This window comes from Molothrus ater, chromosome 4 (assembly GCF_012460135.2).
Source record: "Molothrus ater isolate BHLD 08-10-18 breed brown headed cowbird chromosome 4, BPBGC_Mater_1.1, whole genome shotgun sequence".
Classification (NCBI taxonomy): Eukaryota; Metazoa; Chordata; class Aves; order Passeriformes; family Icteridae; genus Molothrus; species Molothrus ater.
The window spans coordinates 28,130,608-28,417,061 of NC_050481.2; the positions used below are offsets into that span (position 1 = coordinate 28,130,608).

The 286,454-nt window shown below is 40.2% G+C and overlaps 1 protein-coding gene across 2 annotated transcripts; it reads left to right on the plus strand.

Moving 5' to 3' along the window:
• Positions 1 to 32,335: 32,335 nt before the first annotated feature.
• On the plus strand, positions 32,336 to 203,481 carry PPP3CA (protein phosphatase 3 catalytic subunit alpha). 2 transcript variants are annotated; one of them, XM_036381734.2, is made up of 14 exons: positions 32,336 to 32,934; positions 103,152 to 103,352; positions 152,931 to 153,055; positions 161,449 to 161,560; positions 162,752 to 162,897; positions 164,842 to 164,981; positions 171,376 to 171,453; positions 173,262 to 173,356; positions 181,474 to 181,599; positions 184,239 to 184,313; positions 191,856 to 191,940; positions 195,748 to 195,845; positions 198,508 to 198,537; positions 201,734 to 203,481. In XM_036381734.2, exons 1-14 carry the CDS (start codon positions 32,877 to 32,879, stop codon positions 201,925 to 201,927), a joined length of 1,563 nt encoding a protein of 520 aa, XP_036237627.1. In that variant the 5' UTR covers positions 32,336 to 32,876; the 3' UTR covers positions 201,928 to 203,481. The 2 variants fall into 2 exon arrangements, with proteins under 2 accessions (XP_036237627.1, XP_036237628.1); XM_036381735.2 differs by lacking the exon at positions 198,508 to 198,537 and having other exon boundaries at positions 32,337 to 32,934.
• The last annotated feature ends 82,973 nt before the right edge of the window (positions 203,482 to 286,454 follow it).

The window sequence follows — 286,454 nt, forward strand, 5'->3', positions numbered from 1 at the left end:
AAATTCTTTTGCATCATTTGCATTATCCTCCTTAAATTGTCAGTATCACAACTGGAGATAGTCAGCCCATAACTGCAGCAGGAATGCTAAATGAAGGGGTTATACAAGCTTTCTGCTCCTACTAGGTTCTCCTCATTATATACCCACTATGTTGGACATATTGATGCTTTTTGACAAAGAGAAGTTAGAAATCTATCTATCCTGAAAGCTCTCAATGAGCCTGAACCATTGCTACCCAGTGCTGTGCGCTTTGCTCATAAAATGAGGGAGGGAGTCACAGGCTTTTGCAAATGCAAGCCAGCCACCAACACAGAAGAACCCAGCTTGGGCATGTTTTAAAGAAACAGTTGTTTTAGGGTCTGATGATTCATCTTTTCCTATTAAAAAGTCTGATGACAAATATGTATCAGGTGCCCAAAGATATGGTCTCAACATCAAGCAATGAATTGCAATAATGTGAAAGGTTGATCTTGAAAGCAGACAGTGAGGAGCACATGCTAGAGCTGTGTTCATCCCACCACACAGGGGGAGGGGGCAGCGGGCCAGGTGTGCCAGAGATGAACATTCCATGTGCCTCCCATGCAGAGATCATGCTGCTGGATGCATCCTGTGGCTGCGTGGGGTGGCCTTTCAGTCCCAGCTGAGTGTCCATCTCTCCAGGTTTTGAGTCCCACATCTGTTCCTGCACGTGCATCTCGTATGCACAAGCTTGCAGGGCAGTAATGCTGATGCAAAGTCAATAGTTGTTAACAGATAAACCTGGTACACTTGGAGCCAAGGATAACAAAGCCATGCTGTGCACCACTGTGTTCTGCTGATTTGCCTTGGAGATGGGCTGTGGATTACCCTCACGTACCAGTCCATTTCAAATCGTGCTCATGCTTTGAGAATTCAGAGTTTTGGAAACATTCTCAGAGCTGGAGCACAGCCTGTAGTTTGAAAGAAGGCAGTGGGAAAGTAAACAAAGATGGAATAAAGTAGATTTTTGGTTCAGTTGGCTGGTTTATTTTTGTTTGTTGGTTGATTCACCATTTTTATTGGAGCTCTTTTGCCTTAGTTACTTTTTTGCACCTCCTACAATGTGGCATCTTCACAAACAGAAGACAAATTGTGAAGTATAACACAGCAAAATTCTGAGGCATATGACATCAGACAAGACATATAAATGAAAAACACTGAAATTACTCATTTTGTAGTGCATACACACATATGTCAGCAAGGGATATATGAGTGTATGTTTGTGTGTGTGGTTTTAAACAAGTTCCAGAATCTTACTTTTAACTTTGCTTCTATTGTTTTCTGTAGAGGCATTCTAGTTTTGGTAATATTTGGGAAATGTTAACCTTGTGTTATCTGGGAAGTACCCACAAAATTAATCTGATGCATCTAGAGTATAAATAGGAAGTTCAGTACTCCACTGCACTTAAACTAGGCTGAGGTGGTGGTCTAAGAAAGAGTCCAAAAATACCATGGAGATGTAATAGGACATCTAATTCCTGCAGCAAAATGACTAACACTAAGTTAGGAGCATTAGGCTGAAATGAAAACCAAAAGAACAGGTTGAGTTTCCTAAGTGGATAACAGTCAGGAGTTGAAATTAATTCAAATAAATGGATCAGGTGGGAAATAATTAGAAAGAGAAAGAGATATAGATCATAATCATGGAGGGTTATGGCTGTATAAGCAATTTAAATTTTCTATTTCTCTTTCTAATAGGAAGGAGACAATGGGTGAAGCTGGTAAGAGAATTTCTTGAATCAAGACCTTTGGAGAGGAAGAGAGATGCAAAAAACTTTTCTTTAGCTTTTATCACAGAAACTGGCAAAAATTCTGGGGAAATGTCATTGTAAATAACCTGAAAGCTCCAGAGAAAATTGTATTTCCCATGGACTTTGAGATTTTAGAATTTCATTTCATCCTTTCATTGGTCACCCCATAAGCATTTTGGTTTCTAGTTTCCGTATGATAAAATTCTCACCACATCCGAGAGATTTAAATATTGAGTTTCCTCTTGACTTTTGCAAAGATAGTCTTTAAGGAAATATTTTAAAGAGCCAATGTGGCTGTTGTTTTTCAATAAATGAGAGAAATGATAATATGAAAGAGGCCCATGCAGACTGAGGAAGCATTAGGAGCAACCACCCTCCTTTTCTATGTCCAATTTGTCATTTTGATGCCAGATGTCTTTTAAGAAAGATGTTCATTAACAATGAATCTCATTCTCCCTTTCCACATCCACAGCAAAATCACTGTGCTTACATTTTTCTTCTTGCATATGTGAGCTGAATGTGCCTGGATGAGCATTACTGAGCTAGTGTATACTCTTTGTGAACTCTTGCTGTAAATAAAAACAGGCTTTTAAATAAAAACAGGCTTTTGACTTCTACATTGTGAAGGAAACCTGAGTGTAATTTTAGGAGAAGTTCATCAGGTGACTTCTGCCTGCATAGAGCAGAATAAGGTTCTGCAAAGGTCAGTGTGGGGAAAAGCCAAAGCAGGTGCTGCTGCTTCTGCTGCTGCAGAAATCTTGAGGTGATTCATGTGCATTGGATTCAATCTGCCATGGAAGCTCACCCCACTCCCTGTCTGTGGAGGAGGGCTCCTCTAACGTTCTTGCCATGTGGAAATCATGCTGGGTTTACCATTGAGGACTCTGCAGTCAGCCTTTTAAAGAAGTCTGAGAAAAATGCAGATAGTGGGAGTAATGATAAGGAGACTGGGAACAAAATTCCAGAAGCATGCTCCAGGTATTAATTTATTTTGGCTTTTTAGGAAATGTTAGAAAATGAGTGAACTTCCACAGAAAACTGCAGACATAAAACCCATTAGCACTGCTAATGTGGATGCCTTATTGTCAGCTTCAGCAAACTTTCAGTCTTAGTCTGGCCATGGATCTTCCACAGATGTTGTCTGTGCAGCTGGTGTTGTGCCCACCAGACAACGTCATTCTCCAGTACTTTCAAACCAACCTCTTCTAAAGTCTCTATGTTTAGCTCTAAAAATTACATGGAATTAAATACAACCCAATTCCAGCACTATACAAAGTATATGATCTTAGAGATCTAACCCAAACTGTTACATATGTATATAAAGTTTAGTTTTAATTTACTGTAAGTTCAAGGAAGTTGATATGGTTTGTTTGTTATGATATTTTAGTAAACAAATGCAAAATGTTTATTTAACTTTAAGCAGCTCTTAACTTGCCTACTATAACCCATAATCCTCTGATATTTATAGATGAATGCTTTTAGCCTAGACACCACAAATGCAACAGATTCTACATAGCCTTCTGTGGTTTCTTAGCATAAAAATAATCTAGGACTAAACAAACAGTAGGGGAAAAAAATAAAACCCAAAGCCACAGAACAGAACTATTTCTACAACTTGAAGAATTGTGTCATGTTGTTAAAAAAAGTTCGTGGTTTCATTTTTGTCATATGGAACTTTTCTTAGCAAGGATCATCTAACACGACTAGAACTAATGTGCCATCTTGCCTGTATGGTATCAAAATACCCCAGAGTAGCTAAGTACAGCTGCTTCTCACAGAGATTCACAAAAAACCCCAAGTCAGTCCTTTATCCAGCTTACATTTTAAAAAGGCTGGACTTGTTCACTTGAATAACAAGAATAATATCTAGCAAAATAGGATAAAAATTTAGGAAAACACTCTCACTGCCAATAGTGCCAAAAATCTGGAGGTGCCATCAATAACTCTGTCATCACTGAAATGTATCAACAACTCAGAATATGAAAACACACATCTTATATATTTCTACTCATTAGTCTTCAATGCCTTGTTATGAAATTTCCCTTTCTTATTTCTTCTTCCCCCATCACCCCTCCTTGTCTCTCCCCCTCCCCTGCTTTGCAGCTCTCAGAAACAATCCAGTCATCATAACACACACCTTTTTTTTTACTTTCTTTCCCCAAAGCCTTCATTTCACCTACAAGCCTGTTGCATCTGTGATCTGTGTAGCTGTATAATTAACTGGAAGTCTCATTTTTTATTTATGAAAATGAAGTCATGTTTCTGCTCATTATGGTTGTAAAAAAATATAAACCTCAAAGGTTTTCGGTCCAAAACAAATATTAAAAAAACCCTCCAAAGTTCAAGAATTATCATGTTTTTAAGCCAACCTTTGTATGTTGGGCACCTTTTACTTATGTTTACAATGTTCATATTTAGAGGTATTGCAATCAGAAAAATTAAAGGTTGTCAGAGGAGCAAGTCTATGAGTGAATGCTAAAAAAATGGAATGCAGGGCTATATCAGTGCTGTGACATGGAAAGGTTTCTTTCTGCCCCCATAAGTTTCTGTTTGGAAATCTCCATCTTCCTGGAAAAAAAACAAACCAAAACAAAACAAAAACACCAAAACCAAACAAAACAAACAACAAACCCCACAGAACCAAAACAAAACAAACAACCCCCCCCCCCAAAAAAAACCCAACAAACAAACAAACAAAAAACCCCACAAAACTGAAAACAAAAATCACAGGTTTGGAAACAGAGGGTACTCTATGCAGGGAAAAAACCCAACTTTCTAATCTAATAAAACTCTCTATTTTTGTGCATTTAAAAGCAACTGAAGATGTAGATCAGTACATACTAATCATACTAATACAAAAGAAAATACAGTAAAGAAATGCTCCAAAGAGGGAGTGGAAAGTTTTCCATTGAAAATAGAGAGTATGAACAACTTTATCAAATATGTTGAACTGAGAATTTGTTCTATTACTGTCTCATCACAGCCTATCTACATATCACAACATCCATCTATAAATAACCTCACTTATACTGCTATTGTGTATTGCCTATTTATGTTGAAATTTCCCTAGAACAGTCACACAGTTTTTCTGCTTCACTGTTCAAATCATGCATGGTTTAATCTTTCAGTAACATTCAGAGGAAACACACATTTTCAGTACAAAATTGGCCTAATGCACCTCTTACAAGCATAGGAGAAAAATCTGCTTACACACTTCAGGCCTATCATATAAAATACAGTGAAACCTTTTGACTTCAATGAAAATGGGAATGCAATTTTAAATTAGGCATAAAGGTGATTATAAGAAATCTCCTACACAGTATGATCCAGTGTTTTTATGGGCATGTTTTCATTATAGACTTAGCAAAGACCTGTAACATGACAGCTGATTAAGCTGCCAATGCTTTGCTACAGTCTCAGGCATCCCAAAGAACTGTAAGTTACTTCACAAGCTACTAAAATTCAAAAACCTAATGAAATGTACTTGCCCCATCAATACAAGAGGCAGTGAGTGCCCATGCACAGGCACAACCCTTATTCCAAGATTTACAATGGTGTGCACAATGTCAAAAGGCATTAATTTTGATTTCCCTGGCAGAATTATTTTTTCCTCATAATTAACCAACTGGATGTTTGAAAGTGTAGCCTGATTTGTTCTGGCACAGAACCAAATTCAGCAGAGATTTGATTGAAAAATTACTCCCCTAGCTACCCATCTCGATTACAACAGTGTAAACCACCAGAAAAATATGGATCAATACTACACTCAAGTCCATTCTGATGCCCACCCTGATGATACAATGCATTGATTGAGCAGAAAAAATTGATAAAATGAACCAGTTAGTTTAAATTTTCAAATAAAATTTCCAATGTTTTTCATCTCATTACTTTCAACAACCCACTCGTGTGTGTTCTCTCTGGAAAAGTGTCACAGTCTTCTAAGTATTTAGGTGCTAAACCTATTGTGAAAAAATGCAGTGGGGCTCTGTTCCCTGGAGCTCTTTGCTGAGCTCTTCCTATCCATAACAAGTATTTACACAGGAAACATTGGAAACCCAGGTAAAATACTTCCAGTACTCACCTTTTGAGAATGCCTGACTGAAAATGTACCACTTTAAGTCTGATCTACAGAACCAAAGTTCCACTCTTGTCAGGTCAACATTTGGTTTACTAATTATTGTTTTCAACAAAATGTTCACATCAAGATCTTAGAATGGTTTTAGGAAGTAGAATAGGAATTCCAGTGTACTCTGGAATACTGGTGAGGCATGAAAGCACCATTAGTACTGCTCTTAGGTTTATGCAATGTATAAGGTTAAATTCTAAAGAATATAAAAATAAATCATGTTTGTTGCTTATGAAATTGCTTATTAACAAAGCATAGAATCATGCCATTTTTTAAGTAACTTTTTCTCAGCTGATCATGGAATCTGAATCTAACATTGCAGGAAATTGTCCCAGAGGATTTAACATTTTTTTATAAGACAAGGGGAAAACCAAAAAAAATAGAAGATGCCTTATGTTACATTGCTATTCAATGTACTTGTGCATCTTCCAAGAAATAAAAAAGGAAAATAATTATTCACAATTTGGAGAGGGCAAAATCCAGCTCAGTATCTCTCAAGATTTGACCACATCCTTTCAGTTCTGCTAGCACTGCCTGTCTCTGGCTGTGTTGGAGCAGGGCAGCTTCCATGACTCACCTTGCAGTCCTGCCTCTGTCCCCAAGCTCCCTTCAGCCCCTGCCTGCCAACTGCACTAAGTTTGCTCTGCAGGGAGTCAGGGTGCAAAGGGCTGGGAAGAGGGTGTGAGTCTCAACATGCACTCTGTGTCCTCACACACCTGGAGGCCAGGAAACACTCTGGTTCCAATAAGAGAGAGAGAGATTTTAGTCTATTTATACAAAGGCTGACATTTTTGGGGCAAGGTAGCATCAAATTAGAAAGAACAGGGAGGCAGATATGTTAAGAATCAGGGACTGAGTGAAGTTCCAGAATGTAATTAAGAAATTATGACAATTATTATCTCCTATTACTGAGAGGTTATAATGGCCTGAAGACAAAGATTTTAAAAGTGTTCATGTACAGCTTTCCTTGCTGTGATGGTAGTTTTGCTGCATAGATATTCGTGGCTCTAGTAGGAGTTAGACAGCTCTGGGGTATGGAGCTCTTTGTAGCAGTATTTTACAATCTCTCTTGAAATATATATAGAAACATAAACTACTATTGCTTTAGTTATATAAATTTAGTCTTAAAATTTAGCAGTCATCCTTCTCCCAAATGCAATGGCTGACTGCTCTTTGAAGCCTGCAGACCATGAGACAGACCAGTGCACTCAGATGCTTTGCAAGATGAATTCCTTGATCACAGATTCTTCTGTAATTACTGCCCTGCTGTAAAATGAGATTGTGCACACCTGGCTCACACAGGAATCACACACAGTCTTCTTTGACTTTTCTAGGCCTTGATGAAAAGACAGACACATCTTGCTACAGTTCCCATATCTAAAGGATTAATGAGGTTATTTAGGGAGTGTTATGAAGTTATGACTTATCTGGAAGATAGCAAGGAAGTATCATGTTATTTTGCAAGGAGCTGGGTAGGGCAGGAGCCTGGCTTGCATTTACAAGCATTATCTCTAGTCTGTTGGAAATTTTCTTTCAGTTGGAAATATATTGACCTGTCAGGGGGAAAAGGGGAAAATCAACCTCATTAACAGTTGTGACATGGTTGCCTTTATTATGAAAAACAGGTGACTAAGGAGGTATGACACAGGCCTGTAAAATGATAGATGGTTCAGAGAAAGCATGTAGGCAGTGATTACTCACTATTTCTTACAGTTTAAGGCTTCTTCAACACTCATGCTATGATGTGACTTCAAAATAAACAAAAAGGAGGGAGTTGTGCAGGCAGCACAGTGTTAATTCATGCAGCACAGTGTTAATCCATGGCGTTATGAAGACAAAGAACTAAGAATGCCAAAGTAAGGACTTGAATTTCTGTGGGAGACAGGTCAGTCAGTGGCTATTAAAAGGCTTTTTTCATGTGCAGTTTTCACCTTGGGAAGGTGGTTAGGAATATGGTTAGGAAAGTGGTTGAATATTTAAAAGAATTGCTGTTTGTCTCATGTTTCTTCCTTAGATAAGTGCTAATGGCCACTGGCAAAGAGTGAATAGTGGAGCAGCCTTTATGTCCCTTTTTCCTGAACTTCGTGGTTTTCCATAATGTAAACTGTTCATAACATTTTAAAACTGTTAATTTTTCATGGCATTTTCTTGGCTTTTACCATTTGATGGGACTCTTATTCATGCCAGCACCTGGATTCTCATTTTGCCTCCACACTGGCATTTGTGTTGAGCTGGAGGGACTGTCCGGCCAAAGTCACTCTTTCCTTAAGCAACAGTCAGATACTTGCAGTTCTAAAGGAAGTCTTCTCAGAAATTGAGACCTGTGTGAGCAACCCTGACTCAGATTACAAATGCTCCCCTAAATTAGGATTAAATACCAAATTTTCTGTGGACACCATGATAATTAAAGTTTTACGATAAACTGGAGTAGTTTTGTCATCGCTTCTAATCCAGGAAGAACTTCAGAATTCTTTCCTGTGATGGGAACCGCTAGGAATGGATACATTTTCTAGTGCTACAAAAATGTTGCTAGAGTGGATGCAGTATATTTTTCCCCAGTTTTAAGGTCAAGTTCATTTGCTGCTTAGCAAACTCTTTAAAAATGAACTGAAGTAGGTATTAAATGATTTGGCAGTAGGTAGTAGTAGGTAGTGGGCTTTAGAATGAGCAATAGTAGAAAAACTGAAGGGAAACATTTTTTTTCATTTGTAAGGCTTCTGCTTCCTGCTCCTTAATTTAGGTACAGAAAATTAAATGCTAACCAACTATAAAAATGTATGCTACAAGCTAAATATTGGGTGCAGGATGTACAGAAGATATTTAAGTAATTACTTCCTGGAAGGTCGATTTTTAGAAGTATACATGCTTAAATGTGGAAGTTAATTCCCCAGCATTGTACATTTTAATGACCTTCCTTGAAACTCCAAAAGCAGCTCTGGATAACTTTATTAGGTATACATTCCCCCAGCTTCAGGATTTAACATGGACCCAGAAAATGATGAATATATGTACTTGCATCAATTTTTCATGGCCATTAAGAATTAAATGGATACAAGTGACTATAACTCATTTGCTGCCCAATTTTTATACCTTGTATATAAGGGGTTTTTTTTGTATACAAATTTTTTACTGCATTTCTGTCACCATTGTATTTCTTCAAGCTTAGGCTTATATTTCCTGATTTCAACAGCATGCCAATAAACAGACCAGAGTCTGAAACTGTGCCTGAGAGTCTGAAGATACATTATACTAGAAATCCATGGGAGAAAATCAATGCTGTGATTGGTAACTATACACTATAGATTAATTAAGGCCAGAGGCAAGGGATTAAGCCCAGCACAATTCTTTATTTGGTTTGATTGCAAACACAGTTGTAAGCAAACTTCTCTAAGACTGTTCAAAGTTGAAGGTCATGTTGCACAGCATTGACAAAGCTTTTTGTCCACCAGAATTTCAGAGCAGTCTCTCTATGTAACAAGGTACTGTGATGCTGTAGCCATGTGAATAAACCACCAGTGTTCCCTGTGCTGCTCTGATGTGGAATGGCATGCCATTTGTTTGGTGGTTTTCTCCAGATTGGCAATTACATTTTAGATTTATAAATCCCTAGATTTGTATCATGGTAAATCATTGCTATCAGTGCACAGATTCCCTATGAGGGAACCTTTCCCTGTTGCACTGAGAATTCTACATTATTATTTGTCTGTATGACTTCTTAGGGTAACTAGAACAGTGCTAAGTAAGTAGTACCAAAAGTGACAGAGGGATTGATTTGGTTCTTCCTCAGACTGTAATCAACATAATCCCTCCTCCACCCTGCAGAGAATGTCCTGCTGTCACCTCATTGCTCAGATGTGGCAAAACTTGCAGCATTTAACCCAATGAATGGTAACATTTTTAATTAATGCAGCAAAATTTGAGGCTAGAAGCTTGTTTTTTAAAGAATTAAAATCCAAAAGGAGTTTAAGTCCTTTTCCAACTTCAGTCCATTTGAAGCAATGCTCAGTTGGCAGAGTGGCCAGAGTCACTAGAGTAAGGGAAAACACATATGGTGAGAGCATGAATGTTCTGATAAAGCAAATAAAATCCCAGCTGCAAACACATGGCATACCCTTCATTAGTGACCTGATCATCTTCATTTCATGGAAAACACTAACTGCTACAAATCTAGTTAATGATTGTTATGGCCAATTAAAGCGCACAAAGTCATCTATTGTTATAATCCAATGCAATTAGGAGTAACTCTGGTGATGTAACATTTCCAATGTCTCACTGAAAATGAAGCATCTCAAAGCAAGGGCTGTTCTCTGATGCTTGAAATGCAGTTTTCCAGAACTATGTTCTCTGCTGACTGTTTTTGATAATAATAGAACAAAGGTCTTTGATTTTAAGAACCTTATCAGCACATCCCTGTGCAATTTTAGTGCATTGCTCATCCTCCCAATAAAGTAGAAGCAATTCTATCTTTACACATCCCACACCTACTATAACTCCAAAATATCCTCCAGTTTACAGAGCTTCTGTAGCAATTACTCTCTGCATAGTCTTTTCCAGGTCAATCAGTTCTTTTAAATTAATTAATTAGCTCTGTTTTGGTTAAACAATTATTCATGACCTAGTCTCAGTTTCCCCTGATTTTTTTTCCATTAATTGTAATGCTTACCCAGGTAGTCCCACTAAAAAACTATGGTTTGCTTGGGAATCACTCACCTTCGCTGTGCTTTTATATTTGTTACCAGTGCTAGTCACCTCAATTATCATGGGATGTTTTTTATTTTCTGATTATGCAGTTGACATTTTTTATGCAAGGCTTTCACAAATGAGCACTGCTGTGAGAGATGGGGATATAATTATGTTGCTGAAACTATGGGGAGGCTAATGGGGACAAGCATTTAATTAGCAATTAAAAGTAGTTTGAATACTTCAAACTAAGAAAGTTTTGCATGGTTTACTCCAAAGGAAATATATTCTTCTGTTAAAAGTGCCTTATCAAATTGAGGTTTAGACTTATGTTTTTATGGGGAGGTTAGGATTGTCAGTCATGCCTGTGACACATTCAGGCATCACAGCATTACTGTGTTGCTCAGTGATGTCTGAGGACAACACGGTACTGAACAAATTGTACCTGCAGCACAGAAGGTGCCAGAAACCACTGTCAGCTTAACTGAGTGCATAAAACCAGAAATTCTTGAATATATGGGAAAGGAACAGCACAAATAGAATGTTATTTCCTAGGAGAGAAAGTGGAATATATCAAACAGACTTTGAGTGAGAATGAAACAATCATACCGTGGTATCTCCCAGGGAAAGAAAAGGAATTTAGCTTCCCAAGATTGTTCCAGTTGGTGTTAAACTCTTATTGTAGTACATAGTTTTACCCAGCTCTCTTCACAAGTAAATCAGCACTGTAGCTTCTTGGGATCCAGTCTGTCTGGTCTAGAAATTCCTGTCTCTGGTGCTCTGCCTTTTTAATGGGACAATGTGCTTGGCAGTCATCATCTTTGTTTACAATAGCTCACTGGGGACCAAGCACCATTAACAATCTCCTGTGGTTTGATTCCCAGAGCTTGTGGTTGTCAGTTTGGTTCCAGAGACTTTGCTGTCACTTATGCAGGTTTGTCAGGTGTAGCTTCAGAAGTCTCTACACCTCTCTGCCCCTTTGTCTTTCCAGTCTCCAGCTAATAAGGAGCCTCTGGACTTCAGAATTAACTTTGCCATGCCCCATTAAACACAGTTATTTTATCAGTTTTGTAGTGTTTCTACTGAGTCTGTTTGCAGCTGATGCATAAGGATCTCTTCAGATACTTGCTGATTGCATCCCAGTAGCTTTTGCTGGTTTAAGTCTTAATAGTAAAGTCCATTTTGGCCATACAAATAGTGCAGGGCAGCTCAGGACTGCATCAGGACTGTGGGGCTGCAGAGCCTGTGCCCAGCTGGGGTAGGGAGCACAGCTTTGTCCTGGGTCTGTCCCCTGCCACAGAAACCCTGGCAGGTGTGCCCCTGGCTATCTCTGTTTAAGGCATAAGGGGCATATGCTGTTCCTAATAGAGTGAGGAGCTTTTTTATGCTAAGGAAAACACAGATTTTGCAACATTAGGGACTTATTGAAAGTGTGAGGCAGAGACATAATTTGCACATTCATCCACATAAATCCGCAAGCATTTTCTACCTGCATGTACAATAATGGATACAGTAAAATTAAAGCTATTTAATGGCTTCTTTTGTAAGGTACCATCTGCTTCAGAGCAGTATTTAACATTCAGGACTCTATTTATAAACAGGAAGAGGTGTAGACTTCAAAGCTGGATTTGCACATCCCAGCACTATGGCCACCTCATAAGCTATATATATATATTTAACATGATACAGACCTACAGACCGAGCCTTGTATGTTTAGCTGAAGGAACAGAATGTGAAAGTGAAGGCTTATACACCCTCCTCCCCAAGCTTAAACTGGAAGCAATCAGTGGGTGATAATTCTTCTTATCATTCTATTTTCATTAAATAGTCACCAGCATGTGAACGTATATTGGAGAAATAGAAATTGTGTAACTGCTTTGCTGTGATATGGATGTATTTATAAATAGACACTGCAAAAGAATTCCTATTCTATTGATCCAACAGTTTATCTTTGGTCTTGCCACTAAAACTTGTTCTTTACTGGTCGAATTAGTTGTCCAGGACAGGTTTGCACACATGGTATTTGGATTTTATCCAGTTTCTGCCTAAACCAAATAGCTGAAAGAGTGAAGGAACAGTCCAGAGAGATTTGTGGCTATCTCTGGATAACCATGAAGCAAAGCAAGCCAAGGTTTGCCTGTTTTCTACATGAAGGCAAGAGAGGAGGCTAATATTTATCAGCTGAGTTGATTTCGGGTTGTGTTATGTCTTTGTATTTTAATGATACATTTTTCTATGAAAAAAGGACCTTTAAACAACAGAGTCATGGTGTTTACATCCCTACTTTGTGAAACAGCCTGCCAGGCATGTCAACATATTCACTGAATTAATTAGCAATTTCTTTAATTTTTTTGTAAAAATGTTTTCTCAGAATCTTCCTTTTTCTAGAATAGCTTTGAATTGGGAAACACAGCTATGAATTTTTGTTTCAGATATGACCCAGGGAAAAATGAGTAACTTATGCAGGTTTACAAAGAAAGGTTGAATTCTTTATAAGTATGCTCTCATGGTTGCCAGGAGTATCTACTGCTAGCAGCAGTTTCGGTTTTAACCTCTTTAGTTAGACAGAACTCCTGGGTCACTGAAAGAGTGGTAAGCATTGGAACAGGCTCCTCAGGGAAGTTGTGGATTCACCATCCCTGGAAGTGTTCAAAAAACGAGTAAATATGGCACTTTACAATATGGTTTAGTGGTCAGGGTGTTATTCAGTCAAAGGTAGGATTTGATAATCTTGATGGTCTTTTCCAACCTTAATGATTCTGTGAATCATTTAAAAAATGATGTGAAAAACCCACCTTTTTGATACACCCACAAATAAATTTAAGATGAAATCTAAGTGCAAACAAATAAAATACTTTTTTTGATAGAGAATATGAAAGCAAAACTGCCTGAATTGTAAATGTATTTATTTTCAGAACTTTTGTTTGACATTCTTGGCTGAAAATGAGAAGTAATTTTGACATTCGTGTTGAAAAGGTACATTTGCTTCCTCCCATGGTTGGCTTACACTGCCGTCAACGTGAACTGCATTTTCCCTCAGGAGCCAAGGGACAGTGCAGACCTTCTGCTACAAACCTCCCTCTCAAGGCCCATGAATCCGGGCCTTTATGTAGATTTGGGAAAGGAAATTATGTAGAACTGCTTTGTTGAAATATTATATTTTGATGTGTCTTTCATCAAAAACATTACATGGATATTTAATTAAAAGTTTGAAGGGGAAGGAGGGGGTGGCTATAAACTTACTCATGTATGTGCTTATTTTGAATGCCTTAGGATTGCAAACCAGAGAAGAACAAATCTTTATTCCTAGGAGTTCAAATGTTAAGTAATGTTGAATTTAATTGTTAAGATTACATAATCTCTCCACACTGCATATATTCTGTCTGTCCCAACTGAATCATGATATTTGACTAGAAAACCATTGATCTGTAAAAGTGATTTCCTTTTAAATAAGGCACTAATCTTCAAGACAATTGTTACATGATTAAAAACTGTAAAATTGTTGCTAAATGCAAAGAAAATTCTCACCAAGTTAGGAAAATAGAAATACCTGAAACACTTCAGACTTACTTCCCATACATTTGACAGCACAGGTTATTTATTTACCTCCTATTTTATATGCCAGAATTGTGCATGTGCATATGTTTATAGGTATGTACTAATCTGTTTATAAAGAATGAAAGTTATTTTTTTGCCACTAAGATGAACATAAAGATGAGATCCTGCTCAGTGACTCATAGGTCTTATGCTGCAAGGTTTGGAATGCACAGAAGAGATGGGGAGTGTCCCCAAGTCCCTCCCATTGAATCAGTGGGAGGAAGAATCTTTTTTTTTTTGCCTTGGAATCTGCTCAGGTTTTTGCAGATCCTAATAGGAAAGACTTTAACATATATTCAGTTCCACAGGTGTACTAAGTTTGTAGGCACAAACTGAGGAATAAACTGAGGAATAAACCTTTCACAGGTTTGGGGGTTCTTATATGTCTGGTAATAGACATCAGTGAGCCAATGCAGGTGGTTGATTGGATTATTACAAATAATTTCTGAAGGAGATTTGAATCTGCTGAGTAAGAAGTGGCTACAGAAGCTTTTTCTGGAAAACATTCTGCATACTATACAGAACTTGGGGAGAGGGTTAGAAGTGCTCTTTTACTGAAAAAAATTTAAAAAACCACAAAGAAATGTTAATTGCATTCAGATAAGGCATTTGGCCAGGAGATGAGCAAGGTTCATTGCAACTGAACAACTGTAAATGCAGAGCTGATGGAAAGATTGCTCTTTCCATGCAAATATTTAGATGATTGGTCTCAACAGTGGAAGCTACATTCAGAGTCAGTCTCTTTAGCTGGGAACAAAAGAGAATATTTTAAAATACTTCAAAACCAAATATATTCAGAGTTATAAGATTAAAAGCCCAGGAAGTCCATAATCAACTCAAGTTTCAGAGAACCAATAAATTTCAAATTACTAAATTTTTGGAGGATTTTTTTTCTGGAGATATGTCTCAGAAATTTACCATTGTGTAATTTTTTTGTCTGTATTAATAGCAAAATTCTAGATTAGACAAACAGCAATATGTCTTGATTACTCAAATGGCTCAAAGCTTTGGAGTAGATGGCATGCCTTAATTTTTTTAAGTACTTGGGAGTCGAAGACTCTAGTGAAATTTTCTAAACTGCTGGAACATACAATGAATAAAAAATGGTCAAAAATAAAGGGATTGTTTTCTGCAATGTTACATTTCTGGGATACCTAACACAAGATTGAAAGTTGATGTAAATTACAAAAATACCACAAACTGTCCACAGCTCCTGCTAAAGCTTATGAATTTCTCTTGTTTGGTCATGGTCCTGTTGTACTTAGATCTAAGCCTAAGATACCCATATGTGTGCATGTATCATGAATCATTTTGCATGACTCAGATCTTTTCAAATGCTGCATGGAATCCTTTCCCCTTTCAGGATAAACCTCAGACATCAGTAGACAAGGAATTCACCTACCTCATTAGTGCAGAATTGCTACTGAATGTGTACATTCTAATTAAAAAAAAAAAAGCAACTGAGTTAATTTTACCATGAAGAGCACTTCATTCATCTCAACTGCAACAAGCATATACATGCAGGCATAAGTATCATACACTGGGACATGAGATACACGAGAAAGGTTTTGTCCAATTTGTTTTTATAGCCAGTCTTTTCAAACTGGTGCTTGATCATGAGGCAGATATTACAAAAGTTGTATGGTTGTGTGTGACCAACTCAGTTCCACAATGAGGACACTTCAAGCATCCATATACAGAAAGCATGTATAATTTTTCTTCATCATGACTTTTCCTGCATCCATAGCTATCATTTTTTCAAGTTTTGGCACCTGGATAGCTGGTAGTAATTTAAAATGAAGTCTGAGAAAGACTCCTGTGTACAAAGAGACGTTGAGTAAAGATTTAAATGTCAAATACAAGTGGAACAATGATAATTCTGGCCATCTAAAATTTCTTGTTTTAAAATGAAATCACTTGCTAATTCAGTTTGACATAATAGGCCAAATTTTTCCTTTCTTATTTATCCTATATATGTGGAATGTGAAGTTTGAGCAGCAATGAATGGAGAAAGGGTGAATCATACGTGAGATATTGTGCAGTCTTTACCCAAAAGAGATGATTATGGGCCTTCTATGGAATAACTTGGATTTATGAGCACTCAGTAGTTGTATTTCTAAACTTAACCATTTATTTAGAGACCGTATTCTTAAATATCCAATTAGAATATTTAAGAACCATATTAATTGATAAAAATGTGTCCTTGGGACAATATTATTTGCTTTACCATGTAATACATCCAGGTCTTGCTCATGGTTTGTTTCATCACATGAGAGTCACTATCCTGGGAGGGGACTGCAGCAGGCTCACATTTCTCTCTACAACTCCCTGACAGGAGGTTGCAGCCAGGTGGGGGTCAGCATCTTCTCCCAGGCAACCAGTGACAGGATGAGAGGAAGTGGCCTCAAACTGCACCAGGGGAGGTTCAGGTTGGACATCAGGAATAATTTTTTCACTGAAAGGATGCTCAGGCATTGGAACAGGCTGTCCGGGGAAGCAGTGGAGTCACCATCCCTGGAGGTGTTGAAGAGACAATTGAGCATAGAACTCAGTTGCATGGTTTAGATGGGATGGTAGCGTTGGTCAGAGGTTGGAGTCCATGATTTTGGATGTATTTTCCAACCTTAACAGTTCTATGATTAATTTAGTTTCATAGCTGCACACTCTGTGATTTACAGTGGTGAATCTCCATTGAAACCTCCTGATTGGTAAATTTATAGTACCATCTGATCCTGACAATTATTTTTGCAAACACTGGCCCTTGAAGCCAGTCAGCCTCCTCTGTCCTACCCTTTCTGGCTGCCAAGTCCCCATTTTTTACTAAATGTTGACAAAACACTGGTGCTACTGAGTGTCTATTTAATTTTTGACTGATTTTCCTGCTGCATGCGATCACTGGCAACTGCTAGAACACATTCTTGCTTTTCCAAACTTTGTGTTTATTTCCCTGAAGATCTTGCCATCTGCTGTGCTCAGCTGCCCAAATAAGTAAAATTTTCCATGTCTTATAATTCTTTCCTGAAAATATTGTCTGTTCTCTCAATATTTCCAGTTTTCATCAGGTTCTTTATGATCAGTTCATTTCTAAATAACATGTATCATAACAGGCCGTGTTACCAAAATCAGGAATATTGGTTTTGGCAGCAAGACAGTGGTTACTGAAGCAACATTCATTAAGTGGCATTCCAGATATTATCTAGAGGTCAGCCAATAGAACTGTGGACAAGAGATTCATATATGATGCTGTTCATGCAGTGTATATTTCTTTGGCCTTACTTAGCATTTACACCTCATTTATTTTGACTTGCTTACTGTTGCCAACCCTGAGTGCTCAAAATCATGAAATTGGCTTGGAAATTATAATGCTTTAAGCAGTAATACATTTAGAAGTTCTTAACCCAGAGCACTTGCACTTTCAAGCATTCTTCTATAGCTAGCAGGAAATGTGCTTTCTTGGGGGGAGGGCAGAAGTGACAGGAGATATTCACACAAAATATTGTGACCCCCTCTGAGGTGAGAAAATGCAAAGTATCTCACTTTTGAGAACTCCATGCTGGCTGAGTGGCTGAGTTACTCATGATTTATACTACCCTAAATAAATCAGAATACTGCATAAATGTGTAACAAAAACAATGCATTTTTTCACCTGTTAGAACTTATGTGATCACTGCCCCTTCCTACTAGTTCCATATTATTTTATTTTAAGAATCAAGTGAGCAAAAGCTCTTGGAAATGGAAAGGCACATGGTGCAATTACATAGAGAGCTGAGGCAGTGAAGACATCTGTGCTGCTTGCCAGACTGGTTAGTTCTCATGTTAATCTGTTTATGCCCATCATCTCTATTACTTAATGACATTATAAGATTAGTCTGAGCATACCTTGGGTCAGCCTGAGCCACACTTTAAGTCTTTGCACTATCAAAATGGGAATTGGCTTTGATTGAGTGAAAGTACTCTGTTCCTTTGCCTTGACATGTGTTCAGAAATAGAAATGTGGCAAGGTAAGGCAAGAGAAACAAACAACAAGCAAACAAACACCCCAAATCTTGCATACCTTACAGTAAATTCTTTGAAAACTAGAACTGGGACGCAGAGCAGAGATTTCTTGTGAATTTTAACTCTAAATCTATTTTGTCTATAGCTTCACCAAGCAAGCTTTTCACATTCTTATACCCAGGTCCTGCTGTATTTTTCTCTCTTTGGTGATTTCTAGTGGGATGAGAGTGGGAGGTTAAGGGAAAGAGCAGCATTAAGAATGAATGAGTGTTACTCCATGTAGATCCTGGGGACTCCCATAAAATCTAAAAAAGAAACGGTGGAGGAGGATGTGGCTGGCTGCTGAACTGCTCTGTGGGCTGTGGCAGACCTTGCACACCTTTGGGCTGGTGTATGTGTGTGTGTGCTGGGTGCTGAGCAGCGTGTGCAGCTCATACAGAGCTGTGCCTTGGCACTGCACCCTCTGCCCATGTGCACACGCTGAGCACGCCTGCTTTGGGAATCATACAAATGCTTTATACAAATGGAAAGCTCATGTGAACCAGCATGATGTTACAAGGGTGAACTTTCCCAGGTGAAGGCTTTTCCTCCAAGACAACCTTGAATTTTCATCCTACAGTGCAGCCTTTTTCTCCAGCTCTGTAAATCTTCTCTAAAATGTCTTTATATCGCTTTGTGTAGTTCAGCAGAGTGCAAAATAACCTCTTGGTGTTTGCTTTAGTTCTGTCATATTCTGTTTACAAATTCAAAAGGACCTAACATAAATAGCTGTCAACACTTACATATTACTGTGATTCACTGACTTCACTACAAGAATTTTCGTATAGCAGCAGAAAGAGCATCAGTATAAAAATCTTATCTTGAAAGCCACTGCAGTTGTACATCTCTCTTTCAGTGAGTGTGTGCACAGTGAATCTAATTATGCTACTTGAGATATAATTACACAGCTGCCAGAACAGGACATCAAAATGGTACCTCAGCAGTAGTGTGTGGGCCTGAACAACTGAGAGTGAAGGGCTTTCTTTTTCCTGTACTGCTACAATACATATTGTTTTGATCATCTAGATTTCAAAACTCATATAAATGGGGGACAAGAGAGCAAAAGAAAAGAAATCAGTAAAATCAAAGGATGTATGTCTCTTCTTCTCTTTTGTTTATTGACAGGTCAATAATTCCTAGAATTCTGCTGAATTTTTTGGTGGGGGGATCAGTTCTGACCAAATCCTACCCTGCAGTTTTCAGGATGGAGGGGTTATGCTTTAAGGAAAGATGGTTTGGAGTCTGTTTTTGTTATGGCTATTTAATATCTAGCTATAGACTAGGAAATCTTGCAGCACTGATTGCTAGCTGCCTATCTGTGGTCCTGTGGCCTATGACATCTCAAACCTCTCATGTGGAAAGACGCCAGCACGCAGAAAGCATTGCAGGCTGGGATTTAAATCATGTCTGCTGTGCCATGGGAAGGGAGAAGCAGAGAGACTTGCTGAGCTGCTCTTACATAACCATGCGGTGGACAAATACGCATCTGGCATGTATTACGTTTTGAAAAAGCACTGAACTCCAGGCTTCTCAATTCTCAAAATCAAAAATGTAGAAATAGTAGAGCAGAGTTTGTATTGCAAAATGATGAACAACTATCTCTTTGGTTGCACAGGAGGACTGTGCAGTGAGGACTGTGGTATCCCCAGCTAGTTCCGTTTAGTCTTACTGTCTGGAAATGCAATTCTGAGGACCTCAGTTTGACATCTCACCTAAGAGGTCTGGTTTCTCAGAGATCACCATGGTACCTTCCTTCAGTGGCAGCCCAGGGCACTCTGAATTGCACAAGGACTATTCCTGGCAGTAAAAATATACTGGGAGACATATTTAGCTCTTGTGGAAGATTGTGGAGCTTCACTGAAATAAATGGACTAATTGAGGAGTATGGTAAAACCACTGGCTTTAATGGCTTGAATGTTTCCTCCCTTTTTTTTTTCTCCTGATAAAATTGTAAACAAGGTGAAATTTAGGGTAAAGTTCTGGCTAAAATATTCCATCTAGATAGTCTGATTGGCGAAATTCATCTGACAAATGAATGACAATATTCAAATGAATAGCTGGATAAAGTTAAGCAAATTCATGATGGACTTCATATGAATAGCTGAATAAAGTTAAGCAAATTCATGATGGACTATGACCAATAACTTCTAGAGTACCACTAGAGAGATGTCCTAAGTGTCAGTGCTATGAAGCAGCCAAGAAAGAGACTTTGTCACTGAACTTCTAAGGAAAGCTCCTATGCTTTCATGCATGGCATCTTTTACTTACCTACAGATATTCAGTGCAGAGTATTTAAAAAAAAAGACTTGCATAGTCAGCAGGCTGAATTGATAAATTTGCTGGCATAAAATGCCATAAAGAACTTTCTGAGTTAATTGGAGGGCATTCAGCATTCAAATATATGATTCCTAGGATTGAGAAGCTGCCATGGATTCTAGCTCTTTGGATAAAAGCCAAACTTTTATGCAAACCAACAAGGCATGAGCTGTGAAAACTGCTTCACTGCATTCCTGATGCCTGGTCTTGGTGACCAGTGCTCCAAGGGAAAGCTCCATCAGTGGGGTCTGAAATTTCTTTCTGGTAATGGCTGATGAGAGTAAAGTGGAGTTTTTCTCTTTACACTCTGGGACAAGGATTTTGCTTTGCAGGGCGCTAAGACTGATGGAACTGCAATTGTACTCAGGTTTACTGTGGATGATACAAATTAAACTATGAAGACACATAGATGTCTCAGAAGAAATGCAGACTGTGGTGCTTGGGAGTCTCAACAGCTTGGTGTTGGTGAATACAGAGTTAAGCAGTGCTTTTCTGAGCTGATACCCTTTCATTCTCTAGCTGTAGCTGGTCACTGTATTATTTTTACTGGAATACATTCCCAGGCTATTAAAAAGAAGTGATTTTAAAAAGTGAATACATAAATAAAAATGTGCAAATGCAGGATTCACATTTAATTGGAATTTTGGTTTGGTTGCACTTGAAGCCACGCTTTCTTCCTCTTGCATACCTTCTGTCCTACAGTGTGACTAGTGCAACCACAGACAGCTAACTCTAAATTTGAATGCTTGACGTTCCCAGCAAAAGTGAATTCATAAATTGTGTGCATTACCAGTATTTGTGCAAATTGGGTATTACACTTGGATCTGTTCCTGAGTGTATTTCCTAATCACTAAAGCCCTTGGGACCATCTAGTCCAACATTCTTCATAGCAGAGCCAATTTCTACACTGAGTTCAGGTCTTGCAACTGAAGCAGACAGCATCTTTTTATAGACACCCTGACGTGATTTAAAAGCTCCAAGTGTCCCAGCATCTTCCAGGGCAAGAAATCCCACTGGTTAATTACTCATAGTGTTAAAAATGTGTGTCTTGTTTCCAGAGTGAATTTTGCTGAGTTCAGCTTCCAAGATCTGCATCTTTGAATGTGAAATGTGAAACTTCTTGTTGTTTATTTCTTATATAGCTTGTCTGCACAAGGAAAGGAAATTATCTCTGCAATTGGCAGGTAGGATGGACAGAGGATATTAGTATTCTTTCTTCTCCTTTCTCCATTTGGAAAATCAGCATACTCTTAGGAGCAATTTAATGTTATGTTTTTGGCATTACTTCATACAAGTTTTCCTATATGCTCTTCCTAGAATGGGAATATTATATATGAATGATATGCAGAATATGAAGAGCTTTGAGGTGAAAGGCCAGTGTCTGCTCCTAGTATGTTTCTTCTGCTCCTAGCAGTTTCTTCTTCCTCAGTTTTGTGCTAGTATTTATTTCATTGGCCTCCCTGATTAACTTCATCCATTGTTTCTGGATTGTCTCACCACCACCAATCTTCTGATCATTGCCAAGGCTTAGTAGTTTCTGGAGTGATATTATACAGCTTGTCCGGGAAATCTCAATGCAGATGGAAGCTGGCTGCTATGTGTGTTACTGTTGGCAGTGATTATATATTTAGAGCAGCATTAGCAATTTTTTAAATAGGAAAATCCCAGATTTACTAAGCTCATCTCTGTGAGTGACATAGTCAGAGTTTACCCTAATTTATGTTGGTAGATAGTTCAAAGACAGTGACCAGAGAAAGCTTGATGACATTCAAAGTACACACTCTGATTGGGAGAAATTTGTGACCACTTAAAATAATGGAGTTTAAAATTAAGAATCACCAGAATACTTTGGTTGGGAGTCTGTGAAATGGGGATTCCTTCCTGGGAAAGAATCACTGGAAAATGTCACAGCAGTGTCTTAATCATCCCTCCCTATCACTACCCACCGTGGGCTACAACTAAGCTAAGAAGATGGGGAAAAAGAAGAGGGAGGAGGGAATGGAAGGCAGGAACAGCAGCTTTAATGCAGAGGCTCTTCTAGAAGAATGTGTATGGTTACTGCAAGGTGCAATCTACATCCTTAAAGGGAAACATTCTGCTATAAAACTTTTCTGAAATACTGTTCCAGGTACTTCCAAAATGAAGGAGGGGGAATAAAAAAATCCAAACTAAAAAGAGAGAAAAGAAGGGAAAACAAAAGAGGAAAATTTTGAGGATTCCACAGAAGTGGAAGGAGGTGAACCAATCATTCCCCATTGCATGTTCTCCATCTGAGCCCATGAATATGCAAATGAATATCTGAACAAACATTATCACTGACACAGATTTCCTTCCACAGCATATTTGTGTTGCTATGCATATGAATAATTGCATTAGTAAGGCAGAAGGTCTGGTTCCCATATTTTACATGCACCTATATTTTATCTGTGGCTATGCTTTGCACTCTAATTATATGGTGTTGGAAGCATCTATTTGTCTTCTTTCTTCCCAGTGAACAACACTTTTTTTTCCCAGCTGACCCAATGACTGAAAAAAAAAATTGAAGCAAGAATAGAAAGTGACAGTTCAAGCTAAGTCTGGACAGGAAGGAGGCAAAAGGAAAACATTTTAGTGAAGAGACAGAGTTCAGGTCATCTGCCATCTGCTAGACCTCATTCAATTGTATATCTGCATAGCAGCAATCACTTTTCTCTGTCTCATCTCCCTTCCCTTTCTCTTCCTGTAAGCTCCATGACTAAAATAGGTAGATTCAGCGATGAAATGACATGACACTCTTTCCCAGCTGGGGGGAACATGGCACAAGCACATGGTTCTAGCACTCTCTGTGACTTTTGTGTTCGGCAGGAGTCATGGTGCCAGGGCTGCTCCCGGCCACTAAGTATCCAGGGACCAATGTATTGTAACAGCATCCAGATCCTTCACTGGTACAGTTGTCATCAGCCCTCTCTCAGCTGATATATTTAAGTGGAAAACTTCTGAGAATCTGGCAGAGCATGCATTTCCTGGGCTACTCAATTTTGCAAGTCTCACCAATCCCACTGTGAGGTCAGGATAAGCACTTGTCAATTTTTTAACTCAGAGCAAACCCATTTTTGCAGACATTCGACTAATTCACTACTGAGCAGAAGGTCAGCACTGTAGTACTTAAATGTCATTTATGCCTTATCTGAAGATTTTAATGGGACTTATTTGGTATATGATCTTGGCCTGGCCTTGGCACAAGAGTTATTTTCACCCGAAATGAACTACTGAGGGGCTGACAACATCCTTTGGAAGACAACCAGCAAGAAGTCATTACTCTTGGGATAACTGTGAACTCCAGGAGAGTTAGAGAAATATTTCCTTCTTAGGCAGAAAGCAGTGTCATATAAAGGAACGAACGCAAGTGCTGGGTTTATTGGCAAAGCTAAGATAGCAAAAGTAACTGAAAAGTGTTTGCTTCCACTCAATAAGAAACATCCTAATAGTTTTGAATAGTGTTAATGTCTGCTCCTTGCCTTAAGTTTAAATTGTTTTCACAAACTGTCAAAGTCAAGATGATGAAATTGTCTCATCCTATAGAGCACATCTATTTACAGAATGGATGTGTTCTGTACCAATAAGAATTATAGAATCATTTGTTTGTAAAAGACCTTTAAGGTCATCAAATCCAGCTGGTAACCCAGAACCACCAAGTCTATCACTAAACCACTAATCCCTAATGCCCCATTTACAAGTCTTCTAAATTCCTCCAGGGATGGTAAATTCACCACTTCTCTGGGCAGCTTGTTCTAATGTTTGACAGCCGCAGCTCTTCACCTTGTTGACCCTCATAGAACTGGCCTCAGCCATTGAGCCAACCTGTCCAGATCCCTCTGCAGAGGCTTTCTACCTCCAGCAGATCACCACTCCCACCATCATTAAGCTCTAGACCATCCAACCACTGTCTCACATGCATGGCTACCCCACCACCTCTCCTTCTTGCCTATCCCTACACCCACTGCACTATGCATTACAACATTCCAGCTGTGTGAACCAACCCATACTGTTGCCATGATGGCAACTTGGGTCATACTTTCCCTGCTGCACCTTGGTTTTCAGCTCCTCCTTTTGCTTGCCTATGCCACGTACACTGGTGTAGATGATGCACTTCAGCTGAACTATTGATCCTGCCACCTTTTAAAGGGGTGAAGCCTTGATTTCTGATCATTCCCAGGCACTTCTTGTTGTTTATAACACATCAGTAATATATCATGTCTAAAACATCACGTCTCTGCTGCTAGGATACTTTAAAAGGAAAATTTAATATCTGAGTATTTTAAAATGGTGTTCTCCAGTCCTGTGCATTCAATTGTCATAATCTAGAGCCAAAACAGCCTCTGGGTACCACTTTTTTAGCAATTCAGAAGATTTATGTGTCTCTTGCTGTGCTGAATGCCATTTTTTGAGTAAGCTCAAAGAGAGCACTGAAACTTTCTTTTAAGAAGTGAGGGAGGAGGGAGAAAGATTAAAGGGGCTCATGTGCTTCTTACATAAAATTTGAGGAGCTGATGAAAAGCAATTTGATTAAAATATGATTGAAAGGATGTCCTGTGCCATGCCTTAGGTAGATGTTTTTTCAGTGACATAGGTGCAAGGGAGAGAAGGGGAGAGATTGGTTGTCAATATTTCTGGGGTTTTTTCCATGAGATTAATACCTAGTGTTGCAAGCTGCCCTGCAGAAAAGCCTCGTGGGACCAGTAGGGCACTGCCACAGTGACAGTTTCTTTTCCTTTGCTGCAGTTGGTTAAGACAGCAGCACTGCACTTGCATCCCTGGTCAAGAATGTTTGTAGTCAATTAGAAACCCGGTTTCCCTTAATTTAGGGCTGCTCTGCATCACCCTGGGAACATAAAATGTATTTTAAGTGAGTGTAAGTGTAACTTATAACCATTAAAAAGCAACTTTGCATTGTACAGCAGTTTAAAGCCTCGGGGATAGTGAGAATCTGGATTTCCAATGTGTAATTTATGGTCAGTCTGAAAATTAAATTAAGGTTTTTATATTTTGTAGTGCTACCACTAAACCAACTGAATTATTTACATCTAATTAAATACTGTAGTTATATTAATTAGAGCTCCTTAAACTGCATGGTAATCTCTAGTTTTCAGTATTTTGCTTTGAAAATATTTGGGAATTTTACAAACATACATTCAGAGATAAGATTGTTCTGTCCTTTTTTATCCATTCTAAAGTTCCTCAGAAAAGACAGGACAGGAGGTCAGTTTGGAAAACACTTTCTAGTCCATTGTTCCTTTTCATATTCACTATGCTTCTTTAAATAACATATCACAAGACACTTTACATTCTGAGAGTTTTGGCAACTAAATCAGAGTTTTCAGTGTTTGTTACTTGAGTATCAACTTATTGTGATTAATTATCTCACTCTTAGCACCAGTTATGGTGTGCTGCCACCAAGCCTTCAGCTGGCACTGATGGCACTTGAATAAATAATTTACTCCAGGATGTGTTCCATGCATGTTACTTTAAAGTGGCAGGGATTTAATCTATACTGTTTTCAGGCCATAAAGGCAGCAAAACTAAATAATAATTCATGGCATCTCTATGAAAGCAAATAAGGCTTACTCTTGCAAAAGTAATTACACACATTCCTCTTTGCTCTTGTGTTTCTGTCATCAGCCTTACTCCTGAAAAAGGAGGCAGAAAAGCATCCTGGGTATTAAACACCCTGGGTATCATGTCTTACTCCAGGATCTGTTCAGCTGCTTCTGTCACTAGTAGTTTTCAATAACACACCAGAGGTAAATCAGCTATATATAGATACTTATAATGCAAAATGAATATATATCTTGTCATTTTGCTCTTCCCATTTCCTTCAAATATTGTTCATTTCTCTCAACCGGCATTGGTCTTTCATGATGTTTTTTAATGCAAGAACATCTTTAAAATGCAGTGAGCTTTCCTTCTACTCCTTTCTTAATTTATATTTTCTGGAAGATTTTAATATTCACTGGGATAGCATCCTAAAGCCCCTTGCAAAATCTGTATTCTATAGACTCCCATTGAAAGCGATGTCTAATTAACAACCAAAGCCTGCAGGATGAACTCCCTGGGAGCAAATGACTAATTCTTGATAGCAGGACTGTGTTTTTAAGCTGTTGCCAACATCTTGAGAACAGTTCGATGCTGGAAGCTGCTCCCAAGGGTCCTTTCTTTCAGTTTCACAACGTATTGGCAGAGGCAGAGGCTCCGGGACGGGCGCACCAGTAGGGGGAGATGAGGGGATGTCTTTCCACTTCTGGGAACCTCGGCACGCTTGCCTGCCTTCAGACGCAGCTTTTTGGTTTTTTTCTACAGTAACACATTTTCACTGCACAAACTTGCAGTGCTTAATTAAAGCAATAATTTTAAACACATTTAGGCAAATCAGTGCAGTGTTCTGCTGGATACAGAAATTGAGTAAAACCTGCTGCTTGCACCAGTAAATTTATAGGGACAAGCTACTCCTGCAGATCAAGTTTTAAGTCAATGAATGTTTAACCACACTGTTGGGCTTTGCCTGGGCTACTGGCCCTGCAGCTGGATGCAATAGGGCAACTGGGACTGTGGCCCAGCTGTGCAGGAGCTAAAGCTTGGCTAATTTCCTCTAATAGCAGATGTGTCAGGCAACTCCACCAGTTGTTCTTGGCAGCCTGCAGTGCCATTTGGCTGTATTTTGCTTCTGACTCTTTTGCCTTTCATTCTTGTTTGCTTGGTCTTGATTCCTGGTTCCTGCTTCCTTTGTGTTATGCTCCTGTACCTCACCTTGTCCTAGTCCTGACTTGACTTAGAATAGGACTCTGGTTTTCAAACACCTGGCTCTGTGACTTTCTGACTATGCTTTCCAGTTTGAGATGATTCTTTCCATCTCTGGTGTTTTGATTTATTCTTATGCTGGCTTTACTCCTATCCAAACTCAATTCTTATCTGGTCTTCACCTTTGGTCTTAGTGGAGTCATCTGATGAAAGTAGGTGCCTCTTAGGAAATCTGAAACTGCAGTGGAGGAAACTTGTGTTAGGCTGCTTCTCACCAGTATTGGAATGGGGACAGATATGGAAGTCCTTTGCATGATTTCTTTTGCATCTGCATGCTGTGAGGGATTACAGGCATGACATGTGGATCAGTTTTGCACCAGAGGCTTAATCTGAATGCAAATATTAATTTGCAGCCTTAAATGACCACAGTTATGCTTCTTTTATATTGAAACCTGTTGTAAGCAGGCCAGTTTTGGCATGGGGTAAACAATTTCCAGGCCTCAAGGTTATTTTCTCTCACTTGTGTTCTTCTCTTTCACTATTTGTTGACTTTTCAAATGTCACTCAAACTCTGTATAACTGTTCATGGCACCAGTTGTTACTGTTTTCCATGCTGATTCAGCATCTTGGAATTTGTAGCTAACCTTTCTCTCTTCTGTATTCCAGATGCCATTGCTAGCATTTTATTGCAACACAATTCCTTTTGGTATCATCCCTTCCATGACTCTCTATAGAATTATCTATTTAGCTTTGCTTTCTCAACCAGGCACAGTATCATTAACAGTGTGTATAAATTCCTCTAAAAACTTCCGGACAAAATCCAGAACCTGCATAGATAGCCAAGCCAAAAGCCCAACAGATGAATGCTGGGAAAAACATGCAAAGCTCCAGAGAGGCTGATGATCAACAGGTTAAGTGCCCACAGGGGACCCATGAAGACCATGAGTGAAGAAAGGAGAGGATACATTTAGTGATGGGTTATGTGTCTGTGTTTTGCCATCTGAACTTTCCATCTCCTTGCCAACATAACCAGAAAGCATTTCAATGATACAAAGAATTTACTTGCTACAGGCCCTTTATCTATCTATCTCCCTCTTTTGTACTGAGGTAGAACAAGAGGAGAAAAACTATTGTCAAAAAAGTCCTCAGACAGCGCCCCTTGATGGTGATCTAAATTGCTATGTGGTCCTTTGTGTAGGCTCTCTACATGGGGGTAGATTTCCTCTCTTGAGGATATGATGGAACCAAACGACACATGGAGTGTTGATAAATTATATTGCCTATCCAAGGCTAGTATACAACACTTGGTATGAAATTTATTTTAGTTAAATGTAGATGGATCTAGTTCTTTTGAGAGTTTTAGGTGCTTGTTGTCACTATTGTGACTGTGAGCTGTAATAGAACGTTGAGTTCACTATGGAGCATCTCCTCAAGACACTGGTAGACTGGTATAGTGGTTTTAATATAGACTGGTATGTAGTGGTTTTAATCTTGTAGACAATGATGCTATAGAAGCTATGGCCTAAGCAATAGACATAGATACAAAGATGTTGGGAATCCTTCGTAATTTTTATATTGAAGGGAAGTAAATCAAAGCAATTGCTCATCTCTCTTGAAAGAAAAATCAGGAAAATCATTATTTAAGGCAGCACCAATATCCAGACTAACCTTGTTGCACATATTTTCCATCCAGCCACCACAGTATTTAAGGGCCCTTGCTAATTCCCCTTTACTTCCAAGATATTGCCAAACTTACACTTATTACATGTGGAGCCAGATCTTCCAGAGGCTAATAATAATGCAGGAAGGACAGACTCCTGTAGGTAGAACAGTCTTTCTCTAATAATAATGATTAAAATTTTAAATACTAGTTCTTCCAATCAATACTTTTAAACAGTATTTAATTGGTTGAGTCAGTGGGCAAAAGTATTACTACATGCCTATAAAATAATCCTCACCTTGCTGCTGAAATAGAGTCAAGACAACTTGACTGCTAATTTTTCACAGGATCTATGATACCGTTTGAAATCCCTCAGTCTGTGTGTTTTTATGAAAGTCCGGTTTGAATTACTGACTTCTCTTTGTATGGGCATTTATTCCTCCTTCCTCTTCAGCTGGATGCTGCTACTTTCCAGAGCTGCTTAAAAGAATTGTCATGTCTCTGCTAAAATGGAACAGAATTGTTCATCTGAGGCAATGAGGTGGGTACTAACTTACTCCAGACTTGGAGAAAATCTCTCCCCCAGATCTCACAGAGCTTGTCCTCAAAATCAGTAATTAGGAGTGACTGCTCTTTGGAAGACCAGAGCTTCCAATCTATCATGCTGGGCTTTTATTCTACTAGGGGATGAAATGACTAACAATGCTGCTAGGGATTAGTGATGCAAGAGGTCAAATGTGTTAGAATTTTCCCAGAATCCACTGACTGTGTTCTTTTCACTAAAAGATGTGATCTTCATATTCTCCTCCTGCTGTTAAATGAGAAAAAGGAATCTAATAGGACTCAGATCCCATGAAAAATAAATTCTTCTGTGACCAAGGAGTGTAAGGAAAACCTGAAGGACTACCTGTGTGGATGGATTTGAAGGACAGATTTAAGTCATAAAGAATGCCTATACAAACTGTACTGCTAACACAAATCTGAAACAGAGTATCTCTAGTTTGTTACTATTATCAGAGAACAAAAACAATTTTGGCGATTTCTCTCTCTTCCTTTCCCTCCATCACAGCAAGGATAAGGATTTCCTTTTGCTATGGAAACAAGTTATGGGGTGAAGATTTCACCACAACAAGACAGAGTAGTTATGAGGTCTTACACCTGTGATCTGAATCTTGACTGTATCATACCTTGCAGAAGTGGCATGATTCGTGGTATTCGGCTGTGGTACTGACCTTTGTCTTATGAAAGCTCATCTGAATGCTCCTAAGAAGAGATGACCTGAAATGGGGATTTTACCTTGGCAAGGAAGACTGAACACATTCAACAGATGAATTATCAAGACCCTCCACGAGATAAAATGAAAGAGCTTTACGTAGCCTGGATGGCATATTATAGGTGAAAACCAGAAGGAAAGGAAAACTATTAAAAATGAAGAACTCGTATATAGGCTTCAGAATTAATACAAACATGCTGGATGTTCTTATTTAAGCAGCAGCAACAATGATACTTTCTCATTAAAAAAGCAGCACTGAAGTCTTGTCCTGTGATTAATGGGGGAGCAAATGTAAACTCGAGAGTTCCAGAGCTTCTGTTATTCCAGGCTATGAAGACAAATCCAGATGACTCATGCAAACCGCCTGCAGTCCCAGAAGAACGGATCCAAACTGGTCCTCCACACCTCATGCAGCTGGGGCCCACAACATGGAGGCAGTACTGGCCATACTGCATTCCTCACATGCTGCCTCTCCTTCCGTGTCTGAGCACCAAGTGCTGCTGGGCAGAGTTTCCCAGCAGTGGGGATGAAGATGTAGGGGTTTTTCTGTCCAGATTCTTCTGTGCCCTTCATGCTTCATGAAGTATGCCTACCATATGGGGAGATGTCTGCTTACATGTCATGGGCTTCAGGATTTTTCTGGGCATATATATGACACCCTCGGTTGAGCCCTAGCTCTGTTTCACATGAGAATGCCTCATGTTACCGCTGCAATAGGAATCTCAGATGGTAGCTTATTACCAGCTAGTCTGTGCTCCTGGGACATGAGGATGGTCACAGCACATGGAGCTCACCACAGTTATTGGAACAAGCTGAGAACTCATGCTGTTCTACTAAATGTCAGTCACATACAGTGTCTTCTCATGCTCAGAGAAAATACCACAAGGACAGCCAACAAAACGTCCCCTAAAAATGTCAGGCAGATCAAAGCAGGGAGTATGTGTCACGACTGCCATCTTATATTCTTGGTGGCTTTCTAAAGCTATAGTATCTGCTAAGCAAGCAACTTGTACACCACCCCAGAGGGAAGTGAGAAGCCGGGTTAGGTGTTTGTTGATTCTTGGCTCATCTACACAGAAATTATTCAACAACAATTCTGTAAACATCCCTCTCCAGAACAGGTATGCCCTATTTTCCTCTTTAATTAAAACTCATGGTGTTAACTAAACCAGAACAGCCCAGCCTTATTCTGGAAATTAGTCATGAAATTAGTCAGGAATAGCTCCTCCTGAGCAACATGTATAAACAAGCCCATAACAATATTTATGTTGTCTGGAATGGTGGAGGACACCTTCACAGTAAAGTACCTTCCAATTCTCTAAGAAACATGAAGCAAGAGTTGTATTTCTTCCAGCTGGGGCGGCGAACACTTCTCACTCATGTTTGGCCATTCTGCTTGTCCTCGCAGGCCCATTTGAGGGGACAGTGGTGTCCCAGTATCGAGGCCGAGCACTGCAGGCTGCGCCAGCCCATGCCCCGAGTTGGCGTGTGCCAGATGCGCTGGGCAAGATACACAGCTAGGGGCGATGGATGTATTTTTCCTTTATCCGAGGGGATGGATCAGCAGCCCCCCGGCTCAAGGATGCTATTTAAGAAGATTTCCTTTCGCGCAGGCCAGCCCCGGCGTGCCGGTACCTGCGTGTCACCCCTCCGGGGACGCCGCACCTCGGGGCGGGCACCACGCGGGGCAGGCGCTTGGAGCGCTCCGCGCCCGCCCGCACCCGCGAGGGCTGGCGGGGCACGCAGGCGCGGCCAACCGGGCGCGGTTCCCGGCGCGCAGCCACCGCCCCCGTGAGCGGCAGGTAGTAGGCTCCTTCCCGCGGCCACACGTAGGCCGTGCCGTGCGGGGCCGTACCGGACCGTGCCGTGCAGTGCAGGACGGGGCCGTGCGGTGCGGGCGCTCGGCGGGGGATGCGCGGCCCCGGCGGGCGGGCGCACCTGGGCGGCGCGGCGCGGCGCGCGCGGAGCGGGGCGGGGCGCCGGCAGTGAGTGGCAGCGCGGCGCGGGCCAATGGCGGCGCCCGGGAGCGGGAGCCGGGCGGGCGGGGCCGGGCGGCGCGCGGGGGCTGCGCGGCGGAGCGTGTGCAGCGGCGCGCGGGGCCGCGGCCGGTGTCGGTGCGAGGCGCGGAGAGACCCTGCGGGGGGCGGCGGGGAAGACACGGATCCGGATCCCGATCCCGTGCGGCGGCGGCCGTGGTGGTGGCGGCGGCGGGAGGAGCCGGAGCGGCGCGCCGCGGAGGAAGGAAGCGCAGGGCTGGCCGCTGCGTGTGCAACCTGGCTGTTCCTGCTGCCCGCGTCCACTCGCGGTTTTTCCTGCCGGCGCTGCCTGACAGCCGCCCGCCGCGGGTGTTGTCGCCGGGGTCTTTGGCGGGGGGGGGAAGAGCGAGCCGTCCTGCACAGCCCGGAGGCGTGATTGAAAGCCAGCAATAATTAACTGGAGGAGGAAGAGGAGGACGGGGGTGGAGGAAGACGAAGGAGGAAGGCACCGCGCGGCAGAGCCCAGCCGAGCCAGCGAGCGGCGGCGGGACGCGGCAACTTCGGCCGCAGCGGAGGAGCCGGAGCCGTGACCGCAGCGGCCGCCGCCGCCTCAGCCCGCGCCTGCCCTGCCCGAGGGGGGAGAGCCTCGCCGCCTCCCCGGCCGCCGGACATGTCGGAGCATAAGGCCGTTGATCCCAAGTTATCGACGACGGACAGGGTGGTGAAAGGTGGGTGCTGCGCCCCCGCCGCCCTTTCGGCCGGGTTCTCCCGCCGGGCCCCCTGCAAGGGTCGCGTCCGTCCCCCCTTCCCCGCCAGCCCCGGGCAGGTACCGCGGGGCTGCCGGCGGCGCGGCAGCTGGGAGGGGTGGGCTCGGCCCGGGGGCTTGCGCCGGGCCCCAGTGGAGGGTTTGCGGCTTCCCTCGCCTGCCTGCCCGGCGCTACATTGCAGCATTTCCCCCCCTTCCTCCCCCCGCCGCCTCCCCCCCCTCCGCCTTGAAGGCGCTGCACAGGGCTGGCGTGAGAGAGAGGGGGAGCCCCAGCTTCCTCCCCCGCCCCGGTGCCTGGGGGAGAGGAGGGCAGGGCTCGGCCCCCTCCCCCCGCCCGCTCCTCTGGGCATCCCCCATTCCTCCTTCTCCTCCGGACCGCGCTCCCCGGAGCCCCCCCGCAGGCTGCGCCGCCGCCGCCGCTTGTCACTGCCGTTCCGCTCCCCGCATGCAGCAAGGATGCCTGGAAGCCTCCCCGCGCCAGCAGCCGGGGCTGCGCTCCCACACCGAGCGCCGCTGCTGGGGACCGGTTGCGCCGCTCGGCTCCGCCGTGCCCCGCTCCCGCAGGGCCGCCCCCGCGGCACCCGCGGCGGGGATGCCGGGCGAGGGGGAGCGGGCCGCGGGCGTTGTGGGAGGCGGCGAAGGCTGCTTCCTCCTCCTCCGCCTTCTCCTCCTCCTTCTCCTCCTCCTCCATCGCCGTCTCTTGCTGACGGCCCGGCCTGCTAGGATGTGAAGTTATCCGGCGGGCGTACCGTGTCGTGCTCCCGCGTGTGCGTGCGGATGGCCGTGTGGGTGCTCGGCACAAACACGGATGGGCTCCATGATCTTTTCTCTGCTTCGGAGGGACGCCTGTGCTGCCAGCCTCGGCCGTATAAACAAATGAGAGTTTGGGTTGACAACACGTTGAGCCCCGCAGTACAGACCAAGGTTTTATTTTCTGGGGTGATGACTGATGTAAATTGCACATGTGCATTTCTCGGTGTGTAGGAAGTGCACGTGTATTTAGTGGTCTGGGTTTTTTGTTTGTTTGTTTCTTGTTTGTTTCTTCCTTCCGCACTGGGCGCACAGCCAAGTGTATCCAGCTGTAGTGTATTTCACCCAGTTAGGTTATAACCCGTATGCTACGGTGGACAGCACAAATCCGAGGTGCAGCATGGATGTGTCCATATCCTGGGAAAGCTGGAAATGGAAATGGCCTTGAAATACATACACTTCTGTATTTACATGAGTGTATGCCAGAATGAAACACTCAGTGTAAATATTATTTGGGAAGATGTGTTATTTATGGTTTTGTGTTTATATTTACATTTACCATCTTATGCCTTTTCCCCTCTTACTTCATTTTATGCCCCTCCAAAGGAAAGTGTAGGTATTCAGATATTATAAGAAACATAATTGCAAGAATTTTAAGAAAATCGCTTGTAAATTCACCTTTAACTTGTAATATCTGGAATATTTACAATTTAAGCTTCAGTCTATTATATCACCCCAAGAGCAGGCTTTAAAGCTTGTGTTTAGCTGATACTCCTCTCCTGTAGAAACAACAAATGGCCATCCTGTTAGGAGATTATGGAGTATCTCTTTTTTTTTTTTTTTTAATTTCCTTAATCTGCGTGGTCCTAGTACATGACCAAACGTCCTGATCTTTGCTGTGGCCAGCTTCCTTTGGCTTAAGACAATGTTTGTAATCAACAGGAATTATTTCAGTATTGACAAAACCTTTAGTGCTTTCAGCTCATCTGAATGTGTTTTGTCAGCAATTGCTCTTGGTGTTTTTCCCACGTGTAAATGTCTCAAACATCTAAAACCACTATTTCTAAGAAAACGTAGCAGTATGTGTAGTTAAATACTTTTATAATGCAGCTCAGAGAGAAATCAACTTGGTTAAAGTGAGTTCAAGTCTTGAACAGAAAGAACATACATGCTGCTTGGGTGTCCATTGCCCCTGCTAACTGTTTGTCTCATAATGTCAGTGTTTCAGTGGAGATGTGAAGATCTGCTTAACTGCTTCAGGCCTCCATTAAATATTGAAATCCTTTTAAGGTCTTAAAATAGCATCTGAAGAGTGTAGTACACAGTCAAGTGATAGTTCATGGGATTATTCTTTGCTGCATCATAGGCACTTCACACTGCCTTCCTATGGACATTAAGGAAGTCAAGAAACTGATGGTAATAAAGGAAAGATCACCTTGTTGTTTCTGTCATATAGGACATGATTTTTACCCTCTTGAGATGAACAGCTGAAATGGGCTTGCAATGTTAAATTAACACAGAATAATTAAATTAAAGTTATATTGTAAGCACCTCTATAAGTAGTTGAAGTCTTGTTATTTTAGAGAGAATAACCAGATACTGTTAGACTGGTAAAGTGTAACCTGAGAAAGCAAGCTAGTTGTTCTAAGTTAGAATATCATATAAAACCTTACTTAAAGGAAATGCCTTTAACATGGATGTAGTCTCTGGATTAAATTTTTCCCTCTGCTTGACTGTGTGGGATTTTTTTTGTTTGATTTTATTATGTTGTGGTTGTTTTTTTTTTTTTTTTTGGTTGTTTTTTTTTTAAATCCTCTTGATTGCTGGTGTGTGAGAGGAGATGTTTCCTACTAACAGTAACTCTGAGCTGGCTGGTGAAAAATCCTGGCTTGGCACTGTTACGTAACAGTGGGATGGGCTTGGGGGGATTACAGTTCCAGCAGCTTTGTGCAAATTGCTTGTGCCTGAGAGCTGCTTCTTCAGGGGGTTGCTGTGGGTTTGATTTTGTTTTTTGCTTCTCGTGCTTAAAACGCTCAAATATATGGAGAAGTAGAGCTTTTCCATAGGCGAGGATTTAATCTCATACTCATTTTTCTTTGCTTTTTGAATTGTCTGAACTGTGCTTGAACTGATTTGACTCAAAAATAAAACATGCTTTTGGGATGTGGGGAAAAAGGCTTGGGAGCCCCTAATGTTTTTAACGTCTTGGTCTTCTGGCTTTGTTATGCATATCTTACACTGTCATACGATGAGAAGTGTAAAGATGAAATTCAGGTTTGTTTGTAATGGTAACTTTCCAGAAGCAAATTAACTAGTTAAAATTGACAAAACTGTCTGTTTTGTTGGGCTAAAGAAAAAAGTAAAATTAATCCAGAGAATGCAGTTATGGTTTGAGGGGTACTTTCATTTTACTCTGGTGCTCTCCTGAGGATGGTATGTATGTTGTGATGCAAATTACACAATTCATCTTTACTCTGAATTTTGTCATGCTGTAGAGGAGCAACGCTTTGGTCTGTTGACTGCAAATATGATAAACTCTATATTCAGGTGCATTCAGAAGTTTGTGGGATCAAGGCTCAGGACAACATACTGTTGCAGGAGGTGCTGACTTGATGTGCTTATAATTAATAGAAATTCCTTGCCTTTTTGTTAGTGGTATGGTGCAGCTTTCACTTGAACAGAGCTGTCTTAAGAGTTAGTGTCTTTCTTCGGGACTGAGGAAGCTATTCCTTATCCATGCTGTTTCTAACTCCTGAGACTTGGCAGCCAGCGTGTAGGCTTGGTTGTTCCTGTGAAGGTAGGAATACCTGTCCAGGGAAAACTGGACTGAGGATAGTAGCTCATTTCACATGGCTCAGCTGCCTGATGTCAACAGCTTTTGCTCACTACTGACATTAGCAAGATTTGAACCCCACCCAGGGGGAAGGAAAAGCCATGTATCATGTTACTTGACCTCCTCAACGTGTTTAGTGTTGCATTAGTGCCTCTGAGGAATACTGCACTAAAGCATAGTAATCATAAATAAAAATTTGAAAGTCAACTGGAGTAGTCGTACAAAAAACGTGAAGTCAGTATTTCTTGGAAATCTTGCAGTTAGTTAGGGACACTAATTGTTTTGATTTTTTTTTTCCTGGGCAGGTCAGATGCTTGTATGCTTTTGCCTGGGTTTTTCTGTTTGGTGCTTTTTTATTGGAAGTGGAGTTTTAGTGAAATAATTCTGTCTCAGTTGTTTAGAAGGGCTGTAGCCATGGCTTGTGATCCTTGGTGTTGTCCTTTCCTCTTGTGCGTTGCATGGGGAGGTTTACATGGTTATATCAGCAATTGACAATACACAATAAAACCAGACACTGCTGTCTCTGGATTTCAAACTGTGTTACTGTTAATGCTCTCCTAAAGTGCAGGCTGACAGTTGTTTGTAATGTAATATGAATGCCAGCTCACGATCGATAGCTCACCATCAGTGTTAATTTCAGATTTGTGAGAGGCAAAATTGCTGTCAATAATGGAAACTCTAAACTTCATTGGTAATTCCCATTAGTCCAGGGAGACTTGTGTATGTTCACCAAAGGCTTGTGCTCCAGGCTGGAATCCAGCACTGGTGAATTGCAGAAGCCTGCTTCTGTCTCCCTCTGAATTGAGTTCAATTTTTCCAGCATAGATGTGTCCTGCAAGTGCTTCAGTGGTTTTTGAGCAATGTGTTGACCTGAACATCTGTAATGTTGGTGGATTTGGTGTATATTTTGGTGTAAATTTGGGTATTGCCTATTTATGGCAAGGACCAGGGTTACTTAAATAGTTTTAACTGTCTAATGCAGCAAAGGATGATAGGCCTCTCTTTTGAGGATGATCCTCATGAGGAAAAAGAAGGAATTGCTTTGGAGCTGTTTCTGTTGGCATAGGAAAGCTCACTTTAATGAATTTATTGTTGTTACGTAGGGGTGTACTGCTTGTCCTGAGGAAGACTGCATCTGGGTTCAAGGTGTACTATTAACTAGAGAATCCACCCACAGCTATGCCAGAAAGGTGGCACTGGTAGAGCTGGGGATTGATTCTGTTCCCTGTCCATTATTACCTTCATTTGAAGGAGCAGGTGTACATCCACCTCAGTTTTAGTACTCCATAGTTGCAGATCTCCAGGTACCTTTAGGAAACAAGCTGTGTGAGAGGCACCTAGGAGCAGAAAACAGTTGAATATACTTGGAGAGATACTATGGTTGTTTAGGAAAGAAAATAAGGTTCCTGTGTTATGATTTCTTATGTATGTAACTGATTTGTTCTTACCTTATGTCAAAACTAAGTTAATACTTGTAAGACCAATAGATTTTATCAACTGGATGACACTTAGGTGTTGCAGTCTTTGTATGTTTTACATTGTGCAAACCTGTGTGTGTATGTGGGATGTGTGTAACGCTCGTGAGGGATTATGAGTGTGGTGCTGAGAAACTGAAACAAAACCAAAGTACAGTCTTTGATGACTATGTGTAATAAAGCTGGTGATTTGTTTGGATTTATGAACTCACTGAGCCTCTTAGTCATTAAGATCATTTTGTAAATAAGCCCTTTAGTGAAACAAGTCTTTTGCTGTATAGACATAGGGGAAAATTGTGCACTTGCTGAAGGGTGCCTTTCTTACAGAATTATTGCTGTACTGCATAGGTGGGAGGCTTTTCTCATGCTCTGTATGATGAGAGTGGCTTGCTGAGTGTGCTGAGTCGTAGGACTGATATGAAGTGAGGCACAAAATTGCCTTGTTTGTGTGTTAAAAACCTTTTGTATGCTTCTGAATTCCACGTTGGCTAAAGCTGCCTTCTGTTGCCTGCTCTTTTTGACTGAGCCTCAGTAGGGAGCTGGTGCTTTTAATACCGCTGTTTGTAATCTTGAAAGAGGAGTACATACTGAATGATATCAGCATTTAACTTAATTGGAAAATAGGAGCCAGTTGAGGTCATTTTCTATAGGGGGATGTTGAAGAGAACAGTTGTTTTCTCTCTGTTATCCATACCCAAATTGAATGGTATTTACTTCCATCACATGTATCCCGCTTAGAGATGATAGTTGTTGTGTGGATATGCTTGTGTTGCAGTGCAGGTTGTGGCAGGAAGATCATGTGCAAAATATATTTACCTTTGTTTGTATAACTTGATATTTTAAATTATCTTTTTTTGTGGTTCTAGGCTTCTAGAACTCAGCACAGTGTTTTTGTCTGGTATTTCTAAAGGGATTTTCTATCAAAAGTAATTTTGGGTAATGGCAATAAATAAGTACCTGTAGCCTGGATACTGCCAACTCATCTTTCCTGGTTTTTTTTTTTCCAGTTTCTTATGTTTTGCTGAGTGGCTCCTACTTATAGTACAAAACCAGGACTATAAGTTAAACTTGGTACTCCATTTAACTGTGAATATTAACTTCTTTTAGGCTTCTCAGTGATGTTGAAGCAGTTTATAGTGGGGATTAGTTTCTTCTTCATAGCTTCAAGGAATGTGGAAAAAACTACTTCCTTAAAAGTATTTTAAGATGGAGTGATACTGCTTAACACTTACTGTAAGCATGCCATAAAAGAAGCCACAAGTTTCTGAAGTAAAAGCCACTTCAAATCATCTTCGTGAAAAGGTACCTTCTTATATTCTTTTATATGTGGTTTCATGAATCAAATATAGGCTGTGATTTCACAATAGTTCTTCAGCTGAACATTCAAATAATTTCCCCTTCTGATAATCAGTCATTTATCTTGACTTTCCCCCATAAAAGATAATTTTATGTCTATTCAGTAATGGTGGAAAGTATCACCCCCGTTTTGAAAACCATTACACTGCATGTGCAGCCTAACTGTGCACGTTCATCTAAGTGTGGGGCTCACTGAGTGGTCTGCCACTTGGGTTGTGGATTGAGATGGGTAATTGCTGGAGGTGGTACTCCAGGTACATACTTAATGGTTTCCTATAATTACTGAGTGAAGGAAGAGACCAGAGATCACGTGTGGAAAACCAGGAAGACAAGTGCTATTATGATGGTAAATCATTCTTTTAAAGGTAAAAATCTGGACTAATTCCCACCCTATTTACTCTTCCCCCAGAAAGCTGCCACTGTTGAAATAACACCTCCAGAGCAGGACCTCCTTGACAGTCATCTATGTGTGTTTTAATCTCTATTTATAAGAGAGCTTAGGCATGGTAATGTTGATACAGCAACACTGCTGTATGAGGAGAACATGGCTGTCTTATTTAAGATTGATTTAGGATGCCAGCATCATCTTCAGCTAATTGTCAACTAACACCATGTATGTTTGGAGCTGGAGAGGAAAAGAAGCAGAGTGGAAAGACACCACACATTAGAAATGGTGGTTTTAATTAGAAGTTAGTTCTTGTGTGTCTTGGGGTGCTTGTGTCTAAGGTGTAGATAGCATCCTTTAGGGTGTATTTAACCAGTTTTCAAAAACATTTCATTTGAAAACTGTCTATCAATCAAACTTCATTCTACTTGTAATTAAAAGCTGTGCTGAACTTCTGTTGCAGCCCTTTTACTTGTCAGCAAGTTGGGTTTTTAATGCTTTCCCCCTCTCAGGTTTCAAAATGCCCTTTTCCTGTCTATTCCTGTCCTGCATTTCTAAAAACTCTTCTTTCTTCATTGCTCTTATGCTTGTTTGCTTATTGCTAAGTATGAGATGAGCAGCCTAAGTGCTGCCTGGTAGATTTGAGTGATTTGGGTGCATGTATTTAATGGAAGAGGTTCATGGAACACTGTATCTTTCCTTTTGGTGCATCTGTAGGTGCCTGGGGGAGCCTGTGAGAACAGGGGAAGTATATTCTGCCTCTTCTCAGACTTCTGTTGAAACTCTGCAGCCAGCTGCTGACGGTAGCTTTCTTTTCAGTGAATAGCTCCACTGTCAGTGTGCTGCTCAAGCTCTACCCAGCTTGTCACAGAGGGATGTCTCTATTCTGCAGCTCAGCTGCTGCTTGCAGGTTTCTTGCAGTTTATGTTGAACACTCATAGTATGACTGTTAGTTTCAACTTGTGTGCTTTGCAAAGCCAGCATAAGCAGTGTGTTCTTGGTTAACTTTCAAGGGAGGTGGTATGGGCCCTCCTGCTTTGGTGCTTTTATAATCAGACATGGGAGTTAGTTAGCAATGAAGGGTAAGACGTGGTGAAGTTGGTAATACTTGAGAAAAATCCTGAAGTTCACCACAGATGAGTGAATTTTAAAACCCCCACCTTAAACTTTAGGATTAAAAGGTGCAGAACCTAGTCTGTATGGAGACTGTACCAAACCTTTGTGGAAAAGAAAGGGAAAAACAATGCTAAAAAAGGGTTGTATAAAGTCTTTGACAAAAGATGCAGCAACTTTTTCGTCTTTGAGGAAGGCCTATCTGGGTTAATAAAATCAAGCTTTCAAAATTAAAAAGTGCTGTAATGTGATGAAACATGTACTGATGGAGACAGATATTGCTATAACAGTATTCTATCCTATATTCTTTTTCTCCATCCCATCATTTAGAGGCATTTAGCTTAGGCATTTTATTGCATCAGATTGCTTTTGGCCAAAATACTTTGAATTATCTTGACTTTTGCACAATGCCGAGCTGAAGGGAAAAAAAAAACCAAACCCAAAATTGCTATGGAGTAAATTCTGCTACAGTGTTCATCTAATATTTCCTAGTTGTGCAGACTTGATCTTTTTGTACAATGTTGCTATAAGAAAGGAAGTGCACTTTGAACTTCTGATTGGAATGGTGAAAATAACATGTGTTAATAATGACTTATGCAGATGTGATGCTACAGAGAGTCTTACAACAGTCACTCTGGGCATTGTTCAATAGGCTTAATTAATAGAATCCAAACTATCCTAAACTAGACTGTTGGCCTCATGCTGTGTGTGATTAGATGTGTGTGATTAGATTTTTATTTTTAATTTAGACTTCTGTATTTGAAGGTAGGGTTTACAATTCTACTTTTTTTTTTTTTTTTTTTTTTTTCCTGATAGTGACAGATGAGTAACTGTGTTGCTGCATAAAGTTTCAGGATTGTTTGTGTTTTGAAGTAACCATCATTTGGAAAGAAATCCTTTGCAGTCTAGATAGATGTCCCAAAGTGAGTAAAAAAGGCTCAGCTTCTAACTTGTTATCTGTTGCTAAGTTTGGCTATAAGTACACGTTTAGCAATTATTTCTTCCCTTGGATCAGGAAGTTTCATTGTCACAGGTTTTTTGTTGCAGCTGTGTTTGTTACTTGTTACAGAGTCCCAGGCCACTGCCACGAAAATAGGTCAAAGCAGTGTTTAGGTCATCATCTTTCCAAAGTATTTGGAATTTCTCTGGCAGTGTTTTTGTGTCTTAAAGTGGAGAAAGTGGTAAAATGACTTCTAATTTTCTTCATGAATTATGTTCTTGGTAACTATAAGGAAGATAAAAAGAAGTGCAGGATTGTGATTTCTTCCTGGTCTATAGCTCTGTATGGATGATCTTGGAGGGGAGGACACATTGCTAGAGAGGAACCTATATTCTCTCATTTTCTTGAGAAATTCCATGAAATTACTTGAAGTAGTATGTTTCAAGTTCTGTGGAGATTTTATGTGGGAACACATGCTTTCCTCTAGCTTTTTCTCCATATGTCAAAGAGTAATGCTCCATTGGAGAGAGCTGTATCTGAAAATTCTTTCTGCATCTATATGTGTATATATATATATGAATTTTTCTATTTTAACCTTTTCTTTGCATTTGTGTACTTGAATCTTTATGAAAAAGTCTGATTTGGTTCATGTATAGTTCAGTTAGCAAAGCAATTAAAAGCTTCTAGATGGTGATGCCTACCCTGTTCTTGGCTCCAGAGAAAAGATATTTCATCATCATCTTTCAACTTGAGACTTTAAGTCAGCACACCTCTTTTCAACAAAAAAACCCCAAAAAACCAAAAAAACAAACCAAACCAGGATTTATTAGTTCAATTATCTTTTTATTACTGGAAAAGAAAATTTTGATAATTTAATAACTGTTATTTACCATGATTTTGTAAGTAGTTTAGCATAATTGACAAGTTGAATAAAGAACCATTCATACAAAATCCCGTCCTATCCCCCCAAAACACTCAAAACCAACCCATGAACAGAAATCAAAAAATAAAATAGGATTTAAATGATTTCTTGGTCTTTTTTCCATGATGCTTGCCAAGTTTCAGTTTGATGTAGATTACAATGGTCATACTGTGTTACAATCTTTAAAAAAGTGCAACTGGTCATTAGCTGCAATGACATGAACAGCTGTAGTATTTTATGACAACAGCTGGGAACAATCTAGTTCTCTTCAATAACTTTCTTTTGTTGTTTCTTTCATGCCATTTTTAAAATGAGAAAGCAAGATTACTGTATTTGTTCTCTATTTTACACCAGAGATTTCTTCATAGGCACTGGTGGCAATTACGTATCAAAATACGGCATTGCTGTTTGTGACTTGGAACATTTCCCTCTGCAGGACCTGTTTCATAACCCGCTGAAATCTGTGGGAGTTGGAGTCTTTCATTAACTTGAGTAAACTGTGAATCAAGTTGTCATCCTAGGATTTCTTATTTTGGCCTTCCTTTTTCAGTGCATGATTTCTCTTTGGTTTAAAATACTTTGTTATATTTGATCTTTTACAGCATTAGCACTTATTTTAAGAGTGAGCTAAGTGCCTTTCTACTTTGCAATGCTCATTTACCAAGTGAGGATGAACTTGTCTGTTTGTAGGTGGCTGGTTTGCCAAGAAAGTTTGCTTCACTGTTGCTCTCTCTTCAGAAGTGTAGTCTGAAATGTTTTCTGTCTATGTGCATATGGTTGTTCTTTATTGTTGGAAAAACAAGCAGAAGACTTTATGTATATGTATTCTTTCTGTGTCCCTTTACAAAGAAGTTTTTTCAGTAATGAACACATTTGGGTCACCTTAAATAAAATCTGTTTAATTTATTTTTCAGCTATAAGAGAGTAACTTAGGGGTATTACTGAAGATGTACATAGCAGACAGGTAGGGGGCCATTATTTACTTCCCTGAGAAACCTGCTGTTGTGTGTCACCCAAGTGGTGGTGTCTGTGATTCCTAGAGGGGAGCCTAATGGCATTACATGGTGTATTGGGATGGCAGGTAGAGAGTTTGGGAGGAAGAAATGAAGAGCACAGTGGGCAAGGGGGTGTGTGTTCAGTGCAGTGAAGTGTTACTAAGGGAATTTAGAACTAAGGTAGTTTAGAAATCCAAAGAGAGCTGTTTTGGTACTGCTTTGCCTCACGAGCCTTGTTGGCTCAGGTGAGTATCCTTGGAGGTGCCTGTGCAGCAGGGCAGGAAGCTGAGTGGTAGCTTCTGAGGAACTTGACTCTCAACAAGCAGAGAACTGGCAAATGCAGTTGGTGAAATTTTTAGTTAGTCATATACTCTGTGTGTATACCCCTAAGTTTGATTTAGATTGTCAGAGAACAAACTTTCTCCATATTTAAAAAAAAAAAGTTTACGGAGATAACGTGCTTATAGTTTTTGTAAACCATAATAACTTTTAATCTGTAGTTATGTTATCAGTAAGAAGGAGGGGAAAATGACTTGAGGGTCCTGTGTTTGGAGCATCCTGAAATAAGGTTACTTTTGGTAGTTGGAGGAAAGAAGCAAGCTCAAAAAAAATCCCATACTTGTACTACAAAAGGGGAAAAACCTGAACTCATTTCAGTTGAGAGATCAGTTTTAGCTTCTGGGCTGTTTACTACCTCATCAGGTATGGTTTGATTTGGTTTTTTGGTTCCCCCCCCTGCCCCGATCCCCCCCGATCACTTAATCTTCTGCTTTCCACTTCACTGGAGAAATAGTGTATCTGTAATTTTTATGAATGATGTGTCAAAGTACCTTTCTCAGTCACTCTCAATGAAAAAGCACAAGCTCTGACAGCTTCACAGAATCCCAGAATAGTTGAGGCTGGGAGGGACCTCTGGAGATCATCTAGGCCAGCCCCAGCTCTCTCAGCCTTTCATCACAGGAGAGATGCCTTGGTCCCATAAGTCATCTTTGTGACACTTTGCTGGGCTCATGATAATTGGTCCGTATCTCACAGTTTGTGGGACATGTGAAAGTACATGGAAGTTAATTTATGCATATAGAGAAGCTTGTACATTAGGGAATAGCATACTTTAATCCTTTTAACAAGGTACTGTTCCTTCCCTGGAGCTCTGACTCTCAGGTGACGCTTACCTCACATGTAAATGCTGTTTGTTTACCACAGAGAAGATGAGGGATAGTGCTGTCATTAACAGAAGTCTTAAATGCATGTGAATTTTCTTAACCTCACATCTGGTATCCTATTGTAACAGACAGTATTTTGCTGTAAGTTAATTGTATAACCTTGTCTAATCTCAGAAGTACTGCCCATCAGCAAGTTCCTCTGCAGATATCTTTTTGGTTATAATCCAGTTGCTCTGGCTTCTGAAAGTGTGTTAGACTCTTTGCCTTCACCCCTTGGTTGTGGAGACAGAGGTTTTTATGGGTTGCCTTGGAGAGTTTGCCAAGAGCCTTCAGGGCTGCATAAAGACAATTGTTGCTAGCAGGTTGATAGAGGTAAATCCTCTGCTAAGCACTGGTGAGGCCATACCTGAAGTGCTGGATTCAGTTCTGGTCTTCCCAGTGTGAGAAAAACATGAACATACTGGAACAAGTTCAGTGCTGGTGCACAGAGATGGCCCTGGGACTAGGGAAATCTGAGAGAGCTGGGGCCACTGAGTGTGGAGAAGACAAGGCTCAGAGGGGCTTTATCTGGCTGTATTAAAGCTGGTTGTAGGAAATGGAGAAGGGGCAGCCAAGCTCTTTTCAGCAGTGCCCAGTGACAGGGCAAGAGGTAACGGACATTAATTGACAGCTCTCACAGTAAGTAACTTTGTGCTTTTCAAACACTAGCACAGGTTGCTCAGAGGTTGTGGAGTTCCATCCTTGGAGTCATTCAAAAGCCATCTTGATGGGGCCCTGTGCAGCTGGCTCTATCTGACCCTGCTTGAGGACAGGTGTTGGTTGGAGCAGCTGACCAACAGAGGTCCCCTTTCAACCTCAACCCTTCTGTGACCACCTTTTACTCAGCTCTCTTAAGTGGATAATTAAAACAGTTGATCAATTCAGAGACCTTTTGACCCAACACGAAGTAGAGAAATCTCCCTTAAAAATTCAAAGTTAGGTTTGCTAATGAGGTGTTCTACAGGAAGAATGCTTTGTGTGATTGAGGGTCCACCATGTAAATAATTATCCTGGCATAGCAGCAAGATATGTTGCATTGGGAAGATTATATATATATGTGTGTGTATATATATATATATATATATATATATATATATATATAAAATGGGTTAATGCATCCATATGTAGCTAGTAGTGTTGCTGGCAAAAGATTTGCACAGATCACTCATGAGAATTTTCACAATCTCCCAAGCATGTGTGCAGCTCTGGAGTTTGTTGTAGCTTGGAAGAAGGACAGATAGTATGATCACTGTACTTTGCTTTGGACACCTGTAAGAAAAAGGGAAAGCAAGCTTTTATATAAATCTTTCATAGTTACTGCCAGTGTTTCTAATATGACTATCAGAAAGGTCCATTTTCTAATTACTGGAAGGAAGTATTTATCTTTCCCTAGTCCTTGGTTCATCTGATTTTTTCATAGTGGCATGACAATTGAAATTGAGAGGGATGGCAGTTGTCTTTCAGCACTGACACTCCCTGGCATATTTTTTCTTTGCTGTATTTTCATGTTTATTTGTTTCCTTATGAGGGTGAATGTTGCCCTTTAAACCTGACTAAGTTTCCCTTTAATCTGAATCTTGCATGTGTTAATCTAAAATCAAACCTGAGATAAGGGAATCTCTTGATGTGGGTAACAGAAAATGAATATAAGCATCTGGAAAGGTTCAGAGTATGACAGAATTATGCTGACTACTTCAGAAAAGTTAGTAGAGCAACCATACTAGAAGTTCTGAGCAAGTTCTGTAGGTGGCATCACCTCCATGGAAAAGTAATCTGGATAATGGAGGTAATACTTGGTTTTGGAAGTGTAGCTTCTAGGATTGCTCAGTTGACTAGATACATTTGAGGAAAAAGATAGACAGATACTGTAATTTAAAGCATGAATGGCCTTGGTGTAGTATAAATGATAACATAAATTAAAATCTTGGGCAAACATACATCCCCATGAAAGAAGCTCTGAAATATTCTGTGTTGTAGGAGTCTGGGAAAGTCTAAAAAAATTTAGCAACAGGCTGAATTTATTACACTGGTTCAGTGTATGACAGCCATCAGAAAGGATGCTGCTTGAAGTTAAGGAAAAGTTACAAGAGGAGTTTGAATTACCTTTTGTTTTCTGTTTCAGCATCTCCACATTTAGGTAATTCAAAGGAGAAAGGAGTAGGTTCTCACTACCTTCAGTAGTGAGTAGGAAAGGTTCTGCTGTGTATGATAAATGACCCAGAGAGATAGTTAGTTATTTATTCATGTTTGTGTATCTGCAGCACTGTAGAAGTCTCTGTCAAAGGTCTAATTTCTCTTCAAAGAAACCACCAGAAAAATGGTCCATATAGGTAATGTATTTGTTCACAGTAGGACTGTAATATCCTATGAACATCTTCCTGAGATCAGCAGGTGCTCCTAAACTTTACTGTAGAACTGGAAATAGAGAAATCCCGGGTGTTTGTGATTGGCTTGTAAATACAAGGCATGCTGCTAGTTAGTTTCTGACAGAATAGCATCCCCTGCTAGTGTAAGTGTGCCTGTTTCTGGTTCAGTGGCACTGCAGCAGGAGAGGAGTATGTGAACCAGAACCACTCTGTAAGGGAGAGGTGAGTGTTAAAAACTTTCTTCTTGAAACCCACTAATTTCCTCTGTAGTGTTTAACTTCCCATTCAGATAGGGAGATAGCTGTGGGTAGTTGTGTTGCCAGGCAGGTGTTGCAGAGGCAAAAGCATATTAATACTTTGTGCTGTGTACTGAAAAGATTCTGAAGCTTTAGAAGACTTTTTGTCTGTTTTCCATCCTGTAAGAGCCTTAGGTAACAGGTTACTAACTCTAATTCCTGAGTTAACTGAAATGAATGCCTTTTGATTATTAAAGGAAAAAGATAGCCAAACCTAAGATATACAAACCCTTCTCCCCAAATCAACAAACATCTCAGAAAAAATTATGCATGTGTATGTGCATAATTATGCAAAAAAATGATGCATAGGTATGCATTTTTCTTTCCCTTTATAAACAAATTTGGAGTCTCCATTAAAAAAAGGATGTTTTCTTGCATTGGTGGCCTAACTGCTATAAAACCTGTCTTAGTGTGGACTGTTTAATGTCACGCCTTTCTCCTGTACCAAGAAAATGGTGATGACTGGAATGCATGTCATCAACTTCTGTTATCAGAGTACTTGAAATATTTACAATACCGTGATTACAGTAAAGCTTCTTATGTACACATACACACACACTGTAGCTGCCTTATATATTTTGGCCTTTCAAGTTTACGTCCTCATTTGTCTACTAATCTCATGTGGGGTTTGTTTTTTTTAAACTAAGGTGCTTGGCAAAAATGAATAAAATATGAACTTCTTTATCTGCTATGTGAGGTTTGACAGGTGGACACTTATAAAATATCCTAGTGAAATGAAACAGGAGAAAAGAGCAAAGTTTGAAGATGTTCACAGGCCAAAACCAGACACTGCAATGTCTACTGAAACTACCAAACTCTGTTTTGGGGGCTTGTCTGTCAAGAGTCTAAAACCTTTTCATGGATCCAGTGAATGGAATTGAGCAGCAGGAAATCCTGGAACAGATTTGCTGGAAAGGCCTCTCTTTGGAAGGACATCTCAAATGGCCAGGACCAGCCTACAAAAAAGTACCCATCCATGTAACTTTCTGTAGGTGTGAGATGCAGAGGAGTTTCAGGCCAAGACCTGTTGGTCTGATCTGTTTTGTTTCTGTTGTGTGGAAGAGCTGTGATCAGTTGGTGCCATGCTTGGCTAAAAAAGCCAATTCTTTGTAGACACTACTCCTGCTTCTTGTTTCAGATCCTGATAGTCAGTCCAATGGGAAATAATAAGGTATCCCAGAATAATTACACCTGTAATATTTCCTGTCTGATGGGCAAAGTTCACAGAAAACCTTCTAAAGCATGACTACAGACTCATTTCATTGAATCCAGATTCTAAACTGGGCATACCTGGACTGAGTCCAGGGCATGAAACTGGAGAGGATTGGGTGGCACTAATAGATGGTGTTCTCCTGTAACTGGATTGCCAGGCATCTGTTGCAGGAGGCATTAGAGAATGTGCCCACTCAGTGGTAGTCAAAGAAACTTGGATTACTCCTTGCTGGGGGTCTTGTAGAACTTTTTATGCTGGTGCCTGGAGCTCTAAAATGAGGCTGTTGTAAGTGGTTTCCTGGCATGAGGGCAATATCCACAGCAAGAGGATATGGATTTTTGCTTTATAGGTAGACTGAAATTGTGGAATAAAGTCCTCCTTTTTCCTGCTGGGATGAAGGGTGATCCTAGATCTTATGCTCTGTGCACCTGTATAAAACATTTATGTTTGACCTTTCCTTTTCTCATGCAGTCTATAGTCTGCTTAAAGCTGGGTGGTTTCATGTAACTTGTACCAAAAGTGAAGTGCCTTTTTTTTTTTTAAATTCAGTTCATGTTTTTTGCAAAAAGAGCATGATGTAAGAACAAGAAGTGAAGACAAATACTGTTAGAAAATCATGCCCTCACGTGTGGATGTGTGGCCATGTAGCTTTTGTCTTCCTTGAGAACTGAGGGTTTCTCTTTCATGCCTGGCTGACTGATGTGCCCTGCCCTGTTGGGCTGTGCAGTCTGTCTTCCCTAACAGGCTGTAACAGGTTTTTTTTTAATCTCTTTTTGATAATTTCTGATTTTGCTGGCTTTTTTTTTTTTTTTTCTTTTTAGGTGTACAGTCCCCTCCCCTAAAGGTTGTCTTTTGTATGGTGATGTACATAAACTACCTCAAGGTTTTCTTAAAAAATAGTGGAAGCAGGCCCACTAGTTCTCCCAGGAGAAAAGTGCAGTGAGGTCAGTGGTATTCCTTTTACTTCCCTTTTGGTTTTGTTCACTGCTATGCCTTATAAAACAGCCAGGAAGATTTGCCACAAATCATGTTTATTTCTTCTTGTGCAGAATATAATCCAATGTTGACTTTTATTTTCCTTACAATAAGTCTTCCAAAATCTCAGCAGCAAAGTCACAAATAGCATTTTATTATTCTAATTTGGAATCTAGTGCTCCAATCTGTTAAATCAATATTGCTCTCAGAATAGTGCCACTTGTTATTACCTGTCTGGTGAAAGCATTGGCATGCATACATGTGTGTTCTACTTGTACAGTTTTGTTTTTTTCTTAACTTAGAGTAAATGTATTCCCTGCCACTCCCCTCAGGTCTAGGAAATAGGATCTCCACAACTAGGATTCTGGAACAAAAGCAAGGTTTAATCTTTAAATGAGAGTATGGATTGTTAGTGTAGAACTTTGACTCCAAATATAGTCAGTTGTTGTGTTTTCAGTACCAAATCTCTTCATCTTCTCTGCAGGAGTAACAGCTTCCACTTTTTCTCTTTTTAAACTGCAATACTTGTTACCTTTTATTAACTTTACTTGAATTGTTGTGGATGGAAAGTAGTGGAGCTGCCTGCAGAGAAATATTTAAAAGTTTACAGTGAGAAAAGTTCAAGAGTCTATTGCTTTTGCAGCATCTTTTGTTTTTGATTCGTCTTCTCTCTGCTGTAACCTCACTGAAATCCAGAGGCTCTGGCACTGGGAAGTGTGTGAAAGGCCAAAATGTCTCATTCAGACAGTGACTCAGATGTGCAGTCACTTAACTCTCCAAAGGCTTTGTTGTATCTTAGAACCGAGCGTACACTGCTCTGGTATATCCTCAGACCTGGAGGATGTTCATGGGCACTCAGCCAAGTACAGATTATCCCAACCCTTGAAAACTGCTTGGATCCCAGTATAGTTTGCAGTAATTTGTTTTTATATAGCAGTGATTAATTAAGACATATACTCTCTGAAAAGCCTCTTAAAATTTTAGAAAGAAGAGGTTTTATTTTCTCTAATACATACCTTCCTAAGGCAAAGTGATTATTCTTTAAGATCTGAATCTTCTGTGGTGATAGTTCTCCCCCAAGAAAATCTGTGTGGAATTAATAGAAGAGCTGTATATAGAGAATGAATTGCTTGCAACTTCTCAGATAAAGTGTTGTTAAAATTGAAAGCATCATAATTTTACAGCATTAGGGAGAACTAGTGAAAAATAATTGTTCATGTTTTTACCTTTGATCACATGGCAACAATTAAATAAGTGGTTTTGCATTTCAAGTAGAAGTTGACATTGCTATTCATGAAGCTTATGACTTGTGCATTTAGTGAAAAGAAGGACCAAGATTTGTTTGTTTGCAGAACACCTCGTTCTGTGGGTTAGAGATGATGGCTTGCAGAGGGAGTGGTGGTGCTCTCTGGACAGGAGACCCTGTGCCACTTCATCTTTCCTTCCACTTTTATCCCTTGCCTCTTCCCATCCTCCCCCCCCTTTTTTGTTTTACTGAACTGTATCAATTTGTGACATGATCCCAAAGACGATGAAAATAAAGTGTATTGAAAAGTTGGTGTTCTTTGAGATCTGGTGCCAGAAATCTTTTGGAAAAATACCCAATTCTAGCAAGTACAGAAAATTAGATTAAACATTATGTGAGAGACTACTTCCATTTTGATCACTGCAAAAGAGGAGAAAATTATATTCTTACAGCACTTTTCTAGCTGAGGTGCGCTGTCAGGAGAATCATCCTTATGGGAATATTTGCATACAGAAGTAAAAAAAGTTGTGTAAGTCTAAGTTGGGATTCCTTTTATATATATATGTCACTTTTAAGTTATTATTGCTTTTTTACAAAAACCAACTTTCTATCTAAACTCAATTAGCTGAAAAGAAGCTGAAGAGGATATTTGTGGGTGTTTATAAAACTTTTTCAGTATTTCCTACTGGAGCAGTATTCCTAAGGCCCCCCATACTGGACTGAACATGAGCAGAAATGGGCCAGTCTTCTTTAATCTTGTTTAATAAAGTACTTGCTTCAGCTGTACAGAGATTGTTTTGCTTTTAATTCAACTAATGTAAGAGCCAGTGAAGGCTTTCAGGTGGTTGCATATCTGCAAGAGGCAGTGGTTTGGCTGCTGAGCGTGCAGAGCAGTCACAAGGACGGGTGGTTTAGCACAGCCTCCGTGGCTTACCTGGACTTTGTGCAAGCAAACCTCTCTGGGGAAGGGTGACAACTTCTGCCTGACTTTGTGCCTGAGCCAGCCAACTGAAGTGACAAGTGCAGCCATTTCTCTCTTTCCCCCTCCCCCTTTTTAAGTTTGTTTTTTTTTTTTTTTTTTTTTTAATTTGCTGATGCAGGTTTGCGGTATGGCTGAGGAACCAGTGACTCCACACATTGGCTGTGGTTCTCTCTGTACCAGCAGTCAGTCCTTTCTAAATGTATCAGATAAGCAAAACAGTTTATAGAGGGCTGAGTAAATTCACTTAAAGACTGGTAAATACCGTTTTCCTTATCTCTGTTAACCTAAACAGTTTCTGTAAATGGCTGCTGGTAAATGATCTTCACTGAGTTCTATGAAAAGAAAGTATTTAGTTTTAGATTAGTTCAAGAGGCCAAAGGAGTTTACTTGTCTGTGCTGGTAAGTTCTCAAGTAAATCACAACATCATACATGGGTGGTCTGGAGACAAGCTAATTAAATGTAGCAGGAATCTTAAATTCAAAGACCAAGTTTTCTCTTTTAATTTTTCTGTTCTTAAAAGGTTAGTTATTTTTTCCAGAATGATGTAATTTGGTGTTTTACAGAAGTTATTACCAATACCTAAAAAACTTGTATGCACTCAGAATGATTAGAAGAGCAATTTCAGTTTAGTGCTTTTGTAAACATCTGCAAGAGGCTGGAGTTTGATACTTTGTTGTTTTGTAGAAGTGGAGTTGGACTAAAAAGCTTTTTCCTGCTGATACCTCATTTTCTGTTCCATGGTCAGCTGGAAGATAATTAAGAGGCAGAGTATCCTGTCTGTGAGGGAGGTACAACCCTTGAAATTTTCTTGCAAAGCCTAGAAGATGACCTGTTTTCTCAGGGTCTTGCCTAAAGCCAAGTCCAAAATGCTAGTTTAGTAACTTAATGATGTATTTTTGGTACTGGTGCCAGGTCTCATTCATCTTACTATGTCTTCTTGCTGATTAATATAAAAGTTGCAGTTCTTTTTAAACTTTGTCATCGTCTTGCTTTAACTTGGTGACATAAAGTACTAGGAACATCTGACATCTGGTTTTCTTTTGAGCTGTGAAATGCTTTTTGCTTTATAATTTATGAAAAAAAGTTTGTGTTAAATTAATTTTACATCCACCTATCCTTCTGGGGGGGATGGAGGGTGACTGCCCAGGTTTTCTTAACTACTGAATACCAGTAACCTCTGCTTGCCAAGGGTGTCTTGGTTGTTGTTCCCTTCCATGCGAGAGCAGGACTTGCTGCTCATGGCCTGGTTCCTTCTGTAGTCTCCCACCATCCAGACAGAGCAGCTTCAGCATTTCTGGTGCTGTTGCTATGATTCCTGTAACGTAATACAGGTCAGGAGACTCTCACCTCATGTTAGGAAGGACCTAACCTTCTGCATGGTGATCCTCTGCATGGATCAGAGGATTAAGACCCTCTGTGCTGCTTTAAAGTGTTTTTCTTTCTGTAGAAGGAGGAAAGAGAGAAGCTGAATGTCCTCTGCTTTTTGCTTCCCAATGTGAAGCTCATTAGCTGATTGCTAAAACTTAGAATGATTTCATCTGTGATGCAAGGCACAAGTCTAACTACTTAACCAACTAACTAACAAAAGTCACTATTAAATATCTATTCTAAAAGGAAGAATCATAAGACTGTTTTGTACAACATCTGATAGCACATCTGAAAATTGTCAAGTACAGGTATGGATGTGCTTGTCCCTTTTTGTTGACTCTTGCATATTTGAAAAACTAAAGTAACTTCTTTAAAAAGATTTAATTGGGTTGAGCATTTCAGCTTTTTAAATGACTACATGCAGTATATGAACTATTATATTCTCCAAAGATGAAGTGTGACAAAGAAGTCATGTGCATTTTTTTAAATCAACAAAGGAGGAAGTAGACTTGCTATATTGCCTTTTAAATAGAATATTCTGTACATTTTGGTTTCGTACAGAAATCTTTTCCTGTACTGGAAACTCCTGAATGGATGCAGAGCTGCCCTTACACTGGAATGTGTGTCCACGTGTAGTGTAGGAACATTTCCTTGTAAATCTCATTACCAGTGTTGCAGCAGAACTTTCTTCTAGCTGTGTTCAGAGCATAGGCTCTTGTGACTTTAAAATATAATCCTTACTGTTTATGAGTGCAACACTGAGAATGAGGCCTCTGTAAATAGATCCAAATCCATATTTGTAGGTGGGAACATGGGAGGTTTTATGGTGTTTTTTTAATCTGATATCTTGAGACAAGCAGCTGCCTCTAACATCACTCAAAGGGCTGCAAAATTAAATTAATCAGACACGCTTCTTTGACTGATACTTGGAAACTAATAGCAACCCTGTCACTGTCCATAGTCAGCTGAATTTCACCCAGCTGGAAATCCCAGTGATATTCTCTGTTCATAGTGGAGAAAACTGAGCCACTGGGCAGACCTTTGCCTGTTGACCTTCTGCAGTGATTTCCACCTCCCCTGGGAAAGTCTCCTGCTCACTGATGAGTGAATTTTTGGGCTCTGTGTTTGTAGGAATTGTCTGTGTTCCTGGACATCCTTAGTGGTTAGAGCATGGAAGATTATAGACCTGGGCTTCCAGGTTGATCTTTTTTGCATCCATCTCTCTTTTTTGGGACCAAATAATCCAGGCTGAACAGAAGTTACATTTGGCCTGATGATTGAGGCAGCCTGAACTGCCTCATCAGTTTTTTTTTTTAAATACAGAATGTACATGTCATTCGTATGTTGGAAATATACCAAGGAACTCCAAAGCAGAGAACTAAAAATGAAACTAGCTAATCACAAAAGACCAGCACTGTTTTCTGCTGGAATTATGATGCTGGGAAAACTTCTCCTAGTCTCTGCAGATGAATCAGCAGTGCTCTCCAGGCAGGGGGGCCACCCATGTCTTAGAGTATATCAAGCACAGCATCTCTGGCCAGGCCAGGGAGGAGATTGTCCTGCTCTGCTCTGCACTGGGGTGGCCTCACCTCGAGTTGTGGGGGCAGTTTAGGGCACCACAATATGAGAAAGGCATTAAGCTATTAGAATGCATCCATAGGAGGGTCAAGAGGCTGGTGAATGTCTGGAAGGGAAACCTTACAAGGAGCAGCTGAGGTTACTTTTTGTTCGGCCTGGAGGAGACCTCATTGCTGTCTTCAGCATTCTCACAAGAGGAAGCAGAGAGGCAGGTACTGATCTCTTCACTCTTGTGACCAGTGACCAAGGGAATGTTTGGTATCAGGAAGAGGTTTTTCATCCAGCAGGTGGTTGGGCCCTCAAACAGGCTGCCCAGGGAAATAGGCACTGCAGCAAGCCTGTCTGAGTTAAAGGAGTGTTTGGACAATGCTCTGAAGCACATGGTGTGATTCTTTGGGTATTCCATGCATGGCCAGGAGTTGGACTTGATGATCCTGATGGGTCCCTTCCTACTTAGCATATTCTACAATTTTAGTCACTGACTCTGTCATTTAAAGTTCAGAAAAAATAATTACAGTACTTGAATGTCTAGAGGTGCAGTATGAATATATTTCACATAATGCTCTAAAGTCTGCCAGGTTTCCTAGTTTTTCTGACATTATATATAAAGCTTGGAAGACATGAATCTGATAGATAAAAGGTCTCACTCCTTATTTCTGTATGCAATTGTTTAAAGATCCATTGGAGTCTGCTAACTGCAAAACAGAAACAAAAACCAAACAAATTTATCCACGCTAATGTAGCATCAGTTATATATACAACATACTGTAACCTTCCAAACTGGCATGAAAAGCTCAAAACTTTTGGAAGACTGGAGGATGCATGGCATGTATGGGATACTGACAACCTTCTTTTGCATACCTGTGCTTCCTTCCAGTCTGGCAGTGGGGGGTGGGCAGCTCCTCCCGGGATGGTGCAGTGGCTGTTGAGTATTGTCCAACTGCTCCCAGGCATCTCCCACCCTTCTCTGAACACCATGCTCCGGTGCCTGGTATTCCTGTCGTGAAGTCAGAAGACAGAAATATTTCCCACACTTGGGTTGTGTGGATGATGCCTCAGTAGATTTCCTCAGTTTTTTTCCATTTAAATGTGGAGCTATCTGCCTGGGACACAGATTGGAAAGTACACTGTGTTTCTTGGTACCTGGCTTTGTGTCTTCTCAAGCTGTGGCTGTAATTATGGTATGGTGTAGGGGGATAGAATATAAGAAAATAAAGGTAGTATAGAAAGTAATCTTATCCCTAAGAAGTTGCAGCTGGGCTAATTATTAAAGATTAGGAGCAGGCCTGACTTTAATGGGCCACAGCTGTAGCCGATCAGGAGAAGAGTGCTATAAAAGAGTGGATTGGTTGGTTGAGGGGAACTGGAGTCAGTTGGCTACTGGGAAGAGGGAAGAGTCAGTGCCTAGAGGAGATGCCTATGAGAACCATCAAGGAGGTGTGAAACTCTTACAATAAGGAGACAACAATATGGAGCCTTTGCAATATAATGACAAGAGTATGGAAGTAAAAGTTAGGGAGGGAGAGTTGCTCCCATGCAGTGTAACATAGCATATGGCTCACCAGTAATGCCAGTCAATGACTTTTGCCTTGGGTGTTTATGGCAGGAGGTGTCAAGCTGAAGGCTCTGTGCCCCAAGGGGGTGAGCAGGACAGTGACAGTGGTGTATGGTTCTGTTGGCAGCACAGCAGGAGCCTCTTGTTGAGGATATTCAGCTATCTGATCTGTTGAGCATTTGTCTGTCAGCCTTTCAGATTAATGCAGATGCTGACATGCTCTCAGAGCAGTTTTGGATATTATTAGTTGCACATTTGTGAAAGCCTTCTCCTTGATAAATTTTTACTGTGTGTGTTGAACAACTTGGGTGTAAAGCCCTGGCTCTCCCTGAAGCCTGAGGGAGCCTTGGCATGAAGCAAGTAACAAATTAAAAACCTGGCTTGATCCAAAAAATGGGGTTTCATTTCTTTTCAGGTGGCTATCTTGCTGCTCATTCTGTATGAATGATGTCTCTCACCTTAAAAGTAAAATAAATAAAAATAATTAATGCGATTAGTGATTGACAAGAAGAAGCAGTGCTCTTGGGATTTTTTTGTGATTGCTGAGGTGGCTACTTGTTAACAGTTAAAATGAAGTTTGTAGAAACTGAGAATAGAAAATTTATTTAAACTCTAAGCAAGCTTTTTTTAGATGTTTTTCAATTTTTTGAAAGTGGACTTCCAAACTTTGTTAAACAGAAGCATAGTGATATGAAATGGAAACCATTGAAAAGGAAGAGCAGTGTTCATGTGTTTCCTGTTTTATCATTATTTTGTGTTTAACTTGTCAGTGGCAAGATTCACATGACCCAAAACATCCTTTTGAAGCAAATTTGCCAACTTGTATGACTGTGCTTATTTGTTCTGCATTTTGGAGAACTCCCTAACAGGTTCATGAAAAGGCTTACTTTTATTACGCTACATGATATTGTGAATTATCAAATACTGCTTTATTTTACTTTACTCAAAGAACATGAAGTGTGGATGACCATAATTTAGTTACTTAGTAGTAGGTGATAATTGTACTTTTTGGTATTCAACTTATAGAAAAAACATGTATGAGTGAAGTGTGAGAAATGTGCATTTCTCTTTTTGTGTGAATAAATAAGGATCTTATTGCTCCCCTAAGGAACAGGATTTAGTTTATACATGTATGCCTCCTTTTAGAATGTAACAGATAAATTACTGTTCTCCCTTGGTCAGTCTTGCATGAAACAGGAAAAAGAAATGCAAAGCTTTTGCTTTTCTTCAAACTACAAAATTACAACACTGTATAAAAACTGTTAAAAACACTGAAGTGACTTATAAATTAGGTTTTCAATTTTGGAGACTTATTTGGGCAGTCTCCAAAACTGCAGAGAAGGTTTAGTGGTAAGGTGGCAGAATGAGGAGCTGGATGGTGCCTGGGCTCACCCAAAGTGGTGGGATCAAGGTGGTTTCCCAGGTCTATGTATGTGTTTCAGTTACACCGGGACTCCATCTCGGCATGAGAAGCTATGGCTAGCATATTTTTCCCTCTGCCAGGCTCTCCTTTCTTGTGTTTTCCAACAAGAGGAAGCTTGTGCCTGGTGTCTGGCAGGGTGCCTGGGTGCTGGGCAGCCCTGTCCTGGCCAAAGCTGCTGGGTCCTGGGTGGGCTGCAGAAGGCACCTGCAGCTGGGCTCCTCACAAGCCCTCCTGATTCAAGAAGAGGTGCTGGAGTGTGTCTTGTGTATAAAATTCAGGATGTGAGGGAATTCACAGATTGGATTTTGAGCTATGAGAAGGGATATTATTCATTATCTTCTTGTTTTAAACCCCAAAGCAAATCTAAGGGGTTGTAGAGTCAAGAAGTGGTGCCAATAATGGCCATTGGAAGGAAGAACTGAGCATATGTGTGCCAAACACAGCAACAGGAAGAAAAGCATAGCTCCTGAAAAGCCTGGCACTTCTCCTGCTGAAGTGATCTGTATAATGTTACAGTTGACTGCTGATGCTACACAATTTTGATAGATTAAACTGTAGTTTGTTTATATGGCTTTTTCTCTAAGGTTCTGTGATTTAAATTGAAGATGTAGGTCTTTAATTAAATAAAATTATTTTGATCTCTGTTGACAAAGCCAAAGCTTGCATAGTTTTCTGGCTGAAAAATAGTTGCTCTTTTGGGACTTCAACAACAAGAGGCTTTATTTGTATATCTTTGCAAACATGAAATAGTTCCTCAGCCAAGTGAATCGTCTTCTAATCTACATAGATGTGTTTCTGCTTTATTTGAAGCACATGGATCATTTAGTATACTTTTATTATCTGTGTCTTTTGTGTGCTTGGGGATGGTGGGTGGTTTTTGTTTTTTCCCTGCTTAGGGGGGAGCACATGGTTTTGGAAGCATTGTCTTATATCTGAAAACTTGACAAGGGGTCTCCAGCTCGTGTAGCTATATTCATTCCTTAAACAGTGACTTCTTTTTTGAGGTATTTTTTTGGTTCCTGCTTAATTACATGCTTTTGGCAATGATAATGTTCTTTAGGACAGTAAATAGGTATATGATTGTAAAAATTGGCCCTGTTCAAACTCTGACCACCAAACTAAATGTTAGCATTTAAAACTCTAGCTACAGGATAGGTGAGAGAAAAGAAGCATTCACAGAATTGAGATGACATTAGTTTGGTTAAAGCAGATGCCAGAGAAATGATTTCTTTTGAATGCCTGGATGATGACAGGCAATGCTTCAGTCCACTGAGAAATCAGTCTGAAATGTTGAGCTAGGCTTAGTTGTTTGCTCTCAGACTATTAAGGTAATTCCTGCAGGAGGCAGGCTTAAGTTGTTTACTAGTTGATAGTCTCAGTATTCATCATCCATTTATCACTGTCAAAGAGGATAATTTGAGTATTTTTGGAAGATGAAGCGGGAAGGGATTATAAACAGTTAGGAGAACAGATTTAGAATTTCATATGATGAATTGGAAAAATGGTTTGAAATCAATGAGGTGAAATTTAATAAAGACAACGGTAAAGTGCTATGCTTAGGAGAAATCAAATGTACAGATATAAATGGGCTAGGCAGCATGCTGGCCAGTAAGGATTCAGGAATCACAGTGGCTTTGCAAACTGAACTTGTTAGGGGTGGTGTGCATTACACTGAGATTTCATTAGGGCTGTATAAGTGATCAAACATGTCAGATAAATGACAGAGGAGGTAATTATTCTTCTGTGCTCAGCACTGTGCTTTTAGCCTCTGGTTTAGACTTAGAATTAAAGGAGGATGTGGTAGATAAAGGCGCAGGGTCTCAATGGCACCAAGGCTTGGACACAAGGTTTGAAAAACTCAGCCTATAGGGAATATGTAAAGGCCTTGAGGTTTTTTAGCCTAGAAAACAAAAAGGTTTGAGAATGTCTGAATCTTAAATGATTTAAAAAGATGGTATAAGAAAGATACAGATCAACTATTCTGTATTCTTCATTTCTACTGAAGCTAAAATAAATTAGTTTAATTTGCCTTGGTGGAGCTTTAGATTACACAAGATTGAAATTTTCCAATTATAAATATCTTTCACAGTCTGAAAAAAATACTCCAGAGACTTACAAGAGCTAGATGAAACATTGACACCATTGCAAAGATGCACAAATAAAAGCTGCCCTAAGAAGGGAACCCTCTTGATCCCCTAGCCGTGGTGTACAGAATGGAAATGGATGTTGTAGCTGAACTCTGAAAGCAACAAAGCAGCAAGTTAACCCTGCTGAGAGCCTGCCAGCTCAGCCTTAGAGCTACACTGATGTAGCCAGGGATATCTGCTTCTGTAGCTGCCTGTAATGCTTTTGCAGAGAAATTATGCTGTGTGTGGTAGAGATGGTCTAAAGATGGCAGAGTGTGCAGGGGCTGGTATTAGTCAGGGTTTCTCAGCTTTTTCTAGTCCATATCTAATTTTTACTATTGCAAATTCTTGGCTTATTATAGTATGTGGGAGGGTTCTTCGTGTCTCACTTGTTCTCTGCAGCGTTTCATGGGTGAGTTGCACCTCCCAAGTTGGGAAGAGCAGGCTCGGATGATTGCCAGGGGCTGTCACTAGCCAGTGCAGAAGCAGGTAAAATAACAAAGCAGGCTGTAGTGTACACATCTGAGTCAGCACAGGGTTAGCTGCTCAGCTGGCTGCATTTGCCTGTGCTGCAAGAGTTAAATTGGTTCTGGTACCTGAGCCTGATGCACTGAGAGGTGGCCTGGCAGTCTCTGCAGCAGTGACCTACCTGAGTCTGGGGCATCTTCCCCATCCCTGTGGTACAGGGAAAGGCAGTCATTCCTCTGCCCTGTATTTGACAGGACTACTCATTTTGAGCCAGGCTGACAATGGTAACTACTGTGTTTGGAGTATTAGGTTGTAGCTAGAGTCAGAATGTTTTGTCCTGTCCTGTCCTTATTTCCTGATCTATCCAACTGCGCAGAGGACTGGACTTGGAGAAATGCTTTATTTGCCTTTTGATGTGACTTGTAGTAGGGGCTGCTTGCACTGATGAGTGAGAGATCCTACAGATCCTAATGACTTTTTTGCCCTTTAAATATGGTATTTTGAAATGGATTTCCTGACACTTGCACAAAAATGGAGGAACGAGACATTTTTTGAGGAAAAGGAAATTAATAGTTAGTTCTTATAGAAGGTATGGAGCTTCTAGTTTGAGGCATGCTTGAGATTGGCTTTTGAGCTCAGTGAAGTTGCTTTCAATTTAGGTGCTATTGCAAATAAGAAGAATGCTTATTTTGGTAAATTGAGAGGGGAAGATTAATATGAGCCTTCTATGAAATTAATTTATCCTTGGGGTAGGGAACTGCATAAAAGTAAAATTATGTTTATACTCAATCATTATGCTCTGATCATGTAATGTGCAGGAGCTAAAATTTTAAAACTCTAATGTTTGTGTCAGTTTGTCACTTTGTAAGTGATTGTCCCAGTGCAACACACATGAAATTTCTACCTCTTGTTATTTTATGTTATTTTAGTCAAATGAAAGCATACAAACCCAAAGTGTTGACTTTCAACATTGAGGCCATTTGCCATTTCATTCTCGAGGAAGTCAAATTAGAATGTCAGGTATGGAAGGGACATGTTTTGGATAATTTACAGGAGGTGATTTTTTTTATTTTTTTTTTTTTAGCCGGCTACAGTGTAATTTCCATGCTGTTGCTGCTAATTCCTTACTCAGGTGCTTCTTGTGGAGAAAGGAGCATTCATTTACTTTGGAAAACCTTGTTCATTTGGCAGCTGGACCTGGTGGTATTCAGACTTGTGTGACTTGCGGTATGAAATGAAGACTAATCTTAATGCCCACATTTTCTCTTTATTGAGGTGTCTGTATCTCAGCTCCACATATGAGATACAACACTTGAGGTAGTTGCCTCTTCAGTGTGTTCCAGGATTTCACTGAAATTCCATTTCATTGCTCAGAGTAAAATTAAGAATGTAAAGGCTTTCCCAGGTAGGCTTAGATCTGTTTTGTGGCAGTCATTGAGATGCAGATTAAACGATGGCAGCCCTCTTCTAATGAGCTCCTTTAGTGCACTTTGTCAGCAGTGAGCCTGGTTTCACTTGAACTGACGCCTTCATTTAGCACCTTGCATTAGCCTCGTCTGTTTTAATTTCATTTCCTTACAGAATACCTACAGAAGTTTCTCATGCCCTTTTTCTCCAGTGAAAATAGCTTTGTTAATTAGCTAACATCACTGTGAGGGTTCCCTTTGCTTCTGGTCACTTCTTTTTTCTTCACTGTGTGAAAGTATTAGCTTCACTGTTTGCCATAGTGTAGTAATGTTTTTTCAGAAAAACTCAAATATTTAGACAGCTGTTTCCTTTAGTCAGTACAGCATTGAAGAGGATATTTTTACTACCCTGACACTGTGCTCTTAAGCTAACTCATTAATTCATTTGGCTTGTTTTGCCAATTCTTTGCTAAGACAATTGGTTTATGTAGTCTATTCTTTTATTTCTTTATGACACTTTCTAGTCTCACAAGGTGCAGCAGGTATTTCATCAAGGAATTGGGCAGGTGTAATATCAAATGGTGTCAGACATGAACTTAACTTCCCTGAAAACCTGAAGTAATAATTTTCAGTGTTGTAAATTCAGGCTTCAAAAATATTTTCTATATGTCTGACATAGGCTTGTGCACTAAAAGGAGACCACTTTTCTCTTGCCAGCCTAGGCAGAGCTCTGCATGGGTTTCTGCACACCAGCACTTGTGAAAATCCCCCTAAACCACTCTGAACACTTCTCACCTTGGGTGAAAGGCATGTGTTACTTATCATCTGATAGGCTTGTATGTACCAGCAGTGCCTGCTACTTTTGCAGGATGTAAATATACTACTTAAAGGTCATATGCCTTGATACACTGATTTTTAAACTTAATGCTTGAGACACTGTTTTCAGTGTATATCTTTGTATGTCTTAGTCTTACAAAACTGAGCCCCTGCATGGTAGAAGTTTGCTGAAATTTCTGAGTGCCTTTGTTACTTTCAGTCCCTCTTTGAATATCATGTATTCAACAACAATTTGTAACAAAAACAGTTGCATAGGAGGGCTTTTAAACCTGTAATTCTCTATAGTTCTCTGCAGAATGTCTTCCAGGCTTTCTGAATTACTAAAACTCTATATATTTTGAGAGAAATTTTCCCATGTTTACAGTTCTATAGAACTTTTGAAATACTCTTTAAGACATGCAAAGGTAGTGTTTGAAATTTATGCCATGGTGGGAAAATAGTACAGCACTTCCCTAAATGAGGCTTTTCAGCCTACAGCTTTGTGTTTCAAGGTTGTGATACATGGAGTGATCTTTCTCAGTGTGCAATATCCCTGCTTGTTAGAGGTGGTTCTGAATAGCAGATTTGTATGACAGAAGTACATTTATGTGAATATAACCTTGTATACGTTCATATTGCTTCTATTTCTGGGATCATTTTAGAAACACTGGCAAATTTAGATGATGGATTTTGTAGAGTTATCACATGGCAAAGGTGTTCTCTTCTTTTCATAAGAATTTTAAATTTTGATGTTCAGAGGTAAAGAACAGTATCTTTTAAAATGTGGGCTTGTTGTTTTTGGGTTTTTTTTTGGTCTTCATAATTTCTTGTTTTCCTCAGAATTCCTTAGCTAACCTTGTTTTCACCAGATAACTATTTATAGACAGTATCTCTGTTACTGGGAAGACTGAGCTGGCAGGGCTTGAGGGGGATTCCAGGAGGTGACATCATCTCATCTGCACAGCAGTCTCCTGCTGGCATGGCAAGAAGGGAAAACCCCATTACTACAGATGAGATGAGAGAGCTTGTGAAATGCCTTTTATAGAGTATATGTGCAAAGATGTTGTATCTTACCTGCTTCTTACTGCCTGAAGAAATAATGTCTCAAAACTCTTGTTGCAGGCTTGGTCTTGAATTTTTAAACTGTCCACCCACTCTTTTCTCTCCTGAAGCCTCTTCTGTATTTCTTTTCAAGTGGAACTTAAAAGCTTTTAGAAGCAAACGGAAGAGGGAAGATATTGTAATTTCCTTGTTTTCCAAGTGAATGGCACTTGAGAAGGTTCATTCTGACAATAAACGTGCCTTCAGCTGCAAGTATGGCAAAGGGGGGTATGTATTTTATTGGTCCTCTTGGATACTCAGCATCTCTCCTTTTGCATATCCAATCATTAGATAGTATCATTAGGGGAAGTGAGTGTACATGAAGCCCATATGTAGCTGTTTACTGCCTATAAATGTTTTGTATGAGGAAGAAAAAGGCTTTCTATAGGGGGAAAAGGGAAATCAACATTTTTTTCCTATTCATGGTATGTAATAAAATATTTTTTTACAAGAGGTATATATGGACCTAATTTTCAGGGAAAGTACAAGTACCTGATGAGGAAGGATAAGCCACTTTGTCCTGATTTGGAGTGGACAAATCCATGGACATTTTATTTTTTCTAAGAATGATTCTATCCCCCTAAATGGTATGGGATACAAATTTCTGCATTTGATGTTTGCCTTTGTTGCAGCCCTGAGCCCAGGTAGCAGAGCTGAGCAGTGGGACAGTGACCACTCGGCAAAAGCAGCACTCAGGCACCCCAGAATGATTTTTGATTTGCAGCATGGCAGGGCTGGAGCAGCAGCTGGGGAGTTACTTAACTTTACCACCTGTATCCTCTGTTCACTTGCCTGAGTGCCAGAACACTTGAATTCCAATCCACCTTCCTGCTTGTTGTCCCACAGTGGTCCAGCAATCTCAAGTTTAGGGTAGTGCTTGCCCTAGAGAGACTCATTATGATAAATCAGGTTTGGGATAAAACTGTAGCTGAAACATGGAAACAAGAAGTTGTTGGGTTTTTTTTAAATAATATACCTATAGTGACCTGTGCATTTCAGAAATGCAAATGAGAAAAAAGTAGTTTGGGAGAGGTATTTATCAAATGGAGAAGTATTTAGGCAGTCACTTGAAATAGCAAATATGACTTCCCGGTTAGGTTTGGTTTTGAGGCACAAAGTGGTCTAGAGGAAAAAAAAAAATGTTTGCTGTTAGGATGTGTTTTCAAACTTGAAAATACTGGGTATTTTAGTTTTTGTTTGTTTTGAAATGATGTATTCTTGAATCTTGTTTCTTGTGCAAAGCAGGTGCCTAGAGAGGTGGACAGGGGGAGAAGTGGTCAGTGCTGCGCCTGGGGTGCTCGTCCAGTTGCTGTCAAAACCATGGGGGGAAGAAAGCGGATTTCTTGGCTGAAAAATACACAGGGGTTTTCTAAAGGCAAAAAGATTTCAGTCTCAGCTGTCGAAAACTGATCCTGAGATAGGACTGATAATGTGCTCTTGTGTGAGAAGCTTGAACCCTGGCGCAGGTGACAGCTGACCTACTTAGCGCAGCCGTGTGCAGGAGCAGCGGCCAGCCCTGGTGCCCGACAGGGACATAGAGCAGCTCCGTGGGGACCCTGCCCTGGCCGTCTGCCCTACAAGAAATCATCTGTCTCCAGTGTAATTAGTGGCGGTGCTTAAACCAGCACGCTGGCAACAGTTCGGGGCTTTTAATAAAAGCCTGTGCCCAGGGGAGGAGAGATAAAAGGGACAGTTTGCAAAACGCCTGTGTGGTTTAAGCTTGTGCAAAAGGAAGGTGTCTGCTGACTGAAAGTTGGTAGAATCTGCTGTGTAGATTATACCACTTAACACAGTGATTTGCATATCCTTAAAAAAAAGTATTTAAAAAATGTCAGAATAAAAAAGCCTCAGTTTTAAACTCTTCAAAATAAGATTTACTTGTGTAAGATCTGTATTCAGGCTCTTTTACTTGCAGTCATGATTAACTCTTGTCTCTTAACTTGCTAATTGCTTCAATGAATGTATTAATTCCTGTCAATATTAGCAGAGCTCTATCATTCTGGGATTCTAATTTACTTGTTTTCAGAATTGCAGGGGGAGGGAGGGAGAAGGAACAAGTGAGCACATCAGTAGGAGTTTCATTATTGCTACTTGTATGCTGGTTTTTTAAGTCAAGTGAAATTGTAAATGTGTTGCATGCCTTGCACTCTCTCTGGCAGCCATCCCGAGGAGGGAAAACAATTAATTCCTCTTCATCTCACTGGGCCATGAGTGTGTGCTTGGAGCTGAGTGCATTCTTCAGTCATACTATGCAGCCCAGTCTTTTGCTCTGTGAGGAAACGGATGTTTTTATGAACCTTAAATAAGGGAATAATGGGCCATGTACAGTGCAGCTTCTTAGAATTTTTTTATTAGGCTTTTATCCTATATTTTCAAGAAGAAGTAAAGAATGGAAGAGAGAAAAGACAAATGTAACTACCCAAAGCACAGCTTTTACTAGTGTGAAGGCCAGCATTCCCCTCTTGGGACCTGAAAATGTGTGGAAACCAGGTAATTATTCTTTCTGACAAAGCACAGGTGTCTCCTTATGCATCTGCCTATTTTAAAAATAGACCCTTAATATATATATATATATATATATATATTGTTAGATCTGGAATGTTTATTTGTTAAAAAACTTCTGCTAGTGGCCCTTTTGTCCTTGATGACAATTTCTTGGAGTCATAATTTTGTGGGTTTGACCAACTTGAGAAAATGTAAGGCAGAAGACAAACATTTGTCAGTTGGGAGAGGAAAAGCAAGAGGGCCAAGTATTTTCACCATGCTTTAAAGGCAGCTCTTCCTTGTAGCTGCTTTAGTTAATGAAGGCATTGTGTCATGTAAAGCAGTTCATGTTGGTGTTGAGGTGCAAGCTGCTGGTCTGGACTCCTAAATTCATGGTACAGCTGTTCAAAGGGTAGATGCCAAGTAGTTCAGACAGTAGTTGTTTAGGAGATGATATGTAGGAGGAACTAAAGGTTCCACTTATTGAAGCAAAGGTATTTTGTTGTTGTTTGGGTTTGGGGTTTTTTGTGTGTTTTGTTGTTTGGTTTTTTTGAGTGAAAGAAAGGAAGTTAAAAACCAGAATAAAACAGATTTTAAGGGTCAGTTTACCTTTAGAATTAAGATTGCATTTTCAGTGACTTAACAGTTTTGACGTGAAAGTTCATAGTTTTCTTTTAATTTAAAACAAACCTCTCTATGTTGTATCAAGACATCAGATTCCGATTTTGTGGAAGTCACGCAGAAGCTGCCATTTTTGCCCATGGAAGCTGAATACCGTGTGTAATATCCAGTGTATATATCTGTGGGAGCTGTGGTGGAATCCTCAAATGACCAAGGCTGTCACACTCTCATCGTTCACTTCTCTAATACCCCAGTTGACAGTGACATTATGTAATGAGGCCTCTGCAGCTCTGAATTCAGTGTTTGCCTCCTCCAAATTCCTAGTACACGGTGCAGCATTGAAAACCTGTTAGCTGTCAAATTGTTATATCTTGAAATAATTTTTCAACCTCCTTCCCATCCTATTTCTTGGAAAAGTAAGATGTGTTTTTTTCTGCAGAGCTATTGGTTTTGATTATGAAATTATATAATGTGAACACGTTTAGCAGTACTAAGCAAGCTTTTACTATTTTTACTAATGTATCATCTGCAATCTGAAATGCAATAGTTAACTTCTGACCCTCAGACATATTTGTAGAGGTGCAATTTTTTTTTTTGTGAGTCAAGCCTACTTTTAGCCAAATAGCAGTATTTGAAGCCGTGTAGTCATTATTAAGGACTGGCTTCTAGTTTTCCACATCCTGTAGTATTACATTAACCTTTCAGTTTGTGCTGGAGGTTGAAAAACTTGCATAGAATTTCTGGTAATTGTTAGCCCACACATTTTGGACCATCAGGAGTAGCCTTACCGCCTTTCAGTGAGTATCTTACTGCAGTTCTGAGCATATTCCTGAAAATAAGCTAACTTGTAAAGAACATTACTCTCATAAATAATTTTTAAAAGCATTCTAATTGCAACTAAGTTACCTGTATTTAGGAATTATCACAGAATCATCAAATAGTTTAAGTTGGAAGGGACCTTAAAGATCATCTTGTTCCAACCCTTGTGTTGTGGGCAGGGACACCCTCCACTAGACCACATTGCTCGAAGGCCCATCCAATCTGGCCTTGAGCACTGCCAGGGATGAGGCATTCACAGCTTTTGTGGGCAGCCTGTGACAGCATCTTAAAGAGCAGAGCAATAAAAAATACTTGTTAAGTGTTTTCTCTGGTTGGGCAAAACTGAACTTTGGAGTGCAGGCAAAATAAGACTGGGGGCATCTCTAACAGTACTAGTGCACATAGCCCTTCAGACATCAGCTTTTGAGATTGTTGAGACACTTGACTTTATTGACAAAACAATTATGGGGAATAGTGTTGGAACTTCAGTACAGCTATTTTGTATTTGGGGACTTGTAAATACAACACTCTACACCTACATTACTGAAAGTGGAAAAAAGCAAAACTGCTTTCTAGAATTTTTTCAAGGAACCAGGTTTCATTTCCTTGATGAGCAAGTGCTGTTTTTTCCCAAGTGTGTAATGGAGTAGGGATGTCGGAGAGCAGCGCTGCTGCCGTTTGCAACAGCATCCTTGGGAAACCTGCACAGCTGCACTGCCAGCTGCTAAAAATTGGCAAGGTGGGGAGAGAGGATATTCCTTACCTTGACAGGGACACAAACACTGTCTAACAGTGCCACCCAGTGATGTCTGCCATAACAGCACGGCAGAGCGAGGCGCTCCGTGGTGGGGGCGGCCGGGGGTCCGAGCCCCACGGACACGGAGTGCTCGGCCACACACGGTCACCTCTGCTCGTGCTCGAGCGACCTTCTGGGCTCCGTGTTTGGGATGAGGGACAAGATACATCTCCTTCCAGCTTGAGGGGGCATCTTGCTTAAGTGCAAACGTGTGGGGTGAAGTGCTGGGCCGCAGGAGAGAAGCTTTGTGGGGTGTACAAAATGTGTTTGGTTTAGCACACCTCGATCACGCGCAGCGGGTGGTGTTGCACTCGCAGCGCAGTTCTGTCGCTGAGTGCGGTAGGAGCTCAGTGTAGATCTTTGGCCTGTTTCTAGTCTGTGTGTACAAAAACACTGGTGGTGAACAGCAAAATACAGAAAGTTGCAAAGCAACTTTCAAGTGCTGAGTCCAGGGTTGGAATTAGGCAGAATTGTAATTTTCAGCCTCTGGAAGGCATGCGGAGAGGTGGGAAAGTGGCTAAGCTCTGCACAGGCAGGCTCAGCATTTTAAGGCTGTAACTGCAGTGAACATAATTTAGGAAGGTAATACAGACAAATCCAACTTCTCACATTCAAGCCTTTTATATTCAAAACTGTAAGGGGAGATATTACATAAACATCCCCCCTCATCTGTTTAAAAGAAAAAACCTCACTTAATAGTGTGGTAGGAGTCTGAAACTAAAAATAATGGCTTTTATAATTATTCAGCACTTCTTTAATGTCAAGCCAGGTGGAGTCAATAAAAGCTACTTCAAGGCCACAGAAGATGAGCTTCTGCCTTTTATGGCTTACACTTTTTAATTGTATCTGGCCTCAAAACATTTTGGAAAAAAATTGAGACATTCAGAGTTCTGATGATGATAATGGCTTAATATTTTGTATTCTTTAAATATGAAGTTAATGTGTTACTACATCAAAATATAGAGGGCTTAAATGCATTTTGAAATCAAAAGTAGAGGTTGAATGTTTGTACATCATACATCCTAGAAATAATTTGAGGAAAGGAGGGATAAAGCAGTTATTTACCTTTTTCCTGAAGTCAGTAATGAAGCTGCCACCTCATTTTTTTAATATGAAATATGCAGGATGGTAAAAGTATGTGTAAAAATATTTCTCCAGCTGGAATGAAAAAAGGTACAAGTGATTTCTTGATAATGTGTTTTTTTCAGAATAGTCTTTTACAGAATCAAATACTTAGAATTTACTTAATCTCATTGTCTGAGTGCTGGCACTTTGCTTTTTTTTTGGCATTTGTTCTGATATTTTCTATAACTAAAGTTAACCAAATTTTCCCCCCTTGGTTTCTTAATGTCACATTTGCAGTAACAGGCTGTGCATGTACCAGGACATGAATGTGTGGGTGTTTTGATCTGTGTTCGTTCTTTCCTCAGATAATTGTTAGCACTGTTTAAGTATTTGCTTTCCTAGCTTAGATTTGCTTGTTCCTGTTGAGTTTGAAAAAAGTAGACTGATGCCATCTGTTAGTTTCAGACTTCTGTGTAGTTTGACCTTTGTAATCCTTGTCATATGTAGCACAGAAGCTGCCCTTGCTGGAAAATTTCACAAGGGAGGCCCCTTCTCCTCCTTATCCATTTAGCAACAAACCTGGATGATCTCATTATTTTGTGGGGTTTTGTTGTTGTATGTTTTTGAAAACTTTTCCTACAAGAAGAGATTTGATCACTGTATAGGCTTCAAAACTGTATCTGCTTACTGTTTGTGGCTGCATGCAGGCCATCATTTTGGCTTGCCTTTTCTTTTAGTTCATAGAACTCTGCAAAATATGAGAATATACAGGAAGCTTGTTCAGTTTGTTCTGCAGACATATGGTTTATTTTTCTTTCTTTAAACTGGTAAACCATTATTCTTTTAACCCTTAACCCAAAACATAGAAAATATTTTATTATAACTCTGTGTGCAGTCTTTCTAGTGAAAAAGGAAGGAGAAAAAGGAACTAAGGGGAGCTAAAGGAAATATGTGAATTGTAAACACAGAAATTTGCAATTCTGAGCAATTTTCATTTTCTCTCTTGCCATCTTATTAAGGAACTCACCTCAGTTTTACTGAAAAGTTCATCAACATTTCAGTTTGGAAAGTGAACTCTCAAATCACTGTAATGCAGTTTCAAAAATATGCCACTGTTAAAAATTTAGTTAGAATTAATTTAGGTATTTATAGGGATGATTCATTGCTACGAAAAAGAAGACAATAGAAAGGTCTAGCAAAAGAAAAGTCTTAAGATGTCTCCATTTTCAAATAGGATGTATTAGGGAACTTGAAATGCTTCTACATGGGGAAAAACTATTGGCATAAATAGTCTTTAAATACTTAATACTGGTGTTTTTCTAAACCCAAGGTGTTCAGTGTACTTCAAGGTGTTGTATGACTCTTAGTGATAAAAAACTACAAAACAAAGCAAAAAGCCCACACACCCTAACCCTAAACTAGCTCTTCTCAGAGAAACATGGTAGTATGTTTTCTATGCAGTGCAAAGCTTTTTATCCTCCCATTATAAATAGTAGAACATGGGACTTTGGTTTTGTTTATTAAGATTTTTAAGCTCACATCTGTTGAAATGTACTTTATTTTCATAGTTAAGTGTGACAAAATGTATAGTGGTGAAAGATGTTCTAAAATGTTAGACTTAAATACAAGTGGGAAGCAGTCAGTTTTATAAACAAATAGCTGAATGAAAATTGGTTTGAGATCATTAGTTCTCCCTGCATCTGTCTTAAATTGCAGAAGTAACCCATGTGATAAAATGAAAGTAGGAATAATTGTCCTCTTACATCAGATGAGTTTTCTGAAGTGGCAGTACCTAACACATAGCAGGATTTCATAATGGAAACAGTAGAAAGAGTATAACTGAAGGTAATGTATTATAAATAGGAAAAAGAAAAGACAGTGGTTAGAAATATGTTTCTGGGTTTTTGAGCTAGAAGAGACTTCCTGGCTCAAAAAGCAAGTGTCTCACTCCACAAGATGGATTCTTTTATAGAAAGCACTCTAAGGAAAGGTGCACAGAGCATATTATATAAACCACATTGTAAAACTATCTATAATTTATTCATACTTTTATACCTAATATAAGAATTCTTCTTTCAGTAAAGCTGTATGTGAACAGTCTTCAGCCTCTACTATATTTAGTAGAGGTTACTGTACACTGGTACATTCCTAAATATTTATTAACTTTTGGATAAGAATGTTTTTATATATATAAATACAAAAAGTCGCTGCGTAAGTATCCACCCTATGAAGTTATTAAAATTACATACAGGAAATACTTATAAAGTTAAATATAATGACTATCAAGTAAAGCTGCTAGAGTGACAGCTGCCTAAGGGTTGCCTGTGCTGGGCAGTATTGCTGCAGCCAGACTGTATCTGTAAGTGTTGATTTCCAAAGAAATTCCTCCCTCTAAATCTGGAGCCTCTGTCCTCTCTGTTCTGTTGTAGCAGTGCTGCCTTTAAATTTATTTTTAAAAAAATTTAAACGGCTTGGGTTGGAAGGAGCCTTGAAGATCATCTGGTTCCAACTCCCCTGCTGTGGGCACCTTCAACTACCCCAGGTTGCTCAAAGCCCTGTCCAGCCTGGCCTTGACCACCTCCAGGGATGGGACATCCACAACTTCTCTGAGTGACGTGTTCAGTGCCTTGCCAGCTTTACAGCTTATGGCTGTTAGGGCTGTTCCTGTGTCTCTGCATTTGTAAATCCTTGGTTGATAATGAGCAAGCAGGTGCTAGTCCTCTGGGAAGCTGCTTATGTGAGCTCTGGGGCTTGTTTGCCAAATCAGAGCACTGTATGCATGACACCAGGGATGAAATTAGCAGAGCAGTTAATGGCAGCTGATGGAGAGTCTGGAGGGATTGTTTTAAAATTGCAAAAAGGAGAAACTATAAGACTGGGAAGGACCTCTTCTGGAGCACTGAATCCACTCATCTGTCACTTCTAGCATTCTTGCAGCCCTCTCCAAAAATGGTTCAAGCTCCACTTTTACACTATTGAGATTTATTTAATTTCTCAGTCTACCTGGATTCAAAGACTGTGAGATCTCTTTAGTGCTCATGTCTGGCAAGCTTCTTACTGATGACCCAATTAATACCCACTTGTTCTCTGGTCAGCACTGTCCACTCAGATTTCCTGTATTTGTTTCCAGCCCATATTCCTTCCCCTTTTGTTGCCTGTTGTAGGGACAACAGAGCCATCCTCTCCCTATCTTCCCCCCACCTTCATTTTTGCCTAGCTGAAGGAGGCAAACTCTTTTAGCCTCTCATAAAAGAGACCCAGGGTTGCTGCTATCATTGTCACAGCCTTGCTCTGCAGCTATTAGGTATGAATTTATTTCTTGATTGCAGGTCACCAGGGCTGTGGATGGTGTTCCCACTGATTGCTCACCACAGCCTTCCCAATTATAACATCTCAAATTTGCCTCAAAGAAGTTGGACTTGATCTTGGAGGTCTGTCCTATTCTGTTCCAGGGTTGTACACATGAAATAATTTGTGCTGTTACTACCTGTCTTTTCCCTCTCTCAAATATATTTAGAAACTGAAAGGCTGAATGGATGTAGCTAACTTAATGAGGAATAACCTGATGCTGAGTATCTGGAACCAAAGAATGTTTTGAAATCGGAAAGTTTAAGAAATAAAAATATAAAACTTTGACAAATGAAATGAATAATTTTACTGAAGTCTGTAAAGAAGAAAGCAGAAGACCCTCAAACCTCTCCTGATAAATTGATATCAGTGACAAGAATAATTTTAAAATTTACTGCCTGATATTTTTAAATTTGACTCTGCAAAACAGCTGAAATCGTTCCCTGTCAGGAGAATGTTTTGAGTGATGCGATCAGCATTTCCTTTTTTAACCTCAGTATTTCTATAATATATCATTAATATTCACTTCAGGAAATCTTCTACAGAGACAGCATAAGCTAAATAGACTGCAGTGGAAACACAGCTTAAAAAAGTAGTCTTAGATGTGGTATACCAAGTCTCTAAGTGCAGCAACCAGCCTGAGGGGAATGTCCAACTGATTTGTACTGGGATAGAGTTAATTTTCTTCACAGTAACTGGTATGAAGCTCTTTTTGGGATTTGTGCTGGGAGCAGTGTTGGTAACACAGGGATGTTTACGTTACTGCTGAGCAGCACTTGCACAGAGTCTAAAGACCTTTGCTGTTCCTCATCCCACCCCACCAGCAAGGAGGCTGGGGGTGCACAAATAGGGGGACACAGCTGGGACAGGTGACACCAACTGACCCCAGGAATATCCCGCACCAAATGGCATCTTGCTGGCATATGCAGTGGGGAGAAGAAGGAAGGAGCAGACGTTTGTAGTGATGGTGTTTGCGTTCCCAGGTCAGCGTTAGGTGTGATAGAGCTGTGCTTTCCTGGGAAAGCTGAATAGCTGCCTGCCTATGGGAAATGGTAAATGAGTTCCCTGTTTTGCTTTGCTTGTGTGCATGGCTTTTGCTTTAGCTATTAAGCTACTGTTGTGTTAATCTGAGTTTTCTCACTTTACTCTTCCAATTCCCTCCCCTATCATGACATGGGGGGACTGCCCAACTGTGTGGGGCAACTCCTTACAGAGAGATATTTTAAAAGTTGGGAAGAATTTAATGGTGGCATTTAGAAGTTAAATACTTTGACATAAAATTTCCATTGGTTTCAACTTTTCTTAGTTGAAACAAAATTGTATTTAACCCAATCAGGTGCCATGAAGTCCTATTTGCCCTGTTTCCTGTGTAACAGTCTCACAGGAAGTAAGCTTCAGTGAAATGCTGGTGAGCCAAAGCTTGATTGCTGCCATGATGCTTGCACAACTGGTTCTGAAAATTTTACTGCTGCAAAAATGAGGAGGAGAAAGCAAGAAGACTGATGCTTGACATTTCATTAAAAAAAGAATTGTTTGCAATCTGCAGAAGTAGTCTGTTTCAAGTATAATTACTCTTCAGTAATTATCTCTCAGTCCATCACCAGCTTCTGGTTGTTGGGGAGAGGGTAGAGTTTGCCATTTTTTCAGAGCTCCTGCTCTGTTCCCCAGCATTCTCCAAGCTGGCTCCCCATCTTTGAGTCTCTTCCATACCCCTGCATGCTGCACCCTGGCAGTTGTGGTGTTTCCATGGATCGCTCTCCAGCTGGCTGAGGAGCGCTGAGCAGCAGGCAGGGGCAGCTGGCAGCCGGCGTCCCAGGGAGCTCAGCTCCACCAGCACTGCTCTCTCTCCCTGGCAGCCAGCCACAGTGAGCTGCTGTGCAGCAGCCTGGTGAGCTTTTGGACTTGGCACAGCTCAGCTGCAGGCTCAGGTAGCAGAGGAAACAGAGCAGAGCTTTCCAACCCATTCTGAAACACCAAGCTCAGGTTACTGCTCTTAAGAGTTGAGCAGGCACCTTTGCTTCATACACCTGAGCCAGCATCTTGGGAGGACTTGTTGCACCCTTTCCAGTTTTATCTTTTTGTTGTTCTTTCCCAGATCTTTCAGAAAGTTAAATAAATGAGGGAGGCAGCTGAAGTAAGGCTGTAGAGAAGAGGGTCTGGGAGCCCCGAGGAGGGAGGGGGGTATTCTGACATGAGCTGATTCCTGCAGAAGCAGCATAGGAAATGTGGACTGGACAACAGGAGGGTAGCATGCTATCAGTGTAGTAACGCAAGGGACCCATCAGGGTCATCTTATTCCTGATTCACCCTTAATTAAATATTACTTGTTAAATATGTATGTAATAAAAGGTAAAAGATGTTACAACCTGACTAATTTTTTTTCTCTAATGTTTTCTGTAGCCCTTTCTACAAGAGTCTTTCAGTGATAATTTATGTTTCTTACTGATAGACTTTTTCCTGAATAGGGCTTTATGTAGCCTACTGTGATTGTGGCATTCTAAAAAAGCTGACATGATTTTAGTATATTTTTTCAATTAAAATAGAAGATATACAGGTATTTTATGAGTGCAATTTGTGTTGCCCTTATGATATTGCAGATTTATGATTGTATTGGAGTGAGTGGGAACAACCTACCCAAGTTATTTATTTACAGTCATGCCAGGAAAGAAGATGGCTCTTTGCTTCAAAAGTATCGGTCCTTGTTTTTAATCTTTAATTAACTCTGAATTTGACTAGATCTGCAAATAGCAGATGGTGAAGTGTTGCCAAATTGCTGCTCATCATCTGCTTCTCACATACATAATTTGTAAGTATGTAAGTATAAAGGAAATATATGACAAGTCCTCAGCACAGTGTTCCCCAGTAGCAGGAAGTTGAATTTGTTTTTCTTTTGGCATTCAAGTTTAACTGTGAGCAAGAGATTAAATAAAACATTTGCATAAAAGAAGACTTTCATAATAGATTTTTGAGAGACAAGTAAATAGGACAGCTACTCCAAAACTTTGCACTGTGCTAAACCAAATGAATAAATTATCTTTAACTTTGTGATGTTCAAATGAAATGGAGAGTTTCGTACATGTGAAGTATTCTGCTTGTTTCCAGTGCTGATAATTGATGCCTTTTGTTACTTGCACTGGTGCTTCTGAACTCTGACTGGGCTGTAGTAATTGAACACAGAAAGGGGAAGAAGGGCGCATTAAGGGCAAGAATTCTTATGGGAGGCTGGGGTGTCTCTAATCTTACCTAGTAGAAACACACAAGATTTCTCTTCAGCTCTGAGGAAAGCTGGAAAAGTAGACTGTTGTGTTGACAGCCTCTATAAAAACTCTCCCTTGTTGCCCAATATCTGTAATTACCTTTAAAAGAAAAAAATAGCAACACATGTTTGAAAGTAAAGCTGAAATACTGAGAAAACTTGCTGCTTGTCTAGTCATGCATCTCCTGATTTAAAAATATTTCATATGCAAGGCTAGTTTTGTTTTGTAATGTTTTCAAGGCATTAGCCTGTAAATTGTACAGTCCTCAACTTAAACATGACACTTGCTGTAATTCAAATGTGGGGTTGCATCAGCAAGTTTTTTAAAGCAGTGGTTGAAGGTTAAGTGTAGGTATGACTGTACTGCTCCTACAGTTCTTCACCATCCTCTTTCTGAGGGGTCATTTAGAGCCCTACAGCTGGGAGGTGTCTGTGTGAAAATCCATGAGGTGAAGTAGAAAGCTGCTTCTGCTCTCTTCGAATTTATTTTGTTGTGGAGGCTTTTTATACCAGAGCAAGAAATCAGCTCAGATTTTTAACCTAGGAGCAAAGCCTTACAGCACTCAGCATTTAGCAAATGCATGATGGAGCAAAACATGCCTGTAAAAAAAAAAGGCAACAGACTTTAAAGAAAGACTTGAGCGAAGGTGTAGGGAGAAAAAATGGATTAAAAAAAAATTACTCTATCTGTATCTTTGGACAATATTTTATTCATGTTTTTTTATGGCTTCTTAACTATTCAATTCTATTCTAATTAAGTTTGCATTTAGCGTATACCTATTACCTAGAAAGGGTATTTATCATACTGCCAGGGTCTTATACTTACTTTTGCTGTCTAGTAGAAGACATGGAAAACTACATCTTGAGTATATGGGTTGAGGGCATTAATTTTGCCTTCCTTACAGATCAGTCTGTCATGTCATTTGTAAAAATCTGTTTTCAGAAGAACTAGTTACTCTGAGTAGTGTTCTAAAGCCTTGGGAGGGGAGAAGGGATTCCTGAAAGGGAAAAAGTAAAATATATTTTGCTGAGTGTGGTTCAGGAGGTTGGTTAACTTGAATCGGATTAAACCTCAGAGCTCAGATGGTGTCAGTTGTGCTGGTGGGAGGCTGGTGGAAATTGACACTTCAGCTTGTAGGCATTATGCATGTGGGTAGTGTGGTTGCCATCTTCAAAAGAAATTCACAGAAAGATCCATCGATAGGAGGGAAAAAAGGCTTCTCATTTCCCCTTACTGTCATGCAAGTGTTCAAACCAAATGGATGGACAGCCCAGCTTTTAGAGTTAGAGGTGTACGTGTACTGCCGTCAGAGGGTGGACTGTGACTAGTGGGGTTTTGTGTTTCTTTGCTTTACTCTGCTGATTCAAATCTTTCAGCTGGCTTGATTGTGGGAAACGTATGATGGTAGTAGCTCCTTGGCTGAGAGGAGAGGTGATTTTATGGGGGATATGTAGAGATCAGGGTCTGGATTCATTTCACCTTTTGTATCTACCTTAGTTAATTGCCTTAATCTCCTTTTCTAGGCTGTGGAGAGCAACACACTCATGGGGAACACATTTAACCTATTTAAGATTGCTACTCGAGAAAGAGCTCAATTGTGCTGTCAAAATTCTGGTAGAGGGAGTCTAAAGATACTGGGTTAGTCATGCACATTTGTTGGCAGTTGTATGTTAGGAATGTGATTTGCCTGGATCGTCTTGCAGTTAAGTCTCTGCTCTGGAAGAAGTTTCACTTTAGGACCAATGTCTCAGCATTTATTATGTCAATGGAAAATTCAAAGAGACTTGAAAAGATCTTTAACATAATTCTGTCTGTCATGGTCACCCAGATGGTTTTGTGATCTGGGTTATGGTTTTCTTGGGTTCTCACACAAAATGCAGAGTAGGCAAAGAAAGAGTGTATGGCAAAGTGGTGAAATTTGCTTGCTGTCATGGAGCAGCTTCATCTCAGAGTCAGAAATGTTTAGAGCATATAACAGCCTCTGACTAAACAAACTTCTTGGTTCATCTAACACAGCATAAAGAAACAGGTTGGTCTAACTTTAGACTTTCAGAGATGACCTTATATACTGAACATCAAATGTGGTCCAACTGTAAGTTCATATCTGTGTCAGGCAGAGCTAGATGAATTCTTTTTTCATCCTAGTTTTAGTACACTGAATGTAAAGAGGTCTTCAGTAAAATAAGGGAGGTCCAACATTTTGAGAGAAAACCCTGAGTGCATCTCCCTACTCCTCTTTTCTGTGTGAAGGAGCTCAGACCAAACCCTTACTTCCTCTGCATTTTACTTGGAAATGAACATATCTGGTATGTTCATCTGAGTTTCAGCTGCTTTCTCCTGTGTGCTGTGAAAAGATGGTTATGCTGCTTATGCTAATCTGTAGATTAGATGCATAATTTACTGTATTTTGTCTCCAAACACAGAAAACAGACAGCTTTTGCTACTGTTAGACATAAACCCAAACTGTAAACCTGCATTTGCAACAAAGTCATGGGCACAGCAACAAACTAAACGGATTTACAGTGACGAAAGCATGTTGAAACCAGTGTACAACTGTAATTTTAAAAACCTGACATTTAATTTCTGCTTTGTAAATCCATGTCCTTAATGGGGGATAACAAGAGATTTAAGGGATAGGAAGACATCTTACTGGTAGATTCAGGCATAGTTGGGGTTTGGGCTAAAACCTCATTTTCTGTTAGCTTGCCTTTTATCCTAGTCCCAAAAAAATCTGACAAGGAAAAAGAAAAGTGTTGAAAAAATATGACTGGAATGAGCACTATGTTAGATGAAATATTTTTGTTTGTGCCTTTGTGAGTTGTTGCATGATCTAAACTTAATTTTCAAATGCTAATATTTGCAAGAGTTGCTGGTGGAAGTGTGTTGTCTTAATCCCTTGTATGTGGTAGTGTTAAAAAAGTACGTGAGAGTGGAAGGGAACAGTTCTGTCTGAACAGCAGAATTGCATAAAGACCTGAAGATTATCCACTTTTTATCCCTTTGCTGGAGTCAGAGTCAGTCGTTGGTTTCCAGCCTAGTCTGACAGTGGCAGGAGTGGATGGGTAGTGGTAGGTTATTGCTTTTCCTATTACCTTTTAAATTTGCCATTGTGTGTCTGTAACCCTGCTGGGTTGCAAAGTGGCTTTATCTTGGCAACTGCTTTGTTTGCTGTAAAGCAGATAAAAAGCTGTGTAATCTATGCAGTTGGCACTTGCAGGAGATTTTGAAAGTAGATGTGAAGTAGCTGCCAGAGGTCCCCCAGACAGCTTGTTCTTCCCTTCCCTGGCTGCAGCATTGAGAGGGGCAGGTGAGCACATGGTTCCTCATTCCTCTCAGTATTGATTTCTGATGGTGGCCAAGTGAAGGGCATGTGCAGGGATTTATTTTATTGATTTTTAAGGAGGGACAGTAATGTCAGTGCCCAAAGAAATGAAGTTTCTCATGGCTTCTTGCAGCTGACTGTTCCTTTAAAAGAGAATTTCATAGTATATGGGTAGTAATATTAAATATGACTGGGAAGACCAGTGATGGTGGTCACTGAAGAACAAGGATTTTGGAGGGACTGAGTGTGTAAATGCTAAGTATTCAAGGGATAAAGCTCTTCTGTCTTGTATATGCATGTTTGTCACCCAGTTTTGTGATTACAAGTCAACAGTGTTGAAGAGAGAGGTTTTGGAAGACCACATTTTACTCTTTTGGTAATTCCTAGAAAGTGGGGCAGTAGAGAATACAGCTCTGTGAATGGTCTGATACATCTTTTCCTTCTCACTGTAACTGACTGCAAGGATATGTTAAAACAGAGAATGAGGAATACTCACTGGCCTTCTTCTTCTGGAGGCAGCAGTATCATACCTGAAACCTGTCATTACTTAATTTTAATTTCCAAGAACATGCAAGTTCGTTTCTTATTTCAGAAATAATACTCCCCTCACTTCATTCTTCTGTAGGTATATTTAAATTAAAGTGTCTCCCTTTGAATTGATTCCTCCCTCAGTCATGCTGAGTGTTTCCTGTGTAGTTGGGCTTTTGATACCAATCTAGGGCTTTTGGTCCCCCTTGGAATGAGAGCATGGTAAAGAGAGGTCGTCTCCATCCTTGGAGATGCTCAGCACCCAACTGTCCACACAGTCCTTAGCTTCAGAACTTTTCCCACCTGTGAGACTCTAAAGATATAAATGATAAATAAGGCAAGATTAATGAAAATGTTGGAGACTAAGGTTGAAATTAGAGTAGTATGGGTTTCTGCTTTAGGTTAGGTTGTTTGGACACATTTTTCAATTAATGCTGTTGTGCAGGCTTTTCTGCAGTCACTTTATTTGGAATTACAAGAGACTGGAGCACAGGCTACTGCCTCTTCTGGTTTTCTTTCCTCCTATTGGACCTCCTTGTGTCTTCCAGTGCAGTCTCCCTTAGCTGATGTTCCCCTCACTACTGGAGAGAAGTGACAGATTGGTGTTGCTAGGGCTGTCTCAATCCATGTGCTGTCAAACAGGCATCACTGGGTGACTGTCAGAAGCCTTATACTTTGGGTGAACAGGCAGAGAGCTGTGCAGACACTGCACCTCTGACAAGCTGAGGTCTGGGTACCCCGTGCTGCCTGTGTTCTTTGTACTGCATGCTTGCAGTTCTCAGATTTCTTCTCCCTTCCTCCCAGTACTGAAGTGCTGAAAATATTCTGCCTATGAAGATGCATTGCCAGTGAAAGACTGCAAAAGTGTGATGTGTGAAGAGATTTTTAATGATACTGTGATAAGCACATTTCAATGGTTTGAAAAATCATTAAAGCAAGCATTTTGGCAGCAAACTGTTTTATGCAGGCCTCTGAAATGCTCCTGAGTATGAGTCTGAAATGCAAATAGTTAAATGAAAAAAGGGCACACAGAGGTGTAGGACCACTTCTGTATTTTGTAATTAAGGAGAGGGGAGAAAAGGGAAAGAGAAGTTACCTGTGTGAAAAAGTTAGACAAAACCAATGTAGAGTTCAGAGTTAGAAGAGGAAAAACAATCTTCCTCAAAGCCATTCTTTGAATTTCTAATTGAGGTCTTGCACTCTCTCTCTTGCATTCTAGTCCAAGCAGCAATGTCTGTTAAAATCTGAAAAGGCAGATGAAACTGAAAAACCCCTAAGAAAATCACGGAAGGAAGAGATTTTTTTAGGAAATAATTATTAACTTGTAACTCACAGTGGTTGCTTGTATTTGCCTGTGCCTTCTATCCCACATTACCATTACCCTCCTCTTTAAATATTTCAGGAAATCTCTGATAAGGAATTATGCTAAATGGCTACAGCACAGGGAGATGGTATTATGAATAGAGATTAATTTCATGTTTCAGTCTTCAAACCACTTTCTAGCTATGAGACATGGTAAGCTCTGGTGAGTTGGACCCCAGCCCTCCTATGCTGGCCTCTCATATTTTCTTCTGAAATGTTTATGTAGTGTGAAAAGATGACAAGAACTGTTGGGACTCCTCACTGTACAGGAGAACAATAACTCCCTTGATTTCCCTCTCACACCCCTGACTTATGCAGATACTTGAGAAGGTATTTACTTATTTACTTATGTGCTCAAAATTTGCCTTTTCTCAGTTCATCTGAGACCTGTTTTCCTCCTGGCTTGGCTGTATATGTAATATATGTAATATGCACCTTTTGCTGTTGCACTTCAGGTAAACCTCTTACTGCTCTGCAGATTGTCACTTCCCATATTGTTTTTATAATTAGACCCAGTTTTTAGTTCCTACCTGCTCTTTACTGTCTTAAAAGTTATCAGTTGCTGAAGCTGATGGGCACAGAGGTAAATCCATTATTGTCTTTAACTAGGGTATTGTATGAAACCAAGATATGCTGACTGGAAGTCTTATACCTGAATTTGGTGGCTGTTAATTTCATTTTCCATCTGTTAGGTCTTGGGCATTAATCTAAGCTTTGGCCATATACTTCAAGTTTATGAGAAATTTGTCTTTTATTTATCTTCAGTAATTGAATTGGAGGCCTCTCACTGTCTCCTTACTAGGCATAAGCTGCTAAGTTAGATTTCTTTACGAGTGTAAGCATTCAACTGTTTCACTACTTTTCCTCTCTCCTCTTACCTACTACCTTACTTAAATGTGTGAAGTCTCACCAGGTCTGCATTCTGTATTCTGTTAACTTGTGTTAGCTCTTCAAAATAAATCCCTGTGCTTCAGCGGTCGTGAGGACAGGAGGCCCACCAGATTGTTAGTTCATCTTGCAGTGAAGCTGCTGTAGCAGGTTGACTTGAAATTTTATAAAATGGGATGTTAGCAAAAGCCAAAATGGGTGTTGTAAACATGGAAAAAGCTTTTTGTGTACTGAAATGACATTTAAATGAGCTTACTCTGGTTTTCTAAGTAGCATGGTGCAGTACTTATCCTGAAGTTGGAGTTCCTTATTTTACATTCCCTTTGAGCCAAGCCCCTGATAATAGATCAAACTGTCATTCTTAATGGACTCAAGAGCAATAAAATAAGGACAAAGTGTGACGTGTTGTAACAGTGTGAAACTGGAATCAGGTCTGTTACTGCAAGAGTCATAATGGCACATAGTTCATTCCTGCACACAGGCTGCATCATTTCAGGATAATGATCTCTGCCATGAGACAAAGTGTTTCTGAGAGAGACTGCCAAAAATGAAGAGTATGAGTAAGACAGTGGGGTGTTTTTCCCCTGCAGAAAAGCACTGTGTTCTGTAGCCCTAAATGTCAAATTAAACAGTAACTTTCAAGTATAAATAAATTTTGAAATACACAGTATCAACTGTGGAAAGCTGGAAACATTGTAATAACATACTGGAAAAAATGAGATTTCTACTCCCTGTTGTGTTGGCTGTATAAATGATTTGGAAGAGCAGGTGAACAGTGAGGTAATGAAGTACCACTTTATTCAGGGTAGTTAAAGGCCAGCTCTAAAGAATTACACAACACTCTTAGAGTCCTGCTTAACTAAGCCACAAAATTGTAAATGAAGTTTTGATGTAGATAAATGTGAGTGTGCCCATGGGAATGGAAAACATGAGAAAATTACAGTTCTACCATGCTAAGTTTGGACCCGGCTCTTGTGCCTTTTATTTCCAGGATCATCTTCCCATGGGTCACTCTGGGAAGGCAGGAGCCTGATGCTCTGTAGGCCTAAGTAGTGCCCAGCAAATGGAGTGGCTGATGTCACTAGGGAAGGACAAAGGGCATGGCTGTGCAGTGTGTGCCTAAGCTCATGTGTTTGGAGCAGCTCTGGCTTACCAAACAGCAGAGTTAAACTAAAAGACTGTTCTGAATGCTGGGGTAAGCCATGAGGAAAATGGGAGAATTCAGAACATTAATCTGGGAGAAATCCATTGATTAGAAAGTTCCTCAACTCCAGGTTTTTCTATTCCTCTGTTTTTAAAAGTAGGAATTAATCCTAATCTACCAAAAAGCTTGGCTGTATTATGATGATGGTTCTTGTTTATATAAATGTAGTGAGGTAGGAGATGTTTGTTTTGAAATGTTAGAACACAAAAAAAGTCCCCCTCAAAAAAATCCAAACAAACCTCATTCAAACCCCAGCTATTCTCATACCATGAGAGCTATAAAGTCCTGCAGGCTGACGTGCAATATTACAAATATTTGTTCATAAGAATAAAAATATTCCAATTGCAATCCTTATATTAAGGGGGGGAACAAATCATTGAGAACTTTCTTGGTGGAGCCTGTGAGGGTGAATGTTGCCTGGCTGTGTGGCAAACCTTGAAGGGCTGAGCTAATGCAATCTACCAGATGTTGGGGTTATTTTCAATTCTGTAAATGAGTAAGCCTTTCCTTGGGCCCAAGCCTTCGCAAAAAGGAACTAAGGGAAGGAAAGAAACATAAATAGTAAAAAGGCAAAGGCAGATAATACAGCCTCCTCTTTAAATGCTACCTTGTCTGTGCCTCATGGATAAACTTATCTTTATAGAGCTCCTCAGTATTTGTTTCGAAGTAGTGTGTTGTCTGTTACTGCTTCAGGAGAGGTTATTTGTTGTTTCTGGATGTGGTTTTAGTGTGTCCTTTTCTATTATTAATTAATTGTACCAGCCTATTATTCAGAGAAACATGCACATCCCTGTTCTTCTTTGCCTCATAGATGCATTTACTCTGTGCTTGTGTTTTACCATTAGGGTTTTTCAATTATATGCTTCTGAACACTGGAAGGAGAAGCCAGGACTGTCTTTCAAATACGGTATTTGAAATCTCATTTCTCAGGTAACCAGGTAAAGTAAAATGATGCGAATGGCAGACTTCATAGTGATGGAAAAAGAAAATGGAATGCAGTGTGATTTTAGGTTCATTTTGAGTTCCAGAGGAGAAGGTTTTAAGCTGTTTCCATTAACATATACATATCTGAGTATATATTTTGCTTTTTGACAGTTATTATTTTCCCTGTGGCAAGATTTTCGCAATAAATACATCTTCAGTGTGCTTCTGACTTGTGTTTTGCTGGAAAATGTAAGAACTTTGTTCGGCTGAGTGAATTGTTAAGTATTCCATGCAATGAAGCTCTTCCACACCCATTGAAAAGTGATGCTTTATTCCTTGCTTATTGACCTGGTTCCTTGCACAGAGAAGCAGCCTTTCTGGGCTAAAATGTCTACAATTTACAACAAACTCATTTTTAAGTTGCTGTATTTGAGCGTTGCTGGAGTTGTGATTTCACAATGTTCATCTCATTGTTGAGTCTGAAATTTCAAAGAGAAGAGCAAATTTGGAAGCAGTCTAACATGCATCCGAAAAATTTCAGGGTGAAGCTTGAGGTAAGAGGGACTGCTATGGAAACTAGATCAGTTCTTTTTTGCAGGATCTCTGCTAAGGCCCTTCATTTGTAGAGGAAGGCATAATATGTTTTATCTATGTTGTCTCAATATAAAAAAAATCACAGTCCCTCATATGAAAAAGATGGATATGCAATATTTTCTTTCCATTCTCTCGGATGTTGTGAACCTCAGAAAACCCATTCATCATCCCCTGCCTTGCATTTGCTGTGAGGAACAATGTTTTCTTCTTGCTTGCTGGATTAGCTCAAACAAGTTTTAGTTTTTTTTTTTCCTCTTGAAAACATAGCTTCATACCTAGCTTCTAGCCAGGAAACATTCTGGGATTCCATTTGGAAGGTTTTAAGCTTGGGATGGATGGGGAATAGACAAACAAGTTAACTCACTTGACATCTGCTGCTAAAGTTGATGTACATAAATGTCTCAAAATTATTTTGGCTGCCTGCAGAAGAGGGAAATACTATCATAAATTCAGTAGTGTTTTGTTTGTCCTGTCAACCAGGGTTGCTGATTCAACTGATGGTTGGTGGTTAAGAGTGTGAATTTGGATTAATGGGTTTCCTGTGTCTCTGCCCCTGACTGTCAGCAGGGTAGATTCTGACAGTGATATCACCAAAATACGAAGTTGAACATAGGACTTCAGTAATTTAGAAATCACTTTTTTTTGTAAGACTGAGATTCTAGTAAGTAGGGGGGTCTTTTCCCCCAAAGGAGTTAAATCAGAAGCAATTAAGTTTGATTGTAAAGCTTTAAATGTAGAATTTATCCTTCTGAGTTTGCATTTTCATTTAGTATTTACATATTCATTTTAGTGTTTATGTATCTTTAAATTATTAGGGCAGGAACATGGGCTTTGAGATCTTCAGATAATGAAAAAAGACTGAATATCTGTGTACTGTGTTTCTTTAATGTATCCCACAGAATACAACCCTTAAGTAAGTTTGAGTTTGAACTCGGTGGCCTTAAAAGTGTGGTAACCCTTTTAAGCCTTTGTGCAGTCGAGTCTCTTGGTTTTCAGATGTTTGCCACAGGCTTTCAGTAAGATTAGACCTGTACCAGATAATGTCAGGGCAGGGCTCTTGAGATGATGCAGAGTTTGCCAAAGCACATGTCTCATGGTACCTCAGGTAGAAAATAGTAAGAATGCAAGAGCAAAAATAAATATTACTAAAAAGTAATGTGTTTAACTTTTAAGGTTTAATTAGGACATGCTGTGCTGAACTAGCATGAGGAGGTTTGAAAACTATTACATTATGTGCATCTAGGGCAGCAGGGGGATAGATCTTTTAAACCCATGTTTCTCCTTATGGTTCTCCTTAACCCAGCAATCTTTGAAGTTATCATTAGTCTAATCTTTAAACCAGGAGAAATGTGGAAGTTGTTCTGTGACAACATGATGGACAGTGATAAAACTTGAGAAACTGGAGTTCGAGCTTTCTGACTTGCTTGCATCTGGATAAGGCATGGATTCTTGGGTGCTTTGGGAAATTCCCAGCGGCAGTCTTAGACTTTGTTAATACACGTTCAAGAAATTAGGCACAAAGGATTTTTTTTCTTGTGTGATAAATCCTACTTAGTACGCATTAATATCTTTATGTTCTTAATGCTAAGATAATATTAATGTTAAAAAAGCCTTTGTGTCATACAAATATAATATATAATACATTTGTACTTGCTTTTCACTTACATGCAGGATTTTCTACTCTTTATCAAGTTGCAGAGCAATTTGAGACTGCTTGATTCTGCAGAAAATGATTCAGTTGAAGTGCACTTAATTTAATCTCCTCTGTTTCACTGAGTATTTGATAAAAGATAATTGAAAATGCTTCAACTTGTGCTCAGAAACTTGTAGTTAAATCAGACTTTGGTTTGCTCTTTTTTCCTGTGCCCTATTAAAGGTCGCTGGATCTTATTTGTAATGTGAATTATGCAGGAAAGTAAGCCATTTATGGACTCAATTCAGAACTGATGGTGCACTCGGTTAAATGTGCATCTAAAATGTATTTGTTGCATTAATCTCTGTCTTACAGTTTGAACACTGAATTGGTAATTCAAGGAAGGCATTGCTGGCTGCCAGGTGGTTAATAATTGATTCAATGTCTGATGAATTCTCGATTTTCCTAACAAGTGTCTTTTAATTCATTTGTAGAAGTAACTCAGAGAGGTTGGGAGCAGCACATGAAGGTTGGGATTGGTTTTGCTGCAAATTCAATAGACTGTAGTTTGCTGGGAGGCAAACTGGTGCTGGTTCTGACCTCATAGTTATCATCCCAGTCATTACCTATCTTGGCAGTAGAAAGAGTAAAAAAGGTAACTCTTGTATTACTTGCATGTCCACAATTTTTTTTTGTTTTTCCTCAGGGCTTCTTTAGTGTCTCTAATTCAGTGTAGGTTGTTCTGTGTTTTTTCCCCAGAAGACAGCACTAGAAATATTAACCTACCTTCAACAGAGCAAATTTCTTCCCTTTTGTTTGCTGCTACTTTTGTTAGGAAGTAGTCTCACTCTTGTCTAATAAAATAGTGATAATTTTATTGAGGAGTCTTCTTTAAAGCTATTCAGGAAACAAAACAGTCAAAGATTAACAAAGCTTGAAGGAGCTAGATAGGGGGAAGAAAAAACTTTTAAACATATTATGAGTGCAATTAAATGTATCATTTTGTAGTTTAAATTATATCTCTTTTTTTTTTGGCAGTTGAGGTGAAATATATTCTTCCCCCATATAGGAAAAAAAAACCCCAAAACAACAACAACAACAGCGAAACCATCCCACCAACAATTTTTTTTCCACAGACTCCAACAGATTAGGTGGCCACTGGTGGGTGATAAGTGGAATGCATGGAACTAGTTACAGTTGGAGTGCTGGCTGGGTTTTGGAGAGTAATGGCTACACAGACACCCCCAGGTCACAGAAGTTTATTGCATTGCAATAAAAAGATGTAAATCAGACTTCAGTGTTCAGAAGATACACAATGATACATTTTCAAAACCAAATTAGATGAAAATCACTTAGGCCTTTGCAGCTCCCATTGAGATTTTCTGTGTTAGGTGACAGGAATCAGTCCTGTTAAGTAAGTCTGATGCAATACAGTATAAGCATTGTGAAAAATACAACTTTCTTTTATAGTAATTTTGATGTTTTAGTATATGGGGAAGGGAGGAAGCAGAGTCAGAGGCAATTTTGTAGGGTTTTTAGATGAATATTACTAGAAAAATGTGAAGTTAATGGCAAAAGATAGGCCTTGCTCTGTATTGGAACTGGAACCTGATTAATAGACTGGGCACATTTTGGTCTCAAATAGTTTTTGGGGTTTTTTTGTTCTCACATCTACTGCATAGTCTACAAGGAGCTGGTTTAACAAGAATAGAAAAATAGTTTTGTGTATCTGGTCATAGCAAGCTCTGTAGGGGGAAAAAAACTTTTTTCAGTGCAGAGGTGGTTATTGATATCTGTTGACTAATTATAAATTTATTTATCTGTTAAGCTATTTTCTTTTTATACTGGAATACCTAATCTTTTTTGTGAAGTTTATACAATAGATTAATAATGCAGCTCTTCAGCTGCATTTACAAGGAAGTACTGTAGGCCATTCTGGAAAGCTGCAGTTAAGTCAGGAAAAGCAGACATTTCACTCTGCTTACTATCTGTTTCATCACAAATATTAAAAAAGCTATTAAAAAGTGTGGAAGCAAGTTTAAATATTATTTTGGCTCTCCAGTCCTTAGGGTGGGGAGGAGACAGGCATCTGTCCCTCAGAGGGCCCTTACCTGCTGTGTTGGACTGGGTTTAATTTATTTGTAAGCATATTTTTTGTGGAACAGGAAGGGCTTTTGCAAGACCCATCTTCTCCCTCAAGTTCTCTGGTGATAAAAGATAGCATTTCAGTACTTCAAGCTTGGAGCTGGCCACTGGCTGCCCATAAAACATGGGAGATTCCTGTGTTCTCCTCTCTGAGCAATACTACTTTGGGAGATAATGGCTTTGTGGAGATAACTCTGAACAGAGGCAAGGCTGGTGTAGTGATTTGGGTCCAGGTGAATGTAGCCTATACTGAGGAGTTTCTTCTGGTATACCTTTGGGTATAGTGCATTATATAAGAAGGTTCTGAGGATCCTAATTGTCTGGGGTACTCACAGCCCTGAGATGCATTTCTTTTTAACTATTCCCTCAAAAACATCTCATGTGCAATATTTGTTTTTGGTGGTTGTGTGCTTTTGGGGATTTGTGCTTGTATTTGTATTGATCAAGAATTAGTATAGTTTAGAAGCCTTGCAGCCATTCAGTGTTGGCTAAATATGATTCTTGAGGCTTTTGGGAGCATGTGGATTAGTGTCCATTACCTTTTGAATTCAGATGGAATTTTGTGTGAAGTGGAGAGACTTGTAAGACACGTACCCAAACTTCTACAAAACTAGTTCAATTTCTTAGGGCAGCACTGTCAGAAGTGACCACTTGTTCACATCAATGCTGTGTAGTGTTACCTGTCAGTAACCTGGAAAAGCATTTTAACTTCTTCAGCTGTGTGCAATGTGGATTGTTTTTGTGTGAAAAGGAAATACAAGTCAGGGTATCCTTTGTTACTTCTTATAGTTCTGTATAGCTTGTAGAGATAAAGTCTGTAATCTGTAGAGTTTTCACTTGTGTGCATGCAAACGCAGACTGGTGAATATTTAAGTTCATTTCAATTTCTGTAATCATAATTCACTTTATAATTAAACATGTAAGAGTGTGTAACAAGGCCATCAGCAGTCTGTCTTGATACCACCATGGTGTGTATTATTTCCTTGATAGGTTGTCTGTTAAATACAAAACATATCAGAGATTTTGGTTTAGAATAATTGTATGTAGATGAGTGTTATAAATACTTCATGTCTATGTGCTGTCTCTGTCCTCCACACCAGTACTAATGCTTTTGCTGCAAATGGTGCAGGGTAACAAGATAGAAATCACTTCAGGAAGTGTAATCACTGTAATTTTTGCAATTATTTTTAATGATGCAGAGCTGAATGTATTTGAAAAAACCCTGCGCAAAACCTCTTGATATAGGAAATGTGTAAGGCACATTGCTCAGTTTGGGATACCTGTGCAGATTGTGAAGGCTCTTCCTTTTTGTTATGCTGGTCCCCAGAGTAACTGTTGCCTTGGTCGCAACACGTGAGACAAAAAGAAGTGGTACTGGCTGTGCAAATTGCTGCTACCTTTCAGCTCACTAAGGCATAGATTTTGACTCTGCCTTCCACAAGTTTAGCTTATGACACAGTGAGGCTCTGCCAGGGGTTTTGAATGTGTGCTGCATTAGAAATTTGCCTTTAAAACAGAATGCAAGAGGAGACAGCTCCAAACCCCTTAATATTCCTAAATTTTGAATGCCTTGGGAATTATCCATTGTTACGTTGATATTGTTACTCCATTGATTTTGGAGGCCAGCAGTATCAGAGGTCTTGGAGATGGTTTTGTGTAGAAGTCTGTGAGAAGTTATTTTATTGATCCTTGTTTCCTTAGGCTTTATTCAAACCATTACATAAAATTGCAGAAGAGTTGAGCAAACAGGAGAAAGTCTTGTGTGTGTGGCTACAGATCTGTTTCAGGTAGTGTTGTGCACCTGAAATATTTTTTGTTTCCCACTACTTGTTTAGGCTAAAAAGTATTCTTTTCCCTGAGCATCTCTGACCTTCCTGCAGCCTCTCTTGTAACAGTGGGAGATCTGCATGAAGCAAGAACAGTGAATTCTCTGTCCTTGTACTCCATCATTTGGTTCATGAAATGTGCCTTTTATCTGCAGGTCTTTATTAGATGCTTAGTACAAACCCATTGCTCAGCATGAGAAGTGACCGTGTTCTTGGAAAGAGGCTGCTTTGATTTGCAAGTAGCAGGGACTACACCTTTGAATCTATTTGAAGGAAACAGCCCCGTGTTCCACTTAAGTCAGAACTGTTTTCCTTGGGTCAGGATGATGCACTGAAATGAAGTAATGCATGTAACAAAACAGAACAGTGCAGCGCTCTGAGTGAGAAAAGCCAAGAGGCACATCACGGATTGTAGATGCCAGATGGCTTTTTGGTGCTAGGTTGTGATTATGGCATGTTTCTCCAGGTCCTGCTTTCCTTCATTATAATAATACATAATAATGTAGCAGGTCAGCTATATTATATCAGTAATGTTGATATAGTGATATACGACACAGGTGAAGTCTGTTTCTTGCTAAGGTAATTAAATAAAAAATTCTGATGCACCTTACAGGTAAGCTTATCTCTTGATAATGCAGTGAGTTAAGGGACTTGGAAGATTAAGAAGCAGTGAAATGTGTAGGCTGTGTCTTATCCTTTGCAATCCATTAGTGAATGGACCTATTTATATATTTCCATGATAAATACCATCAGAGGTTTCTCCTCTGGCTCATGGTCCTTACATTCATGTATAAGCAGAAATCTGAGAAACTTGAGATATTTTTTAGAGCACTTGAATCTGTTTTCTGCTTTTGCTTTTTATGGTTCTTTATATGAAAAATATCTTAATTTTATTTGTCCAAATATTCATTATTAATACTAATCTCTATTGATATTAATACTGCCATATTGCAGCAAAAAGCTGCATAGTAGTCCCTCTGTTCTTGTCCCCCCTTAATCTTGTAGCCATACTTTCATCTCAGGCTAGAAAAAACTTGAATTTAAGGAGGGGTAAAGGTTCTTACCTTTGGGAAGGTGCACTAATACTCTATTACTTCTTCCTTGAGGAAAAAAGTGTCCTCAGCTTGTCTCAAAAAGTTATCTGCTTAGTGTAAAAGAAGAATTTGGATTCCTTAGGACCCGAAAAAAAAATGTATGTGCAGTAGGGGAATGTTGACATCAAAATTCCTGCCCCTGCAATAGATGCGGCCATTTTTACTGGTTCTAGGGAATGAGTGAATATCTAATGTGAAAGTGGCCTTGGTAGCCAAAGGAAAGAGTTAACTTTCCCTGATGCCTGCACAGCTGCATAGGCTGCAGCATCACATTTCCTTTCTTGCTGTCTGATCCATGGCTTTTGAGTCATCTGTGGAAAAATATTTTGGTCTTGGTCAAGGTAGGGGAAGGTGGTATTTTGACCTAAGGTCTCTCAGCCAGCGCTTCACTGGATAAGTGGCTGATTGAAATCTCTTTTGATCTTGGTTTGAAATAATAGTCACCTGTTCTGCATTAAAGGATTTGAGACCCGAGATGTGACCAGAAGTGCCTGATGTCACCTCACCATTAGCAAATGAGAGAGTCAGTCCCATTTTCTTGGTGTCTCTCTGGTAGCTGTGCTCCATCTGTGATTTTTTGTTGTTGTTGTTGTTGTTGTTGTTGTTGTTGTTGTTAGGGGAAGTGTGCTGGGAGTCCTGTTGTGCTATGCTGGTCTTCATAGAGGCATCACAGAGCCTCCATGACCAAGACAGGATGGTGCACGACAGACCTGAGCACCCCAGTGCTGAGCTCTTTCTGTGTGTTCTCTATGTTTAGTTACTGGCAAAAAAATTATTGCTTTTACACAACAGATCTGGGAATAAAGCACAGGTGTCTGGTTCTCTCACTGCTTCATTAAGCTGTTTTTTTAAACTCCAGTGTTCTGCTTAAAAACAGGATGTTTCAGAGAGTATGAGCAAAATGGTAAATTTAGACAGATTTATTTTTATCTAACATTTATTAAACAGCAATTGAGATTTGAGGGAAGATATGGTTTACAAAAGATATAAAAGCATCTATAATAAATAAAAGGAGGATTTGAGTTAAGTATCCTTTTAGATACAGGACTAGAAACTTTTACTGTGAGCTTTGAAGCTGCTTGTGCCACGTGTACTGAGAAAAAAAAAAGTTTAAAAAAAAAGTGCCTATCAGACCACATAATGTTCAATTGACAAAAACTTGCCTTTTAAAAATGTTAAATTTTTTTTCTTACAAATTCTGTGTGTGTTACTTTTAAAATCAATATGACTTTTTCCAGAAGTGCAGGTTAGTTGATGGAAATAAATGTGCTTTGATGATGAGTCCAAGGCAGAAGTTCCATGCGGATGTTCTATGATACAAGTGCTGGTAGAGGCAAGCCATGAAAACCAAACCAAAATACCAGGGCTGATTCACAGCCACATTGCTGAGATTAATGTCAGTGTCACTGGGTTTGGTTTGGTAAGTTTTATTTAGACACCGTGAGCAGGCTGAACCCAGTTTCAGAGCTCAGTGTGATCTGTTAATGCTGGATTAGAAAGAGTATTTGTTTAATGGCATTACAGCATAGCACAGTGGTGAATCTGGTCCATAATCTTTAGTATTGATCTATGTGAACTCTAATAACATCACAGGGAAATTAGTCCTTTGAGCATGTTGGAAGAAGAACAGTTGTATATGAAACTATTTATAAGAGTCCTGTGGAAGAGTTTGAATTCTTTTCATCAGGAGAGAAAGGCACCAGTGCCTACAGGGTCTGTGGAGGGCTGACTTTGCCTTCTGCTTATGCCCCTTCTGTAAACTGAAGGGTTGAATTCCCCTGTCAAATGTTCTAGTTTGAACTGTGGTATTAGTTTGGAGTGGTAAGCCGTATATCTGATATCAGGCAAGAAGAAACAAATTTTACTAAGCCTTTGCTGAGTTCCAGGATAAACTAGGCATTTCAGTGAGTATAGTGAAGACTGAGATGGGGATTTTGTTTGTTCATTTAAAATATGGCTCTGTGTAACATGAAGTGTGTGCCCCTAAATCCTAATGCAGACAAAGCCAAACCATGCTGTTAGAACTAGTTGGTATCTAGACATTAAACTGCATGGGGGAAAAAAAATTATTAGTACCTCTTTATGTTGCTGTTTTTCCAGGTGTATGACCTGACCCCTAAATAAGAAGGGGCTGTTACTGGATCAATAATACATGTAGCCTAGTACAAATTAGTTTATTATATAATCAGGTGCAGGTTCTTTAATGCATGTGTATTTCCTGTCTATTGATTATGGCTGAACAAGCAGAATTCAGTTTCAGTGGAATTCTGAAATTATGTTTTTCACACTAGTATGTGCAGAGCTTGGCCAGTTCCTTGTACACCTTAAAACCAGTGTGAGTCAGTATAGATTCACTCATCCAGAAGTATGCTGATTTAAAACTTCTGTCGAGGGCTAGAATGCTACTAAATAAGCAAAGCTCTTTGAGATTAAAAAAAAATCCCAAAATTCAAACAAAACCTGAAACAAACCAAACACCCACACATCAACTGCTATTTCCAACTTCTTCTTAAGGTCAATATGGCTCCAGCTGCACTTGGTCCTTACACATACTTATATTTGTAAGGCTTGTTCCTTAGACTTGTCTGACTGATTTATGAGGTGTTGGTGTATATCTGCTACTTGCTGCATGTCTCATGATCAGCAAAATAATAAACCAGGTTAACATTTACAGGTCAGCATGTCTTTTTTATTTAGTTCATAGGGCATAGTTCAGACATTAACATTTTAAATGTTTTTCCCATACTGATATTTATTGTCTTACGTAAGGTGTTTGAGTTTTTTATTTGTTTGTTTCACCAAAACATAGCTTTTTAAAAAAATTCAAATAAAATAAAACTTATATGATTCAAAGATGCTACTTGCAAGTCCTTTGGTCAACATGGCAGTAAAGTACCTTGGTCTGTTAGCATCCCTGCCCCCTTGTCTTTGTCCTTTGTCCTTAGGCTGCACATAAAGTTATCAATTGCGAGGTGCCAAATAGCCTTAAATTTGAAATGTGAAATGTGTTTTTTTAAACGATTACTTAGTAATGCTAGTAGGAATTTTTCATTTCCTCTGCCCAGTGAACTTTCTTGTAGCAGCCAGGGATGTGCTGGTGTTTCTTGTTCCAGGAATCAACCTCTGCAGGCTGACATTTAAGCAGAGCAATTTCTGTAATGTGGCATTTAAGGAGTGTTAGGAAACAGAATTACTCCAAATAAAGGCTGCTTTACTTGCACTTACTCATCTCTCCTTTTAGGAGTTCAGGGCCAAGCTGGATGGAGCTCTGAGCAACCTGGTCTAGTGGAAGGTGTCCCTGCCCATGGCACAGGGGTTGGAACTTGATGCTGTTTAAGGTCCTTTCCAACCCAAACCATTCTATGAGTCTATGACTTGTTTTAACAAATTTGTCTGACAAGTGCCAGGCTGTGTACAGTGGTCAATTTTTGGAAGCTAAATCTTGGTTGCCCTGGTAGACCATTTGGAAAGGAAGTTGTGTTTTCTTTCTGCCCTTTTGCATGTCACTAGAAACTTTTGAGTTAGTTCTCAAAGCCAAGCTGATTTCTGACAAAATTTGTTAAAGGGTACCTCATTATGCTCAGAAGGTTGGAGAGGGAATTCTGTTTTGTAGGTGAGGGTTTATTTGCAGTCCTTCTTTTAGCTACCTTCGCTATATAAGACTGAAATTTGGTAGTGTCAACTGACTTAAGTTGAACCAAAAAATCAGAAGAAAATGGTGCCATAAATTTGTATTGATACCTGAAGGTTTTCCAGGTCCTGGAATTGATTGTTTGGGGTTTTTTCCCCCCTGTAGATTGAAATAATTTCAAGTGCAATTACTTCCTAATTGCCTCAAATTAGGAACAATAATGAAGTATTACCATAGAAAAGAAATTATCCATCACTCAAGTGTTTTGGGGGATGGAGGACTGTGCCTGATTCCTTATCTTAAGTCTTGGAAGACCTTTGGTATTTTCCATTGTTACAGGGTTCTTTTTCCTCTGACTATTTTCTCCAAATGAATTGTTCTCATAAAGGAATTTAAACTCTGGGTAATTATTGTTCTCTGTTCCAAAAGCTAATAAAAACAAAGCTCAACAGTATTCAGTTCGAGGCCTACGGAAAAACTTGGGTGTAACAAAGTAGAAAAACAAACTTTTCTGATGAGTCCAGGAAGCTACGATCACATTTTCCAGTTTTTACTGTATGTGTTGGTCCTAACTGGGAATGTTTCCTATTGAACTGAATTTTTCCTCTCCACTTATGTTGTAGTTGATTTTTTATCCATGGACTGTGGATAAAAGAGTGGATCGTAAATGTCAAAGATACTTGCATATGATCTCAAACACAAGGAAAGAATACTCTTTTGCAATATTTTATAGGGATGTGTGTTGTTTTGTGCCCTTTAAGACTGATAGGATTTGTTTATTACAGTAGTAGGCCAGAAGATACTCTGGGAATGCTGCCAGTGTATAACCATGTCCACTACAATTTGATATTTCATACAGACCCATTTCTTTGAATTAGGAGGCTTTTCTTTCTTGCAGTTGTTTTAAAGTGTACCTCCTTCCCTTCCCCTTTCCAGCCTGTACCTCCTCCAAGGTTCTCAGGGTTCCTATGCTCTCTGATGTGTCTGTTGCCTGTAAATGTTCTGGAAAATTTCTGATGTATTTTTTTCTCTGACTTTTTCTGAAAAACTGGAAACCAGTTTTATTGCTAATTGCTTGATAAGGATTGAAAATTAGAGTTAGATTTTGGCTTGTTACAGAGATATACATTTATCTATGTTGTTGATATCAATGCTACAATTTATTACAAAAGTGTTCAAGAGTGGGTAAGATGGGTGAGTCAATCAACTCACCAGTCAAGGGTCACACTACCAAGGGAATCTTGTGTGTTTATCCAGGCCTTGGTGGTTTTTATAACTATTCTTCATTTGAGCCCAGAGTAAGAATAATGGGCCACTGCTCTAACCTCTTGGAAGAACCTCTTTGTGTAAATTCTTCTTCAGAGTTTTAAAGCTTCCTGAGGTGAATATAAAGAAAATCAAATCCTAAAATAGTGAGTGTTATTTTTAGGTTTTTTTAAGTGACTGAAGGTGACATAGCTACTTATGGTGGTTCTTTCCAAGTATAATTTGACCTGAATTTACGCGGAGATTGGTTATGCGCTTTTAAAGAGTTGAAGAAAAGTGTTGCTATATACTTTTCTTATTGTTAGGTTCTGTGTATTCTGGAGGAGGCCAGTAATGCCATGAAAAGGCCATAGCAATTCCTGAAATGGTGGGAACTGGTAGTACTCTAGCCTTTCATCCCGTAAGAACAGGCACCTGGCATCCACCCAAGGGCAGCCCATCATACCTCAGCTTGGTAATTAGACAGAAATGACAGGATTTCATCCCCCTTCTGTTGGTCCAAGTGGATGGTGACTTTTATTGTCCTTCCTTTCTGCTGTGCCACTGGTGCAAAAAGATCCCTGTATGTTTATTAAAATGGTAGAGGCAGTTGAGAGATCATCCTATCAAAAACTTATCCATGTGGTTGAGATGTACTGACATAGCTCGTGGCACAGTCAGTCCCAGCTCCGCAGCTGCTCAGAGGCAGCGCCCTCCTGTGAAAGTAACAAGGTGCACAGGGGTGAGACTTCATCCTTCCCTTGTGAGTTTGAGGCTCAAATCCTATAAAGATCTTGTGCTTCCCGAGGTGTCATGGAGTTATTCTGCATGAGGATTGCTTGTAGTGTGCAGGTATGGGTTGTCTTAGAGTGTGACATTTCACTGAAGGAGTGAAGCCTACTGATGAGAATGCCACTGATGAGAATGCCACAGCCTTAGTGTCTGGAAGCAACGTGGCAGTGTGTTGGGATCAGTACATGGTTGACACAGCCCTTCCTTTTACAAACACTGTCCTATCACAGCTTTTGTCCAAAGTTAGGCATGCTTCTCTGAGGCAATTCTGTCTTTGCTGTTATGTTCTTATGTTCCCCAGTTATGACTGAAGTGTCAGAATATATTAAAAATATTCATTGGAACTGGCGTATTTGATGAAGCATCTTTTGTTACTTTTTAAAATTTTTATAGTTTGAGCTTTTGTTCATCAAAAAATGATGCTAGCATGGCTCATCTCAGTCTTGTGAGAAGCAGTTTCCTTGCCAACCTGTAGTACCTTCTGTTTTTTCTAGGCCACAGGTGTTATTGCCTCATGTCAAATGGCCTGTTTTCCGTGTTGTCAGCTGAGATATCTGTGAAAGGAACTCCTCTCTCTTTTCTCTCTAAATTTGGTGTACGTGGGCTTTGTTGAGGTGTGCCTCTCTTGTCTGCTCCCAATTCTGTTCACATGCAAGTGCTGTTACCCAAAGGTGTCTTCATGTAACATTCTTTTTGATGGACTCTTTCTTTCTTTTTGCAGTATTGACTGGCTAGCCCAGTGAAAAGCTCAGCTTTCTGTGAAGCAAAGTGCCTTGCTCATGAGTGATGTTAATTTAGTTATGTCTTTTAGCAAATACGGTTGTGAGCTCTTCTGATTACACTGCAAGAACTTGTTGGCAATGAAGAAAAATTCACGCTAAATTTCTATAGGAATCCTCATAGCTGCTTCTTATTTTATACTGTAGATTTATTTTCCAGATTCTAATTTCCAACACTTTCACCATCTGGTGAGCAGATTTAGTAAAAACAGTCCTCAAATACGTCATGTCTTAAAATAGCAGGTGAAAGCTTGATCTTTTAGAGAGAGATTGCCAATTTCAGTGCCTACTCTAATGACAGTAGCTAATGTAAAATGAAACCTGATAGTTTTTGTTAGGAAACATCAGAACATGTGTTCCACTTTTAGCTCCACTGAGATGATTTTGGTTTCACTCTTTTGCTGTCATATAAATAGCTGGATTTTTTTTTTATCAGGTGTAGACATATTTCCCTGCCAAGTACACAAAAAACTAATAAGAACTTGCATATGGTATGAATGTTATAATACAAAATTTTATATTGAAAAGAAATTTTGTCTTCTGAATAACTCAACTTTCTCTGTGATACTCCTAAAAAAATACCTGCTAAGGAAGTAATATGCAGGTTAACAAAGAGATCGCAGTGATTCAATATGTTGGAATGGTTGAATCTGTCTCCAGAAAACTTGTGTATGGAGATGAAAGCATTATCCATGTGGTGCCTGAGGAAATCTGTTGAGGGGGGATGTTTGTCACATGAGAATTCCATGTCTTGCGGGGCTGAGCATCTTTGGCAGTTCCCTTTCCTTTTTCCACTGCTTTGGTGAGCCCTGCGCTGCCTGGGGGTTTCACTCTGTTCCCCTTTAGCAGCTGTGGATGATGGTGACTCATCTTGTTTCAGTCTGTCACCTGAATTAAGTAGGGTTCTTGAAAAAAAAAAAGTCATCGTTCCTTCCCCTTAGGTTCATAGAAACCATGTAAACCAGAAGTTCATAGGCAACTGTACAGGAATTAGGTAATGTTAAATTCATGTCTTTAGGCTGAAAAGTTGATCTTCAGCTGTGTCTTTGTGTTGCTGCATAGATTTTGTCAGACCCACTATTGTGCAGAAATGCAGAACTCGATTAAATAGTAAAAACTCCAGTATGGGTGTTACTGATCAGCAGGAATGCTCTGGGTTATGCTATACGTTCAAACACATTATAAAATGGGTTAGATTTTCAAAGTCAGATTGCAAAACCTGTTAGTTAACTATTAAAAATGTTTCTGTCTTTTAAAAATACAGTTTTGTTGGCATTTCGGAGATGATTTTTATGATAGTTTTAGGAAACTTTTGTGCATACTGAGTCTGAAGGCTATGAAGAAGTAGATGTAAAAAACCCAAAGCTGCAGAGTGACCTTTTAAGTTTTCTGCACCTGTGGCATAGTGTCAGTGTGTTTAACTTGTGCTCTAGGCATGGCTGTAGTGCAAATGTTTCTCAAAATGGAGAATTGCAAATTGCTGTTAGACAAATGCAGTGCATTGGGTTATTGAGATGTTAGCAGATGTTATTGTTGTGTTTTCCATACAAGTAAAAAAGCAAGCATATATATGCCATAAAAGTATGGTGTGCTATAGTTATGTACACCCATGCAGCATAAGTTGCGTAAAATTATAGGACAAGCATTAGAGGGGGAGATAATTTGCGAACTTGAACATTGATGAAAGAGGGTTTTTCTTATGGGCAGCCTCCTCTGAGAGTATTAATTTAGTGTACAGCTTCATTTTAAAATGAATAATATATAAACAAAATAATGCTTGCTTTGCCACATGCTTGTATTTTATTTATGCGAGCACACATGGTCCACTCTAATTAAGCAGAGCTCTTTATGGTTTATTTATTTGTTCCAGAGAGGCTGCTTAATATTTGAGAGAAACAGTAATGATGTCTGACCTTTGCAGTGGCTGTGTTAGCGATGAGATGGGTTTTACAGGAGCCTGCAAGAACAGCAAAAGAACAGGTTGATCTTTTCCTCCATTTGCTGGAACATGCTCAAGAGACCTGAAAGCACAAGTGGAAAAATCCCCATTATTAAATGGTTAAAGAGAATTTTCTTGTGCTTTAGGATCTCAGGAGACTGTTACTGACAGGCTGAGGTCAAGGGTTTTAAACTTTGTTTCTTTGCATTTGGTTGTGGTTCATGTTTTATGACCAAACCACCAGGGTAGTATTTTGCTTGGCCAATAGTTGTTTGTTTGTTTTTTATGCCAGTATAAAGAAAGTAATGTAAATGAGATGGACACCAGTCCAGGTTTTAAGTTTTATAGAATATGATTAGGCATGCATGAGTCTTGTGTGGTGGTCTTGTAGCAAGATTTGTCTCTAAACTTCTAAAATTATGTCTTATATGTAGATGCACATTTTATTGCCTCTCCCTTTTTATGGCCTTTGCTTAATACAGGTTCTTGCCTGTTTTTACAAAAACATCCCCTGGCGAGGAGCTCAATACTGGCAGCTCAGTACCCCACTCCTTCCTCTTCCTGCCTTTCCCAGTTCTGTGCTCTTCCTCATTGTGTATTGTGTGCACAGTTGGTGTCTGATGAAATTCTAGGGTTTATTTCTGAGAAGAGTCAAATTTATTGCATTTGTTATTATTTACTTATATATGCTAATACAATAGGTTTAAAAAAGCAGAAAAAGAAAAAAAAAGAATGGAGAAACAGATGGATACCTGTGTATTCAGATGGTAACATTGCTCTTTATAAAGCAATGGAAGTTAAATGTTTGTTGTATTTATAAAAGGATTTTGGTTGATACCGGCGTTTGTGGGTGTTATTAGTAAAAATGATGTTTAACTGACTTCTGCACAAATGTGACCATTTCTTACTTTGTTCTTCTATGGAAGCTCTGTGTATGTGTACATTCAAAGTTAATCATTCAAAGTTAATATTCTCATAATGGAAGATGCAATTTGTGGTCTATTCAGTCAGTCATGTTTTTGCTAATTAATCATGAATCATCTGCTATTGGAACAGTATCTTTTTTCTTTAATTAGGTGTGGGTACATCTTTGTTAGAGCTCTGCCTGCAGAACCCTACAGTCCTGCAGCATATGCCATTTTTTTTCTATATCAGTAGGTTTTATGTCATAGCTTCTGTTTGCTATTGTCATTGCATCTGTGTTTTGCTCTGTCTTTATAAATGTAAAAATCTCCTTTCAGCATTACAAGCATATATGGTAGCTACCTCAAAGTACTGGTGCACTGCATAGGTTTGTGCAATATCATGCCTTTGAGGAGGAGCAGTGGCTGTTGTCTTGCTAAGGAATGCAAGCTAATGGCATGTGCTTCTTCCAGCCAAAGTGATTGCAGATATGTACCAACTTTTCCCCTTCCTCCTTTCTCAATGCTGGAAATGCAGGATCTTTAGGATCAGGGTTTTGTTTTTGTAAAAAGAGGATCGAGGCTTGGAGAACTGCTGAGCTTTCACTCACCTTCTGTTTTTTAGAAAATATTATTCTTTTTCTGTGTTGCATAATAAATTGTTTATTTCATAAATTTTCACCTTTTCCCCCATGTTTAAGTCTGAGAGCAGTCAGGCTTCAGTGTATTTCAGACACCCACATTCATATGTCCCCACCAGATTATTTCAGTGAATGGACTGCTGAAGCAGCAAAAAGGAATGAAAACAAGGTTGAGGTGGGGGGAAAGGCATTTTCTGAAGCTGTTTTTGTCAAAAATATCAGTGGAAAATAACTGTAAAGTGAAATTTTTTATTTTCTGCTCTGTTACTTCCAGTAATGTAAGAGAAGAGTGTTGGGTTTGAACTTTAAATAATGAGTGTGAGTTATGGGTTTTTGCAGTCCACTGCTGGTGAAATTAGAAGAAAACTGAAGCTCATGGATATGTTGATCTGCTGTGTTAGGGTCTCATGTCTTGTGGTGGGGTGGGGCTGCCAGTAAGACATTCCACAGGGGACAAGACCCTTTGGCAGGGACAGGTTTGCACTGCAGATGTGACCAGCTGAAACCAGCCCTGTGGCTACCTCCTGTCCCTGCTTGGAGCTCTGGAACAACCTGACCCTCTTGCATCTGTGGCAGGGATCAGGATAATTACCCCGTGGCTGGTGAGGCAGGCGCTGCTGCTAGTGCCACTCCAACTGAACTGCGAGGGAAAGGGGGTTAAGCTGGGATAATGTTCCAGCCTCATCCTGGCAACTGACAGCATCACCTCTGAGCCTTCTTGCTCCAACTGGCCCCAGGAGAGCAGGAACATACAAGTTTATGCCTCTGACCTTACTTGAGGACAGTATGCAGGTTGCAGCCATGTTGCCAGGACAAGCTTTGTATTTATCCATTTATTTCCAACTTCAGTCTGATGCATCCTCTGCCCTGTCTGTGCTGGAATGGTCTCTTCAGCACTGATGGGTTTCAGATGTATCTTGTGCAGCAAGCTATTACTTTTACAGGGAAAACATCCCACATCGCTCTACCTAAAGTCATTAGAGAGAGCTCTGTCTTGGTTTTAGAATTTTAATTGGAGTGTATCTATGCATGTCCATGCACAGATATTAAATATTGCACTTGTTTGTGCATTTAATGAAAGGGATGTCAATGTTCTCTATTTCTACCAGAGCAGTTTAAACTCTGTTCCCTCCTTTCCCTAGTATTCCCATGCCTTTTGGGGGATTTACTTGAATGTATCTACCTGTAATTATGGCCTAAATATACTCCTCTCAATTTTTTATAAGCATGAATTATTTCTTGCATGTGTTAATAATCTATCTTGTAGAATACATGCACTTTAATGGTATCTTTGGGAGTCTATGTACAATTTAAACCACAAATTGTAAGAGGGAGTAGAAAATCTTTGGTAGCATTGTTCTGCAGCAGAAATGTGTTTTGAAATGTGTCAGTAATAGAAGCTTTTCTGTAAAGAGTGACCATATATTTTTTGGTTTCTTTTTCATGTAGCTGTCCCATTTCCTCCAAGTCACCGTCTCACAGCTAAGGAAGTGTTTGATAATGATGGGAAACCTCGTGTGGATATCTTAAAGGCACACCTTATGAAAGAAGGGAGACTGGAAGAGAGCGTCGCTTTGAGAATAATAACAGAGGGAGCTTCGATTCTCCGCCAGGAAAAGAATTTGCTGGACATAGATGCACCTGTCACAGGTTAGTGTGGAGTTATGGTGATGGAGAGGAATGGTTGCTGCCTGGGACATGTTTGGTAATGCATTAGTGTATGTGGCTTCCTAAGGCACTGAAAGGCAGCTTGAACGTCAGTTGTTCTCTCCAATACTGGATTCACTCCTTGTCTGCTACCACTGGATAATGGAGGCCATCAAGCAGCTTGTAATATAAAGGAAAGGATTATGTCTGCTGAGACCTGTCTGTTTCTAAGGCAGGCAACATTTTTAGTCTTTAGGAGAAAATTACAACTACTTTCTGAAACGTGACAAGTTACCTGGCCTTTTGCACCAGGTATTAATTCTGTAATTGTATAGATGTTATTTATCATAGTAGGACTGTTCAGACATACAGACAGCATTGGGCTCTGGATGTCATGAAGTTCAACAAGGCCAAGTGTAAGAACTTGCACATGGCTTGGGACAATCCCAAGCACCAGTAAAGGCTGGGCAGAAAGTGGACTGAGAGCAGAGGTGATGAGAGAGACTTAGAAATGTTGGTGGATGAGCAACTCAGCATGTCTTGGCAATGTGCACTTGCAGCCCAGAAAGCCAGCTGTGGTCAGGGCTGCATCAAAAGCAGCGTGGACAGCAGAGCAAGGGAGAAGGGATTCTCTTCCAGCCCCTCTGCACTGGTGAGGAGACCCTACCTGGACTGCTGCATCCAGCTCTGGGGCTCCTGACATAAGGAGCCCATGAACCTGTTGGAGCAAGTCTAGAGGAGGGTCACATAGATGCTCAGGGTCCTGGAGCACTTCTCCTCTGCAGAGAGGCTGAGAGGTCTGGGGCTCTTCAACCTGGAGAAGAAAAGGCCTCAGTGAGACCATTTAGCACCTACCTGAAGGGGGCGTACAGGAAAGAGGGAATTCTTACAAAAGCACATAGTGACAAGGCGAGGGGGAATGTCCTCAAACTGATAGATGGTGGGTTTAGATGAGATATTAGGAAGAAATTCTTCACTATGAGGGTGGTGAGGCACAAGCCTAGAGAAGCTGTGGATGCTCCATCCCTGGAAGTGTTCAAGGCCAGGCTGGATGGGGCTTTGAGCAACATGGTCCAAATGGGACTTGCCCAGCCTGTGATGGAGGGGTTGGAACTGGATGATATTTAAGGTCTCTTCCAACCCAAACTATTCTGTGATTCTCTGAGGAAATTATGGTGTCAAATTTAGTGGAAATTTTAATTAGATGTTAAGGAAAGTAAGAAGTGCAGAAAAAAAATTAGCAGTTTGTGTTGCCTGGGGGATTAATGATTGTGCCGGTTGCAGAGCCCATCCTGCCCTTGACTATCAAACACTACTACCCACTCATTAATCCTCAGGAAATGCCTTATTTTTGAATTTCCTTCTCTAATTGTCTCCTGCCTCTGCCTGCATTCTGAATGTATGAATGCATTTGCTTGCTCTAATGTGTGTCCTCCTATATTTTGTTGTTGCTACAAGATATGAATGCATTTTTGACAACTAATTGATCTGTGGCATAGAAAGTTAGCTGGGGGGGAAAAGATATCTAATTCCAGCCAGTTTAAACTATGAAGCCAATGTATAAAACCTGGTTTAAGAAGTCAGGTGCTTTCATCACTTTTGCTTCTCGAGAGCCCTGATAAAAGTACAAGAAATAGTAATTTACTGCAGAGGAAGGGTTACCAGTTTTTATTGGCAATACTGGTAGCAGTCACCAAAACCTACGTAGAAATAATAAACCCTTCATTATCAGGAAACCTTCTCTGAAGCTGAATGTAGTGTCTGGACTAGAATGATGCACAATTTATTAAAGCTTGTAATTTTAAAAATGACATCCAACTAGAGGATTGTAGCTTGACCTGGAGAGGTAATGTGTATCATTTTTTATGTAATAATTAGCTTGTCATGCTGCTGTACAGTTCTGGTGGAGAAGATGTCAATCATGTTGCAGCTCATGGATGAATAAGGAAAACCAAATGAATAAAAGGACCCTTAGTTAACTGAAAATAAAGTTCTGCAGATATACTTTTTTTTTTGACACTTCAGGATAAATCGAAGAAGTCGTAGAGGTGCAGTACCCTTGTCTGTATTATATGGGGGTTTTTTTTGGGTGTCATTTTTACCTTTTTTTTTTTTTAAATCCATTGAGAGATGTAGACTGTAGGAGGACAGCTCTGGTGTGTTGTGTCCCAGCTGATCTCCATAAGCCTGTGTTTAATGTTCTCTCCCTCTCTCTTTAATTTTTCTCTTTATATTTTTTCTTAAATGCATTTGAAGGTGTTGGAATTGTTCTGAATTATATTTTGGGGATTAATCTCCTGAAGTTTGCCCCATTGTATAACACTGGTATAATATAAGTCTTTGGTTCTTTTTTCAGTTAAGCCTACACCTTGCTTTGTTCCTGCCTTTGAAATTATTCTCATGCAGTGATTGTGATACTGCAGTATTCTTCAGGGTGACTGGTAGATACTTTCTTTTAAGCCAGCATAGGAAAACTGGGCTCCTGATGTGTGTTAGCAGGGTAGCTGAGAAAGTGCTAATCTTCTGTATGAACAAACATGAAAGCTGTAGTTATGAAAGTGATCATCAAAAGAAGGAAGAACTTAAATTGTGAGGGGGAGGTTGAGAAAGCTTGTGAGGCATGGTTGTTGTGGGCCTGACAATTTTCTTTGTATGAGTAGTATGACAGCAGGTGACTGGATAAAGAGACTATCAATTGCCTGATGATGTAGTGGAAGTGCCAGGTATGCAGACAGTCAGGAAGTAGCTGTGCAGTAGAGGAAAGCTTTTTTCAAACATTGGGAAGAGCAAACAAAACCACTGATAGAGTGGCTAAGAAAATAAATTTTAGGATTCAATACAAGAGAAGCAATCTTTTTGAAGAATGACAGTCATAAACCACTAATAAACCCCCCTAATATGGGTTTCTTTGTGGGAGAGGCATTCATCTTTTAGAAATATATTCCTGTCACTGGCTTATAAGATGGTGATTATCAAAAAAGAAGAAAAACAGAAGAGCGTAACTGTAGAAGCAATAGCATTGCAGATTATTAGAGTGATATACTTGATAAGTGTTAAAGAATATGAAAAGTTCTGTCTTAAAGCCTTGTGCAACCATCCAGTCATTTGAAATTTCACTTCTTTTTTTATTTTAAGGGGTGGTAAAATTGTCCTCAGAAGAAGTATCAGTGTTCTGTTTATAAGTCATGTGCTATGAAGTGGGTACATACAAGGCTTGAATTTGAGCAAGAAAATGATAATTGGGTGTGAGTCATGCCAAGAGCCTGAATGTGACGTGCACAATCAATTATTTTGCATTAGTGTTTAAAACTTACTTTGTATCTGTGGTTAGCTGGAGCTATCAATGTGATTGCTATTTGAATTAATACATTTTATTTTCAAATTTGGCAAGGTTATAAGCCTTTTGAAGTATTCCTGATGAACCCATTTGTGAGCGTAGCTCAAATTGTCATTGTTTGCTCCACACCTGCACTGCAGGTCTGGCTTACAGACAGGGAGAGCTGTTCCTGCAGTTACTCTGGGCTCCTGCTCACTGGTAGGAATATGAACTGAGCCTGAAATAAGAGACTCCAAGTGCCCTGCTGTTACGACTTTTCTTGCATCTGGGAAGTGATGAGGCAATGTTGTCTTGACTGACTTCATCTGTAACCTCTACACTTGGAGGAATGCAGACTTCATTTGAAGCTTGTGTGTTTAATGAGGTTGATCTACCGCTAGACTACAAGTGTTCAGTGGACAGATGTCTTTATGGCAGCCTTAGGATTTGCAGTCCTGTATTATGTTCATAACAGTATAATGACACATGGGGAAATTGGCTCATTTTTAGTGTCTGTTTTTTGTTTTTTTTCTAGAAGGCTGAGGAAGTATATCTCTGAATCACTCTGATGGCAATGTTTACTGAAGTCACACTCCAAAGTACACTTGGGAATGCCAGATTTATGATTGACTAGGTAGCCTAATTACAGAGGTTCATTATTATACAGAGTGACTTTGAGCAAGTGATATACACTGCCCTTTCTTTGCATGTTGACTGACTGCAATGTTTTATGGACTCTCCCAAATCTAAAATATGCTGCTTGGCTACTGAACATTCTTAATTGCATTCCAAGCATGTGTCCCTTTGACTTCATGGGTGCATGGGTGATTTTCTCTTTGTGCTTTAATGTATATCTCCTTAAATGACATACATAACTACAGGATAGACCTAGAACTGTAAAATGATATGTTTATCTAATATCTATCATTGCACATCTTTGCTTGTACTTTTTAGATTATTTTCCTTGAGGATATTGTTATATTTACAGATAGCGAATGAAATAGCATGATACCTTTTGCACATATGACTGCACAAATGAATAAGCTTGTAAGATATGTATTGGTGCTTTAAGATAAGTCTTTTTCCCCTGTTGATATCTATTTTTAAAGTAATTAATGTGTGCTCTTTTTTCTTGTCACACTTGATATATCTCACTTTTTGTGCTCAGTGTGCAGTCCTTTTAGCTAGTTCTGCCCGTCAGTACTAATGAGAGTGTCCTCCAGTAAACTAAGAACACTAAAACCTAAGTCATATACATCTTTATAAAACTGTACTTTTTAGTATGTGTACTGAAATGTAATGCATGAATATTACTGAGGCAGCTGTCTGTGTACAGATGTTTGTGTGGCTGCCCCCCCAGCAGTGTCCATGACAGTAGTTTCTGGCTTGGTGGCTGTTGCCAGGCTATGCACAGGCACAGGGCCCAGCATCTGTTACTCCTTCACTTAGAAAAAAATGGAAAATAGGTAAAAACAGCATATACTTTCATTCTAAACATGCTTCATTGAGGAAGTCCTGACTCTGTGTTAGCCTGTGTGCAAAGCTTTCTGAACTGCCAGGTGCAAGCTTGGTAGATGAAGAGAGGAGGGCATCAGGGAAGACAGAATAAAAGCTTATTCTTGTAGTGTAGGAAGTGTCTCAGTCTCTGCAGGACTCCTTGGCCATATTTTCCTCTCCTAGTCCTGTTTTTTGCAGCTCTAGTGTTTATGGCTGTGGTAAGTGCAAGGAAACCACTGCTGTTTGCAGAGCCTTTGTGTCACAGGCTCTGTGAGGTAGGGTATTTGTATCCTGTAGGTTTGGAAGTACTAACCTTGTGCACACTAAGGGGAAATACACTCACTCGTGCTATTATTGCAGTGTCTTTGGGTGGAAAATTCCATTGGCTTGGTTGATGCCACAGCATTATGGAAATCCATCTTAAGTACTTGAATTGCTTGTAATGTTTGTGTCTTTGGGAGCGCACAGAGTTTTTGCAATTCAGACTCTAAATTGATGAGAGGAAAAAGGTTGTAGGCATTTATGGACAAGCCTGTGTGGGAACAGCTGTGACAACTTTGGAAACTTTTGTACATTACAGGTCCATAAAAACTAGAGGGAAAGCCCTTTCCTACTAGCATGTGCCTTTATGATCTGTGAGGCTTCCAAATATTGTCTGGGTACAGTATTCCGTGGAATGGTAGGGTGTTCTGTGCCTGAATTTTTCTTTATGTACCACATATATTTTTCCTTTGCCCAGTTTCTCTCATTTGGTAGCATGAAATAATATTAGTAGGTTGCTACTGCTGTGCAGGCTAAAATTTTGTAAACAGCAAGAATTTCTAGCTAAAGTGATCAATGTTAAGATGAGTTAATAAAAGTATTTATGCCCACATTGTAGTAAAAGAGAATATCATTTAAAATTACACTGAATGTAGTATGCATGTGAATGATCTGATCCAATCTGAGAGTCAAACTAAACCAGTTCTTTCTGACTTCTACCTTTGAAACAGTTTAAGATAAAATTTCAGCATGGAAAATAAGCAAGGCTGCTTATTAGAGACCTACAAATGTTGTTAGATCAATCCACATTTGCACAGCAGAGTTTGTTTGAAATTAACAGTTCTGTAAAAGTAATTGTAGCTAAAATTTGTTTATTTCATACTTAGGCTTAAATCCTATGTGCTGTGATCACTGTTGAAGAAACTATTGACTTCCCAGAAGGTGTATAACTAAAATTTTTACATATGTGCCATGAAAATAATCACATACGTGATCAAATTGTGAAGTGTTATAAGGCTGGTGTCTTCAGACACACAAATCTTAAAGCTTAGTTGTTGGTTTGAAGCCTAGATACCTGCAACTTTTGAGGATAAGAATTGGACTTCTCCCTTCTTTGCCATAGGACAGTCAGTATAGTTACCTTGAAAAAGCATCTTTAATTTTGTTTGTGGCACTAAGAGTGAGCGTGTGATGGGGTCCACCCTCAGAACAGGATGCTAGTTACAGTACAACTCTTTTTTCTGTATCTTGGAGATGCATGAGAGCTACAAATGTTCCTGGTATGGCTGTATCAGTTTGAGTTGCTGTTTTAGCAGTAACACCTGAGACCTGGACACATTTCTGCAAATTAGTCTCACTCTCAGATTTAGTAGCCTGCAGTTAATTCTCCTTCATCATAGGAAAGTTAACTTTGCCTAGAGTGAGGTAATGTCTGAAGTGAACTTTTACTTGTTTCTTTCTTAATATCCATTCACAATCTCATTTGCATAGATGAGATTTCAGCAGAACAGGTTGGAACTGGGAAGTGGAGGAAAGGGAAAGTATTAATAGCACCCCCTACTCTTGTATCTGTCTTGAAAACAAATGGTAGTCCAGTCGTTTTTGCATGTTTTTACTATATAAGAGCAGATAGAAGAAGAAAGCAGAAACAGCAAGAAGAAAGCAGAAGCAGCAAGAAAGCAGATATGCTTTCTCAAATTAATTAGACTTTATGAAGAAATTTTTGACATAATTTTTTAAAATGTGTTAGATATCCTCTTTTCTCAATGTAGCATAAACACAGTTTGCTGTTGCACAATTATTTTCCATTACGTTATCAGTGTTGAATGTCATTAAACTACAGAAAACCTGCATTTAAACTTATGTTTAAAGTAATTTACCATTTAAACATACTGTTGAACAGCTAAAGTGATCTTGATTGGATCCTTTATTTGGGTTGCTGATTAAAACTGACACTACTCCAGCTATTTTGCATGCTTTATTGAGAACTCATAATGCATCAGATCACTTGTGGCTTAAAATTTGATTCTTCTGTAAGAAGGTGAAGATGTAAGGCTGTATATAATCAGATTTTTTTTTTATCTGGTCCTTGCCTAAGTGCTTCTGTTGGTTCCAGATATAGATTGAAATATGTGTGCCTGCATCCCTGGTAGAACAAAGCAATTGTGTCTTGTAGCTTAATTGAGCTGCTTCAGCCATTAGCATCTGACATTTTGGCAGAGCTGATGTTTTCTAGTAGCAGCTGCTTAAATCTATCCTTATTGCCAACACAGTGGATAGTACTGATGATATTCTTTACAACTACCTCAGTTGTTCTTATAAATGATCTATCTATGGTTCACTTTATTTGGTGCAAAAACTAGTCAAAAAAGCCAAACTGAATTTGTGGAATCTGAGATTTCCTTCAGATACGGAGCTTAATTTGATGCTGTGAAATGGAAGATCAAATGTATTTTGGGCTTCAAGTCAGCACAGAAATTGCATTGATTAAAAAAATAACCACCAGCAAAAATACAAAAAAAACTGCTTGCAAACACCTAAGCCTTCAGGACTTTGTTCTTGCCATCTTTTATTTAGCATGTGGGTGGTTCATCATGTAAATACTGACAGCACAGTATAGCACATTAGCATTTCTTCTAGGACTATTCCAAGCAGACAGAGTACATCATAGCAGTGCTGTTTATTATAGCTTCTCAAATATGTATCTGAAATCAGAGATTTTACTTGCTTTGCAATTTTGTAGTCAGTGGCACAGCTTGAGTTAGACCTGGGTCTTTGACACTTGAGTTCTTTTTTGAAAACGACCATGATGTTTGTACTGTTTAATCCTCATTAAGAAGAGTCAACCTTTGTTCTTGCCTTTTGTGTTCTCTTAGCTTTGCCCAGTTACTCCTCCTTTTGATTTTCACCTTGGTTAATTTAACTGAATCTTAGGTCATAGTCTCTGTTAGTAAGGGATGTGGGAATGCAGTGGGATCACTGCTGAAATCACAGCCACCCATGTTCCTCCTTCTATCCATTTTGGATGGAGGAGCTACTGAAATGAGTAAGAACTAGAGGGAGGCAGAGGGAAATTCCAGTCTGTTTGCCTTCCCCCTTGGAAAATAAAAAATCTACCAGTCACAGGTGAACAAAACAGAGTTCCCCATTTTGTTTGAATCTGAAATAATTATGGAGTCATGATTTATATATGTGTGAGGCTGAAAGGGGGATTGATTTGGTCTTAATCACACTGTACCTGCAACAGCTGTAGAGTGGTTGCAGTACAGAAATCAAGAAGAAGAGTGTGAGGGGGTGGGCTAATAGCAAGTCTGAGCAAACAGCATTTTGTGTCAGCTGATTGTTGCCATTGGAGGTACCATCATGTTAATCTGATTTGGGAGTTGCTGTGCAGAGGTGTGCCTCTGTTGTTCAGAGTCTGATTGTGCGTTTGGAGCTAACACCAGCTGTCTCTTGCCTTCATCTCTGCCCTATTTTTGTATGTCTAACCTTTCACCAAAACCTACTGAGAAGCACTAACAAGTGCAAAGGAGATAACTAATAGGTTCCTTCTTAAAGAGCTACTATAAACATACCTGTCATCACTTAGAGCATAAATCAGAGAACATCAGAAGTTGGAAATGGTACTTATAGAAGGACATTATTCTGGGCTGGGTGATTCTTCTACTTCTTCCTGCCTTTACATGCTTTTGCATTAGCATTTTAATTGTTCTAAGAAATACTACCAGAGCTGAGACAGATGCTTTCTTTATTTGGTTTTCTGCATTTATCTAGAGAAAACCTTTATAGAATAATTTCCAGGTGTATATAATATCCTCTGAAGATACTGCCTTTTTAAATGAAAAAGAAAGCTGCTATAGTTCAAAACATTTAAATTCATTTTTTAAAAAAGTATTTTAAGCTGTTCTTTACAGCCTAAAAAAATCCATGATCTCCAAATAAATGTACCAGTTAGGAAGATCAGTTTTGCTCAACATCTTTTCAATCTGCAGTTGATTTCAGAAAGTCTTGGGAAGTGTCACAGGGGATTCTGGCAATAATGTACATGATTTGTACTGGTAGCGTGTCAAGCCATAACATTTTCTTTTGACATGGGGGTCATTATGTGCATCTTGTAGGGCATTAAAACATTAAATGGTGAGTTTGAAATTATTCCTCGGTGTTCTCTCTGCACTGACTGTGTTTGCTCCTGCTTTTCTCTTCTCAGCTTTAAGTATCTAAATCTAGTTGAAATTCATGTATTGATACCACTTGGGGTGCTAGTTTCTTCCAGATAAAATGGTTTTGATAAGTGAAGAGGATCTTACTTCTCATCCACTAAAGAAGATTCAGCATTAATTGAATTTTCAAGAGGAGTCTGTCCTATGACATGTTGTCTTTCCCTTTATTGCATACTGAACTTAGCAGTTGTATTGAATCTTTTGGATTGCTTGGCTTAAGTCAATGTTGTTCCTTCCTGTGAGATTTTCAAATTCAGCTATGTCATCTTTAAAGCAGGCAACCAAAGTGTGAATGGCAGAGGACTAAGCTCCAGTTTCAGAGCCTTTGTGAGAGTCAAAACCAGCCATGGTGCTCAGCACAAGGGAAGGTGCTGTGGAGAATCCTTCTTGCTCATTAAGTGTCTCAGCATTACTGCTTTCAGATGGTACTTCTGAGAGTTGCCATGTTGAATTTTTGACAGTCATTCTTACACCTCTTCTCACTCCTAATTTACTTCTGCAAAAAAATTTACCTTTAGAAGTGGAAAATACCAAAAGTATTGCTTCAATCAGAATAGGTTGAATTTAGATGTCAAAATGAATGGCTTGTGAGAGTTCATTACAGGAGTTTATTCATCTAAACAAAAAAAAATTCTTCTGAATAACCAAGGAGATAAAATTCAGTGAACTGTCAGATTTATTATGTATTAACCTGTATTAAGAGCACTTAAATGTATCATTTTAGAAAACCTGAAGAAAACTACACAACACATTTCAGTTAGTTTTTCATGCATGTTCTCCTTTGTATTTGGTGCCTCCTGTACATACAGGTCAAGAGCTTAGTGTGGCAACAGGGGTTGGGGACATTGCTGGTGGCCATAGAAATGAATCTTGCGGCTTCAGCTGTTGACAAAGTGGCAGAACGCTTTCATTTGCTTTCTGCTTGGCTTGATTCCTGTCACAGGTAATAGTTGGAGTTGTCTAGAGCAATAAGTTATGAAAGCTAATGTAGCTTCTTTGTTCCACTTCATTTCCTTTGGTTCTCATCAGACTTTAAGAGGGGGAAAAAAGCCCAGTCTCAGTGAGGGGTACACAGCTGAAAGTGTAGAGAGGAAGACCTAAGAGCTGTTTGTGAGATTAGCCTGCATACATAAATCTAGGTTATATTTTTTCCCCAAACAATCAAAAAAAGTCAGTTGAAAGAGTAAAATTCCTTTGAAGAGAAAATCTTAAGATTCTAAACAAATAAGAAAATATTTGTCTCTAAAAGGCAGTTAATTAGCAATGCCTATGGCAGGAAATAACCAAAAATTGTACTTGAAAGGAGAAGAGCATGGTAAGTGTGTTGAGGTAAGACTTGGTTGGTCTCTAAGTACAATAAAGCAAGCATTTTTATAGATTTGGATGTGGTTTGTGTTCTACATTTGTTACTCTAATGACTGATAACAGCAGATTAAGGATAGGCTTGTAGTCTACTGTTTCTTGTAGAATTACTTGGAGTTAAGGGTGGTTTTTTGTTTGTCTTGTTTTCATTAAGATGTCTGCTAAGGGAAATAGACTTTCTCATAATAGCGGAAAACCTGAAATTTCCAAATACATATAGAGGTTAGTTATGGCCAAAGCCACCTCTAAACAGGGAACCAGTATCAAATGTAATAAAATCCTGTGTAAATCAGTAGTCCCTCTTTGAAAATCAGTGCATTGGCCCTAGATTTTATTGTAAAATTAGAGAGACATCGTTAAGGAGATGTGGGGAGAAGGCATCAGGCATGGTGCAGAATACTGCTCTGGCTCTCAGAATCCTTTTTGTGGGAACAAATGTATCCTCAGTAAAATGATGATTGTAGCAATGAAAAAATTACTTTCAGGTCAGTGACACTAATCTAGGTCTTCACTAGTGCTTCTGCCTTTTCTAGTCTAGAAGCTTGAGGCTTCAGAATATCAAGGCTCTTATCACATGCAGGAACTCCTCTTGAAGGCATGATCTTAAAATGCAGCTGGTTGAAGATGCCATCTGGTGGCATGTGTTTGGTGTGTCTGGCTGCTTCCTGATGCACCTGCCATCAAGGCCATATATTCTCAATATGCAAGCGAGGAAGAGTAACCACAGCGATAAGGCCAGAACACAGAGGTCTCCAGCTGTTGCTAGGGGAACAGGCTGGAAGATGACCACAGCTGTGGGAGAGCAGATAAGGATAAGCAATTAATGCAAGTCAGCCTAGTCAGCCTTTTACTTTGGAGTCTCATTTTCTAAATAAGCATTTGGGAAAAATTTCATGTTATCTTACTTAGGGTGGCAGTGAAGATTAAACTGGATTTCTGTTGGGTTGAGGCAGCAATGAAATGATGAAGATCTGAAGCCTTTGCTTGCTGCAGATTTTTATGGTAGAAGAAATGTGTTTCAACTGCATAAACAAAGCTTGGGTGTGTGTGGGTGTGTATATCTGTGTTCTAAAACCTCAAGGTTTGTATATCCTTTTATCTTTAAGAATATCTGGAATATGAATATCACTTTTCCTAGTACTTCAGAGAAGCTCTTTTTTTTTTTTTTTTCTTTGAGGAGAGCTTTTCAGGTCTAACAGTAATTGAATGGGTAAAGGTTAAAACTTTATAGCAGTAGCAGTTTTTCACTGTGCTGTTGAAGCTAAGTTACTCAGTTAAGGTAGTTTAAACAAAATCAAGGCATTAGTCTGCCAAAAGACATCTATCTTCTCAACGTTTGCCAGTTCTTTGGCACTTAATTCATCACACTTTTTCTCTAGGCACCTGTGACCTACTCTCCAGACTGCAGCTTTTTTCAGCATAGGTTTCATTCAGTAATGAAGATAATGCTATTTTTGTGTTGTTCTTCCCACATTAAGCCCTTTTCTTAAAATAATTTAGGTTGACCAGTATCTTTGAAAATCACATTGTGCTGCCTCTTGTTCAAAACCAGGGCCAGGTTCAAAGGTAGATCAGAGTAAATTCTGCCGCTTCTTTTCTTAATTAATCCATCTTTTTCTTTCCAACTTACACACATTCGTCCTTCCCTCGTAACATGATGTTTCTGAACAGACCTCCTACTAGTCCAACTGTGCTCTGAGGGAGGTTAACTCCTCACAAAGGCTATCATATTCCTCAAGCATCATGACTGTCCCTCATGACTATGCTTCTTACTGTCTGTCCCTGTTTTATCAATTATCCATATTGTCTGTTTTGCTCCAAGAACCCCAGTGACTCATCTGAGCTCAGACGGTCTCATTCTAAGCCTCTGAAACATTTCTTTGATTCTTCATAGAAGAAGGACCATATGCAGCTCCTTCTACCTTTTGGTTCTTTTCTTTTGGTGATTTTGTATTCAAAAAATCTGGCTTTGGAAGAGTAGTTGTCTGAGCACTGAGATGTCTCTTTTCTCAAGACCAAGTCCTTTCATGCTCCATGGGAAAGATGGTGTTAACATTTAAGCTGTCACCAAAAGCTGTTGCTCTGCAATGTGCGACTGATGATTCTTCCCCATTGCCAGAGTGTCTGGAGGAGAGCCTGGTGTTCAGAGACTGTTCTGCATGCAAGCAGCTGTTTCATGTGCACCTTCTTGAGTACCTACCCTCTGTCTGCCTTTGGACTCACAGACCATTGCTGATGCAAGCATGATTTTGAAGAAAGAGTAGTAATGAAGATGTGTCCAGCTGATGTGTCACTGTCCCAACTGAATCTATCTCAGGGATAGATATTATTTAAAATATTTATTCTGTGTCCTCAGGGACATCTATGCACTGAATCTGTCTTGCAAAAGTTCTGACTGGTTCCTTAATTCCATTCTGCTGTGGCACAAATCTCGTAAAACTTTTGGAAGTGAAGTATTTGGCTCAACTCCTATTAGTATATTGGGATATGGGGGTATAAAAAAAGGACTTCTGCAAAGTATCTTATTCATACAAAAACATGGACAAAGGCATTTCAGTAGGAATAGTATGTTTTTAGTTGCAGCAATTGAATTCATATTGACAAGAATTTTGTGTTAAATACAGATGCTAATGGTTAGAATTTTTTATTTGGTGTCTGTTCTGCTGCATTTTGCATGTTTTCTCGTGAACTAGAAGCGTTTTCCAGTAAACAAGTATTTATATCTCGAGTGTGTATCATATGTGATCTCAAAGCACAGTTGTTACAGCTGGTAAATGTGTTGGGTGGGTGCTGTATCAGTTATGAGGCTCTGGTGTATTTGCATGCATAGGGGGCATAGTGTAATTAACCACATTAAACTGAATAACACACAGCCTCCCCATTGTTTCTCTTTATGGATGTAATTAGATGCTGAGAGAACTATAGCAGGAAATAGGAACAGTTTCCTCCTGCCACCCCTCAAACAGGTTTTGAGTTCCAATTAAAATAAATTACATTTTCAATCAGAAGAGATTACTGACATGATATCCATGTCATTTATAAACAGGCACAGAAAGCCTGTTGTAGAAGTAAATATTAGAAAGGAGAAAGAAAAGGAGAATAATTCAGAAAACCTAACCAATAGGAATTAAAAAGCTGATTCTTTGAATTGCTCTGTTAGTTTTCACTGAGAAATCTGCCAGAGGTTGAGTAATGGGGCTTGAAAAGCCTCGTCACAAAATTTTGGGTCTTAGAGATTTCTGTAGTTAAACTCTATGATGTGCTTTGACACTTAGATGAAAGAGCAAAGTTTCATAGTTTTATGGTTTTTTTTAAAAAAAACCCTTTATCTTATGAGACTTGTTACGGAAGAAGTAACTTTCTGCCCAACTTCTTCAAATTTTGATCCATCAGATATTCCCAGTGTACATTCTTCACTGCTGTGACAACAGAACTTATAAAACAAACAGAACAAAACTCTTAATTATGATGCAATTAGGCGGAAGCATAGGATTTTTTTAATCATCATTTTTGCTGAAATCTCATGTCTTTTCTGTCAAGATAAAACATTGTTTGGCTTTAAAAGAGTCAGTAAGAAATGAGAAGAAAAACCACATAGTGAAAATCATGTGATAAAGGAAAGCCCTAGTCTTTTCAGCTATGAAAAGTTTTTAAAACTGAGACTATATTTTCATTCTTAATAAACTATGTAAGGGAAACCAGCAATTCACTTACTCAATGTTGTCTAGTATATGAGCCTTTTATCCTCTCCCTGAGGATAAAAGGATGGGTAAGGTGGTCCAAGAAAGATTATTTGAGAAATGAGGAATTTTTAATTCTCTGTTATCATCATATGATTCCAGGGACTTGTAAATCTTTTGATAGACATTATGATAAACGATGGCTGTCTTTTTAGCTTAATCATGCAGAAAAGGTTAATACAATCACAGGAAAAAAATGCTCTTTCCTCTTCTTTCCTTAATTATTCTGACTGTTTAGGAAGGCTTAAATATCATTGTGAAAAAATAATCAGTATATTAATAACAATGTTTTCCACATGTGGAAAATCTTTATTTCCATGGTTCCTGAATCTGGGTCTCCATGTTACCTGCTGTGTATATTATGTCAATACATTAATCAAACTGAGGGGAATGTGGCATGGGGAAGACTCTTGGATCAAGTGTATTTTTAAATACCATGCAGGTGTTTATTTTTCAGCAATTTCTTATCCTGCAGATGCAGTCAAGCTGTGCAAGTGTGTCTAGTAGAGGAGGATTTTGACAATGCTGATGCTTGATGGTCTTTTACTGTTATCCCTCCACACTTTCTTCTCCATTGCATAAATGCACTTTTGAAGCACTTTCTGCACCGCATTTTTGAGTCTAAATTCAGTAGCCTTTGATACTTTTTGCTGGAGAGAGAACTCTGTCCTCCAAAACGTAATGTGATCTGCAGCCTGTCAAGAACAGTGATTTGATGGTTATGGGTAGTAGACTGTGCCTTGATTTTAGATATAGAAAAGCAAAAAAAAAAAAAAAATACCACCTCAGTTTTTGGGTAGAAAAAGTAGAGAGACAAATTAGCTGATCAATACATGCTTGTCACATTGGGGTTTGAAGCAACCTCACCTTTCTGTGAGTTTTCATAATGGCTTATTTTGTGATGTTTAACATAAAGATAATGAGTTTTGGACTGAAAATATGAGCTGCATTTGGAAGATTTGTTAGCAGTTCATGTCTCTGCAATTGTGTGGTAAACTTTAAAGTTGAAGCATTGCAATGACAATTCAATTGGAAAATTAACAGCACAATGTGGAAAATAGCTCATTCTCCTCCTACTTCTTCCCCATCTTTTCATCTACCAGAGTAGTCTAATTCCTGGCAATCTTCTTATTTTCTCTGCAATTTTCCAGTGTCCTTGATAATATCGGAAAAAGTACAAGTCTTAATTGCTTCCTTTTTTGAGATGTATGAAGAGATTACTCTTCATACTTTTTTTTGTGTTACATGCTGATGCTTTTTTGGGGTTTCAAGTTAAAATGCTGAGACATTTTTGTAAAACTGGCAGTAGTAGTAAATTCAGCTCATTACATAAGGAGTTTAAAGCATGTTCTTGTACTGTCACTGCTGTTAGTTTGCCAGCCACATAACTGCAAATACCTTTTTTGGTCGGATGTAATCACTGAGTTATTCTAATACCATTATAAATATTGTTGGTTGAAAAGAGCAAACTAAGACCTGCGACCTGCAGAAGACGTTTCCTCAGCTGTTCTGTTTCTGAGCAGACCTGGGCATGCAGATCCTCCATTTTCCTTTCACCTCCTGCAATGCTGAGCCAGCGTAAGCGACCCTTTCCTCTAGCATGTCTGTTGACTTGTTAAGTGGCATTTGTGGCCATCTGGGCTGGCTGGGCTGTTCTGTGGCAGCAGCTTGAACTGCCCGCTGGCTGGCCTGGACCCCTGGGCTGGGGGCTCGCTTGGACCCACTATCCCAGCTTGCTAAGCCCACTGAGGTCTAAATTGGCAGAAGTCCTGTAATTCAGTGTAGTGCCTAGCTTTTTGCTGGTTTAGTACACTTAAGCAGTTCATTTCACTCGAGGGTGTCTGAGACCAGGAGCTGGAGTAAGGGGAACTGCAGTGGCCAGGAGCATAATTGGCTGCTGCTGCCACATACCCAAAGGCTGAAATGACATTTTCTTATTAGGGAAGTTGAAGGTATTCTGTCATTTCTTTGAAAATAGAGTATTTTTCTCAGTGCTTGAGAAAGAATACCTGGTAATCAATATCAGTACCTGGTAAAGTCAAATGTATAGTCTGGGCATGTTCCATACACTTTAGCTGTGTATGTAATGCTTTTAAAATTTTCCTATGTTGTGATAGTGAAATTATAGGAGTGATGTATCATTTCTTGAAACTAAATCAGCTATGATCCTTAAATTGCTACTAAATTGAAAATCTGCTGATGTTTTTTGCATATTTGCAGAATAATACTAAACTCTATATCTGAGTCACCCTGTGTTGAATGAGGTGTGACGCTTTTGTCATCAAGAAATTCAGTACAGCATGACGCTTCTTTGGTATGATTTCTATCTGGGAAATATACCAAAATTGTACTTGTGAAATCTGCTCAACACATGAGAAGATTGAATATGCTTTCATGGAAATAATTCTCTGTGGAACCAGTTTAAGGGAGGAGCTGTTCACTTTGAGGCTTAAAGAAAATCACATCAGGGTGTGTGTATGAAATACTCAGGATACAAAGCTTACACACTTTGAGCTGGGTTTCAGGCACTTGTCTGTATATGTGCACACTTACTGCACTCTATCATGGTGAACCATTTGGCACTTGGAAGTTATTTTAAATGGATCTGTTAGAATGGGTCCAGAGGAGGCCATGAAGATCCTCAGAGTGCTGGAGCACCTCTCCTGCAGACAGGCTGGGAGAGCTGGGGCTGTTCAGCCCAGGAGAAGAGAAGGCTTTGGGGAGACCTTACAGCACCTTCCAGTACCTGAAGGGAGCTTATAAAAAGGAGGGAGGAGGAGATATTATATATTATATTGGCATGTTAGGACAAGGAACAATGATTTTAAAATGAAAGAGAGGGCAGGTTTAGATTAGATATTCAGAAGAAATTCTTTGATCAGATGATGGTGAGGCACTAGAACAGGCTGCCCAGAGAAGTTGTGGATGTCCCATGTAGCAGGGGCTGTCCCTCCCCATGGTAGGGGGACTGGAACCACATAATTCCTAAGGTCTTTTCCAACTCTAGCCATTCTGTGAGTTTGAGCCATTCTGTGAGTTTGTGATTCTGTATTTGTGATGTTTATAGAAAATAAGGTAATGTTTTTCTTCAAAAGAAACAACATTGCATGTGTCAGTGCTCAGAATTATGGTGTGGATTGCAATTGTGTTTGTTGCTTGTATACTAAATACTTGCTGATTATTTATTGCATGCATCTCTTGATGAGGCATGTCCATATTGCTGCATTTTTTCCAGCATTTTGAATAGCATCCTTCCAAGTTTCATTTTGTGATACTCCAAGGAGCATTAGTTTAAAAAATAATTTTTGGTGTCTTAGCATCCATTTGCTCCTTTTTCTCCTTTTCAAAGGTTATTAAGGCTTTTTGTCTCAGGTGATAAAGGATGTGTTTGCTCTAGGTTGTATCATCTTTATCATAGAATTAGAGAATTGTTACCTCTAAGGTCATTGAGTTCAACCAGTAACCCAGCAACACTGTATTCTAATGCTAAACCATGTCCTCAAGTGCCACATCCACACGTTTTTGAACATTTCAAGGGATGGTGATTTCACAAACCTGGCAATCTATTCTAATGCTTGACCGCCCTTTCAGTGAAGAAATTTTTCCTAATATCTAATCTAAACCTCTCCTGGCACAACCTGCTTTCAGACATTTATAGAGAGTGACAAGGTCTCCTGAGCCTCCTTTTCTCCAGGTTAAACCATCCCAGCTCCCCCAGCTGCTTCTCATCAGATTTACTCTCTAGACCATTCACCAACTCCGTTGTCTTCCTCTGGACACACTCTAGCACCTCAATGTCTTTCTTGTAGGGACGGCCCCAAAACTGAACCCAGGATTTGAGGGGTGGCCTCCCCAGTGCCAAGAACAGGGGATGATCCCTTCCCTAGCCCTGCTGACCACATTATTGCTCATACAGGCCAGGATGCCCTTAACTTGCCAGCTAACCTCATCTAAGGAATGCCAGCATGTATTTAACTTTGTATTCAATTCTGGTGGGAAGCCTTATTTCTGATCTAGGCTGTGGAGACTTGAAGTGATTTTTTTTGATGTTGTCTCTTCCTCTCTCTGTTGTTTTCTTTTGCAGAATCTTAAGCAGTTATTGTGGTATTCTCAGCCTTCCTGGTACAGGCACTCAGCATTGTCTGTTTCTTTTTCATGTCTGGGTGAAGACTGTTTAAATACCTAGACTGAGAACTACTCAAATCTGTTTAAATTTGTTTATTAAATCCCATTTTCTTTCACCAGAACCTCTTGCTGACAGTATGGGGAGGGGGAAGAAAGTTAAACTTCTCTTTCTGGGGAGACTTGATGTACATTCTCTCGGGTGCTCTCTTAGGTTAGAAACAGTGTCTCTCAGACAGGAAAATCTAAATCATTCAGAAATATGTTTCTTAAACATCATGCAACACATTTTTGGAGCAATCTGTGTTGTACTAAGTCATCTCATATTGAAAGCAGAACAGCACCTTTGCCTGGTCAAAAGCCCCTTGCAAATTCTCATCCAGGTGTCTTCCCCATCTCCCTCCTGCATCAGCTTTCAAAGCTAAAAGCAACCAACCTTCTGTTCACTCATCTCATGCTTCCTCAATGCGTCTGGACTTGGCTCTTCCCACTGTTTCTCTTTGCTCTCTCTGGAGCTCCCTTCCTCTCTTGGTCACTTCCCTTCCTCAGAAACATGTGGAATCCATGCAAGCTTTCACTTTATCTCAGCTGCCCTTTAAATGCTTTGTCTAAGGACTGATATATAATGTAGAACTTCTTCTGAAAGTTTTTTAGATTTGTGAAACTGAGTTGCAGATTTTTGATACCAGTGTGCCAGTTCCTTATCAGCTGTTGTGGTCCATATTTGAGGTTTAAAATAACAGAGCCCCCATGGAGAAGGTGGAGATCTTTTACTTATTAAACTCAGTAGTCTAAAATCAGGAGCAAGGCAGTAACTTGTGCCGTGCCCCAGAAAGTCAGATCTGCCCTTTAAAGTCTGGGAAATGTCTTTGGGGGCAAGGTGCTCCAAAGACAGATGGCTGAGGCACCCTTTCCCTGGATGTTGGCAGGTGCCTTGTGAAGCCTCAAGGCACACAGCACCTCTCAACTGCTGGAGAAAAGTTCCAACCCCTAACTATGGTAGCAGCTAGTTATATCTGCAGCAATGCAAATGCAGTTTTTACTTCTTATTTTAATAGATTTTATGAAGGTTCATTATAAACAGAGTTGAAAGGACTTGCATTTTAAAAAGAAATCTCTTTTTAGTTCTGCCTTTAATCCAGGTCACTTCAATAGGCTCACTGTGAATCTCATAGAGCTGGCTTAGTACCTGTTGAATATTCATCTGCATGAAAGTAACACAAAGTTTTAGTTTAACAGCCTTTTTAAATTGACTCCCAGGGTGTGAGGAAATGTGAAGATGCATTTCTTAATCTGAAGTATGTTTGTTTAAAATTTTTAGTAAATTCTGTAGAAAGATGTAACATCAAAAAAAAAAAAAAAAAAGAAGAAGCTGGCAAAATCATAATGTAAAGGAGAGTGCCTGTCTCTTCCCTCCAGGAATATGGAGCCTGCTTTAGATGTCTCTGAATTAGGATAATTAGATAATTAAACTTCATGAGTTTGAGGGGGGTTTTTTTAACTTCAATTAAAATACTTCTGTTTACAAAGGAGCTTAAATTTGCTACAGTTTTCATCTCAGACTTTTTTTACAACTCATGCAGTTTTGGAATTAAACAGGTAACCTGCATTAGCTCCTGGTTGGACTTTTGAAGCTTTTAGGCCTTTTTTTGCATCTTGTGTCCCACAGTCTGAAATATGGTTTTCTGCATTTGGTAATGCTCATAGTAGTACTGCAGCAAATGATAGAATAATGCTAGGTAGTGATTTTAGACACTACATACAGGATAGAGTTCAGTAACAGATGTGACACCACAGAATCACCTAGGATGTCATCTCATTTAAAGGAAGTTTAATGTCTTTTCTCCTCTGGAATTAGATGCCAAAAGGCCCTTTTCCCCTCTTGGAAATTGGGCTTTTGTGTTCTTCCATCTGAGGAAGAATAAACTTCTAATTCATCTAGTGAGGTTGATTTTTCGGATAAGAAGGACAGCAAGTGCTATTTGCTGTGGTTCTCAAAGGAAATATAAAGCTTGGCCCCTGCTTAATGGATGGCTGCTGTTAGTTCTGAGCAATGAGTTTTGCTGTAGTTAATAATTCATAACTAGGCAGAGTGTTTGCTGGAGTTTTCATGGAGTGAGCTCTGGTCTTGGGAACGGTTTAAGGGCTCAGTGCCCGTGTGAACTCTGACAGAGGGAGCGCAAATCACTCTGTGTCACTGCTGATGTTTGCAAAGTTCTCAGCTGTGCTTTTCCTTGCTTATTAACGTTTTATTCCAAATATTTTTCTGTCAAACATCTCTTAGGTGTCTCCCAATTTTGTAATAGCATACACACAAATAAACTTGAAGTAAGTGTTGTTTAAGTTATTTCTGTCCCAAGGTACAGGATAGCAGTACAACTGTCCTGCTTGGTGTTTGTAGAAGTCAGAGAAAGTTATACCGAATTCTCTTAATTCTTTTATTCCACAAGGTGGCTGTGGTATGTAGCAGGAGGTATCATAGAGACCTTAGCGTTAACACTGTTTTGGTTCCTACATTAGTAGCAACTTTTTCTGGAATGTAATGTGCCTTTTCCAGTCCTTATTTTGTTTGTTAGCTCTATATATACTGCCTGGGCAGACTGATAGTTCTTGGCAGCTGTTTGCTGTTCTTAGCATAAACAGCCACTATTTTTTTTCGCTTTGCCACAGTATCCTCTCTGAAAACGACCACTTGTATTGGTCCCTGACACAGTTTTGGGTGGCTGTATTATTGAACATCTTTCCTGTAATGATGTTTTTGTCACTGGATTGTCTCTCAAAGGAGAAGAAAATAGTTTTCTCATAGGCTGAGTTAAGCCAGTGGTAGCAGTGAGTTCCAGAGGTTGCAAGGGGAACAGTGGCTGACACTGTTGTGGTTGTGTCAGTGACACTGCATATTAATGCAGGCATTTCTGGGGAAGGGCAGAAATATGGGTGCATAGTAATCACTGGGAAAATTAACATTTGGTTAATAAACTAACTGGAAGTTCTCTAAGGAAAGCTAAAAAAAAGAAAAACATTATTTTGTGAGTTGACCTAAGAAGAACACGTCAGCCTGTTAATTCCTTAGCCTAAAGATGTCTGGTGATCCTGCTCTTTGACGTTGCTATTCCCCTTCTTTAACGTCGAGGCCAAGCACAGTCAGAGGCTGCAAATGCTGTTTTATACTGTTCAGAGCAGATGAACCCTCAGTAGTATTTAACCTCTAGTTTTTATTAAGTTCCCTCTAGTATGTGTGTATCTCCCCCCACTCCCACTAGTTCTGTTCATTTAGGCTGCTTTTTCTTACCAGCAGAGATGAGCAAGAGCTAAAGACTGACCCAGTTCAGACACTGTGATGGAATTGAAAAGGAACACGTACCTCTGGGAACAGCAGGACATGTTTTTGCTTTAGCATGGCTAGATTTGTTGCTCCCATTTGTGCTGAAGATTTAAAAACCCTTATATGCTAAAAAACCTGGAAAATTATGAGGTAATTTGTATTCTCTTGAAGCATGTGGAGGTTTGAGGCTTTATTTTTTTGAGAAGGTATGTTAATTTGGTGCTTGTCAGAAAGGTTGTGTGAGGAGTTGGCCCACATGTAGTACTCTGTGAAGGCAGTGGGATATGGATGAAATATGTAGTTTGCTTATTTACTATTCAAAGGAACACAGTGTCAAACAAACAATACAAATTACAATTGTAGCATTCCAGAAAACAGAAGATTTTGAGGGTTAAAAAGGTAAATTTAAATGGATTATGAGCTCCCAGGAAACAACATCCCAGCAAATGGTAGGATATGAAGACTGAGTTAATTTCCTTGTACTCTATTTTTTTATTCCACCCCTGAGGATTTGTGTATAATGATGCATGCAGTGGGCTGTCTGTAGCCAAAGGCATTTATAAAGTAGTCTGCCTAGGTCTTTGTCTCATCCTACTGAAATGGATAAGGATTTACAAGGGACAGAATCAGACAGATGTTAAAAGGTTTTGAAAAGCTCCCCATTCATACATGCTGACAAAATTAATGAGGCACTTCCCAGCTTAGAGCATAATTTTTATATGCAGTTTATGCATCTCAACTGAAAAAAAATCCCTTTTTAATTCCTTCTCTTTAATATAAATATTTTGTTTACTTGTTCAGACTTCACTATTGACTATACCTTAGGAATTTTAAATTAATTTAGAGTGTTCATATGTATATTTTCTATTTGCTCCAATGAGAAGTTAATGGTGCTGATGTGAAAAGATCCATCAATTTTCTGCATAAGTTTAAAGCACTGTAGCAAAATATAGTAAATTGAACCAAAATAAAATAACCAAGAACTCCTTCATTACTAAACACTGTAGTAACAAGAAAAGTGTATATGTCATGTATTACAACAGAGTATGTATTTATTCTACAGGTGCATCCTAAATGAATAGAAGAACTGTGCAGAAGTACTTTTTTCTTTTTTTTTTTTTGACATGAGTTTCTAATGAAGTTGCTTCCACTCAGGTGGTCAGCATCTAAAACCTGTAGACCAGATGGTTCTCCCCAGGAGAGTGAAATGCAGAATTGCAGAGTGCAATCTAATGGTGCCAGACCATGCAGGACAATCTGCTGCCTGAGCTTGCCTTAAAAGCAGAACAGGAATAACCCAGAATTAACAGATGAAAAATGGTCACAGGCCAAACTGTGGCAAAACATAATTTACTGGATTATTTATTGGGGAACACCAAGCAATACCTGAATAGCAGCAGGTGAGAATTATATTTAAATCTATAATTGTGCTTGAGGCTAATTTGCTACTTTTACCTACTGAATTGCCAAACACTACAGTGGGGTAGGACAACTGCTTTTAAAATCCATGCCCCCTATTCTGTGATAAACCCATAAATATGTGGTTTGCATAGCATCAGCAAATAGATGTAGAAGGAGTACCTCCATTCCTGGTCTTAGAGCAATCCCTGTAAATCTTGTGTTTTTTGCTTTCTTCCCTTCCCTGAAGGCAGAATCCAATAATTTTCTGAAGTCACATGTTCGTTTATGTGAGGGATTTCTTTCCTGCCTTTTCTGTTGTAATCTAAACTGCCGAATTTCTTGAAAATAACGTAACTGTGCCTTGTATAAAAATGGTGGTTCTTTCTCAATGTTTGGAGCATTTTTTCTTTAGCCTTTGAGGAAATTTCCTTTCTCTTTAGCATACATGCAAGTGTAACTTGAAAACCTCTGCATAAGAAATCTGGGCTTCCTTGCATAAGCTGCTGCTTTCATCTCCTTTGGCACATCTGCATCATGCTTTCCCTCCGGGGGCTTCCTTGTCCTCTCTGAGAGGAGGGATGGGTTTGCATCTCAGAGAATAGCCTACAAATGCAGGCAAGCTTTAATTTCATATTTCCATGGCAAGTAGTAGGTTTGGTGGAAGTCTGGCAGTGGATGGACACTCAACTAGGAGTGAAAGCAAGAAGAAATGTGTCTTACATCATCCCTGGCTGGAGAGAATTTCTTGATGAAAATTGAGATTAATGGTTATTCTAGCCTAAAATTTAAGATGAGTGGGGTGGTTTTCATTTTGAATTAATTCTCTTGGCAGCAATAAAATTCTGGTGTATAACAGAGTGCTTTGATCTATGCAGTTGTCCTTTTCAAGCAGCTGATGGTGGAAAGAAATATAATTAATCTATAAGCATATGTTACCTTCTACTTGAGGCATTTTTTAATATTTTGCTTTTATGTGTACTTTTGTTTATGTATATGTGAGACTCTCAGAAAGAAATCTGAGTTTTTATTGTCTTGTTTAGATTAAGACCTTTTTGTTTTCCTATGTTGAAACATTTGAGAGAGCAGGTACCAATATTTTTTTTTCTTCCAAGGTTGAACTTGGGACCCTTCTGTGCTATCCATTGGTAGAATACATGAGGTTCTTTTCAAAGCTTTGCTGGTGGTGGCCTATTTATCTGGCTTTAGGTGACTCTGCAGGTGATTGTGGGGCTAAATGCAGTGTTGAAACACAAGCATTTCTCTTGGGGGCTTCTGATGTGTGCACTGGGGTGGGCTGATTGGTTTCTTCTTTTGAACGGACCTTTAACTTCTGCACTGGGTCTCCACAGTGCCGAGCATCTGGCTGCCTGTGAAGGGGGAGGCCTTGGGGTGATGAGTGGGCTTCATTTTATCTATATATCCACTGCAGAGGAAGGTTGTTGCTGGGTGTCTCTTTGTCACTGTGTCAGCAAGATAGCCAAAATGGGGGTGAGGCAACAGGGGTTACTGACCCTGATGTGAGGAGTACACACCGCTGACACAGAGCAGTGAATTCAGAGAAGGAGATTCCTGGTGGTCACATAATGTATCACAAAATCTCTTCTAAGAATCAAATTTGGTCATGTATTTAGTACCACCTGAATTTACTATAATATTGAATTATTTTTATCTGTCATCGGAGGGTTTGTTATTGTAAATTATTATTTAATAAGAGAAGTAGTGAGCCATGCTAATCAGATTGCAGTAGCATTATGCCAAGCTCTCTGCAGTCATCTAGTAAAAGACAATTTCTGCTTCACAAATCAATCTCTTCCACTTAGTCCTGTCCCCTCTGTTGTTGTAGGCTGGGGGTGAGGGGGTCCTTTTTGGTGCTAAGAAATCGGGATAAGAATTTGAGCTAAACAGCATTTGGAGAAAAACAATTTTATACTACATTACTTGCCAAATTTTGGTGTGGTTACCAGCATTATTCTCACACTAAACTAAAATACAGCACTATACCAGCTACTAGGAGCAAAATTGTCTCTCCCAGCTGAAACCAGGACAAATAGTTATGCAATTTTTTCAGCTTCAGCTATGATACTGTAGTAATCTGTGATGCTGCCCATGTCACAGAAGAGGAGACTCTGCTTTGGGATGATTATGTGAAAGAGAAGGATAAATCTGCTGTAGTATAAAACCAGCAAAAAGACATATCTAGCATATATGAAACAGTTCAATTTCATGTTTTCAAGAAAATCTATTTTAAGCACCTTTGCCATGATGTTTGCAAATTTTTGATTTTAAAATATTTCCACTGTCTCAATCAGATTTTAGATCTAGAGTTTCAATATAGGCAGTATCATGAAAATGATGTCAAGATTATAGTATATGGACCTTATGACCGTTTTGGTTCTGCAGAGATGTAAGGCAGCTTTTGCAAGCTTGGCTGGTATAGCTGGTACTGCCACTGAAGGTCGAAGAACTGTATATGGAGCTTATAGAGATCTTTAAAATGGAATTAAAAGGAGAAATTAGTTCCAGCTCTTTATCCCCAGACACCTACCACAGTAGGAAGCTACTGGAACGACTGACAGTACATAATCGAGTCTCACAGTTTTAATGTGCATCTTCAAGCAAACTTCTTTTTTTTTCAAGAGGCCATTACTGAAGATGATGATTTTTACTTGCATCCAGATACATTACATTTCTGCAGGGTAATTGAGCATCTGCAAACAAAATTGAGAGGAATCAAGGAATTTTAAAGAAAGGGACTATTGTGGAAACGAACAATGATCTGTCTCAACAAAATGCATGTATATGAAAGTGACCTGAGGGATTTCTAAATGTGATGGAAAAAGATGAATTTGCTCTTCTAAGAATATTGTTTTACATCACTCTCATCCTAATTGCTACTGCACACTGTGTTATTGCATTTGGATATGTACACCAAATATTTATAACTAGACTCTTGAAACTGAAACAATTAAACGTGCTGTTCTTGGAAAAATATCTAAGAACCATACAAACAGTTGATTGGTCTTTGCTAGCGCATTCTTTGAGGAGCACAACTTAGATCCTAGATGTGTAGTTGAGGTTGCAGGGGTTGCCCTAAAATGTCAGTAGCACATTGCTAGGGCAGGTTGCCATTTCCTGGCACAGATACAGGTGAGGGGTTTTTGACAGACAGGCATGGCACGTACTGAAAACAGCAACTGAAATCGTAGAGTCATAAAATGGTTTGGGTCAGAAAGGACCTTAAAGGTCATGAGCAGGGGCACATTCCACTAGACTGTGTTACTCAAACAGCAGCAGAAGAATTCCTTGTGGAATTCACCTGTGTGGAAGAGCCAGTATGCCTGTCTGCACTTTCACCAGCCAGGTCTAGCCAAACAATGCATTAAATGCACTAAAATAGCATTTTAGTGCTCTACTGTTAGGTATGGGAAATGTTTGGGGTTTTGGCAAGAATATGGCAATGTCTTTGTACTAAATAGTATGTAGCCAATGACTCTTGTAAGTTTTTGTATTTCAGTGCAAGCTTCTTTCTAGAGGGGTTAAACTGCTTCTAAGCTGTGAGCTCAGTGGTGTGGGTGGGTGGCCCGTGCTGCTTATTGCTGCAGAGAGGTTGTCTGTGCTGTGGGGTGCTTTTCACACAGACTGGGGAGGAAGATAGAGTTTGAAATTCTGTGCCTGGGTGTCAACATTAAGAAAAACAAACCAACCTATAATTCCTCTCTTGAGTCACTATGGAGGTGCCTGATTCAGGATATGTAGCTGCTGCTTTTGTCAAATAGGTAACAGATCACTGTTGGTGAACAGTATTCTTCCTTGCCAGGGGAAGTACTGAGATGCTGTGCCTAGTTTGCCCTGTTTCAGTGTGGTGGCTGTGTCATGCCAGACAGCTGATATGCTGCTAGGAAATCACAGAATCATAGAATATGCTGAGTTGGAAGGGACCTTCTAGTCCAGCTTCTCGCCCTGGACAAGACCATTCCCAAGAGTCACACCCTGTGCCTGAGAGCATTGTCCAAACATTTATTGAGCTCTGTCAGGTTGGTGCTGTGCCCACTGCCCTGGGGAGCCTGTTCCAGTGCCTAAACGCCCTCTGGGTGAAAAACCTTTTTCTAATATCCAGCCTAAACCTCCCCTGACACAATTTCAGGCCTGGCTGGCGATGCTGTGCCTGCTGCACCCCAGGACATGGTTGGCCTTCTTGGCTGCCAAGGCACTGCTGATTCATAGTCAGCTTTCAGTTAAGCAGGACCCTCAGGTCCCTTTCCACAGCGCTGCTTTCCAGTATCTCATTCCCCAGTCTGTACATCCAGGGTTGCCCTATCCCAGTGCAGAGTCCAGCACTTTCCCTGGTTGAACTTCATAGGAACTTGACCAGCAGCTTTGGCAGTAATGCAAGCAGCAATGTCTCTTGTCTGAAGTTGCACCAAACAGAAATAAAGTCAAAAGGGTCAACCAGCTGTCGAGAGTTGTAGTCATCTTCCTGGGCAAAGCCTCTTGCCTGTGGTAAGTGCTGATTGGCAGGAGCAGAGTATGTGTCAAACCAGGGATGATCTAGAACATATGGGCTACAAACATTTGGGAGGACAAGGTACTTTTCTCTGCAGATATTAAAAGAAGCTCCAGGACATTGCAGAAGTGTGCAATTAGGAAATCACCTTGCAGGGTGTTTAGAAGAAGGATGTGGCTTTTGCTGTCCATCTGGACTTTGGCCAGCTGAACTTTGGTCATCCTAAGGAACCATAATGCAGGCCTTTGTGTAGGAGCTTTGCCCTGCCGTTAAGAGGGTGCTGTCAGTGCATCTTTGAAACCTTGCTGGTCGTCAAGGTACAATTAATAATTTTGTGTCTGCTTGAGGTAAAGCAAGCTGTTAATATTTTCTGGGAGCAGGTATCTGGCAGTCAGATAAGAAGAAAGAGGAACTCCTTTATTCTGCTTCATTGTAACTGCTGTGGTTCACTGGAATTAATAGGTGCTGCAAACGTTTTTCTGAGACTTGGTTTGATTTTTATTTTTATTACTTTTTCCTGTATGTATGTTACTCAGTGTGTAGTACCACAGCTAGTAAAGCTTTTTATTGAGCCAAAGCTGTGTTGGCAGTACCGTGCTGTTTCCCAAGACAAAGGGACTGATGGTCAGTAGTTAGAAGGCCTGTGGCTGCCAGTCATTATGCATCTGAGATGTCACAGCTGTACTGTGTTTCTAGAGCAAATGGGAGGAGGGGACATGGAGAGGCAAAATTTTAGGCATTTCTAAGATATTTAGGGCATCCTGCCTTGTGTTGCTACAGAATGGCTGAGGTTGGAAAGGACCTCTGAAGATTACCTGGGCCATCCCTCTGACTGATTTAGGCTTGCTGTGTGTAGATGTTTTTTAATGGTAACTTTAGGAGATAACTACTTTTGTGTCTTGTGAATAGCTGTATGAACTACAGTTTCTTCCCTACAGTTTCAGAACTGATACAATGGTATGTCTTTACAGACCTTTTCTTATGACCTTGTTTAGGTCTGTGTTGAGCGGAGGGTAACCCAGCAATTCTGCACTGACGATTGTATTGTCTGCTTTCAGTCAATGCAGTTGTGTCATCTCATTTTTCTGTTGTTGTTTGGACACAGGTGGCATCTTAATTAAGGACAGGATACTGAGGCCAACGTTGATCACAGATTGCAGAGTTAAGGAGAAAAGGTGTTGGAAGTTTGGACATCAGGGTGGTCTGTTACAAAGCTGGCTGCAGCGTTCTTGCCAAGTACTAAATGATTGCCCTTGCAACATGTAACAGGGAGGTAACAAAGACGTTGATCAGAATGAAGAGGTAACCCAGGCAAGAAAAGTAAGCAGGCATAGTGGCCGATACATTGCATTTTGCAAAATTATCTTGTTCATACTCTCCATGTGCAAGTGCAGCTGCTGGTCTCTGTACAGGTGTTGGAGATGAGCTCTGAAGAAGCACAACAGCAACAGAAAAAGCTGCTAGGTCACATCCTTCCAAGCTGGAGCTTAGTACTGGGCATAACAATTCATTTCAGGAAAGTATCACATCACAGGATACCATAACTTAGGGTGAAGATACTCCCATTGTAATGCTGCAGCCAGATTTTTCTAGGCCTGCATGGAACTTTGGTGTAGACTGAGCATCTAGGAAGTCAAGTCATGACTGAGGTCACCAGGCTTGTGGCTCTCACCAAAGCTCTGAGAACCCTGCAGTGCTAAAAGGAGGTGCCCTGAGCCCTGTTGAAGGAAGTGCCACTTTCCAGAAGGCTTAGAGCTTCATCAGGAGGCAAATTGTATATAATATTTTCATTAATTATCTTGGCATGAGAGAGTGGGCATGTGCTAATAAATTCTGCTGAGGACACTCTGTGGGAGGCACTGTCAAACAGAGGACTGGAAATGAGGGAAGAACTGGAATGTATTAAAGGTTGCAGTAGTAAAAATGGGATGAAGTCCTTAGTTTTACTCACGAAGTTGACTGTTTCTGTTGTTAGCATCCTGCTCATCATCTTGTCTGTGGAAGAGAAAGTCCTGGCTTTCACAGTTAATGGCAGAATGGCTAAGTGTGAAAAAGATAAATTTTGTCTTGTCTGAGAAGACGTTTCTAATAAACACAGGCAAGTGTTGTGCTGATTTTCATCCCTGTGTGGTTAGAAGCCCTGGTTAAACTTTTCTGGAATAAAAAACCTAATTCTGATTGTATTCAAGTTAAAATTCAACAAAAAAAAGTATAGACAAAGTGCTCCAAAGATGAAGGATGCAGAAGCAATGGAACTGTGCATATGGAAAAGGTTGAGGAGAAAAAGCCAGAGGAACAATGGCTTATTTTCTTTAAAAACAGTGGTGGTACAAAAAGGTGGTTGCCTATTAATAATGATAAAAGGTCAGCTTGGAATTGGAAGAAAAGTTCCCTGTCTGTAATGAGAGGCACAGTTGACTAACTGTTCTCAGTGCATGCTTATCTTCTCATAGTGTGATATCACTGGAAAGTTTTTAGTCTTTAGTTAACCATCTGAGGGCTTCAGAAAGCAACATTAGGGTAGAAGTATCCATGTGATTTTTTTTGTTTTAATTAACACAGGAGCCAGAATTCTTGGTGATTTCTTTTGAGATTTCATATTGCAATTCCAAGATGGAGCTGTATGCAGATTCTGAAAAAAAATTTCTAAAGCCTCCTTAAAGTATCTCTGATATAGCTTTAGAGTATAGTGAGAAAAGAGCCTGTTGAAGAACAACAGATCTTGAAAGTAAATTTGCTTCAGTATATTGAAAATTTAGAAGCCCAAGTCTGTCCTTGTGAAGTCTTCCCGTTGTAGGTGCTGGTGGGAGTTGGTACTTCTGCCTGATTTACAGGGCTTCACTGGAGATGGAGCAGAATTAAGAAGAAAAACCGAAGGGTCCAAGAGCTATTGATTTAATTTAGTAGGATTTCCTTTTCAAAACTGGTGGTATACTTATGGGGGTTGAACTTCTATTGTATGGAAAACTGTATTTTAAGCCATTGGAGGTATATTAAAAGACTAGGTCAGTTGCTTTATTTTTATTTACTCTTGTCTCTGTTGGCTGTACATATCCAGTAAAGGAACAGTAGTACTTTGTCAGCGGAAAATGAGAGGAGCCTGAACATCGTGTAAGTCACTGATATTTGGCTCCTGCAGCATGACTCAGTGGGCCAGGTAACTGAAGTGGGTACTCTGCAAATTGAGCACATGGGTAGTAGTGCTGGCAGCCAAACCTCTATCCCATCACTTAAGAATATTGACCATGCTGGGAAGAGGAGGCTGGGCTTGGGGAGGAATAGGAGACCCTATTGGGAATGTCCATCTGTTCTTCATGCTGATGAGGTTACATCCCTGTGATTTCTTGGCTGGAGAAATTTGACTTAATAAATAAATCTTAAAAAAGCTTCTGTGACTAATAACAATAATTTGTGCCAGAAGAGGATGCTATCAATTTGGGAGTTAAAAAAAGGAAAATGATACGTCTTCACTGTGGATCATTCAGCATCCAAATGAAGTTATTTTTTTCCCCATTAAGGTATTTTAACACTTTGGTATCTTATTCAAACTAATAATTGCATGTTTTGAGTATGCTAGTACACATGTTCTCACAGCTGCTGTTCCCATGTGGGAAAAGCAGTGCTATTAACCCAGCCTCCCGCTGGGGTTATAAACCTTGCTATTATGTGTTGGGGGAATGAATTGCAAGGAGCTTATTTGAAGGAGATACAGATTTATTTCTGCAAGTGAATTGTGCTCTTATATCACCATGAGTCAGAAAGATGCAAAATTGTCAAAGGTGGAAAGTTAGTCAGCTTTTTACAACCCATGAAGTAAATTACAGTTCTGGTATATAATTTGTTAAGTCAGTTCAGTAAGGGAAATATAGAGGACAAATTCCAGTATAAGATTGCTTACTATTAAGTAACAGTGATTATGAGTAATTAAGAGTAGTAAGAAGATGGATACTGATATTTTTGAAGCATTTTAATTAGTTTTATGAGGTTTTCAAAGTCATTGCACTTTTCTAGGCTCTGTCTTGAAAGTTATTTTCTTCTCTTATGACTGTCAGTGTTGTAAAGTCATGGAGACTTTCTTTACAATAATAATATGGACGAAGAAATGTTTTCTGTGGTACTTAGATTTGTTGGGTTTTGTTTATTTTGTTTTTTTGGTCCTTTACTGTAACCTGCCTAGTCCTCTTTTAGGAGTCATTAGGCAACATGCTGTCTTTTGTGATTTTTTTTTTTTTTAATCTCTAGCTTTTGTTTTGGAAAGCCAATATAGCCTACCAAGTCCTTTTTATGAGTCCAAGCAGAAGTTATTACGTGAAGATGTGAGTTAAGTCTTTGAAGTGAAAAAGATATTGTTGAAATTCCTTTACAGTTCTAGGGATATATAGTTAGGAAATGTGGTCAGGTGAGAAATAGGTCTTTTTATTTATAGCTCTTGGGTTTTTTTCTTTAATGTAGGAGTTTAGGTTAGTATATGATAATTTGCGTTATGTTGTGTTTTGGCTTGATCCTGATAATGGAGAAATGTCAGTATCTGTTGCATCTGGTGAGTTAATAATTTTCTTTCCTGAGGAAGTACACTTGAATAAACTCTGCTGCAGCATACCATACAGTTATTGTACTTCTATGTAAGTGCAATGAAATGAACGCCTCCACTAACATGTGGAGGCATTTAATTATCAGAACCATTTGTTATTATTATTTGATTTGCTGTTAAGGAAAGTAGTGAGGAAAAAAAGCCAAAACCCTCCTGGGAAACCAAAAGCTTTTTAGATGTGTTTTGTGGTTGATGTTTCATGCTTGTTAACTCCAGAGTTTGGTTTCAAAGCCCTTTTAATAGAAATGCTAATGGGATTCTTCTCCATCTTAGAGTGTGCGATAAGAGATTTTTTGAGGGATAGCAACATAAGCTGCACAGAGCAACATACCATTCAGTAACACTGTCCAGATTCTACAGAGCTGATGTAACTGGGATAGTATTTCATAAGACTGGGGGGAATGATTCCTCTCTAGTCATTGCTTATATGCTTGTTTGGGGCTTGTCAGTTTGCTGGCAGTCCACTTGCTTTAACTTGTGTGTGTTCTCTACTGGTGAGGGTACGGGTAGGCAAAACCAAGCCATCCCCACCACCACCCACTCGAGTTAGGTGCCTCCCCTCAGTGTCCACTTCTCACCTGTGAGTGAAAGCTCCTGTCTGGAAACTTTTTTCTTCCTACCTGCAGTTGCAGTGATCTGCTGCAGGGAAACCAGGAGTCATTGGCCAAACAAGTTAACATGGATACCTGCACTGGTTTGATTGCAGAGGTTGGAGCAATCTACATTGTTTCTTGGGGAGATTCCCTATTCCTACTGGCCAGCTGCTGTTAATCTCTAATACAGCTTTGATCCATTCATGGATTAGAGCATTTGAGAGGCACTAACAGGACAAAGGAGATTGGAGCAGGAGGAGCATGTTACCTCCTGTGAACTCTCCATTTAGTTGTACCGTCTCTTGATCTGTCTTCAGTCTGTGACAGCTCACCTTGCTTAGTACTAAATTATGTATTGATTATGCCACTGATTATATTAAATCTTTACTTTATGATAGTAAAGTTTTACTGTATGGGTCTTTAATTTCCTTTATTTCAAATCTATAAGATGATGTTTTTTCCAGTATCTCAGGTCCTTCTGGGGATTTTAGCCATACCCACTGTAATTGTTACTAGTCTAAGTTATATAATAATGGTGTTCTAAAGTTATTGTGCTACACAGTAGATTGTATTTTGAGCTGTGGACTTTCTGAGCAAAAGTTGACTCTAAGCTTGGAGTAAGTGGATTTTTTAAGCTTCCTTTTACTGTCACCCTGCCAAAGGTAAACCCTTGAGATGAACAGCTGAGGTGAAGGAAATGATCTAATGACACTTGTTGATAATTAGCTGTAAAAACAGGTAGTATTCAGGATGCTTTAGTTAAATCTTGTTCATGCCAAGGCATCTTGCAAACAGATTTTGTTTAGATTTAGTAATTTCTGGTTTACATTGTTTATTTTCAACTGGAAATGCTGTAAATCCTGTGTCTGTCTGATGCATTCCCATGCAGTATTAACATCAGGCATGCCCTCTCTAAACCTAATACAGCAGGAACTACTTCCCCCAGAGGTGCAGAGAAGCAGAATTAGGTTTGAATGGGAAAATCAAATAAAGCTGAATTGAGAGGAAAAAGAATTTGCATGGGTTTCTGAAGTGAGGGCTGAGTGTATTGTATTGTAGGCTGTACACCTGCTCAGTTTAGTGGCTAGTGTAAATGGGGCTCCTCAGTGTAGCACGGTACCTTACCCCTGTGTTATATGGACATTATATGGATGTGCATTATATGGACACTGCCCTCCACAATCCTAAAAATGAATTTGAAGTGCAGCCAGCAGATATTGCCTTACTTTATTGCAAAATAGCCACCTAATGTTTGACAGCCATTTTGCATTGTGAGTACTATTCATTGATTAACTAACAGCACAAAGTCTTTCTGGAGAAGCATTTTTATTTTCTTAACAAGAAAAAAGGAGATGTAGATAGTTGTGGAAAGGAATAGCACCTGCTGTAGGCCATCAGATGTTTTCCAGCAGTTCCTGAGTCTACTGGCTGTGCAGTCTGGTCCTTGCTCAGGCCAGCAGCACGAGGCAGGATGACCTGCTGCAAACCAGTCATTGCAGTGCCACCATGAGCATGTCACCTGTGGTGCTGCAGTGTAAGTCCAGTGCAAGGGGGGATGCTGCCTTCATGATGAGGAGCCCTTGATGCTGACTCTTACAGATGCTTGATTCATACCAAATCAGAGCCTGAGCTGATGCACCTTTTCTTGATAGATGAAGTATAAGAATTACAAGACTTAGCACAGTTTAAAGGCTTGGAGAGGGTATTAAACTTCAATGCGGTTTTGCAGCCTACTGTGCTATTTTTCACCTTTTTTTTCCTGATGGTTTTCACTGAAAACCGCAACATACTTCTCTTTTTGTTTTTGTTTTCTGTTGACATAAGTATCTGTCTAATAATACAGCAGCAATGAGGGAGAATTTTTGTCTGGGATGCAAAATCTGTATGTGACTCACGTACATGGGTAGCATTTGACTGATGATTACAGAGGACTCGTTTTCTGTAAAAAATGTCTTGAACTAAGCACGAAACTTGATTCTGACTTGGAATATGCACTGGGTTTGTTTATTCATTCCTTTCAGAATGGCAGATTTTTTCTGGCTTACATAGTTCAAAAAATAAAATACAGTGTATTTTAATATTTGAAAATTTATTTTGAAATATTTAAATACACCGTATTTTATTTTTTTTATAATTTACCTGTAAAAACAAGTAGATTATTAGATGACATCTGTTGTCTCAAAATTCTATTCAGGAATTATTTTTTTTCACATCTGTACTTCATTTATTCTTGGCCTTTCAGTTAAATGTGAACTTGTTCCAACCCTGAGACTGGAAATCAATTCTTTGTGTCACAGGTTTTGATGCAGTCCCAGTGTCAAGACAAGCCAGGGGCCTAGAAAACTGTTCCTTTCCTTCTCTCCTGCTGTAGCTCTCCTGTCTTTGTCCTGACATATTGAAAAAGAAGGTGAAATTAAGCACAAGGGGAAGAGAAAAGCCAAAGTAGGAAATCACAGTTGTAAAGGATGTATTCAGAACAATTTTAACACTGTGCCTATATTTTATTTCAAAAGTTTATAGATATATTTGCATTATCGTATTTTTTCCTTAGTGTTGCTCTTTAGGTAATTTCTTGCAAAGTCTTAATTTGTCACACTGAACCTCTCACTTTCTCCATTCCTAAACGGGCAGGAAAAAGACAGCTAAACCGTGATTAAATCAATATATTATCCGTCTGTTTGTGTTTAGGCACCCTTTTTATTCTATAATGATTACCTAACCAGGTAGCAGAAACAAATGTTTTTGTGTTATTTAATATGTATTTTGCTCAGGATACACATGCTCTTTGAAAAAAAATACCGCCTTTTTTGTTTCTTCCTGAATGCAGAAAATTACCATTCTTTTTTGTAGAATGATCACTTTGTTTGTGAAGGGAGTTTGAAGAACAGGTAAAGTGACTTCTTGCAGTTTAGAAATTATTCATTTTACACCTTGTGCTTTCCTCTTCTCTTGACACTCTGTTTCTCTGGTTTGAGGAATGTATCCATCAGCAATTTCAAAATGTGAATTTTCCATTGCTAGAAGTTTAGTGAATTAATGTATTTTAAAACCAACATACACTCTTAATATTAAATAGCTTTCTGTTTTTACAAGTGCTAGCAAAATGACTTCATGCTGGTTAGCAGCTCAAAAACTGCATCAGCCAATAATGAATATTAGAGTAGTGTAGATAAGAATTATAAAAACTCAGGTGAAGGTACAAGGAATAGAAATGACCTTTTAAGTTACCAAATAAACTCTTTTACTGTTGCCGTTTACAACAGAGAAATATCTCCTGATAATCCAGGACTAAAGTAGCAAGAGAGGCAGGTGCTGATACTTCTATTAAATCTTTATTTGACAGAAAAGCCAGGTTTTGCAGCCTACCACTTGCTTGCGTTGTTGCTAATTGAGTTTTAAATGTTGCACTCTGTTTCCTGCTGTAATGATGATTTATATCTTTCTAGTTAATGAGCTTAGATAATTAAAGCATCCATGTTCAAGGGCTGCCTTGAAAACCACAGCAGTGCTGCAGTCCACTGAAAAATTACCTTAAATGATGGTTCTTTACCCTTTTACTTAAAAAAGAACTTCATAGAATACTGTTCTTGTAGGTGGCAAATAAAAACCTGTGTTGAAGATGGAACCTCAATACAGAAAAGCATTTTTGCTTGTCAGGTGTGAAATAATCCCACAAATCGTGATTATGAACGATCTACAGAAAGATGACAGCGTTAGTCCAGTTCTTAATGACACTATGTTGTAATGCCTTTCCAAGAGTGTGAGACTTTTAGCATTTCACATCATCCTCTGTGCCCAAAAGGACAGTATAATTAAAGCAAAACAAGACAATGATATTTACTAACTTTGAGTACCAAACCCACAAAGAAAACAGGCATTGCTTATTTAAGTATTTTGTTCTCTTTTGCAAGTATTTCTGGAGGTGTTTTTTTCTGAGACACTAGTATGCAAATGAGATCTATGTGACAGGGAGTACAGGGAATATTAAGAATCATTGCTCCAATGCAAAGCACATCTGATCCTTACTGTTATCCATGCTACTTCTGATAACTTGCTCCAGTTTAAATAGCATTAAATAGATGTTTTTGTGTGTGGTTTTGTTGTTGTTGTTTTTTGTTGGGGTTTTTATTTGTTTGTTTTGTTGGTTTGGGATTTTTTATCACAGATATGAATACCTGGAGTAGAACTTTGTTACAACAATTTTAAAAGGAAAAAAAGGGGAAAACTGCTTTCTGGACTTGCAAGACTTGTGCCTGCAGAAGCCTTGCTAGGCTGCAGAAGTCTGTGGCTTTGTTCTTTCAGTTCCCTTATTGCTGCTGTTTGTTTCTAAAAGTAGATCAAGGAGAGGGGCTCAAGGAAAGTCCTGAGTCCTTCCTGCTGAAGCTTAGGACTGGAAATTGTTCCTTGCTCAGCTTGGAAGGGACAACTCAGAAGCTTCCAGAATTGAAGGAGCATCTTCCAGATATTGGGATCCCTTGTAGCCACATACTTGGTCAGTCCTCAGTGCAAGAGATGAACTGTTGTCCACTGCTGATGGAAGTAATGTTGTCCATGGCAAGTTTCTAATCCTCCATCCTCTAAGAAAACTTGTCAAAACATTTCCAGAGTTTTAGGTCTTTTCTATGTGGTCCAGTTTCACTGAACCTTTGATCAAAGCTGGAAAAGTATTCAAAAATAACAAATATGATGTTTTTCATTTTTTAAATTCTTAAAACAGTCTTTTAGACTCTTATAATTCTTAAACAAAGGACTAACATATATATGTCTGCTCTTTGGTGGAAAACCTCAAGTATTTCCTAGCTGTATGTGCATTCTTAGAAGGTAAGGGAATTAGTTGTTGGATTTTTAATTTTTTTATATTTTATTTTAGACTTGTCTGTTCTCAGAGACAGCATGAAAAAGGAGAAAAATATATTGAAAGCCTGTTCTTTTCTACTTGTGTTATTTCGTAGCACCTTCATCAGCTCTACTTCCTGTGATGCATAGATATCCCCTGCTTTTATTGGTCACCAAAAAGACACATACACAATTATCTTCTTATGTGGGTGATGATCTTCTAAAACCTGATTACCCTACTTGTGTGTTTTCTGAGGAAAAGGTCCTGTCTGCACTGACTCATATTTTTTTTTTTGTCACAATGATACATCTTCCTTTTTTTATAAGACGCTTCTGTTGATTTTGCTGCTCCTTTTTTCTTTTGGTCACATGCTTTTCAACTTTCTAGCAGTCTATTTATAGTAGACAGACTGTTGAAGGTCTTTATTGAATTTTCTTTACCAAGTTCAGTAGTAAATATTTCAGTTTGAAATATAGATACACAAAAATATTGTATGAACTTTTCGATGAATATATAGTTATAAAACTTCTGGAGTACATTAAAACATTCAGATACAATAAATGCAGGTTTATGATCCAAGAGGGTTATTTTTTTAATATTTTATTACTTAGCCAGATACAAAAGGCTAAAGAGAGACTGCCAAGCAATATCTACAGTTGCAGTGAAGCACAGGCAAGCTCTACCAAACATATGAATACATTAGGATTTTATTATTTTTATGTGTCTGAAAGGTTTCTACCTCTAGGCTGACTTCAAATAACCAGGTTATTGCAGTCCAAAAGAGAAGCAAGCAGCCTGGGAAGTCCATGAAGTACAAATAGCATATTTTTTTCTTAGTACACATTTTTCACTTGACAGTATCAAATCCACAGAAGAATTGTTTCCCTGAAATTGTTGGACTGTTGAAAGCCAAATTTGACCTTTCAGTTGTGCAAAACCATTACAAGGGAAAAGCAGCAGCAGCAATTGTTGTTTCATAAAGGAATGTGTAACGAGGGTAAAGGATTTTGTTTCATTACATCAAGGCAGCATGTTCTTGGGAATAAAGCCTCTTGCTTGTTTGCAAGTAAGGAATAGAATAGCTAGAAGTATGCATAAAAATGAATATAAATGCCATCAATGTAGCAGATACCAGGTTCACTATTTTTCTCCTGTAAAAAGACAGTTTTTTAATCTACTCATCATAGAAAACAAAGGGAATTAGACATCAATAAAGAAATGAATGAACAAGAAATTGGAGTGGACCCACTCCTTGTAGCAATGGACTATTGAATTACAAGCTATGATTTCTTTCAAGGTGCTGGTGTCCAAACGTTGTCTGACAATATGTGGATGGTAGTAAGCAACAGTGTAAAATTTAAGCATCTCTAAGTATCAAGGGACCTATACAGCCATATAAATCCAGGCTAGATGCAGACATGATTGCTTAAAAACACAATGGCATCTTGTGTGTTGGCTGTTTTCCTAAGCAATGACAGCAATTTTGTTGCAGGAAAATTAGTAATGCTGCTGGGCGTACTGCATTTGCCTTGACTGTGTGGAGAAGTTCACTCTTTTCGTTTGGCATTTGGGTTTTGAGGTTTGGGTTTTTGTTTTGTTTTTTTTTTGTAATAGTAACTTTTGTTTTGGTGAAAGTTCAGCTTCCTATGATGTTTCACCATTTTGGTTGATGATTTCATTGTTCTAGTGAAGGACTCTGGTCAGAGAGACTCCTGGAAGTGCTTTGATAAGGGTCAGTGGTTTTGAGCACTTCCTTGGGTTTTTGCTTGACTCTGCTTTGTTGAACAGAAGCACATACTGCAGAGGTCAGCTTGTCACCAGCCCTCACAGGATGGAACCTCACAGCCTGTAAGAGGTGGTGAAAAGTGTCATTTCTCTCTGAAATGTAGAGGTTATGAGGAATCACAAACGGTTTAATAACATGCTACATTAAAATTTCTAGTAAAAATTTATACTCTTACTGTGAGCATTTTCAACTGATGGCTTTTGTCAAATCGTCTTTCACCAGGAATGTTTTCATGGTCCTGTTTCTTACAGCTGGGAGCTGAATTTAAAGCTGCAGGAAATGCATGCTAGAGAGAGATGAGGAACAGAAATGCAATTATTTTAATATAATGGAAAGGATTTTTTCTTTTTTCACGACACAAGTAAACTAATATATGGCTGGTTTGGGGGTTAGTATTGTAGTATATTACAGTTGGAAAGAACATTTTGTATTATGAATTAAACTGATAATGTATTGGATCTCAGCCAAAAGCAGACAATGTTCTTTCTGAAAAGTGAGTCATTCTAGGGAGCAAGAGAGTTAAAGAGGAAAGTTCTTCTGAAATAAGGGTTTAACATCTTCAATCTGTGTGAGCATAGCTTTGTGTTAAAAAATCACCAGTATCCAACTTGCATGGAATGGGAACAAGGAAATACTCATCTCTTACTGCCCCATTCAAGCATTATTTTGCTGTGTGCTCTGATGGGATTGTGTTACATATAATTGTATTATCTGTTTGTCTGGGGTTCAAGCAGAAGAATCCTTTATCCTGCAAGTGCAGAGTGTAAGGTGTGGAGATCCTTGGTTGGTGATACTGAATTCATGTACACTTAATTCACTTATCAAATGTCAATGAAATCTTTTGACTGATAGGCAGCACATTAAACACTTACTTATCTCCCCTTGGAATGTTTGGTCTGTAATCATTAAAATATATTTACCAACTCTACATTAGGAGCCTGAAAAGATGTCATATTTGAGGTTACTGCTAGACTACAGACCAGAAGAGTGCCCTAAATGCCAATTCAGTGTAACAGAGTTTTTCTTCATTTTTTTTCACTTGATACTCTCTTTGCAAGGTGGTGGCCTTTTCTTCTCACCTCTGTTTCTGAACAGCAGTACTCTCTTACCTCTCAGAACGGCTTAAGGCATGTGATGTGGTTGGTAGCTGTCTGCTAAAATAATACTTCTTTCCTGTCACCCCCCTCTTCTGACTTTTTGGGGGTTTTTCCCCTCTCTAGCCAGACATTAGGAAAACAATTCTGAATATAGTGTCAGGGGCTGGTTAGCTTGCTTGAGGAGCACAGAGCAAGAGCTAGCCCAAATCTGCCAGACTGACAGCCCTTAGTGCTGGCCTTTAGTCCTTTTTAACTTGCTTGCACTCTGCCTAATAACAAGGTTATGCAAAGAAACATAATTAAGGCTATTCAGTTCATCAACATGACTTCTTTGTGTTTATTTTCATAATGATCATTAAGTGATAGCAGTTTGTTTCTACAGCTAGGTATTCTTAAAGGTGCCTTTAAACCCCAACCATCCTATAATTCATGTTGATTTAAGATCAGCATATGGATTTAGCCATCTGCTCAAGATCATGTTTATGTTTTCATCAAGGGGAAATCATTGTAGTCAACTCCTTCTTGCACTGGCTCTCCTAACTAATTATTCTGTGAGCTTTTACCAGGACAAAAAATTACTTTGGAGAGCTTTCTCTTGAAAGCACTTTCCTCAGAGCTTAAGCATTTTTCACCAGAATTAGATTTGCTTAAGACTTTGGTTATATTATTTAGATTATATCATTTCAAAAAGTAATTTTCTGTGTCTTAAACTAGAATTGAGGAATCTTGTACATTGCTTGCTTTCCTTTACATTATACTCATGTACTATCACATGAACACCCCTAGTACAGAAAGGCTGGATACAGTGATGGCTCGAGCCCACTAAGATGGGTGCAAAAACTGACATTTAAAGCTCAGTAGGTCTTTGCTGCTGGTTCTTTTCATTCATGGCTCTGAATATAGCCCAAATGCTACACTTCACTGAATTTCTTTAAGCTAATTGTGCTGGCTCTTCTAACTCAGGAGGCATACGAGTATCCATGTTGATACTGATGGTTGCTAATTAAGAGCACAGGAATTTGAGAAATTTCATTCTCATTTTCCCTTCTGTTTCTGGGATGTACAGAGTGCTACATATACAAAGGTAACAAACAAATGCAGTTTTTCATTGTGGGCAAATGTTTGTTTTCCACTGATAAGATAAATTGTTGCACTAAAGGAAGGAGGATGCTCTTTGTAATAGTGTTGCTTCTGATTCTTAATAAAACACTTAGTAGGGATGGGGTAAAGCATCAAGTAGGGCTGTGATGGCACAGAATGAGGAAACTGTGACAGCAAATGTTATCCCTAGGTAAAAATGGATAACCTGTACTACCAGCCAACATGAAGGCTTTGTGGTTGGGTGTTTAGATAGTAGGCATTCATATACTGAAGCTTGACATGCTAATTCTGCTACCTGTGAAATCTTGTACATTGTTGGGTGCTTGGAAGGTGATCGGATTGCAGTCTGTGATGGTAATACTGCTCTAAAATTCTGTAGTAAGAAGAGCAAACTATACTATCCATCATGGCCCTGTAAATAACTGAGGCTTTCTTTGGGCTTTATGTAACTCTCACTGGATCCATGTAATACTACTGCCTGTGTTTTAGCTTTACTGGGGTTGGGATTAGTGCTGCTGAGAGAAATACTAATTGTAGAGAAACCTGTTTCTAAGAGTTGAAATAAATAAATAATCAGAAAAAAAATTATGCTGTTATTTGAGATTCTCCTCTTCAAAAGTCTTTTTCTCATTTTGCCTTGTTTCACCTTCCCTAAATTTCATTTGGAACGTTGTGTTTAAGGCCAGGCTGTGCCTGCTTCTTCTGCACGATCTTCCTTCCTCCTTGCAGGCTGTCTGCTTCTGGTGCATTGAATTGGATGCAGCAATATAAATGTGCATTGCTCCCTCTCAGGCTATCCCTGCTGACTGAACCTGTGACCTTATAAACTGTTAAAATTCCTTGGGCCTTTGTTTTTCACATCTGTAAAACTGAGGATAAGAGAATTTTCCTATTGCTAAAAATAACCTTGATCTCAGGATATGAGCTGGAAATCCTGACCCAAACACCAGTGAATATTTCCTCACAAATAATCATTCTGATGGGGTTATTTGTGGAATATTCGTTGCTCCCTGATTTTAAGGGTGCATTAACAGGAGGCAATGACAGTTTACTTGCTTTTATATTTACTAGGGAGGATCGTCAGGGGCAGTGCTGATCTCAGGAGGGTGGCAGGGGGAAGAGCTGGTTGTTTCTTTGGTGGATATGGGAATGAAGGCTGATTTAGTCCTGTCACACTTTGTTTCTCCCTCTGTGACCTCATTCAGCATCTTATATATGTGATGAAAGCATCTACCTACGTTGATCTTGGAAAACAAGATCTGTAAAATAGTCACTAGATCACCATCCCCTTTGTACTACCACTCCATTAAGTGGCTTTGATCTGGAATTGAAAATTTTCATTTGGTACTTCATTACCAACAAGTGCTACCAATTTACTCTTCTGAAAAATTCAGCTGGGGTAGGGGCATGGAGAGAAGGACTTTTTCTCTGCCAGTGTAGGTTTTACAGCAGTTGGTAGAGCCGGTTTCCTAAGACTTGTTTCTGGTATTTCCTGTATACACAAAGGCACTCCTCTGCCTGCTAAGCTTATGTACCTGGTTTTTATTTTGTTTTGAGACACTGCAAATAATATTGTGACATGAAAATTAATACCTAGAGCCATTTTTAAAAGCTTTGTGCTGAAGACATTTTTCTAGGCTTAGCATTTTGAGGGGCTTTTGCTGCATGGGTTAGGGTTTGGGGGTTTTCTTGCTTCCTCCATTAGAGAATATTAATGATTGTTGTCCTGAAGGTCTTTTCTGATGTGATGTTTTCCCTTCTCTATTCTTTTTCACTCTGCCTCTTCAAATCAAGTGTCATTAATTTGTTCTAGCCTTCAGGGGATGGTGGGAGAAAATGAACTCTCATTAGAAGGAGTGAGCGTGGGTGATCTTTACAGACACTGGAGTTGCAAGTGTTGGCAGAGCAGAACACAGTATAGTGTCCTCATGTGTTGCACAGAAAACAGATTTTCCCAAGATGCTCCTTGCCATTTTTTCCTCTATGCAAGGGAGGAATGTTATCAGTCAAATAACATTGGCAAATGTAGCCTTGATGCTTCCTTTGTGGTTTCCTTTGCTGTACCTGTATGGTCAATGGTTTCTGGATTTATCTCTGGCTAACCAGGCCTGTTTATGAAAATACATGATTGAAGTTTTTTGTTAATGCCAGTTCATTCTGGTAGTATAAACTCATCAATTTGCATGCAGTGATTGAAGGGAAAAGATAGATGAAAGCCTATTATAATCACGTTAGATAACCAGATATGAATATGAATGAGATCATGCTTCTTTTGAAAATAGAGCTGTGTTGTTCAATAGACTTAGTATAACAAACGTTTATATTAAAGCCCATTATGTTGAATCTTGTACTTGTTTTCTTTGGAAGAGTTACTTAGTGAGCTGTCTACATGATTCTGACCTTAATCTCAGTAAGTAATGAAATCTTCAAGTTCTTTAATCAGCTCACAAATAGGAACAGAATTGCATGGCAATGAAACCATGTGTGTAACTTAACCACAAACTTGGTGTCTTGAGTTGCCCTGTAGTGAGCGCATGCAAATAAAAATCTCTGGAGTTTCTTCTTTTATTTTGTACTTCTTCATTGTCGTTCTCTAGAAAATAAGAAAATTGCTCTTTCCTTAGTGATTAAAAAAAAAAGGAATGAAACTGTGGTGTTCTGAACATTTCATATTGCTATGGCAATATATAGTATTCCTCAGAAACACATTTGCTGACAAACTTCATTCAAGCTGTAAGGTTATGTAATCAAAGACATGTGACCCTTCTTTGTGACTTGGTTATTAAATTTTGGGGAAAATCAGAGCCTTCTGGTTTATAGCTGAACCCTTCAAAAACAATGCAGTGGTTGTTCTTGAAGCACATGAGAATTTTATGCATATAGCTGTTGCAGTTGTTTTCCCTCATGTTTATGAGTTTTCTGAGGAAGCCCAGTCTTTGATAACTGAGCTACAGAAGTTGGTTTAGTTGATTTTACTTTGCCTTTGTGTGGCCACTGTAAGTACTCCTTCCCACTTGGCTTCTTCACTTAGCCTTTTGTAACTTATCATTCCTTCAAACTCCTTGCCAAGAGAAGTGTTTAGGGCATACTTGTCATTGTACATGCAGCCTCTTTACCATCTCATTGTAGATCTGTACAAGTGACCAGCCACAATTCTGCTCAGACACGTGCAGGTTTACATGGTGCAATCGTTTCTTTGTCAGTAAGGCTTTGTAAGTATCACTTGTCTTTGCAAAGCAGTAAGCTTTCGGAAGCATGTGCTCACTAATGGAATGGTAAGCAGCTAAATGCTTCCAAAACATTGTACAAAGCAACCTCCTTTGGGATTTGCAGTCTGCATTCTACAATGTTACTCAATAGGGTGTTTTCCTCCCTTAGGTATTTAGTATTGTGTGCTGCTTTGCTCAAGCACAGTCTCTTGGAACTCAGTGCAAAAACATCTCCAGCTCAGTGAATGTAAAGAACAAGTGATCAAGTGGTGGATATTATTCCCTACACAGTGGTTTAAAAGATATCTTTGCTAGATTGTTGTTAATTGTCATATATGTATGAATTTGCAAATGTTGCTTCTGGAGCTGGTGATAGTGTTACATACCTGCTCCTAATAACTGATGGCATTTGAAGATGAGAATATAATCTTGATGGAATCTTCATGGAATGAAAATTCACTTGAAACAGTAACTGTATTTTACTATCAGCCCATTATGTTACACCAATTAAGTATGTAGCTGGTAAATGAGAAAATAAGTGCAGCATATCCAAACTGTTGCAGATGGAAAATTTTGAAATTGACAATGTTTAATGTAGTGTGAATATAAATTTTGTTCTTAATGTCCATTTGGAGTGGGAAACCATATAGAATAATCTTTGGACTGAGTTTGTACGTAGTGAAGAGCATTTAGTTATCTGAATGAAGGTATGTGAAGAGCATTCGCAGACTTTTTATTTGTGCCAGTAGACATTGCACTCTAAATCACTGTTATACCAGTGATTTGTCATCTATAAATAAACTGGCAAATGCACTGCTCAGCTTCAAATTTCCTTCACTGCTAATACCACTTGAAGTCAGTGGTTCCTCTTTCAGTATTGCTTGTTCTTTGACATAAATCAAAGAAAAATCCTCACAGAAAAGCCATCAGAAACATAATTTAATTTGTATTAGGATGACAAAAACACTTCTCCTGTGTCTCGCCGCGTCCAATTTCTATTTTTGTAATAGAAAGATATTTTATAGACAGTTAAATTGGAAAAAATCTGCTGCTTACCTAAAGGTTGTGTAGTGGATCAAAATACCCATCATAACAAGTAGAAAAAGCTGCTGAGAAACATGATTTCTCAGGAATTGCAAGGGCAGTCCTGTGAACTTGAATCTTGTGAAGGGGGCTCTTGTCTTCCTTGAAAACTTCCTCAACAGAGATACATTTCTAAGGAGTCCACAAACAACTAGTGTTTCTCAAATTTTCTTATTGTACCAGGAATTACTTTTTTGGAGATCAGGACATTAGTTTCAAATAACTTAAAATTTTGTTTACATTTAAAATATTTCTAGTGTGTTGTGCAGTTCTAGAGCTGGCTGCCCTGAGAGTTTAGGTAGGATGTTGACAGGCTCAAATAGACAAATTCTTAAGCAACAAATTTGATGCCTGAACTGACTCTGGAAATAGTGAGTAGAAAAAGTTTTGTTGTTCTCCAGCTGGCAATTTTAGAATACAAAGGAAGTTGAAGAGCACTGGGTAAATTAAGGAGTGCTGTCTTCTTCAGGGAGAAAAATTTGCTGTCAGGTTCGTTTGTTATTATAAATGAATGAGTGTACAAAGGCCATGACTTGATGGCACTTCTGTGAAATCATTGATACTGGATACTATTAATTCCTCCTCTGGATTTTTTTTTTTTTAATATGAACACAGCTGCTTTTAATGTTAATTCTGCACACATAGAAACCATGCTTTACATTCCCCATGTTCATAGTTTAAATCCATAAGTACATTGATCCTGGAGATCTTCATTAAAAATTGAATTTCCTGCTTTACTGTGCTGGGGATTTTTTGGTTATTAGTGATGAAAGAATGTTGATACCTCTTTGCATGTGTTGTTTAATGGTAAGAGGTCCAGTACCAAGAGAGGGCCTGTGTAACAAAACAGGATGTGTCTGGCAAAATTAACAGGAACAACAGATTCAATGCTAATACTTGTAAGAGAGTAAACCTGAATATATAATAACTAGTGTGCTTTCATTACTTTTTTCTCGTAACAAGAAGGATGACGGTAGTGGACTCAGCAGTGTGGTGTGGATATGGAACCTCTTCTGTGGGCTCTTGGTGGGGACAGTGCTGCAAGTTCTTTCTTAGTGATATGAAGCTGCAACATGACATGGAGACTATGCTAGAGTTATTGGCTGGTTGATGTTTCTGCCTTTATGAATGGAAATATAATGCTGGGTCTCTTTTGCCCCCACCTATTGAAAGATAAAGCATTGATGCAACTGCCTGGGAAATCTTCCAGATTTGAGAGGTTCATAGGAATTTAGAGTTGCAAAGAAAGGTGGCAGAACTATAGCTTTAGGAGCAGTTGCAGTTCTTTTCAAATGATAAATTGAGCATAGTAGTCTATGCATGCAAAATTGCCCCTTTAATTCATTTGTAAATCAGGCTATTCATCAGAATATGAGTATATGGGTTTTACATTACAAGGACATTTCAAGCCTATACATACAAACCTGGAAAGTGTAAAGTCTGTAAGCTATTCCATCCTATTCCAGGCAAAATACTAATTGGATTAACTGTAACATTGTCGTTTCCCAGGAGGAACTCTGGGATTTGGCCATAATAAATTAAACCTCAATGCTAACTCTTAATTTTGAGCATCTTCCTCTCTCTGCTTTTACCTGCTGATTTTAAGTTTCTCTTTTGGAACTACTTTAATTGACAAGGTTAGTTTTGAGTGCTGGGCTTTTCAGCTTTCCATCTTTGGGGGGGGTTTGTTTTGTTTTTCCTGGATACATTTCAGCATCTATTGCTAAGTATAAAAGAAGTAGGCTGCTCTGTGCAAAGTACCTAGAATATCTATCAAGTACCCATTTTCAAGACTGATCCAGACTTTTGCAACTTGTGGGATTGCAGAGCTCTGCACTTTTTATTTCTGTCCTTTTTACTGATTTGCACACTGCTTTTCTGACTTGTGACAAATTCAGGGATGTGCAGGTACTTGCAGGAAGCTTTCTAATCTTTCTGGTTTCTCTGTAACGGGCCCAGTGTATTTACCTGTTCACACATGTCTGCATACCAAAAGAAAAAAAAAAGTCCAGTTTCTTTGTGCTTAAGTGAAACTAAAAAAGTTTAATCCATTTAAAAATCTGTAAGTCTTGTTCAACTTCAGGTTTTTGCAGTTGGAGCAAATGGGGGCGGGCGATAATTGGTAGAACTGTACAGTTATGTAACTAAAAGCTTTTCTGCTGCAAGTTAGGAGAGCAGATTGCCTGGCCATCAAATTGCGACACGTGTTTTTAATCTTCCCACAGTGTCCATGCAGAGGAGTACAGTCAAGAAATGTGTATTGGTTTGGTAGATTAATGTGTTCAAATAAAGATGTTACCAAAAAATTTCCTTCGGAGTACAAACATTTTTTTTAGAGAAACAGTGGTGGTGTCATACCACTTGGAAATTTAAATAGTATTTATCTTGTATAATTAATGGCAGATATTATTCTTAGGTTGAAATTGTAATTGTTGATGGCTTTTAGTATGAAATTGTCATCTAAAACTCCCAGTGGGAATCAACTGGTAAAAAGATTATACAGTGTATCACAGTGGTGATAAGATGAAATATGCTATTTTATGGGTAAAATATCATGTTACTATCACAGAAGAATGGTCAGCTAGTCAGGAATCATGAATTGTCACCAATTTCACATAAATATTCATGAAAGCAGTGACTGAGATATCAGTGGGTTTTTTCTGTACCCAAAGGGAGTGGGTGGTTGGTTTGGTTTGGATGGGGGTTCTTTCTGGCTTTTGTATTTAGTTTTTTTGATGGAATGACACTATATGGATCTTAGTGTATACATTCAGGGAAAAGTGATACAAATATAAAACTATAAGGTGAACTTGACTGAGATGAAAGACAGTAGCCTATGAACACTTTGCACTGGAGTTTGTTGGATTTGGTGCTGCAGCTGTGGTATGTAGTCCTTTTGTGTCTATATGGAGTTGTGACTTCAGCTTCTCCAAGGCATGCTGACAAACGTGAGGTTTGCTTATCTGCAGTGGATCCAACGGCATTACCTGAAAGAGAGCATCTGAATTTTACTTAAGGTGGGCTGCTGCTGCATGATAAGGCCTATCCTGGACCTTTGGTTTTCTTCACTTACTTCAAAAATCACCCTTAGAGTGTGAAAATCAGAGGGTTTTTTGGGGTTGGTTTTTTTTTTTAGGTCTCTGAAGGACCAGTTTAAACAGTACCAGTCAGGGCTATTAACATCACCTTGGTTAAGGATCATTGCCATAAAAGCTCCAGGCTTGACCCTAAATGGGATGTGTGGGGGGGAAGTTATCTTTTGAGTAGAAGAAACAAAGCAGGTTTTGACACTGCATGCTTAGACATCCATGGGTTCTCCAAAAGCATTGCCTGCCTTCCTGCAGATGCTTGAAATCACCCACCAGGGAGTTTGAAGTTTCACAAGAGAGCAGAACCAAACTCTTCCCCTGAAGGCACAGACTGTTAAACTGTTTAACTAGTGAACGATGCACAAAATTGTCATAACACGTCTTTGGATTGTGTGTACCTAAGATGATTTTTGCATGGTGAATCTAAATATTGCTCCTCTTCTGTTCTAGTTTGTGGAGACATCCATGGTCAGTTCTTTGACTTGATGAAACTGTTTGAAGTGGGAGGTTCTCCTGCCAACACGCGGTACCTCTTCCTGGGGGACTACGTGGACAGAGGGTACTTCAGCATTGAAGTAAGTTTCTATTTCTGGATTTGGGTGCAAAACTGCTTGCAGCCTGTTTTGTATATTTACCATCATATCTTAACTAGCTCAGGAATATGAGGCTCTTCACAAATGCCATGTTAATGTTGCTGGTGGTGTTTTTATAAATGTTGCTTGGAATCCAGCCAAATCCCACTATATCTGTGCTGGACATCTGACACAGAATGGTGCTAACTAGTGGCCATCTAAATATTGCACAGAAAGCAGTGTGCTCAGCAGCTTGCAAAAGCTGAATAGCCTGAGTAGATGAGAGCTATTGGAAAAGCGACATAACAGAAAAAACTTAACCTGCGATCCATAGTTTAGTTTGACTTTTAGGCTTATTTGATCTGAGTTTCCTGGATGTGAAATTTTAGGAGAATGGAAGGACTAGATGAGAGGTAGATGGGACAAAAAGCCAGCATGCAGCACGCTGTGCTGGAGAGAATGAGTAAGTTCTGTTTAGATATGGCATGCAGGAGAGCATGATCTCTGACTTTTATGCAGCACTTGAATCCACAGAGAAGTGATGCACAAGTCCCCTGTTGGTGGTGCTGAGACCTGGCGTAGTCTCCAGGTGAGGCCATAGAATGTGGAGGTCAAATGGCCTCTTCAGCTGGCTTGTGAAAGAAACAGTGTCCTATCCAACCTGCCAGCTTTGACTAGAAGTGAGTCAAATACCAAACCCAAGTTCTCTGTTCCAGTGCTTTTAAAGCAAACTAGATGTTTTCTTCTATCCTGTGTTATTGCTTGATTTTACAAACTGACAGGATGAAGTGCACAACTACTGAATAAAACCTGATGTGTATTTTTTTGTCTAGGTTATAGCTGATCTAGTCATTGAAGTCATCTAGTCAATCAGAAATCCTTGCTGAACTCTTGATCTTTTCTGTGAAAAGTTCAGACTTGAATTCCCTCTGAGTCAGGGCAGAATGCCCGTTACCTGTTGGAAGCAATGTAGATCCTATGATACATGTCTGTGTGTCTGTGACTAGATAAGATGGCATCATGTGAGAACACATCCACTGCTGTTTCATTCCACATCCCACATCCAAGTATACTGTTGCCATATTGGTATACAAGTATATAAGACCAAGCACACCTGAGTTATGTGTTTGGAAAACAGATCAGTGTATTATCTTGCCAGTGTTATGTTTAAAGTAAGAAGTTTCTGAAAAACTAGATTCAATAAAACTACTTTCCTTTATTAGTTCATTTTAAAACTTCATTTCAAGTGAGCTGGTAATCACTGCTATGGGTTGCCATGCTGGATTGCTTGGGGAGGGTTGGGAAGGAGGAGCAGGAAGAGCTGCACAGACTTAAACCATTGTGCAGCTCGGTCTTGAACTACCATTTTTGAGTTGTGGTAACCTCATTCATATCTCCTGCAGTCTTTGATTGAGACAAGATGTGTCTGGAAGAGGAAAGTTTTGTCTTCACTTCTATATACATAGGCTTTTAATAAAAGAAATAGAACAGCTTTCAAGTGCTTCTCTGACAGTTTACCAAAATGTGTTCCAGGGCTATTGCCAATTAAAGAAATAGCAAGCCATATGAAACAAAGACAACAGCCTATGTATAGGCAATAATCCCCTTAAAATCTCTCATTTAGCAACCTGTGCATACATACTTAGCAAATTGTATTCTGAATGCAGTTTTTCCATTCAGAAACATTGCTTTTTCACTGGAAGCATTATTGGCTTCTGCCAGCACCAAGGAAATATCTCAGCTGTCACTTATATTATTTCTTTTGTATGTTAGGTTCTCAAATCACTACTGGTTTTTTTGGTCACATAACTGATTTTCCCCACCTGTCACCTTGATTAAAGATTATCTTTGAAAGGAAGGGCAAGTTTCTGTTTCATAAGTGTATTTAGATGTAGAGCTGTGCATTCAGGCATGAACTCAGCACAATAAGTAGTGACAAGGAAAGGAAAATTGTGAAGAATGCAACTTGGCATTTAGAAGGGGAAGATATTTCTGGTGGAGAAGGGGACCTAAGTACATAGATCAGGCACCAACTCTTGTCAGTACTTTGTGCTGGGGAAGTCATGCTGGTAAACAGCCCCAGCCTCAGTTCATATTTCTGCCATGCCAATCACATAGTGATCTTTCTTCCATCCCTCTGCTGGCTTCCCTTTCTGCTATGGAGACAGGAGAGTATTGCAGTTCTGGGGTCTTTCCAAAGGAATTAAGTGGCTGGTCCAAGGTACTAATCATGAGTAATACATGTTTTTAAAGCATTCCCCTTGATTGCTGTGTGATCTCTAGTGTAAAAGTGACACCATTGAGCTTAGACCGAGCTGAGTTCTGATAGTGGGCGAGATAATCCTTCTCTGTGGGCTGCAAAGCATTTGGGATTCTTCTGGATGAAAGGTACTACATAATGCAAGCTATTATCATTAAGAACAGAGAAAGAAATTGCATAAGGTAGGTGGAAGGCACTTGATAATTCAGAGGGAAAAAGAGAAAAGTATTTGTATAAGGCACTCAGCAGAAATGTCGGTCCTTGCTCTATGGAGCTTTTGATCCAAGGGCTCAGTTCTTCATGTGCATGCTCCATTTTTACTGGTGTGAGCTTCACTGCTTGAAGTGGGGGTGTGTTTGGTGTTTTTTATATTAGCTCTAAGCAACGAGTCAAAGGATGAGAGACTGATAGAGAAGTTCCAACAGGTAAAGTTAAAAAATGTCAAGTCGTGAGTAGAATGAGACAAGGTTTCTTGGCACAGATGGAATCTTTATTCCATATCTGTGTTCTCTTTTCCATTTGACCTTTTGGCAGAACCCAGGCATTTCTTCACTTAAAAGAACAAATTTCTGCAATTTAATACAGTGCATTTGTTTCCTTGGCTGTATAACTGATAACATTTCCCTCTTGTGCTTGTGCACTGTTCGAGGGGTTTGACTCCAGAGTAGAAGAAACCCCTTAGTCTTCACTTTCAAATAAGTTTTATGGTCATGGAGAGTAGAAACCCAAATAATCAAAACAGAGGGCTATTTTTAAATGTAAAGAATAGTTAGAGCCTAAGTGGTTCTGCAGGAATAGGTTGTAAGGGAGAATGACTAATCTCTCTACCCGAGTCTGAAAACTCTTTTTTGAAAAGCAGACAAGTGCTGTCCAGTGTAGGGAGGAGTGTACATATAGACTATTTTTCATCACAGTCTTAGGAAAATTACAGAGTAAAAACCAACTACAATGCATTAATAATAATATGTAAACCAACTGTTTGAATTATTTTCTTGCTTAATTCCATATACAGTCTTATATGTCGCTTGACCATCATAAGGTATGTAGTGATCATTTTTGGCAGAGGAAAAAGTTAAAAAATGGAGAATTGAACCAGTGTTCAAAACTAACAAAAGTGGAGTTATGTCTTAAGGTTCAGAACATGCATACATTTCCCTTCCTGAGTGCACAGACTGACATTGCAGAAGGTGAAACTGGTGTTGTGGTATTTCCAGCAAGAGCAAAGTGAGGTGTTTGGAGTGAGTCTGGAATTTGACCGCTGGACCTAATGCCAATTTAAAAAAAGCATCTGGCACTTGAGATGCTTCTGAACTCGGTGAACTCTTAGAAATTAAATGGTCTCTCCCAAGAAAAGAATTACACATAAATAAATTTATGTCTGTAAACAGTGGGTGAAGCTAATGCTGGTGAAGTTGTGTGTTTATTATCTCTCAGGTCTCTGAACTTTCCAATTCTTCATTGGAACAATAAAGATCTTTCAGCATCGTCTGTTGCTATAGTGTATTAATGTTTTCCAGTAAGGAGCTTGATTTAAAATAATTTGGGCTGATCAGGAATACTTCAGCAGTGAAGTTAATAGTTTTTTTCAGTTCTCTTAAAGCAAAGAAAATCCTAGGACTTTAATTATCCTGAATTTCCTTGCCCTTTTCTTCTGTAGACCAGTAGCAAATATCTTTCTTCATAGCAACAATTTGCATCTTGTGAGATCTCGTTTTTGTATGGCATTGCTCCTCAGAGCTGTGAAAATTCAGCAAATTCAGAGCATTTTTATATGTATTAGATTCCCAGATTGTAACATCTGTTTGTGTCAGGGCTGTCCTTGCAGCTTGACTGGTCCTGTGCCAGCTGTTCCCAGTGTGATTCCCCAGCATGCCAAGAACCCCCTTTTGGCTGCAGGGGGAGAACATGTAATGGCACCATTTCCCCTGCACTGATGCCATCTCTCTGTGGGACCCATCTTCTTAGAGAACAGTTGGGGCCTAGACACAGGATACCAAAAAGGAGAGTTAGGAGCCATCTCTGTCTAGAAAGTACTAGCTATAAGAATTATAGGAACATTTACAAAAAAGAGTTTCCTAGTCAGTTTTTGGTTGAAAAAGAGGTACTTCTTTTTGGATATTTTTTAACTTTTCAGATACTCTTTTTAAAGGCTGAAATGGGAGTAATGTGGTCTAAACATTAGCAAACGGTATATTGCGATTGTGCTGAAATCCTACTTGTAGTGAAGACAATATGGCTTTTTCTTTATTTGCAGTAGTATTCATAATCTTCTTTGTGCTCAAGGGATAGTAGTTCAGAAATGGCAGTAAGTTGCATCTCATGTGAGTATTGCGGTTACAGCTGCAATTTATCTTTATTTGTCTCTGAAATCATGCTGTAATAAAGACTCATCCCAGTAGTGTGAATGCAGCTATGTGTGTAAAAGGTACACAGTTTCCATTGGGATGGTTACTCCATTCTAGGAAGCTGTATCTGTCCTAGATGTTGTGATGATGTCATTATTTCAGTGCACCTACAGTAATACAATTTTCATATTTTAGTGAAGTGTGTGTTAGAGAGTGTGGGAGCTATGCCAGTTCCACAGGTCGCAGAGCATCAGTAGAGACGTTAGCAATGTGTGGCTCAAATTATCCTTTCAAGTATGAATTACCTCACACTTACTCACACTTTATTTCATCTGCTGAGGAGTGCCTAGTGCTGTCAGTCATTTGGAGGAGGAGTTCATCGTTTGTGGCCCCTGCAAAGCCACACAACTGGTAGTGAGCTGCATCTCTCTCTTCCTGGCACTACCAGTGCCAGAGCACCAAGAAGTGAGCATTGTGATGCTGTGGTTGTACTCAAGTGGCCATGGTGATGATTTTTCAAGGTTCCTTGTTTTAATCACATAACTTGAGATGCACGGAAGAGCTGTGAGACCTTTGGTTTTCCTTTCCAGGATGGGCTGAGATGTGGAATTGTGCAAATGCTCCAATTCAGAATGCAACAGTGGAGTTAAATCCCAAGTCTGTTTTGACAATGTGGGCCTTTGGCTTACACAGTGCTTAATTGCACAGACCTTTTCTTTCCTGAAGCTGAGGCTGCCAGAACCTCAGCAGGAAAACAGCTTGACGGAAAACAGCTTGACTATGGGAGCTGGGAGGTAAACAGATTACCTCTTTGTTACAAACTTAACATATCTGCTATTTCAACAGCTGAAAGACGCTAAACAAGAGGGTTTGAGGGTCTAAGTCTTAGATACATACATACATACGTACATATATATATACACACACGCACGCATATGTAATATGGGTCTTTGGATAGTTTGAAATGAAATAGGCAAAAATACCTTGCAGATGTCTAGATTGTAAGGTCCCAGCTCTACATTTTGCATAGAGTTACAGCAGAGCTGATGTTGAGTATGTTCTTGATGACAATGTTGAAGGAAGAAAGGTATTTAAAAATTTGACAACAGGGAAGCAGTATTATGAAATACTTAAAGACTTTAAGCTCAGATTTTCAACAAGGACAATTTATCATAAATATTTTGTTTTCAGTAAGAATTATGATATGCAAAGCACAGGCAGGAAAAAATCAAAACCAGAATGTTTGCTCATGATTTGTTGTTTACACATAATGTTTTTTGTAAATAAATGACACTAAGTTAAAAAGCCATGAAAATCATTGCCCTCATATTTGCTCTTTAGTTTGCATGGAAAAAAAAATCTTCTAATTAGTTCTTATTTCCTATTACAACATTACTTCACTGAACTACTGAAAAATAAAAGGGAGAAAATTAAAGAAATCATCTAAACAAAATAAACCTTTGATATAGTACTGCTGAAAACAACACAAAATATGAATAGTGGGCTTATGTTGCTTGAATAGTGGCAGAGAAATAGAACTTTCTAGACTGTATTGATTCTCTGTTATCTTCTGTCTTCTTATGAGTACTTCAAAGGAAGCATAGAAAAAAAAGAAAAAATAAATCTATGATAAGCAAATATAGAGCAATCGACTTGTAAACAAGTACCTAATGCCAAAAAGTCAAAAATTCCATCTCTACTTATTTTCCCTACTTTCCAGATCTGGACAATATTTTAAATATGGAGTGCTTGCTTTAATCTTGCCAGAGCTTTAGGAAAATGAAAAACTTAGTTACGAGGGCAATGTTTTGGCAGGATAAGAAGCTCTAAGGTAACTTGCCTGGAGCTTTCCTTGTGTGGATGGGGGTGTCACTTCAGACTTCTTGTCTCACAACATTTACATCAAATTTTTGCATGTGTCAGTAAGTTTGAAGTGGAATGTTCTGGAAATTTTTGGAGGAATGATGAAGTCATCATCGAAGAGAGAGAAAATTGCTCTGGTGGTGTGGACAAGTTCAGGTTTCTTGCCCCCTGAAATGAAACCATCAAACCGAGGTCTGCTGGAGTTTACACAGAGGCAGAAGACTTTCTCCACCCACACCTTTTGGTTGTTTTGGGCCACAACAGATGACTCCTGTGACCTGACACCATAATTCCATGCTGGATTACATTAGCATGATTTCCCTGGCATTCTGGCATCTATTCTTGCTTTCTGCAGTGGCAGTACGCCAGATAGGTGGAAGAATTGGCATGAGCTGGGAGGCCTCCCGTGTGTTTCCAAGAGGGGGAATTAGTTTTACAATTCCTTGAGTATACTGCCTGTATTTTTTGCTGTTTTTCTCTGTCTGTACACCCTCTGAGTCTGTAATTTCTGTTCTTCTTCTGAGTAGAAGAACAGAAATTACAGACAAAGGACAGGCAGAGCATTCAGATGTTTACATGTAATAAATTCAAGGCAATGAGTAGTAGTATAAAACTCCTGCTGCTGTGTGATTATCTATGGATAGTGTGAGCACAAACATTAAAATGTTGAATCCCTTCATCTTTTCCTGTTTTTCTTCTAAGTTGACTAAGTAGCAAACAAGGGATCTGAAATCTACATGTTGAGATGATTAAATTTATTATTCAGCTGTTTTTCAAGACACTCTGAATTGTAGAAGGGAGTTCACACTATAATGTAGAGGCATTGCAATGACAGCAATGCTATTGTTCTAATCTGAAACGATAGAGTACATTCTGAATTTCCAATTTATTGAATATTAAGTTAAATGGAAGGAATTTTTTCCCCCAATGGAACAAAGGGGAGTGTTGGGAAGTAGTTGAGAATGAAAGTGGGGTTTTTTGACACCTTTTGTTTCTTGTGCAGTATTTCAGCAGTTCATGGTTATATAAGAAAGGAAAGGCTGGAGGAAAAACCATTCCGACAGTTTTTCTAGCTTTCTAGTTTTTGAGAGGACATTGTGGTCTGTAAAGTGCCCCTGCAGGCAGTGGGCTCATCTCATGGGATGAGTGGGTCTCATTTCCATCAACTTTCTTGGAGCTGTGAGTTCATTTTCAAAACAAATATTTTTAATTGGGTGATTTAGAGAGGTCTGAGCAGAGCTTAGCCTCTCCAAGTTTTTGGGATTTTTTTATCTTTAAAAACACGTCTAGAAGAAATGTCATCTCAAATAGAAATCTTTGGGAAAGAGAAAAGGCATTGTAAAAGCTTAGTAGTAACTTCATTTAATGCAAGAGCTTTGTGGATCTTTTTACCGCAGTTATATGTAGGGAACAACACTAAGTGAAAAATGAACAAGCTCTCATTTAAAAACTGTAATTCTGGAAGCTGAGGTATTTCCTGAAGTGTGAGTTAAATTGTTCTGAGGCAAATTTTCCTTAAGCCAGGAAATGCAGGTCTTCCGGTGGAATTGTTTCCACGGGAGGTTTCTGCCTAACCTTGCAGGTGGAGAGTGTGCACTTCCTTCTAGGGATGCACCGCAAGTGCTGGGGGAGAGCTGGGGCTGCTGGAGGCAGCCTGGCACGGCTGACCAGGGAGGGGCCACTCAGCAAGAAGTGTGAAACTCTGACAGAATGTACCCACTCGAGTTTCAGCCGGTATAGGCTGAAGTGCAGAGAGGTGTTTGAGTGTAGCATATGAAGAATGAAGTTAATCCGTTGAAAATAAATGCTTTGCACAGATTTTGCTTTGCACTTTTACTTTCTCTGCAAGTTTTTTGTGATGGAAGGGAATGTAAATTGTTCCATCATTAATTATGAATTCTAATTTTCTTTCTTCTTCTGATTCACAGTGTGTGCTGTACTTGTGGGCCTTGAAAATCCTTTATCCCAAAACACTGTTTTTACTTCGTGGGAACCATGAATGTAGACATTTAACAGAGTATTTCACATTTAAGCAAGAATGTAAGTCTATCTTACCTTTCACTTCTTAACTCCTTTTTCAGCAACTTGTTATTTTGCAGATATTTTATATTGGTTCACTATTAGTAAATTTTCATGTTAAATGCCATTAATTTTGAATGGTAGTCCCTGTTCCCTGAGGGGGCAGTAACCTCTCAGTGGTGTGGAATGGAAGGGCTTAGACCCCCCCATATTTGAGTATGGGAGCATCCTGGGGCTGCTGTGGGTCCACCTGGCCAGAATGCTCTCAGTGAGCATGTTCTGCTGCTGATGCTCTTGGCAGCAGCCAAGGGTTTGCTGCCCCACACAGCAGCCTGGCAGGCAAAACCTGCTGGCACAACAGCCCTGGCACCTGTGACAGGTTCCTGACTGCTAGTTAAGGAGGACCTCATGTCACTGGGTCTCATCTCATGGAGCAGGAGAAAAATGCAAGGAATTTTTATTTTATTTTTCCTTTAGGTATAGCATTTTCACATTTGTCCTGTGTGTAGGCTTAAACTTTTCAATATGCTCTTTTGATATAAATTCCTTTCTGTGTTGCAAGAAATGATGCAGTGACACATAAAAGCTTATTAGATGTAGACCTTTACCTGCACAATGAAGCTTTTTTTTCCCTGTGACACAGTGAGATGAAACTATTGCCATAAGTCTGTGTTTTCTTTTTATGCTGGGGATAAAGGAAATGTTAATTGGCTTGAAGGCTTCATGGTTTACTGAGTTTAATATGCATATTGGTAAATTAACATTTCAGCTTCATTATTCCACCTCGTTCATTTCATAATGGCATTTCTGTAGATAATTAATTATAAGGGACTGGGCTAAAGTTCTGACTATTTCATAGAGAGTATATTGAGTGATAATGATGATAACCATTCAGCAGATGTTTTAAGGCTTGCTCTACAGATTTCGTACTGAGTAGAAATGGTAGACTATAATGGTATATTCAGTTGTTTATTTACAGTTTTTTAGAAAAAAATATGAAAAAATGTTATTAGCTTCACCTCAGAACAGGAAGAATTTTTCCAGCAGTGGATTCCTGAAGATATTTTTGTATTAAGCAAAAGTTTGGGTCAAGTCCTCAATACTAGATAGAATAGTGAGAGGAAAAAGTTTGCGATATTAAGCACAATCCTTTTATCCTTTTTCCTCTTAAGTGTTGATGGCACTTTCTGTTACTATCTTAATTTTTAAAAGGTAAAATCAAATATTCAGAACGTGTATATGATGCCTGCATGGATGCCTTCGACTGCCTTCCCTTGGCTGCTCTGATGAACCAACAATTCCTGTGTGTACATGGTGGCTTGTCTCCCGAGATCAACACCTTAGATGACATCAGAAAAGTAAGTCTTGGAGGTTATTACCTTGTAAGCACAATGCAAGCCCCATCTGACAACTCCTTGTGCCTTGTTAAGTGTTCTGTGCTTTCTTGGAGAAGATGCAAAAGAGCTCTAGAAGAACCTCACAATATATAAAGATGTAACAAAAAAGGCTCATATGATTGTAATGAATATAGTTGGTAGTTTTTTAAATTGTCAAGAGCTTCATTCTCAATAAGTCCCACCATATTTTTAGTAGTTCTGCGTTTGAGTGCCCAGCACATGGTCTAATTGAGGCTTAATAAGTTCACACTTGTTGTACCCTTATGTTCTGAAAAGTTTCTCAGAAATCTCATGGAAGTTCAGAGAACAGTATCAAACAGCTTCTTCACATAATCTAGTGTTATTGCATGTTATCAAGGATTAATTTTTTATTCACATGTTTTGTGGAAGAGATCTCTAGGAAGTCGATATTTCTAGGAAGAGCTATTTAAACCATTCATTCTTAGTGTTCCCAGAAAAAAAATCCTCCTTGTTTGCTGTTTGAGACTTGCAAATGGATATCTATTTCTGAGCTTTCAGGTTAGTGAAAGATAATTTATATTCTGAGGTTAATTTGTAGTCTACTAAGAAATGAATATAGTTTAAAAAAAAGCAACAACAACAAATTGAGCCAGTAATTACATGTTTTGGTTTAAAAGCAATTAGCTTAAGATATTAACTGCACTTTAAAAAATTACTGAATGCAAAGTTTTGCTTCTGAGGTAAAGGTTTACTATCTCAGTAAACAAAAATACTCTGCATAAAAATTAGCTGGCTCCGAAACAGCATAATGGCAGAGTAAAGTTGTTTAGCTCTCAGATTGTAGATTAGGTTCATTAACACCTTTCCTTCTCCCTGCCCAACCCTGCAGTCTATTTATCTTTGGCAATCAGCAGAAACTGGGTTTGCATATTTATGAATTTTTGTTTAAATGTATTGTAATTACATAAGCATTACTTGGAGAGGGCTGAAATAAGAAGTGTAGATATGCTATGAATATGTCAAAACAAGAATGCAAAGGCAAAATTGTCGAGGTCTCTTACTAAAACTTTGAGTGTTGAAAACTTACAACACCCATTTGTTCTCTTTGATTTTTTTTTTTTTGAGGGCAGAAAGTATCTACTAGCTACTGAATCTTTTACTTGATCTTTCTGGTCGAAATAGAGAATATTGCAGACTGCAAGCCTTATTCATACACTATCTTAACAGGGCTGCTCTTATGTGAAAGAATTCTTGAGATAACACATGATGTTATTATATTAAAGAGTTCTTCCAGGAGAATACTGATTTTTATTATTTTATTATTTTGTTGTACTTCATCTTATTTGCGGTATGATTCTGTATAATTTGAAATATTAAATACCCATAGGAGGACCAAAAAGAAGTTTTTAGCTTCTTAATTAGGGTTGAGGTTACAGGAGCAACAGCAATGTCATGCCTACATGCTGTAATGCAGAGATATTTTCTTGATATTTAGATAATTTTTTTTTGTGAAAATGTACATAAATCTAAATGGAACCTGGCTTTGAAATAACTACTATATTTTCTTGAGGTGCCCCACTTACATAAATTTAATGTTTAAGGTTTGAAAAATAATGAAATACAGAAATATTATATTCTCCCTTGTCCACTGGAATGCTTGCAAAAACCAGTAGAAAGGCAAAAAAAAGCAAACAAAAATTCATGTAGAACATGAATCCACTGAATCTCTTAATTTTCAGTTCTATCTATTCCTTCTGTCCCCATCAATGTTTGCAAGGAGTGTTTTGCTGGCGCTTAAACTCCTTTGCTTTAAAGCTGAAGAACAGATTGCTATGAGTCTCTTGTTCACTTGCTCATGGAGTGAAAAATAGTAATTTTGCTTCATTGTTTCTGTGATACATAGTTGAAAGAAGTTAGTATTTCTTTGTCTCCTATTTTTCTTAGTTAGATCGATTCAAGGAACCACCTGCATATGGACCTATGTGTGACATCCTGTGGTCAGACCCGTTGGAGGACTTTGGAAATGAGAAGACTCAGGAACACTTCACTCACAACACAGTCAGGGGGTGCTCGTACTTCTACAGGTGATTGTTACTACTTTGGATAGATTTCTGTTGGCAAACCGGTTCTACTTTTGCAGTATAAATGTTTGCTTGAACTTTGTGGCACTACTTAGGTAATTAGGCATTTTTTTTCTGCAGGCTAGCCTTGTTTTCAGAAAAATTCATCCTTGCTTTATTTTAATCTCTTCTGTTATGCCACAGTGGGAAAACTCTAAATCACTTAATTTTATTCACCAAAGCCTGTGTATTTTGCCTCTGTTTTTGTAAGTTAGAGAATGAATGTGTCACTTTTAAAAAGGGATATGCAACTGCATTTCTAGTTTGGAAATTAAATGCAATTTCTAATGAAAGATGCCAGCACTGAAAAACGGATTACTTATTGTAAGTAAGAAGAAAGAAGAATTAAGAAATTCAGTATTTAAAAAGCATTTGTTAAATGGGACTTAGTAATACCTGAAATGCAGAAAAGTGCCTGTAACATTCCTGCAGAAACATGAATGTGCTGTCCCCTGGCAGTGTGGGGATTTTAAGGAATTTCTGCCTTTTTTTTTATTGTGGTAGATAAGAACAACATACAAGGACATCAGAGTAGCAAAACTAGCAGGAGAGGAGGTTAAATGGCAAAATGAGCAATGTATTCAGTGAAATATTAATTTAAAAAACGTTTTTGTTCAGGAGAAACGTGAAGATGTTATTGAAATGTTAAGAGGTTGTTGAACTTTTTGAAGTGAAGCATTTCTGCTTCAGCCCATGCTAGTTACACAAATCTATGTTTTCTCAGCAAACTCAGAGGAAGGGAGGAATCCAACTCTTTCACTTGCATTAGAAAATCTCACCTTGAACACTGACTGTAGCTGTTTAGTAACATGTCAAAAGTAATTCAAAGGCTTCCACCAAAAACCAGGTGACAGAGCCGCTGGAATCAACCTCCTTGTTGGTGACATTATCAGGAAGGTGGCAGATGGTTGGATGTTCAAAAATGAGATTTCTGGCTCCCTTCTCAGAGTCCTGTTGCTGCAGCATGGGGCCAGTGAAGAGCAGAGCAGTTGGCTCTGCACCCTGGGCTGCTGCCTCCCGCCTCCGGTGGGCAGCTCCGGCAGCCACACTCGGGTCTGTGACATCTGGGAGGTGCTCCATGGGTGTGTTTGGGATCATCATGAAAGGGATGGCACACTGCTGCAAACAATTGATCAGTGCAGAAATGGGCTATGACTGAGCAGTAAAATCATTGCTTATCCTCTCACCAGCAGTAGCAAATGCTGGAGTGTACCTGTGACTCCCAGGCACTGCACACAATGGTGATTTCCACTCATGAATAGCCTGGCAGATATAGCTTGTGCTTAAATACAGGGATGTTTATGTACTGGAAAAAGTTCTAGATTTTAGGTTGGGGTTTTTTTCAGAGGTCTGCTCCATACAGTTGCCATAAAATTTCTTTAATACATATATCAATTTCCTCCAGAAAATGTACCAGACCTAGTCTGTGTCCTGATGCATATTCAGAAAAGTGCATTTTCAGGAGAAGAGGAACTATTCAGAAGACAGCTAATTATCAGGTCATGTGAGGGACATATAACTGCTTGATGATTGAGTCAGAAGGCTAGCTTGGAATCATGTTATCTGAGTTTATATGAAGGCAAGCATTCCTTTTCAAAGAAGTATCTAGTTGCCCTGGAAGATGACTAATTGCTTGCCTAATAATACCTGGTATAAAAGGTATCCATCAGTGTAGAATGTCTAATTTTCCTTGCCTTTTCTAGTTACTTTCTGAGTAAAGGAACAAATTTCCCTGAACAGGCTTGTAAAGGAAGGACTGAATTACTCAGTCCTCCTTCAAGAATGCCTGTTAATAGAATCACTGTGTTTATTCTTCACTAAATAAAATTTCTTAAGTTTCTTCAGTCATTTCTAGAATGGGAAGTTAAAAGATAGCAATGAGAATTTTGAATGAAAGTCAGGAAGATTTTGGTCATGCCTGCGAATAAGTGAAAGAATTTCTAGCTGATTAAGGTCTCCTAATCAATTGCAGGAAATATCTGTAATAAATAATTTTTATTTATTACAGATAAATAAAATAAATAAAATATTTATTATTTGCAACTTATAATGACAAGTTGCAAGTTACTTTGCTCTGAGTTCAAGTTATTTCCTAATACAAAGATGCTGTGAGGAAAATAACAGTAATGTGGCTTTCTAACACTGCATGCACCATGTTAACTGGACCTTCCATCTCAGAAGTGCACAAAATCCTCTGCGTTTAGCCAAAACCCATTTGTGAAATGTTGGGCCATTTCTATGGGAAAGTGTAAAGACTGTAGCTTACAGTAGTCTGACAAGCTTCTCACTGCATTTCTTACGTGATCACTCTCATACAGCCTATTGAATTTCAAACTGATCCAGTATTTCTTCAAGAAATGTCCCTTTATGTAAGAGTTCTTGAAACTGCTGTGGCTAGGTGTAAAATGTCAGATCTTGAAACCATAGGCATAACCTGTCATTTAGAGATGGAAAGAATAGTCTGATTTTTCAGAAGCGCTCAGAGTCAATGCTTAGTGCACACCTTTAGCATCTAGCAGTATTTTGTACTGTGGATTGTCAAAATAGCACAATGCCAGAGTGAAATGTTAACTGTGGAATATAAGGAATTAATGAAAATATGTTAAAGTTTCTGTACTTTAAAGAGAACAAAAAGTGATAGGGATGGGATTTCATTTTCCCTATGTGAAGTTTAAAATTGTACCTCCTTTGTAGTCCTGGTCATGTTTGATGCAATTTTGTGAAAAAGTAGAAATCATTAATGGAATGCTGGTTGTTTAAATTGTTCTTTTAGTATGAGTTAAGCTTTTCTTTCATCCATACCCAAAATAATGTGTTCAGAGTATATTATAAACAAGAGGGAATTAATTTGTTCCCGAGTGATATTAGACCCACAGGCACATAGTTTTTCAGCTGATCCAGCCAGTAAAGAAGTTTTCCTGTTTACCAAATTATCTAATTCTTGCCTTGAATTTTTCTAGCAAATATTTATTTACACTTTTCAATTTGTACTGATCTTGCCAATGACCCTTTGCACTTACTTCATAAGCTAGTGGTACAGTAACTCTCAGGCGATTTTGTAAGAAACACGTTGGATGCCAGGAAGAACCCCTTCACTGAAGGGGTGGTCAGGCATTGGAATGACTTCCAGGGAGTTGCTGGGGTCACTTTGCCTGGAGGTGTTCAAGAAACACTTTCCAGCCTTGGATAGCAGTGAAATGGTTCAACCTTGCAGATGGTTGAACTCTACTCTGGGGTAGAGTTATAATTTTGGCCCTACAAGCAAATGATTTCAGTGGTGCACTTGACATGCAAGTTAAGTTTGTCAGTATGCAAAGATTAAAGAAATATCTGCTGAAAGCTTTTGAAGACTGTAGTGTGTTTTCAGCTCAGGGTGGGAAGCACAGTTGTGTGGTTGATTTTTTTTTTTTTTTTTTTTTTTTTTAGTAATAGCATTTTTAACAGATTCTTTTGCCCACTTTTCTACTCTTCTTTCTCCCAGACCAGAAGCTTTTAGGGCTCTTGCTGCCCTCACATTGTCTGCCCAGATGTACTGGTAGAATTGCTTGTGTGCTCCATCAGGCCTGGGAAAGCATCCAGTTCTGGAAGAACGACTCTGCAAAAAAAGATGTGTTTATTTGTTCTAATGCAGTGCCCTGTTCCACTTCCCGGTGCAGCTCTGCAGACAGCACAGCTAAGAGCAAGGAAAAGCTGGTGGAAAGGGATGTTCTGAGAGTTGCTTAGGGAACAGCACAGCAACAAAGCATTTGCCTTTGGAGACTCAAGTGCAATGCCAATGGATTTTGCAGGAAACCTATTTTATATGTGCATGTAATGTTACAGAAGCTTTTTGAACTAAATTTGAATGTTCTCTTTTGAAAGTGCTTATGCCTCTCTTTTAATGGTATGATGAGGGGACATGAAAAAAACTATGTTGATTCCATCTATTTTTTCCAGTTATTGGTGGAAAAACAATTTGAAAACATTTGCCATTTTGGTTCATGTTAGCAAAGTATTGCTTCTCTTTGAAAACTGCCAGAAGTAATCAGATATCATGCAAAAGAGACCTCAGAACTAGTAAACTATGCATGAGGCATGTTAATGAAAGAAGATGCCCAAGTAGGGAATATCACAGTCACGTACTCCATGGGGAATAGCATCTCTCTAGCTTAGCAGAGGGGTGTTTTGTTTTCTCTGTGAGTCACCGCTCCTCCGTGATTCAGCATGACACATGAAGGCAGGAGGCTGGGGCGCTCTGGAAAAGCCTGTTGCGTGGGGGATTTCTGTTTGTTTGTTTTCCCTCTTGGCCAACTGCTTTATTTCTGGCTCATCTGAGTTACAGTCTGGGCTCTGCAAAGCAGGGCGAGGAGGAAGGGGTTTCTGAAACGGTAGCACTCTGAAAAATTAGTAGGGAATTTGACTGCAAGTCAGTTATTTTAATAAAAAATATTTGAAAAAAGATTTCCAAGCAGAAGTCATTTCTGTAGAATTTTGGTTTTGATTATTTCTGCCATAATGTCTGTTTTATTGGCTCTTTGTGTGACTTTTTATTTTTACCTGCTTTTTAGGACATGTATTTTTGTGTTAAGTAACATTGTTTAATCTATAGCTAACATACTAAGGAAATGCAGGATAGCATATGTAATAGCGGCACATGATGCAAAATTTGCTACTCCCCAGCCTCTGCTTCAACAAGAAGCTCAAGAAAAATGCTTGCAAGTTGCTTTGCCTTTTTCAAAATAAAATATCCTGATAGACTGCTCATGGTTTGTGGTGCTCTGGGTAATAGGGCAGCTGGCACGTTGAAGGTCCCATGCTATTCACTTGTAAAAAAAGAAGGCAGGCAAATTATTTTTTCGTAAATTTGCATGGAGCACTGTGACACCTCTGCTATTGTAGGTGTGGGCCCTGTAGAATCTGCCAAATTCTGCTAGCAGAATTCTTATTTTCCACAAATTTATGAAGAACAAGATAATTAGGCAATAAAAAACTCCACTACTTTTGTACTTGAAATGGAAAGAAGAACCTATCATATCTATTTAGGAGCATTTTTTACCACTTCATTATGTCTTCTTTAAAAGCAGTACTTAACACTGGATGAAAAGAATACTATGGAGGAAAAAAATGTAATAGCCTAGCCATTTTGAGCAGCTGCACTGATAATGAACATAATCAACTGTCTATCAGATTTTCATGATAGACCCCAGTTTTCAGAAGTTAATGTAAAAATTTCTAAACAAAATGTACCATAAGTCTGCATTTAGTCACAATTAATTATGAAAAGAAATGTATGCAAATCAGTTCTCATTTGCCAGTGGTTTGAATGGCAGCCTGTCAGCATTTGAGATCACTGTAGTTGCCAAAACATTACCCCACATAATTTGGGAATTGAAATTGTTTTATAATGGCAATCTTTTTAAACAATTCCAAATACCAGACCTGCATCTGAGAATACATGCTAGGAAGCTTAAATCCAGAAACAGCGATACAGCATTCCACTGGGTTTGTAGCTTCTAGCTGCAATGATATTTCAGTTCCAAAATACTCAGGAAGGTTTGGAAGCAAGTAGTATCATGTCTCTTGGATAAACTAAAGGAAGATGATGTATTAGATTGGGGGAGAGGGGTATGTAAGTTTTCATCTTTTTCATGCATGAAATTAGAAACTGAGGGGGCTGTTAACTGATTGCAAGTGGCCACTTAAGGTGAAACCATGAAACCATGCTTGGGACAGCAGTTTTTTGTGTAATCTATACTTGAGTTTTTTGGTTTTTTTGTTTTGTTTTTTTTTTTTTAATCTTGCTCAGTATGTTTAGCACAGATATATTCAGTGAACACATTTTTGGGGTTTCAGAAGTCACAGGATTTTAAGTTGCCAAGGGGAAAGATAATTTATTTCTCAAGGAGATAAAGTTCAGGAAGATAAACATCCCCAGTTTGAGGATTGATTTTCCTTTCTTCTTTCTCTCTTTCCTTTTCTTTCCACTTAACCACCTTATTTTCTGGTGTCCACAAGCAGCCACTGCATACAGTAGTCAGTGGGTGAAGTTTTCTGTTACAAGCAACTGCTGTGTTAGATTTCGTTTTTTTAGAATACATTAAATCTTAGATGAATAAAAGAAAGTACCTTTTTTCCTGACAAGCCATTGGCTGATTGTTGTTATGTAATGGATGAGTTTCTTGCATTCCTTTCCAAGCAGTTATGGGGGGGGATTTAAAAAGACACTGCTGGTGATGATGTCTCTACTGAAATCTGCCTGCAGAGCAGGTGCTAATTTCATGAATGATACGTGCTTTATGAGACATTTTTTGAAAGCTAGAGTTCTTTGTGCTGCTTCTGATAATGCCTTAACAGGTGCTATTACTTTTTTTTTTAACAGTTACCCTGCTGTATGTGAATTCCTACAGCACAATAACTTGTTATCCATACTTCGAGCTCATGAAGCCCAGGATGCTGGGTAAGTATGTGTGGAGAGGGGGCAATAATAATACTCATTATGTATAATGGCTTACCATTCCCAAACAGAGCACAAAAAGGAAGAGCAGATGAGTGAGAATGAACTGGAATATATAAGCTGCGACAGCTCTCACTTTTTACTAATGCTACAAAAATACACAATGGTATTATAATGTCTTTTACATTATTATTAGTGAGTTACGAAATTTAATGAATTTTTATAAATGCCACTTACTTAGCCTTAGTGTATTTAACTAATTTAAAATGACCAAAATTTTTTGATGCCAAACAATGCCAGACATGTAAAGAAAAACAAATTCATTTCAGAAAAAGGTTTGCAAATATGCCAGAGTATTTTGACACACTGATTGCCATGATGCCAGAGAAGTGATTTGGCTCACAAAGGCCAGAACTGCCATCTTTTAGGACTTTCTCAGCTACCTAAAACTTTTGGGCCTACTGGTTTTATACTTCATAAAAAAAATAAAAATTATGGAACTGTACAGGCACATAAATTTTTCTGCAGGAGTATCATTAATGAATTCAAGAAGTCTAAGCCATTGAATGCAAAAACAGTCCAGGTCAAGCATCAGGTAGTGTTGATGGTTCCCCATGAAACTATTGTCATTATAAAGGTAGAATTTTTTGTGCTGCTTTAAAAAAATTACTTTAAAAATTCCTCTTATTTGAAGTGTACCATACTTGTGAGATATTAATGAAGGATTGGAATCTGAATAAATAGCTTTGCATATCACGCCTAAATTATTATTGTGTTTGTTTGGAGGTAAAAACTTTAGCCAACTTGAACAGCAATAAAAGATAAATTAGTGGCATTGTAGGAATAAGCTCAATATTCACTATGCATATTAAAAACTATTCTGAATGTTTGAATTGTTGTGACTTCCATATGGTAATGCAATAAAAAGCAAGCTATTACTATGCCAGAAATACCTAGCATGGAATACTCAAGGGTAATAAGATTTCTTTTTTCTTGTATTGCTTTCCAGTAAAGGGTGAAAATTAAAATTTTGTGGAAAAGATTGCATTTAAACTATACAACAGTTTCAGTGCAACTTTTGTGGATGTTTGCTGAATTCTTAGGTTTCTTGTAGGCTGAGGACTAAAGAGCATTGTTTGGTGTACTTGTGTCTAAGTACTGTTTGGTTGCTTTCTTTCCAATTACTTGCAGGTTTAGTGCTTATTTGTTGGCCCAATAAGCCTTGTATTTTTCATGAGGCAGTAAGGTTAGGTAATGAAAACACACAGACATTAATAAACTGGCTGATAGAGTGGATAAGATTAGACACAGCACTGAAAGTATCAGATGCCCCATTTCCCCTTCCCTTCTCACCCCTTCCATGTGCCCTGGCCGTGCCATGGCTTCTATGCCTGGAGAAGGCAGGCAGCAGGAGGGTCCTGGGGGACACCCAGTTCCCTTCTGAAGGCAGGACCCTGCCAAGGCACCTGCTGGTGCTTGCTTCACCCACAGTCCCCCAGAGGGAAAGTCTGGCAATGTCCTGGGCAGTGAGCAAATTCACAACAAATCCCACCTCTGGCTCACTGAATTTCAGACAGACACACCACTTTCAAGCGTGGATTCCTGGTCATGTCAAATGGTTATAATGAGAAAATCTGCAGGAAATACTTCTTTCCTGTGGCTTTTAAATAGCTCATGTGTGTGTTTTTCAGTCTTGGCATGTGTTAAAAGCCAGAGCTCTAATGCACTGGGCATTTTTCGCACTGAATGTGGTCAGTGACAAATGGACATTCAACACTGGGTAGTAATTAGTATCTTCTCTTTCTTCTTAGGTATCGTATGTACAGGAAAAGCCAAACAACAGGCTTCCCTTCGCTAATCACAATTTTTTCAGCACCAAACTATCTAGATGTATACAATAACAAAGGTAAGAATTTAATTCCTGTTCATGTACAGTAGACTGTACTTCTGTGCACTTGAATATGTTGGTGTCTTTTCATTCCTGTGTTTATCAGTTCATGCCCATTTTCTTCCTCTTTTGTTAGTTCATGCCCATTCCACTTATTATATAATACAAACCTAATTAAATTCCTTACAGGCAGATGTATGCCTCTGAACATAACTGTGTATTTTAATATGCCTTAGGATATTTCTGTATTTTGACTGCAAGTTATTAAGTAAATGTTACACGGGAAGCAAAACTTAAAACAGCTCTATTAATGAAGAAGTATATTAAGAAATGCTCTGCGTGAGATGTTTAGAGCCTAGTGTTCCTTATAATTAATTATCTGTTCCTTGCTTCTTTCCAATAAAATTATTGGAGTTTGTATGTGCAAACTGTCTAGCCAGTTAAACTTTGACAGGTCATGAGCAGATAAAGCATGGGATGGATGTCTGAGTTCCTTTACATTTTGGGGGTTTTAATCCTTGACTACTGAAATGTAGAAAAATTAAATATAAATAGCCAAAAAAATAAAAAGGTTACTACAGAAATAAGGGTCAGTGGTCACTATATAAAAGCTCCACTCAATACAAGTCTTTGCAGCTTCTCTGAATTTATTCATTTATTGCATTCCCAGAAATTTCTAATGAACTGGAAAAAATATTCATGTTTCTAAAAATAAAGTTTTCTAATAAACCTGTCCTTCTATATCTTCAAATGAGCAGTATTGTTTACTTTCTCCTAGTCCCCATAATGATAAAATAATTTGTGTTTCTCTGTGAACAAAGTAAAATAATTCTTTCTCAGTTATATTCTTGCAAGTTGCTGCCTTGCAGAGATCAGTCTCTCTTGTGAAGGGCTGTTTTTAATCTGGATGCTTGTTTGCAGAGGAAGCAAACAATACTTCTCTTTAAACTTGAAAAGAAAGCTTTCTTCAGGCATCATTATATGTTATAAAATTTATAATCTAAAAGCTTTTATGACGTGAACTGAATGCAAGGGAAGGAAGCACTTCACTGCTAGATAATGGGGTTTTTACACCTCAGATTTCTTAATATACCTGTTAACTTGTGGGAAAATTAATATGTTCTTCTGCAAAACCATGCAAGCAGAACTATCAATAATAGCTACTTTTGTAAAAGTTAATGATGTAGGGGCTCTGCTAGCAACCTAAGAAGTGCAGGATGAAGTAAGGAATGTGTTCATTTTCTTGGTAGGATCATTGCTGTTGGTGGAGAAGTGTGTTTACTCTCCTGGTTGGCTGTTTTGGGTCGAAGGCTGAACGATCACAAGTCTGTAAAAGAAAGGTGGTAGAAAGTGTTCACCTTTTGTTTCTTAGGCATGGAAGCAGTTCTGTACAATGAAGGCAGTGGGTGAATTATGTGAAACTTTGTCTTGAGGGCAAATATTAAAAGGAAAGCAATGATTCACAATGTTCAAAACCTTGAATTTGAAACCACAGTTTGGGTGGTAAAGAGAATTGCCTCTCTTTTATCTCCATTTCCAAAGAGAGGGTCATTTCCCTTGTTCCAGGATGCTCCACTGTGGCAGGCAGGTGTTACATGTGGTGGAATGCCTATTTTGATGGGAAGCTCTACACCATTTGCTGAGGGGTTATCTGTGGCCACAGCTGGAGTTGGTGTGCACTGCCAGCAATACCTGCTCAGAGTGAGCTCAGGTAAATCAGCACTGATGCCGCATCAGCACCTGTGTGCCACTCCTGAATATGTAACTTCTTGTGAATTCAGAGGCTGACCTTTAACAGCTTTGTAATGGATCTCCATTGAGATTATCTGCCTCCTTTTCGCTCATTAGAAGTTTTGAGGCATTATTTCATGTGACTGATTGCCCTGGCTCTTGGCATTTAAAGTACATCATGCATAGTTTATCATGCTGCATTGCTCATACATCTTTCTTTATCTGGATAGTTTCTGGGTGCTTGCTTCCCTGTTCAAGGAAAAAAAAAACCACTATGGTATAGAATGAGTCCAAAACATGGCTACTTGTTGACTTCCTTGGTTTGCAGCAAATGAATTTACTGAGAGCACAGTTTCTGACTGCTATCAGAAGAAAAAGGAAGGTATTTCCATCCAGAGGTGTTGTCAGGGCAGTTGCTCTAGCTGACTCATCATGCACTGGTGCAGAACCTAATTGATTTTTACAGGTTATCTGGAGGTTTGGTTACTGTCAGTCCTTGGAAAAGGAGTTATTCTCCTACTAGTAAGCACCTTCCTGTCTAGTATGCGTTCTCAGTGTTCCTCTGGTTGTCAGCCAACAGTCACCCTGAATAAATTCCTGAGAGGCTCAAGCTCCCATTGACATTAAATGGGTCATTTTTAAATGCAGTATTGTTTAGGATAAATACATTTTTTTTAAAGCTGCAAGAGGTTAAGAATGCTCATTTTCTCCCCCAGGTTGATAGTTCTTACACCCATTAAAACAGATGTAGTTTCTTGAGCTTCCTCAAAGCACTTCAGGAGTAGACCTGTTTGCCAACTTTATCCAGGGGCTCTTCAGTCCCTGGTGGAGAGCAGCCATGGGATCAGATCTGGGATCAGATATGTCCTCAAAGAGCAGTAGGGAGGCAAGGATATCAGTGCAAAAGAAGGTTTGACAGGAGTGGCTGAAGATAAGCTACCCAAACAAGCCTGTGTTCAACAAATCTGCTGTTAACAACGCTGCCATGGAGCCTCTGCATGAGCTGTCTCACAGTGCTGACCCACCATGGAACCTCTTCTGGCTGTGCTGGGTTCTGTATCCCTTTGGTTCCTGGCTGTGGCCTCATGCAGGCTGTGTGTGTCACTTGTGCACACGTGGCTGTGGCTCCTGTCACAGCCCTAGGCCACACACACACAGCTTTGGGTGCCAGAGGGAGGTGTTGCATTAGGAGGCTCCTGTCAGGGCATCCCTCTTAGTTAAGGGAGACACAGAGAGAGGCTTTCAGGGGGGTGATTCAAAGACTCAGAAACTGCCTCAATATTGGGAGCCTTGTGTCCTCCTTTTTCCATTATTATCCTACTCCATTACTATTAATAATTCCTTCCATATTCAGTATAATGGAAAGCATTGGCAAAAGGGAGGGAGTTTTTTGGCAACTTCTGAGCTACTGTTCAGTATCTTCATAGCTTTCTCAAACATTTCTGCTTTCATTTGTTTTATTAAAAGGCATAAAGATAAAGATACTCAAAGATTGTTATTAGTACTCATTACAAGAAGTACCAGTGCATTGGTAATTCTTCTAAGACTACTGCTTCTGGAGAGAAAGCTTATGTAAGAAGATAAATGTTAATTGGATTGTGGTAGTTACCAGTGACTTGAGGGCCTTAAAGATCACCTGTGCTGATCAAGAAACTTTGAGACAGTTGTGTAAGTACAGATTTGCCCCTGGGCTCCAGGGTGCCCATAACTAGGAGAAATTCTCCATAGCAACTGAATAAGAGGGTGCCAAAAATTACCTTGTGATATGATCTGGCCTTGTATTGTGTCTAAACTTTCATTACTGCATTCAGTATTTCTTAATGCCTTAATTAGGCCTTGCTGTAGTGTTGTTTATGCACACCCCCAAAAAATAAACAAAAAAAAAATCAAGTGAAAGATTCTACAGAAGTTCTTTAGAGGCAGAAAAGTTACTTGTAGAACACTGGTAATACTGGCATTTTTGTGTCTGGCTGTAACTTCAGTAAGTGGGTGCTTTTTGGCTGAGTGAGCAATTTTAACTTGCTGTTTAAATACAGACTATTATCTTTTGAACACTTTTAAAAGATTAGGTTTTGTAGTGGAGAGAGAACTACCAAAGTTATTGAAAAAATCTCCAGCATGAAGTTTCTTCCAATGTGCTGCAACATAGATGTGTTGTTTCCTAAAGGAAAAGCAGGAAAAGAAAGTCAGTGTGCAGGAGAGTTTGGGATAGTAGAGAAATGAAAACTATCTGTAAATCTGTATGCTTGTTAATGTATCATAAGTTATATGTCAGTGAAGTGTATCAAGATTCAGCATGAACTATACCATGAAGTGTGCCTGATCCAGATGGATCTAACAGGAAAATTATTTTCACCTGGAAAAAGACAGAGTAGTATACCTGGAAGACAAGGATGATCTCTGAGAAATATTAGCACTTTGAGAGGAAGAAGAGAGATGTAACCTCTGTTTGCCCTATCAGTTTTCTTTAATGCCTTATCTCTGCTGCTGTGAAGAGTTCTTGTCACGGAAACAAAAGCTTTTAAAGAAGAGTTGTCAGGGTATCTAGGCCATCTCATTGCTGATGCAGAGAAGTTTGCCAAAAGTGATTTTTGCAGTCTGTTGATTAAATCTTGAATGTTACTTGGCTGTTTCTTTGCAAGATGCAGTTGCACATGCAAAATAAAAATCTTTAAAATTGTATAAGGAAAAATATTTCCATCTACAATTATCTTCACTTCTGTACTTGATTATTTAGACCATTACCTTGTAGAGTAAATAATTTTTGTCCTTTGATAGTATTTAAATTCATTTTACTAACCCTTATCCCTGACCTGACTTGGGCAGAAAATGCTGTGGTTACTTAGCAACTCTTCTTGAGAAGGCATTGTTCCCAGTTGCACAGTTAATGCTGAAGTTAATTTGGCATTAAATCAGAAACTGAAATTCTTTCTTAGGTGTGAAGAATTTGGGGGACTTTTCACTGATTCATTTTCTAAATGCGGGATAAGTTTTCTGAAAGAAAATTACAAGAAAATTAGTTAAATTGTTTGCTGAAAATATATTTAGGTTGTTCATCTAAAAATATTCTGGGCTAGTATTTCTACCAAGCTCATTATTTTTTCCTCTGATTGTTTTTTTTCTGATTAAAATGTTATTAATTAATTTACCCTGAAAAATTATTTGTCAGATCATGAAGCAGGATGTGTCATGTCTTTGAGAAATTCTGAGCTGTCACACAGTTTAATGTTGTTCACATGGCTTCAGGCCTTAACTTACCTCCAAATATATAATCTTTAAAAGCCCCATTTGAGATGCCCGAGGGTCTGAGACATCCATTCGGATCTGACTGGTGTGACACAGTTGCTCCAGGCTCATCTTTAACTGAAGGAGACCAGGGAGGTCTAGCACTAGCTGCTGTATCTAACCTTGAGAAGGTTAGAAGGGCTGTCTCCATTTGTAGCCAAAGGAAGGAGGTGTCTTACCTGCACAGTTTTCAACACCCATATTCCCAGCCTTAGGGCAGCTCTGTTAAATGCTTCAAGCTAAACAGTACAAATGCCCTTTGCCTGCTGCATTAGTGTTTCATTTCACTCTGATGTGATTTCAGCATCCAATATCTCAGTTACTACCGCTGGAAACAAGTGTAATGTCATTTGGGCTATCTGTACATCTTCACTTTACAAAACATTAGCTTTTAAAACTTACTTACAACAGCAAGTATCAAAATTAGGTTAAAATGTGTGTGTCTGTTAAGAATAATAAAATAAGATTCTTGCTCTGGTTGGTGATTATACATGATAATGGTTGATGGCTTGGTCTTCTATCATCTGTCTGTGTTTGGAAAGAAAAAGTATTGAGGTTTCAGCCTGGAATAATAAGCAAATGTTGAGTAGAGTCAGGTTTTCCTCTCTTACAAGTTTCATAACCAAAGGAGCCCATCCCACTTCTGTCTCCTCCATCAGCGACTGTGTGACCTCCACTCTTGTAACCTTCAAAAGCTGTGTACTCTTTCAGGGCTGCTGCTTCTCCTGTAGCTTCTTAGGCATTGAGTTAACTAAGGACTAAGGAATGAAGCAGAGTTGAAACCCCCAATCTTTTCTGAGCCAACAGAGAGGGAAAAGAAAGCTATTATCAAAAGAAACCACAGAGGCAGATAAGCTCAGGGAAACTCCTGCTGTTATCTGAGGAGTATTTTCTACTTGATCCAGGCAAAGTTTTCCTCTTCTGACTACTAAGTAGTAATCAGGACTGTACATTCATAACAAGAGCTGATTTGCATGTTAAATATCATCTTCATTACTTACCTAATAAAAATATTTTGTGTGTGTTGTGCTTGTAAATTACAGATTTTTAATTTAAAATGCCAAAAAGTATTTGTGATACTGGTTTTATGATACCCCATTTTATTCTGTTATTTTAAGAGAAGAGTTATTTTAGAAGGCTTCTCTGTTATTACCCTGCTTTATTGTGTAATGTTATTTTGAAGTGATTTGTTGAGGAGATGTACAGGTCATTTACATGGGAGAATTTTTTGAAATACTATTATTGGAACATTATTTTGTAAGCTATTCAGGTATATAAATTAACAAGGTGTTGTGACGATATTTTTGTTACAGTAATCTTAAATTATCTTCCTTTCAAAGGAAACAACCTAACTAAAGCCATTTTTATTTAATTTTATGTTTTGCAACTGTTTTGCATAGGGTTCAGGTTTTTCAGAGGCCAGTTTTAAAAGTTCCCTGTAAAAATTATTTCTTTATTCAAATTTCACAGAATTTAGAAGTAGACTTAATTGATAAATTGAAGAAGTAGTGGGAAGGGGAACTACCTCAGCTCATTAAGATGATGAATTTGAAGTTTTAGTCCTTTAAATGAATCTTTACAACCACTAAGTGGTCCTTTTTGTGTGGTTTTGACTCATTTTTTCTGTAAAGCCACAAACTATTTATTTTTATTATGCAATTGTGTCACAGTAATAGAAAAAGAATGAATTTCAATCTGCTGCATGTGATTTCAGCCAAAATCTGTTGGAAATATTCAAAGCATTGACACTAGTTTTCTCATTTTTGCTATTACTAGTATTAAGCCATTTTTTTCTTCTGCTGAGCAGCAGATTGACTGCCAGTTGTCAGACTGGGATGGGCAAGGGTCAAATGTGGTTTATTTAAGTGGATGGTGTCTGCCTGGCAAAAGTTCACATTATTGCTGTTTTCTGTGTCTGTCAGGGAGTATGTTTCAGAAACTCCCAGGTCGCTCTGGACTCTGTCGTTGACCACAAAATGGAAGACATTTAACATCCTTTTAAATATTTGTGAAGCAACTACCTAGTGCATAAAAAAAGGTTTCTTCTCTGATTGACAGACAATCAGAGAAATAATCAGAAAAGAGAGAAATAATCAGAAGGAATTCTTCAGTCCCTTCAGCCAACCCTGCATTTCCCACAATGCTGTCTCACATTGCAGTTGTGCAACTTTATTGCTGGCTATTAAGTGATAACCAGTCCCTGGAACTACATTCCTCCCTGGGGAGATGGAAGTGGGAAGGCTGGAGGAAAGGGGAAAGCACAGAATGACACACCTTGTGTTGACTGTTTCTGTTGCTTGTGTTGATTAAATATCCTGCATGCAGTCTCCTGTAACTGCATTGTTTAAAGAATTTTATGTCTTTAAGTCACTTTGGTGATAATCTCAAAACTACCTTTTTGGATTACCATTTCAGACATGAGCCTGAAGTCCATTAACAGTAGTTAACACTGAACTTGGTGCAGTGCTTTAAAAAGTGGGTGTGGCATAAATATCTATATTTCTGCCTGTGAACAGACTTAGTCTGTGTGTTTGTGTGTTGATAAGAATGATGAGAATGTTAAATGGTGCAAGACAAATTGTATTAGTATTGATTCGTGTTATAGGGAGCACATTTTTGCCTGCCTAGTGTTTGCATAATGTGAGAAGCAGATGTCTTCTCAGTTACAATACTGTGAATGAAATATGTTGAAAATGTCCATCAGAAGAGCAGTGTTCAGACTTTGAGTCATAAATGCTTTATTCTGTTATCTCCAAAGCATGGTTGTGAGGAGCTCAGATAACTGTGTGAAATGGGGGACTCTGAATACTCTGCTTCATTCCTCACTGGTGGCAGATCCCAGAGCTCATGTTCTTGACTACTCAGAGATATTAATTCACTTACCAGCCCATCTTAGTGGCAGGGAAAGCTGTTGACACTGCTTTCAGACTGAAAATGGCTTTCCACTTCAGTGAGGCTTTATCCTACTATAACTAGCATTCAGGTGGTGCCACTGGATCAAGTGTGTGGAAGCTGCTGAGCAGCTCTGTGGGCTGTGCATGCTGTCCTCATTCCTGGTCTGGTAGCCAGTTACACACATGGCTGATGTCTCTTCTGTTTCTTTTCTTTCTTCCTTCTAGCTGCAGTATTGAAATATGAGAACAATGTTATGAATATCAGGCAGTTCAACTGCTCCCCTCATCCATACTGGCTTCCAAACTTCATGGATGTGTTTACCTGGTCCTTGCCGTTTGTTGGTGAGAAGGGTACGTATGTAAATCAGTTCTGTTCTAAAGACTGCAGAATGGTTTCTTGGTCACTGTGCATGTAGCCTCATTTATTTTAAAGGACAAGAATAATTTGAAGATGGGTGTCTTGTTTTTGAAGACAAAGTTGTAGAAATGGGGCTCAGAGGGGCAAGCAATTACCAGTGGTTAATCACACTTCTCATATTTTTTTATAATTTCCACTCTTTCTAGGTGATGATACCTTTATCTTTCTGCTGCAGAAATAGATTTTATGGCATTGCAGGCCAGAGGTGCATTCGCTAAACAAAATTCTGATTTGTTTTTCTGTTATAAGCTTTTGAACATCCCCTTGGATATCACTTAATGCTGAATGGATGTCTCAACAGACTTCTCTACATGGGGTTGCATCTTTACTCACATTACCTTTATGGGTGGGTTGCTTTTTCATCAGCAAACACAGAGCTGGTGATATTAAGAGCCAGTGTGACTAACTGTTCCTGGATAGAGTAGAGGGATGCCAGTAGGAAGCAAAACTTGCTCCTCAGCCCCTTCTCTGCACAGGACATGTGGTGCCTCATCGCTGGCAAGAAGAGTCTAAAGATCACAAATGATATTTTATTGAAACCTAATGCTCTTGATGTTGCCTAAATGCAGCTTCATGCTGTGAATGGCAAGTACACAAAAGGCATGAGAACACTTTGGTCTAGCATATTAAATTAATACAAAATACAAACTGCCTAAACCCCAAGTCATTTATTCAGTGCCTGAGATGAGGCTTGCTTTGATCCATCCATTATAGAGTATTGCTGCAACAAAAAATTACTGCCAGAAAACTCTAATAAACTCTTAAAAGCTGCTTGGAATAACAGTTCTCTCTTAATAGGCAACTGGAAATACAGCCAGCTGTGTCTCATACCTGCAGTCATGACCAGCTTTGTTTTGAGCTACTGTTTTGTTTGAGGAAAGCTGCTGGTGAGACACCTGAGGTCTCTGTGGACAAAGCAGATAGACCATAAAACAGGGATTACCAAAGAATAGGCAGCTGCTTGCACTAATGGAGACATGACATAATTGTCACTAAAGCGTGTGCGGACTCTTGTGAAGCAGATAAAACGTGTTCATTTTCTTTGGCTGTAAACTCAGCCAGGCTGTTTTTAGGTTGGGCATGTTCTCCACACACATTGCAGTCCTGGAAGGTCACTTCTCAGAGGCTTCCCATCAGCAACCTGCTCAGGTGGGGCTGCAGGATGCATGGCCAGAATGGTTGAGGTTCTGACACCATGGTGTTCCTCGTTCTTCTTACATCTTGGGGGTGGTTTTTCCTCCTTCATTTCTTCCAGTGGTCACATTCACCAATTTCTTGGAAATTTTAGAGCCCAAAGAAGTGAAATAGGTATTTTCCTTTCTATGCAAAGCAATACTCAAAGGATGTAAGTTGGTGTTCCACACAACTTGTTATTTATTCCCTTTCTTTTAATATAGATTTTTTCCCTCAAAGGCCAACCAAGGTAGGAAGCTGTTAGCTTCACTGGTTGTTGTTAACGTGGAAAGTCTTTCCACTAATACTGTCAGAGGAAAATATTAAATCCTTCACTAAAGTAGGAAAAAATCTAGCTTTTTCCCACCCTTCTAATTTTCCAAGCCTTCATAGTGGTTACAGAAGAGGATTTTAATTTTTAATTTTTTTTTAATTTTTAATTTTAACTACTTGACTAAAAAAATTAAAGTTTCAACCTGTGTAGCCAGTACAAGGGTAGACAAGCCTGGTAACACATTTAATGTTGCTTACTACATGTAGCTGTAGTAAAGTTTTTCTTAATCTGCTAATTGCTTCACATTTTATGTCATAACTTTGGCCTTTTTGTTCTCTGAGTTGCATTTTCTTGGTTTTGGTTTTAGCTGGGGTTGTTTTTTTCCACTGTTCTTAGTTTGTATGCTCTCTGGTTAGTGTCTCACAGTTGTCTCTCTGGAAAGAAATGACACCAAGGTAGGGACAGACTGTGGCTGACCCTTTCATGCCCAAGTTTCAAAGTAAACAAGCTGAATATGGCCTAAGTTCTCCAATAGTGATGTATCTGTTGAATACAGAATAGTTCCACCTCTAAGGAATGTACACTGTCTGGTCTATTTGTATTTGTCCCTTGAATTCAAGGGGACATCTTACAAAGGTTAATGTTTTGTTGAACTTGAAGTGGTGTCCAAAACCTGGATAAATAAAGAAATACTCTATGATCCCTCTTGTACCTTTTTCCAATGGAATGTTGTTCCCATTTGCTGGGCAGGGAAATCAAATCCTATTGCAGTTTAGGAGCAACAGGAGAGGGGTCATTTTGTTATCCAAGTTGAGTGAAAAGCAAAAAATGTGTTGAGGGGGAGAAAACAAATGTTACCTCACTGACAGTTGCAAAAAGAGAGCTCATTAGCAGATTTTTTTAAGTCTATTTGTTGTGTTCATTGTATTTGGAAAAATATTTGTGGAAACTTGTGCTTTTTATAAGCTACACAGGACGCTTTCAGCTTCTAATATTACGGATCCTGTTGTTTAAAAAGTGGGTGCTGTTTTTGTGCTGAATTTTTATTCACACTACTACAGCTGGAGTTGGCTGACAGACCAGGGAAGCTTAATATCAACATTTTGCACTTGTTTTCCATTTTAGTGACAGAGATGCTGGTAAACGTGCTGAACATCTGCTCAGATGATGAACTGGGAACAGAGGAAGATGGATTTGATGGTAAGAGCCTCTACCCTTGGTTGAGATTGTTTGCCTTGGAATTGCTTTAAAAGTTTATTTACTAACCATGAAATAATTTTCTGAGTCCCAGTTGAGTTCTGTGCCACTGAAAGCAACTGTTGTGCTGGACTCCAATGGATTTGCTTCCATTACGCTTCAGAAAGAATTAATGGCTCTGCCCTGACCTAAACCATTTCTTTATCCGTTCTTCTGGTTAAAAAACTTGCATTTCCCTCCACGAAATCTGGGTTATGTTGTCATGAAGGAGGCAGATGATTTCATGCAAAAGATCACAGGTATTCTCATAGTGAGTTTCATTATGTCAATGAAATATGCTTCCTGCAGAGCTCCTTCCCAAAATGTTGATAGTGTGACTTTGGAAGACTTTTACTTGAGGTATTTCTTCAGTCACTTCTTTTGATGCACTTGAGTGTCTAAAAGGCTTTCAAGAGCAATAGAATCTTTAAAAATAAGCATGTAAACACAGATAGAAAATGTTTTAACCTGACATTTCTTCCAAGACAGAAACGGTCACTTCTGTTATCCTTTGGGTTGACGTTTATATGATGATTAGTTGCCCTGTACCTGTTGGTTTGACTGTAAATTGTACTTGTATCCTAAAACTTGTAGATTCTTAAAAGTCAGTTTATTTTCTTAGACATAATTTTCTGTTAGGCTCTGCAAGAATAAATAGCAGCTGTCTAAAATGTCCCTTCTCAATTGAGAAAAGCTGAAAAAAATCCCATGTATCCCTGACATTCTTACTCTGAATGCTCTCAGTGTTTTAAAAAAATCTGTGAAAAGTAATCATAGATAATCTGTCTAAAAAAAATATATGAAAAGGACAGAAATACTAAGAAATAATTTTAAAAAGAAGAACCTGGAAAAATCTAACACTACTGAATATTCTCAGGATGTTTTAGGCAGAATGAATGAACTAGGCAAATGGAGAACTTTCAAGTAAGACAAATGTTTAATGAAGTTGTAATTAATAATTAAGATTCTCTTTCAAATCTAGGAAGCTAGGTCACAGATTTTGCAAAATGTTTCCTTTGTGATGGAGAAGACTGGTATAGATGATAGTACTTTGATTTTATTCTGAAAAACCAGATGGAATTCCCTGTTCTGCATCGGCCACAGAGTGTGGACGTGAACAATTATCTTGCAGGACTTGGGACAAAGACTGAATTATTGAAACTGGTAATCAGTGAAGAGAAGAAAACACCTGTTTGAATATTGTGCCCAATTTTTTTTCCTCATGAAATTTAAATAAGTCACTACTGTGTAATTAAAGTAGTGTGTGAAATTGTGTGGAGGCATACGATGAGTAAAAACTGTGTCAAGTTAAATACAGTAGCAACAAACCATGTGCTTAAAATCCTTGGCTCAACAAAGCTCTTAAGCACAGGCTGAAATTCCACTGATTGCAATGCCAAAGGAAAGACTTTAGGGGAAAGATTTCTAAATTAATTCAGCCTTGGCCTAATACTTCCTTTTAAAGTTGTACTGTAAGCTTCCATTGGGCATAGACAGGCCAATGCCTATGTACTCTTTTTCTAAAACTTTGGAGTGTCATCATTCCCATCCCCAAGTTACAGTTCAGGAACATGTTTTCAAAAGCAGAATCAGAAATAGGGAGGTGTTAGGGGTCTTGAGCAGCAGCCCTCTCCAGCTGAAGGAGGTCTCTGTATTTACTGTGTTTTTTCTGAGAGGCAAGTGAACCCCCATCCCACCTCCCTGGGAGTTTTGCCATGGCACTGCTCCACACCTGGAGTTTGCAGCATTGCAGGTGTCTGAGCAGGGAGACAGGCTGGAATGCTCTGGGCTTGCATGTGTGTGTACTGTGTAACAATATCTAACAGCAGTAAAGTTTCCTTCCAGCTGAGGAATAACTAAACCATTCCTATTGCTGTACCACTAATACAGTTACCTAAATCTGCTCTCAGGTTTTTTTGTATGAATGATTTCTCTGTGTAAAACATTATGGCAAGGAAGATACTAGAAATGTAGTTGTCTTTAGCATGTGTAGCTAAAAACCAGAGCTGGCATATGTTCATGTCTGCTTTCCCAGGTAATCAGTCCCCTTGGAACTGTAAAATGGGCTCTGTGGCAATGGTGCTGCAGCTTGCTGTGAGCTCTCACTTTTACCTACAGCCCAATGGACATGTTAGGCTCATGGGGATCATACACATGGAAGAGACTGAAGGATTCTGATATAGAAGTAAATTTGATGGTGATTTAAATTTAAATAGAAGCTGATATCTGTAATGATTTCTTAGTGGGTTCTGATTTCTTATCTGTACAGCAAACAAAAATTCTCTTTCAGTCGAGCTGTCGAGTTCCCTCTTCTTTTTTTTTTTTTTTTAAAGCCTTGCCTTTTGGGGAAGAGAAGTACAAGATGTGTTTCATTTGTGTTCTCAGTGAAACAGACCAGAATGATTACCAGTTTAATCAAAGCTGTTTCTGTAAGGACTGTCTGCTGACAGTCTTGTAGTGGCTCAATATTTCCACTGTTCTTCATCAGTAATTTCTGTCCAGCTTCCTTGGAGGACTAGTCCTGTTTACTGGCTGATTTCTTTTTAGCAGTATTCACCATAGTAGGAACCACCTGATATCTGCAACAGCAGATGCATTTTGTTTTATGGAATGATTCTTAAAAATCATTGCTATTTTTAGATCATCAATAGTTTTCAGGGCTCGCTGCTGATTTCCTTTCTCTCCTTGCAGTTTGAACATGCCCTGACCTGGGTTCCCACATGTAGTGAGAATGGTCCATCACTATGGTTTGCACTGATCATTCGTTACCTTCTTTTACGTTTTCTTGCCTTCTGTCTTCCCCTCTCATTCCTTCCTTCAAAACAAAGCCCCATCAGTATTGCCTGACTTCACTGCATGGTGTTCTTGTGAGCCCTTTTTTCATTTATTATTATTTTTAGTTCTGAGTCATGTATGTTGCATCTAGCCATAAGCAGGATGCTCAACAGCATGTGTTCCTTTTTTTTTTTTTTTCCCTGCCCCCTCACTGTTTTTTTCCCCCCCTCAAGGAAACACATCATGGGGATCTGATCAATTTGTTGTAGGCAGTTTCTGTATAAGCTTACTGTGAAAAAAGCCTAAGTATCGTAGTGCCCTTTATCCCATATGTCCCTGCTGGCCTGTATTGGCCTTTTGGTTTCACTCACTTTAAAAATGAGAGAACATGATAGGTCAAGTTTCCTTATCTCTGATAGTTTCCTCTTGCTGTACTTTCTCTTTCCTGTTTGCTGTGGTGGTTGCAATATAATCTGGTCCAGAAAAAAATGTCTTGGGCAAATGTTAGTTCATGTGCTGTATGTTTGTGCATCAAACATATCACTTAGCAACAGGAGCTGCAAATACCTCTACCTAGCAAGCACACAGTCAGAGTTCTGTTTTGTTTTAATTAGCAACATTTCTGGCCTCATGCATTTGATTGAATAAACTAAACTGCTAATTAAAAGGGTACAATAATGCAATAAACAATTTGACACAAATGCACTGCTTGCTTTGTATGCATCTTTACCATGATTTGGCATGAAGACACTCCTAAATTATCTATAATTTTTTTTTTGTATTGCCTTCAACAGTGTAGCTCTCAGCCTTCTCACAGAAAAGCCACTGTCAGAGCCATTAGCTACAGCATTTATTCCTTTGTTGGAAAACAGCTTCCCAACACAGTGCTGTAGTTCCAACCTATAGAGAATTCCCAAGTCAAAGGTCTCCTGCCAGTCATAACCTGGCTCTGCTGTAAACAGTAGTATATGACATTTGCCACATCTCACTGCAGTCAACTGTGCCTGGAGCCAGCTCAGCAGCAACTAACAGAGACTGAGAGAGCAAAAGCAAGGGTCTTGTCCTTAGGTCTGTTACTTACCAATATCTTGATACAGACCTTCATGGTACTGCCTGATGAGAGCGTCTTAGCTTGGCAATGAGTTGATTTTTAGCTGGGAGAGAAACTGAGGGGTTTTCCCAGTGGTTTGCATTTGTTCTCCTCCAAACCAGTAAGGCTGGGCTGCAGTGCATACTTAATTTCTGTGAGTTGGTGACAGAGTGGCATTTTAATGTAATCTTTGTATTTATTATTGACTCTGTGATTTGGTCAGATGTGGTTGTTTCCATGTCCAAAGCATTTTCCTGTGAGCCGCATCATCGGTGTGCTCTGCCTCTGGACCAACCTAGCAGCCTGCACTAGGTGCCCAGTGTCCCCAGACCATGGTGCAGTTGTGCCTGGGCACCAAGAGCTGCACTTGTCTTGCCCTCAAAGAGCTGATTTTAAAATGCAGTACCTTGCACAGTGGTGGCATTTGCATTTGCTGCTGAGAGCTGCTGGAGCAGTTGGACAAAGGCAGGCGTGCAGCGGGTGGCACAGATGCTCTTGGAGAGGCAGACGTGCCTGTGACAGTAAGCTTCTCTGTGAGAGAACTGGAGCAATCGGATTGACCCTTTTTAACGAAAGAGGCATCATCACACAGGCACAGCCCATATGGCCAGGGTGGGGCTGGTTTTGAGAAGTGATTAGCTTTATCAAAGCGGGAGAAAGTCTGTGTTGGAGAGGTGGTGACACTGCTGCTGGTCTCCTGCCTGCATGTTGATTTCCTGCAAAACCTACTAACAAGGCTTTAAGCTGAAAAGGTTTCTTTTTTTTTTTTTTCTTTTTCCCCTCTCATTTCAACCTGTTTCTTTCCTTTTGGATGTTCTCTGCTTAATTTGTTTCTTTTCTGTTTTTCAGACTTTACTTAAACATTACACTTCCGTTGATGTTGTCAAATGTTCTGTATTATTTTTTATTTTCATTCTACAAACATCACTGATCTTTTTCTTTTCCCCTCTTTGGAATTCACAAGAAGATCCCATTTATGCACAGAAGAAAGGTATTCAATAAGTTGGAAGGGTCAAGTTTTCTTAATTTTCCTAATGCTTAACTACATAATATATATGAGGATACCAGTGAGAGATTTGGGGTTGACTTTTTTACTCAGCACTGTTTTAAATCTGCTCAATCCTACGTCTCAGAGTATTGTCAGCATTTATACTCTTTTTTTCCTTCTTGTGCTTCTTAACCTGAACATTTAAATTACCTTTTATAATCCTTCATAGCTGGCTTGCAGATTCTGTGTTTTGATACCAATCCAAAATCCAATAGAACTTGTTAAATCACTGAAGTAAGATTCAAAGCTTTTATATTACCCCCTAAATAATTTTTACACTTCAACTTTAAATTTCTTTTTTTAGTTCCTTCATTCAAAAAGGGTTTGTTTAGATATTTGAATATCTTCAAGATATTTTCAAGCCTAAATGAGTATGCGGTTCTAAGAAAAGAAGGTAGAATCTTAAGAGAATATCAGGCAATGTTTGCAAGGGCTAAAATTAACCCTTTTACCTATAGCCAGTTCTCAGGTTTTGACCCATTTACTTTCACATCAGTCTGTGCTTAAGTATAGCTCAAGTAATTAATCAGGATTTGCAGTAATAGTGAATTTCAAAATATTAAACTAGACACACTTGGAATGTGAGTTTAAGGTTTATGTATAAACAGTTAAGAAATCCACATACTGTGAGGTTAGTGATATTCAGTCAAAACTAACAGAGCAATTAAACATTGTGAATATCGAGTACATTTGTTAATAAAGCCAGAGAGGATAAATAAAATTATTCGTAATGTTTACTAAGCATATGTCATTTTCACATATTTGTGACACATTAGGAAATTCAGTGGCGACCAAACTCTTTTTTAAGTATGTTTTTTTAGTAACCTTTATGTGTATCAATGAGATACAAAATACTCCCTTTGAGCCGGTTGTGTTTTATGATTAAGGAGGGGGTTTTTCTCTATTCTTAGTTTGTATTTAAATGTAGGACATTATATTTCACTTCAGTCATAAATTACAGTTCCAGTTTTCAGTTCTCAAATATCCTACAGTCTTAGTTGCTGTTCAATTTTTTGGATATCCTTATACGATACACCAGAACAGTGTGGACTTGTAATAAGCAAGTAGGGATTGTGCTGTGTAGGGGTAAGAAAGGAAGAAAAATCATGCTCAAGTGTTTTCAGAATAGGAAAGGCTGAAAACCATGTCTTGTCTGTCTTGAGAGTACAGTTCTGTGAGATCATAGTACTGAGGCAGGAAGGTACTACCTTCTGTTCCTGGAGAACCCAGCTGAATCAGTCCTGTTTTATTTAAACTTTTCATTAAGCTGTTTAAAGTATATTACATTAATTCAGTTACAGCTGAATTATAGCTGTTTCTCCCACTCTTTATTGTCTAGAATTAGACATTTATGCCCAAGTGTTCATATCTCTTTTTATCTTTATATGTTTTAATATTTGCTCTATATTTTTATCTTTATGTGTGGGAGATTTGAAAGCCATCATTCTGAGTATCTTTTAAGGAGAAAGCTAACTTTATTCCACCCAAAACCAGGACAATATCCTGATATATCATAGCAGGTCCCACATTTTCCAGTACACCATCACCTTTCGTGTTTTTGGCAGATAAACACACAGATATCATTCCTCTTAGTCTGTGGGCTATCCCTTTAAAAAGTCCATTGAGGTCATGAATTCCGTGACATTGAGCTCCTGTCACACAGTTTTTCAGGGCAGGAAAGATGATGTGTGGTGTTGGGAGGTGTTGGATTGTTGCACACTGAAGCCAGTTCTGATTCCGCCGCTACTTGTCTGGTTTCATCCAAGCATATTCTTCACTAATGTTGTCCTCCTCATTTTTACCCCTTTCTGCTGATATAGCTTCCCTGATGGGCTCTACAAAATAGATCAATTTGTTAGAATTTGAAAACAGAAATTTTCATTTTTGCCCTTGAATTCTGGAGTAACAGAGAAGGAAGCATTGCACTGATGTGTAGTGGTGTCTGAACAGGCAGGAGTTGTCAGGCAGCATCCACACAAGTCAAGGTTGGCTGTCCTTCAGAAACCTTTAGGAGAAATCTTCATGATGTAGATGTATGTGGTTCTGATTGTGATAATTAATGAAACTGGCTTTCTGAGTGTAACAGAACATTTTCTTGGGGATGTGGGGGATCCTTTGTAATAAGTCCTGTTTGCTTTTTTCCATTCAGGTGGTTCCTCTTGCATGTACAGATTTTGATGATACACAAGTAACAAGTACACCTGAAACTCAGCCAAACTGTAGTCTGTTGCACTATACCTTTTTTAAAAGGCAGAGTATTGCATGAGTGTACAAATTTCAAAGCAATTGTAATTTTGAGCAGTCCATAGAAGTGATTAGAATGAATTTGCTCTGTAGAACTCTCTTTGCCACTGCCAGCAAACACAACCCCTGCCATCTCATGCTCGTTTCTAGTTCTCTGCCCTTAGGCTTTATTATCTTTAAATAATTTTTAACTAGGAATGAGAAAAAGTGTTTTCAGTTTCGATTGCAAATGTGGCTTAGTTTGGCAAACTGTAGCATTAATATGATGTTTCTTGTATTTAGTATTGAAAGTATTTAGTGATAAATTATTTACAAATCCCTATAACGGTTTTTAATGTCTTTTCCATAGGTGCAACAGCTGCTGCTCGAAAGGAGGTTATAAGGAACAAGATACGAGCAATAGGAAAAATGGCTAGAGTTTTCTCAGTGTTGAGGTAAGGCTTTATGCTGGGTTAGTTTTTTTTAGTGTTGAATGATATCTTTCAGTGGTTACTTAGAGCACTCAACAGTTAATCAAACAGCAAATATGCTATTTTAGTATACCACCCAACTGAGTTCTACTGCAGCCTTTTAGAGATTGTTTTATTTATACAATGGTGCTATTTATTTTGGCTCTGAATAGTCTTCTTCAGGGCTTTTGCTGAATATGAAACAAACAAAAGACATCAGCAAAAAAGATCCAATTACCATTTTTAAAAACTTTTACTGACCAGGTGTACTAATTAACTTCTAGCCCCTGTGAGGCAAATGTTAAATGTGGGGAAAGGGTATGTTATACATCACCTCTCATTAAAAAGAAGTCAGCTGTCACACTTTGTCACCCACAGATGTTGCTACAGCCACGAGTAATGATGACTAAAGATGAAAGCATTAGGGTCATTTACCTAGAAATCCAGGAAATGGTTGTGCAGGCAACAGCGACTTGCTCCTTTAGGCTGCACTCCCCCAAACACATGAACATGAGTAACTAATTGCTACCCAATGTTTAGAGCTCTCCATTTGATGTCTCTGAGCAGAAGAGAAAACATGCTGTACTGTGCTGAAGTCTAAATATAGAAAATACAGTTCTCCCTCCCTTTCAGCGAGTGATTTTTTCCTCAGGAAGCTGTGTGTTGGTCTGCTGGAGTCAGTTGATGGGGTTATGCTTAGTAAAAAAATCATGGAAGTTCTAAAACATTTACTGTTATGATTTCATGATTGATGTAAGAAGAATAAATAAAATAGTTACTTGAAGAATCCACTATTTAATTTCAGTGGAAACGTCCGACTTGCTTGCTTTGGATGCAGCATGCCAGCAGTGGGCAGGTTCTCTGCAGGGCTTTGCATGGGCACAGCAGTTCACCCACGCCTTGCAGATTGCAGCAGCATAGCTTTAAATAGCAAACTGAGATGGAGGGCCTTGTACCTGGGGATCCCAGAGTATTACAACTGACTTACTGATGATGCATGAGCTACTTCAAAGTGGTGCCCATAATAAAAAGAAAACAGGTTGGCATCATGCCTTTTCCTTAAACAAGATGGGGGAGCAATCAAATGTTTCCACCTGCTTCTCTGTACCAAGTCTGGCAGAGAGCCTGGAGGTGGCTGCTACCACCTTCATAAAACAGCACAACTATTTTCCTCTAATGATAGTTGAGCAAATAAAGTTTGGGAAACTTGGCTTTCTCCCATAACCTTGAACCACAGCTTCTGGATTGCCTGTATTCTGTTGTGAACCACCTTTTAAAATATAGGATTAGTTCACAAGAGTTGTGAACTTTAATAAGCAGAAGGATCTGAAGTTGCATGATCAGCTGATATATTTGAAGTTGTACAACTTACAGATGATTGACATCAGCCATGTGTCAGACTTCTTCAAAGGGATCTGTAGGGCAGAAGCTTTTCAATGGTTTCAAGGATGGAAGAGGGATACAGAATAATTCCTGCCTATGCTCTCTCTACAATGATACACTTAAGTCCCACACCTTAAGTCTACCCCAGCCAAAACCACCACAGCCTTTTACCGCTCTTGATTATTGATGGCCTTGAAAGCTTTGCAGGAAAGAATGAAGATGAAGAGTGATTTGTTCTCCCTTAGCTTTAACCAGCAAATACAGCACATCCTCACTGTGATCCAAGGCATAGTCAGCAAATAAACAGGACCTGCAATGCATGGTTTTGGTGACAAGTCTTCCAGGGGGATGAGTGACATTTCATCCCAGCCACCACTGGGATACCTGTTATCTTTGTTTCTGAGAAAGGCTGATTCCCCTCAGCTAGGTGGCAGGCTGCTGGGCAGTAAAAATTTCACAAGGTAATCTTGCAAATACTATTCCTGTAGAAAAGCCTGGGATATTTTTTCTGTCTTGTCAGCATAATCCATGTAAGACACAAGTGTCAGGTAATTGTGTGTAACCCTAGGAAGAAATCAGCAGCGCCACCATCTATCATCTGTCTATATACCAACCTGCTCTGGAAATCTTTGAAGTTCCTGTTTGAGTCATTGTGTTTTATGAAATTTATTTCACTATTTCTTGAAATCTTTCTGAAAGATTAGCACCTAATCTGACCATCTGCAAAGAATTTAGTCATCTCTTCTTTGGGCTGGAGTGGTCCCTTTCCTCAAGGATGTAACTTGAATGTAAAGCTGAAATAATTTCAGCCATTTTAGTGTAAAAAATTAGGTATAAAAATAGTGTTGTATTGAGTTTCAAATGTTATAAATGAGCTTTGATGAAAATAGGTATTGTAGAAGGATTGGCTTTAGCTAAATGGAAGACTTCATGATTCCTTGTCATTGACTCTCTCCAACTTTGTTTCTCAACTCTGACTTTTCTTTTGGTGTATTTAGACTGGAGAGAGGTAAATAAAGTACTTAATCAGTCTATTATCCTTTTTTTAAAAATAAAAATAAATGACATCAAATAGAAATGAAGGAATACTGAAGGCTAAAACATCATGATATTTGTGACACACATCTTTCTTGTACACATTCAGTTTAAAGATAATAAAAATACAGTAAATAAACTTAACCCATGAGGGTAAAGCTAAAAGTGCCATTGAGGTTTAATTAAAAAAAAATATATATAGGTAACTGTACTGAATAATTGAGAGAAAGCAAAAGCTTTGCTGTGTAACTGTTGATGATAAAAATACTCTGTTAATTCTGAAAATATTTTGCTCTTGCATTAGTTTTAATTGCTTGGGAAACTTGCAAACAAAATGGTCACAATTTGATTTTGACTATTACATAATGAAAAGTGAGTGCAAGCAGAATTATTTTCAAACTAAAAATAGAACTGGAAGAGTATATGTAGTAGGTAAACAAGAGTTGTTTCATATACGTGAATCATTCAGGGCATGTAGGTCCAAAGAAAATTGTAAGTAGTAGAATTGCTGAGAGACAGTTTTTATAGACAAAACCACATTATCCTCAAGTGAATGTGGAACTAAATTCTGTCTTTGTATTTGCTTCCTCCAGCTTAATGTCATTATATACTTCAAAGTAAAGCACTTCAAAATAGGTTTCTCTTAAGGAATTGGGGTCAGTTTTGCTGCTGAGAAAGTATGTCATCATAGGCAGCATCACAGTCCTTGTAGAAAGCTGTACTTAAAGGCTTCTCTGGATAGAGCTGTTGTATTCCTCTAGCCATATATTTAAAAACTCTATGTATTTGGAGACCAGCAAAGCATATTTCAGTTTCATAAAATAATTTTGTTTAATCCATATTATTTTTAGCATACAAAAGTATTAAGGACATTACTAGCAAGGATGGAAGTGCTTATTAATTTTAATGAGCTTTTAGCTGCCTTTCTTTAAGTGGCTGGTGGTCATCAATAAATAATGCACCTGCCTGCTAGTGCAGACAAGAGCAAACTAACAGTTTAAGTTGCTTTTGGACCACACAGTGTAAAATGCCTAAATGCATTGTTAGCAATAGCTGGTCCTTCTGGTCCTTCTCCTGTCATATTTGAGTTGACAGATGTATTGTTCCATAGGCACGGGTTATAGTGTTAACTGCAGTAGGAGTTGCATATGGTGTGATGCAAAGGTTTAACAAATGTACACAGCAGTGAAGGGGACTTCACTGGTGCTGATGTCATCACCAAATCCAGTCTATCTTGGCAAGGAGATTGATGATGACAAAATCATTGCAGGGCATGTGTAGCTTAAGATGTCTAAAACATATCTCGTGTTTTTAGCAAAGACATTTACTTACTTTTGGTGGGTTTATTTTTCATTTCTTCTTTAACCTTTGCAGAGAAGAGAGTGAGAGTGTGCTGACGCTGAAAGGTTTGACTCCGACAGGAATGCTGCCCAGTGGTGTGCTCTCCGGAGGAAAACAAACACTGCAAAGCGGTAAGCCTGTTTGCCCTTGTGTCTTGTCCTGTGTACAAAAAAACAATTGGTTTTCAACTGCAGAACCTAAGAAAAGTAACCACAGCTGTCTCAGGAAAAAAAAACATAAAGGGTAGAATAAAACCAGGCAGTTTGTTGTGCTGGAGCATTTGTGAGCAGTTTATGGGAGGCCACATCTCAAGACTTACTACTTAGCATCAATTTTTAGAGAAAAGGGGGGAGGCCCTGAAAATCAACAGTTCAGAATGATAGCTCAGGATTGTATGTTAAGTGCACTCTTTCCACAATTCAGAGCATCTTTTGGGTTTTTTTTTTTAAAGAGCAGCTCTTGATACGTGGAGTACTGAAGGTTCGACTTAGCTAATGACACTCAAACTCTTATTTTATCTGATTTGTTCTTCCTCATAGAGAGCCACCAGTGGAAAATAGGTCTAGAATTAGATTTTCTCTCCTAGAAATTCTAGGCGACAACACGAGAACAATTCCACTCTGATTTAAGTGAAGGGAGGCTCTTACAAACACAGTGTTTGCCTTGTACACAAACACAATACAGATTGTCAGTTTTATACCAAGTGCTTCTTGTTACAGGAAATTGGTAAGTCTGTGGTAGGACTGCCTTTGTTTCCTTATGGAATAAGGAGTGCAAAGTGTTTAATTTATTACTGGAAGCTCTCCTTTTTTTCCCTGTGTGTATTGCTGTAGAGTGTATTGCAGGCACACATAAAGGTCTCTCAATTATAGAGGTTCTATTGGCAGTAGATGTAAGAAATAGAAATGCTTTATAACCTTGACACAGTCTCAGCCTCTTGTTTTCCTGTTTCCTTCCTGGAGCATTCTTTCTCTGTATTTTTCCCTTTACTGTCTCTTTAATCTAGAAGATTCAGGTATACGGTGGTAAACCTCCTTTTCCACTTTTTTCCCTTCTCTTGTTTCTTGTTGATGACTTGTGTGTGATGGACATAGTAACGTTCTGCTTTGAAATGCTGCAATATGATTTCACAGGAGGCCTTTCTTAATGGATTTGTGGTCTTCACCTAGGTTTTTCTCCACATAGTTGCTTTACATTTGTCAGAAAATTTGGTCCAAGGAAACTGCTATTGTTGCCCTGGCAAAATGTTAGGAATTGAAATAAATTTGAGAAAATTGCCAAATGTTCTTGTTACAAAAGCTAAAAGAAAATCTCCTCATACTGCAGTATTCTGGCTCAGTAAAACATTACTATATACAAGCTTCTGCATTAGTTAACACACAGTACCCCATTCACCAAATACTCTGAAGTTCATATAGTTTCTGTTAAGCACACATATTGCCATATGTATTAACAGAAAATATGAGTAGTATGTTCTGTTGTGGAAGTATACATTTTAGTCTTCATTTTTTCTAATGTGTCAGTGCTGGTTTGGATCTTGTTATTCATTTTAATTTTTCATCCTAGTTATCATGATTCCTCTTTTTTTAAGTTTGCGTTGGTTTTGTTCCTTGTTTTTTAGCCATCTCTCTTGCTCTGCTGCTTGAGAGGCATAGGCTTACCTTGGTGCATGAGGGTTAAATCCTCTCACTTCCCCATGCAGCAAGATAATAGTTTAGATATTTTAGAATATATCTTAATCCATATTTGACATCCTAACTTAAAAAAAAATACACGTTTGGGTTTTACGTAGGGGAAAACAAGACAAAAAAGAAGACATGACTTCCTAAAAACTTGATTTCTTGAACTATTCTCTAAACCAGAGAAATTCTTGAAAATCAAAATTTCTTTTAAAATATTTGAGATATTGGATTGCATTTAATGATTTGCATCAGCTTCTAAATCTCTGACTGTAAAAAAAAATGCATACCAAAGCTGATGGGTAAAACTCAAATGAAAGTATATGTTTAAGAACCATTAATGGTTTCATAATAGCGATAACATGGTATTCATAACATCGCAGCAATCTCCCAGTTACAAGCTCTGCTCTCTCTGACCAGGCTTTGCAACTTTGGAGGTCCAACAGTCAATCTTACATCTGCATCCATTGATTTAAATAAAATATTAGCAAAATGTTTTTCAGGGACTGTGTTGACAAAAATAAAGTTTACAGATGGAGCAGACTGGGCAAGGTTACAGGCAAAGGCCAAGCTTTCTGAGGATCCCATGCTGTGGGGATGTTTCTTTTAGTCAGGAGAGGGAAAATAATTTTGTTAAGTTGTATATGGAATTCCTTTGTCTTGTACTGGCACCAGTACTTTTCAGGCTGATGTTGTAAGTTGTATGAATTTTGTGCAATGGCTTTATGCCATTTTTTGTTCTCTTTTGACAGGGCAAGTCAAACTGCTCTTACTGAGAGCTGGGACAATTATATAATGACCTTTTCAGGTCAGATGTGCAATATGGAAGACATTTACATTTTGTAGTTCTTTTGAGTCAAAAGAAAACTTCTTAAATATGTCTTTAAAAACTTTTAGTTTGTGAAACTTCTGCTTTAAAACAAACTCTAGCTTAATTTAATCTGCAAATTATTGTTTTTGTCTAAACATTTCTCTGTGTGTCTGTTTTGCCAAAATCCAGCACTTACAGTAACATTAGTGTTGTAGCTCCTTTGCTATTCACTGACTTGTTCTTAGAGTTGAATCCTCTGCTCATTTTTTCTCATTCGTTTTGCTACCCCTTTCTTCTCTTCAGCTACTGTTGAGGCTATTGAGGCTGATGAAGGTAAATTGGCCAGTCCCCTTTCTGTTGGTGCCACAACAGATAAGGGCTCTGCTGGGTGTATTCATTTTGCTGTAGCTTGTACAGATTGTGTGGGTGTTGGGCTAACAATCGTGGCTCGATATTAACCAAAATGTAATTGCTTTAAAGGGGAAAGTGTTCTTTTGGTTTTTCTTTCTGTTGCTGCTGTTGAGGTTTTTCTCTTTCTGTAAGTTACAAACACGTTGGAATTGCTGTATGTTGAATTAAGCACTGAGTAATGCCACAGGAGGAGATCAGGGAACTCAGATTTCACGGGACATAACTTGGCAGCAGCTCATAAATGCTTTGTGACACATAGCTCAAAAGCTGTGCACTGGAGGCTGGCTCAAACTATCCTCAGCAATTTCTGGTCAAAGAAAACACATAGCTTTTTATATATTCTCTCTTTTTGTTGTTGTTTCTTTTCCACTTTTTCTTTATTTATGCTTCAGTTTGTTTCCTTTCTTTTAGATCACTAATGAAAAAATTTTATTGGTCTTTTGTTATAGTACAGCATGTTTCTGTTTCCCTTTAAAAGTAAAACAACACAAGACATTTGTCTGCAAGATGTCTGCTTCTTTTGGTAGTGGCAGTTTACACACTGGATATTTACGTTAGAGCAACCATTAACACGGGCACCATTTTAGCTGCATATAAAGTGACTGGCTGCCTTAGAAGATTTCTGAATGCTCAGTATTGAAAACTGGTGCTTTGTTGACAGACCTCTAATTTAACCCTTAACAATTTTGAACACTTCAAGTAAAAGCTAAGTAACCATGTATTGCAATGTAGATGTACAATATTTGTTCAGTATTACAAAGTTTTGGAAGAAGAATTTTCAGAATTCCCCTTTAAAACAAAATTCTTCAGTTGTATTTTGTTCTTGCCCCTCTCAAATTTTCTGTGGGTCTTTTTTTTTAACTAATTAAAAAAAAAAAATCTGGTGATTGTTGTCCTTCGGTAAGATGTGCCATTTCGGCCAGTTGAATTTGTTTTTGAATTTTTTAAAGCAGTGATTAAAATTACAGAACAAACATGTAAGAGAAAATACAACTGCTTTCTAAATAGCAGTGAGTAAGCTGCTATTTATGTTGGAATTATCTATTCCTATCAGCAATCTCTAATCTGCAGTGTGCATTCTTGTTGACAGTTTGGCTGTTTTCTGTGATTTTCTGTGACTATGTGTTGTGTTTTAGTAGACTCTCAATGTAACCTGCTAATATTCGTTGTCTGACCAGCAACTACAGCAGAGCACCTTCCTTAGTGTTACAGACAATAATGTGGCTACTGGAAATACAATCCCTTAATGTGCCCCCATGCCAGCAACATGCACCCCTCAAGTTCATTCTTGATTTGCCATCCTTGCTAGTTAGCCACTGTCACCATAGTTACAACTACTGCTCCACACAGGTGAAGCTTCTGATGGAGGAGAAGTTTCACCAGTTCTCCTTCAGGGCCCAGTAACACCAACTGGGCTGTGCTGCTGGCAAGCTCCAGGACATGGCAACTGCTTCAGCTTCAATGTAGCCATCCATTAAACTATTGCTCTAAGGGATTGGCATGGGTGCTTGTTAGACATCTTCATTTTGTGGTAGAAGGTAAATTAAAAAAAAAAAAAACAACCCAAAAGGCAAACCTTAAGAAAACTTACTGTACAACCTGTTCTGTTTTCACTGCTCTGTCCCTGCTCACTTGACTAATCACCATTATGTTGTTGTTTTTCTGAGTTGAAGTATAATACATGTTAAAAACCATGCACTTCACAAAGTTCCAATGAAACATTTGTGAAACTGGCTAAACAACTAAATCCTCAGGCAAACAGGATCTATCATTTTTCACAGGAAAGGTTGGCACAACCAGCATGAAAAAATGCCTTTTCTTGCTCCCCACTAAATACAAGGAGTGGTAGCTTGGTACCAGGGATGTTCTGGTATTGTATCCCCTGATGTATCAGGGGTTTTGGATGTGTTAGGCTTTTTTTTTAACAGAAGTTACCAGCTTGTCCAGAATCGGGACTCGACATAGGAAGGAGAGTATTTGGGGGTAAAGGAGAAGAGAAAAGGGGAGAAGGAATACTGAATTGGTTCCCTGAAACTCCCCTACGATTTTCTCCCTAGGGAGTTTGCAGTTTCCTGGTACTAAAGCACCATTTCTGCTCTGTGGCATATTATAATAAAGGCCTAGCAGAAATTCCAGTTCTGGAAGTGGAGTGCACTGATTTGGTACACATAAGAGAAAAAAGACAAAGAAGGCTGATCTACGGGGCTGAGACCTGCTGTTTGCCTACAGTGCTTTTTTTCTCTTTTGCTTTAAATCTAAAGATCTGCAACACTTCAATTAGAGAGAGAATAAAATAAAAATCGCAGTCTGTGAGTACATTCCTCAGCCTGTGGCTTCCTTCTGAGGTTGGTATGGCCTCACCAATGTTGCTGCTAAAGGGCAGATCATAAATCCTCAGTTGGAACTTTGGTCCTTTGTCAGTGCATTTCCTGAGCTAAACTGTATAGCTGTCCAAAATGACAATATCCCTGATCCGTGTTGCACAGTGCTCCTGCCATTTGACTCAAGCTGCTTTCCAGAAGTCCAGGGTTGTATCAGGGAGGATAATTGCCCCAGGCAATCAACAAGCAGCTCACCTGTGTTGAGAGCAGAAGGCAACTTGTTGTAGGGTCACCCCAGATCTTCCCTAGCTTTCATGTGTATCCCACAAAGTGGCCTCACCATGTCATCACCATCTGGAAGCAGCCAGCACTTTTTGCATGATCTTTGGCAGTCAGGTGGGAATTTTGCCTGATGAAGAGCACTAGGGCAAGGCACGGTGTCCGTAAGGCTGTAAGTGGTGACAGCAAGAGCCAACTCACCAGCTCACGGCTGTGCCCTCAGCATGGTTCCAAAGTGCAAACTGTAGTTTCATGTCAGCGTCTTGGTGTTCTAAGCAGAGCCCCAGTGGACGACAAAATACTGGAAGTTGATTGTGTTGAAAACAATAGTTGTGTTGGAAGGGACGGTGGTGGTGAGCCCCAGCTCTTTCTGAGCGTGGTAAGGAGGTGGTGGTGGTGTCAGATCTTCTCGTTGCTGCCTTCCCAAAGAAGGACTCCTGCACTTGTTGCTAAACTGGGGGAAAAACTGCTGAGAGTTTTACCTTGCTAATTTTATTTTTCAATAATCCTTTATTTAGCTATCAAAGGATTTTCACCCCAGCATAAGATCACTAGCTTCGAAGAGGCCAAAGGCTTAGATCGAATTAATGAGCGAATGCCTCCGCGCAGAGACGTGCCATCCGATGCCAACCTTAACTCCATCAACAAGGCAATCTCCACAGAGACTAATGGCACGGACAGCAACGGCAGTAATAGCAGCAATATCCAGTGACCACTGTCTGGGAGGGGGGGTGAGCTGCAGGGCGCGATGGGGTTGCTGCACGTCAGCACTGGGGTGTTCTTGCCTCTGATAATAGCTTGTTTGCTCTGGGGGCCAGGTGTTGGATTCAGTTTACAAAAATCATCAACAAAGAGATCGTCAACTTTAATTTGGTGGGAGGGCGGGTGGGGGAGACACACCTCCTTTGGATATGCCTTTAAATGCTTGTAGAAAAATGAAAGCTCGTGCTGGTATATATTGCAAAGTTAGGGGAATGAACATGTTTTCCTACTACATTGGGAACGTCTAGCTATGTTACTGAAAGGCCTTTTATTATGTTACTGGACATGAAAACTTTGTTTAATTTCTTACTAACTATTGTACGTTTACAGTTGCAACACTCAACATCTACAACATCGAAACATTTTTAACAAAATGTACAAACTAAATAAGGACTATTTATTGATAATGTTTTGCTACTCTTGTCAGACAATGGCTATGAAATAAATTAGGCACTCTTTAAAAATATAGAGAAAAAAAGAAAAAAAAAAAGTTGGAAATTTGTTTAAAATGCCAAAAAAAAGAGAGAGAGAGAGAGAGTGAGAGAGAGCGAGCGAGAGCGACAGTTTAATTTTGTACAGATTATGCTTACCTCAGGTTTCTTTAGTGTGCTTCAATGCCCTTCTTTAAATATAACACTTACCTTACTAATTTGGCGGCAATTATCTTTTTCTTTGTTAAAAAAAAGACTGGAATAATAACATTTATCTTTTTTTGCTGTTTATATTTAGGGGGGTTTGGTTTGGGAGGTTTTCTGGGGTTTTTTTGGTAAAACAAGTCTTGGTTGTGGCTTGCTAAATTTAAATATGAGTGGTGCATTTTTAAGTATAGTGAACAAGACACCATATTAAGTGCAGTGAAAAGCATCTATATTCTGTAAAAATCTGCCTATGCATGTTTTTTAAGAAAAAAATGGCTGTATAGGCCTGTATGGGACTGTAATGCGCTTAGTGGTCTGACTTATACTGGAAATGTATGTATACTGGCGTACTTTATATTCTCTAAAAAGAAAATGCTTAATGCCTTTGAAATTTTGTAATCAAAAAAAGCTTTGAAAAATCTAAGGGGGGAGAGTATTCTTAAAGTTTTTAACATAAGCTTGTCAGTGCACATATAGATGGGTAGCATGTTTAGCAAACCTTGTGAAATTTAAATAAGTTTGTAGTTACATGTGAAATTCTAAATGCATGATAACTGTTAATGTCATAATGGTTTAGTCATTTTGTTCTGTTTTGTCATGTGCCACAAAATGTGTAATTTTTTCACTTTTTTCCCTTTGTATATCAGTTACGGGTTTCAACTGGTTCATTCTAAAAAAGAAAAGGAAACAAAACAAACAGTCCATTGATATTTTTTAACAATTGTATAAGTGCCCAAGTAATTCACTACAGCCTACAGCCTTGCCTTTGTAATTTGACTTCGAAATGTTGGCAATCAAAGCATGCACTTGTAACAATGAAAGAAGCATTTTATATTACTACTCAATAAAAATGTGCATGAACTTAAGCATCCTGCCCTTTCTTGCTGTCTCAGTGGCAGAAGCGCAGCAGGCACCTCATGCGTGTGCTTCTTGTTGTCTTTTGCTGTGGACAGGAGAGGACCGCTGGTGTAAGAGATGAGTGACTTGTTTCAAGATTCAAGGTCAGTTCTTTACCAAGAAATAAACCCATGTGTTACCCAGCTACTGACTTCTGTCAGTTCTTCACTTCTGCAGACTTCCCACAAGGTCTGGTTCGAACGTTGGGTTTTCACTAAAATGAATGGGATGTAACCCACAAGTAGAGTGCACAAGTTAAAAAAAGCCCTCTGTGTTTTCCCCTTATCTGGAGTGGTTAAAAAGGTCAACAAGTATCATTTACAATGATTACAATTTTATTTCAAATGCCCTTTCTTTTAGTCAGAGAAGAACTGTCAAAGCTCTGCCTTATCATTTTCTCCCTAACTGTGCTCAGCATCATCCTTCCCAAGTCCATCATGCTGCGAAGAGCTGACAGATGATGCCAAATGGTGCAATGATGTGGGTATTGTCTTAGCCCTCCTTTCAGGTACCATTATTAAATATAGGCTCAGTGCCTGCTTTCTTACATGTTTTTCCCACTTTAGCTCTTGCTAATTTTGACAAGATACGACAGGTGGCAAAAATAAAGAGGTTTCATAATATCTGGGACTATTTCAGATGTAACTTTTCATTTCAGATTGTGTAGAGTGCAGCACAGATGCACAGAGTCTGTGTGCTCGTCTGCCAGGTGGAGCTGTTTGTCCCTCTGGTTCAGGGGCACGCTGTGTGCAGAAGGGGACAGTGACACTTTGCGTGACCACTTGGCTTTCCTGCTGAGCCCTGTGTGCTCCCTGAACGCTGCAGGTTACCTGAGGTAAGTCCTGCTCTGGAGACGCCCTGTGCTGCACAGCAGCGCTGCTGGGCAGCCCAGTCTGCTGTCTGCCTGCATTTCACTTAGGCCCTGGCAGTTCCACCAGCCAGTCTGATAGTACAGAAGGGGAGGTTCTGCTCAGCAGTGACTCTGCTTAGGCTCTCAGTCGGTAGATTTAACCCAACAGGTCCATGTTACCAATCACTTGGACTGGAAATGTCTCTTGTAGTTGCTGACGAGTTTATTAGATAAGCAGGTCAGCCCAGGATGAGTGCTCCACTAGGGAATGTACAAAGTGTCTGGTCACAAAGGAGATTTTGGAACTTTTTGCATCTCAAAAGAATGAAAAGCATCCGGAGCATGCAAAACAGCAACGTCCTGTGCATCCAGGTAGGATGGCCAGGCTCCTTCCTGAAGCAAGCCCTGCCATCCTACTGAGGGGCAGTTTCTGGATTGCTCCAAGGGATAGTCTAAGCTATACTCAAATGTTCCTGGAAGGACCAAAAACAATTTCCAAAGCTTGTCTCATTTCAGGGCATCCAATCTCTTCCAGCTTTCCTTCTTTTTTTCCTAATGCAGAAGAAACTGTGGATGAATTTGAAGAAAAACCCTGCTGCCACTGAAGGCTGAGTTTTGGATTCTGTGGCCTCATCCATGACATGTCATGCATGGGGCTGTGTCTCCCTGTACAGATATCTTCCTTATTCTTCCTGAATACCCCACCTTAATGCCAAAACCATCATTGGTGCCTACTTGAGAGATTTACTAGATTTACTGTATTTTTTAACCACCTGAATCTTGCTGTGTGAGATAGTGTTTGATATAGTGTCTTATATTTTCTGCACTATCATAATTCTGCTTTTCAACAGCTATTAAGCACAAAGTGCATGAGCTCTTAGTGTATATTTTTTTGCAGAAGACAGCATTTGAATTTTTTCTGGATTTTCCTCCAAAACTGCAGTAGATTTAACCCTACTTAAGCTTGTGCTACTGTTGCCTACTGTTGGGCACAGGTAGGAATTTTTCAGCATTTTCCTCTTCTGAAGCCTCTAGAGGCTCCTGACCTCTCTCCTCCCTAGCTTAAGTTTTTAGTGAAGTGGCATTCAGAGTGTAAAATAATGAAAATTTGGGGGCATTTTCTGGGTGCAAGCTGAATTTACAATTTTAGTCCTTAGAAATCAGTTTCCCTTCTTTTTTCAAGATACTGTTGCTCAGATTAGTCAGATTGATGAGTCTTCCCACTTCTTTGACTAAGAGAGGGATGTGAGAATCAGCTATTCCAAATGCTAAAAAACCACAAGCACCAAAACAACCATTTGAAAAATAGTTTTCAGTTTGCTTTCTTAGTTGTTTTTGGAATTATGTTTAATCCCCTTAAAAGTGGCCATTTTGGGCATGCAAAAGGATGAGACTTCTTGGTCTTCAATGATTTTGGAAAAAATATATCTACATTCACATTTTCATATGTAAATGTTCAGGCTTGTAGGCACTTTCCTGGCAGTAAAAAAAGATGAGCTGATGGAGCTAGAGATAGGGGTTGGGGTTTTGTGTGTTGCTGAGGTGATGTTGCAGTATCAGGCCTGCTGAACTTTATAAAATAAAAAGTTTTGTGAGGCCCTGATTTTTTTTTAAATATTTTTTAAATAACTCGAGCAGTTTCAGTTTTACATGTGACACCAGGTTTCATCAGGCTGACAGATAGCTGTGTGCTCTGGGCAGTACTCTGCCAATGATTGCAAAGGCAAGGACTGCCTTGGCTCTGTCATCCCTGTCAGAAGCTTGTTTTAGGTAAAGTAACTTGGCAAAGATTGTGCTAAAGGACTGATTTAGGCTTGCAGTGGGAAGCCTGCAGGCATGGTGACAGACATGACACTGTCTGCTCCTTGTGCAGCCCCACTTGTGGCCATCACTAGTTGCTCTGGGATTCCCCACGGCCCCCCTTCCCTTTTGGGCAAAGCCTGGCATGGTTGTCTGCTGGAAGTTTGGGTCTGGACACCCAGTTAGGCAATTCTTACAGCAGCAGGACTTGAGCAAGAGGTGGTTGTTTCATATTTTAGCTTTTGCATTCCTGAGGCAGCTGATGCCACTGACCATGCTGTGATTGAGCAAGCCCATTGCTCTCAACATTTGGCTATTTAATAATTTCCTTTGCCTTAAATGAGCAGTTGAACACTGTGACCTGGGCTAATTTCCCAGAGTTCTGTGCCAGAGGAGACTGGCATGGATCATAACTGCTGTTGTGCTACAGCGCTGAGAGTCACTGAGGCCAGCAGGTACTGCTGAGATGGGCTCACACAGGATCAGCTGGAGCAGGCTGACTGCAGCCATGTACAGTCAGGTCTTGAGTATCTGCAAGGATGAAGACTCTGCAACCTCTCTGGGCAAGCTGTGCCAGTGCTTGAGAGCTCTTAGAGTGCAGAAGGCTTTTTCTTACATTTAAAAATTTGTTGTATTTCAGTTTGTGTCTTTTGTCCTGTTGCCAGGCCTCACCAAGAAGAGCTTGGCTCTTTCCTTTTACTACCCCCATCAAGTACTTATCACCTTTTCTCCAGATTGAGCAGTCCCAGCTCTCTCCATCTCTTCAGGTCTTCCAGTCCCTTAATCACCTTTGTGTTCCTTTGTTGAACTCACTCCATGGAGTCCATGTCTCCCTTGTGCTGGAGAGCCCAGACCTGGGTATGGCTCTCCAGGTGTGTCTCACCAGTGGAGAGTGAGGGGGAAAAGACTCGACCTGGTTGCCTGTAGGTGCCATTTGATGTTTAAATTTGACGTTTCTGGCATTGTGAGTTCAAGAGATGAGAGCCATACCTGAGAAAGTGGAAGAAGCAGAGGGACATTGCAAGTGCAGAGCTGAGATATACTAAGGTACAGATCCAAGAAGATAAGAGAAAATGAATGCCTTGCCAGACTGAGAGAACAGTGAAAGACTGGATTAGTAGTTGTTTGCCAGGTCTGGTAATAAATTTGATTGCCAGATTTTCCAGGTAAGTATCAATTGCAAGAGGGAGGACCTTCTTCACTCTTTGTCCACTTCTGTGCTTTGTCCACACCTACTGCTGATCCTTCAGAAGGTGAAATAGTCATGAAAAAAAATCTCACCAAATTTTTACAGAGGGAAATATTTCCTTCCTGTATTCAGCAAGCAAGTGGCTGAAGCACTGAAGCATGTGATGTGTATAAAGTCATTACCGTGGTGCAGATCTGCACGTTATCACATAAATGAGAGATCTTGTGCCTCCCTGGGGAGGGAGAAGTAACCTTCTGACAAGGTTGCCTGAGGAGGAGGTGATTTGTTTATCTGTCACTTGGTTGTTTATTGTTTTCAGTACATATTTAATAAGCTTTGTAGTCAGACTGCATTTCTCTGAGGAGAAAGAGCACTCTGAAGGGAATATAGGTCTGACATTCTGGCTGAGCTTAAATAAAGCTGGAGAGCTGATGGACTGAGAAGGCCCTGCAGCCATGGACCAGAGTGCCAGAGAAAGGAAAGGAATGAGTAGTGGGACTGGGAGGAGAGACTGGGTTATTTATTTCATTCTCTTTTCAAGGTAGCCAGGAGAAGAGATGGTGGTAGCAGTGCTACACTGTGAGTCTGAGATCACGAGGTAAGGAAGCTGTGCCAAGCTCCCAGGGCTCTGAGTAGGCCATGACAGAAACTAGGCTGATAAAATTCACCTGAGACTAGATGTGCACTTAAAATTTATAGTGGAGTTCAGGTGCTGACCTGAAGGCAGTCGTGTAGAAAGGGAAAGCAGGCAATGGCATGGAAAGTAAAGTTTTGGAGGGCAGACTTGTGATAAGGAATGAGCTGGGATTCAGAGCCCTGGCAGAGGAAGAAGCACAGATTGTGGAATAGAGTGATACATTTATTACATGCTGAAGAGTTGAATCAGTTCAGCCTTAGTGCAAGGATGGTATTACTAAGGAGTTTGGACTTTGTACAAGGGAGTTGCCATGAAGTCAGCTGGGATGACTGGCTAAAGCCTGTGCTCTCTGCAGGATAAGAGGGCAGGAATTATGAGGACCTTAAATCTCAATTAGCCTTGTAAGGTAGGGATTGCAACTATCCATGTCAGAGAAAAATAAAAAGCTAGCAAGGAATGGAAAAATGACCTGTTAGCCAAGTAAGTTGGACATGACCAGTAAAGTCTAGGAGTACAGTGAAAACCAGCATGAGTCCAGCTGAGTTATCTTTGCTGATCATGGTTGAAAAGCAGCAGAAAACTTTTCCAGACACTTGAATAGAAAAAGCAAGGTTAAATAAGTGGGAAATGATGCAATGACGGTAAGGGAGAGGTCTAAAGTATTGGCCAAAGGACTGTGGAAGGAAAGCCAAGAATGAGATTTAGGGTATGGAAACAAGGACTACCGGAGTCGAGACAGAAGCAAGTTAAGAGTTGACAGCACTTATTCCAGGAAATTGCAAAAGTTTCTTTCCTAGTCACAATAAAAAATACCACATTTGCTTGCTCGTCAAATTAGCAGTGCTCTTTAAGAGCTCTCTGAATGGGTGGTATGTTTTGAAAATATACTTGGAGAATATATAAGTACAGAAATTTATATAAATCAGGAGCAACCACAGGGTGATTGGTCTAAGCATAATCCTATGCAAGGATTTAAATCTTGAAGGAGCTACTGACCACAATGTGTGTGAGGGGCTGTCTGCAGTACTGTGGGGCAAACAGGCACAAAGGATCAATGTGAGGAACACGCACATGAAAGCTGAAGCAGAAAGGAGCCAGATGGAGGGAGGATCACAACTGTTGATGTTGGAGAGGAAGTTAGAGATAGCGAAAAGATTCCTCAGATGTAGCAGGTAGAAATTTAGCCAAGCAAGTAATGCTTGTGGCATTGTAAGTTGATTCATGCTTCTTTTTTTGCATCTGCCTCTGTCCACTTTCCTGGGTGAGACTTTTCCTAGGTTTGTACTTTGCTAGGGAGACTAGGATTACTGAGGGGCATCAGGATTTCCTACCAGGGATCGCTGCTGGAGGGAAGTTCTTCCACATGTTTCTCTTCCTGTTCTTTATTTTCTTCCCCTCTTGTCCCTTTTTCTTTTCTCTCCCTTGTTCTTTTGCTTTATCACAGCCACCATTTTGCCCTGGTTCCTGTTCCCAGATCCTCTGGGGCACTGATGCTGCCTGCATGCTGGGCTCAAGCTGTTTGTCCCTATAAACAGTTCCTATTTTTGTTGCTTGGGAATAGGTAGTGTTAGGAAAACACTGATATTTGTGGGGAAAGAGTGACTGGACAAGGGAATAAGATAATTTCTCTCTTAGCAGATGGGGAAATAACATTGGCAATAAGCTATAGACACATTGTGAAAAGTGCTGACGTTGCTGCAGAAGTAGGTTGGCATCAATAGGTGATAGTACTGATCCTTGCTGAGGAGCTGCTGGGGAAAACAAGCAGAGGATCAGCTCTGGGTAAGGGGAGAAAGGGGGCTTCTGGCCTCTCCTGCCTCTGTGTGGCTATTTTATTTATAGTGGAGAAAAAAAATAATGGTTTTGCCTTCACTCCCAGCAAAGTTTGTCTTGGCCCTTTCACCCCTGCAGATTTTTCTTGTAAGGAGTGATTCATGCGTGTGCCTGCATATGGAAATAGATTTGCAAGACTTGCCAAACAACTCACCTCCTAAAAGCACAGCTGGGTGCTGACACTGCAGTGTTTCCCTCAGTCCAGAAAGTTACATCCAGAAATAACCTTCCATCTCTCAGAGCTCCATGACTCACACAGGCTTGGGGGGGTGCAGGGATTCCCGTCCCCAGAACGCCCTGCTGCTGCCAGGGGCTCAGGGAGAGCTCACTGCCAGGGAAGCAGCTCCTGGCAGAGCCTGCACCAGAAGATGCCATCCAGCCCACCAAGTCAGAGCAAGTTGCTTCTGTGGGGACCCGAAGGGGTAGAAAAGCAGGCATGCCCTGGCCCAGGCTCCCTGGGGATGAGTTGTCTGCAGCTTCCCAGTGGGGAAGGGGGGGACCAATGTGTCAGGACTTGTGGTCCTGATTCACCCAGCTTCCTAGCCATGGTTCCCTCTGTGGCTCAGCTGGCAGCTCCTAAATGATATGTTTTCTGTTAAAACCACCAGAGCCATCATGTGGCTTGTCTGAAACTCAAGGGGTTCATCCTTGTGAACGAGCACCTCTGGAGTGGTCTTCCATAATGACTGAGAATATGTGCTGTGACATCTACTGGAATCTAATTCCAAATCCTCCCACATGGCAGGGAGGGTTGGAACTATTGAGTTTTCTTCCAACCCAGGCCACTCTACATTCTACAATCTATAGTGATTATTCTGTTAAGGTATAGCTAGCCAGTAAAATAAAGATATTCATGCACTAGTTAGAGAATGGACAGTTGCTCTGCACTGCCTGGAATTTCTTGCTGGGCTGCTCTTTGGCATCTTTGCTCCCATGCCAGTCTGAGAGTACGAAGCTTTAAGTAAAACTATCTGTAGAAATACTTTACTTTCTCCACTTCCTGTGGACTGTGCTTTTATTATTGTTTTTTAACACAGTTAACCCACGTTCACCTTTGTGTGTAGTGCATCACAATTACTCCTGGCTCCTCACAGCTTCATCAGGAGTGTGAAGGTAGTGTCAGCACAGACTCTGCCTCCAAGAAGTTACTTATGTAGATGTGTGTGTGTATATATATATATGTATATAGATGTATGTTAGCCAGCACAGGTGTTTTGGAGAGAGAATATGATCTTTTTTCCAGCATTTAGATTGTCTCAGTATCACACAGTTATCAAGAGACAAGATGTAAAAGTGGGATATTGCCCTGTCTGCCTCTTCCCCCTCTTGCTGTGTCCCCATGTGTCATCTGGCCCTTCCTCTGGGTTTCTTGGCTGCTCTCTCCTAGGAAGTCTGAGGGACTTTCTAGTCCCTCTCTGGGAAAGCTGAAGCACAGAGATGACCCAGGGGTGGCTTAAAGCCTCTCAGCCTATGTGGCAATTGCCCCAGCACCAAGAGCACCTGCAGCCCATCCCCACAGCACCAGCTCCAAGGGGACTGGGGCTGGGAGGGGTATCTGCAGCTCACTAAAGCAGAATTTCTCAGGAATCAGAGCACAGCACAGTAAACAGCACTTTGGAGCTGAAAAGTGTATGTGTGGGTAGCATTATTGTTGCTTCTCCTGCTGTTGCTGGCCTGGCAGCCTTGCCTGCCCTTAGCTGCACTTCCTTCAGGTGAAGCAGGAGGCCAGAGATGAGCCCATAGGGTGAGGATGTGCTGCAGGGAAGCCAAAGCCAGCAGCCAGGTCAGGAGCTCACCTACTCAGAGCACACTGCAGGTGTTGCAGAAAACCTGAGCCTGTGGGAGCTCGGGGGCTGCCCGGTCAGTCCCTGGGATTCGCATCAGGATGAAGAGAGCACGTGTGTTATGGCAAAGTATTCTCCACAGTTCAGCAAACTTTGCCAAAGTGTTCTCAAGAGAAGAGAGGATACAGTGCAGAGCAGCAGGACAAAGGGATATCTGGGCTACTTAGAGCTGGAAGGGAGTTTTGGGTAATATTGTTAACAGTGTAATGCTTTTTTAGTGAGGCTTGTGGAGGAATATCTTTGTATCTAATGGAATAACTGTCATTATTTCCTGGCTCTGAAATATTTCCAGTCTCCTGCAGTATCAAATGTACTGGAGAGGTCTCAGGGATTGCCTGTTTGCAAGGGCAGTGAAAGGCCAAGGCTCAGGGAATGGAAGGAAATAAGAGAGGAATGAGAGAAAATATGATTTTAATAGCAGAAAATGCATTTCTTCTAAAACTCCTATTTTTCTTTTTATTACCAAGATTAATTAAGGATAAAAATCCCTGAAATATATATCATTTGAAAGAGATCAGCTGGGAATGAAGCTTTAGCAAAATTGTCAAAAGACTAAACGCATCATTTATCTCTGCAACACAGCTGAGATGCACCAAAAAATGCATTCTGCTGAGCACTGAAAATTAAATTAAGTCATGCTTGTGTGAGCATTTGTACATCACTGGAATAAAATCCTGGGGTCTTGTGACTGGCTTGGGTACTAAAATCTTTGTGATGTCTGTTGTAGGATGGGCTTGCCTGGTTACAGACTGGCTGCTGCTCCATCAGTGGATCACATCTATAGTGGCTGCTGAGAACTGAGGGATGCAATGCCTTGGAAATCAGCATCCCTGGAAGGGTTCAAAAGCTGTGTGGGGTGGTACTTAGGGATGTGGATAGGGGTGAACACAGTGGTGGAGATGGGATGTGGATTGGGGTGAACACGGTGGTGCAGGATTAGTGGTTGGACTCAATGATCTTAGAGCTCTTTTCCAAGTTAATAATTCCTGCTGATTACCCAGACTTCCAGGCCTTTGGTAAGGACCTTGTCCTCCTCAAAAGCTGCCACCATCTCTGTGGGGGCTGCCTGTTGTCTTCCACAGCCTTCTCCTGGAGCTGCAGTCTCACAGAGTGTAGCTCAGAACAACAAAGGTTTGCAAGGTACATCCTTCAAGGAGATTCTTATGGAACCTTCCCTGAACTGAATTGCACCTCCTGGGAAGAAAATAACTATAATTCCTTTCTCCTTTTCTTTTTTTCATGACAGGCAATTCATTTGAACATCCAGCAAAAACACTCAGAGAGGCCAGACTCTTTATGGGCGCTGCCTTGCTCGGGGGGCAGCAGCACGGCCCCAGTGAGGAGCTGGCAGTGCCATCACCCCCTGCCCTGCCAGGGCCGGAGCATCCATGGCACCCCCTGCCCTGCCAGGGTCGGAGCACCCGGGCCTCTGCATCCCTACGTTTAAGCGAAACTGGTTGCCATGGTGACAGTGGGGCTTACTAAATACGGCCTCTGATGCCCAAAACCTCGTGGGTGGCGACAGCTGAGGTGCGCGCAGGGTCCCTGCTGACAGCAGAGACCTGCTGGTGCTGCTCACCCAGGAGAAGGTGTTTGCACTGGTGAGTGAAGGAGGCTCTGCTGGTGGTGGTGTTAATTGTGGGTTGCTGATTTTTATCTTCCACAGCACCTCAGTGCTCCGCAGATCAGGCAGGCTGGCTTGGGGACCCTGCACTGCTGCTGCTAAGAGGCTGCAGTAGATTTATCTGACAGGTGCAGGGGGGACTTGCAGCCTTCTCGCTCCTTGACATGGCAGGGTCCCTTGCTCAGAGTGACATGGCCATTCCCATGCTTACCTGTATAGGGCTGCATGGAGGGAGGGTGAGATTACACCTGATACAATTATCACTTTTTAATTACATGCAGCAGCCCCAGACACACTCTCGGGTTTACTGTAGGAATCTAGTAAGGCTCAGGCATGGGAGTATTACAGGCTGAGTAAAACTGTGTTTGCCAGACCTTTTCCTGCAGCTTTCATCAAGAGCTGTGGTGCATGGAGAGATGCAGCAATGTGTGTGAGGCTGGAGGGCTGGCTGTGTGTGTGTCCATCCAGCTCTGCTCAGCAGTGTCCCACTGAAGAGAGGCAGGAGGTTCACACGCTGGCGGTCCCCATGATGCTCGTCCCTCCCAGGCACGGGGGTGGCATTTGCTTGCAGGAGGTGGGAGCTTTTCTGTGCTGTCTGCCCATCTGCAAAGCTCTCACACTGAGCTGGGGGTTGTTGGAGCAGCAGGACGTGAGTCCCCAGTGCTCCTAGCTCCCTGTGACAGCCTGAGCAGCTTCTGGGCCCCGCTCCCAACAGATTTCAGTGCAAGGCTCCCCGCAGTGTGGGGCAGGACATGGGGGTCCAGCCCCCACTGATGAAAAGCTCTGCTTGGGTTTTGGAGCCAGCAGGGCAGCCCAGCAGGAGCCACATAGTCATCTCTGCAAGCTGTGGGAGATGCACATGGGATGAGATGGAGCTGGAGGGATATAGGGAAGTGGTGCAAGGTGAGGATCCCCCTGTGCCTCGCAGCATGCGAAGGAGGAGAAGGAATCAGAGGTTACAGCTCCTGCTTGAGCTGTCTCCTGGAGCTTTCCAGCTTCTTGGAGCAGCCAAAACCTTTGTAAGGCAGATTTCCTGAAAAATAACAAATAGCTCATTCTTGAGGTATGAGGCATTAGGAGAAAAAGGGCAAGGAGTGAGAAATGTGATGCTGCAAAACTTCTAGAAACCATTGCAGCTGATACATAATAAACCTAGAAGCGAAGGCAGAGAGAGAGAGAAGAAGACTGTGAGGCAGCCCTGCAATAAGCAGCTTCTTGTAAGAAAAGCAGAGAGAGGAAAGGGGGGGCAGACACACCAGTTTTGCCGGTGAAAAACAGGTATGCATGCAGAGAGGTCAGCAACAGGAATTACTGAGATGCTGTGAAGGCCACTGGGGACATCCACCCTCAGCAGGTGCCCCAGCACATGACCGGTGGCTTCTGTGCTGGGTCTGGTCTCCAGGCTGCTCCAAGGCACTTGGCCAAGCGTGGGGCACATGGGGCTGGGGCTGAGCTGTGGCTGGTGGCATCCAAGGGGGCAGAGAAGAATTTGGTGGGAATCAGAGGGGGAGCCTGGAGGATGGAAATCACACATCAAGCTCATTTCCATTTCACAATGGAGGCGAGGAGGTGTCTTTTGGAGGTTGGAGGTGGTTGTACTTTTTAAATAGTGAGTGAAATGTGAAAAAATTGTTCCTGGTCCTACACCCTCAGAATGATTTATGTTGGTATTTAATCCCGCTTGTGTTTCCCTACCCACCACGTTCTGGTTTTTCTCTGCACTTTTGGAAAGCAGTGGGAAAGCAGCACGCTGCTAATTACAGCCCAGGGATGCTTGGACACAGAGGAGAGGGGCAAAGAGAAATAAATAAATAAATGAAAAGTCCCATCACCATAATCCATGAATATAGGTGCCACTCTTTGCAAAGCCTACAGCTGTATTCCAGGGAGATTGCAAGTTACTGGCAGCAGTTTGTCAGGGTCTGGCTGGCTCAGGATTGGACTGGTGGCAACATTTGATCTCCATTGTTCGCACTGCTGAGACAAAATAAAATGTGTTGGTGTCAGGGTCTTGTCTGGGGACATCTGCATGGCCAGGGTGGTGTATCTGCCCCAGCTCTGCAGGTTTTGGGGCTGTTGCTGGTTGCAGGGTGGGACAGGTGGCTGCTGGGGGATGCCCAGGGAAGCACCATGTGCTGCAAACTCTGTGTGTGCCGGCAGGGATGTTTGCTTTTATGGCAAGCATATCTCAAGGGCTTACGTTTAAAGTCCCAGGCTGTCCTTGCATCCATGTGCTGTTGGACTGCACAGTTGCATTGTTCATTAAAAACAAATGTGAACGCACCTGTGCTGCCTTTGGGCAGGGACTGAAGCCTTGATAACAGGAGCATGAGGGAGGGAGCAGTGGTGGGCACGTGCATCCCCAGGATGCTCCTTTTGCTTCTCCCCACAGACTCCTGGTGTCTTGGCTGGTGGGGCTGGCAAGAGGGAGCTGTCAGTGGATGCAGGTAGGGGCTGCTGCTGCCTGCATGGTTCCCATTGCCAGTCAATTAATTAATAAATCTTTCTGGCACCTTATCAGATCCACAATTCAGTCAGTTTGGGCTCCCTGTGGCAAGTCATCCGTGACTGTTTTTATTCACTTTTCTTTCTGGCTGCAGGTCCCTCAGCAGGCTGCCTCAGGCCAGTGAAAAATCAGGCAAGCTGTTCTCAGAATGGGGGTGATGAGTGTTTCCTGTGCTCAGTGCTCTGCCTTGCAAGTTTGGCTCTGCATCATGTCCTTGAGCCCATCACCTTGGCATGGTTCAGAGCAGTAGTGCAGTGGCCAGCTGCCAGCAGGGTTCTTCCTCCTTGGGTGGAGTTCTTTTGCTTTGTTTCAGGTTTTGGGGGGGTTTCAGGGGCTTTTGGCTGATTTGCGCAGGATCACATTGGCACAAGGGGCTGGTGGATGAGGGGAGAACACTTTCTCCTGAGGCACTTTCCTGTGGGACAGCATCTGCTCTCTTCCCTCAATCAGGGAGCACAGCACTCCCAAAAGTTCTAGGGGTAATGGAGCTTCTTCCACACACACCTTCCCCCATGCCTGGTAGTTCTTGTAGAAACAGTCCATTTGTCTGGCAAGGACCTGTGCAAAAGCTCTATCCTTGGGGATGTGCTGGTGATGCCCATTTCCATTTCTGCCTCCGTGCCAGCTCCAGAGACAGCCTGGGAGCTGGTACCTGACTGCTCCCAGTGCCTCTGATGTGCCCTGAGACCTGACAGCTCCTAATGAATGAAGTATGAAGAGAGAAATAAACCCCTCATCCTGCTATCAAAAATTGAGGTATTTCTCTTTTTTTTTTTCCATTTTCAGAATACAGAGCACTGGGAAATATGAGATTGTTGCTCCTCCACCAGCCTTTGTCTTTTCAGAGAACAAAGGTGTTGAGGGAGAGAAATGGAAGTCAGTATTTGTATTTTTCAATGGAAGAGCAAAGAGTCCAAATCCCTCCCACTTTTGACATGTACAGTAATTCTTTCCACATCATAAAATCTTGGAGGGCTGGAACTACTAATGCTTATGATCATTAATGTTGTTGCGAATTACTTGTCTTCCATTAGGTATTAAAAACGCACTCAAGGCTCACCACCCTTCTGCAGTGTCTGACACAAAAAAATGCCACTTTTTGCTTTCCAGACCCCGCTTTTTTCCCACTGGAGTTGCCCTCACCTCAACTGTGCCACTACAGGACCTGGCTTGAAGAGTTTCCATGCAGCCACAGGCACTGCAAACCCCAACATCTCTTCTCCCCTCTTTTCCTCATCCTCCTATTGATGATCTCCTGGTCCCACAGGTTTCAACATGTGGGACAGACATCGCAAACATGTCAAAAGTGTGATCTGAGAATTTCCAAGCAGTTAAATAATCATTGGTTTATCTTCAGAAGCAAATTAACGTGATTTAAAATGAAACAAATTTGCCTTGAAATCAGCAAATTTATATTCTAGGGCATATGAAGAAATTCAGGGATTCAGTTAACTTGCATGGAAAAAGAAAAAAAAAAAAAAAACCAAAAACCAAAGGGAAAAAACCCTGCTGCAAGCAGTATTAGCTGCCAAAGCCATAATTGTGCAAAGCTGGAAATCCCTTGCTCAGCTGAACCTAGCACATTGGTATAGCATTTTAAGTGAATTAGCTGGCATTGGAAAGCTAGAATTTCTTATAAATAATAAACCAAATGTTTTTTTCAAGTCGTCCTGACAGCTTTCTTGGAAATCTGAAAATACAATACTTATGTTAACCAGCTGTGTCATCTGGATCAGCGTTTCAGTTTTTCAACGGGAATTATAAAAGGTAACATCTGTAAAGCAGCACAGTTCATATAGATTGTGAAATACTGCCTCTAATGCAGAAATACATCAGCGATGAAGTGATAATTTAAAAATCATTATCCCTGTAATTTATTAATATGTTCATATTACACAGTAATTTATGCTGTTATTTTGTCACTTTTCTTGTTTTCGCTTGGCTTTTATTTTTACATGTTAATCTTCTGTTAAGCTAGACATCTTAATCTTCTGTTAGCAGAGACAGGCTACTCAGCTGCCTCCACAAAAGCTGGAACACTCATCCATGCTGTGGGTGGGACTCCCTGGTCTGTGCTTTGGGATGATCCCAATTGCTCCTGCAGGCTTGGGTACACTCCTAAATGACAAGGTTAGACCAAAAAAGGAGGCAAGGCAGTGTGATCATTGTCTTTACTGAAGGAAAGCTGTTTGGTTGTCTTGTTCTTCCAAGTGTTTTTAGGCTGTGAGGAGTGAGGCTGTTTTGCCAGCATGACCTTTCTTAAGGGAGATTTTCTGCTTCTACCACCCAGACACTTGGTACCCTCAGATCCCTTCTGCAGTCACTGGGGCTTTCAAATTTTGCCCCACTGGGTAGTGACAAACTGCCCTAAACCCCTTCCTTGTGTGAGACTTACAAACCCCAGAGAAGGGTCTCTGTGATGAATGCTGCTGGTGACTTATTTCCCCTTCTCTCTCTGGTAGGACTGCCCATCCTGATTAACTCCGAAAACTCATCTCTCATGTCTGTGTGTCTCAAACCTCAGATAACAGGACTGAAGAAGTAGGCCAAGAGGAAAAATTTCCAAGAGGCCCACAGTGTGGCTCGGTCGGGCACTCTGGTGTCTCATTTCTCATCAAGAGCAGCCCAATGGCCAGATGAAGAAGTCCCAGGGTGGTATGTAAGTGACTCTCCTTCCAGAGCCTGGCTAGAAGAACTGGTGAGGTTCAGGCTCTGAGATCCCTTTTAAATCTTGAGGTGGGAAAATGGCCATGGCAAGGGAGGCCCCAGAGCAAAGCATCAGGGTTATCCTGAGCAGGGTGGTGATGATAGCTGTTAGTAACCATGGAAGGTTTAAATTTAATTCCATACCCACGTACATTGTCACCACTCAAATTAGAACAGCTATCCCACAGCGACGTGAGAAATCACAGGGCTTTAAAAATACATGGTAATTAAAACTATTAGAAAAATTAAACATTTTTATACCCTCATTTTCCCAGTTCCCCAGTGGGATTGTGGTACTGGTAATTTAAGATTGGGGGGGAGGGAGAGGAGAAGATGCATGTATCTTGGAAAGTTAATTTGGGTCTGAAGTGAAGGAATCCATCCTATGCTGCAGAAATTATCAGTAACTGCAGCTGAAGAAAGCAGAAACCACTCTATCCCACTTGTCATACAATTGTCCATATGGAAACACTTATTTGAGAAGGAGTAATTGAGAGCCTTAATATGAAAATCATTTCAGATTTGCCTCTGAACCAAAAGGTCTTTCTCCTTCAAGATGAAACTTTTGCATTAAATATTAACAAAAGAATGAAAGCAACTTCTGCTGAGGATTCCTGGTGTGCCTGGAAAGCCATCAGGAAAGTGTTCATCAGGAAAGGGGGTTGCAGTTGTGGGGGCTGCGTGCACAGGGCATGGCACTCCCAGACTCATGGAAGGCAACTGGACCCTGGCAGGGCTGAGATTGCAGCCACAAAGTCAGCCTGGCTCAAATAATTTGAAAATGAAAAACGAGTTCCCAGAGCACAGAATGAAAGAAAAGCAGTTCCCCTCTTAGAAGGCTTGCAGTTAAAACAAAGCATTTTGGGGTTGAGCTCTTTGCTGAAAACCTCTGTGTGCCCATGGTTTTGCACAGGGTCACGGCGTTGCCAGGATTCAGTCTTCTCCCTTCCTCCTCCTTCTCCTGCTTTGACAAAGAGGCAATTGTAAATAATTGAAGTCTGTAAATTGCCCAAGTTGGTGGCTACCCTTTTAAGATAAAGTGTTTAAGTGCACTGATGTAATTTGTACAGTAGTTTGAAGTTCAGGATTACAGACACCAGGTAAGGTTTTATTTTAGGGTGTTTCTGGCTAGAGCAGCCTGGTTATTGGAGATAGTTTTTAAAAAGCATATTTCCATCTCTGCCTTGTTTTAGGAATGGCTGGATCTAGATTCAGTCCATCTTCCTCTCCACATGCTCTTTGGCTATAAAATTCTCCCTGTGCAAGGGTGTTGCCCTGGCTCACTGGTGCTGGAACACTGCCCTGGATGGTCCCAGCACCTTCCCACCTTCCCCCTCTGCCCTTAAACTAAGCATTGGAAGAGAGGGCAATGAGCTCCAAAAAATATGAAGATAAGGGTACAAACTCCAAGCCCACCATCTGTCTAATGCCTGGCACAGAGCCAGGCTTCCGTGCATTTAGAGCAGAGGCTACAAGCAAGTATTTATTTATTGATTGAGAAACGGTGCAGCGTTCCTCCGACTCGCTATCGGTTTCCAAATCTGATTTAAATAAACTCTTCCAGTGCATAAATCCAGGCAAAATGTCATTCACCATATGTTTATTACTGAAACTTGGCTCTTGCTTGCATCAAAGTAGTTTTCACACGCAGGCTGTTTGTTACAAAACCTCAGTGAGGCAGGTATAATTAGCACTAGCGCTTGAGGGGGAAAACTGGGGCTCAGAGCAGAGAAAATAATTTCCTTGCTGCTGCAGAGGGAGTCAGCGTGGGGATTTGGATTAGAAACAGCCTCTCCTACCTTCCCATTTTCTTCATGCAGATGACTAGATTTGCATCTTTTATTAATTTATAACAATTGGAAAAATTTTACCTTGCTCATTTCTTAAAGAAAGAGCTAAAAATGCTTGTAAGGCCAGCTTAGAAATATCCAAAAATACAGGCTTCCTACCTGAGTGGCCACAACTACCTTGCAAGAAAGAGGTGTGATTAGTTGCTGTATGCCATTTTGCATACAATTAATGCTCATCAAGTGGAACACAAAACACTCTCTGAATACATCATTTATATGAGCTTTATAAATGATCCACTCTCATAAAGCCAGCATAGCTCATTCTGATGAAGCCACGCAAAGAGCCTCACAGAAATAAGTAGCTAAAGTAAGATTATTTTGTATGAAACTCCTCCAACCCTTTACATATCACCACTAGGATTATTATTAAGTGCTCAGAGATGTTGGAGTTCCAAATGAAGTTTGTGAGCTCTAAGGAGGCAAAAATTACAGATCTTTTTCCTTTCTTTCACTTTAATGTTCATATGTGAACAAACAAAATTATAGGCTGATTTTTGATATTTTCTTGTCTGCAAAACAGACCTATGAAAAGATTAAATTTGTGTCAAGGTATCCTCTTTTTGGTAAATTCCTAATACTTATGAATCCTAACCCTAATTGTCTGGAGGCACTTAGACAAGTTATAAAATAAGAAAATGTTATCCTGCTGCACATATTGTAGGTGTCTTTCAGCATGTGCTCAGGGAATTGGAGCTCCTGGTTTGTGGTTTCCAAACAGGCACCTGTGTGGTGCAATGCCTACCTTGCAATATCCTTCATGTCTTTCAGAGTTCCCGTCGTGTGTTGGCTGCTCCTGTTGAATCTGCCAGGATGGCTTTTTGGATCATGCTCAGATGGAGGAAAGGTATTGGAGCCCAGCGTTAATTGGTAGCAATTGCAAGTTCAGAAGGATGGTGCAGTTGGTGTGAAACATATGATGTACACAATGCTACTTAGGCATTTCCCTGGGTCTTAGTGCAGTATCAAAGTTAAATTAATCTCGTTCCTGTTCCCAAGAAGAACGGGAAGCTGGGAAGTTATCAGTAAATTTAAGGAATGTTATGCATGATGCTACTTTGGAATGGTAATTTGGTTATAGAGCATACTATTTTAAAAACCCTTATGTTTCTATTTCACAAAAGCATTTTTAGTGCATCCAAAGAGCTACTTGTGCCTTTACAGAAAGGACATTACCTGTCTTGTTTTTGTCATTGTACAAAAAAGAAAATAAGACCTAGATAAATTATATTTTCAAAGGGTTTGTTTCTCTCCTTTTGCTTATGCCCTCTGGGGAATTTTCTGCAGCCTAGAAATGAACCTGCTGGCAGGGCTAAAAACCCAACTGCAAGTCAGGCCTACGTGGCAAATGGCCCTGATGCTTTTAGGCTTAGCCCATTGCCAGCACTGGTTTCCACACAGCACCTGCTGGGCTCGGTTATCTTTGCCTTCGGCTGATGCTGCAGTCACATGGGGAAGAGCCTGGAGCCAGCCCATGAAGTGCAGGGTAAACATGGCCAATATTCCAGCAGATGGGAAGGCAGGCACAGAGAGTGGGTTGTGTCTGGGTGTGCAGCTGGGCTCTCCTGGCAGGCAGGCACAGCACTGGTCAGGCAGGTGGTGCCCTCTGGTACGCTTCTGCAGGGCAGCTGAGGTTATTCATCAACCCCATTTCCTTCTTTCCAGCTTCTTTACTGCTGCTTTGTGTTGTTATGGGGACTTTTTTTTCCTTTGAGGTGTTGAAAGCAGCAAAGCTTTTGCTGGTACATTAGTGCTGCTTCGGGTGAGTGGTTAGCAGGTCAGAAAGAAGGAAGGGCAGGGGAAGCACCTGGAGTGCAGGTTGTGCTGTCAGCACCAGGCAGGTAATGGAAGAACAGAGGGAAAAGATCAGCTGAGCTGCCTTGGCATCTTCAGCAGGAGCAGCCTGTGGAGGGCACAGCTCCAGTGGGTTTGCAAGGTGGTTTGTGCCCTCCTGCCCACAGCTGTGGCACAGGACCCAGCCCCCACCCACCACCACTGTCCACATGTACAGCAAGGATTGGGAAGTGGGAAAGAGAGAAAACCCAAAAAACCCAAAATTTTGACAAAGGTGTCAGTTTAAATATTGTATCTATTAGAATCACTTTTAAAATCACAGCTCAGAAATGAAGCATAGACTAAAACTCTGATCCAATCCAGAAAACAATTATCTCCCCACATCAGCCCACTGGGACTATTAGAGAAGATGGGTTGATTTCAGAACGACACTCTATGGAAATTAGACTTTTATAAAGCCTCAAAGGGAAGGAATCAAAAGACATGGAAAATGTTTCTTAAAAGTGTATCTAGTGATAAGAACTGGAAATTTTGGAGCAAGGCAATTGATTTTTCTTGAGAAATTGGTTATTATTTTGGTAGGGGGAACGGAAATTGAGAAGAGGATGCCAGATTCTGACAGCATGCAGTGTGCCCTCTCTTGGATGTCTTTCTTTTCCTAGCTGCTGTCAGCATGGCTGAGATGATGGGTCATCTTCATTTGGGCTTTGGCGCTGGGTATTTTCACTTCCTGGAATTTCTGTTTTGGTTATTCATCAAGATACAGGGAAGGGGAGGAGTTAAGTAAATCTTACCACCTTAGGACATTTCCCTAAGAAACAAAATTGTTTTGAAAAGGAAAAAACTAAGCCCATGTTAGATGATGCACTGAAATGCAAATAGGTGTTGACTCAAACGTGCAGTGATGAAATAACAAATTTTACAACAGCAGGGTCAAAAAAAAGAAGATTTCAAACAAAATAAAAACAGGGTTGGGCAGAGGCAGGATAAAGGCCTTGAAAGTGGTCAGAGAAGGTGCAATGCTCCCCCTTCCCCCACAGGTAAACTATGCTGGAAAAAACGGTAACAATGGATGAGGAGAAGGCTAAGGTACTCAAGAACTTTTTGCCTCAGTGTGCAATGGCAACCTCTCTTCCCACACCTCTCGAGTGGATGGACAGCAGGATGGGGACCAGGGAGAAAAGTCCCCCCCATGGTGAGTAAAGACCTGGTTCATGACAGTCTGAGTGTGCTTAAGTCTATGGGATCCAATGAGATGCTCCCAGAGTCCTAAGGAATTGGCTGATGTAGTTGCCAAGTCAATCTCCATGCTTTTTGACAAGTCATGGCAGTCAGGTGAAGTCCCAAGTGAAAGGAAAAAGAGAAACATTTTACCCATCTTTAAAAAGGGTAGAAAAGAGGAGCCTGGGAACTACTGGCCTGTCAGCCTCACCTCTGTGTTTGGAGAGATCATGGAACAGATCCTTCTAGAAGGTGTGCTAAATCACACGGAAAACAGGGAGGTGATTTGGGACAGCCCGCACAACTTCACCAAGGGAAGTTCTTCCTGACCAGCCCAGTGGCCTTCTATGATGGAGGGACTGCATCAGTGGACAAGGGAAGGGTTGCAGATGCCATTTATCTCATTTATCTGCACTTCTGTAAAGCTTTGACAGGGTCTCTCACAACCTCCTTCTTTCTGAATTGGAGAGAGGGGGATTTGATGTGTGGACTGTTAGATGGATACGATAGTGGCTGGATGGTCAGATCCAGAGGGTGGTGGTCAACGGCTCTGAGGGGTCAGTGGATGTCAGATCAGGTGTCTGTACTGGCACCAGTGTTATTAAATATCTTCACTAATGGCATCGGCAGGGTGATTGAGTGCACCTTCAGCATATCTGCAGAGGACACCAGGCTGAGTGGTGCTGCTGACACACCTGAAGGATGGGTCCAGGGACCTGGACAAGCTGGAGAAGTGGGCCCATGGAAATCTCATAAGATTTAACAAGACCAAGTGCGAGATGCTGCACGTGGGTCAGAGTAACCCCTGGTACCGTCACAGGCTGGGGATGAACAGACCGAGAGCAGCCTTGCCGAGAAGGACTTGGAGTGCTGGTGGGTGAGGATGGACAGATCACAAGAAAGGTGGAGGGGCCTTTTACAGGAGCCTGTACCGACAGGACAAGGGCAAATGGATTCTAACTAGAAAAGAGTAGGTTTAAATCAGGCACAATAAAAAATTCTTTACTGTGAGTGTGGTGGGGCACTGGAACAGGCTGCCCAGAGAAGCTGTAGATGCCTCATCCCTGGCATTGTTCAAGCCAGGCTGGATGAAGCTCTGAGCAGCCTTGTCTAGTGGAAGGTGTTACTGACCATGGCAAAGGGGTTGGAACTGGATGATCTTTAAGGTTCCTGTCAGCCCAAACCATTCTATGATTCTATGAAAATAAGGTTTCACAACAGCCCTGTAGTAGGCTTATATGAATGGAGAGGATGGCAAACTGAATGGGGTTAATTAGGAAGGTAATTTTGCAGACAATTACATTATTTGTTTGAAACGCTGGATACACGCATTTAAACTTATTTCAGTTGCCATAACAACCTGATACAAGCATCATATAATCTTTTATCACATTATCTTGGATATGATTACATTATTTTACAACTTTGGTTGCTAGGAGAACACAGTACCTTCCTGCATGCTCCAAACAATTCTCACTTTGCAGAGACATCAGCTTCTGGCAGCTGGCCTCTGAGATGGCTTATAGAATCATTAGCGAGGCAAGAAACAGAGTTATACGTGTAGGCGTGAGTTGCACTGGGAAAACTCTCTGAGAGAGGATGGATGGGATTTTCTCCTGCCATGGGGCTGGCAGGAGAGGCTCTTTTTGAAGAGCTGGGAGCCAAGGAGGCAGAAGTCTGGGTGGCAGCCTTGAAGGGAGCTTTGTTTGAGAGTTAGCTTGAGCTGATGAGCTTCCTCTGCTCTTGTTTTGCTGAATTTGCATCACAGAGAACAAGTTGCATTTCATGCTATCAGTTTCCTTTGATGAAAAGGCTGATAAATGTGTAGTTATACCTCCCCAGTTGCTTCTGACATGACAGCAGAAGCCAGCTCTCTACCAGCAATGCTTCTCTACCTCTGATATCTCTGGAGCTCTTGTAGATTCTGGAGTTTTCCACCTTATGAGGTCTGTGTGTGGATGGTGGTTACGAGAGGTAATATGGAGGTCTGAGATTCATTAAAACATGAGTAGAACACTGAAATATTTTTAAAATTTTTAAAACCCAGGAGTGTTAGCAGGAGCATAACTTTTATTTTCTCGTCTCTCTTATTTGTGATTACAGAAGCTCTCTGGGAAGACTTTGTTCTTAAACCACACTTAATAGCCAGAAAGGGAAGAAAATTAGTTGAGGTTTTCTTTTTCCCCTTCGATCTCCCTCTGTCCTGTGCCTTAAATTGAGATTGCAATTAAAATGAAACCCCAGCTGCCCAAGAAACAAAACAGAAGTTCACAAGATGGCCTAAAAATCAGCCTCATCTTGTTTTCCTTTAGCCTTCTGCTTTGAGAGTTACAGAGTTGGGCAGGCAGCAGTGCGAAGACAGAGATTTGAGTAGCAGCACACACGTCTTGCAAAGAAAACACGGAAACATCATGGTCACTGGTCCTTGTGACAGCAGCACCTCCCAGAGGTGTGGAGGGGCAGAGATTATGGCATGAACCTGCAGGAAGAAGGGTTTGATCTCCTAGGCCACGGTGTTTGACAAAGCTGCCAAACAAATGAGTCTCAGAAACACGGGACCCTCCTCCCTCTGCATGGAAATGCCAGGCTTTGGCACCTGCAGGGTACCTTGCTGCTTTGGAATGAGAGCACAGCTCTCCAAAGTGTCACCAATGACCCAGTCCCCAATTAACAGCATGGCTTTGTGGGTTTCTGACACTATTCTTAAAGCTCCTGTGGGCTGCTGCAGCCTACAAGCCAAGGATCATTTCTGCTTTGCAACACTCAAAAGAGAGGAAGGGAAAAAAGCTGGGAAGGGAAAGCTATGGTTTCATTATTCCATGCTAGCAGGATAACAGAATACATTTCCTTTATTACTAAAATGTGTCATTTGAGAAAAGATCCTGCTGTCTGATCAAGCTCTCCATTAGTTATTTTTGCATGTGCATGCATAAATCCAGCAGCTAAGCCTAGAGCACTGCTGTATATTGGAAACCAGAAAGTGCTGCAGGGTGTTTCTAAAGAATAGCAATTTGGAGGTTGTGGGTGGTTTGTGGGTGTAATCAAAAAGGCTGCATACCGAGGCATCTGAATTAGGCTTCTCTTTAGACTGCTTACAGCCTCTATCAAGATTGTTAAGAACCTCATTCTGCCACTCTTAGCCTCACCCAGTAGAATTTTCTCCTGAGAGCAATTTTATTGGCATACCATCTATTGTATGAAGGGGCCTAACACAGAAGCTGAGCTCCAGCATGGCTGAACACAAGTGGAAAAATACTAAGCTTTACCATACATACCTCTGACCCCCATATTTTAGCAACTGCTGAGATCAGCTGAGATCAGCTGGTGAGTAAACCATGGTGCACTGGTGGCACACTGTGTGTGTCACCCCTCCATGACCAGCATCCTGGAGGCTGCAAGGCCAACACAGTCAGCATCAATGAAGGGTGAAAACCAAGCAGTTTCTTTCTGCTCTCCTGGCTTGTGTTAGCTGCTACCCACCATGTCAGAGCAGTGGCTCAATGTCCTGCTGCCCCAGCAGGCTTTCCCCCCACTCCCATCCATGGTGATCTGCCAGAGCCACCACCACTTCAAGATCCTCGACAGCTCTTAAATTCCTGGCTGATTTTTTTGTTGCTGTTGTTTTACTGGGTGTTTTCTTGGTTGTGTTGGAGAGATTGTTTTGCAGAAGTTCCCTCATCTTCCCCCTGAGGAGCCTTGTTCTTGCTTGTCTTGAAGGGACCCAGCAGAATGTCACCTGAGTATCCTGCACCTCCAGGGAGCCTCGTGCCCTGCGGGCAGCCAGCCTGCAGCACAGGCAGCTGACTCCAGCCTTGCCTAATCTGGTTGATCAGTGAGTGGGGAGGCAAAAAGGCCCAGTGTTTAGTGTCTGTGCAAGTGAAGTTTCTCCTGGCCTTTACCTGCACTAGCAGCACGCTTCTGGCCTGCGCACTCCCGCTCCCTGTCAGCGCCGGGGCAGCGTGTGAGCCAGCTCTGCCCAAACACGAGTGCAAGAGCACGTCTAGCAAGTTCCCCCAGACATTTACAGCCCTGATTTTGCCAGTGGAAAGTTAATCATTGGTTTGAAACTGTGCAAAAGCATTAAGGGAAAAAAATCACAAGATCACAGGAAGAACTCTAATGTGTTTCCTAGTATATCCCTTTCATTTGCCTTCACGGATCACAGTTCTAAATACCTTGGGGAGAAATGTGTCTGAGCATTTCATCACCTGGCAAATATTAACTACCTCAGAGCACACTCACACAAGTGGTTTTGGGGGATGCTGATGTCTATGGAAATAGTCACTTTCAAATTCTGCCCTTCATTTCAGTATTTTTCTGAACGACCACCGCAGGACAAAGTAAAGCCACAAAAGCGCTCACAGTATTCAAAGATCCTTCAGTGCTTAACAAATATTACTTCATTAGGCTTTTTTATACCTTTCCAAGGTAATTATGGTATTGTTATCTCTTCCTACTTTTAGAAATAGAGAAATTATGTATTCTCGGAGAGTAATGCAGAGTGAGACTCAGTAAAACTGGCTTGTGATGTCCTGATAGTTCTTTGCAGATCCTCCCACTGCTACCCAGCACTCCTGACCTGTGGTGCAGAGGAGCCCATCTGTGTCCTCTAGCTAAGAAAGGTTAAGTGCCTGCTAGATGAGCTCTTTTTTTGTAAAAAAGGGGTGAGGGTGGAGAGGGAGGAAGTCTGTGTTCAATAATGCTGAGCAATATTCTTTCTGAAATCTACTTTTCCTGCTTAGAAGTGGTATTGATTTGACCGCCCATTGGAAGCAAACAGTAACATGAGCAGCAACCCACGTATGAGGAAGTTGAACAGGTAGGATTTCTTGTAGGTATGCTCCTTCTTATTTCCTAGCATTCATTGCTGTCCCTTCCCAGGGAATAGTGGATAGTGGGCTGGATGGACTTCAACAATATGTATCGATTTTAGTGACCTATTTGGTCAAAGGAAATATGAAAACAAATCAGCAAAGTCTTGAAATCTCCTTCTTGGTAGACTAGAGGGACTAACCCTGTGAACCACACCTGAAAATGTATTTCTCCATCAATAAAAAGCAAAGTCTCTTTGCAGCCTTTTTTTTCCCTATGCAATGTCTTCTAAAACAAGAGTGATATACAGCTGGTTAAAAATGCATGTGGCAGAAAGAAAAATAAAATTCTGCTGTTTATGCAGAACAAGCAAGTTGGGGAATGTGGAAGTGCTTACATGCCTGTTGGTAGTTTTTTTTGTGAGTTTAGGGTGTTTTTGGACGTTTTTTAGAGAATATGGTCTGGCCACCCATAGAGAACAAACTTGAGCCCTGGCGGGCAGGCGTGTTTGCCTGGCAGCAATGCAGCTGTGCTCTTTAAGGAGCAGCATCCCATAGAAATATAGCCCACAAAGCAAAACAGACTGGCCTTTTTCCTTCCTCAGACTTGAACCACTTGAACAAATTGAGGGGGGGAAACTACAGAAAGAAGAAAGTGCACCCAAGACAGGATATTGCACACATGGATCCACAGATTTGCAGACATCCTAGACTCCGGGTGCTGCTCCTGCCCACAGGACTTTTGTACTCATGTCCCCACCCACAGCTCCCCTGGGGACATGTCCAGTGAGATGTTTGTCAGGGAAATAGCACAGCTGTGGTGGCGTTGACAGCTGTCCCTCCCTCAAGCAACCAGTTTTCTCTCTGCAGCAACATGCATGGTGGAAGAGTGGCTTCGGCATGTTTGCATTTTAGCTCGCTTGCTTTACTGATTTAGTATAAATTACCATGATTTCTAGCAAACCTGGATGCTTATAAAGTTAATGAGGCAAGAGAAGAGCACTATAGGTAAATGCCAGGGAGCAACCTGTACTTCTGTCTTTTATGGTTGTATTTTTCACTGTATTCTGAAAGCTCCCATTGAGGTACAAACTTCTCCATGCTGTAAAAATTTTAAGACCCTAATAAAAATAAGATTGAATACAATGGCCAAGAACTAGACACTTAAACAACACTTAAATACGCTGAAACCAGGCACCAACTCACAAAAAAAGAGTAATTATCCTCCCTGTACTGCTGTACTCTTTTCTCTCTGGTGAGTCACACAAGGTGGCATGAGAGCAATCATCTTATTCTCTGGCAGCCCTCCTAGACAGAAGGGGGGATTGATTGATTGTTTCAAAGGAACGATTAACGAGGAGCTTGTCCCTGAGAAGGCTTTATTTGCTGCTGAGCATCGGCCACTGTCCGTGCTCTAGCCGATGGTGACTGTCCCAGGGCACAGGTGAAGGGGCTGGGGGTGGGCACACAGGCCACTGCCTGTCTCCTCAGCCAATGAAAGTGGAGCCAGCTGCAATTCAGAAACTGCATTAACTTGGGTGCCAGCCCCATGCAGTACCTGGTTTGCTGGCCAGCTGTTTTTCAGTACCATGACCAGCTTCCTTAGGTGCTCAGAGGGTTTGTGCCTTAGTGCTCTGTGCATCTCCACAACAGTTGCTCCTGGAGAACTTCAGTGTCTTTGTGTGACTCCTCATTTCTGTTGTTCAGGCACTGATGAAGGCAGAGGTCTACAGTCCCACCTGCCTGTACAGAACACTGGTAAGTACCTGCTGGTTCATTCCCTTTGGTGGCAGCCCCCTCCTGCAAGGGAGCAGGCTAGCCAGCACTGGCTGCATAACCTACCCTTTCCATAGGTCACAAGCTGTTTTTTCAAGGGAGGTTTTGTCTTAGACCCAAACAGTAAATCAGTAGATTTCCCCTCATCTGTATGATCAACACAAAGTCACAATCATGAGTCCAGAAGTAATTTCTCTGACTGACACATGCCAAAATCTAAGTGGAACAAATGCATGACACCATCTCATACAAAGTCCCTAAGAAGTAGGCAGCCCAGATATGCAGGCCCTGGGTGTGGCCAGCCAAGAAGGTACCTCACCCTGGGAAAATATTTCCTGGTTTATAACTTTATCTCTTTTTTTTTCCAGCTGCTGTGGTTCTGGCTGAAGCTGCTGGCCCCCACATGCTGTGACTGCCACCTCAAACATGACAATGTGGGAGATCAGGTAGGTCCTCTCAAACCTCTTTCCATCCAAAGGAAGTGAGAAAAGAGATGCAGTTGATTGTAACTGAGATATGGTAAGAGGCTACTGATCTGGGAGGGCTGCAGCATCTGGCAGAGATCAGTGAGCTGTTGAAGGAGAGGTCCCAAACCATGTGCATGCCTGAAGTAAAACTCTGGTGGTTTTGGGACTGTGGTTTTCAGCCAAGAAATGTGCCTCACCCAAGGCAGTCCTTCATTCTTTTCTTCAGTGTTGGCAAAACAACCTCTTGGAACAAGTAAGACTTGGGTCTAAAGAAACTTGATTTGGACAAACCATAGCTGCTATTTCATTACATCCCCTTGGAGTGACTTTCTAGAGCTTTGTGCCTTTTGTTTTATGCTAGGGTGTCGATGTTGCTGTGCAGTTGGTGTATGTACCTCTGAGTTTAGTTTGTTCTCATCTCATAATTGCATCCCAGAGGAAATGATAAGTGTACTGTAGACAAACACAAGAGTACAGTTACTCTTCCAGGTCTGCCATATGTTCTGCCAAGAAGAGGCCTCTGTGGATGCTCAGTCGCTCCCAGAGTCTAAACTGTCCCTCTCATCTGATCACAGTTCCCAGTCCTTCTGCTTCAAGACCCCAAACTGTTTTTCTGGCCCATGCCAGACAGGTGCTTTAGATTAAGACTAGGTAGTTACACTCCACAGGTGTATGAGCGGCTTAAATAGTGTCAGAGGTTTGTTACAGGCTTTTTACTAGCACCTGACTTGGTGTCTGGATTCAGTCAGGAGAAGATGTTTGCCAGTGTGGGTGGTGGTCCTTGATTCAGGGCCCTTGGATTTAGATAATGTCTGGAGATGTTCAGCTCTTCTAGCACATCTTTGTCCAGGTGTCCATCTGCAGCAGAGAACAATTAATTGCTCAGCTAGGGAGGCATTAATTGCTGTGCTGTTACAGCTACAGCTGGTTAGTTGAGGCTGTAAACAAATTGTGCCACAGAACCTTCCACCCCCAAGATGGTTCCTGGTGTCCATGTGGATTGCTGCAGCTCAGAAACCTTTGCAGAAGCTCCACTGAAAGTGCAGGTAGGATAGAAGGGGAGAGAGTGCCCCTCCAGGCTTGCTGGACTGGCTTTGGCAAGAGATGTTTAGGCAGCCAGAAGGGGGCTGAGCTGCAGTGGAATGAGCTGCCTGCTGAGGCTCTGTACCACAGCCTAGAGGACATAGCTCATGTCCTATTCTTTTTAGTGCTGTGTTTTAAAGATGCTTCAGGTACTGAGCTCTTGGGGCCTCTGTGCTGTTGGGAAGTTGTGCTCTCTTGTGGAGGCATCAGATTTGCTGTGGGGGGACAGCAACACAGGGCTTGCTGCTCGTTCAGCCTCACAGCCCCAGCCACCCTCTGGCTGCAAAATAACCTGCAAGTGCTGCCTCTGGCATGTTCCCTTTCCCCTCTGGTGTGTCACAGTGCAGAGCTGTAGCAAGCAGTGTGGATCTGAAGTGTTCACTTTGTCCTAATGGTGCCTTAATCTTGAGCAGGAGGGGAGCAGGGGTGGTGTGCTGACACTGTGAGCAGCAGACAGCTCTGTCCTCAATAGCTCAAGGTACTCTAAATTAATGCTGATAAAGCTGGCAGCCTATGTTAATCCTCAAGTAAATGCATGAAAACTGATTAATAAAACAAAGCTTCAAGCTCCAGCAGCTCCTGCATTCAGGTCACAGAACCTATTTTAAGAAACAGGCTTTTGTGCTTGTCCATGGCTCCCATTCCTAGGATGGCAAGGCAGAAGTGCCAGCTAGGGCCACATGCTGGTGTCTGGTGTGGTATGGCTTCACCTAGGTGGCTCTTCCCTGGATGGAAAAGAATTGCCATTACATATTTTTTTTTTACTAAATCCTTCTCCTACTCGTCTGAAATGTTTCCTGATGTTTTGAACTAATGTTCTCATTATTTAGTAGTGACAAAAGAATATATTTTGTTTCCAGGAGAGCAAAAGCCTTATTTTCTAACTGTGTTTATCTCTCTTGGAAGTTTATTCTGAATGCAATGCTATTAAGACTGCATAAATTTAAGCCAGGAGTGGTTTATGACATGCTTAAAGTGTATCTCTAATTTGTTTATAGTGGTGAATTGGGCAGGAGGTAAAAGGCATATTACTTCTGGACACAGTCTGAGGACTTAGCTATATTCAATTTAGCCAAAGCTAATGAAATATTTCAGTCCAAGAAGGCTCTGACTTAAGGAACTGTTCTCAGTGGGGGTGACAATGGGAATCTTTCCCTTAATGCTTTCAGGGTGTTGGATTTGAGAAGCAGGGGCAGCAGCATCTTGCTGCTACCACCATGGTCTCTTGCCTGCAGAACAGCAAGGAGATAATAAATAGCTGTAGGTTTGCTGTATTTCGAGGCCAGCACATTTGTCACATATCCCTTTAGAGCTAACCTCATGGTTGACTGCTTTGCTGTGATTAAGCTGCAAAGAATTTAGAGATCCCACCAATCTCAGTGCTGGGATTTGCCATTTATCCTTAAAGAGGGCTGTTATTATTATCATGTTTTTTGGCAGGACAAATTTGGTCAGAAGATTACAGATTGCCATCCCATCCCAAACAATCCAGGCTTGTAACCCATCACATGGACTCCCTCCGTCTACCCTTTGGGTCTCACTCAGAGCCAGCTGGGGCTTGCCAGCAGGCATGACACAGGGGACTCTCCAAGGATTAAGCACAGAAATTTGCTGGCCAGAGCTTATATCAGCTGAAGGCTGAGCCTGCCTTTGTGAGCTGTTGTCTCAGCAGAGATCCCTACTTTCATGTAATGTTTATGTCTCAGCAGAGATCCCTACTTTCATGAAATGTTTAAAGGCACACATTACTCCTGAGCATGGGAATTCACAGCCATTTTCTTCAGCCTTTGCAGGGAAGTATAAGCTGCAATTTGGATTCTCTGCAAAGCCCTCTGAGTACAAAGCCTTGCACCAGTGGCTAATGTTTGCTCCTGCTGCAGGCTGAAGGCAACATTTGCAAGCAACAGGGGCACAGGAAGTATTCATCTCCTAGGCATTTTATAGATGCTGCTTAGCATCCCAGGTTCTGACTTCCAAGTGCATTCTTTCTTCAGTGCGACATTTGTGACAGAAAATTGAATTTCACTGAAGTATGAGGGGCTCGAAACACTCATTGCTCCTGTCTCACTTGAAAAACAGCTCCCTCTCAGCCCCTAATATATTAATATCTTTCCCCTGTCATTTCCCCCAAGTTCAGCTACAAGAGGAATGAAATTCAGTAGAAGTTGCAAGTACCAGATCATGTTTGGCAAGAGATGCTCCATGATGGTTTGTTGCCAAGTTGCATTTAATCAGCATTTTTCAGAGACTCTCAGACTGGGTTTTTCCCCCAACCTTCTCTCACCAAAGTAAAATTAAGTTAATTCCAGGACTGGAGGGACCTTCTGCATTTGCTTAGTCTAGTTTTCACAGGGAAGTCTAAGTTAAAATAAAGCTGTGCTGGTCCTGAGCTTGAACCAAGGAAATTGAGAGGCCTAAGGGGTCTTTGCAAGGGAGAGAGCACATCTCCATTTGATGCAGCATAAAGCTCATCCTGGGTCCTGGAGATTTCACTCTGTGCTGCTTTTCGTGGGGACCAGCATGCAGTCCCTTGAGGAAGCTGTGGTGCAACTCACATTGCTCCTGTTAGAAGTAAAATCTAAATTAAGATGGTGGAGGTGGTGGGTTTCTAGCCAAGGAGAGGAACAAAAAGACTTGCCTCCAAGAGGAACATAACCAGCCGGGCTCTGTAGAAGGATTTTAGGACTTGCTAGACATTTCTTTTTTAAACCTAAAAAATCTGAAAAGCAAATTAATAGGCTCTTTGAGTCATTCTGTGAAACCCATAAAAAGCTGTGAAATTTCACTCAACAGCTAAACTTCTGTGTAGATTATTTGGGCTATTTTTCCCCCATAGAGAGGGGAAAAGCAAGAGCAGGAAGTTACCAACTGGGAGGGACTAATGCCAAAAGAGACCCTATGCCAGAACTGAATTTCATTCCTCTCCATCATTTCAGTGGAAAACCTATGAATAGCTTGAGTCCCAGAAGGCTTAAGTGGAGGACCATATGTGATAGAGCAGTTTTGCACTGGACAGCTATGTGGAAGGGTGAAAATTCTCTTGCAAAGCTGACCCTTGGCAGGGGGGGTATAATGACAAGGACGTATGTGTGTGACAAGGCATTCGTGTGTGCTGCATCCTCTGGGAAAATCAGGGCAGTGAAAAAAGGAGCTTTGTGTAAAGGACAATGAGCATGGCTTGTCTCTGTTTTATGCTACTTCACATCAAATCACCACTGTATCATTTTGGCTTTTTTATTAGACCAAAATTTTGAGCACTGTAGGCCATCAATCATTTTACTCACATGCCAAAACTTTTGCTAGAATGAGAAATAAGGAGACATAGCACTGCATCCTGGTGAAAGATGTCCTTGTGTTTCCTTGGGATACTGGAGCACACACAGGGACTAGCCCTGTTCCTCTGATGGTTCCTTACAGCCTCTCTGCCTCCATGCCCTTCTTTTCTTGCAGGAAATCCAGCTCATCTGAGGGTCACTCAAGCATCTGCAGGTAGAACTCTCACAGCTGGCAAGCTTCCCCCATTTAGTAATTTTTTTCCCTTCCCTAGGCCCTTCCACATTAAATTCACTGCAGGGCCAAAGAAACCTCATATTCTTCAGAAATGCACTGTGTGGTTTTTTTATGGTCTAGCATTGACAGAAAGCCTGTGCTCCTCAAAACCTCCTGAGGGGCCTGGATGGGCTATTGCATGGGAGATCTTGTATTACTCAGGCTCTGAAACATCCCAATCCCAGATCTCTGCATTTTTTGAGGAAATTCAACTGTCTTCAGAAAGGAAAGAATTTTCTTCTACTGAAGGACAAAGTCATATCTTCTGTGCAAATTTGAGAGGGCAAATTTCTCCTCTCAGATCAGCATGACAGATTGTATCTTGGGTTGGGAGCAGCTCAGACATATGGGGACCGGGATGGGGAGCTGGTTTCTATGCAGTGCGCCTGTAACCCTACAAGGTTGGTGCTAGTGTGGCAAGCCAGTAGTCATCCCCTTGAAGTTCAAGCTGAATAAGAATTCAGCAGCTCTAGTCATTATTTGAAACTCTTGAACTGGCAAGATTATTCTGATATTTCAACCTCCAGACCCCCAAGTTCAATCCCCTAGGATTTCTGATACTCGTTATGTCCTTTACTGATGGAACACAGCAAGTAGACAAAGCCAGGCATTCTGCTGTGACAAGGTCACAGCAATCCAAGGTGAAACAAGATCTGTGCCATGCCTTTACATAAGTAAAATTCTAATTTAGGTTTAAAAAACCAGCAAGGACTGGAGAATCCTCTGTTCTTTTTCTCTCTCTTTCTCTTCCCATTGCACTCATTATTCTGCTTTCCTGCATGACATCTGTAGGAGTCCAGCTACTATCCCAGGGGCACAGCAAATCTTTCCTGTCATGATACAGAAACATAGTATTGGGGGATTCTTAAAGCCAGATGGAACTGGTTCAGTTTTAAATAAGTCTGAGGAATAATGCTGCTCAGTTAACAGAAAAATTTTTGTCCTCTGCTATCAGTATCTTTGTCCTTTTCCATATATCATTATAGCATTTCTGTGCTGTATGTAAAGGCTCACCCTTACACACATTAAAAACATCCTTCAGGTCAAAACATCCTTCAGGTCAAAACAATACATATTGTATTCCACTTGTGTCCTTCAGCTTATTCTAATAAGAAGTATGAAAGTCCTTAACATTACATCCTGTGGTGTTTGAGCAGTCAATGTGAAATGCCACCTGAGCAGAGGTAATGGGACCCAGTTCACTGACAACTGCAGGGGTGGCTGCTGAGAACCTGGGATTGGAGGGTGCTTTGCCCCAACACTGAGTCCTTCTGGAGGTCCCCTTGTGCTGCACAGGGGTCAGAAAGGAGAAGGATTCCATGTTTAGTAGAATAAGAACCTGCAGTTCAGGGCTTGTGCTTTCCGCCCAATGTTTTACCAGAACCTGTAGCAGATTCCCCTTCAGCACCTTCTGTTTCTCTGCCCCTACTGTGCCCCTCTCCCAGGGGTGGGGAAAGAAAATGGTCTGACGTTTCAGACCCTGAAAACACAGTGTGTGGTGTGATCACTGCTCTGCATCCCAGTAAGACTGTGAACCAGGGTGGCTAGAAGGTGATCACACAGCTTGGTCTCCTGCCTTCCCTGCAAGAAAAATAATGCTGGGATGCAGCTGAGGGTGGGAATACCTTTAAGCCTTGCATCAAAATCTTTCAAACTTTGGCTTTAATCACTCCTCCAAGAGGCTGAGTAGGAAGTTAAAACAGCTGGAGCCACAGTTTCAGGGTATTCCTGAAGGTGATTAGTCTTTCGCAGGATTTTTAAAGGGTATAAATATATCCTGTGCAAATTCAAAAATCTTGCCATGGTGTCTGTTACAGACAAGAGAAAACACTTTTTTTCCCCCAAAAAGCCCATCTGAGCCTTAAATGAGAGCAAGCATTGTGACATGTTTACATTTTGTGGGGAGGGGGGGCAGTGGTGGAGAAGTATAATCAGTGCAAGGGAAGATAGTGCTGGCACTGCTCTCTTCTGCTGGCAAACTCAGCACCTGAAAAGCCCTGGAGCCACTCTTATGCAGGAGAAGAGATACTGCCATGCTGATGAACTATGACTTGTGGGGAAACAAGTCCAAGAGAGAAGTCTTCAAATCACCCTGAGTTTGAATCTGGTGTTAAGAAAAACAAAAGCAGCCTCAGGTATTTCTGCTAAAAAGGAATGGAAACATAGTTATAGGGAAGGTGGGAGCTGGGGGAGATGAGAGGTATGAAATGCATTTATTTCAATCTTGTGAAGTACCATAGCATATTGAAGCACTTCAGTGAAAATCAGGAGAGATGGATTTTGACACAAATGTGTCTTCTAAATCAGCTAGATGCACGTCTCCCTGCCAAGATTATGCATAGGTGAACTTTGAAAAGTGCTAGCCTCATCAAAATGAAAAAAACAGATCTCTTCTTCCCATCTCCAGACAAGCTAAGGTCTGAAGGAAAATATATCATTAGCTGCAGGAATATGAACTTTGATGAGCATATAGGGCTGGATGGACCTCTGGAGATCAGCTACTGATTTTTTTCTTTTTTTCCTGAGAGTCTGAGTAGCTCTACAAGGAAAATGTAATTTTGTGTTACTGAAATAAAATCAATTTCTCATTTCTTCCTACTTCACACAGGCCCTAACTTTACCAGCTACTGTTGCAAAAATAACTGGAGTGTTCATAACTGAGAATTTAAATGGAATATGAGGTGCTATAATCCGTCAGCACACTCAGCTTTTCTTGCACACAGTGCAGGAGCGTTTTCTGGAGTAGAGGCAGAACCTCCCTTCTAACACCACCAGGATCCATTGTGCTGCTGTAAACTAAATTATCTCAAACAAACTACGGGGGTCCTACTGGTGTCAGGAAAAACTTTCAGCTTCTTATCTTTTCCTCTCCAGTTTTCCAAGTGGGTATTTTCTGTGGAGTCACTACCAAATGGAAACCACAACCACACTGGTCAAAATGCTGTTGTGGGGCTCAAAGAGCAGAGGGCTGTGTAAGTGTGTGGAGGAAGTTCAAGGAGGAACTGAGGAAGTGGAGACTAAATCATCCAGAGCTTGAACACCATCTACAGCTACTCTAGCCTGATAGGACTGCCACCTAGATGAACAAAAACCATGGTCTTCTTGTTTTTCTGTATTGTGTTGTGATGCTGGCAAGATTTGTGTTTTCTGCACTTCCAACGCTTTCTTCTACTTTTTGGATGTTTCTGTGGATCAATTGTAGTAGAAAGAGATAAATTATGAGCTAGAATATTTTCTTTTAAACGTAGACCTCAGATTAATAGAATATAAGAAAGAATATATTTGAAAATTATGTAAGTAGATTTTTGAGTCTGCAAAATACCTTATTGTGCCATGAAAAGGACATCAACTTAATTTTGGTTCAAAACTCACAAAACCGTGCTCTGATGTGATGCAGAGGAAGGTTTGTAAGATGATCTTCTCTGATTTTGGCACCTATAAGTAGCTAATGTTTACATGAGTACTCCATCTTCTTGGCTTGCTGTTGCCCACTGGGCATGCTCCAATCTCTAGTGTACACGTTTCCAGCCAAGACTTCACCCTAAGTCTGAAATTTAGGAAGCTTCAGACTTTTTTCCCAAACCTAAAGAAAATCCACATTAGTTGTTGGTACCAGTGACCCTGTGTTTCCTCAAGACTGTGCCTGGGAGCAATGACCCATCACCCCTGTCTTTGCTGATGCTCATGGTAAAAAATAAAAACATTTTTCTGTTGATTTCAGCGAGGCACGAGTGGGCCCAGCTTCATTCACACCCACACTCTATGTTTAATTAGAAACTATTTTCCTCTAAGAGCAGGCATTTGAATTTCTTGAGATGTTGCAAAGAGCTTGAAGTAGGAGCTGCCGAGAGGTGGGGGTGGTTCACGTAGGAGGAGGCAAATAACTGTTGGAGAAAAAAAATAATGAGGGTCTTGGATCAGTGTAGTTTTGTAATGTTCCATAATTAAAGGCTGTTTGCATGTTCTTCATGCAACAGAAGAAGTGTTTTCCATCCCTTTCAGTATAAATTTGACCACTATCTGGCAAAATCTATTTTCTAACCAGAGTTAATGTGGGCTAGGATTGCCCAGCATCAGGGAAGGTACCACAGCTGTGAGGAACAACCACCTTGAGCCAAAACTCACTTTTCTTTAGATGTCCTTTTCTAGCCTGCCAGGACATTTTTCCATTGTGTGCCTTCAGTCCTGTCCCAAAGGGTAATAGTTATTTATTAGTGCTGTAAAGAGAAGGCGTGTGCTTGACTAAATTCACGGAGGCTGTGTCCACAGCCTCCTTACTGCTGGACCGTCAGGATTTAGGAAGGAGCCATTAACCATATGCCTTGTGTGTGCAGTTATATATGGAATCACTGCAGGTTACAGCCCCTGTGTGACAGCTTAATGGCAGTAGTAAAACACAGCTGAAGTCAGAGATTTCACCAGAGTCCTTCTCATTTGTGCTCTAAAGACATCCTTGGAAGTTTGTGTTTGTAAATACCCTCGTGTCTTGCACAGTGTGCAAAACACAGATTGAAAGCTGATCTCTGACCAGGAGGAGATAATAAAAAAACCCTCCTTATTACAGCCAACAATATCCAATCCCTACAATGGGAAGGTTGCACCTGAGATGACCTTTGAGACCAAAGCAGGTATAATATTTAGAGAAGTGCAAACATGGAATGAAGAGTCCCCAAGGCTACTCCTTTCCTTGGGAGGTCTAAAGGAGAAATTGCCTTTGGCTTTCCCATGAAAACTTTCAACACACCGTGTTCAACTCAGCTGGGGGAACACCAGTGCTGACCAAGTGCAAGCACTGCTCTGAGTTAAAGGTGTGAGTGGAGCTTGCTGGGAGTTAATAGCAATTTCAAGCCTTCTTATTAGGCTCTTCAAAGCAGATAAAGACAGGCAGGCATGTGTGTAGAACCATCCCACAGAGACAAGCTGGACTGACAGCTGATTCTGAAAGCTGGTGATAGGAGTGGCAGGAGGTGCTGGTTTCCTGGTGTTCTGGAGCTGCTCAGAGATGCTGTCTGATGGCAGTGATGGGGAACCAGGGGGGATGATGATAAGAGGAAGATGCTCAGTGACTCCCTGAAGCACTCCAGTGCACACTGCTTTATTGGATCCTGGCACAGCCCTTCCTTCTGCTGCTTAATTCATTCTGATTACTTGATAGCTTACTAAAATTGAGTAAAACTGTCACTTACCAGCAGTGAAAATTAAGATGTGCTGTGCTACTTGTGTTTATTTTCCTTTCTGTTTGGAGGATAATGTGGTGCTGAGGCACAGGGGTGCTGTGCCTGTACTGCAGCCTCCCCCTTCTGCTCTGGGGATGCCTTGGCTCCTCTCAGCGTAGTGAGGAGGAGGAGGAGGGAGTGGTGGTGCAGCACAAGGAGTAACCCTCTGAGCATCTCTCTTCCCAGGGACAGGGTGCTTAAACAAGTTGCTGTAGGCAATGCACTGTGTGCAGCTCGTAAAGTGGAAAATTACTGCTTCATGCTGCCGGGTAGAGGCTACCTTGGAAAAGATGATGGTGTTATTTAGCCTCAGCATGCTGGCTGTGAGGTCTTTTGTAAGAGGAACCAGGGAGTGGGATGTCACTGAGGCTATCAGGGAGGGTTTAAGGAGCATGAGTATTTCAAGGGAATGGCCAAAAAAAGAAATCTTTATTGAAGAGGCTGTGTAAGGGCCTAGGAGCCAGTGCCACCTCACTCTGCAGTTTTCCATCTATTTAATGCTCTTGCACTTGATAGTGCTGCTCTGATTATGAAAAATTGTTAATCTGTTTCTGGATATTTTAATAACTGAATAGCCCCTGTTAGGCTCATTGCAGTCCTGTCATATGCTAGATAGATACTGTCCATTAGGAATTTCACATTGAAATATAGCTCTTCCACAATCAAACTTTTACAAAGGGACAGTTTTGGTTCTGTAGAAAGGAAAATGCAAATGAAATTTTTCATTTGCTGTAGGGTTAGCACTGACTGAAATTTCATGTTTGTGGCATAGAAACAAAATCTGATTTCAGATTTTTTTGCCCAAGTGCACTGTAATCACTGATGATTAGTTTGGGACACTAGGTTCTGAGAATCACTCTTTTTCTATATCAGTGGCTCAGTGAAATATGTTTACTACACATTGTAGCAAACTCACTTTTGGGGAGGTAAGCTTTAAATGAGTAGAGATGTTTTTGGTGCCATTTTCTAGCTGAAAACAGGGACTAGGATACAAGGTAACTTTGACTTTCTGACCTGCTGTGGTCTTTTCTTCTGGCTTGACCCAGAATTGTTCTTTTTCTCCCAACGACTTATTATATTGTATTTTTTAAATTATGTTTTTGTGTAATTACTACTTGAGAAAGAGCCCTATCCCTCTCTTTTAGGGCTTCTGGCACAAGGGGAAGCTAAGCATAATTGCAGCTTAAATATGTGATCATATTATAATAAGGGTTTAATAATCAGGAACCCATTATAGATAGAGGTGGAGTTTTATCAAGATACAGTTAAAAATATCCTGGTTTCAAAACAAGCTTAAAAGCATTATTAAGTTGATCTGCTAGAATTTTATTTTGGATAATACTGATTTCCAATACCCCACAGCCAAGATCTACAGGCTCTTTTTATTTTGGGGAGCCATATAATAAAGGCTGTAGCAGTGAGTTATGTGTCCTCTGTGGTGGCAGGCTGTGATTAAGGGGAGCTGGATTTCCTCCTCACCCAACTGAGAGACCAGAAAAAAAGCCAAGCTTCTCACATGGAGCAATCTGATTTCTTGCTGTGCAGCACATTCATGACTAAGTAACCATTCCTGCTGATGCTGCAGTCACAGGGGAAACCCAAAATGAAACCCCAGCCAGCAATCAATGTAGCTAATTTTCTTTTTACTGTTTTTTTCTTCTTTTTTTTTGTTTCCTTTTGTGCAGTGGAAACAAATAATTGGATGCCATGGACAGCAGCTTGATCCAAGAGCTATATTTTTTTCTTCTCAATAAAGATAACATTGAATCCCCTCCTTTTTAAAAAATCTTTTATTGAGCTGCTCAGTGGGGAAGTTCTGAATCCTTCATGCAGTATTAGGGAATTTATTCTAGTGAAAAATTTACCATTTCTAAGGACCAGAAGCATAGCATTAAAAATCACTAAAGCAGTGCTGTTTACTCAAGACAATGAGTGTAGTCAAGTTTTGCCTTCTCCTGCTGATAAGCAAATTCATGCAGAGAAGATAAGGGGGGTGTCTAGGGACTCTTCAGTGGGGAGCAAAGCCCCATGGGCAACTAATTTCCCAAAAATTATGTTTCTCTCTGAAGATATTAGTAAATAGGGAGAAGTTCCTCATTCTGATAAGGTTTATTTTATTTTGTTACTGATACTTACTGTGAGAGCCTTGATTCAAAGGTTCAGTGCCATTCTAGACAAGGGAAAAAGTTCATGAATGCTTCTAAGCTGACTCAACATTTGGTAAAGGCCAACCTATGAAGCAACAACCTGCCAATCTTTGACAGGTCATTATCAAGTGATTCTTAAACTGATTTATAGTCTTGGCTCCTCCAGTGCTTGAAGAACTGGAAAATTCAGAACTCAAAGCTGGCTGCTGAATCTGGCCTGCTGAGTTACTGAACTTTGAGGAAGATGGCAGTGGAGACTCTATTGCTTATTGTTGTCTCACTCGAGGAGTTATGAAGGGGATTTTATAACAAAAGTCAAAATTATAAGTAGGAGTTTAAAATTAGGCATGAAAATGCAAATATATTATAAAAATGCAAAATTCAAGATAATAACCTGAGTGTAGGTTGGAGAGATTCTTCAATCTAAAAAAACTGAACATTTTTAGACTGCTAAAGGTCCTTCAAAATAAAATATCTGGAAAAATGGTGGAAAGAATGAGAATGGGTTAAGAAAGGAGGATGGCAGTAAAGCTCAAAGAAAAGGACCATTTAAGCAGCATTCATATTTTTTTTTTAATATCAGATAAGGTATAGAAGATTCATGAGAAGAAAATTACTCCCTTTATAAGATTTTTCCAAATTCAGAAAATAGAGATGAACATGAGGCTGGTTCCACACAAGTAGCAGAGAACAGACTCCAGCCAGCTGTCCCAGCTGAGGATCCCAACAGTGCTGTTTCCAAAAAGGAAATGAGAAAGGAAATCTGAGGCATTATGGGAAAGTTGTATCTGGAAGTTAATTCCTTCAAATATGGCTCAAAAGTTGTTTTTTCCATAGGACAATATTCCAGGCATGAGAATTACAAATCTATTTTATTTAAGAGGCAGTGAACTGGTCTGTTTGCGGGGGTTTGTAAAATCTTCTGTCTGTCAGAAGGTAGGTCTGATGACAGAACACCAGGATAGTATTCATACAGGATGTGGATAATTGGAAGTGCAAATGGGAGAGTATCCTGTGTCTTGGGCGAATGCCCTTCCATCTGGTAATTGCCACCTCTGTGGTTTGCCTCTCCCCTTCTTGAATGTCATATAATTTCTGTTCTAGACTTGAGCAGTGTTGCCAGTGAGTTTCATCAAAACCAATATATTTCTGCAGAAAGGGTCAGTTTTGACTTGGAATACTTTTTTTTTTATGAGAAGTTTTTGATAGAAAATTCTCAAACCAGCTCTTATCTCAAATGTCAGTGTTGTTCTTTCTGTAAAGGAAAAGCTTTGTGGAAGCAGGACTAAGTTTTTGTTTTACCTATTTCCTCCAAATATGCATTCCCAGAGACAGATCCCTTCAAAAGAGAATGCTTATTCTGAGCCATCACAACCTTTATCCTAGATTTTTATGGCTGCCTTGTTTTGGAAACACACAGCAGCTGCTGGTAGTGATACATTAAAATTTAGACTTTGGCACAGCTGAACCCTGAGTTTAAAGTCTGAACCATGCTAAGGTAAAACTAGGAAATAGAAGTGCTTCAGAACAAACCTCTTGTATTCCTCTAGACACAGAGAAGGCAAAGAAGTGAGCAACCCTGGACCCTGCCCCAGCTGGTACCCTCACATAATCTCACACGCAGCTCCAGGTAAAGAGAATGTTTGCAGAGGAGTCACGTGGATCAGGGTCACTGTGGGCAAATTCTCAAATGAGAGTTTGATCAGGGTTTCAAGACACAAAAAAAGAAACCAAAAAAAAAAAAAGCTGCCTGGTCATCCAGGCTTTGTTGGGTCAGCTAGAAAATGTGCATTGCAAGACTTAGCCATGTGGAGAGGTCAAGTGAATGCCTTCAGTGGTTCTCCAGTTTTCTCCTCCTCCTCCTTTGATGACTGGCTTGTCAGCAAACTCACTTGAGCCCAGTGCTTTTCATTTAAAAGCTGACTTTTTGCAGTCAACTTGACTTGTAAGGAATGGGATGGGACTTAAGCCTACAGACCTCTATAAAGTTAATTTCTCCTATGAAATATCCTTTATTCTGGCAGAAAGCCCTTGAACTGCTAGTAAAAGCAAACCTGAGAGTGTTGACTGTAAAATGCCCTGCTTTAGAGAGAGCCTTGGTATGCAAACACTGTCACTCAGGTCTATAATGATAGTGAACTACTGAGAGAAGAAGTAGACAAAAGATTTTATTAAAGACTGAAATAAAGATTGTTCTGCGTGGCTATTGCAGGTAGAAACCTGAATTACTTTCCCACTGAGTACTGTTGCATCAGGTGTCTGACAGAGCACAGGGAGCAGATCTCCATGTAGTACTTACATGGAAAACCCACCATGACTTTTGGCAGACTTTCATATTTAATATTAAAAAACCCCCAAACAAAACATGACCTTAACATTTGTAATTTAGAGCGAATTTAGACAACAGCCCTAGCAGTTTCACCAATTCAAAGGACAGTGCTTGGCTCATGGACACTGCTGTGGGTGTACTCTCAGAAATGAAGGTGCCAGTTATATTTTAGGAACAGCTTGGGCAGAAGTGGGAACCTGTTGTTGCAATCAGCAGAGGTCTGTCAGTGAATGCTGAAATTCTGCAGGACAAAACGTAATGTTTTAGTCACATATTCTCCTTCTGCTCCATCCTCAGCAATGAATCTGTCCTTGAGAGTGGTGTGTCTGTTTAGCATCCACTGAATAGGGGTTGATGAGTTTGGGTTTTTAGAATTTGTAATGTGGAGAAAGGAAATATAAAGCTTGGTAAATATTAAAAGATTAAAATGTACTGACAAATGTTCAATTGCTTTGAATTATGAAGTGTATCAGTCAGCAGGGTATACAGCCTGTTGTTTAAACTTACTTTTTACAAGGGGGGCAGAAATACAGACTGGAAGAGGAGGAGAATAGATTAAAGAATATTTAGGTAAGATGAATGAATGCCAGTCAGCAGGGCCTGATGAAATTCACCCCAGAGTACTTGAAGGTGCTGTCTGAAGCAATTGCTGAGCCATTAGCGATTATCTGTAAGAACTCACAGAGGAGAAAGGAGGTCCCTGAAGACAAGAGAAGGGCAAACACAGTGTATAATATTTTAAAGAGAGAGAAAAGGAGGACCCAGGGAATTACAGACCTGTCAATCTAACTTAGTCCTTGAAAGATTCAGGAACAAATCATTAAGCAATCAATCTGAAGTGGCCAGCTGATACAGGAAAACATAGGCTTGTCAAGAACATTTGATGTCAAATCAATCTAATTTCCTTCTTTGTCACAGTGCATGTCTATGAATAAAGAGGGAGCAGCAAATGCACTGGTGCTTGATTTTTAGTAACGCTTTTTGACTTATGTGACAGACTAAAGAATATGGTATAGATATAATTACAATGGGGTAGGTGCACAGCCTGTTGAAAAATAGTTCCTCAGCAATAGCTATCAGGGAAGATATTTCAAGAAGGTCATTCAGCAGTTTCCTTATACTCAGTTCTTTTAAGTTTTGGGGTTTTTTTATTGACAACTAAGCAACTAGCAAACAAAGTCAATCTCTCGATGTCAAAACTAGGAGATGATAGAAGTCCTTGGAGGTCAGGATCTGAATTTGAAATGATCTTCACAACTTGGAGAAACTACTCCCGAATATTTAAATTACATTCATTCAGGAACAATCCAAAGTTCTTTGGTTGGGAAAGAGAGATGTAGATAGATAGGGGTGGGTGAAAGGTGGGGAAATAACCAGGCAGCAGCATATTTGACTATTGAAGGGAATAATGAATTAAATGTTCTGGGTTATGGTTCAGAATCATCATCCTCGAGATACAACCAATATTTATTTTCCTCTCTTCACTGGAGTACTGCAACCAGGTGCTCCCTTTCCCTGCAGGTGAAGAGAAGGACAAAAAAATCCAGGTAAATCAGACAGAACATAAGGCACTGAAAAGCACAAACTGTGAAGAGATGCCAAGGGAATTGGGTTTGTCCACTTTAGCCAAGGGAAGGCTGACAGTAACATGGCAGCAGATGTCCAGTGCAGAGGTGGGACAAAAAACAAAACAGAGAGCAATTGTTCTCCTTGGTCATGGAGAGGACAGATTTTTGTCTAGATTTACCTGTTAATGTCAGAGTGAGAAGGGCTGGTGCAGTCATGCAAGGATGCTCCTTTTAGCTGGTTTTTTTTTTTTTTCTTTAACTTAGGACTAGTGAGACAGTCCCTTTTGGGAACTCCTGGCTTTGTGTCAGTGTGGGGAACTCATGCCATGCAGTTTCTCCTACAGCTGCACATTTCTACTCAGAAAAAGATATGTTCTTATCTCTCAAGTTTCCATTTAAATGTTGCTTTCATTATGTGCCAGAAATGGTTTGATTTGATGGTCTTGCATTGCTCACCATGAAAATGTCAACATTTATTCCCCATTACCATCCTCTGCATTGAAGATATTGCAGAATTTTAGTTCATAATAAGCCAGCTGGTCCATTACACATACCCTTTTTGTAACATCAATTACTGCCTGCTTTAGACTCTCCTTCCTTCTCCATGGCAGCATCACTCCAAACCTTGTTTCGTGGAAGATAGGAGACAAAACAGGCTTATATAAATATTAATTGACAATGTTGTGAAAAAGATTATCTGGGAATCTGTCCCTTGGAGAGAGCAGCAGAGCAGGCTGTTGGATTAAAAATGTCTTAATGCCGCTCTCCAGCAGAGTACAGACACCCCTAATGCCACCACCTATTGCAACCCAGACAGTCCCTTCTTTAAATTATACATAGGCTGAGAAAAGTCCTTGATTATAGGGTGCATGATCAATAACCCCACAGTTACTGTCTGCTGGTTTGTTAGAGTGGCAAACACCCTCAGATTTGCATTCAGCTATTAATTAACCAACCAGTCATTAACTGCTGCTAACAATTGATTTACAGGGAATTATTGCTTAAATAGCAGGAGGTATTTAAGAGGAAAATAAATTAAAACAAAGAACTGTTGGATCCTTGGGCACAAAAAGGACTTCTTGTAATATAGAGCATGGCTGCTACAGCACTGTAATTACAGAGTGATAAACAGTGATTGGGAAGTACGTTCCTTTCCAGAGACAATGACATTATGTCTCCTGGAAAGAGCCCTTTTGTCTACACTAATTGAATGATCTGAAATGAATGATGTTATCAGAAACCTAACTGAGGCAACTAATCTTATATTTATGGGTTATCAAAAATGTTTAATCACAGCTGCGGTCTCTCCGAGATGTGTCATGGACACTGCAGCATGCCAAAAATATGATTGAGGGCTGGTGTGGCACATTATCTTAATTAGAAAAGAGAATTACAAGTTCTTCCATTGGTTCTGCCTCCCTCCACACTGGCAGAACAAATGAGACCTGTTAACCTAAGCACAAGAAAACACTGCCTCCTAATGACACTTTTTCCTCTCCCTGGACAGGGAGTGAACAAGTGGTTGCATTAATTATTTTCCAAGGAAATTGTGACCCAAGTGAATTTAGGGAGCTTGTGACATGTGAAACCCCACTCTTGAAGCCCACTGTTGAATTTGCCTGTGTTTGTGCTGCCAAGGTCAGCGTTTGGGTTGACTGAGCAGGTGCTGCTGAGCAGTTCATGGTGCATCTGCCCTTTCCTGGACAAATTACACCGTGTTTCACTGCCCTCTCCTGGAATGAGAGGCTGCCTGCTCTGCTGTCTTCCAGGCCTTTTTGGTACCCCAGCACCAGCAAAAATGGTTTTAGTACTGGGGGCACAGGGAAGGCACTGCTGCTTTTTCAGACCTGAGCCTGTGATTTCTCTTGCTCTGAGGCTCTGAGTGAGACAGATGGGAAAGGGATGGGAAGTGTCACTGAAAACATAGATCCTGTGCCTCAACTTTTGGGAATATTTGCTTTCATTGGCTATGTGTTTTCCCTTCACCTGCATTTTTGGGAGTTGGTTTCTTGTAAATAGACTGGTGAAAGTGTGACCCATCCCATGGGAGCACTGAGTAATAATGCTGAAGGTGTTTTGCTTGAGGATTAGGTTACTGAAGTAGAGAGGAGCTAAGGAAAACATCTGACTTGCTGTGGTAAGAACAGGCACATCTTGGTCATTTTTAGAAAATAAATTGGCAAGCTCTGACTAGAGTCCTGTTCTGCTGCCTCCTGCCAGCAGCTGTGTCCTAACCTGTAGTCTTGCCTCTCTCACTTTTGTTTGCCTGGATAAATCAGTGGAAATTCCATACCTAAGATGTGGGACATGGATTCCTCCTCAGGTTTCAAATCGTCAGTCAAAATCTCAGATTTTGTATCTAAGGTTCATAAACACTGCAAGAATTATTTCCTCAGTCCTGAAATGAATGCAGACATTTCTGAGTAAAACTTTAAACTCACAAGCTTTGTCTTGTTCAGCTTCAGCTGGTTTGATCAGCATATACATACATTTCTTTTTTGGTTTTAGCTTTGTTATGGGTATCCTGGAAAGGAAAATCCATGGTAACCTCTTGCCTTTGATAGCTTCCCTGCCCTTTCATTCAATACATATAGCTACAAAAGTATTTCACTTTTTGATTTCCTGTAGGATAGATAGCTGTTTATAAAAGGCTGTAGAGAACAACAAATATTAAGCAGGAAGAGAGGGTTGGGACATTTTGTGTTTCATCCTACCATTCCTGAGTGGCTGGATCTCAGTATGTTTCTGCACCAGGAGGTGGCACTGATAATTGCAGGGATCTGCAGCAGACCCAAACAGAAAACTGCTAAAACCTCTCTGTTGACACAAAGTATGACTGCAGTCATGGAAATCTTCAAAAAGGATGTATATGTCTGTTTTAGCTTTATTTAGCTGCCTGCAGAAGAATGGGAGACAGCCTGTATCTAGCCAAAATTCTCAATTCATTCTCAAAATGGCAGAGCAGGAGTTTTATGAGTTGTCATAGGATGTGCAAAAATGAGTAGCTGCTGGCAAGGAGAGTATCAGTAGCAGGGTTCCCTAATGCATTTATAGTATTTCAAAACATCATCAAACTGTTATCCAGTCAGACATACCTATTCCTTCCAAAATATGCCTGACAAAGTTCTGGTGTTCCTGGGGGTGGCAGGAGTCATACTGGCATGGTTTTTGGGCTGAAAACTCTTCTGTGATGGTTGTAGAACTAGAGCAAAATCCAGCCTAAATATCTTCAGGCACTGCAGTGCATGACTCCTAGATATCTGGGACAGGGTAAGTGTTTTTCATCTTGGTATGAATAAACAGATATCAAAGGAGGGAATCCTACTAAAGGTGTCTCTCAGACTTTGATCCATGGATGGTGGTATTCTTTAAGATGTCAGGAGGTATCCTGTTTAAAAATTGCAAAATTATTTTAAAACTCTCATATATGCAAGCAAGGAAAGGAACAAATTGGAGAACTATAGTAAGAAGTGAACAATCAGATGTCAGCATGCCTAAGTCATGGTTCTGATTGAAAATATTACAGTAACACTGCATGGAGTAGTCCTTGGGAAAAACAAATGTTTGTTTTTGATATCTATTATCACTCTTGCTTCTATGGTGTCTTCTCAGGACTGTGAGGAACAACAGCAGCTCCTGCCTCTCCTGAGGATGCAGCTTTCCCCCACCCTGGGTCTGTGAAAAAGCAGAGAGGGCTTTTCTTGTCTTGGAAAATATGAAGGGGGCTTGTAGTAGCTCTTGCTTGAAGGCATTTTGGAGATACTAGAAGTGTGTCATTCAAAGCCTAAGAAATTTTAAAGCTGCATTTGTGATCTCCAAAGAGTTCTGCAATTGCAAAGCTGTAAGCATGAAAAGGGATGTCTTCCTCAAAACTCATTCTGGAGCTTTCCTACTTAGTTTCCTAAGCCTAATGGAGGCATAAGCACAAGGTGCTGAAACACAGCAGCTGTGCACATGCCCAGATGTGAACCTCTCCTTGCACAAGGCTTGCTTCCAGTTCTTGGCTGGGCACCTCAAGCACAGCCCTCTGAAGGCTTACCCTGGCATGCCTGAGGAGTAAGGTGTAGCAGGAAAACTAAATAAATTGTGCTACTCTGTTGGAGGATTCAATATTTTTAGGCAGTTGATATGACTGGTTCTGGGGGGATATTAAGCCCAGTTTCTCTCATTAGACAGCCTATCCAACTTGAAGTGCAAATTTCCTCAGGCCAGGGAGCAAGCAGACTCTGTTTTCCAATTTTAGTTCTGTGAGTATGAAGGAGCCAATAAAACTAATGAAACAATGATTGATTTAGTTTGTGTAGCGATGGTTGCCTCTGATTGTATCACCAGCTCCTCTCTAAACAGTTACCATAGTAATGAAAAATATCTGTAAGGATTTAGAGGTTTTAGGGACAACAAATGCATAATTTAGTCCAAGAAATATCCAAGAAAGAAGTGGTTAGGAGGAGATGATACTGGATTACTTCCCTGGATGGTATTTCTCTGTGCACATCATGATATAGCCACAGTCCATATCCATTTGCACACCCATTCCTTGCTCTTATATCTACATCTCCCAAGATCAGTAGGGATTGTTTATTGAACAAATTTTCTTCCTTCTTCAACTAGACTTAGACAAACTCAGAAGAAAATGCCTTGCCTAACCAGTTCACTTTTTATGCTGTAGGAATGAACCTGACATTTATTTAATGTCATATCTCTTTTTTTCTCACATTTAATCAATATTAATTGATCTCTAGTGGTCTTAGTTCAACTTAACGAAGTATGGCATGTTTGAAACAACCATAAAGCTGATGAAGTAGATACAGTAACTGCTTTGTTGGGTTTTTTTTCCCCTGTTATCTAATTAATGCTTTTTCTTCTTCTCCATAATTTCTTCTTTCCTTTGGAATACAAATTCAAGGGACTTAATGGAGATAGAATGATTCCATTGCTGTTATGTTGAACTAAAGTATTAGAAAAGCTGCTAAAATCCATGCCAGAGCATTAGTAGCAGCATTTGAAATGAGCTTATTTTATGTTCTCTCCAGTCAAATTTTTTTTTTTTGGTGACTATTAGAGAATTTAGGTCAAACTACAGTAAAAAGAGGCTCTGAATAGAGCCTATGAGTGTTTTTAAGACCCTGATTAGTCTGTGGGTTTCAGGTACTTGAATGAGCTTTGTGTGAGGTGTTGCCTGCTGTCATGGATAATTCACAGACTGGTCATTATATTATCCCTTCTTTTTAAATTTAAAATACAGAAAGGCATTTATTCACCCCCTCAGTTTTTCTTAAAGGCTTGATGTGTCATTAAGTCCCTGTTTAAGAGTCCAAATAAATGTTTCAAGGGTTGAGTGTGAGCAGGAAATGTCTGCAACAAGGACCGTGAGCAGCTCTGAAATTGCCTACAAAGACTTTCCTTGCTCCAAGCTATGCAAAATATTTGAGCAGAGGAAAGAGGAGAAGGCTGACATTTGGATTAAGAATTGTTAAGCTCTGAGTGTTTTTGAGATTGAAGATCTGGCAGTGAATAAGGTGAACTGAAGTGCAGCTTATCTGTTTGGCTGGATTTCCAGGGCTAACACATCCCTCATCCAGGAAGTGTACAGATTCCCAAGGGAGGAGCGGGAATGGAAAAATATTTTTTTTTCTGAGAGTACTTTCACAGGTGTTCTTCCCTTTTGACAATTATTCCCAAATAGCTTCTTTCCTTCAGCTGTGTGCAAGGCTCACCTGCACCTGGGTGTCAGAAATTTGCACTTGAAGGGCCATTTCTTGATGAAATATCTGGGCAGGGATCTTCACAATAGCCTTGAGATTGGTCTGTAGCTGTCTGGGCCTTTATCCAGTGCTTCTCACCAGAAGTTAATTCTGTTTCACCTACAGGATTTTGTTCACATTGATTTAATCCAGAACATTTAAGGTATTGACAAATAGTAAAGAATAACAACAAAGCACTGACTGAAAGCCTGAAAAAAAGAAGAGTCTGGGGTGACCTTATGGTGTCCTTTCAGGGGGGTCTACTGGAAAGCTTGAGGAGAACTTCTGACAAGGGCATTTAGTGTTAGGACAAGGGGGAATGGATTCAAACTGAGAGAGATGTTTAGATTACCCATTAGGAAGAAATTCTTTACTTCAAGGGTGGTGAGGCACTGGCACAGGTGGCCCAGAGCAGCTGCAGGTGCCCCATCCCTGGAAGCGTTCACGGCCAGGTTGGATGAGGCTTTGAGCAGCCTGTTCTAGAGAAAGGTGTCCCTGCCCATGGCAGGGGGTGGAAACTGGATGGTCTTTAAAAACTCCTCCAACCCAAACCATTCCATGGTTCTGTGAAAGAGGAAATCTCCCTCTCAGCTGGTTTAATCTGAAACATCTGATGTTATTTCTGCTGAAGTGTAGCTCCTCTATGAAGAAAACAGTTCTTAAAGAAAAAGAAGCATCGCATGGCATGAAAAGGAGCTTTCTTTTGGTATCTGTGTTGGAAGGGGGATATAGATGCAAAATACTGGTCTCTGTAAACTATTTATAGAAAAGTATTCCTCAATTTCCTGGCAATAAAATTAAAGGCAGAGAGAAATTCAGCTAAAGAGGGTTTAATAGACTCTAAAATATTTGTAGGAATGATTCCAACCTTTCAATCTTAGGATATTCAGTTATGATGCTTTGAGGTTTAATTTCTGTATGCAAAAATACCCTTCTTGGGAATGATAATTTGATTTCTGTAGCTTATTCCCACAAGGGCTGAGCAGGTTTGTGACCAATCTGGCCATGCCAGGTGAATTTGTTTCAATTTAAATGGCTCCAAGACCACTGAAGGAATGAGAAAGAACACCTCTTACATCTTGCTCTATATCTGAAATTTTCATGTACAGGAATGTCTCCTTGGAGAATTAACACTGGCTGTTAAATACATAGTGGGAAAAGAGACCTTTTAAACACAATGTTCACCTCTTTGTGCACATTCTTTTCTCAAGATGTTTTGGCCTTGAGTGCAGGAAGCTTCTCCTGTCACTTTAGGAGCAAGCTTAAAGTCCACATAAGTTCAGATATGCCCCAGGAAAGAAATAAAAAATAAAAATATGCAGGTGATAGGATCTGATTCAGGATAGGATCTGGGTACCTGCACTGGGACTTGTCTGGAACTGCTTTGCTTTGCGCTAAGACAGTAGCCTGGGTTTCTGGGATGGACCCAGGGAAACTTGAAAGGCATTGTTTTGTAGGGCTGCTGGCTTTTCCTACAGTTCATCACAGATCTTGTTAGGAAATGAAGGAGAGGAAACTGGGCAACTGCACTGCTCAGCCATGAGGAAATGCACAATGAGTGTGATGAAGCCAGCAGCTGCAGGACAATGGGAACAGGCCGGGGCTATTTTTGTTAGATGTGAACAATCAATCGAACGTGTGAGACCTTATCATCTTCCCTTCTCGCCTTCTCCCCCCACTTCTCTTCAACATTGGAAATCTTCCCAAAGAGAAACAGCTTTCCTTTTCTCTTAGCAGAGTTGATTACCGTAATAATGTTCTCTTTCATCTCAAAGCGGGTTTCTTCTGGAAGCCTTTGATGGCTTCCTCTGAGCACAGTTATTGTCTTGCTGTGGCTGAGTGACTTGCAGCTGGGTCATGCCCAGCACTGTGAAACCTGGGAGAGCATTAATCAGTATTTACAAGTGGGTAAGGGTCCCCTCACCTCTCACTTGCTGGATATAGAGGCTGGAAGCATTTCTCCCAGACTTATCCTCAGGGCAGAAATCTGAATTTGAACTGGGCATAGCTTTCACAGATGGAAAATAAACAGCAAGTGTTTCCATCCTATAAGATGTGATGAGAAAAAATACATAATTAAGATGGTAATCAGTGCTCCAATAGCTGAATTCTCTGTTATTTTTATGACTCTTTTCTCAGAACAGTCCTTTTAAATGTCATGGTAATATTAGCTCCAACTTACAAATGGAAAAATAGAAGGACATAAACACATGATTTATGGTGTTAAGTGAAAACCGAAAGAAAAACCATATTTTTTGCTTTCTCTAAACAGAATTGCATTCTTACTTTATATTCAGATATAAGTGAACCCTCACAGTATAGTTATGTCTAATTTATATCATTACAATGTTCTATGTACCAAAGCCAGATATAGTACTCTAGATTCTCATACTTCATAAATATGAAGGGAATATTAATTTGTAAATGAGTTTTTCCAACATCTTGTGATATTTCAAGCATGCACTGAAGCAGCACTTCAGGTTTGCTATTCAGTTTTTTTAATCTTCAGATCTTAGCTGTGTAAGTCCTTCTCCCTGTGTTAAGCAGCCTATTAGTCATGCAAGATCAATACTTTTTGCTCTTCTATCAATTATCTTGGTATCACTGAGATCTGGCCAGAACTTTGTACCACAGTTCTTGCTACTACTTAAATTTCATTATAATGATATGTTTACATCAGTAACAGTTCGATCAAAATTGGATGTGTTTATAACATTTACCACAGTTTAGATTAACAGCTTACTTCCACTTTACTACAAGGAAACTGCTAAATTGACTGTAATTCCTAATCAATATAGGTATAATTCTTAGAATTTAAATAGGTTTTTAAGTGTTGCTCATGCTGCTAAAGGTGACATGGATGTTCTGCAATTTGTCACCCAGCTGCTGCAGAATCCATTTCCAAGCAGTCGATTGTTTCATTCCAAGTCCAGTTACCAAACCCAGCAAGACTTAATCACTAGCTCTTTTTTTTTTTTTTTCCATTTCCCAGTGCCTTTCCTTCACCTAGGCTTGGTTTAATGAGCAGCAATGTTATATCATGAAAGAATCTCAAAATGTCTAATGACTCAATCCATCATCATTATAACACAGCCATGCCTACTGCAGAGGAGATAATGCTGGTGGGTACAACTGTCTGAGTCCCTCTTTAACCCCTGAGGATCATAAACTTTCTCTTATCATCCCATTAGAGTGATAACTCAGGGTGATAACAACTCCTCACTTCACTACACTTACACTTGTCCAAATATGCTTCTCTGTTCCCAATTTGTGTCTACCAGTTCCCCATGATTTTTCTCAAAACCAGGCTCAATTTCAGTGAGAAGAGCTGCAGCTCAAACTCAGCTCAGTACTTAGAATGAAGATCACAGGTTTCTCAGAGTATTGGAGTTGATGGTCTGCACCTTGAATAATCATTCTTTGTCAGTGTTTGACTGTGTTTCATGGGAGGACCTAAGCGTGTTTCTGAGCGTGCCTCAGGCACACACTGCTCCCATATTAGAGGGCACCAGTCCCTACTCAGTATCTCCTCCTTGCTCTCTTGTGGGAAGAAAACTCACCCACCTGGTACCAGGACATTTTTGGGATAGGTCACTCAATGAAACTGCCAGGCGCTTTCTGAGCATACGGTGGGACTTGGCCACTGCTCAGCCCAAATGTACCCAAAAGAGGTTTGACTAACTTCTCTCCCTCTCACAAAACCTCCCTTGTTGCCTTCACAGCCATCACGTGAGAGGGAGTTTTGGACTTGCATGATTGAGCAAAACCTTGGATAGATAAACACCGTTCCATTGATCAGAGGTAAGATGGCATCCTGAGGGAGGGCAGCACTGTAGCCTAGGCAAAAGCTCTACTGAAAATAGATGCCTAATTCCTATTAATTTAATTTCTCCTGCTGCTCAGATCGAGTGATGGAAACCTTAAAGAAGGTGTTGGGTCAAACCCTACCAGAGGTATTTTCTTTCTGAATGTAGCTCTACTGGACCAAACTGATATAAAGACTAGAGAATAAGAGCTTCCAAACAAGTAAGTGTCTAAGTGTTATAGCACCATGCTTATTATTTCTTGCCTTTTTTATTTCCTGACTGACTCTTTCTGAACAGAATAAAACAAGATTCAGCAAAGTTTTTTAACAGCTTACGTGATTCCATAACTCGATTTCCTTGGTTTCAGGGAAAAAAGGAGCTTCAAAACTCTTCTCTGAAGCGGCCGGAACTCAACTTATCTCTTGTCCCTGTGGCCCTACCCTCTTGCCCCTGTGGCCCTACCCTGGAAAGACTGCTGCCCTCTGACTTTGGCTCTGAATTGCACCGTGAAATGCTCAGAAGCTGGAGCCAAGTTTGGTCCGTGCTTCTGAGTATTTAAGAGCTCTGTCATCAAGACAAAAACTTTCTTTTCAAATCAACTTAGACGAACAGGAAAGATAACCTCTCAGCTCACACAACACAAAGCCGATTTTGGTGTCATTGGAGACAGACAACATTTTTAATCTAATTCTCACAAGCAAGTCTGAGTTTAGTGAACCTGGGATCTGTTTCCACTCTCTCAGGCATAGCGAATCAAAAGCAGTTTTGTAGCAAATCCCGAATACGCTGGGCTCTCCATCTTATTGGAGCAGGCAAGACTGATGGGCCCCAGCTATGTAACTATCACCAAACCTGCTTCAGGAGTTCCAGTGTGAGCAGATGGGCCCCTTCAAAAGCACCCATCTCTCTCCACTGCTCCCTGCTTTCGCAGGCATGGACTGAGTGGGTGTAAACAGTGCTCAGGTTGGGCTGGCTGGATCCTGTCCCATCTTCTAAGCAGCTCTCCTGTATCTAACGATGGAAAAAATCTTTCCCGTTTCCAGTCCTTCTGCCTGAGATTGTAAATGTGAGTCCTTTTACCAGTGAAGAGGTCTGACAGGTTAGCAATGGCAGGTCGTTAATACTTAGATGACTTCAAGTACAATATCAGATTTGTTGCCTGGCTTGGGGTTTGTCTAGACGAGTTGTTTTATTAGATAGCAGATGGTTTGGAAATTGTTTGCAGTGACCGGGCCTGAGTATAATTGGAATTCTCTGTTCCCAGATCAAAAGGAATGGGGTTGGGAAAGTGGAGAGCAAAACTCCCACGTTTCTCATTCAGATGGAAAAATGCATATTGATATAGATTTAGATATAGGGGTGTGTGTGTGTATTATTGGGGGAAATGAGGTTCACTCTGTTCGTCGTGGATCCTTAAGCAACTCTGATAAATCAGAGGACACATTTCCTTGGTACACCCTTAGTGCCAATATTGGTATGGTGAATTTACAATCTTTGAGAGCTCTTCACTTTGAGTCATTCTTCACCTTTCTCCTTTGCCCTTCTCTGTTTTTCTCAGTCCCCATTCCACCCCACTCTGCCCATCTGTCTCTGCCCATTTTCTTTGGCCTTCATTCTCCTCTGCCCTTCTTCTTTTACTTCTCCTTCCTTTCTCTGCCTCCCTCCTGTCTCTGCCTTTCTTCAGCCTTCTCTGACCTTCTCTTTTTTTCCTGATCCTTTGTCCTTCGTCCTCCTTCATCTCCACCCCTCTTCTCTGCTGTTCTGTTCCATCTGCCCAACTGTCTCTGACCTTCTCTGACATTCTTTGAACTTATCTGACCTTCTCTTCACTTCTGTTGTTTTCTCTGCCCTTCTTTAACCTCTGCTCATCTCCACTCTTTCTGCTTTTCTGCCATTCTTCTCTCCCTTTTTCACCTCTCTTTGCTGCTCTCCTCTGCAGCACTCACCCCAGCTCTGCCCCATTCTGACCTTTTTTACATTCTTTGATTTTATTGCCCTTCTTTCTCCCATTTACGCACCCTCTGGCCCCTTGGTCACTGCCTGTCCATCTCTATACACTGCTCTTGTCCCTCTTACGCCTTTCTCTGTCCTTCTTCACCTTCTCCTCTAGCCTGCTCTGCCCCATGTTATAAAACCAAAACTACAGGCCATACCCCCAACTCCCTTTCCCTTCTTTTCTGCCATCTTCTCTGCTGTTCCCTGCCTTCCTGTGCCACTCTTCTCCCCTTTCTTCCCCTTTTCACCTGCCTGTGTCATCAGGGTACTTGGAGTTAACACTGTTAATTTATTTAGTGCTATTCCCCAGGATGAATAAATGTATTTTTTTCTGTACACTTGAAGCTAACGCTTGATGATAGCTGCACATCACCATAGAAACCAGGACAGGTTCTTCTGTAAGTCAAAGGTTAATTTATAATTATTTTTAAAATCATCTTGCTCAGATGCATCAGTGTAGCCAGGACTTGTCCAAAAGGACTTGTCTTCTCCCTTACCAAATAATCTATCTTTCTATTCTAGCTCTTCCAAAAATACATTGACATGGCTCCTATTTACTTTAGACAGAGTCTCCATAAGGTGTTATACAAGATAACTGTCTGGTTTTGAGTGTTTGTAGCTATGTTTGCAATTGACAGAGTTACTGACAGCCCCAGCTCTCTGTGGGATGGCTGTGGACCAGAGCACAGATGACTCACTGTGTATGATGTTGTTTCACACCGAAGTGTTTGCTCTGTGTACTGAACATGTGTGCAAGTCTGTAGCAAAAAGTTTGAGAACAAACACAGCTTAGATGGGTAAAAATTCAAATTGACTGAAAACATTATGCCCAATCAGAAACAACAATATAAATGTCTTTTTTAAAGGAGAAGTTTTACTTGGGATGGTTCTTGCATCTTCTGCCACTGTTTGAGGGTCAGGCAGTGTGAAGAGGTCTTGCAGCAAAAGTCTTTTCATTCCAAAGATAGGCAGAAGGGGGTTTGGGTCACTGCTCAGATTTCCCCCATATATATACAGCAGCAATACCCAATCATTGGACAGTATTTTTCCCTTGAAAACACAGACTTTTGCCAAAACTGCTTTTCTCCCCCACCTGTCTCCCCAACTGCCTTTTCAGAGTTCAGCAGATATCTGAATAACTGGTTTTGTATCGGGAGCTATTTAGTTGCCTTGTTGCCAATTAACCCTCCCCTAAAGCCGTTGCACATCTATAAGGTGTAGTTAATAAAGTCCTTCTGATCTGTTAATGTCCTCCTAGGAACAGCTGTCTCAGGCTGGCTCAGTCACATGGAGGTGTCCCCTCAGCTGCCTCCTCTCGCCCCAGCTGAACTAAAACAGATCTCTGAGAACAGCGCATTTCCTCAGTCCTTCAGAATGCTTGACTGTGCCTCTGGGCCACATCTTCTTTTATTAAAAAAACCCTCTACAATATATGTTGGAAGATTTCCCATCTGCAGGACACTATACACATATAAAGGCAATCTCCTACTGTAGTGTCCCCTTAATGAAGATATGGTAAAAGACACAGAAATAATCCACTTATCTGATTGGCAGATAACAAATTGCCTTTGTGATAGTGTAGGAGATTAAACTGTGTAATTTACTTATAAAATCAGGTTTCTCATGGAGTATGGGTATAAACCCACAAAGACTCCAGGAATCTTTACTGGCCTTTGAATAGTGTCCATAAGATCTTGTTGTAGGTGACAGCCTGGTTCAGACAGTGCTGTCTTATGGGGATCACTAGGATGAGTCATTCTTACTTTTGTGGAGGCTTCTATATGTGGTAATGTGCTCAGGGAACTGGGGAGCAAAGGAAATCCTCTCAGTCATTCCCCCCCAGTCTCTGGCAATGTCCCTTCTGCAAAGTATTTCCACACCCTAGACCTGCTCTTGCAGCTTGTGTGTTTCTGGAAGCACAGCAGCTAATGAAACCAAGATGTTCATACCCTCAAGGAGTGTCCTGAGACATGGCTGAGCTTTGTCAGCTGCAAGGCTCCAGATGTGGCCAGGCTGGGACAGACAGGGAATTCCCATTTTCCTATGCTACAGACAAGCCACAAGGCTGCAGTACCATCCCTTTCTTTTCTGTGCTTGCAGAGGCTGAGCTGCAATAATGTCAGTTCCACTGCAGGCAAGGAGCCACCTCCTGGGACCAGCCTGAGGGACAAATCCAACCTTGAAAAACAGCCAGCAGGATGACATGCAGATCAAAGGGGTATTGCAGAGCTCAGCTGCAAGAGATGCCTTAGAGACTTTTTAAAGCATTTTAGCTCACCCTTAACTTCCTTGAAATGGAGCACAGGTTCTCTCTGGAAGAAAAAGAAGAGCAGAGTTTGGTACATGCCCTGAAATGCACAGGCACCTGAGGAGCATTGCCATCTTCTGTACCTGTTTGCTCAGTGACTGTGATGCTTGCAAGAGGTTTATTATTCCTATTGTACCTTTAGGAAAATTACCCCACAAATCTCTGAGGCTGGAAAAACTCTGTTTTGATGACATTTAAACTTTTTAGGTGTCATCACAAGAATTTTAATGTGGTGTGTGTGTTTATGTGTATCCAATGTCCCACAAAGTGTGGGCAATGTGTAAGAATTTTCCCAAGAGCAAGAGGCAGAGCAGTTATTTCAGTATTTCATGTGCCTGGGTAAATTTGTTTTTAATGAGAGAAAGAGTAGGGTTTTTGCTTTGTTTTGTTTTCTTTTTTTTTTCCCAGTTTCCATGCTGTAGTTGGATTTATCAGTCCGTCAATGGACATAAACAGTGTAAGTGCGTGAGAGTATCTGCATGCAGTGCAGGTTTCCAAAACATGTACAAGCTACAGTGAGCCATCCTATTTTGCAGTTAAATTCCATGTCTCTGATGGATTTCCCCACACTGTTGCTAGGAGATGAAGGTAATGCCTAACAAAGGATATATTGACAAAAAATTTTCCAGAACAAATCTATCTTGTTATGGTAAATAGAGACTCACATAAAATGGATATTGCCGGATTTATTTCCTCAGTGGTGGCACTGGCAAAATTGCATACATCAAGTGAAGGTGAAATTTCCCCATCACAAATGCAGTTTTATTTTGTTTTGTTGACATAAAGACTTTCAGTGTGTTTAATGCCGAAAGCGCTGCTGCTTTTCAGTGTGTTTTGTTGCTAGGCTAATAGGATGAACACATCCTACACCAGTGATTTTCCTTCTTCCCTTCTCTGCTACTTCTCTCTTTCAGGAAGAAAAGGGGTTTATCAGACTGGTTCCCCTCTTTTCATTACTCTTCTGGGAAATGTGGATTCCTTCTTTTAAAGCAGGGGAAAAGTGTGCATGATTTGGGACATGTTGAGATTTGGCAAAGAAGCAGCGAAATGCAACGGAAAAGCAGATCAGCCTCTTGCTTTATAGCTCAAGGCACATCTGCATTAAAACAAAGCAAAACACAAAGTTAAATGGAATTCTAATAAACAGAGGAACTTCAGGAATTCTCATGGAAAGTTTAAATTTCTAGAGAATGACAAATTTTCTCCCTTTCTTCTGGTGACATACTGAACACACAAATAGATTTGAACAGCAAAAACCGACATGACTTGAGCGATATAAAATATAAATTTTGCTGGGGAAAAAGTTTTGTTCTGGTGTGGCATTTCTATTTTCCCAACCCAGCAGTTCCTATGCCACCACAGGAGTCTCTGGCTCTGAACACATGCAAGTAAACAACTTGCTGTCTGGAAAGATGAGTCCAAGGCTGAAAAGTAGATTGCCTTTTTCAGGGTAGGAAAGGAGTCAGGGAGAAACACATTCCCCTTCATTTTCCTATATGCATCATTGCACAGAGGGAACAGAGAATCTAAACTTTTTTGAGTTAAAGCTACTGTGTCCCTGACTCCACAACTATTGGGTGCAAATATCGGGCTGGTTTCATCTTGGGTGTGAATCTGCTCACACAGGCAGGGCCATCTGCACAGACCAGTGGCAGGTGTGGTCCCCTCCTCCTCTGTTCACAAATGAATGGTGTGGAAGGGAATTAAGACAGAAATTGTCACTTCTTATCATCTCACTCCTTGGCTGGTCCGCTCTTGGGATGCCTGTTTTCCTTCTGCCTTGCAGGGCACCGTGAAGGTGAACCCACCAGTTGGCCAGAAAAATGCAAGTGGGAAAGGAGGTGACACATCCTGCCTGGAGTCACTTGGTACCATCACAGCCATTCCCTGTTTTGGGAGGAGGGAGGGAAATGCTGTTTCTGTGGTATTGATGAGAAAAAGCCTTAGAGAAGCACTCTTTCCACCACAGCTCTGAACATCAACTTTTGTAGCGCTGGTAATCACAACCAAAAAGTTGCCACAAGTCAGAGATGTGCATTAAATTTGTCGATTCGCTTGCACAGGGTTTTAACTAGACAGGAATGCACTGAGATGTTATCTCTATTTGTTTTGATGGAGAGAGGGGACGGCTGGGAAGGGCCTTGCAGCTCCTACTGTTACTGCACTTATCCGGTTTTCTGGTGTAATATCCTGTTTTTAGATGCTTACATTTCAGCCAAGCATTAACCATTTAGAATGAGACTGACCATGCTGGGATGGCGCAGGCCTGCACCTGTGAAATATAAGTTTAAAAAAAAAGTGATGTAATTTTTTTCCAGATCAAAGCCAAGTGAGGGGGCGGAGGGCAATATTTTATTCTATATTAAAAGATCACTGCAATTTCTTTGCTTTGAGATTTGGCATGGTGGTAGCCGTTAGGTGAAAAGGCTGTTTGCTGAACATATGGCAAACCAAGCACATTTAGCCAAAGTAAAAAAAATAGTTACAATAAGCCCTTAAAGCACAAGCAGAGCACACTTGCATTCAGCAGAGACTTGTTTCTCAAGACTGTGTTGCTTAAGGATTGGCTCTTATAGATGTGTCCTGTTGGTTTCCCCCAAGTTACAGCTCTGCAGGGTGTGGATCCTCTCCCCACAAGCCTGTCCACTGAGCCTGGAGTGCAGTGTAGGAGGCACCTCTTGGAAATGTGCAGAGGTACAGCTAGAGAGTGGAAAACAGAGCAGAACTGGGAGCTTGGGCAACCTCCACCAGAGCTGAAATGTGACTGCTCTCTGCTAGGTAGCAATGCCTCCTCTGGGCTGGGGCTGACTGCAGTGGGATGACAGACTGCAAACAAAGCACAGCACCTTTACAATACACCAGGCAACCTGGAGTGGGAGGTTTGGGAAACAACCTGTTTGATGGAGAGAGATGGAGAAAAGATAGCAAAGATGACAAAGGAGATTTTTTGAGGAAGGGAGATTTGCTGGGTAAAATCTGAAGGCAGATTGTGAAAATCAGGAGCTCTGAAGAGAGCCAACAAGTTGCATATGAGAGTAGGACCATGGCACAGGGGCAATGACTACCAGGACACAGTAAAGTAACAACATCAAGAAATTAACAGAACAGGAAAGGAAAAACAGAGAAGAGAGAGCTTTTCCTTCTTCTTTAACATTTATGCCAAGTGCTTATTTTCTTTATCCAGCCCAGTGTAGTTCATATCCAAGGGTCATTCATGGGGATGGCTAAAAATCAGAATAAAGTTTTCTTCAGCCCTTTGCAGCTTTAGGCTGAGCACAGTACCCACTCTGTCTGCTAGACACACTGGTTTCTGCAATCTTCGAGGCACTGGTGACTTCTTTTCCAAAAGTTCAATAGGTAGGATGTTGTTAAGCTCCCATTTTCTACTGTCTGTTGTAGAACAGCAATTTGCAGATGCTCCTGAAAGCCATACTCATACCATTGCTCAGCTTCAGAGAGCTCCAAGTGCTGTGAAAGGCAACACTCTTTGTGACTTTTGGGTGTCAGCCAAAAGTTGAACAGGGACTTTCAAAGCAGTCGAGTCCCTGTTAGTTTAAACAGAGTTTAGACCATCAAGTGTGATGGTCACAAAGTTTTGGGAAAATATTGGTGACCAGGGTGCGCTGACAATGGAAAATTTTTTACCAAAGAATTCATCTGAAAAATGCTTTTTTATGGCATTGACTCTGCATCACTGTCATTTTTCAGGTATTTTCTGAACTTCAACAAATTGTCTTCAGCAGGCTTGAATCAGCATTCAGTAAGTTGGTCAAATGTGACTGAACTCTGTGGCCTCTTAACTGTGAGGCCACAGGTAAGATGTTAAATGTATTTTTTGTTCCACTGAGTGTTTTTTGAAAAAAAAAAAGCATTTTCTGGCATGTCCCCAGTATTACACGGACTGCCATTACCCACATATTTATTTAGTTCATGCACTGGCAAATTAAAATGGAAAAAGCCTTTTCACAGAAGCTGCAAATAGAAGAAAATCTTAGCTGTATGCAAAATTCTATTTCTTCTGTGGTCCTACCCTTACAAGGAGTAGCCACAACTCTTTTCCTATCCATCCAAATTAGATATTTTTCAGTACTTGAACATAACATTCATCTGCCTTGAGTGGCTCCTGACTTTGTGAAGAGCAGATGGCCTGTGATAGCTGTGGGCTGATGCACTGAGTGTCTCAAAGCTCACCAGAGTGACTTTAACTGCTTTAGTTTCTCCTACATTCCTGACACTGTTCTTCTGACATCTTAGTTTATTAAGTGTGCCTTGGGCTGTAGTCTTGTGTCCTTCTCTTCTCTTTCCCTCTCTCCTCTACTCACCTGTGAAGAGTGTTATTAATTCAAATATATTTCAGATACCTCTGTTCACTGAAGCCATATATATGTATTATGGGACTCTTTACAGAAATGGCTGGAGCTGGCTTCAGTTTTGCACTCTGCTTTTAGAAAGCTGGTATTAAGTTTTCTGGGGTCTGTCCAGGTATATAGACATAAGAAAAGATTCCAGAAATTTTTTGTAATGTAAAGTATAAGACAGAAAACTCTGGAAACATAAACAGTAGTTTATAGTTATCTGTAAACTGTGAAATACCAGATTATTTTCTGATTCAAGTATGAGCATATACACATGGTATGATAATCTTTATACAAATGATATTGAACTCTTAAAAAAACATTGCAATGTGCCACAAAAATTCTTTTGAGGAAAAAAATATCAAGGTAGCTTTGTTTTCCCTAACAGACATTATGAGTTAATTGCTTTGAAAGGAAAATCTTTTCTTGTGTTCCTGCTTCACTCTGTGTGAGAGACCGAAGTGTTAATAATGGTTAATGACTCAAAACAATCAGCCATTTGTGGAGGTGAGTAATTGGCTCATGTACGCTGACCTGAGAGGAGCTGTCATGTCTTAGAAGGAGTTGTAAACCATCAAAGACTCCCAAAGTGCCCACAGACTCCTTTCTGGAACCTTTCATCCCCACCCCTGATGAATGAGGACTGCAGCCATCACCTTAACCAACAGCTCATCACAGGATCCACGTGTGGTGACATCTTTCTACTCTTATCTTTCATTTCTCTTTCTTTCCTTTTTTTACACATTTTCTTGTTGTTTCTATGCTTTTATATTGCTGTATTCCTACAGGTAATAACAAAAAAGGCTACATATCTCCCTTCCATTGCAACCAAATTGTTCAAAAATAAACCCTACATATATATATTTATGAACACTGATCATTCAGTGTTGTTTCAGTCTAATTCACCCCAATGGATCTATTAAGGAGAACCTGAGTTACCCTTGCCTTCAGGAGCAGGTCATAACGTGAAGATATGGGTTCTTTTCTAAGAAAAATTTATTTATGAGGCAGTAATTAGTTCTTAATTCCTCATTGCAGTTACCTCAGTCAAGCCATTAGCATGAACTTCATCATGTATGAAACCTGCCCTGTTTTTCAAAGCACAAAGTCTAAAGACAGAAGTCTAAAAGTTCCTTTTAGGAGAAATAGTGGTTGTGTTCAGTCACTAAAAAAGTTTCTTGCTTTCTCTTCTACATTCAGAATGTCTTAGAAACTGCAAATGTACAGTCTTTATTTAATGTAAAAAGTAATTTCTAATAGTAGAACCTTAATGAAGATGTTCTAAGAGAAGAATACAAAGTTAAGCAGATTGTGGGAATATAAATTCCATGTAGATGGAATGGGATGTCAAATGTAATTGCAGAATTTCTTTGACAACCAAGGAAAGATATTCAAAACCTTAGTGGAACCTTTAATTCTTATTGAGACATGGCTGTGATAGCACTGTTGTGGTCTCATTCCAAATGGGGCTTTATAATTAATTACTAAGTCATGAAGATTGTAACATTTATTATTATTAGACTACCTTTTTAAATTATTATTATTACATCATGATCTTCCTTTCTGCCTTTCATTTGTGTCCTGATGATGTGGTTTTCCTTCCGTACAACTGCTGTTTAACTCATAAAATATACAGGATAAAGTCTTGTTTGGATCCAAGTGTGGCATGCAGAGCAATCTAGCTCCAGTGCTGTTAATTAGACTACAGCTATTTTGCATATCAAATATATCTGTTCGAATTTCAGCAGGAGTTGGTGTAATTTAGATACAAAGACTGCAAAGACATGTGGAGGCCTTTGTGTGTAAAGATACCACTTAAACGTAACCCACTGTGCTTTGATACCAGCTATACAAGGTTTGATCAACAAAGGGGGCCGGGGAGCACCAGCAGCTCCCAGTGGAGATGGAGCCGCTTGGATCCTCACTGAGGGGGAAGCAGCTCCTCTCCTTTCCTCCCCAGGTCTTTGCTCAGGGTGCTGGGCTCAGGTTTCTCAGATCTGAGCCGTCTGGCAGAAGGACCTAAGGGACGATCTAGAGAGTTTTTTTTAATTAATTTTCTGCCTATGTTCTTCTCTTTACTTCTCAGGCAGCCTTTGCTGTAATAGAAAGAAAACTGCCTTTCTAGCACACTTCCAAGTCCAGCCCTGGACATGTCACTTAGTGGGCTCTTGCGCAAAGCCCCTGCTGCTGCAGCTGTGTGGCAAATGCTTGTTGCTTATGTAAGTATTAACTATGAGAAGTTTTATTTCTCATTTGCTATTTCCTTGCCAGATTTTCAAGTGCAGAGACAAAGGATCTAGGGACTACACTGTTTTTAAACCTGCAAAAACTCAGAGGAGGAAAACGTATCCATGATTCCAGGTGCAAACTTCAGTAGAGCAACATTAAGGGAGAAGGGTTTTCTTTCTCACTTGCTTTTCAATTTCTTTAATTTTTCCAAATAGTTTAATTAGTTCAGGTGATTTAATTAACAATTACTCTGCTTGGGTTTGTTCTGAAGAGGTTTGACTGAATCAAGCCTTGCCCTTCCTTTTGCATCAAACTAACAATATAAAAATCATTAAGGAGCAGGGAACTAAGAGCGGTACGTTCACAGAAAATGAAGCCTGGAATCAGAGTTTGGTCACCGGAGCTGCTGGCTTTGGCTCCCTTCACATTGCAAGGGAGAAGGCAACATGTAGTTTAAAAAACAAAGAGGATTTTTTTTTTCAGGTATAAGCAAGGAAAGTTTCGGGGTTTTATTTTGTTTTGGGGTTTTTTTATGTTACATTCACCATTCACTTCAGAAGGCCTCATCGTGGGGCTCAGTGACCAGCGCTGGCTGCCTGCCGGGGCGAGCAGAAGCAGCCCAGCTGGAATCCTGGCTGAATCCCGGCTGAATCCTGGCTGAATCCCGGCTGAATCCTGGCTGGAATCCTGGCTGAATCCCGGCTGGAATCCTGGCTGAATGCTGGTGCCACCTGGTGAGGGCCGGGGACGTGGCAGCACTCTTCCCCTGCGAGCTGCCGTGAGGAGCCAGGAGCATCACCTGCAGTTTGGCAGCCACGGTGTGTCACCCCCAACAGGGTGGTCACCGTCCCCTCTTCCCTCCCTTGGCAGCACAGGGACAGGGGGAACAACCCCAGGCTCAGGCTCCTGGGACGGCTGGACATGCAGCGAGGCCTGGGCACTTCTTATTCACAACTTCCATCATGGTTAAGGAGCGCTTCAGCATCAGTGGTATTTATTAACAAGGGTCGTTCTCGACGATGTAGTAATTTTGTGGTTTTGTTTCCCGAGGATTGGCTGAAGGCCGATGGAATGCCAGCTCCCACAGAGCCCTCTTCACCCTGCAGGGCCTGGGGTGAAGTCACCCACACCTGGCAGCGAGACCAGAGCCCTCAGAGACATGAGCTCCTGAAGAATTAAATGAAAACTGGCATCTGGAGAGAGGAGGGAGATCCCCGTGTGGTGCCTCTGGTAAGGGAAATTGACACTGCGGACCTGTGCTTTGCCAGACCAGGGTGTGTGTTTGGAAGCTGGGCTGAGGAGAGGAGCCCAGGCAGAAGGTAGTGCTGCTACAAGGGATATGTGCTGGGAGCACGTGGGGAGGGGTTGGAATAGGGAAAATGAGAGCATTCTAAGAGTGGGGAAAAGGAGAGAGAGGAGCTGCTCAAGCTTCTGGAAGACCAGGCTTTGCTAGCAGATCTCAGACTTTGGCGTGTTGGCTTCTCAGACCTACACCATCCTCCCCTCTTGCTTGCCTAAATGGAGCATGGCTAAATTCCTGCGGCTGCAAACATGTGGTTATTACTTAAGCTCCTTTTCCTCTTGACCTCTGTTTATCTCCTCTCTGAAAGTTTACTGGTATATCCACACATTACAGATTTTTGTTTGTTTGGTCTTAGGAATTATCATCAGACAATTTGGGATGTACCAGGAAGGCAGGGAGCAGCGTTGCTTTTGTTTTGCTGACAGTTGTCATGATGGGTGGTGCAGCACAGCTTCCATCCACTGTGTGGATAGGTTAGTTATTGGAATGTGACATGACCTTCAGATTAGGTAATCATGGGCTGCTGCTTTATCAGATCCTACAAGAAAAAAGATTACTTCCTTCAAAACCAAATTAGAATTAATGATTTTTCCCAAGGAAACATCATACTTTTGGGGTATAATAGGGAGATGGGGTTTTTTGTGACCAAAATTCTTCTCTTGTATGTATGAAGAAAGCAGAGTAAAATATGACCTTTACATTTCTTAATGGTGTGCATGTGATGGTCTGCAAGACAGTGGTTCCTGGGATCCTGGAGCTTTAGATAATGTAGGCACAGGCTTATAGTTCATTTGATTTTTAATCCACTGGGCAGTTTTACACAAGGAAAATATTTATTCCACAAAATAATCAAAGACCTGCTATTATTCAGGGATTATTGCAATTCATTTATATGCAAAGAAAATATTCCAATAGTTGCTGTTCAGTGTTTCTTGGAACAATGGTCTGAAGTCTGCCTAAGCCTTCTCCCTTCTGTATTGAACATTTTGGTGTAAGATTTGTCAAAATATAAGAGCTTAGCCAGTTTGTCTCAATGCTGAAGTCCCTTGCACATTGGGTTCAAACTGTGGCAGGGTTTTCTTCGGGGAATATGTGTTAACTGCTGCCAAATATTGTATTTACATCAGGAAGTGAGATTTCCGCCACTGGAAACGTGCACTGCCAAATACAGCATTCCTAAGTAAATATGGAAACACAGATCATTGTTTGTGGTCCACCTATTCACCCATCTGAACCTCTGTACCCTGATGTCTGAAAGCAAAAGGGAGTTTCAGAAATACACAATACCACTTTTCTCCTCATTTGACTTAGACCCTGACCAGACTTCTTGTGAAATCAGTGGATGGAGATGCTACCCCTCTGTGGCAGGAACCCCTTCCAGAAACTTCATCCTAATTTGGAAGTGGGACGCAATTTAGCACCAGTCTCAGGGTGACTGATCTGAATGAGATGCAGTTTTCACATTATCCTAACTAATTCCACCAATTTGAGGCTGGCCACCTGGAAATTCTCATTGTCACAGTTTTTTGGTCTGAATTTTTATGAAAGGTGAACCATGACAAAATGACTTGCAATTTTTACATACATCAGTGTGTCTATGCAGTGTGAAAGCCTTATTAATATAAGTTTATTAATTTGATAGAACCTGAAACAAAGGAGTGCTTAACTGACTTAGCACTCAACTCAGTTCTCTCCCTGGGAGAAACTCCCACGAGCTTTGCTTGAGTAAAGAATGAGAAAAAAAGGAAAAAAGCTGTGCAAGGTAACACACCTCTAGTTAAACAAATAGCTTCACTGATTTTGAAGCTATGTCCAATCTGAGGCTATTTATTCTAGATTTATTCAGGCATTGGTCCACCTGCCACAATTGTCATAAAAACTTCCATTTAAATATGGAAGGAGCTTAGCATAAAGAAGCTTATTAACTATATGCAGGGTAATGATTACACCTGTGTGGGTGCTTTGGGATGCATTTATTGATTCAGATGGACCTGTTCCTGATTATACCTGCCAGGAGTCCTGTGTTAAAATCTGGTGAAGAGATTTTTATATTCAGATGGTTTCTCCTTGCTGTTCTGGCCCATGAAGGCAGTGGGCATTTGGCATGGTGCAGGGCAATGTCAGAATCACTCCTGCTACTTACCAGCTAGCTCTAAACGAAGGAAACTGTGTTACTGCCAGATTTGCTTGCTTTTCCCATTGTGATATGCACCCAGCACAGCTCAACTGCTCTAAAAGGTCTGGGACGTTATTTCAGTTTCTATCAGTCCCTCACAAGTGCTAGCTAACGTCATTTGTTTGTTTGAGGAGATAGAGCATTGTGGCTTCTACGTTGTTTATCCTGTTCAGGGATGTTGCAGAATGTCTTTAAACAAAAAGTGTTGATGCTTTGTTTTTTCATTTGCTTGAAGAATTTATCTCTTGTACGTTTAAACCTTGCTCTCACCAATGCTGCTCTTGCATGCACGTACTCATATGTTCCTATGAGTAAAAAGTTCCATATGTAAAAAGTGTTTTTCATCCTATGCCTATTTTAACATGCTTAAATAGCAATGTTTCTATTATATATTTACTGCACCTAAACACATATATACATAATATATGCAAAGCTATTAATGCCCTTCTCCTTTCAGGGCTATTACAGTCAGCTTTTCAGTAGACATTTAATACATTTTAAAGGTCAAATTAATCAGCTTTTTAACATTCCTGGAAATCCACAATGCAGCTATGCCACACTTTCGGTGCAAAGGTTTGTGAGGGTAGCTACTGCTGCATTGTGTGACTTGTTAAGTGTAGTTGAGTGTGGTGGGAGCCAGGGAGGCTGCATTTTGATCATTACATTTAATAGTGTCTGCTTTTTTCTTTTCTTTTTTTTTTTTTTTTTTTTTGTGGAACTCAGATATATGCAGTCGCTTCTACTATACATCATGTACCACTGTAGTCTGAGCTTTGGCCAAACATGTTTAAATCTCCAGTCTGTGCTTAATGACAGGATGAAGAATGGTGTTTTTCTGCCTCTCCTAGTAGGAAAGCATATCAAAGATATTACTCGTGGTGGCAGCATGCTTACTATAGACACTATCTTAGAAATGACTTGAGATAATTATTAACTGTGATTTATACTTGTATGACTGGAAAGAAAGAAAATCAATTAGTGCTGGCCATTACATAGCCCTGAGCTAGTAATATATAGGCAACAGATCCTATGTGTTCTTTGGGGATTGCCAGTTATCTAGTTTAGACAATACTAATACTATTAGTATTTGGAACACAACTCTGTTAAGAAAATTCCTTCAAGACAGCTCGGCACCTCTGATTTGGAATTGGAAGGGTTGCAACAACACAAGTAATGAAAAAGAATGAAGCCTAACCAGCATTTTAAATTTAAAAATTGCCTTTGAAACTGAAAAAAATTACCGTATTTTTTATTTAAAATTAGTTTAATTAAAAACAAATTAACATTACAACAGTGATGCACATCCTCTCTACAAGTATTATAACATCCTGGACCACTTGCAGTGAGAAAAGACAGCTGGATTTGAACATGAGTGAGAACTAAAGTGTGACTCACAACTTGCACCTGTAGGGATAGACAGTGCTGCTACTGGTTTGTTGAACAAGTTTTCAGAGGCTGGTTCTTCAAGTCTGACAGAAGAGTAGAGCAAGGCATTCCTTCCCATAAGTGAGGAATTTCAACATGTGAAGTTATGCAGTGCAGTAGGGTCTGTGTGTCCCCTTCAACAGCTCCAGTAGTGTTGTCTTAAACCCTGCTGCTCTGCTGGATCTTTGATGGGGGCAGCAAGCCATTCCCAAGTTGTGAATCTTGGCAGTGGCTCCAATGTCCTGTAGCTGTTGTGCAAAATCCAGGGGTAAATGGCTCTTCCTTGTGTCCTACCCTCCTGTTCTGGCTGGAGCTATAGCTGCTCTTTAACTTTCACAGCCATGAAAACACCCTCTCATGTATAGGTAATTCATTAGCCAAGATATTGATTTGGAGGAAAATATGAGGAAATAATGCTTGTCAGTTTTACGTGATCTGAAATCTGCAGAATTACAGAGGACCAGAGGCACCACTCATGTACCCTAGCTTAGCAGTTCCCATCTTACTCACAACATCATTCCTGAGACTTCTGTTTGCAGAAAATTATGCCAAATATTTTTTTCTCATTCACCCTTTGATTGCTCTGTCTAAAGAACCTTGAAGAGGTGCAGAGAGAAAAATCACTTTATCAGTTTTGTTTTGAAAGCTTTGGAAGGAAAAGCAGAACAAATTCCTGAGAACCTGTGGGAATTCAAGGCTAAAGAGCAGAGGGGTCGTGGAGGAAAGCTCAGAGTTACAAACTTGTGTCTGATTCAGCTTGCAGGATGAAATGGAAATGATTTTACTGATTTTGCTGGGAGCTGAGCCAAGTCCTTTACAAGATAGGAATGGCATTATGCCACTGCAAACTTGGTGACAGGACTCTGAAATTGAATATAGAGAACTTTGATAGAGGGAAAAGTCTGGACAAGAACAGGTGATGAAATCCTGTTCAAGAGAGGGGAAAATAACGCAGTTGAATCATTCTTGCAATGCAAATAGGGGATGTAGGAACCTAATGGCAGCTCTAGCTTCCATTAAAATCTGTAGCTGTTTTGCCATGGCTCTTAATAGGGCAGGAGTTACAGCCATGAGAGATCAAGTTTTGCCTCTTTCCAGATTGCTGATAAAACTCCAATTGACTTTAAAAAGTGGGGAATTATACCACTCAGTTTGTAACACATAAATTATGTGTAGTCTATTTGCTTTGTGCAAAAGTTGCAACAAGAAAAGAGTCAAGATAAATGAAGAATGACAAGTTGAAACATCAATTCAGTGAAACTGAGGAGCTGCTTTTAGCATTTTTATGTTAAAACTTCCTGTTGAAATAGTCCCACTGATCTTACATGGGTTCTTTGAAGATAAAAAGAAGACTAAGGGTGGCCTTTTCAACAGGGATTTCCTTCTCAAGTCAATTGTATTTTCACACTGGCAGGTCAGGGAAATGCTTTATAGAGAGAACATAACCTAAATCAAGGCCCACTTACAACCCCTAGTCCAGTGGAAGTCCTTCCCCAATGTCAATTCCTAATGGAAAAAAAAAATTAAAGAAGGTTAGCATTTCTATTCTCTATGGTTGACTGCAGTGATACATGTAATTATTCTATTAGTCTGACCAGTAATAAAAACACAGTGCTAGCTAGAGCTTACTGTACGAAAAGCTTGATAAAAGTTATTCCAGCCACCTTGAAAGGCTCTTAACCTTCTTTGTTGAGGTTATCCTATAAAAATCAAGGAATTCCAAAAACACAAGTCAAGACACAATTTAATTCCCTGCACACAGCTGGACTATCCAGCAGCGATTCAGCTGGGACATGAGGATCCTGGTGTGTTTCACGGTCATGAAATAGGAAAACATAACCTTGTCAATTTTTTGGGGTGTTTTTTAAGAAGCATTGTGGTACAGTTGGAGAAATCAGTTTATTGCAGGACCTTTCCAGGACACTTTGGAACACCGTGTCCTTTATACCCCTGCAGATACCACAAGCTCATTTAAGTCATGCCACAGATTTGAGATCCCCTGGATTAAATTACTTATATTTTTATTTTTAGTTTGAAGAAAAAATCAGGACTTGGGAGCTAATACTTGTACATAGTAACACCCTACCAGATATCTCTGATCTCACTGAAATAGCCAGGTCTCTGTGGGAGGGTTTAGCATGTTTATCTGAATCAGTGCAGCAAAGAGATGCCTTGGAGAAATCCTGCATGAGAGCTGAGGGAAGAAAACACCTTCATGTTTATTTAAAATTTATATTTTTCTTATTTTACAGCTTGCTTTTGTGGGAGGTAGTGTGAGCTGGTGATCAATCCCCTTGTTTCTCAGGCACACAGGATGGAGAGGTCTATCAGGCCACAAAAGCAGGACAAGGCTGGTGGACACAGGCGTGCTTGCCTGCTGCAGGGTTCACTGAAGGGGACTGCAGGGTACCCCTGGATGTGAGAATTGTTCCTCAGAGAGCCCAGTGGGTCACCTGGAGACCCTGGGGATGCTTGTTTGTCAGTGCTGGTGCTGCCACTGCTCTCCCATGGAAGGCAAGTGAGGAGCTGGTGGCTCTCTCTTGCACTTGGCATTACTTAGTGCAGCACCACACTGGTTAGTGTGCAGACTTGTCCAGTAAAACAGTAGCTGGGGATGGAAGGAAGGAAGTCAATGAATCACCAGGAATCTGTGCACAGCCCTTCCTGCTTTCTTTTCCTTAGAGAGATTTTGTTAAGCCTTTGACTAATGATAGAGCTGAAAATGCATAAGGCCCTGTTAATTACTGTGGGGCTATGCTTTAAGCAAATCATAGGTGGGATATTTTCATAATTGTAATAATGTTTGCTCTTATAGCTTCCTTTGCTGCAATACTGAATTACTCTTCAATCAGAACCAAATCAGACACATTAGGAAAGAGCAAATCCAATCCTGCATTTCTGTTAGATACTACCACTGCAGATACCTACCACTGAACAGTTTTTATCAGTTTACTCACTTTATTTTACCAGCAAGAATGATGAAAATAAAGCTAGGATTTAGCCATTCCTGAATTAATGATCTGAGTCTTGCACACATGGCAATGCTCCAAAGTGGAAGCCCTTGAAAATTGGTCTGCAAAGTTTCTTGACATTGTACTTGAGCACAAGTGTGCACTAAAATCCTTGAAGCAGCTGTGCCTGGGTGAGCTCTTGAAAGTACAGCTTCAACAGGGCACTGCAATTGTTCATTAAATGTTATCTCCCACTGTCACAGTCATAGAATGGTTTGAGTTAGAAGTCATCTCAAAGATCATCCAGCTCCAACACCCCATCCCCATGGGCAGGGACACCTTCCACTAGACCAGGTTGTTCAAATCTCCATCCAGCCTGGCCTTAAACCCCTCCCAGGGATGGGAAATCCACAACTTTTTTGGGCAACTCTGTTCCAATGTCTCACCACCCTCACAGTAAAGAATTTCTTTCTAATATAAAATCTAAACCTACCCTCTTTTATTTTTAAGCCATCCCACCTTGTCCTATCCATCCTTATTTAGCTTTTCACCCTGCTTTCTGCCCTTTTTCACAGGGTAAGCAGTTCTAGAAGATAAACCCAAAGTCATTTTGCAAAGTTGGAGATCCCGTAAAAGGATCTCCTGCAAAAATGTTTTCTCCTTTTATCCAGGGAATATTTAAAGGTGTAAACTCATCAAATTCATATGACTTGCCTTTCTGACTTTTGTTTTCTCAGTCCTGTCAGTAAAAAACATTTGCCACCTCGCTCTATGCACTGATTAAGGTGGCTACAGTTTTCAAAAAGCTTCTTCATGCTATTTTTAGTGCCTCTTTGGATTAATTCCCTACTTGTATATGACCAGTCAACACTATAATCTTACAGTCTGCGTTGCAATCCTGCTGAGGATGACTTTTGTGAATTCATCTTACACTAAATTCAATTAAGGAGTTCAGAAAGATTTTTGCTCTATGTAAAATTATTCAAATGTACTCACTAAAAAAATTCCAGACAAAAAATGTCTACACTCTGAGGATGTCAGAGACAAAAGCTGCCCTGGTCTGTAAGGAATAAATTAAAACAAATCAGTGCAAGGTGTTCTGAGGATAACCAAAAGAATATAAAAGGGCTGTACTAATTAAAATAAAAGTCATTTTCTAAAAGGGCTTAGTAAAATGGTTACAGTTTTGTGTATAGGCGAGACACGACAAAATAAGAGCGTAATTGCATTTTTATTTGAAAAGAGGACTTTCTAGGAATAGAGCAACACATTTGGTTTTGATTTGTGCTTCTGGTTTGGCTTTGGCTTCTGCTTAAGTTTAGCCTCGGTTTTGATTTCAAGCATACTCTGGAGTTATGCTTTTTGTGTTCTAGAGGGTCTTGAGAAGGAATACAGAACCTCTTTAAAAGTAGCCAATCAAAATAGCTTATTTTAGGTTTTTTTTCTTCCAATTCCTTGTAGAGCATCCTGTTACCAGTTGCATAGCAGAGGCAAATCCACTTCTTCAGCAGAAAAAGGCAGGTCATTTCAGCTGCTGGAGTGTAGGAGTTCCCTGGCACCTCAGGGGTGCCTTGTCTTGTAGAAGGTGGGAATGGTGCCCCTGCCTGGGCTGGAAGTGACGTGAGAGCCTGTGTAGCCCTGCTGGAGCCCTGGCAGACAGATAAGCCATGAGTGCCTTTTGCACAGATAACGAGAGGAAAGGAAGGAAGCAGCTGGGGCAAACGCAGCAAGACCTGAGAGCACTTCCCAAGAAGCCAGAAGGAGGAAGGGGAGCAAGGCTGTGGCACTGGAGTTGTTCTCGTGTTCAGTGTTCCTCCATGGGCTCTGCCATGATTCCTCTCATCCACCTGCAGAGTATTATGGCAGTGGTGACATTTGGGGTTGTGTCTAAAGTGGAAGTAGAAAATTAGAGCCCTTCTGATTTTGTGTCTGACCTGAAAGTAAAACTCTAATAGTAACTGAAAATCCTGGTGCTCTTATTTTAGAAGCTGAAATTAGGTTCCTAAACCTGACATTTAGGTGCCTAAATGAGCTACTTTCTCAGAACCTGCTGGGCAATTACCAGTAGCAAAGATCAAGCTACTAATCCTGGTGGCTAAGAAGGATTTAGGAGCTTAACATTAGACACTCATTTTTGGAGCATGCTGACACTGAGTTTTAGCTCATTCCTGATTTATGTATTTTTATTTCTGTGAAGTTTTTTTTTCCAAATATAAGAAACTCCTCTTAATGTCTTGTGTTAATAGATAATGTTGGCAATACATGTGTCCAAACCTATCCCAAAGACCATCACTGACTATTACAGGATTTCAGAGTTACTGACTGGAGTCTTCCAGAAGTTCTCCCTGCTTTACAGACCAAGGAAATGCATTTGGCAAAAAGTGAAAACTGCATTAACTGAAGGAGGATGTTAGCAGAAAAGTTGCCCCGGCTTTTGCACATCTGATGTAATTCTCCTTAGTAACTTAAGCAGGAATATCAGCCAGCTGCAGAAGGGTGAGCTCTATCTTCATTTTTTCTATCCTTGCCAATTATTCATCATATTTTCATGATCTCCAAGAGGATAATTTGGCTAGGGAGACCTTAGTTGTGTCGGTCAGCCAGGCAGTCATATGGCCAGAACCCACTCCAGCTCAGTATGAACTGAATTGCCTGTTGTATAAACATGGAAAAATATTGCTTATTTTCAATGCAGGTGCAAAGGGGAGAATGTATAGGGGTGCAACAGAGGGGGGAAAGGCGAACAGAAGTAACATTTGTTACAGGGAAATGGAAAGAATGTCAAAACTGTTGAAAACTGTGAAACAAAACGTTAGAAGTCTTGCAAAAGTCAAAGCAAGGAAAAAGAGGTGTTTTCAGCCAAGCTTTTAGCTCCATGTTGTTATGGGAGGTATAGAAACCAGGAGAACTGGCCACCTTAGAGGGCTTTCTTTATTACCATGACAAGTCTGTGTGCAAGGGGGTATGTTTGGTTACAGCTGGGCACTCAGGTATCTGCAGGTCACATTAGCAAGGTCGCATGTGGTTTTGAGAGAGAGCTGATTCCTGCACAAGGAGTAGCTGAGTTGCAGAAGGGCAATATCAGGTGCTTTATTGAGGTATAGATCACATCTGCCTCACCTTTCCAAGAGAATGGGATGTATGCTTCTCGTTCCATGCCCTAATACTTAGAATTGCATATGCTTGCTTGTTTTCATGCCCAGTGAATGTCACAGGCTAATGGTTCATGGAGTTCACAAAAACATCAGCCCTAGATCTGATGTGATAGAAAATTCCTGTTGCTGTAGAAAATTCCTGGTTTTGTTGGTATTGTTTATAACTAGCAAGTTCTGTTCTGTCACATAAACTGGGCTAATGCCCAATGGAAATAAAGATTAACCCTATTCCATATAATCCCCACCCTGAGTGAGGCCAACCTAGTAACGTGTATGGGAAAGCAATATGAGACTGGAGTAGGATTCTGGAGATTTGCAGAAAATAGAAATACAGGACTGCTATTTGCATGGCACTGTTCCTTTTCCAGGGCCTGTTTCTATAAACAATTGAATGTGTAACTTTCAGCATTAAGGTGTCCAGCTGAATTTAATAGGACTAATGATTAGGCACTCAGAATATGGATTTGTTAACCTGTCATTGAAGTAAATATTGAATAGGCATGAGAAGATTTTTCCAAAGTAATCAGTCCTATTGCTGCTCACCAAAATTGTTGAAAGGATGGTTCTGGATTTTTTCATTGACTTCACTAGGAGTACAGTTAGACTGGTCTGGAAGATTCTGATGAATCTCCAGTAGCTTTATCCGGAGAACAGATCTGGCCTGGCTTGAGCACAGATCTGGTATGGCTGGGCACCAGGAAACATTATTTTCAGTTAAATTCCTCAGCAAATACTGCTATTTACTCCCCAAAACATGCATTGAAAGCACATATATCACCAGCTGTGAAGATTATCAAATATTTAAACAATTCTTTATCAAACAGATCTTTTAGCAAAATGTAGAAAAACTCACTAAATTTTAAGCTTGATAAATAGTATTCCATCAGCTCTACTGTTTGAAAGATTTGTGAAAACAATCCATTTTACAAGAGGGAATAAAATAAAAATATGGTCTGAAAGAAGCATATTTCTAATGCAGTTGCAAGAGTTGTCAGCAACCAGCAATCTAGCCTGGATGAAGACACCTCCCAGACACTGCTGTTCTTGAAGAATTTTGTGACTCTTCCTGCTGTTTTGTGGTGGATGGCTCAGTGACTCACCCCAGGGCCTCCCAGCCAAACAACAGGATCCCAGGGAAATGAAACTACCTCTAAAACACCAGTTGCTACCAAGAGACTGAAGTGCAGGAGCTCTCCTTTCCCCTTCCCCATCAAAAAAAAAAAAAAAAAAAACCCCAAAAAAAAAAACCCCCAAAAAAAAAAACCCCAAAGTAAACCACAGAGCAGGGGCTGGCTGTGCCTGCAGTGAAGTGTTGCTCCTCTTGCCCCTTGCTCATTGGTGTTCTGCTGGAGCACCTCTAAATCTCTAATGTCTAGATATTACTTCTATAACATATGTACTTTCCAATGCTTTTTTTGCTTTCAAGTACTGAGGTGAGCCAGCCCTAGCTGCAAGCTGATCCAAGTATCAGGTTATATAGTGGTTATATAGTGATCTCCAGCAGCTCTAAGCTAGGTTGAAACAGTCGCTTCTCATAAAGCTCTGTTGTGCAGTGAGGATGACAGAAAATGGTTATACCAATTAAATGAAATGAAAATTGTAGGTTTCCTCAAGGAATACTGAACAAATGCCAATACTTTACAGTTCTCCTAATGCAGATGAAGGTACTCTGCAAAAGTGAACTTTCTGTCAGTACGGTAATACTCCTGCAGAGGAGGAGTTTTGTGCAGTCATTATGTCCACTTCAGTAAATGGGACAATACAGGATGTCATGTCACAGGTCTGGGCTGTTTCTACCCATCTTTTGCTAACACATGGGTTTGACAGGCCGTGTTGAAGAATTGACACCTAGAGCAGCCAAAGGTAGACTTTGCACTTCATCTTGTTACTCTGATGGACTAACTCCCTGGATCCCCAGCTATGGTCTGCATATGCAGGTTGAAAATGGCTCTGCATATCTGTGGGTGATGAAAGTTAAATAAGTAGTGGATTAATAAATTGATAAATGATACATTTTCCAGACTGAGATTCTACCTCAAGACTCTGAGAATAACAAGGCCTCTACAGAAATACAGGTCAGATTTCTGCTTGAAACCATAGTGCTTTATCTCAGATAGACACTTAACCTGCTTTTACATGTTCCCAGTGATGGCAGTTCTCCATCTTCAGCCAAGCTATTGAGACAGTAGAAAGTCAGATAAAAACAATATGCTGTACTTTTACTGAGTGCTTACTTCCTTCATGAATGTGATGAGGGTACTCAGCCTGAAATGATGGCTGTGTGAATAGCACTGTCACAGCCCTGACATTGTTCCTCCTTTCTTTGCCCGTCCCTCAAGGAACAAAAATAACTGTCTGCAGAAGTAATTACTGTCCACTTGCTACTTCCAGCACAGAACAAAAATGAAACCTAAGCATTAATTTCAGTGTCCTAAGTGCTGAACTTCTGAGTGTAACTCCTGTTTTACCAGAAGTCACTGGGGTTTTGCATTCTAGATGGGCCATAGGAATTAACAGTCTCCTAATCTAATCCAGCCGCAAAGGAAAATAAATTATCTTAACCTGCTGGAGCATAACTTGTAGGTTGTATGTGGTCCTGTTCTTCATGGAGAGATGGAGGAGAGAAGCAATTTCTAAAAACTCTTCTTTGCCTAGCCATCTTCTCATGGTACCCCAAACTAATTTGTATAGGTCTTGACTGTAAATCAGCACTTTTGAATGTTAAATTGAGGTAGGGTGTTGTTGCTGCAAAGTCTCCGTGGTTTTAATGTCCCTGAGCATGGTTTTATAACTCCAAATATCTGCCAGTGTATACCATAAAGTTCATTGTAAAAAGTGATTGGCATAATATATAGTGGTTTATTAACAGTTTTTTGTTACTACAGGCAGTTTTCATTGCTACTGGACAGCCTGAAGTGTAGTATGTGCAAGCACAGAATGCTGGTAGTTCATTTTTTCTATTGTTTGGTGTAGGGTTTTTTCCCTTAAAGTCATAATTTTATCCCAGCTGTCTGGAACAAAAGTTTAGATGAGTGTAAGCACAGATGAATGTCAGTCAGTGCATTCCTGATGACAAACTGTCCAGCAATATAAGAAATTTCCAAAAGCATGGAAGTGTGAAATATTTTTTTTTGTGTTTTCCAGCTATTTGTGGATGATCTAAAAGACCTGCTTCTAGCAGGTGCCCAAGATGCTTTTATTTTCAGTTGGCTACTTACTGCCTAACTCTTAAATGCTGTGGAAAGCATTTATTCCCAACTGGATTGCTGAATAAATTGGAAACTAGAAATGCAGAGAACAGGAAAATGTTTGCTATCTGTGAAGGGGCAGATACGCAGTCTTCTAGGAAGCTGGAATGCTGGGGGTATATTTTGGCACAGGGATTTTACCTACTTTTCTTGGCAACGTTGTTTCCTTATCAGACCAGGCACGCATTGTATTTTGCATGTGTCAAAAAGTGCTTGCCAGCAGGACTCATTCTGATAGCGACAACAGGAAGTCTGAAATACACCAAAGGAATGAAGGCTTGGGAAGCCAGACACAGAGGAGCAGTAGTAATAGCTGTTCTGGATAAGGAGGTTAAGCCACAAAGAGTTCAAGCCTATCAATGCTGGAAGTTGGATTGCAGGAGATTGTAGGTAGCTGCAAACAAACCAAAAAATTTGCACAAGGAAAAATGCCAAGCAGAGAAGAGCTGTCTTAGTTTGAGAGGCTCTGTTCAAAAAAAAGTCTGATAGTTATTGCTTTGGAGTATAACTTAGTCTCAGATTCATGATATGTGAATTCTGGCTTTTTGCTGTAAGCTCCAGAAGAAGCTGTTCATTATGAAACATCCCTTTACCTCACTTTTTTGATGGAATAAGAGATGCAGGAAATGAGCGTTCTGGCCCAGCTGTTCCTGCATACTCTCTATCTGCCCAACATTAAATTCTGTGCAGCTGCCAAATCTCCTGTAACTCTCCCTTTTACAGCCCCATGACCTGCAGCTCAGAAGCTCCCAGGGTCTTCTAAGTAGCCCAAGCCCTCCAAATCTCACAACATTTATGAACAGGAACAAAACTGAGCAATGAGGAATCTGGACACATTTTTATCAGTGACTCCTTTAATGAGTGGATGAAAATTTAGGTTTATAATACATGCTGGGATACTAGCACAGTAACAGTGTTGGCTGCTAGGAAAGCTATAAATGCTTGTATTTAAGTACAATAGGCTCTTTATTATCAGATATTTAATAATGTTCTAAGATGTTTCTGATGTTAGTGGCCTAAAAACAAAGCTGACACTGTTAGAAACTGTAGCTTAGAGAGACCAATGCACAGAGTATCCCCTCATAAGACTGCCAAGAAATCTGATACATTTTTCCATTGCTTGTGTAGAGGAAACCAAATGGAAAAGAGAAACCACAGAAACTCAGCTCAGCAGCTTAATGTCTAACAACATCTTGCACAGTAAAAATGACAAGTACAATTGGAACAGAAAACACATCTTGCTTTTCATTTCCGGGGTCCACTGCAGTCTTGTACCACTGCCTGTTTTTTAACCAGGCTCAAGAAGAATGAGCTCCTTGCAGTTTACCACAACAAGATGAGATATCTCTCTGGATAGATAGCAGTTGGTTTTGTCCATCGTTTTGGCAAATTAGGCATGGTTCAAACACATATTTGTGTTTTGTTTCTTCTGAGACAGCCAGCCATAATAATCACTCCATGTGCTTCGAATAACATGAGAAACTGAGACTGACTCACTGTTTCCCATTTCATTAGCTCAGGACAGGATGCAGATCCTATAAACACATTCCATGTGAGGCTTTACATGACATGGAGTTCCTTGCTCTAAGTTTGAGAACCCACTGTTTTTCATATCCCTAGAAAAACTTTTTATGGGCTCTTCCAGCTCTTCTGACTGCCCATATCTAAGCATGAAATATGACTTAGGACTGCAGTAACTTTTCCCTTCATAACTTACTTCTCTCAACCACAGTAGTTCTGCTTAAGCTTCCCTCTGACTAAGAAAATCAAATATCTACCCACCAGTAGCTCACCAACAGTGAAAGAATGGACCTTGGATGGTGCCCTCGGAAGGACCTTGGCTGTTGAGTTGCACATTGCAACTCCATTTCTACAAATATGGGCCTGAGTTATACCTGCTGCAAGTGAGTAACCATTAAGCCACATCCTTCAAGCATGGTTTGAGTCCCCATGGTGAATCAGTAGGGTTCCAGGTGTGTAAGAGTGGGAAAGACATGGAGTAGGAAAGAGCAGGAAAAACACGCTCTGTGGTAATGGATATTGTTACAGAGTCTGTTGGTAGAGCAAATAAACAATCCTCTGAGAGCCAGAGATGCAGTAGTTCTATTGGCCTTGAAAACATGTTCTGTAAAAAAAAAAAAAAAAAAAAAAAAAAACAGGCTAAATGTGTTTTTGTCTTTAGTTGCCTACATAAAAGCACTTAGAGATTTAGTGGAATTTTTCACATTAGCAGCTGTCTCTAAATCAAGTCACTGAGATTGAAGCAGTTCCACCCTACAAAGAAACGGTGGCTAGCTTGGGTTTTAAAGCACCTGAATACATTTATGAGCCTAGTGTTTAATATTTTTAATATTATTTTGTGCAGCAGGATTTGGATACTGACATTTCTAGTCCATTAAATATCCCAATGTTCCATTAAAAAGTTCAGAACAAAATACCTACATTTTAATATGTCCCACAGCATGAACTTTTAGAGAAACTTCTATACATAGCCATTAAACGATGTTGGTTTTCTACTGCTAAATTCAAGTTCTTTGAAGTTCTACTTTTATGTAAAAATTTTAATATATGTAATAGGCAAAACCCAAGTACTTTTAAAAACAATTTTTAAAAGACAGAAAGTATAATGAAACAAAATACTCCAGTGCTGTTACAACTGCATTTTTCAATGCAAATTTACCCTGTTTATAGAAGTAAGTATACTTACTTCTATAAACAGGGTAAATTTGCATTGAAAAATGTAAGTCATAGGTAATTTCTGGTTTTAGCAAATTTCTGTATTTTAGCAAACACACCCAATATTGCTTTGGGTGTGTTTGCTAAAATACAGATGGAGCAAAACAATAGAGTTTGAGGTTAGTTTGCTGTTTTTATATCATTCTGCTATAAGAGTTAAAATAACCATCAATGGAAAGGATAGCAAGCATCAGTGGGAAAGGCTGAAAAACTTAGTGTGGTTGTTTCTTCACTTTAGTAAAACACCAAAGGCTGTATTTTTTGTACCTTTTTATTTTTGCTTTTGTAAAGACTTTGACAAATTGACTCTTCACACCCACATTGGAAATTGTCAGCAGCCCACAGCAAGGTAGTACTTTGCTGTCCATGTCATTACCTTTTTTTATGTAGTGGTGCTTCAAGGATATTGAACAATATGTAAAATTTTTACATTCTCTAAATCTGAAGGGGATTATTTGAACCTCATAGGAAAACTGTGCATGAAAAGGCAGTGTTATGCTCCAAGCAATGTGAACTAAGAAAGAATATATAAATACAGCCAGAGACCAATAAAGCTGTAACTGCAAATCCACTGTGGCTGTAAATGGTTTCCCTTTAATAATGAAATACCACACTGGCAAAAATGAATGTATAACTCATGCTACCCCAACCCTTATTGGACTACAAAATAATGGTATTTTAAAACAGAGAGTCCTTTCATTCTCTAGAGTTCTCTTTGGTCATGTTTCAAGTTTTTTTCTGCAACTTGGAGGGCTAAAATCTTACATGAAAAGATGTAGAAACTGAGTCATACAGTCACTTGTTCTGGGGCTTGAAGTGAAACTCCAGATATCCCAACACTGGCAGGAACACCACAGTTGGCAGGAGTACCAATGACCAAATTTCTCTGTGAAACAAAGAACGTGTTGGCACTGAAGCTAAGTTTCACAGTTTGAGGAAAGAAAGAAAAACATTTATTCAATAGAAGAAAATTTATTTGCTGATAGGAAGGGAAAAAGAATTCTTTTCAGTAAACACATAGAAGAAGAGTCTTTTGCGGCAAAGATCTCTAGAAGCTTTTGAAACCTTAAATTATTTCTTGTTAAAGAAAAAAAACTGTTTGCATTGACAAGAGTTGTGAGAATCTCTTCTGCAGCTCAGATAATCCAAGCCAGAAGCTGCAACTCAGCTTTAGCCAGAATTTTTCTTTCAGTGAGTTGTTTGAGCCATCCCTCTTCTGTTCCTATTATTTCTTACGTGCATGCTCCTGCTGCTGCCCAAGTTTGATCTAGCAGAAGTAGCTGCCTTTGAAAATGACATGAGTATCTGGGAGGGACATTGCTCTCATGATGTTCCAGGGAGCAGAAAGTTGTGTTAGGGCTCTCTGACATAGAACCTGAGTTACATGACATAGTGTAAGGCAAAGACACTTGGCTCTTTCTCTTTCTTTCCCTCCCAATCCCCTATGTGAGGCTGGGGAGGCTTTTCCACACATTTACCTACAATATGCCTGCCTTCAATGAGTTGCAGGGAACCACCACAGTCACCATACTAAGCTGCAGCAACTCCTTGGAGAGCTGCTGTTCAGATAAACAGCAAACCATTACTCATTTAGGCATTCAGACAGTTTCTCTGGGTCTCAAAACCCAAGGAAAGGATTCTGTCCTCATACCTTCATGACTCTTAGGTCTTGCAGAGATTTCATTTCAGTCAATAAAATAATATCCCTTTCTGTATCCTTCTTCTGCATTAACATTTCAGGTGGAAACAATAAAAGGTTGGAGTCCCTCTTATTATATTAGGAACAGTACTAACCTGGGATGAATTCACTCTCTGCGTTCAGATTTGTCATCTTTATTGAAGGCTCTCTGCTACAGCAGTTATTGCTTTCCTAGCCCATTCTAACTTTAAGTCCTACGTCAGCAGAAAATGAGCATAAAAACAGAGCGCTAGTGCAACTCCCTTGCATAAGCTCTGATGAACTTGGCAAAAGTGTCATTGTGTGGCCCACCACTTTGTGAGTCAAGTTTTTATTTCTGTGGGATCCTTTTTGACAATGCTGAGAACACAGTCCAGCTATGGAGAGCATACATGTTTGCATCTCTCATGGATGCAAATACTCAAGTTTGTCCAAATGAAATGCCAGAAATTCATTGCCTGCCATCAGATTTCTGTTGAGCACCAGCTTCTGTCACCTGCAGAGCATGTGTCAGAGTCTTAAGATGTAGCAATGTAATTTCTTTAAACAAAAGTTCTGTCAGTCTTCTCCCAGTTAACAAGCAGTAGGACAAGAGGAAGTGGCCTCAAGTTGCATCAGGGGAGGTTCAGGCTGGATATAAGAAAGATTTCATCACAGAAAGGGTTGTCAAGCATTGGAAAAGGATGCCCAGGGAAGCAGTTGATTCATCATCCCTGGAGATATTTAAAAGATGTGTAGATGTGGCACTTTGGGACAGGGTTTAGTGGTGGCCTTGACAATGTTGGGTTAGCAGTTGGGTGCAATGATCTTAAAGGTCTTTTCCAGCCTAAACAATTCTGTAATTCCACACATAATGCCAAGCTGCTACCATTTTCCTCATCCCATGGATGAAACAGCACTGTGGCTGGAAGCACTGTGGGTTAGCCCTTGGAAGTTCCTGCATGTGAAGCCATTCCAAAATTTCCCCTTATAGCTAGAACCTGTCATGAAGAAAAAAGTGGTTAATTACTGAAATAAGTAGAGTTGAATATTTAAT

Bases quoted from the DNA above. Each gene is read 5' to 3' on its own strand.
- PPP3CA (XM_036381734.2), top strand. From the start codon at position 32,877: ATGTCGGAGCATAAGGCCGTTGATCCCAAGTTATCGACGACGGACAGG. The intron at 153,056-161,448 runs GTAAGTTTCTAT...TCTGATTCACAG, and splicing joins GAGGGTACTTCAGCATTGAA to TGTGTGCTGTACTTGTGGGC. The intron at 171,454-173,261 runs GTAAGTATGTGT...CTTTCTTCTTAG, and splicing joins CATGAAGCCCAGGATGCTGG to GTATCGTATGTACAGGAAAA.